Here is a 259,132-nt window from a genome sequence, read left to right as displayed (position 1 = left end):
CAAAAAAATGATTGCAAAATGCACATTAAAAGAATTGTACATAGTAAGCTGTGGCAAAATATCCCCTCGAATGAGTGTAAATGACTAGCGGAGTTTGTAAGTTTTTTTTTTTTTGTTAATCCGTGCCATCCCATTTTTACCCACACGCCAGATAATCGTAAATCAACATTTTATATGTGACGTGTTAACAATTTTAAATGAAGTTCACAAATTATACACAACATAGATATTCCCATTCTTTTTTATTTCCATTTGGCTGCTGCTCGTTGGTGGGAGAGCCGTCTCTCTGTACGCTCGCAGTTTCCAAAACAGTGAATTACACTTCTGTTCATTTTCTAGAACTTGTTAACATGCATTTTGATTAACGAGTTCCGCTTATCTAATCATTCAGACAGGAAGTGATGTACGTGACTTTTAAGCTTTTTAACAAGAAATGCGTTCTTTAATGACCTCATCGACTCAATTTCAAAGCATTAATGGATTGATTTTATTAACAAATGTCGTTTGAAAATCACTTGCTACTAAAGCTGTCGTTACTTTATCGCAAGTTCGATACAATAACACTGGTTTTTGTGTTTAAGTATCTTGTAACTGTAATGGATTACTTTTTAAAAAGAACTTTCCCAACACAGTAGGTAGATGTCCTCTAAAAGCTAACAGGACTTTAGAATTTTGAAACTCGTTTTAAAGATGAATTCCACGTAGCTTTAGTGATCCAGTCCAAAATATAATAAAAAGCTAATTTAAATGACACCAACACCCTTGAGACTTAGACACGAAACAGATTAAACAGTTAGAAAACCTTGCGATTCCTTTGACTATTGAACAGTTTCCAAGCCACATTCCACCAATATCCTGTTTCATGAGTAAATTAATGACCCAAGACAAGCACATCAAATATTGAAATAAACATTTTTAGAAAGCTTAAAAACAAACAGGAGACTCTTCTTTTTAATGTTAATTTTATTATTTCAAACCAATGTGCTTTGGCAATAACAGCCTTTGTCGGAGTAATAACCTAAATAAATAACTATGTTGAACTTAAGGGTCCTAAAGTTGTTTATTTCTAGTTTAATAACATTAACAGGTGTTTATTTACTTTGAGTGAAAGGGTCCAAGTTTGGGTTCCAGACGCGTTCTCTCTTTCCATCTGTAAAGACACTGAACTGTCTATATTTGTTTATTTCATATTATGGAATCCAGGATGTTACTCACTGTGTGACTTGATACGATACAGTTTTATAGGTTTCTCCAACAAGGAAAATGAATAAGAGGCCTTTGTGTATTCAAAGTCTCACCTTTGAAGGTTGCTTAATTTTTTTAATGTAATTTTACATATGAATGCATCAAAATTAGTAGCACAATTATGTGGATTTATTTATATTGGAAAATATGAAATGCAATAGTTTTAATTTAGTGCTACTTTCGATTACATTTTGTGTGACATTCAGATGGCCCAACGTACGGGCAGACACGTCCAAGTCTCGCCAGAAAATAATAACTTATACTTAATAATGCTAATACCAGATTTCATCCCTATTTGATGTGTTTTACAGATATACTGATAAATCTAAAGTGTGCCATGTGTTACATCCACAGAGATGCAGCTACACACACCTCCACTGTATCCCTGGATTTCATCCCCTGCAGGGGATACATATATCCTGAGCACACCATGACTAACAAGTTAACAGGGCAGCTGTAAATGCACATGTTCTGCTTTATACTGTATATTATACTTGAGTTCAGGTATACATTCCATTCAAAACAGGGTGACTAATATAGTACTTCTAGACATACTGAGAAAATGTCATCAAATCCTTAAAATAAATACGTGATGTACGTACTGCTATAAGCTCTTTGCTAACACTCAGATAACTTTTTGAGGTGCTGCACAAAGCTTAATCCTTTCCCTAATGACTTCTTATTTTCTTATAGCTGAAAAGTGGCCAGAGGTATTTTACCAATACAAGTATCACATTGGTAGTCACCATGACAGAAACCCATTGTTTCAGATACCCTCTAGTCAGAGTAGCCCAGGGCTCTGTCACCTCTTTTGTGTGGGTGCACCAAGAAAGTCTCAGAGTGAGTGTTTATATTTTAGCACTTTTTGCACACTTTTATTATTTACAATGAAACAAAAACAACAAACAAAATCCTAGCTCGCATGGAGCACCTCCTAACACAGTTAGAGACACTACCCCTTTTCCTGGCAGTGTCTACTCCCTTACACACCCTCACCAAACAAACATTTCTTCTGCCTTTTATACCATGTGGTAGCAGCTTAACCAAGATGACTTACAGAGCCGGAGGGTTGCAGGGAATGGATCTGACTGGTTGACCTGGGTGGTAGGTGGGACCCCAACCGAGGCAATATAGGAGGGGCAAGCCCCTGCAGAGCAGACCGTGCACAGACTGGAACTTGAAGGGATTCTGAGAGACTGTGAGGGACAGAGTGACAGGCTGAAACAAAGGGGCCTGTACTGTGAAGTGGTTGGGAGGATCCTGAGGCAAGTCTGGAGAGTGGTAACAAGAGCACGAGAGTTGGGTGATAGAGTTAGGGAAGGGTTTTGAGAGAGTGAGAGAGCTACTTTGATCTTTTATTTTGGCGTGAACCAAACAAATAAACCGGTATTATTTGTAATCCCACCTTCTCCTGAGTCCTGCTTCACTCGAACCTGACGATCACTACAATATATATATATATATATATATATATATATATATATATATATATATATATATATATAATAATGCTGCATTTCCCCACAATCATTTTCTCTTTTCACTAAAATAGTTTGAACCCAACTTGCCACTGTCGGCCAAATACTGTCCGTATGATCATGCTATTACTGTCATAAATGATTTGTGGAGCATTGCCCTCAAAATACACAGATAAACAAGGGTACACTCATGTAAAAATATTGCTGAAACTATATGAGGCACCTTTACCCCTTTCCTGAGGCAGATTAAGACTTCTTGGGGCCCTGGGGCACAAAGAACATTGGGACCCCCCCAAATTAAAACAGCAGTAAATGCATGAATAGGCCCGTAGAACGTTTACCGGCTGCATTAATATAAAGCAAATCATATCACAATATACTACGCTTAAATGAAACTGCTTGATTTTGTTACATACAAAAAACTAAATAAAATACCTATATCTGCATTCGGAAAAACACGAACGATTACAAACCCACATTCGTTAGCCCACTGCCCTATACGAAAAACACTCTACACTGACCAAAACTCCTGTCCAAAACTCAAATAACAATCAGTGCACTTACCTCCAAACAACATATATCGTTATTAAAGGAGGCAACCTGAGCAACCTATTTAACCAGAAGACACTCGACCCACTGCAGAATAAAATTGTTCAAAAGGGGGAAAAAAGTGATAAAATAAGATACATGTATATAACACAATATAATACATGACCTGTGAAATGATTAAAAAAATTAAACGAAATGTGTAGTTAATTGAAAAATGAACTATAGTTACCTACATTTCAAGTTTTACATTAGGGTGTGTTTCGTGTGTAAACTAGTGAATAATACAATGTTCTTTAAATACTGGGATAGCAGCGCTACTGCTTCAGATATTTATTAAATCCCCAAAGTTTATATTCACACTAAATAGTTACATCCATGACTCCATGCACTCAAGGCAAATATCTTTTCAAAAGTAAAGAAACTTAGCAAGTAACTGTATTGTTTAGCGAGTTCACACAGGTAGCCATTTACAACAACACCAAGCCCACTCCTAGCATCTGACCAATCACACATCACTTATTTGCAAGAGGCCTGAGGTGTGTTTGCGTGTGTGTGGAGTTTGAGGAAAACAGACGTAGTACTGTATTTGATTTGATAGCGGAGAGACCTTTCAACGACAACATTCTGATATACATACAAACACCTGGATATTATATTCATCCATTATTATATTATATTAAAGAATATTTATTTATTGATACATTTTTACTTATATTTATTTACTGCTATATTTTGATCCATCGATTACAGTGAGTTTTACTGGGGGCCCCCTAAGTGGCTGGGGCCCCTGGGCACGGGCCCTGCGGGCTTGTGCTTCAATCTGCCCCTGTCCCTTTCAGTCCCGAATTATTTTGTCAAGATGAAGAAGGAGCGCCTTTATTGAGTATATATGAGAACAGGACAAAAACATATATTTTTTACATATATTTATACACCACTTCAGACTGGAACCTAGGAGTCCCGTGAGGTTCCGATGGCATGTGTTAACATACACGCTAAGATAAGGTGGGAGCTGTCTCAGAAATATCAGACACACAGTATCCACATCCAGGGAGACTGGCAGGGTGACTCTGGCTTTCTGTACCCACAGCAGGCCTTGTGATCCAGCCCTGCATCTTTGAGAGCACCTAAACCACAAGAGGGAGGGTGTCCAGGAAATAGTTGACTAGACAGTTTCAGCTCAAATAAAAAAGACCCCGTTTTTAAAGCACACTCACTGCCCCATATGGACTCATGCTTTATGCATAAGGACAGATATAAAAAACAGGAAGAGGCTGAAAAATTCAAAAAGAGTTCCATTTTGTGGCTGTAAATCTACAGATCACAAACACATCTGCTAATGGGCTCTGAGTGTGTTTCACTCTTTACTACAGAGGCAGGGGTTATGTAAGGGTGACTGCCCTGTAACAGAGAAACACTTTCTCTCGCAGTGCTGTGGTGCAGGGGAATTGGGAGGCAGCCCAGCGCAACAAAATCTACTAGTTTTATTCTCTAAAGGGAAAACAGCTTCAAAGGCCAATGCCTTACCTTTTATCATATTAGAACTGTTGTCCCATTGTTCCAATATTGGTACTTCTTTCTCTTCCTTACTTGGTGCTGAGATAATGCTTACTTCCTGACTTCAGAAAACTCATTTGACACTATGACCTTTTAATTGGGCACTGTGTGCTATACTACTGCCTTTTATCTGATTTACTGCAGGAAGAATTTGCTGCATTCTTTACTATACTAGTACATCCTAAGAGGTCAGTGTTCTCAGAATAGATTTGATGTCCACAGGTATTTCAAAATATTACTACATTCTTACAGCAGAGTTTGCAGGGAGACACTTTGGCAACTAGAACTGAAGAGAAGCTTCAGAATTCATAGTTGAAGCACCTTAACATAGATTTCTCAAAAACGAAAGCACATCATTTAAGTAACTTAAATAAGAACCACTCAAAATGATTACAAACATAATGAAAAGGTAATGGGACAGTGTGACAGAAATACAACGAGTTGTGGTTGTAAATCTCCCTCCTGACCTGTGAGGGCGTTAAGCAGTGAGAACAGAGTTCTTTGGACGGGCTGGTCTGACAGTTCTTTCCCCGGTTCGAGAAGTCGGCCAGTCGAGACTCCGTTGCAAGAACGCATTGACCCGGAAAGGAAACGACGTGGCAGCCTCATTGCAGAGGCGGTTGCACTCGTTTACCAAGGGGTCATGTGTGACAGCATAAAAGGGGGCGGAGAATCGCAATCTGTTCCTTCGCTTGGTTTGTGTTTTTTAAACCTAGAAGGACGGTGAAAGATCCCAAAGGCTGTAAACAGTATTGTAAGTGTTTTTTGTTTGTTTGTTCTGTCTGTTAGCTGTCTGGTGATTCACAAACAAGACAATTACTAACTGACAGAACAAGGAGATAAGTGGGTCAGTGAAGGTGACTGCCGAGCCTGAATAACAGCTAACACGATTCCGGAGCTGTCGCCTTGGGCCAGCACAAAGCCGGAACAGCACTTCATCACTGTCACAAAATAAACTGCATCACCCACCACGAGCACTACAGCACGCACCCAGGACTGGTGACCGTGGTTGTATATTGTGGGACAGATATTTGTGTTTATTATTTGGGACTGCAACCCTGTTGTTATATACTTTGTGCACTACACATTGCTGTGTATTGCCGGGGATTATTATTTGGTCACCAGACCTGATTATAAATCTCGGTGTGTTTCATTACTGCACTGCATCACCCCTGCACATGCACTTACCACTTACCACTTTGCCAGACGTGATGTCAGACACGGGACATGGATCGCAATGCACTGGCGGAGCTGCTGGAGGCGCTGGACAGCAGACGGGATGCAGAGGAGAGAAAGAGAGAGGAGCTCTACACTGCGCTCATTGAAAAAGTAGGGCTGGCACATTTCATGACACCAGCCCCTACAGGAACACCAGCAATGTCGGCACCGAAGGCTCGGACAATGAAGATGATGGCAGAGGATGACTGCAGAGGATGACCCAGAGGCGTACCTGGTTGCATTTGAGAGGATGGCTACCACGGCGTCATGGCCGCGGGAGATCTGGGCAAGCCAACTGGGACCCTGCCTGATCAGGGAGGCTCAGGCAGCCTACCAGGCTATGAGCGACCTCAACGCCGCCAGTTACGACCTGGTCAAGCTGGCCATTTTCCGCCGCCTCAACATTACGGCAGAGACCTACCGGGTACGGTTCAGGGAGTACCGAAGATCCCCGGAGACACGCCCCAGGGTGGTTGCGGAGGGGTTGTGTGACCACATGGTACACTGGCTGACCCCCGAGAAGAAAACCAACCTGCAAATGGGGGAAGCAGTGGTTGTGGAGCAGTTCTGCCATGTAGTCGGCGCCAATACCCAGGCCTGGATACGGTGCCACAACCCAACACCCTGGAAGCCGCTGTGAAACTGGCCGAGGATTTCGAGGACTCCCTAGTCTCCGCCCGGACCGGGATACTGTCGGTTCCCGACCTTCGGAACAGCCGACCCTTATCTTTCTCGCCTCCTCCATCACCACCACCATCAGTCCCGGGACCCAGACCTCCGAGACCGCCGAACCCAATGGCCCCCTTGCCTCCTCTTCATGGAGACCAAGGTTGGCCTCCAGCTGGGGTAGAGATGCTGCCCCTGCCCCGTTGCCATACCAGCATCGGGACAGATATTTAACCACTGCTCCCTCTGTCCCCCCAACTTGTTTTAGGTGCAACCAACAGGGACATCTGGCCAGGTCATGCCCCGCTGCCATGGAGTGTGACGTAGCCGCGTGTAATTGGGCACCTGAGATAGGTAAGCGCGTGGAAAATGGTCGGGAGGGGCCTTGTATGATTAATGTGGTTTTAGGCAATGTGAAAACCCACACATTAGTGGACACAGGATGTGAGCAAACCTTAATTAGAACAGCTCTCTTGGGCGGTGTGTCATGGCAGCCACGAGGTCAGGTGGCCATCTCCTGTATCCATGGAGACATGGCGGCTTTCCCCACGCTAAAAGTATACTTATCGGTAAGACCGATAAAACGTCACCTGGTAGTAGGGGTGACAGAAAGGTTGCAACGTCCAGTTATTCTGTGCTGAGACTGGCCAAAATTCAAATAATTAATGCAAATAATGGCAGTCTCAGCCGAACACGTAAACGTGGCAGAAAAAAAGAAAAAGGAACGAATTGGTGATGTGTTTCCTTTTCAAGCTGAAATGCTTTCTCCTATTTTCCATCCTAGAAAAACAAATAAAGAGATGATGATGAATATGCAGCCTGAACAAGGAGATAAGTTGGTCAGTGAAGGTGACTGCTGAGCCTGAATAACAGCTAACACGATTCCGGAGCTGTCGCCTTGGGCCAGCACAAAGCCGGAACAGCACTTCACCACTGTCACGAAATAAACTGTATCACCCACCACGAGCACTACTGCACGCACCCAGGACTGGTGACCGTGTTAGTATATTGGGGGAGGATATTTGTGTTTATTATTTGGGACTGCAACCCTGTTGTTATTTACTCCGTGCTCTACACATTGTTGTGTATTGCCGGGGATTATTATTTGGTCACCAGACCTGGATAAAAATAAAACCTGTTCCAAACCGCATTATAAATCTCTGTGTGTTTCATTATTGCACTGCATCACCCCTGCACATGCACGTACCACTTACCACTTTCCCACAGACAGTAACAACACTATTCTTTACAATGCGTTACCATGCTTTATTACACTTAGCTATGCTTTTAGTATGGGAAACTTTTATAAGGGTTAAGGAGTGTAACCCCTGTAGTAATAGAGGTATGTATCATTTGAATTGTGGTACAAGACCAGTAGCACAGCATAGTGTTTATCATGACATTGGCTTGGGGAGCCCAGCCTCTGCAACTTACTTTCCTTTCTCAAATTTCAGAACTGAACGCCAGCAGACCGAACAGCGTGGGAGATCACATCTTCACTTCTGTCGCTATAGTTTCCAAGTCAGCCTCAGAGGAACTGGTGCCGGATTCTGAAAATCTGATCCGGAACAGTCTGCTGGGGGGTGCGGTCGGCTCAGAGGAGCTGGTGGTGAACATGACGACAAACCGGCTGTTTGCTAAGGGGGAGCCGCTCTACTCCACTGAGGTGGGCCGTCTGGACCCCGACTATGACAGCAGCGAGCACACTGCCCCCCTCAGCTTGAACGGGACAGTGCAGCTGGCTGTGACCCGGCGCATTAACGGCACAGGAGGCTTTTTGTTTTCAAACCGATCCGGAAACCCCATGAGCAATCGCACACACAAAGCCAGGTAGGAAAACCCTTCAAATGTATTCATCTACCCATGACAGTGTGGCTCACTGGTTTATATTTGTCAGTCTGGCACATATACAGCCAAATATTGTAAATGTGTTTTCGAACTATGGCGGCCACTCGCTATCTCACCATTCTATAATTTACTAATTTGATTATTTCAATGTTAGGCCATGTTGGATTTAAATTGTACAGTATTGCTTTTACCTGTATAACAGCCCTTCAGTAATTTACTTTTTTCAATACTTGAGTTTTTTTTATATGAAAGTGAAGATACCAAAATAAAGTGGGATCACTGCATAGGACCTATAAAAGAAGATGACTTTAGATACTGAATGCTGTCAATAGGATTGGGCATCATGGGCAGCAAATATCTTTTTTAATTGTTCTGGAAGGCTATTCCTGTTTTTTGGGGCAGACATCTGCAGTCAAATCTACTCTTCAGAATGCCCAATGGCAGGGGTTCAAGAACATTCAGATGTGGTTTCTGTCCAGGCAAGGATAGATGGAGATTATGTTTGTGCAGTTGAAATCTGTACACACTTCAGTTGAAATCTGCACACACTTCAGTTGCTGCTGTTAGTGCTCTGAGATCACAGTGTAAAGTCTATTACATCTGCTGTCTTACTCATAAAAACTGATTTGCAACAGGTAGATTTACATTTTCATGCCCTCCTCCTGTATTTGCATATCTCATATCTTTGTTTTGTGACCTGCATATCGCAATTTCCATTGTGACTTTAGTACATCATTACATCCCATGTATCAAAAACAGTTTTATTGTAACTACCACCACAATGATAAAATATCCACAAAACAAAGGATGGTAATGGTTTTATAATAAAAAAAATATTACTGTAAGTATTGTCTAACCAAGGACTTTTGGGTTCTGGCCCACACTGGCAGGTGTGATCCGATATGACAGACAAAATAAACTCCCTGACCCTTTGGGCTTTACCACAGATGTGATTAATGGGGTGCGTCAGGAGTAAATTGTCAGACACCCAGACACCCCAAAAAATGATAATGGGCAAGTCATTGAAATATTGTATTACTGTACACACTGAGAGGTAATGAAAAGCGGACAGAGTCCCCGGTGACATCTTGTTTCACTTTCCAGCGCAGTCTGTTTTATAATTCCTGGATAAGGTTTCTTGCCAAGTAGAATTACAGTACAGTAGGTACTGGGCTCACAGAGCAGAGCTATACATACTGGATATTGCCAAATCCAGCAAACGCTGTGGTAGAAAATGCAAACTGAACAATTAAAGAGTTTATGGATCCGTCAGTAGTACTCCTTGGATATGAGGCTGTTAAAGGGTCATATAGATCCTATTTATCTTACCTGGATTATGCTCCTTGGTAGGCCCTTTGTAAATGTTTGTACAGCCCCTAGTGATCATTATACAAGTTTATCATGGTAAATTTGCTCAGTAATTTTGCAGATTTCCCATGGTAATAGTATGCCTATGCCAGGTGCCCAAATACTGTAATAAATCACTTTTTATACTATTTCCATACAGGCTCTATAGACTTACCTTAATGTGTCTTCAAGTGGGACTGACTGCTGGACTAACTAACCCACCTCCTGGGGTTGTATTGAGTCTGCATTTATTACTGCCAGTCATTTAACCAGCATTAGCATGTGCAAACAAACTAAGACACATAAAAAAAATAGTGATTGATTGATTGCGTATGTGTCATGCATGTAAAGATGTGCTTTACACATGCACAGATCAAAGAACTGCACTGCAGAGTCAACTCCAACTTTAGTGTGTCTGAAGACAAACAAAACTGCATCAAACCTGGGATTTATTTCCAATGTGAACAGAACAGGGAGCAAAGCCGCATTAGCTACTCTTGGACCTGACTTGTGGATTCATTTTGGATTAAGTCTGTCATGAGGAATGTGTAAACATTTTTAAATGTTGCTATACCCTTTTAACTTTCTCCTTCATCGTGTACCAGGCAGTGTTGTGTGACACACTACCATTACAGATTCTCACCTTTGTCATGAGATGAGATGAAGTTAAAAACTCTATAATCACAAATGCAGACAAGCCTGTCTCTTTTGCATAGTGGTTAAGGTGCTCACTTGATATATGTGTTGTTGTCAGTTCATGTCCAGCCTCAGCCCTGTTACAGACTCACTAAAATGTAAAAATCGAATAAATAAATGAATGTTAACAACATATAAGAAGCCAGGCACAGCCATTATGGTGCAATTCCCTTGGCCCCCTCATAAGGAATAATGATTGTGCTGTACAGAGGTTTGTAGAGGGATGAAGAGGAGTCTTGTAGACAAGGATGCTCCCTGTCTTCCAGAGCCTTCCACTCATCCAAAAACAACACATAGCTGAAGAAGGAGCCTCACTGCTGCACAGCCTTTACTATCCTCTGTGGGGGAGGACTATCCTTGGAAACAGGGATAGGTAGAGCCACCTCACTTATAACTAAATACCCCTGTTTCTATAGACTACTTTATTATGTTTATATGAGACCTTTTATCAGAAAAATGGTCCTGAGCAAACATATGCTATTTGGACTGCCTACTGTAATATCCAGAATGCTGTACACAATGCCACATGGGGTACAAAGTGTTGGGGTGTTTATGATGCGATTCCCAGAGATTAGCCTATACTCAGTGAGATTTTTAAACAGTGACAATTACTGTAGGTAACCAGTAGACTTTCCATTGCTTGTTTGCATTTTTTTTGGCTTTCAATTTCAATTATTTCAGATAGCTGCCCTTGATTACATTTTATAGAAGTATCGGGAAACTCATTTAACAAAAAGCTCAACGTTCAATTTTTTTGTTGGGATTTTATTTACATCGTCTTTGTTCATGAATTGACACTTAAGAGGTTTGTTTGTGTCTCTCGTGCTCATTGATGAAACAGGGGCAGAATTTCTAATAATGTTTAAATGATTTTGTTCAGCAGGTCATTGATCTATCTCAGCTCAGCGACTGGAATTTGCTTGAGGTTCATGTTACGTTTTTTAAACATTACGAGACATTTGAAGATTGCTGAGAGTGGAAGCAGCCAAGCTGATGTTTAGTGGGTTTGCATTCCATTATGTTTATAATTCATGTTGGGATTCAGAGCAGTCATTTGGCTTGTCTTTATTGTTTTAAAACTGAGTTTCCTTCCCAGCACTGCCAGAACAAATAAAATAAACCTGGGATTTTAAGGAGGAAGGTGGAAGGAGTCCACGGCAGCTTTTGTGTTGGAGTTGTCTGGATGGAATAAACAGTTTGGTGGTCACTCTGACTTTCATTGGTCACAATTTAAAATAGGTGCCCGTTTATAATGAATATAAGAAAGTTTATACCTTATAAGGTAATAGTGTAAGAAATATTAATTTAATGAAGCATTAGTTTAATCTTTTGTCTACTTGACTGCAGTGTAAAAGAATGTATGAGTGTTTAACATTACCTTATAAGCTCATGTTGAAGATTTCAGCTCTATAGGTAAAATATTCAGACTGTTTCTGCTTTCTGAGCTTTAACAGATTTTGATAGCGTCATGGTGGAAAGCTGTAAGAAAACATATGTCTTTCTAGCTAAAACTACCTTTGTGGAATGTAAACATTGTCTGATTTCTGAAACACTAGAGGACATACAAGACTAAACTATGGGAAAATGTTGTATATAGACATCAAGGAACTATATCTTTGTGTAAAATTGATCAGGAGGTTAGTACAGTATTCATAAATATGGAATATGTCAAAAGGGGACTATTCCACAAACAAAATAAGATCTAGATGATTAAAAAGGAGTGCTTACCAAGGTTTTAAAATCCATCTGCCTCAATGGATTTTAAAACCTTGTTAAGCTTCAATTGTTCAAAGACAACAATGTAGAAGAAATATGTGCATCCTAGTTTCAAACTATTACCTGTCTTGTAGCTTGGTTTAACTCCAACGGTAAAGCTTTGAAAAGGAAAAATCTGCATATCCTGAAATAAAGTCTAAAAAAACTATAACAAAAGAAACAAAATATCTACAACAAAAATGGATAACAGTGAGAATTCTGCTAATGCACATAAAGACCCATTTTAGTGTTTGAAACTGTCTGTATAACGTTTTAAATCAATTGGATAGACCCCAAGAGATGCATGCATTCAAGTTGCTGTAAATGTGTAAACTCTATTGTATGAAATTACATTTGAAAAGGGGGTTCCAGCTTACTTGTTAAAAGCACAACCGCATAGTGTGCAGAGCGAGTCATACAGTCAGGGGAGTGCAGGTTCATACAGTCAGGGGAGTGCAGCTTCATACAGTCAGGGGAGTGCAGGTTCATACAGTCAGGGGAGTGCAGCTTCATACAGTCAGGGGAGTGCAGGTTCATACAGTCAGGGGAGTGCAGCTTCATACAGTCAGGGGAGTGCAGGTTCATACAGTCAGGGGAGTGCAGCTTCATACAGTCAGGGGAGTGCAGGTTCATACAGTCAGGGGAGTGCAGCTTCATACAGTCAGGGGAGTGCAGGTTCATACAGTCAGGGGAGTGCAGGTTCATACAGTCAGGGGAGTGCAGGTTCATACAGTCAGGGGAGTGCAGCTTCATACAGTCAGGGGAGTGCAGGTTCATACAGTCAGGGGAGTGCAGCTTCATACAGTCAGGGGAGTGCAGCTTCATACAGTCAGGGGAGTGCAGGTTCATACAGTCAGGGGAGTGCAGCTTCATACAGTCAGGGGAGTGCAGCTTCATACAGTCAGGGGAGTGCAGCTTCATACAGTCAGGGGAGTGCAGCTTCATACAGTCAGGGGAGTACAGGTTCATACAGTCAGGGGAGTGCAGGTTCATACAGTCAGGGGAGTGCAGGTTCATACAGTCAGGGGAGTGCAGGTTCATACAGTCAGGGGAGTGCAGCTTCATACAGTCAGGGGAGTGCAGCTTCATACAGTCAGGGGAGTGCAGCTTCATACAGTCAGGGGAGTGCAGCTTCATACAGTCAGGGGAGTGCAGCTTCATATAGTCAGGGGAGTGCAGGTTCATACAGTCAGGGGAGTGCAGCTTCATACAGTCAGGGGAGTGCAGGTTCATACAGTCAGGGGAGTGCAGGTTCATACAGTCAGGGGAGTGCAGCTTCATACAGTCAGGGGAGTGCAGCTTCATACAGTCAGGGGAGTGCAGCTTCATACAGTCAGGGGAGTGCAGCTTCATACAGTCAGGGGAGTGCAGCTTCATACAGTCAGGGGAGTGCAGCTTCATACAGTCAGGGGAGTGCAGCTTCATACAGTCAGGGGAGTGCAGCTTCATACAGTCAGGGGAGTGCAGGTTCATACAGTCAGGGGAGTGCAGCTTCATACAGTCAGGGGAGTGCAGCTTCATACAGTCAGGGGAGTGCAGCTTCATACAGTCAGGGGAGTGCAGCTTCATACAGTCAGGGGAGTGCAGCTTCATACAGTCAGGGGAGTGCAGGTTCATACAGTCAGGGGAGTGCAGATTCGAATCCTGGCTGTGCTAGTCTTGACAGTCTTCCCTGGGGATTCCAGAGGAAGCAGCGGATTGGCTCCATCGCCACAGTGGTTTAGGGTGTTAAAACCAGCAGGGACTTTTTCTCCTCATTGTGAAACAGTGGAATCTACTGGCCAGGTGCATAGTGAGCTCAAGCTGACACCTGCATGACTGGCCTTTGTCCTCCAGAGGGCAGTAGCTTGCTGACATCTGCTTTCAAGTTCCTGGGTGTAAAAAAGCAGTTGGCTTGGTTGTGGGATGGGAGGAACGCCCACTGACATTCTCCTGAGATGTAATGAGGAATGGCAGGGTAAATCACAAATCTGCTCATTAATAGCGTATTCCTACATGTGTTACTGTATATAGAGCATTCACTAAACTGATACATGCATATTGTATGTAAAACACATATAAATCCATGTGGACAAATAGGGTTCTATCACACATCATCTAATATTCATTGTTTTAAAATAAGTAGCGGAATTTATTGAAAAAAGTAACATTTTCAAAAACGTTGATAAGCCGCTACAAAATGTTACGTTCAAACTTCCCTTTCCCATAATGAGCGGTTATATTGAGACTTGTTTGTGTCTATGATCACTAGAAAACATTTGCTAATTTAAATGAATTAGAGTTTATGAAAAAAAAAAACGCCTTAATACACCCCTGTGCCACACTACCACAAGGAGGACCGTGGTGGTGGCGCATTATAAAGCCTGATCTTTTCTTCTTGAGAACTGTAGGAGTGCTGGTGGTGGTGGTGGGGATGAAGGATTCAGTAGAATTAGGGCCTTAAATACTTGGCTGGCTGGTTGGTCTGTGCAAGAAGGGCTGGGATTTATAAACAACTGGGATTGCTTTTGGAAAATAAATAGATATTATTGGAAAGATGGACTGCACCTAAATAGGTCAGGGGCAAGCAGGCTAGCTGATAACATCAAACATCACCTTGCAGGGTATTTTAACTAGGAACTGGGGAGAGGAGGGAATCTAAAGAGGTGTGTAAAATTCAGGTTAAAGTATCCTGCCATTCCCGCTACATGTTGAGTAAACACAGAGGTGTACAGTAACCTTCGTCACATTCCTATTACCCCTGCTCAATCACATGCTCTTGATTAGACCAATTTATACCTAGGTTTATTTAATGTCATGTCTCTGTTTAATAAGGCTCCGTTAATTAATGATTTTATTCAGGATTACAACATTGATATTCTCTCTTTAACTGAAATTTGGCTTGGACCGAATAACCGAATATTTCCCTGATTGAGGCTTCTCCACCTAACTATTCGTTCTTCCAGAAGCTCGCTCTACTGTGCGGGGAGGTGGACTTGCTACTGTTTTCCGTAGTGAACTTAGAATCAAACAGGAAATTGTTGAAGGTTATTCATCTTTTGAAGTTTTATCCTTGACATTAAACAGTCCTTACCTGTTCATATTGTAATTATTTATCGATCGCCTCAGTCAAACCCGCTATTTCTGACTGAATTTGGGGATCTGCTATCTATATTGACAGTCAGATATGATAGGATTCTTTTATTGGGTGATTAACCTTCATGTTGACATTAATTCTGATTCTAACTCATTGGGATTTTTGAGGATACTGGAGTCCTTAGATTATATCCTGCATGTCAAAGGTCCTACGCATAATCGTGGCCATACTTTAGATATGGTAATTTCTCATGGTTTAGCTGTTAAGAATGTTATAACCCTAGATCTATTTCTGATCATCTTGCCATTCTTTTTGAGATTAATCTGCCAGTATCTACAAAGACTGTGGACCGTACATTTAAATCCCAGGTAATTAATTCTTCAACTGCTGTTAAGCTTTCTGATGTCTTGAGCTCATTACCACTCTCTGAGTCTTCATCAGTAGATGAGCTGGTTAATACCTACAACACCACCTTGACTGCTATCTTAGATACTGTAGCGCCAATCAAAACTTGGAGAGTGTCTTTAAAAAAAGCTCACTGTGGTTTAATGACACAACTCGTAAGATGAAATATGAGGGAGATGGCAGGAATCTAAACTGCATGTTCATTACATCGTATGGAAGGGCCACTTGGTTAAATATAGGAAGGCTCTGGTATTGGCTAGATCATCAGATTATTCTAATTTAATTGAAACAAATAACAATCCCTAGATTTCTTTTTGCTACCCTAGATTAATTAATCCTTCCCCTAATAGTCTTACCCTTGACATTGGCTCCTCTCACAGCAGCAATGACTTCTTACATTTCTTTAAAAATAAAATACTAGACATATACTGGAGCTTTTTCTTTGATTACCTTACAGGAAGAGACAGAGCTAGTTCGACATATGAGATTTACTACATGTTCTAGATCCTATTCCTACAAAACTATTAAAAGATCATCTTGGTTTTATTAATACCCATATTTTAAAAATTATAAATGGTTCACTTTCCTCTGTTATAGTTCCCTCAGTACTTAAGGTAGCTGTGGTAAAGCCTATGCTTAAGAAACTCAATTTGGACCCTAAAGTCCTCAATAACTATTGGCCAATCTCCAACCTACCATTCTTACATAAGCTTCTATAGAGAGTTGTTGTAATTCATTTACAAAAGTCTATTACAATTGCAATTCAATTACAAAACTCTTAATGGTATATTTGAGGAGTTTCAGTCTGGTTTTCGTGCTGCACATAGTATTGAGACGGCCCTTGTCAGAGTTGTGAATGATCTGCTGATAAGCTCTGACTCAGGCTTTCCATCAGTATTAATTCTTCTTGATCTAATAGCTGCCTTTGATACTGTAGACCATTCCATCCTACTGAATCGTCTTGAAAGCACAGTAGGACTCTCTGGCCTTGTCCTATCCTGGTTCAAATCTTATCTTTCTGATTTCGGTTTCAGTTCGTCTCTATTGGGGAGGTAAAATCGGCATTATTGGAAGTTGTCTGTGGTGTTCCACAGGGCTCCATTCTAGGTCCCTTGCTGTTTTCATTATATATGCTACCGTTAGGTGACATTATGCGCAGACACGGAGTGAACTTCCATTGCTATGCTGATGATACCCAGCTATATTTGTCCCTAAAGCCATGAATTTCTTTGCCTGGGTGTTATTAGCTACTTGCCTTACAGACATCAAGCATTGGATGTCACAGAATTTTCTAATGTTGAATTCAGATAAAACAGAGGTTATGCTAGTGGGATCACAGAACCAATAAAAGGAAATGTGGGATTACATGTGCTCGACCCTTGCAGTCTCTCATCAAAACTTAAACTAGAAATTAAGAGTTTGAGGGTCATCTTTGACTCATATTAGGGAAGTTACTAAAGTATCTTTTTACCATTTAAGAAATATAGCCAAACTTAGACCAATTATTTCCATATGTGATGCCGAAAGACTAATGCATGCCTTTGTTTCATCTAGAATTGATTATTGTTAAGTACTTCTCTCTGGTGTCCCAAAACGTGTGGTATCCAGCTTGCAGCTTGTTCAGAATTTTGACTAAAACCAGAAAAAGTGAACATATTACCCCTGTTTTGGCCTCTTTACATGGGCTCCCTGTGCAGTATAGAAGTGATTTTAAGATTCTGCTGTTAACTTACAAGGCGCTGAATGGATTAGCACCTAGTTATTTGCAGGCATTACTGACCGCATATCTTCCAAACTCTGAGATCACAGGATGCGGGGCTGCTGGTTATTCCTAGGTAAACAAAAGCAACACAGGAGGTAGGGCTGCAATGTAAGTACTTGCCCAAACTGTTATACTAGGTCTACTGGACATGTGCAGCAGCTTTACTGTAAGCATTACAATCTTAAAAGGAGTTGATAATACAGAGAGCGGTGAGGGTATGGAATGGATATACAGGGAGTGGATTACCACAAGGATGACTTATTAATCAATCCTAATAAATATTAATTTCCCATTGCTCAGTTTATTGCCTGTCACCTAATCATTTTGTGTCTGTATAATTGTGGTGAGAAGTGTGTGTTGCGTGTGAGTTTGTTAGTGCGAGGGTTGCGTGTCTGCCTGTACTGGGAAACATTTGGCTCTGTCCCCACTCCCCCACCCCCCACCCCTCCACTCCAAGATTTTTCTCATGATTTCTCATTAGTTTTCTGATTCAGTTTCAAAACATTTCTCTGACAGCAGACAGCGCCTTTACAATTTCCCTGCTTTGTTTCCTCTGATAAGCAGTAACTCTGTATGATCGAATTATCATCATTTCCTCTCTTTGGTTTGACAGAAACCGTCTTAAGTTGCCGCGGAAAGGCCAGGGAATGAGTGCGGCGGACATGTATAGATGGAAGCTGTCCTCACAGGAGCCCTGCAGCTCCACCTGTGCTATAGGTTTGTATCTTACACGGGTGGGTGTTCCAAAGAGGATTTATTTTTAATATTTCAATGGCCAGCGTATAGCAGTGATGTCACAATCGCAGTTTAACCCATAAAAGAATCAAAAAGGCTTAATTAAATCGGTCATAATGAGGGAATGGTTACTGTAGGCTTTAAAATGAGTAGGCACAGTTAACCCTCACCAATACTTTAAGTGCAGAGCTGAAAACAGGACCAGATGACACAGCTGGACATTAAATGGAGACAGATTTAGGACAGACGGTAGGAGACACTTCTTTACACAGATAGTGTGAGGGTGTGGAATGGGTATTTTAAGATCAATCAGTACTTGAGCTGAGCTGCCTCCTCTTGTTCGTAAATGTGCTTATGTTCTTATATACAGAAGAGCAGTTAGCTGTTAGTTAGTTGGTGATGAGAAGCAAAGTTTAAAAAAAAACAAAATAACATTAAAATATTCAAACATTACAATAGAAAACACTTATAATAGACTCGTGACAGGATTTCAGAACCAACAGCTTGTGGAGACAAACAACACAGTAAAACAGCTTGCAAATAACCTCAAGACATTTACCTAAAATAATCTAAAAAGATAAAAACTGTATAGGCAGTGTCTCAACAAGCATACAATTGTAAACGTTCTGGGAGAACCTCAGGTGCTAAAACTGAGCTACAGCCCTCCCATGCGGAGCTTGGCCCTGGATTCTTTGATTTAGGATGCACACAGGAGAAATTCACAAGACAAGGACCGCCAGTCAGTGACACACACGTAGACCATGGTGGTCTCTTTTAGGTAACGCTGCATATGACTTGAATGTCACATTTAGGCTTCCTTTGACTTGCTAGTCCATGGTATGTGAAACATGACTCCTTCGCTTTGCTGATAACAGGGGTGGCAGCTTCCTACGCCATGTGTGTGCGTTACGATGGGACCGAGGTAGACGAGACGTACTGTGATTCCCTGACCCGGCCAGAGCCTGTCCATGACTTCTGTATTGGGAGAGAATGCCAGCCCAGGTAAGGGGAGCTACACACCAGCGCAATCAGAACCTCTTTAACAGAACACAAGAAAGATGTACTGTCTTCATATACCATTTATATGTACTTATTCAGTATCAATGAATTTGTACAAACAAAAGTAGAATAAATATCTACTTCCTCTTCTATCTACTTCTTCTTTATGGCACAATCTATTTAGGGAAGAGCACAGGATTCAATACTAAAGGTCTTTAATTCACATGTTCTCTCTTCATAACATTTGCGTGTTTGCACCCTCTTTCTCTCTTACAACTCTCACAAATAAATGTCCACTATTTTGGTCTAAGATATGGGCACTTTATACCCCAGTGTATGGACTAATCATGTAATTGTCTCTAATGGACAAATGACCTGATGGACTGACGTGTCAGTGACATATACCTGAAAACACCCAACCAATATGCATCTAAGAAAAATATTAGATTGAGTGAAAGTATATTAACCAGCAGTGAAACAACAGCAAGTAATGTGACCCTGTAACTTATACACACCCACACTGGTTACCTGGAAGTCTGCCTCCTAAAGGAAACTGCAATCTCTGTGATATAAATGCGTTGGGCTATACTCTGTTTCTAACAAGCTCTAACAAAGTTTGCCACTGTTAATTTGCACAGTATTTTGCCAGTTTTCCAATGCTTTGCCCATGGTTATACTTTGCATTTTGCAGATTACCATGGCTTACCATGTTTTGTTTTATTGACTTGGCTTTAGCATACCTCTCTGTGCTTTACAATACTTACTAATGCTTGTCCACACTTTCACTATGCTTTATTACACTTTGATATGCTTTGACTATGGTAAACTTTTAGAAAGGTGTGATTTACCACTACATTTGATGTTTTTACCATGCCATACCATACCACAAGGATCACCGATTGTCATCTTACAGTATCGAGCAAAAAATATTTTCCTACCTTCAACATCATTTACTCCCAGACCTGCCTTTGCCCCTGTTCCAGATCCTCTTGAATAGGGTGTGATTGTAATGTTTGATTCACTGCCACAATGTGCCCTCTTGACTTGAAGGGCAACACATGACGTCTGACTGTCATGTGTTAACATTGTATTACATGACCTCTAGTGGTTAAATATTGCAAGAACATTTTTAAAGGTTGAATAAATAGTGTACAAATTAAATAACTCACTCACCTATGTATCATTCTTTTTTTTTGGTTTCATGGTTCATAGCTGTATTTTCTCTGTTAAAGACCTTTAAACCTTGCTTCTAGTTAGTTCCTCACAAGGGCTTTTTTCATCATCAATGTGAGGCTAAAGGTTAGAGAGAGACGATTTTATTATAAGTATCACCTTTTAATAATTGGTTATTGAAACCATGGCGATAAATACTTCTTAAAGTCAATTCTGAGTATGAGTATGAGTAATCTGCATTCTGTACACCTCAGTAGCCATTGTCTGGTGATCCAGGCCAGCAAGATCACCATTTTGTAAAAATATTATTTAGTAAATTTTCTCTGTTATAGCTTTTATTTAAACGGGGACCAAAAATTGAAATATTGTAACCATTGGAAACAAGTCAACCAACATCATCGAACACATTGGTTTAATTTCAGAAAGGCTGACTTTAGAGGAATAAGACAGAGCCTGCAGAACACAGACTGGGCTAAGATACTAAGGTGGCTGGACAAAGTTCAGGGATTTATTGGCTATCCTGGATCCATTTAATTTAATTAAGTACAGAGAAAATAAGAGGAACAGTTGCTGCAGTGGTTTAATATGTGCATCAAGTAAGCCATTGGAAAAAAAGTAGCTTTAACATCAATATAGGGAAAGATTAAAAAAAAAAAGATATTAGACATACAAACAGAACTATAGTATTGCAACAGACATCAAACTAAACGTTCTTCAATACCACAACAGTAAAATAACAGCAAAGGAAGAAGTGAAGAGACAGCAGGGGAACCATAGAAGAAGATAATAAGGTAATAACAGTAGTGAATTTTAGTGAGTACTTTATACAGGGTTTCTCCAGGGAAGACGCCCCCGGTTACAGACAGTCGGCATGTGCTCTGTGTCTTTGAAGAAGTTATGTGAGGAGAGATGCAAAAAGAGCTTATGAAATCATATATATGGACTTTCAAAAGACCTTCCACAAAGTGCCACATGAAAGACTAATCCTCAAGCTTGTATTGATTGGAATCCAATGTGGTACAAGTATGTGGATTTATAACTGGTTAGCAGAGAGTATGTGTAAGCGGAGTGACTTGTAGCTGGGGCCGTGTACTTACTTATCTATACAAAAGACCTAGACAAGGGGAAAACTAATAGCTTGATACATTTGCAGATGATTGAAACCGGGGGAGGGGGATGTAGGCCCCATTCAGAATTGTGCTCAGAAGGGTGAGATGAAATGTTTCGTTTTGGTTACATGCTAGCTTCAGTGTGTTGATGAAGGCCCCTGTGCTCCCTGGCTGTAGATGGGAGGCGAGCAGTTGGAGCGAGTGTTCACGGACCTGCGGAGAGGGCTTTCAGTTTCGGATGGTGCGCTGCTGGAAGATGCTGTCGCCCGGCCTGGACAGCTCGGTGTACAGTGAACTGTGTGAGCAGGCAGAGCTGGAGCGGCCCTCCGACCGACGCGCCTGCAAGAACCCAGCCTGCGGGCCACAGTGGGAGGTGGCAGAGTGGTCTGAGGTGAGACAGTAACACTCACCCAAGAAAATGCATTCATAAATATATATGTATATATATATAATAATTAACAGCCTGTTATAATGGGTGTGCTCCGTCTTAATGCTGTTCCCTGTGTTTAGTGCCCTGCGAAGTGTGGAGAGAGAGGCACTGTGACCCGGGAAGTCAGGTGCTCAGAGGATGAAGGGTCATGTGATGCGTCGAGCCGGCAGCCAGATGCCAAAAACTGCACGGGGCCCCCTTGTGACCGGCAGTGGACTGTCTCCGAGTGGGGGCCAGTGAGTAAAGCTGGAGTGCAGGGGATACCCCTGCAGCAGCACTGAGGGCTGAAGAATAGCAAAGCTGCGTTTGTTTTAACAGAAAACTGCTTCAGGGATATTATGGTGCTTATAGAAAACGCTAGGCAGAAAGTACACCTTGATATCCTGAGGCTTGTAGAGAAACACCTTTTCCACATCAACAGGCTATAGAAATGCTGTTAAGAGATAGGGCTCCAGGTTTGTCTCCCCAGCTGCTGTACAAAACTAAGCAATGAGTCAGAATTCCCATTCTAAACATGACATTTGAGATGTGAGTATGAGGTCAGACTTTCTCTGTTGTGTATTTCTGAGTTAAAATATTAAAATGTACAGGTACATGACTGATCTCTTCATCCAATAACATACACGTCTGGACAGAGACCAATCGAGTCTTTTGGCAAAGAGATTTCAGTTTTTAAAAATATAATCTGGGCATGTGCAGCTTGTTCAAATAAGCAGTTCACAATTAGGAACACTGTATGAAAACTAATTGCTAACAGTGACAATGTCATGACCAACATTATATATATATATATATATAATTAAAGTTGTATTAAAAATATATTTCTTTGAGAAATGAAGGCTCCCGTCCATCAAAAAGTGCTGTATTTACCTGTAAAAAAAGCAGAGTGAGCTTGCTGACTGGGCGAATAGCTGCTTCACCGCCCTCTGTTCTCTGTTATTTTAATATATAGTTAAATAAGAATAATTTAACAGTATATCTCATTTTAATGTGATGTCACTTCCATCTAATACAAACTGTCTGAAACAAGCCATATGATATATCTGCTGTCTGTATCGCATCAATCTTAGTGCCGACTACAGTCCGTGCTCTCACAGCTCTGTTTCCCTGTGTGTGTGTGTGTGTGTGTGTGTGTTTAGTGCTCAGGCTCCTGTGGCCAGGGGAAGATGATCCGTCATGTTTACTGTAAGACAGCAGATGGCAGGGTGGTGCCAGAGTCCCAGTGTAGTCTGGAGAACAAGCCTCTGGCCATCCATCCCTGTGGGGAGAAGGACTGCCCTGCAAACTGGCTGGCACAGGACTGGGAGAGGGTGAGTATTGAGAGCACTGAGAGCTGGAGACTACAAGGGACTTCCACTTTATTATAGGCCCCAGCTCCTTGAAATCCTATTTTGATTTATAAAAATCTATTTGAATGGATACATGAACTAAGGGGATGATGCGGGGTTGTACATAATGCTACATGTCAATCATCAACATTTAGAAGCAGTCACAGAATGCCAGGGTGGAAACGTGTATTCGTGTTTCCCTTAGTGCAACACCACCTGTGGGCGTGGAGTGAAGAGGCGTGTTGTTCTGTGCATGGGGATCGCGAAGGGCAAAACCAAGCACTACGGAGCAGAGGACTGCGATGTCACCAAAAAGCCTGCTGAGGAGAGCACCTGCTTCGAGAGACCCTGCTTCAAATGGTACACCACCCCCTGGTCTGAGGTGAGGAGACACGTGCACAACAGGGTCATTGATTCTCAAGTGGGGCAAATACAATACAATACACATGTACACAGTGCTCTCATGACAAGGGATCACAATTCAAATGAAAAGATCTGGTTGTAATCAGTTCCAACTATGATAAATCACACTCAAACAAATACATGTTTCATTCAATCTGAAAAGATTCAATTAAAGAGAAATGTTGGACATCTATTTGATTTAGAGAGTTTGGTATCATATGGATACTTGGATTTGTAGAACCTTGGTGTATTTCAGGGGGCTGGAGCTGGGGCTCCTCCCTTGTGTCACCCCACTAAAATACCTGTCAGTCACCCTATTTAAACTGTAGCCAGCTCCCTAATTCTTGTCTTGCTTCTCAGTTTCCTCCATCCTCCCTTCCTCCTCCACTTTGGTGCGTCACCTCTCAACGGTCCTCTCTGGGGGCAAGTGAAGGTCACTTCCCAACCTGAGAGGGAGACCTTGGTTTGTCCTCCTATCTTTCCTTAGTTTCCCCTTGGGGAAAGTCCTCGCTTCTCGGACTTGGAGGTCAATCGGTTCGGCCTCACCTCAGCGAGGGCGGTTATCCGAGTAGTCAAACCCCTATTCTGTTACTAAAGTCACACGCCCTTAATCTTTATTCTAGTAGCCCCTTTACGCAGGCATGGTTCCTGTCTTGTAAAAAATATATAACCTAATTTAATTCTAATCAATAACAAGACTTTTATTAAGTATAATCAGACAAGAGGCTGGTTTCCACACACATCTGAAAGAGGAATGACTTTCTTTCTCCGAGGCAGTAAGAGAAAACTAATTCTGTCCCTGTAGTTGTGACACAGGTGTTTTAGCTCAGCCCAGCATTTTAATTTCCTTTCATTAGCTCAGCCCCCAAGAATGGCATCAGGCCTTCAGCTCCATCTGCTGGGACCTAATGGAAGAGGATAATTCTCTTGTGCACAGGGGCATTTATGTTGTGAACCTCAGTAGTTCAGGATGACCTGAATTATAAATAATCAAATTCACATATATAACCACCAATGGTTAGTTATGGTTTCTCACTGTTCATTTCTGCTCTACCCACACAGAATTAGCATGTTTTTATTTACCTTACTCTGAAATCACTAACTTGTTCTGCTTGAGCTGTTTGGCTGAAGACTGATTCAATATTTTTTGGAGCAGCCATAATATTGAAGTGGTAATATTCAATTGTTCTGCAGTGGAAAGTGAACGTGTACACAGTTCATTGCAGAAATACAGCAGTTTGTTTTTGTGAGGCAGGCTTCACTAATCTTAAAACTGTGATGCCTAGAAAAGTGCATTGGGGTGCTAGTAGCTACACATGAAAGGGGTGGCTGTTGCCCGGTCAACAGTGGATAAATTAAATGGTGAAGGTGAAGGTTTGATATATAAAAACCCTACTGTGCTTTTCACAGCAAGGCTCAAGTCAAGACACCTGTACTGCACTATGAGCAGGCCTCAGAGCAGAGCTCCACACCAGAGTCTGTGTGCTGCCCCTGTTGATCCTCCTCACGGCTGCTAGATTCAGTTCTCTGGCCAATAGCTTTTGCGTCCTGACTTGAGAGTGACAAAACCAGCAAACAAAGCAAAACAGAGGATTAATTTACCTGCCACAAATATGCATGTCCAACAAACCCCTCCAGCTGGCCCAGGGATTACGCTGCAGGTCAGACCAGTTACACGGGTCACTCAGTTCTACAGGGGCCACTCCCCCAGGACTGCTACAGTACTTTAGAAATATAATATATTATAAGAGGGGCTGCCTATATTCCTAATGCTTTCCTGCAGTCTCAAGAATACTATGTACAGTAATGTGACTCTTTGACTGTATTCACTCTCTGTACAGTGCACGAAGACCTGTGGAGTGGGAGTGCGACTGAGGGATGTCAAGTGTTATCAGGGCAGGGAGATAGTCAGAGGGTGCGACCCGCTCACAAAGCCTGTCGCCAAGCAAGCCTGTGACCTCCAGCCCTGTCCCACCAAACCACCAGGTAGGGACCGGAATCTTCCTCAAATACATCAACACATTGTTCAAGGGATGCTTTAAAGGGAAATACATTTTCTGAATATTTCATTTCTTATTATTATATTTGATATAATTATAATTATATCATTATAATTATAATGATATAATTCTCTATTGCTATTTCTGCATTTTTTTAAACCAGGATTAATAACTAATGTCCTTGTTCAACCATGTGGGCTGCTCCTGAAAAAATTCCCAAAAGCTGCATTTATGACGATGTGTGTGTGTGTGTTTTCTGTTTTTAATAACCACAAGGGGTGTGCAGCTGCCATTTCAGCCCCCTCTGCTAGTAAATGGAAAATGTTAGTGGTCATTCTAAAACCACCTCACTTCAGAAATGCATCAGTCTTTTCAGAAAGAAGCAGAAATGACAACAGGATAATAAACTGGTAAAATGAGAACATGATATCCCTTTAACTGTGATATACGATAGTGCTCATGATTGGTAATGTAGGGAATACTCAACTTGTAGATACTGTATGATAGGTTAAAACAAAACTTTCAAAAGTGAGACTGGAACAGGAACATGGTTTCTTAATCAGGGAACCCATTCCATACCCTCGCCACTCTCTGTGTGAAGCGGGTAGGAGACACCTTCACACAGTGGTGAAGGTACGGAAGTGGTCATCTAGTCACGTTGATGCTGAATCACTTAAGATCCAAATTGACAAAGTTTTGAGGTCTGTCAGCTACTAGGAATCAGATGAACATTAATGGGACTCCTCTTGTTCGTACATTTTCTTATGTTCTTAAGATGTCTGCAAAAAAAGATAATGTTGTCATAACTGCAAACACAATCCAGGATGACCAACACAATAGTGATTAAAAAGAAACAATATTTGGACAAAATGCACAGCTCTGTTATAATATGTTTTTATGATCTTGAAATCCAGATATTAATCTGATTTCTATCCTGTTTCTCAGATGAGAACTGCCAGGACCAGCCCAGCACAAACTGCTCCTTGGCTCTGAAGGTGAATCTGTGTGGGCACTGGTACTACAGTAAGGCCTGTTGCCGGTCTTGTCGAGCTACGCTGTCTTAACGCAGCCTGGGGGTGGGGGTGGGGTTGAGGTGAAGGCAGGGATGAAGGAGCCTTCGTCTATCCACCTGAAATGGACCTCTCATTGGGTGTGTTCACAACGCTGCTGCACAGTACCGGTAAACAGTTTTAGCTCTTGACGTGTTCATCCAGCATCCCCTCCAAAGGGTGTCAACACTGAACGAGTCGTGAGGTCTGGAATGTGGAAATCACTTTACACACACCCTCACCAGCTGCAAGACCAGCCTGACCAGGTGCTCTTGTTCCTCCAGACTCCAGATCAGTGGTGAGGGACTATGGTGCTGACCTGGAGGGCTAGGGAACAGTGTGTTTATATGGGGTTGCCGTCTACACCGAACTCTGATCATGTTGTCCCTAACTAAAAGGTGCCACTCAGCACTAATACTAATGTAACTAAAGCCAGTAGTCACGATCAATAACTACTACATTTAATACTTATAAGTATTGAGTAGAAGTGGATAAATAGTACAGCACATTTACTAATATATAAGTAATTCAAGTAGTACTCGCATACAATATAGTCTGGTTAGTACTATGCATGGTTTATTAAGCATCCCTGTAAGGGGAGCTTATTTGTTTTTGTAAATCCACCATTTTTTTAAACAGGACATATCTCAGACTCCATTTGAGATACAGACGCATGTTTTCAGGGATACATAAAGACAGAATACTTGACAAAACCATTGCCATATTGAGTTCATGACTTGCAAGCATTTTTGCCAAAGAATTTAGGGGATATTTGACCAATCGCATACTGTACATTCAGTACTCAATATATACTATACATATTTTCTTAGGTACAATTAATTTAAGCAGTAGAAATGTACCAACTAATCAGAAAATAAATAGTACCCTTTGGTAAGAGATGAGTGGTTCTTTGTGCATTTTTTATTGCGACATGGCCAGCGAGCAAGCAAGCAAGCACATACAAACGTGTCATAACATTATCAGTCAGAAAAACGAGAAGACCACAAAGTATTTTAAAATTAAACAATGAGTTGCGAACAGATTATTTCAATTGTTAGCATGAAACTGGCCTTTTTCACAACACTTTAAGGAATGTTTAAGGGCAGTGTTTTGAAGTGCTTAAAAAAACAATAAAGTTAAAAACATTCCATAAGGTTGCTGTCAAATTTGAATAAACTAATAAACGCTCTCAAACAGTTGATTTAATTGATCAAAATGGGCTTTAAAAAAACAGTCCTCAAGAAAACATTCCTTAAAACAGTTTTATGAGTAATGCCTAAAATTAAGCTGGTGTAAATGAATATTGGTTCCACCAAATATTTGTTCCCCCAGGGAAACGAACATTTGTTCCCCCAGGGAAACGAACATTTGTTCCCCCAGGGAAATGAACATTTGTGCCCCCCCTATATGCATGTTTGTTACTTACCTTGTTTTTATGTAAATGATGCCTGTATAATTCTAGTAAATGGGAGCAATGTTTATGTATTATTGTAGGTGAGATGACCTGTCAGAGAGGACTGGATGGTACAAGTTTAGGGTTAGGGAAAGTGGTCTTAAAATGAAGGTTTTAGTTGAAAATGCATAGATATAGACTTGTATGCAAAGAAAGATTATTTTGTCACAAATATGAAGTGTTTCAAAGTTCCCCAGTTGCCATTCTGGGGTATTTTTTAAAGTTGTAAATGGCAGCTGGAAAAGGTCTTTTAATGGCCTTTAACTGGAAATGAGTTGGTGTATCCCCCCAGGTTAGAATTATTGCTCCGAAAATCCAATTATAGAAGAGCAGGGTTAGGAATATTTGGGAGGTGGAGGTTAGATTCTGGCCCAGTTTACATTTCATATTATTATATATATATATTTTTCTGATTCCATCCGCAGTGTACTGTCCAATCTGCAACGAGACACTGCCCAAGGGTAAAAATACGTGTCATGTATTTGTATAATTCCCATTTCTAAATCCTTTCCTCAACAGTCCTCCATTTTGCCTACCATTTTTTTTTCCAGTCCAAGGTTTAGCACATGCTTTTAGAGTCCATTAATTAGAGACGCTTATTAGCCTCTCACCAAGTATGTTAGTAGGACTGATTTTTGCCAGCTTGAAAAACCTTTTGAAGGAAACAAATGGGACCAGTTTAATTAGTGACTGTATGAGTTTCATAAAAAAGTAAATAACCACGCCCTACACCATATGCACAGTGTATGTACTGTACTGAAGTTTAACATATGGATAGAAGCTTTATATATGCCATGTTTTTGACATACATACTGACAGATTTACAGCTAGGCGAAACAACTCATTTAAAAACTTTAAAAGATGAATTATCTTCCTTTGCACACTGGTGTTTAAGACTATTGTTTTCATCACTGTTGTATTCCCTGTACACCTAAACCTATACAGTAGCTAGTCATACTGGTCAAGCACGTACACATTGGGGAGTGGTTTGTGAATTCAAGTCTACAGTCATACTGGTCACACATATTAGCATCCAGGCATCGTTTAGGAATTCAAGTCTCTCATCCCAAGGATATAGCTGATTAAATCAAATATTTATTAATAAACACACTCAAATAGTAAAAGGCTGTAACTGCACCATCCTGTGATCCACAGCAGGGATATTGTTCCGCACCCCTCTCTCCTTCCACTGGGGGTGACAGCGAGCCATATGTGGGAAACACCATCACTCATAAACAAAGTGGCTTTCGGTGACAACTGCTGATTGGCCCTCATTCAAAACGACAATGTGTTGCAGGCTGGGATAGGCACTCTACAAGACACACTCTTAGAGCACTGTCTCTTCCAATTAAAAACAGCCACCATCACAAAAGCACACTTTCCTTAACTGAATCCGAGTGAACACCAAGGGCATCTCTTCCCATTTAACCCAGACACAAATTTCATTAGATGTTTATAGACATTCCATGCAAAATAAATTATACATCTTTATGCTGTTCTAGACTTAAATTGTTGTGTATGTTATTAAATGTAGTTGCAATTTCAATGTTATCCTAACCTTCTGTGTTTATGTTTTATGTGTACATGAAAAGTATCGATATAATATATATATATATATATATATATATATTAAATTGTGATAAATACGTTTGTATTTTAATAAATGTATTTATGTGGATATGAATAATGTATATACTTTTTTGGAAAACCATCAAGACTATTTACTGTTAAGGTGTTAAGATGTTAAAAAGTTTATGCATCTATAAAAACCACATTATCCATAGACACCAACCCATCGACATTAGCATCTTTTTTCTCATACACCCAACAAAGTTACAAAACCAGAAATTGTTCTGTATTTTAGAATTTGAATTGCTGTTTTACCTTGTGACAACAATGATTTGGAGTAAAAAGCTTTGAGAATCTATAGAAATTATTAAGGGAAAAAATGTATTTACTGTCCAACATAACTTCCAATTGAGAATAGTCCTATCAAGACCAAGGATCTCTTGTTTCTGGTGTGCTTTAGAGCTCATCACTCCTCCAGGTTAGCTCAGGCAGGACAACAATAGAAACTCGAGTCCCAGGAAGACTTTGGGCTAGAGTCTCAAAACTATTAACTCCAAGTCGTCATTAACTCAATTTTAATAAAGTCAAAATGCACTCAATACCAAACCTGAAAAAAAAAACCCTCAGATATTTAAGGTATAGGCGTATAGTAGTCTCAAGTTGTGTCCTGTTCATTTTAGAACTGTACATGGTGTTTTTTCCTTTCAGACAAAAATTGCGTTAATGACGATATGTAGTAAATAGCTTTGATAATTTAGCCGTTTGTCCCCAAGCAGCATGTCGGCAGTAAGAGGCAGATTGCACCCATACAATGGTCTGCATGACACAAAACAGAAACAAATGCATTGAGTTGCAAGCCTATAACTTTACAGATATTTTGCTGGATCCCTGGGGCACCCTTATGCAAAATGGTGTCATTTTGTCATCTCGTTCTACAGAACGTCTACAGAACTTTTTTAAATGCCTTATCTACAGCAGTAAAATCATGAAACTGTGGACACTACATTATCATCAATATACTGGAAGTGCAAGAAAATCTTGTGTGCCGGACCTAGCTCCATCTGGGTATTTTGATGTCAGTGCCCTGCATATACTGAGTCCTTCTTTTGTGTTCTATATTTAAAAGTCGAGCTGTCACATAGTAGTAAGCACCTACATCATCTCTGATGGCGTTTACATGCACAATGTTGTTGCCGTACTTTTCAGGAAAAGCGTTGCTATGCTGTTCTGATTTATGAAAAAAAGTCATCCGTACCAATGCAGATTACTTAATTCATAGTAATGTAGGGGCGGGGATATGTAAATGTCCATGTCTGCCTAGTAATTAGAAAAAGAACAACTCTGAATATCGTGAGGAGAACTTCATGCATTGAAGAGAAAAGAACGAACTTGTTGTCGCGCACATTTCGAATTATCACGCATTACTTGTTTGTGTCTCGTTACCTTTCTAACACACGCACACAAAAGTATATAAAATAAAACTCTACTAAGTACAAGTTTTACGACTTAAAAAATTGATATGCGTAACATCTGGAAGTTTTATTTAATTAAAGGAGTCTATAAATGTATGTGGAAAATGGGAACACGGGGGGTTACACTGCGGTACAATAGAAAACAGTATGATCTTTAAGTCTTTATTTAACACGATACGGTACATTTATGTTGTTTGTTAACTATATCTATTACTTATTACACAACATGCCAATTGGTGCTAACAATTTATTCCAGTTCTGTGCGGTGGAAGATGACGTGGAGCTCTGTTGTTCCTGGGGCATCTTAAAAGAATTACAGTTTGAAAATACGACTACTACTACTACAATAATAATAATAATAATACTACTACTACTACTAATAATAATAATATGAGGCTAAAAGTTCAATTAGTTGTGCTTAACCACATGCATTTATACAAACATACAAGGCTATACGAGAGGTTTACATTTGCAGCGTATTTTGCGTTCTTTCTTGTCTGTGTGTGTGTGTGTTGGGGGGGGGGGGGGGGGGGGGGGGGGGGGGTTGGTACGGCGTGAGATTCGTCCAGTTAAACGGGATCTTGAATGCTGAAATCTGGTGAGACCCACACACGATTCCTTCTCCGGTTTACATGGGTTTTTAAAGCTATTTTTATCGTGAGAAAGCGATGGACCCTGCCATAGTGTCGTGCTGACCAAAGGACGTTCTTTTGCTGTTTCACGATGTATTCGCGTGACATCACACAGTCATGACTGTAGAGTCGATTTTCACATGCATGTAAACCCAGCCATTGTTTTATGTTGCTATTAAATAAAATGTTCTAGAAGTGCAGTACAGTGTATGGGATTATTTAAGCAACAATACATCAACTGTACAAACATAACATTCTCCGAGTGGATAAACACCACCACAAGGGATACTGTATGCATGGTATGCACCTTATTACTATAGCTATAATATGACAAGAGTTTTGGTATTCAGATTTTTGTTAAAAAGGTCACTTTTATGTTGCTTTCAATGCAAGTTTGAATTGTCGTCATCTGACTCTGTGGCAGACCGTTGTCACTATAGACCCTTATGATGTGTGGTTATCCAAACTGTATTATTGTAGGATCCCAATGTAAATGAATGGCAGAGAGATTACATGTGTCATATAATAAGTGTTCCGTGTTTTCGGTTTTTATATTTAAAAAAATTGTCCAGGAATTTTTCGGAGTTTATTTTATATTAAAAGGAGGATAAAATCAGTAAAAAATAGTTTTTAATTGAAACATCAGTAAAAATCGGGGGGAAAAATCTCAGTATCTACACTTTACATGTGGAATATGATGCGGAGCAGTTCTGGTTTCTGATTGGGTTTAATGTCCCTGGCATGTATGACGAAGCAGAATGCAAGTCGAAGCCACATTTTCCCAAGTTAGCTGGTACTTTGTGAACGTTTGGGCAAACGCTGTGCTGACAGAAATAGTATCTACAGAAGGTATGAACATGACATCAGCACGAAACAAGCTGGGTTTATTCACCTTGAAATCATAAAAAAAAAGAAAATTGACAGAACAGACGCGTCAAAAATCACCCTGGACATTTCCATCAATGCGTTCCATGTAAGTTTACCAACTAAAGCATCACCATTTTCTGTCAAATATTTATGATTAAGATAGAAAGACATACCGTTCCACTGCCATATTGAAGTTATGTCATTAACAGTTTAAATTCCAGTTTTCTTCAGCAACACAGTGTGACTATACACAGGGAATGTCCGAAATAATGCCAGACAATATTTCCAACATCATATTGTTCAAAAACTGATAGGGAGATGGAATTTGTGGGTGAATTTGACTTTCCCACTCAATGGTGTGTAGATGATTGTGCATGTGTTGTGTCAGGAAATGCAAATGAAAACCAAATACGAAGGATGAAAAAATGCAATATTTATCGGATCATCCTCAAAGATCTCATTCTGCAAGTAAATACATCATTTCCAAATCTCATTAGCTAGTTTATGTGATACGTATCCATTCTGCAAACACTCCGAATCAGCTGGAGCTATAGCTAAGGGCAGCTGTGTGGAGGAGTGGTTAGGGCTCTGGCCTCTGGACTCTTGACCGGAGGGTGGTGGGTTCAATCCTAGGTGGGGGACACTGCTGCTGTAGCCCTGAGCAAGGTGCTTTACCTAGATTGCTCCAGTAAAAACCCAACTGTATAAATGGGTAACTGTATATAAATATAATGTGTAAAACATAATGTGATATCTTGTAACAATTGTAAGTCGCCCTGGATAAGGGCATCTGCTAAGAAATAAATAATAATAATCTAAGACTTTGGGGACGTATATAGAAATAACACAGTGCTGCTATAATTGTGGGTAGGTCCGTTCATTAGTTGGAAAAGAGAACAACTGTCTTGGGTTTTCTTTTTCCCGCAACCACTTACACAGCACAGACTTTTTTTTTTTTTTTTTTAAATTGAATGCAACATTAATCATAATAATACATCAAAATACAACATGTGAAGGAAACATGTACAGTGTGAAAAACAAAAGCAGGTACAAGTTCCTTCCTTATGGAAAATTAGACAGACCATGTTTGTCACACAGACTAGTGTTTCCACACAGAGTTAATATAGCTTATACAACGCTTCATTGGGCACGCACCAGTACGTTTCAGAGCACATGTGAGGGTACATGTGGAAGTCATGTTTTTTGGCTCAGAAGAGATGCTCGAGAACAGTGATTCGACATAGCAGTGTGGCATTATGCAGATGTTTGGGCGCATACGGATTATTATACAATGACCAAATAAATTCGGAACAGCAAGGTGGGATAGTTTATGTTGTATATTTCATGTAGTGCTGATGTACCCTTTAAAGCAATTAGCTATCCAATGACCAAACACGAAGATAACAATGAAAAAAAATATTTTGGTGCTTTGCATAGGGCTTTGTTATTTATTTATTGCGAAGGGCTGCATTTCAGTATTTTTTTTATAACCTTGCTTATAAAACAACTAAACTATAAAGCACTATCATTTTCTGAGTCAAATGGCAATAAGCTATGATGATAATGTAGGGACCTCAATTCCATGATTTTACTGTGTAAATATAAACAGTGTCACATAAAAAAGAAATACGGAATGAAGAGGTCTCTAAACTCCTCGTACTGTATGCTTATTTTTTGACATTTGGTCAAATAGCTTGCCAGGGCTACTTTAGCTGAAAGTTGCTCAAGGTTATGTCACAAACGGGATCTTCACTGAAGTCTTGTTAGCATAAGGTATGGCTTTCGGAAAGGTTTCCATGCCAACAAAAAATAGCTTCAATTTGCACATCTTTTTAGCGCAAGAAAGTGTAGCATGGTTTGGCCGCACACTTCCTATAGCATGAGGAATGCACGTGGTATGTCTATGCTATGTCACATTCTCATTACAATGAGGAGAGAATTTGGAGTTTCTAAACTGCCTATGTCTCAATAGCCTAGGGAAATAATGCATGTGCTGTTTTTATATTGCATTTTCCCCCTGTGAGGGGAGAAACTTATCTTAGATAATTCAAATTACACCTATATAGGATTCGGCTATGGTTAGGGGCTATACATTTGTAACTGGTTAAGACCAACATTTATGAGACCCTGTGGGACCCTAGTCGACTGCTTGCAGATCAGGAGGACATAAGACCATCAGAAAATGTATTGACGCGTGGAGGCCATTTGGTCCATCAATGCTCGTCTGGCTCCTTGTAGTTGATTGATCTCCAACTTTTGTCAAGTCTTAGGATCTCAATGATTCAGCATCAACAACATGGTTATGTAACCTATTCCATAGCCTCCTACCCTCTGTCCATAGTCGGTCTCCATTTAATTTCCAACTGTGTCTTTTGGTCCTGGTTTCTGTGTTGTGATTAAAAGTATTGGTTAGGGTTACCTTTGTCAACTCCTTTCAATCATGTCCCCCCTTATTATTTTTTGTTCTAGGGTAAATAAATTCAGTTCCTTCAACTTCCTTTAAACCCTGGGATTATTCCTGGTCACTTACCACACTGTGGTAAACACTGTCACATTGTACGTAGCCCAGGAGCATTACAATCCACATTGCATCCCATCAAATTCCCATGTTTTTCAAAGCTGAGAACATCACTTACATTATGAAGACCAGCCAGCAGGGTTCTGGAAATGCACACAACATGCTGCTGGGATGAAACATTCTGTAAAAGAACATCTACCCTTTGATCCACATTTGATTTTCACTGCATTTTATTATCAACATTGTGTTCATTTACTCTTCTAAATTCCAACCTTTTCAGTAACATTTCTGCATTTACTGATAGCATGAAATGGCGAGATACATAAAAGAAAAGGCTTTGAACTGTCCAAGAACACGAACATCAATACAAAGAAACATCCAAGAAAACCGAAGAAATAAAAAGAAAGAAAAGACAAATGTATATACTTTCTCCCTATGATTTACTGACATTAAAAGGAACCTGCATTATAATATCACTGTGTGGTCTGCTAAAGCAAATGCAACAGTTGCATTTGAAAGAAAACAGAAAATAATGAATCAGCTCCAGTACCAGCCTCTTTGCTGTGTAATAGCAACTGCTATTCAAACACTAAGTAGAAAACAGTGGCTGTACACAATGACATCATCTCGTATGTTGATGACATTGCCTTCAAATCGGAACCACTCCAGTCCTTTTCACAGAGAAGCCAAAAATTGATATACAAGTTCACTAGTTCCATAATCCATATAAAACAATGCACAAGATTAAAATCTGCACTTTCGTTTTTTTCCTTATAAAAAGAAACAAAACATTAAATGCACTACCCCAAGTCTTAAAAAAACCCATACAATAGTAATGCCTGATGGAGTGTAGCACAGCCATCCCTTATAAGATTCTCTCAATAGTGATAACAGCAAATATATTCATTGGCTTCATTCACTGTTTAGTGCCCAGAGAAGAAGGCTCTTCGCTCCTATTTGATGCTGAGGAATATGCAAGGGAAAGAAAAGACATGCAGGAGTGACAAGGAAGATCAAGAATGTGCCGATAGAAGAAAGGGTGAGGACTTAGATGAGAATTTAACCCCTTAACCTCCAACCATGTTTGACACAATTATCGATCCACAAAAAAGCAAAATGGCATCAATATCCCATTTCCACTGAATGTTTTGTACAAATGAATAACTGCTTTCATTAGTGAACTATGTTCTATGAAATAAGACAGTTTTAGGTGGACATATTGAGGGGACTCCAGAGGTGAAGCTCACACTAGCTGAAACATTTCAATCTGAGAATCAGATTTCTATTAGCAAACCCTTGTTCTCCTTTTATCTCCTGAGACTATTTTAGCAGCAAAGGAAAAGACAAGAGGAGGCCAGAAAAGTGTTTAGGAGGTGAAAGATTCAAAATGGATGACTGGGGGAGCCCTGGAGGAATTTCTCTCTCTCTCGGAGACACAGAGAAAAATCCTTGTCCTGCAAGAACAAGAAGAAGCCAACTTTTCCTTGGACAGTTACAGGTTTCAATTGAACTCGTTGGAACTCTGGAAAATAGTCATACAAAATTCAAAAGCTGGTTAGTGTGTGCACATAGGTGTGTCTCTGTGTGTGTGTGAGTGTGGGTGTGTGTCTGTATGTGGAAATAGTCCCCTGTGCCAGAGTCCATGGTCTTCCCAGCTACACATCGGTGCTGATGCTCCTGCTGTGAGTGAAGACCTCCTTCATTGTGACAGAACGGGTCAGATTGAGCTTGCGGAAGCTGGCTAGGTCCATAGGCAAGTCCAGGTCCTCCTGTTGGACAGTCCTGTAGCTGACGCGGTCGCCGCCGTTGCGCAGTTCCTCAGGGTGCTGCAGGTAGAAGGGCAACTCGGAGTGCGTGCAGTTGGGGCAGTAAGTCTGGGAGCGGGTGAGTTTCCTGGCCAGGGGAGGGGTGAAGATAGCTGGCCCATTGGCGGCTGCCACTACATTATGGTTGCAGTGGACAGGCGGGAGATGGGAGTGCATGGCAAAGTCTGGCTCCTCCTCATCCTCCTCCGACTCCTCCTTCTTCTTACAGCAGTAATACTGAAATAGAGAGAGCAGGGGATACTGAGATACTGCTTCCTGACTTAACTTTGTTTGTTCCTCGGTCCATCGTTTTTGTTCTGTACCCACCATCTTTACTACAGCCAGGTAATTTATCAAAGCAATTCAATCATTAACACATTAGATGAACCAAACAAAACCATGAATTTGTTTGTCTCAACTGATGCTTTGAGGCCTAGCTGTGGGATGTAATCAATTCAGAAATACTCAGAATTTGGGGTAGCACCAAATACAGGGTTCCTACACATTTTTCATTGAAAAATTCCAGACTTTTCCAGACCTCAATTTCCAGACTGCTCAGCTGATTTTTTGGTTTGTGTTAGGCGGCTTGGGCTGTGTGTGATAGTCATTTCAAGGAAATGTTCCTCTTGCAAATACAGTAAGTCAATCTTTTTACAATAAGCACTTAATTTTATACTACAGCCAGTGAATTATGGTATGTTTTTGAACATTCAATCTATTCTTGCGTCTGCAGGTGCAGGGTACTATAGACCATTTCCTCATAGGAATTCCTCCTGCACACGTTACCTCTTCTATTAGACCACTACAGTTGCTCAGGACTGGGGAACTCTTTTTACTCACTCATGAAATCTCTCCATGAACTACACAGGACCCTTACCAAATTGAAAACATATTTATTAATTCATACAAAGCATAACATTTGTAAATTCACCCACCTCCCCAGAGAATATGCATTTGGATGACTTTATACCCTGCACATATCTTGAGACTAATTTGAAGGTTGACAATAAATAATAGACAAAAATAAGAAGGGTTTTAAAACTTTCTCACATTGTTTTAAAACTTGTCAGTTTTTCAAAGTCTTGAAAATAAATAACAGAAAAATACAACAGCAGGGAAAATTGTCTCTCAAACATTGCATTAACATGTTACATAACAGTAGGGTATTTTATTACTCGTGGTAAACTCAATTGTTCTAAATCAACCCATTTGATACTGTAACTTATTTGAGTGGGATCCCTGTTACCCCTCTCTCTGGGTCTCCAGTCTACATTCATCATTTTACATTACATTTATCTTCTGTTCAATTTTTTGGTCATATTTCTCCAGCTCATGTTCCTTCTCTTTTGCAGCTTTTCTGAGTGCATTTGATTGTGACAGGACAGACATCTTATCTGTAGCTTCAGCTTCCACTGCAAGACGCCTGGCCATGGGACAGCAGAAGTAGCTACTGTGTGACCTCCCACAGTTCCTGGTAGCGGTGGTCTTTTGAGAATTGCTCATAGAAGAAGCAGTCCAGCCTGGAGTCAGTTTCATTGAACTGGGAGAAATCATCACTAGTTCTGTAAAAAGCTGCAAAGTCTTTGAACTGAGTGATGATCCGGTCACATTTGCTCTCTCTCACATGTCCATTATTTGACGTGATTTGGAGGCAGGTCTTTAACTGCTTTTCACACTGCCCAGGATTCTCAGCGATTTGTTTTGGATCAAGCCAACCCAAATTCCTCAACAGGGTATATCTTAGAGAACATTTCTCCAGTAGCTTGGTCACAGTTGTGAGAAGAAACTTCTTAGCTTCAGTCTTGACAGTCAGAATATCTTTTTCTGAGACTTTTTTCTTCAACTTCAACTCCTTGAGAAGTTTGTCTGCAACAAATCCAGTGTTAACCATGGATGCATCTTTGTGGTTTTCATGCGCTGTAAGATCTTCTGTGAACAACTTTGCAGGGGTTTTGACTCTTTTCATCACATCATGAGTAATGAATCTCTGCATGAGATGTCTCACTATGTCGAATAGGTTGTTTGCTAGGAAAGGCAACATGGGTTTGTCAGTTTGATATTTAACTAGAAAAGGCTGGCACTCTTGGGCTATTGAGAGGAAGACATTAACCATAACAAGGAACAGTGGGTCAGCACAACTTTCCTCAACTAGCAAATGATTTGTTCTTTGGATGTGGGACTTTCCCTGCTTTGACACTGGAAACGTAGGTCTGGACCTGTGGCCAGATCTCGATTGCTCTCTCAAGGACCCTTACATTTTCCAACCATCTATGTTGACAGTACCTTAAGGGGAAGATGCTGGACCCTGTAACTCTCATAAAGTCCTCTCGTCTTGCTGGAGAATCTTTAAAGAGCCAGAAAAGACTGCTTAGTGTGTGTTCGATGTTCCATTTAGTATGATTGCTGCCAGTTGCAAAAGCACTGTGCATTATATGTAGTCCACAACTCCCTATATATTGAGTAGCTTGCTACCAGTCTCTTCCTCAATGTTTCTGGAAAGTATGTCATGCAATTTCCAGTTTACATCCATGGACAGTTGAATAATGCCATTAATTCCAACAAAGTCACAGCTGCTTCGTACTCTTGTGTACAAGTCATCAGCATATGCATGTCCAAGAAAATGTGAATTCAAGAACCTTTCCAGAAGCAAATGTGCCCATCCATCTGCTTTGATTGGAGGTGACTGTTCAAACTCTCAAATCAAAAATGAGAAGTGTGGTGCAATTCCGAATGTTGACAAGTAAGCTGCTTTATCATCCCCACAAGTAAATTTGGAGGCAATGTTACTGTCTGGAAACATCAGACGAAAGACTTCACCCTTCCCTTTGCAACTGTTGAATGAGTTGTGCTTTTCCATCACATCAAGTGCCCAGTAAATTTCAGCCGTAAGAACATCTGTCCCACTTACAAAGGTCCTCACTGATGAGTTGCTGGATGTAACTTCAGATGATGTGCTGAAATAGGAAAAATATGTCACAAGACAAAGTACACTGCATAGAAATATTTACTAGGAACACACATCTTGAATAGTTTCTTTTCTCCTTTAGTCATAGATCACTGCTATGCATTATTCAATTATTAATCTGTACTGGAATGAAAAGTGATGAAGAGAAATTAGATGACATGGTGGATAATATCAAAAACAAGCCATCTTCCTGAGATGATGTTATGAAATTAAGATGCTGGTATTAATAAAAGGTAAGGCCAACATTAAGCAATGGTCCACATTAGATGTGTTTATATTCAACTAATTTAGTTTCTATTGTGTAAATTAACACTGCTTCCCTTGCAGGCACTGACGTGTACTGTAGCTACAAAACTGACTTGCAGCGGCATAACTCACAGCCATACAGATGCTGTGTATGACTGACCGAACTCTAAACTCACCAGAAGATGGCGACAAGAGTTCTTACACACAGTTCTGATCAGCCATACAACTCAGCTAACGGTAGCTAGCGCTATACTTGGCTTGGCTAAGCCATCTTGTCAGTTAGCTGAAAGTGGCGCCACTACACTGGTCTCTCATTCCGTTAAAGTTATCTGCTATAGTTAGCTCAAGTTACTGTAACCTTAGCTGTGTTGCACAAAAAAAACCAAAAAAATACAAAAATCATGGTCATTTATCAAATTCATAATTCCAGTATACAGCCTAGATGGTAGAAATGTAATGTTAAATTTTACCTTGCATCATGCGTGTCTCTTGTTGCTGAAGAGGGTGTTGATGATGAGGAGGAGGCTGCCGACGAGGGTGTTGATGAAGCTGCATAGAACGACGTCACCGGCAGCATTGATGATACTCTCACGCTCTTGGTGTTTTTTCCCTTCACTATGACTGACTATCGCCGCTTCACCCATGTTTGATATGTCAAATGATCACACACACAACTTACACATGGCTCTCTTATCAGTTTTGAGGTCTGGAGCAAGCCAGTTTTTATATTTTGGGCTGGCAAGCCAGCTCTCAGCAAACTTGCAATGACCCATTTGGAGGTAAATGCCAGTCAATTTACAAGATTAAAACTAATTATCTAAATCTAAAATCTGTTGGTAGAAAAGTTAAGTTTGAAAAAATCCCCAAACAAGCTTTGAAGACTAATACAATAAGCCTTTAAAAGACACACGGCTGTCATATCCCAGATGTAAAGAGTTAAGAAACCAGCAATGGGAATATTGATGAGTCAGTGTGTTTCGGGCACGGTGTAAATGAGAAATGTTCACAGGTCTAATTATTTTTGGGTTGACCTGATCAAGATCGCACTGTTTCAAACTGAATCCTTGGCAGTAGCACAGAAACGACTTCATCATCCTTTTTATAGCACTATCCTTGAAGCAGCCAGGGGGGTAATAAAAGGACATTTAGTCATTTAGTTGGGAAGCAAATTACATTAAAGAAACAGAATGCCTTGGTATGTATTTGAGGATACGAGTGCCTGGTGACCTGCACAGCATACTGTATACCTAACTAAAGCATTAGCTGTGTTTCCACGTGGAAATGCAATATATGACAGACTGTCAATATGGAGCAGGACCACGATGGTCAGCCAGGATAACAGTAGATTATAAATAGGGATGTCACACATATACAAGTCACACATGCTCGTTCTTTATTGGATGTCCTGGTGACCAAATTGGCTTATTCAGCCTGAAAAGCACTTTGTCCTACTGGAAAGTAGACCTTCCTATATAATATAGCACATTAATTCTTCGTCGAATGAACCCCCAAATGAACACATCTCAAAACTCTTTGAATATCCTGGGCTAACCTTATGTGGGATTAAACGTTAATCGATTACCTTATTTTGATACCAAGCACGTCCTTATCCAACTAAGTTTGCAGCATGTATTTGATAACTGCATTCTTTACAGTATCCTGCTTATTGCCAGCTAAGGTACAGAATTAAAAATATATAATTTACAAATTTTTCCATCTTCAGGGGATTGCAAAAAACGTGTGTCGTTTATATGATATACACTGCCATGCACAGCTTCTGTTGTAGCACATTTTCAATCTTAGAATCGGCATCTATCTGTGTATAATATGATTTGACTGCAGACAGTGTTTTACAGTATCCTACTCCTACAGTACATAACTGAAAAAATATGATTTTATTCAGTGAGTTGCAAAAAGACATCTTTACTATAGGCTACTACTAGTGCACAGCCCGTTGACTGAGAGACGACAGGCAGTTCAGAGTAAATGTGCCCCATCGAGACATGGAGCCTAGCTTTCTTTTCTTATGGAAGTAAAAGCTGAAGCTGCTTTTTTATATGCAATGATGGGACTTTATACTGAAGCACAGGCAGGTGTTGATTTTGTACATGTTGAGTAAGACAACATAATATTCATTTTTTTAGTTTATATTTTTGTTTGTGGAATTTTAAAAAGGTATTTACTGTGGACAGCACGGTTTTGTTAAATACAAGTTAAATAAATGCTTAGCACTTCAAAACATGTATTCTGTGTGACTCAATTATTGCCTCTGTGGGGGAATTCAATCAAACTTTCTAGTGGCATGGTGTATTTGTGCTTTAAATTAAGAGCTTCTAGAGTTTCAACACAAGTGATTGACTCTTTTACTAATGGAGTGGTTTGTTTGGGCCCTGTCCTTTTCTGGCTGGAATTTGACTGATTAGCTCCATAATGCAGATCATAAAGTCATGCAACAGATTTATAGAGACCAATATTCCCACTGTATGGGAACAGGTCTTTGGGGTAATTCAATGGGCCACTGAGGTCAGTGTAACATCAGCTGTATAAAACATGTATATTTTGATAGGATTTTAGTTTATTAACCAATAATTGAGTGCGTTCTGTTGATGTCTTTATCGTCATGCTTCAATCACAGCTTTTCAATATGACTTAAGAGAAACTTGGTTTGGGTATGAAATATCAGAGTTATCTTAACTAATGTACGGGGTACGGGGTAAACTGAGGCTCAATGGCACTCAGCTTTTTATTAATTAAACAAAAAATAAACAAACAGTTTAAAAAAAACTCAATAATAAACATAAGGGCACATGGGCCAAAGTAATAAACACCCACTATAATTCCTTTTATAAAAACGAGTACCTTGTTCGCTGGCTGGTAGCATTCGCTCTCACTCTTACTCTCTTTAACTCTCCTCTTGCTCTGAGCCCAAAGTGGGTCTTTTATACTGTGGCTGGAGCCTTAATTACCTATTAAACCATTACCTTATTAAGACTCTACGAGACCAGCTTTTTCACCAGTCTCAAACAATAAATAACAATGACGGACAGCTTTCGTCTGTCCGCACACAAACACATGATTATTATCATAATAATCATAATAATCATACATACATACATACATACATACATATCCCCAAGGGGAGGGCACCCCATCACAGATATCCAGTATCTTGAGAACTACAATATGACCTAGAACACCTACAGTATAAAAGCACTAATTATACTTGCACTGTCTTACATTGTATTATGTTCTGTATTTGCATGTTTGCATCCAAGGGGATGGGTGGATGGGTGAGTTAGTCCGAACTAATGTATTCTTGTTTAGATTTGGATGTGATCAGCAGGGTGTGAGGACTGAAACAGAAAATTAATCTAAATGACAAGAATACATTAGTTTAGATAATACCAAGTTGCCTTTAACATAGTTCTTCAATTGAAAAATGACATACCATTAATCTAAGACTGAAACATGATCCCAATGTGATATTCTGGTTGGCATGCAGAAAACACAATCGTCTTAACATTCGAGAATCTTAAAATGATGCGTGTAAAATTGCCTTCTGAATCTAATTTTGAATTTGGTATTTTGCTTCTATGGGTGTCAATGTGCTTACCTGTAGCCTACAGTAACACAGCACTGCTATGATACACAGTAGGATGACTGTTGCTAAAATTCCGCCTGTGATAACCACCGTCCCGGCTGTCATTCGACCTCTTCTCCATTAACAGCCTGGGGACAAGAACAACAGAAAAGAGCAGGCCATCAGAGAGGCTCTCCAACTGCCTGAGCCGTGTGTATTTATTACACTGTGTGTACCGTGGAAGCTTGCAATAAACGCATTGGATATCTTAATATTGCACTTTAACCAGATTGTTGGTGTCATAGGGGCACAGTTGTTAAGTTGGCAAGGATAAGAACTGTCTCAAATTGTAGTTTCTTTCATTTATAGCTGATTTTGATAACACTATGTTAATACAAGTGGCTACACAAAAAGGTGCCTCATTTTCATAACATTTTACTTTCCTGAGAGTTTTCTGTAATCGTTCCTAGGAAGGCTGGTTTCACAGACACTGGCCTGCACACATTTAGGACTACTGTACTCAATGTTAGAACATAAGAAGTTTGTGTAAAAATGTTACCTAAGGTAGTTCAAGATTCAGGGTCAGTGAAACTAGCCATACATAGATTAAACATTTAAAATTATTCTTTCCTGTTGAGACTTTTACAGTCACAGGGCCTGATCCATAAGACTTTAAGTTATTTTTGTACATGCCATTTTTGACAGGATTCATAAAATATTTAGCAAACTGTACATGATAACATTTAGACTAGTTCAGCATATTTTTAGCAACTTTTTCTCAGTCAATAGAAGATCTATACAGTTTTATTCTGGCACGTAAACCTGATATAATTGGCCATTCACAGTGGATTTAGCAAACTTTTTCTTAATACAGTTTTGCTAAATTGAGCTGCTGCTGTAAACGCAACACAGAAACCAGGACCAGAAACTAGAAATTAAGTGGACACAGACTTGGGACAGAGGGTAGGAGACACTTATTCACACAGAGAGTGGTGAGGGTGTGGAATGGGTTACCTAGTCATGTTGTTGATGCAGAGTCACTGGAATGCTTGACAAAGTTTTGAAATCAATCTATGTGAAACCGGACAAGTGCTGATGGGCCGAATGGCCTCCTCTGTTCATTAGTGTTCCCAATGTTCATATGATGCAGAACCCCCGCACAGTTCAATGTATTAAGAGAGGAAATGATAGGCATTCCTGTCTACTCTTTGTCAAATTAAAACTCAGAAGAAACATACACTAAAGAAGGTATTGCTTAGCACACTGCTGAAACAATTGGTCATGATGTCCAGCCAGCACACTGGACAGAAGGCTTCGCATAAATTAGGTGAATAAACCAATTCTGCATTTTACAAACACCAAATAAGAAGCACAGTAAATAATGTATTAAATGTATGCAATCATCTGCACTAAGTTCATTTGTTTAATTAAACATTCAGTTACATTTGCTGCAAATCCTATCATCTGATTTGTCATCAATCAATCACACCAATGGAGCATTATTATTATTATTATTTAATACCTTGTGCATGGAACGGAACGTAGCAGCCCCATAGAGTGTGATACATAACAACAATGAAATGCAAATATGAAAAGACATTGATTCAAAAAAATAATTGAAATGTAAACAGCAGCAAGAAACTCTGCAGCTGTAATTATACAAACTAGAGGGATTCAGTGAACTGGAGGTTTCTTTGCTCTGTCAAACCATTATCAGTCGTGTTTTTTGTTTCAATCAAGCCCTTACAATTAAAACATGACATCGCTCACGGGAGTCAGCAGTGGTTTGCTATGAGAATGTCAAAACATCCAGTTCTGTTGATTGGCCCTTGAGGAATGAAACTAAATGTCCCTGTTGGAAGAAAGAAGCAGGATCATGTTGAATACATGTCCTGAATACAAAACAACCACTACAGCTGCTGTTGTACATAACTGGCAAACTAATGATGGCATGGCAAACAAGATCCACATCCCAGTGGATGGTAAAGTACGTCTCCACTAGTAGAGGATAGCAGCCTTTCAAGGTGAGCCCCGCCTTGGTGTTCAGGATTTTCATACTGGCTGCCACCAGCAGGGACCAAAACCTCAAGTACATATACTAGTAACTATACAAGTACAGTTGTTATGCTTGTAATTCCAGTTAAAAAAAAAACTACTTACAAAAATGTATTGCTTTGGTAACTTTTTTGGGTGCATGTTTGCTTTGTGAAAACTCCTGTATAGTTTAGAGTAGACAGCTTTGAGAATCTAGCCTGTTCAGTGTGATTCGATGAGAATTACTTGTTAGTTAAATCTACTAAAGCAAAAAAGCAAAAAAAAGATGCGTTTGTGAAAAGGAATTTACCATGTTATTCCTGGACCTATCAGGTTATATATAACATATGAGATGCATTACACCTTTCTGTTCTCCTTTCCTTCCGTTTCACTTGAAATACCTTTTTCGTAATGTTTCAGAATAATGTGATCATTGTGGGTAACTCTGATCTCCACCATTCCAGATGGCATTGTTTCTCTTTTCCGGTCAGGTATAGTTAGAGACAGTGTACCTATAATCTATATTCTTACTGAAGTCATACAGCCATGTTAACCACAGTGACTTCCTCTGCAAGAAGAGCCCTTGCTCCAGTGTGCACTAACAGAAGCAAACAAATAAAGGTGTTCTTGCGTTTGTACTCGAATGAAAACATCACTGCATTTAACGCCCCTTTAGCTAGGTTTAGTAGGTTTTAGACATGTTTGAATTTGTTTGAGTTCCAGTTTGAAATGCAAAACAATGTCTGGAATAATAGCTCTGATTGCCCTCCAGGATGTGGGTCTCTCTTATAAGTTAGGTTTGTACCCAGTGAAATGTCTCTGCTATGCCACAGAGGTTAAATGATGAGATAAGCACTTTTCACAAGCCCTTTTGAAGATGTGTTTCAAGTAAATGTTATCAGCAGGATTGGGTCAGGACCCAAAGATTTTCTTCTAGCAATAATTTTTTGGGAGTCGACAGGAACATTCTTATGCCAGCATCAGCTGCTGCCGGAAACCTCCTTAGCTATTTTTTGCACAGCTAATCGAATCTGAAGCCCAGCCTACTGTATATTTTTTTTTTGTCTTTTGTTAATTATAAGTGTACTAGTTGAAGTACCTGGAGTTGCCTGGGGAAATTCAATATTTCAGTATTTCACGCATGACAAATTGGGACACACAAGCTTTCTTCTTTATATATTAAGATAATTATTTGGTTCCAGAAGATTTTGGACATTCTGTACCCTGGTCATCAGAACTATGCCAAAAATGTACTGTAACTGAAAAAAGGAAGTTCCCTTTTTATGCCTTTCTTTAGATTTTTGTTTTGCCTCTGAGCTAAAGCAGAGCTTACATAAAATATTCTATTCATACACTCTGCTGTTGCAGGTAGTAGCAGGAGGGTGGTTTTAGTTCACATAGTTTCAAGGATGGAGAAAGGCTACGTACCAGCAGCTAAAATGACTTTAGGTAACAAACTGGACTTTATGTTAACAAACTGGTCAGTCAACAATGTCCGCGCAGTATCCAAGAATGTAGTAAACATTCACAGAGGAATCATATTGTAGTTTAAATTGAACATGACTGAGTCACAGCAGCTTTAAGTCTTGCATTACTAAATTGGAAGTGTGCTGATTGGAATGAGTTCCTCATCCAAGCAGCTCAAGAGCATCTCCCCAGCCACTGCAGCAGAAATAAAAGAAATAATGTTGGTCACGAAACTGTATTTTATATTTTTTTAATCCACCTCTAGGTGCCACTGTTAAACTATACTGAGCGCAGAATAAGAGCTAGCTATTCATGGCTTTTAGCTAAGTGAGGGATGCACAGGGGCTGCATTAACTGGAGCAAGTGATGATAGCTGAGGTCTGTCTTGACCTTTGGACCAAGGCAGCTAAATAAAAAGAAATCTGGCAGATTTGTTAGAGGGAAACAGACAAGAACATAACTGTGAACGCATGGCAGCACATTCTCTCAGGGTGGGTAAAAGAAGAAGAAAAAGGCTCTGGCTTTGTTAAGTAGAATGGTAGAAAAAACGCTATTTAAAAGAAACCAGCAATGCACCCCGATCTGATTTTACAAGATCTGTGAGTACCGATTTGTGTCGTCAATAACATAGTAATTGTCAATTACAGTCATCAACGACACGTCCGATTTTACCAATACCAATCTTTTGTGTGGCTTTCAAAAACAGGTTTTTGTTCAGATGTAAGTAAATTATAAGCAGTCATATCTGTAATCTTTTTAAGCAATACATATATTTTTCATGCAATTGAAATGCTCAATTTAAACAGAGCAGACAAAGTGCTTACCCCATGCATTACCAAGACTCCATGTCTCTTGAAAATGCACACGTGTCATTTGAAGGCCCGCTGACACATGTTTGAGTCTTGGTGCACATCGTTGTGTGAAGCGCTTCTATAAGTGAATACATCGTGTGTACGGTGCCTCATTGATCCAAGAGATGCCGTACACATGAAGCAAAGCTGAGCTCAAACTGTGCAAAATTATTTCTGTAACAGGTCCAGTATTTCAACAGCAAAGAAAAACAATGATATGACACGATATTTTACTGAGCGTTTAACCGAAAATGTCCAGTTTTATGAGGATCTTCCATTTATTCAAATGTTCGGTAGTAGCAGCAACTTTATGCATTTCAACCACCTGAACACTGAACATGAACATAACAAATATTGTGCACAAGAACACTATTATACATAAAGTGATTCCTCATACTTTATTTATAATGTTACATCTAATGTTATTTATATCCAATGCTATATCAACGTGGTGGAAAACTACTTATTCAAAACAATATGTTCTCCAAAAATAAATAATAGAATACTGCTTGCTCGCTCTCTCTCTCTCTCTCTCTCTCTCTCTCTCTCTCTCTCTCTCGTATGCGTACCCACAGCACTGGAAATCCCTCCAGTGTTTTTCAAATCCAAATCCATGCCAAATAGAGCTAGAATCAACATGCTAGAAGCAGTAGCAGATGTCTATAAGCTGACACCTAGATCAGGGGTGTCAAACTCGTTTCGTTTGGCGGGCCTCATCCAATATCCTGACGCTTGGCGTGGGCCGAGTTACAGTTAAAAAAATACAAAGACGAACCCAAAACTTCAAGTTATTGTATTTAACAAAAATGATCATACATAGCATATTTACATTCCCCTAAATATTGATTATTTCACTCACCATCACCTCTCAGAACACGTGTGCAAACATTCCTCCAGCGAATCCTTCACATGAGCAACACACATTGTCATGTTGCTGTGATTGCTGTCAATCACCAACCACGTGGGTGGCATGGCAGTGCATCAGCTGATTCGAGTTACGACACCAGTGATACCAGAAAAAAGGTTTCAGTTCTGATTTGTAAGTTTTGTAGTGACAAGTGTCATCATGTCTTTATCCGTGAAGAGAAAGGTGGAACAAGAGTGCCGTGTGTTTCAAGAGAAATAGGGAATTTCGTATTTCTTTGCGGGCATGAATGGAAAGCAACATGTGTCTGTTGTGAAATAATACAACATTAAAAGACACTATGAAGCAAACCAATGCAAGAAATCTGATAAATATACAGGAAGATAAATACTCTGAATTAGCAGTCATTGAAAAAACAGCAATTGGGGTTTACTAATGCTTGTAGCAGAAGTGATGCTGCTGTTAAGGCAAGCCATGTGATTGCTCACAAAATAGCTGTTTCTTCAAAACCATTTTCTGATGGAGAGTTTTTGAAGAAATGCTGCTAAAAGCTGCTGAAATAGTGTGTCCTGAGAAGCAGCAAGCTTTCTCAGTCGTGAATATCAACAAATCAAAATGTTCTCAACCAACTGACACACAGCTTAACCAGCTACTCAAGATATCCTCAGCCCAGTCATTTGCTCCAGATGTTGATGCGCTGGTTCAAACAAAGGTTCCATGTATCAGGAAGCAGCAGCAGCAGTCACTAATGTTCTTTGTCTTTATCTTTTGGTGAGTGTGAAATAATAAAAAAAAGATCAGTATCCATTTACATTTTGCAATTTTATTTAGTGCTGGGACGAACATGTAATTTTCATGTTCGGATATTTATTCAAGATTTAGATATTCGTTTAGATATCCGTTTTCAAAATGTTATCAAAAGCCATTATATGTAACACTTTATTAAAGTTGAAAAATATCCCAGAAGAATGAAAGGTCTTACTTTACCCTCATGAATTAACTACAAAACAAAGAAAACAATAAAGTAGTTAAATCTTGTGTGTATTTCAATTGAAACACATTTTTGTTGTGTCTTTGCAATAAACAAAGTGGCCATAGACACGTTTTCATAACGTAATAACATTCGTTTTTAAGAACATAAGAAAGTTTACAAACGAGAGGAGGCCATTTGGCCCATCTTGCTCATTTGGTTGTTAGTAGCGTATTGATCCTAGAATCTCATCAAGCTGCTTCTTGAAGGATCCCAGGGTGTCAGCTTCAACAACATTACTGGGGAGTTGGTTCCAGACCCTCACAATTCTCTGTGTAAAAAAGTGCCTTCTATTTTCTGTTTTGAATGCCCCTTTATCTAATCTCCATTTGTGACCCCTGGTCCTTGTTTCTTTTTTCAGGTCAAAAAAGTCCCCTGGGTTGACATTGTCAATACCTTTTAGAATTTTGAATGTTTGAATCAGATCACCGCATAGTCTTTTTTTCAAGACTGAATAGATTAAAGTCTTTTAGCCTGTCTGCATACGACATGCCTTTTAAACCCGGGATAATTCTGATCGCTCTTCTTTGCACTCTTTCTAGAGCACCAATATCCTTTTTGTAGCGATGTGACGAGAACTGAAAACAATATTCTAGTTGAGGTCTTACTAATGCACTGTAAAGTTTTAACATTACTTCCCTTGATTTAAATTCAACACTTTTCACAGTATATCCGAGCATCTTGTTGGCCTTTTTTATAGCTTCCCCACATTGTCTACATGAAGACATTTCTGAGTCAACATAAACGCCTAGGTCTTTTTCATAGATTCCTTCTTTAATTTCAGTATCTCCCATATGATATTTATAATGCACATTTGTATTGCCTGCGTGCAGTACCTTACACTTCTCTATTAAATGTAATTTGCCATGTGTCTTGAATAAACACTTCAAATAAAATAAAACGTGAAAAAGAGGACGTTGTACAGTGAAAAAAAAAACAATATTTACTCACTGTTTTATTTCTTTTTTTGCATTCCACTTAACAAAAAATAGGATTGGATCATGAAAGAAAATTAAAATGTTGATTACTATACTGTAATCAACTATTACTATATTGTATCATACTATTGCAGACAGAAACAGACCCCGATTGTAGCTGCGGTAAGAATCCACGTGTACAATTTTTATCTTCCAAAATAGATAGCTATTTTATTTAGCGAACAGCAACACTCGCCAGCGCGTTGGGCTGATCTTATCCTATTGAATTAAAAATTAATATTCCGCGGGCCGTATGTTTGACACCCCTGACCTAGATCAATGTTTTGTCATCTGAGTAAATGTGTGCATGACTGCAGTTTAATTTTGTATTTTTGGCATGATTTTGCCTTCTTAAAAACAGAACTGTGCAAATGTTACCATGACTGCCCACACATTAACATCTAGCAGGACTCCCTAACCATTTACAACAAACAGAAAGTATTACAATTACAAATGTGGAAAGAATTATGGAGCCTATAGTTTCTTCCAGCAAATACATTAGGTCTCATTGGACAAATCATTTGTGCTAAAGAATGTCCAAATACTGTATGTGTTTACTTTTAGACAGCCTCTGTATACTCACAAATTATAACTAGTAAGTTTCAGCACAATTTGATAAAAGGGTTCTCTAGATAAATTAAAAACATGAAGTGAGACATACAGACAGGAAGCCAGGCAGACTGTCAGACACCTCCATATGCCCCCATGACAAACTCAATAACTTGAGCTAAAGAAGGTTCTTAGGCTGTTTCATCACAATTGGACTCACATATGCCTGTTCATATCTCACACTTAATGCATAGACGTATCATATATGTGCTTAATATTCCCCAACACTGTCATTAAGACAAATATCTGGGTTCTACAATACCTATCATGTTCCACTAATAACAAGTTAATTTAAATACGAATGATAATCTCTCGAGGATATAAACATGTTTGAAAACAGCTTGATTAAATTAGCAAAAAGGAGACACAGTTTGCCAGACCTTTAAACTCAATTACATGTAATGATCCATCTTTGGTTTGCTTTTGTGATTTTTGGCTTTGCTTGTTGAAACAAATGAGCTCTGCAATTATGAATGTAAGGAGATATCTGCAATACAAAATGATTTATAGAATAAATCGCCACTGGCTGCTGACAAGCTGAAAGGCTGTTAACAGAGGCACGGCAATGCAAGAGTAAGGACAAAGAAGACAGGATGGGGGGCCAGAAGTTGTTCACACATTTGACTGTACAATGAAGTTTTAAAAGGAGGGAGGAGACAGCGCCTAACACACACTCCCAATTAACCAATAACGTATTAATATAACCCATTTTCCTAGCGTTCCCTAGGTTCATACTCTTGCACCAATTGTATATAACATTACTGAGTAATTTGATTACCATCCCTGGAGTCACCTAGCACTGTGTGGAGTCTAGCCATGTCCTGTCAAGGCTGTGACCAGGGTAAGCGGTGGCCAATTAGACTCATTAAACATTAACTTCCACTGCAATACTTTTTCTTTCTTGCTTATTCTTCAGTTTTATTTGGGGGTCCATCACCCCAAAAAGTTAGAAAACCGCTGGTCTGAAATTCTGCCTCAGAAATCTTTGCTAAAATTCTCAGGCTATGGAAATTCTAGTAAACAGACACCAAGTAAATGTTATTTTAGTGAACAAACCTCAATTTGCTATAATAACTCTAAAATGATGCAGTTTCTCAGAAGGCACAGTTCAGTGAATCAGAGCATCAGAGCAGTGAGAAATCTTGGTACTAATGGGCCAAGTGGAAATGACTCGGAGACAAACACTGGCTGTTTACAAACCTACTCACTGTGACTGAATACAAACAGCGTTAGATAAATGAGCTCGGCCACTCATTCTAAACACAAAAAGGTTCCTGATACAGAATAAACAGATGCACTGGTAGTTCAATGGTTTATTATCATTATTTTATCATCAGTGATGCATAAATAAATATGTTATGAAAGATATGAAGTTTAACAAGTTTCATCACATGTGCATAAGTGGTTCTTCACATATACAGTATATATATAAAAACAGTGATGTATTGAAGGATTGGCAAACCTGAACAGTCCCATATTCTCATACTCTCAAATATAAGAATTAACATAGCACGTTTCATCTCAATCGGATTGTCTATATATATATAGACCCTATATTCAAAGCTTTAGTCTACATGTCTTACTATACTAGAATGTTGTGACTATAAAGTGAAATCTTCCTGTACCACAAACCTACCACCAGTTATCAGAACCAAACCAGCTTCGACCGGAGACTGTAAGACAGTACAACCACACAAATGTTAAAAATAACCATCTCGGCAACCTTAAAGAAACACTCAGCGATCGAGGAGACACACACAAGCAGGAGAACAAATAGAACACGCCAGGATAATACAGACAGAAAATCAGTTACAATGTAAAATAAAAAAACAAAAATGAATCGGACACACTTAGATACAACCCAGCGCTTCAAAATAATCGCAGATCTACTGCAATAAACTCAAGCAAATGTTCCCAGAACCCCTCTTTACAGCTTATCGACAACCCCTCAATGTAAAACCAATATTAGGACTGACAATCAAGGAACTACAACTTACAACAAACCAAGATGCCAAACGTGTATCAGTATACTTCAAGAAACCATCCATAACTTCAAAACCCTCAATCACAATTCTAAGATAACAAGGTCAAGGTACAGGAAGTCTACTTTACACTTCCTCAAATATCTTTATTTTTTCTCAAAAGGCACACTCATTTAGTATCACTTTACTTCAAGGGACCTGAAAAACACTCACCAAAGAATAAGCTGGAAATGAAACCTATGGAACTATTTTATACTGTTACTAAATATTGTTTTCTAACACATTACCCTGGAGTCACTAACTTCCCTTAATTTTTAGATTACCTTTTTTTTTTATTATGTAAAACCTTAGCTTTCTAGATCAACCCATTTTTAATATGTATTTACAACATTTCTGTCTTGCAATTGGCTTGGAATTGTACGCAGACGCATTATTGATTGCTTACAAAGTCAAACATGTATGGCTGATTTCACAGACCTATATTAGCACTCATCTTGGATTACCTAATGTTATTTTAGGCAGGGCAGACCAAGAATAGTAGTAATCAGGGTCTGTGAAACCAGCCGTTACTGGATTTTTGAATACTGTTTTTGTAAATGTATTTCAAATGCTTGTTTAATGGCAGTTATGCAGTGCCACCTGGAAACAAAGGGTAACCATTTTATCAATGTGGCCGACGTTGTAGCTAAAAGGGCTACTTACAACTCTTACATTGACCACTTTTCTGAGAAATATAGGATTTCTTAAATATTCAGAGTACACAACTTTGTATGGGATTAATAGAAACATTCTGCCATTTTAGAGTAAATTACATAATGTTACCACATCAGTCCTTTAACGACAAGTAAAAGGTATAACATCATTATTACTATAAATTGATATAGTTTAATATGCAAATAAAGTGTGACCTCCTAGATTTTCTTCATACTTGTTGAACATACAGCGATAGCCTACAATGTACTCATTTTAGAGAATTACCCAAATGAAGTTAAAGTTAATGACTAATTCAATTCCCGATTGTGAATGATGTCTCGATACTGGAAGGTATTGTGCTTGAATCTGTAATCTGAAGTATTGTAAAACAGCAAATAAGTATATGGAGTACAATATTATTTACTTTATCAGACAGTAGAGCATTAACCTTGTATATATCATTTTACATGAGAATATATTAAATAAGCATTCTGTTATCACTTACAAATAAAAAATAAGTCATTTTAAATGTTACTTTTGTCATGAAAAAAACCTTACATATATAATCATTCCCACTGGATCAATCCTTCAGTCAACAAACTCCCATCTCCAACCCCGTTGTACACAGTGGAATCCCACAGTTTATCCCTCTGGGCTATTTTTGCAGCAATATCGAAACAGCAACCTAAAGCATAGGTATGAGTATGACCCTTCATAGCTGTTTACCTGGTTTAGAGCGATAGACTAAGCAAATCCAGCCACAGGAAAGATTTAATAATAATAATGTGTTGATGCTACACAATGGTGAAACAGCAAATATTTAGTATTAGATGAACAACATGAACAATGACATATTGAATTTCCCCAATGGTGTGTTTGTTCAGTAACTTCTTGGAATCAATGTGCGTACCACATGTGACCAAGCTGCACATCACCTGTAGATCACAAGCTAGATTCTGAGAACCTTGGATTTGTGATAAATGATTGCGTAACCATCAGTGGTTCTGAAGGCCACAAAAAGATACAGCTACAGATGTACATCTACTACAGGCTAAACTAAGGGCCACATCATGATTTGTGCCAAAATGCTATTTGCACCATTTTCAGACAGAGTAAAATAAGTTACAGACCAACAGGACTAAGAAGCTAAACCAGTTTACAAAGTAGCATTTTAGTGTAAGAACCTTGGGACAATTAAACTATGTTCAGAGACTATACAGCTCTATCCATGGCTCACATATCCACTGCTTGTGCTGTTCTGTGGCTACATCAAGAGGGCTTCTTCCAATAGCCACAGAACCACAGCGTGAATCCTCAATGTGAGGTATAGAGGAATGATTACCCCATACACTGTGATTGAACTCAAAGGGCCTCATTTACAAAAGGGCAATAAACATTATGGTGCACCAGAATTGCAATTAGTGTGCACGTTCATGATTTCCGTATTTACTACTGCAACTGTATTCATTATCGTGAGAAATAGTGGGCACATTATGGTGCACACTGATTTTACTGTGCGATACTATGGTAATCAGAATGAATATGTGATGTGCATGGTAATGCATGATAATGTATTTAAATGAGGCACCCTGCTCTGAATAAATGAGATAATCATAGTGTGCACCTTAAAGTGAGAGATAATTAGTTATTTGGAAACCAGGCTTTAACCACTGATAGGCAAACTATTGAAATCTATCTCTGAATCATGGAGGCATTACTTGCACACAGACACTGTATGGGTAGGATCCGAAGAGCTACAGAAAATTAATTATTATGAATTTGAAATGGAAGATTTCATCTCTACAACTTGAAACACAATTTAGCAAAATGGCTAAAACCTGTTCCTGCTCCACATCGAACACACACAACTCAGCATTTACTTGCATTAAGGTTTTCATATAGAGCAGTGAAAATGACCTGTAAATAACAGGTTATATTAAACATGAATGTTATAATTTATTTTATTATATTTTTCATTACATTGGCACAAATAATAGAGTGGGTAAATAAAACACTTTTAATTCTTAAATCCGATTACAGTTTTACCTTATCTTCTGATCTTCAACCCTTTGCGGTCCTATGTCGGACCTGGTCCGACACTGCAATTTTCCCTTTCTGGTCCAATGTCGGACCCTGTCCAACATCATCAAAAAGACGTAAAAAACAGGTCTCTAGTCGTTTTTTCTCCAGAAACAGCTGAGAAAAGCATTCAATGGCCGAGTGAGACCGATAGGAGCCGAGAGAAGCCGTAAAAAAAGGGGCGTATCTAATGAATACAGATAGCCCCGGCACCAGATAGATAACACAGACATAAACAAACAAGACAGCTGCTTCTGCATCCAGCGATCAAAGAATATCACAGACATTTGCTTGTTTTAGATGTTATAGTAATAAAATAATTACTTGGATCGCATTATTGAGGAGTTTGGTGATAAAACAAGTGATCAGGAGATGATTTATCGTTATGCACTACTATGAAGAAGGGGTGGGGCGGGGCTGGAGATGCAGTACTGAGTGTCCTGTTGATATGCAGTGCCTTTTAAACCTGTTTTACTGTAAAAAAAATACTTTTAAAACAGCACGTCTAAAATAAACTGCCCGTGTGAAAATAAATTGGACCTGAAGCGCAGAGACGCGCTGAATAAATGGACCGGTAAGGGTTAAAAGTAGGTGTGACGTGTACCCCGCCCCTGTGCGTCCATGTGTCACGGATAGCTTGTGGTGATGTCAGACCAGTAAGGAGACGCACACAGTACTGCGAGGTATGAAGCGCTGATGTGCGTGTTTCTTATTAAATAAAAAGGTTGAACACAAAACAAAACATGTTTCAAAAGTAAACAGCACAGTGGCCAAAACCAACAGACAAGAAACAAAACATACACTGAACAAACAAGTATCGTGCTGGTCTAAATCCAGCACGAGTAGCAATTGTCTCTCTTACATACTTCCTCTCTGTACACCCAACAACCCAGAGGGACTTCTACCTCTATTATTGTGCCTGTGTATTATTATTATTATTATTATTATTATTATTATTAATAATTGGTATTTATTTTAATGTTTTATGTAAGCCAGAAAATGGATGGAGACAATCAGTTCCAGCATCAGGTTCAGTCCCTGAAGAGGAGGAGGGCCCTGACTGAGGAGGAGATCGAGGGCATGGATGCCATGGAGGAGGACCTCCTTGATAAACAGCTGCTGCAGGAGGATGAAGAGGAGGAGAGTGATCTGGAGGAACCCCAGCTCAACACTTCAACTGCAGGGTAGTTTTGAAAATAAATAAATACAGCACAATACAGAAGTTTTTTTTTTATCCCTCCCTCCCAAATAAAATTCTTAATAATCAAAGTTTTATTTGTAATATGCTTTTTTTTTATATAAAATAATTACTTGCTAACTTGTGTGTTGTTTCTTTATTTTTATACTGAAATATCATTGTATCTCAAACAGGGCAATAATGTTTCCAATCTCACTTTTTGGCAAGTCTTAGCCCTGGTCTGCCTTTGCCATTTCAGAGGTTGATTTTTTGTAAAATACTATGTATTTTAAAACCTTATCTCTCTCTACAACTGTACAGATATTTCAATTCTGATTTCAGATTTGAAATCCTTGGAAAATTGTGCAGCTACAATATGCTCTAAGTTTTTTTATATAACACATGGGAAGAGGTTGAAATTGCCAATTTTTTAAATATTATTTATTATTTTTCATATTTCAATAATTTTTTGGGAGGTGTAGCTCATATGGAAAAAAAATAAAAATTCACCCCACAACAAAATAAATGACATCACTGGAGAGATCTACTTGATGCCTTTCTGTAGGTGTATTGGGGTTTAATTTCTGTTTTGAGGTTCCTACAAGCACTTAAACACAAAGTTATCATATGGATGACCAAATATGGCCATCCTCCGTAGGCAGCATAGGGTTAACAAAGTCACACCTGATTGCTCTTCACAGCAGGAATCTTTTGTAAGACAGTTCTCCCAATTTATAATCCGTTTAAGTCTGGCTGACCAACACAGCAGGGGTTTAGCTTACAAATGTCATTCCTGTCTCAGATGAGATTGTCAAAATCTCTTTTAGAAATACATAGATATTATCATAAGCAAATACAAATTGTACTTTTTATATCACAACTTTACAGCTACATGTAATGCCCTTTCGTAAATGAGGCCCAAAGTGCCATAACTTGTAGCTGATTCTATTTATAGTAACGTGTGTGACTGCTGTTACAAGTACTAGACTTCTATTTAATAGAGAGAAATACAAACTCAATGCTACATTCCCACTGGGAGCAGTCAAGGCTCAGACACCCACCTCTCCCAGAGGTGCAGTGTTTCAATATCCTTCATTCACACTGCCGCTGACCTCCCCCTGGCTCACAGCTCTCCAAGGAGGGATGGAACAGAATTGAACTCAGCATTTATACAACACCTCTCATGCCAACAGGGTCTCAGTGTGCTTAACTAACACTGTACCTCTGACCACCGAGCATCCGCTGAAGTGAACACAGTGGGCTTCTGATGCCAGAGCTGTTAACAGTTAGTGAGAGACTGTGAATCTGCAAGAGGCTGTATGTAATGTGCAACAAGTTTGAATGCAGTTCCAAACCAAACCCAGGACTGCATGAGTTTCAAGCCCTGTAAACCTTTTCTTATTGAAAAGTTGGTTTCCCACATTCTTGATTTTCCATAACTAAGTGTTCATTTTAATGACATGATGGGGTAGATTTTCAAAGGTGACGAAATTTGAGTCACACGTCCAAAGTTACCCATCTCTTTAGACGACTACATTTTCGTTGAGATTTTCAAAAATGACTTGGATGAATGACGTTCGTCGACGTCTAAGTTTACTATTCGTGTCATCCACGCCCAGCCTCTCTCACAGGTTAGCATCGGAGTTAGACGTCAGGAAGTGATTTTCAAATATTTAGACATTAGTCAGCTAGCCGTCTATGTAAATTACAATGTATGCAGATCAATGCGTTTCGTTTAGGTTTTAGACATTGCAACTCAAAGTGCAGTGTCTGCCTCTCCCGCTGCAGACGGAAAAGGAGCTGACAAACCCACTACAGTCCAAATAAAAGTGTCAGATGAGAAAGGCGAACGCTCTGCTCAAAAGGTAGCCAGATGCAGCCTCAGAAAAACAAAATGAATATGGAATTTGTTTTTCATTTAGTAATGACTCTCTTAATTGAGACGACTTTGTTTTGTTATTAGATAAATATCTCACCTTTTCATTTATGATAGTCTCCATGTATTTAAAAAAATCAACAGACCTTGCATTGGAACACTATTGAATTTTTAAAGTACAGTATTTTTTTCCCCGTGCAAAAGGGTCAGAGAAAATAAATTTGTGTTGTAGTGCAACTTAATTTGAATGAAAACTTTTTCGTATGCTGTACCCCGTAGCAATACATAAATACTGCTTGATAATTTACTTAACCTCTTGAATGTCTGTTATTGCTCAGACTTTACTTGAGGGCTTCTTCGTGCTTATTGCTCGCATTATCAACATGGTACTGTTCTGATTCTTGTCACGTTTATTTCCTGTAATAAAAACATGAATGTAATTTTGGGGAACATACATTAACGTATAATCCCTTATGACAAGAATTCTATAGTTTTACTATAGGAATCTTATATTCAATTTAGTTAATTGGGACTTGCTATAGAGAAATACTATAGCATTCTATAGTAAATATTATACAACACTACAAATACCATAGGATATTATAGGAATACTATAGGGCACTATAGAAATTATTATTATTATTATTATTTATTTCTTAGCAGACGCCCTTATCCATGGCGACTTACAATTGCTACAAGATATCACATTATACATTATTTCACATTATACAGATATCACATTATTTTACATACAATTACCCATTTATACAGTTGGGTTTTTACTGGAGCAATCTAGGTAAAGTACCTTGCTCAAGCGTACAACAGCAGTGTCCCCCACTGGGGATTGAACCCACAACCCTCCGGTCAAGAGTCCAGAGCCCTAACCACTACTCCACACTGCTGCCCAGAAATCCTATAGGATCTTATAGTAATACTATAGATTTTTTTCGTAAGGGACGAATTATATACACACAAATCTAGTTCTTTTTCAGCAATCAATACATGATTCTGACTCAGTATTTGTTTAAGATAAATGTAAATAATGTTCACAACCATTACAACACACCTGTCTCCCTCTCGTCAACTCTCATCTCTTTCCACTCTCCTCTCTCCACTGTGTTCTTGCACATGACAGCAGCAGGCACCTTTTTGTAGATGTGCTCTACATGCCACTGGAGCAGGTCTAACTTTAGACGCCTAAATGACTGTTTAGACAGAGTCTACATGTTTGAAAATCACATGTAAATATTGTAATGAACTCAAACCCGACTAGACGCTGATAGACGGGGCAGGGCGTCTAAGGACATGAACGTGGGAATTTAGACGCTTTAGAAAATCGCTCCTACACTAGACCCCCGTCCAAACATCTAAAAAGTTGAGTTACACCTGTCTAAAGTCCTTAGTCGCCTTTGAAAATCTACCCCCTGTCTATCTCTGACAGCTGGTCAGAGATTGGTTGACAATGTGGTACTTAGGATGATGTAACCGTACTTAGGAAAAGGGATGAATGTTTCCAATGACAATCTTTTGATTTCACTGTAATTAGCAAAACAGTAGGAACCTGGTTGGAACAGTGAACAAAGCGAGAAGAGAGTTTCCACCATCTGCGCAAAACTTAGTACTCAGTGAAAGCAATCAGTGGTGTCCAGTTACTATATTTTACAATGTACTGGACATGGCAGCCATCAATTCCTTTGTTTTGTACAAGGAATGCACCAGGGAAAATATCAGCAGGGGAGATTTCATCTTGATGCTAGCCACGGAGCTTTAGCAGAAACATTTCGATCAGAAAACTACAAAGTGGCAGGGAAACGCAGCTCAACCTGGATACAGTGCACAGCCATCAAGTGACACACGCAACAGAAAACAATGCCAGGTAACTGTGGCAAAGTGCCCCGCCCCTGTGTGCATTTGTGTGTTCTGTGTATGTATGTATGCGTGCGTGTGTTAATGTTGGTGTATAGATTGGTACACGGGATATAAACGGGTCTGTGTTTCACGTGTGTTTAAATTGTATATTTGTATTTAGGCACGGGATTGCACATCACGCACGTGCATTTAAAATATAATATGTGAACACGGGGTTTCACGTAATGAATTCACGTGCTGGGATTCAAGTGAGTAATTAATTAGTAATTGAATCCCAGCACAATAGTATATATAGACGCACATTTCTTGCACTCAGGGTTGGGTGTTCGGTGAGTGGAGAACGGGAGAGAGGAGGAAAAATAAAGTAAAAGAACGTAACGTAAAAATAGTGTTTTCACTCACCGTGTTTGTTTGTTTGTCTGTGCATCCACCGTTTGTGTGTTAGTACGTTTTGTTTGTCCTTTTATTTTGGCGTGTAGTGCCGTGTCCTGTGTTTTGTATTCCGTTGTTTTCAAACCTTTTATTTGTTAATAAACGCTGAGTGCAGCCATTGCACTCAGCTCATCACAACCACTGTCTGTGTGTTTGAATTCCTGTCTGGTCTGACGCAACCCACTCTGGCCGTCTTTGTGACAGTAACTAAATGCAATAAAAATACAACTTCTGATATCTGTGCCCAGTGTGAGAGCAAATCAAGTACAATGCACTCTGTTTATAAGAATCACTGATATAAGAATCAACCACATATAGTGATCAAAACCACTGGGACAATCCTATACTAACCAATGTAAAATAATCTGCTTGTAAGAATCTAGCAATCTGCTTATAACAATCATTTTAGGGCAAACTGACTACATGTAATACGGTACTGTATCAAGTGCAATGACGTGTACAGCCAATAAAGTTGTTTTTGAATTTGATCACATCTCGCGTGATTAGGCACATACGCAGCAATGAGGCAGCAAACAATGGACAAGTTTGTAATCAAACGGTGACTGTGTCACTGCATTGTGCAGGTATGTTTTTTGTGTTCTGAAAATGTGTTTTAATAAAGTGAACACACATTCATTGAATAAATACCGAGTGCAGCAGTGTTATTGTGTGGTGGTGTGGCGCGATGAGGAGGAGGAGGAGGAGGAAGAGGGGAGATTGCAGAGCTTTGCGTCTCCGCTTAGTGAAAAACTGTGAGATCTGCATCGTAACTGAAAATAAGTAAACCACAGATGCTTAAAGGCAGTGGTAGTCCTGACAGTAAAAATACCATTACATGTAACACCACACGGCATTTAAACTAGGCACCCTCACGAGATGATCGCTTCTCAAGTATACTGTAGTAAAATAGGATTCTGCAGCCTTAAGGATTATTATCCTTAATTTGTTAAGGAAAAGCAACTCTGGATTTTTCGTGGGTGTGCATACATGCAGGAACGGGTGACATCTAGTGATCAACCCTTTACACTGCAGCCAGGGAACACGCTCTTATCATTCTCATGCTAAATTTGATTCTGCACCACAGTAATCATATCGGTCTGCTTTTAAGAATCATCTGCTTATAAGAATCAAAACACCCGGGATGGATGTGATTCTTATAAATGGACTGCACTTTACTTAATATTCGCACATTTGATAAATGTGAAAATATTAAGTACTCAAGTTTCTAAATGTTAGAAACGCCGAAATAACTTTCAAGAAGCAAAATATAAAACACATTTAAAAAATATCCTCATACACATCATGTGTAAAAATATCCTCATACACATGATGTTTGTTCGGTTTATAAAAGGATTAATATCCTCTGCCCTTGTCTTTCATTAACTGTCACCTGGTTAGTTAATGATCTAGCTGGAAATGACCACTGCAACGGACAGCAACGCTTAAATATGTGCAGCTTGGCATCCGACTTACTCCAGCACCTCTTCTGTAGCTGCAAGACAAGGGGGAAGGAATCTCAATGGGGTAAACTGGGCTAACAATGTCCCCAGTTCTGCCATTATTCATCTATCCCAGAACTTGGAGGATATTGTGTTGGTACTATAAATGAAGTTTATAAACTGAAGTTCAGGAGGAGGGACAGTGCCTACACACTTCGCCATCTCATTGTAACCTACCAAAAACACAGATACCCACGTAAGTCACCCCTCCCTTGCGTTGCATTAGAGGCAAGACTTACTGGCCTATTTCATTAGCTTTATGGCCTTTGAGCCTTGGGCTGTCTGCACCAGCTAGGTAAGAAAATAATATTTATACTATAGCTGCGTTTCCAGGGCGATTATCACCACATGTATTTAATGGTAAAGTAAAGCCAGGTAGTGGATCACACATGAACACAAACATTACTTGGTTCAGATTGTCCATACTGTTTACCTGTGTGAAAGGTGTTGTGTAAAATACTTCCATATTGTTGTTGCCTTGTAAACCTGTATAAATAGCAGCTCCACAGGTATAATGTATTGGTAAGGGAGCGTGACTGAGAGAATCGTGTGCTATTTTCATAGCCATGTATGAAGCAAGAGTAACATATCTCAGAGTGTGCTGCCAGAAACCTTGAAACATGACATCGGGCAAGAGGTCAGTGTCACAGACGCATTTCCTGTTTATGTAACGCTGCAAATATGAAAGGACTACCTCAGATTGTCTCTCAGAAGAGGTTCTGATAAAAACCTCTAAAGGGTCGTCTTTTATTGGATAACACCTACAGTACATTTAAGTGTCTAAAAGCGTTTCTGTTTTATAATCTCGAAAAACAAATTCACAAGATCACAATATGGCCCCCATATTATGTCACGGGTCAAATTGAATTCTATAAAACTGAAAATATCAATTCGAAATAACAAGTTCTGACTTTTAAAAGTGTTGAGACACCTCAAAGCGTTGTGCATAAATACACACAAACTACTGGTATAATAACACTGGCCCAAGCAGTTACAAAGGCCAAGTAAAAACAGACCTGCACTATAACATGGATATACACAGGCCTAAACTGTTGACAGGCCAATCTATAAAATAAGTCTTCAATTCAATTTTGAATGATTTAACATCATTTGAGTCCTTACCTCTAACAATTTACAAGATAAGGACGTTAAAGTAATTCGTTTTTAAATTAGTAATTAGTAGTTAAAGAGGATTTAAGAACATTTAAACAATAAATCCTTCAGGTATGCTTAAATATCACAGGAGGAAAGGTGCATTACTGAATTCTATGCAAATGATAAATCTGTCTGATGACTCTCATGTTTCTTACACTTCAGAATAACAGGCTGGCCTCCACTGAAGAAGGAGCTGTTTTTAATTTCAAGAAACTGACATAGCACAGTATCCGTAGGATGTAGTCAATTTGCATGTAAATACCCCCCCTGTGCTGTACTTGCAATGACAGATGGTGCTATAATCCAAATAAAACGTGACACATTGGAAAATGGAAATAAAGCGTTAGGCCTGGCACAGATTTTAAACCAGTTGTTTTTGGCATAAATATTTTGTTATACACAGTTGTTTCTCTTATTCAAATTCAATTATTTATTTGTCTGATGAGTCACTTCTGAATTTGAGAAAGCTCAAAGCTGTGTTTACAAAACAAAACAAAACAAAACTGTCTCCACTGCACAGCATCACATTGTCAAATACTGACATCAAATATTCTTTTGTGCTTTAGATTTTACAAAACTACTTCTTGATTCTACTGCATTCTGGCAACTGTGAGTAAGTGACCAGAACACCTCTAACAAATTACAGTTGCACAGGGGGTTGAAATAGCAATTCAAGTTTGCAATAACAACACAACTATTTAAGTGAACAGCCCATTAGCAAGTATAGACAGAGTTGCTACTACTGTTTGAAGTTTGCTTGGCTGAGGGGGATGAGAAGGTAGATCTGGGAGAGCACAGCAACAATAACTGCGTAGTGGAAGAGGAGGTCTTACTACATCTGCTTCTTTGTATTGCTGTAATTTTTAAGAATTGTATTACACTACAAAGAGTTAGATAGTGGACACCTTGTATAATAATGTTAAGGTTAATGGTAATGATGTAAAGGATGATGACGGGTCACCTAATGTATTGTGAGAATAAAAACATACTTTACTTTTGTTTAAGTGCAATGCACACAGGACAGTGAAGGAATAAAGAAGCAGCTTGTCTACAGAATGAAGATACATAGTTTGCGTTGCTTGCGGTGTGCACTAAAGAGGTGAATTTTGGGGTTACCCCTCAATTTCCCCGATTTCCGCGAAATCGTGAATTAGGTAGCTCCCTACCTATACATAATATAATAACATAATGTGGCACAGTCTTCATTGTTTGTTGTTATTATGTATGTATGTATGTATGTATGTATGTATGTATGTATGTATGTATGTATGTGGTGTAAGGGCAGCTCTGAATAGTTGACTAATCGAATCGAATAGTGACTGTCGACCTCAGAAACTAGTCGTTGACTAATCAATCACCCATCACATGCTTGTGAAAAAACTGTGTGCACGGGTTCATATGGACTGAACCCATTATCATATAACTTATAAAAAAGCTGTTTTAAAATACAGTATACAAACAGCACAGTCATTTTATAAATAAACCACCAGACATGATCAAATACAGGATTTAGTAATATTTTTTTAAGTAGCGATTACTTTTACCTTGACTGTCAAATGAGTGGTCGTTCTACCCCGAATGCAGAGTGCTTCTGAGATGACCTTGCCATGAAAGGCGCTCTGTGGAGATTGTTCGTTGTTATGCTGCTCCACTGATAGAGCTGTGGAGTGGAAACCAACTGCAAATCCTTGAGGGGTTCATTGAGACGCTCCAGTACCATCTGCCTACTTCCCTGAAAACTATACTGAGGCAAACATGCTAATAACATTCTGCTGCGGGCACATGTCTCTACAGGACTATTTCTGCATTTCCTAATGGGAATGGGAAGAATATAGCAAAGTACACAATGTAAGACAATGCTATGATAAGGTGCTGAACCATGTCGCATGACTTTGCAGCACAGATACATTTGAATTACAATGCACTCTAGGCTTGTCTGGCATGCATTTCACATTTAAGTTTTAATTCCTGCATTCATCCAAGTCCAAGACATAGGCTTCCTTTCTATTACTGTATGAGAATCTAACAAAGCAGTCTTTGGTGTTATCGATACAAAGTAACACGCAATGCTTTTGTAATGCCTAATAGCAGTTTCTTCCAGTATATCTAGGTACGGTAAATGCAAAATAAATTGTAGTAAAGAATTTCAAATTTCTAGGCACTTTTATCCGTTTAGCCCTACTTACGTCACTCCAGTACTGTATCTTTAGAGATACAAGAAACCTGTTGCTGTGTCTCTCTGATTTCTGCTGTGAAGATGACATGAAACGGGCATCGACTCAGTCATCAGCTATCACTCTTTCAGCTGCTGTGACTAACTTCAAAGAAATTACTGACACAGCTATTTCGAAACTGACATTTTGCAGACAAATTCTTACAAATCAACCGAAATATTACTCGATTACTGCAGTTTCTGGCAGGTAGAAGGCACGAATTTAGCAGTGAACCTAGTTTACGTTACATGCTCCCTTTGGTCACGCTACAGACAGAAATCCCTTGTAGAATTGCATACAAAAGGGATATAACAACGCAGGGAACTAGGGGGTGCAGAGGGGGTTTCACACTTGATTTTCATGCTCATCACCAGTTTGTGGGGGGGATTTTAAAAAGGCAAACAACAAACAACAAAGAAAAGCTGTACAGCACTGAAAGTAGATGTTTAATGTATATTGTCTGCAAAACTCTCGCACCACAACAGTGTACATTAAATATATGTTTTACAAAACAGAAGGTTCCAGATTTTCTTGGGAACCTTTGCGGACCCCCAGGGATCCCTGAACCTCACTTTGAGAACTACTGGTCTACCTCACACCACTACCAGATATACGAGCTGTCACAACTTGAGACCAGGCCAGGACTAAATACACACCGACCTGCATTTCTAAATGTGGATGTGGGTGGTGGGTATTTTTGTGAGTATCTTGAATTACAATTTGGAAATTTCAGCGAGAAGGTTAAAAGCTCTGGAAAAGGGCTGGCCAATCACAGTCCTGGAGGGCAATTCTACTTCAGGTTTCACAGGTAAAGTGAGGTGATTAACCAGAGTCTGGATGGAGGTTTAATTGGTTCACTTAAACATTTTAGAACATGGTTGGAACAAAGTAACAGACAAACTAACATTAATAAACTAACAAAACTAAATTAACACAGCGCCCCCACACACTTTAAAAAATACAGCAGCAGCTCTAGATTAATTCTGAATACTTGTACAGGGGCAATATTCAAGACATGCATAAAATTATTTAACAGAATGGTGAAGCAACTCACCAGAAAGGAAAACACCAAATTGCTTGGTGACTTGTGTCTGATTTAGGTTTTTTCAGGAACTCGAACAATTTCCGACTTTTTGTAAGAGAAACAGCAGCGCATTTTGCTGTTTGTTTACATGCCATTTTGCAGCGATGAGGTGCACTCGTGGAAATCAGCATAAAAAACGAGGCAATGATATGCTACCCAGCTCCTGGTCCAGGCCATGGTACTCTCCCGCCTAGACTACTGCAACTCCCTCCTGGCTGGCCTCCCTGCGTCCGCCACCCGTCCGCTCCAGCTCATCCAGAACTCTGCTGCCCGCCTGGTGTTCTCTCTGCCTCGCTTCGCCCACGCTACTCCACTACTCCGCTCGCTCCACTGGCTCCCGATCACTGCTCGCATCCAGTTCAAGACTCTTGTACTAGCCTACAGATGCCTTGACCAGACTGCACCAAGCTACCTCCAGACCCTCATCTCTCCCTACACCCCCACTCGACCTCTCCGCTCCGCCTGCACTAGAAAACTAGCTCTACCTCCACTACGCTCCCCTGCCTCCAGAGCCCGCTCCTTCTCCACCCTTGCTCCTCAGTGGTGGAATGACCTTCCTACAGATGTCAGGACTGCCCAGTCCCTGACCACATTCCGGCGCCTCCTTAAGACTCACCTCTTCAAACAGCACCTGTAGAACTCCTCTGTTTGTATCCTGGGACACTATCACCCTTCATGTAAATGTGCTTTATTTTGCTCTTATCTGCCCCCTGTTTTACTGCATTTAATCCTGTACTTCAGAATACTGTAATCTGCCAAGTGTTTAACCTGTGGTACTTTGTATTTAATCATATCCTGATGTAACTATCACTATTTAATCATATCCTGATGTAACTATCACTATTATCTGCTGTATTATTGAATTGTGGTTTGTCCCACTTGTACTTTGCTTGAACAAAAGTTATTGTATTTCTTGCTCTTATTGTATTACTTGTATTGTAACACTTGAAATGTATTTGCTTACGATTGTAAGTCGCCCTGGATAAGGGCGTCTGCTAAGAAATAAATAATAATAATAATAATAATAATAATAATAATAATAATAATAATATGACAGAGATTGTGGAAAGATTTTAATAAACCAATCAGTGTACCTCAAGAAACTCGCGATGACAAGTCACATTTGAAAAGACTGAATAAACCACTTCAATTTAAGTTTGATGATGATGAGTTATCAGGTTAAAAAACAGTTCTGTATCAGTTGTGAACGAATCGCTAGCGGTGCCAAAAAGGTGTTCTTTTAAGCGAAGTTCCTGTTCCTTTAGGTGGAGCATTTACAATGGGAAAAATACCTTTCACCACAAGGGTGTTCTCTTAGGCAAAGTGTTCTCTTAAGAGGTGTTCCTATACGCGGACACTACTGTATTTTACAATGTCAACATTTTGTACATAGATTGTTTTAAATGATATACAGTATGCTTAGCAATTATGTTAAATCGTGTCACAATGAAAAAATGATCCGGTCACTTTTATTATGACATAACATAAATAAATCATGGAAATTCAACCACATGACTGGATAATACTCACGCAACCTACTGCATAGTATTCCAGGGAAATTAATGGATTCCTGTCACTTCCAAATAAATGGCAAATAGTAGGTGGATTATTATTTTTTTTATTATCTGTGGGTAGTTCATTTAGGCATGCCTTTCTCTACTATACAATTCTCTTAATCTGTCAAGGAAACAGGAGGTATCCAAATTTAGCAGTCTGACTGCCCACTACAGTTCCCATGACAACCACAAAATGTAAGTTTGCTTTCGCCTTACTGCATTTAATTTATTTTTAATTGGCTAAAAGACTAAAGAGAATTATCAGTGCTGTAAACGGTCTTCAAATTATTATATACATGGTACAGTATTTCTTTTTATTTATTACGAAAACTCAAGACTGAAGTGGGTTTTCTGTTAAGTGATAAGTACATAGACCCTATGCAGCTTGCCTCATACTGGAGAAGGGAGCCTCTGGCAGCTTATCAAGCCTGCTGGCATTCATTATTTCATTTCCTCAAATTTACTTCATATCATGTGGCTAGCAAGCTGCCTGTTGCCATTCATTTCATATATAATTTCAAATTTTCCTCACTGATTCGCCCAGTGTCAAAGAGAAGGCATAATGTGCTCTGTTGAATGAGGCTCTGGGCCAAATACAAACCATAAATCTTTTCATTATTAAGAAACAGAAGTCGTTTCCTTTCTGAATTGAAAGGACAAAAAGCTAATAAAATTAATTTACTATCCTGTCTTACATTCCTAGCTTTTAAATAACCACTACTTTCCAAGCAGCTTTTGGAACTCTTCTCCAATCATTTTGTCTCCTATGGGTCATGTGATATGGATATAACTGAATTTGCAGTTTAGTTATGTCCTTTAAATTGGACTGTTGATTAGTGTTGCCAACGTCCCTGTGATCTTTCATATGAGGAATCAGGACTCATGAGTGCACATCCCCGCACTCAGTGCAATACAGGACTCAGGACTCATAAGCTGCACATCCCTGCACTCATTTTCAAAAGTGCTGCAGTGCTTCATCTGAAATACAGGATTTCTGACCCCTACATATATATTACCTGCCTTTCAGAACCGAGACATGCAAACTGTACCTGATACTTAACCAAGCTAATCAGCTGACAGAAAAAAACTAAAAAAAGCTACAAAGCTACAAACATAGCAGAAAGGCCAGGCTAAAAGAATATCAGTTTACAGCTCGCAGCATTCTCCTGTGGAAGATTCTGTACACAGCTATAGCAGAATCAATTGTCAACAATCAGAGCAAACACTTGCTTAGCTGAACTCTGTAGGCTTAGATTATTTCAACCCTATAAAGCCTCGGCAGGTCTATAACATCCACAATGAAAAGCACACAGAGCTAACAAAATCATTCCAGTAAATCTTATCTAATATGTATTACCGTCACTTAGTAGCTCTCCAATTTCCCTATATGAAAGATGGACATTATGTTAAACACATATTTGATTTTTACTGGTGTTTTATATACAGTGTTGTAGACAATAAAACGATGTTCATTATTTTACATGCTGCACGTCCCGTTGAAGGAACGTAGCTCACACACCAGTTGCTTCTTTTAGGAAAAACAATTCAGAACTTCCTGATCTTTTTAAAATACATATTTAAAAAAAAAAAATAGGATAATCAACTATGTCAAAACCAACACTGTAGAAACTTTTCAGCAATGTCTTAATTCTGATAAGGAAATTGATTTTAATACATCGGTTTGCCCTCCTTTAAAAAGGCTGAAATTCCAACCAATGAATATGAAAAATGCATTTGTAATCTACAGTATTTTGCCACTCACACTGAGAAAGCAAACCAAATACTTGTACAAATAAATCACCACAAGACAGACGCCATCTGTCACTGCCTATTATACTTCCATTTACAACTTTTATAGTACGAAACAATTAATAATTTCTGTTTAATTTAGAACAGCAGCTGGAGAGGTCCCGGCTCCCTGTCAGGATGCTATGATTGATGGTTTGCCATTAGTCTGCTGTTAGACATTGTTTTTTTGTTCTATGGCCGTGTGAACGTGATGACATTTTAGTTGTGTAAAAGGTTGCATCTTGGCCAAATCCCCATTGGAAAAGAGTTTGCCACATGTGGCAAAGTGGTAACTACGTGCAGGTGAGTGCAGTGCAGAGTGGAATAATCACACAGAAACGTATGGTACAGGTGCATGGGTGTTTATTAATGTTTATAATGTCCAGAGCCTTATGGCAACAACCTGTAAATAATAATACTGTTGGAAGTGGTACAGCGGCGTGTATCACTCCGTTTATATGAATCCCACGGGTTTGACCCGCAACCAAAACGTCCCGTTTTTCCTCACCCACACAAAACACAAACACAGACACAGTTTCTACAGTGCGTGATTTAGGTGCTCGTGGTGAAAAGAAGTGCGTGCTGACGTCCGGGTTACTGCTGGCCGACGGCTACAGCTCCGGATTGTGCTAGTAATCTTTAACGACACAAAAGACACACAGTTTACAAGACCAAACTAACAAACAACACTCACAGTTCACGTTCACGGTTTCCTTCTGGTTCTCTCTAACCATTCACAAAGGAACAGATCACTCAAGCCATGCCCCCTATTTATACCCTCGCTCATGACCCCGAGGTTAACGAGCGCATCCGCTCCTCCAATCCTCAGATGCCACGCCGCTTACCGTCCGGGTCACTGAGCTTGGGTGCCGTAGCTCCGCCCCTTTCCTAAATGACCGACTTCCACCTACCCTACGGAATAAATTGTCGTGACATTTAATTAAGGGTACTCTGTTCCTCTCGCACCGTGCCCTCACAAATCGAGAGGGAGATCTATCACCAAGAATCATTCGATCTCTGTCACACCATATCAAGGAGTTATTGTCAAATTTTGCAAATTCTGTGTCAATGTACCAACTTGGATGAACCTGTGCTTTTTCATTTTAAATTTAAGGAAACTACTGAATCCCCTTTGTTATGCAGTAAATATTATAGATAAAAACGTATCATTCTGGGATTTTTAGGGTCTTCGTTAAAAAAAACAGAGCTCATAATGCTCCGATTGTGTCAGTCTGTCCATCCATCACACTCCACAGGTATCATTCCGTCCGTCCCTCCGTCACGCTCCACAGGCGTCGGCCCGTCCGTCACGCCTGGCTCCACAGGCGTCGGCCCGTCCGTCACGCTCCACAGGCGTCGGCCCGTCCGTCACGCTCCACAGGCGTCGGCCCGTCCGTCACGCTCCACAGGCGTCGGCCCGTCCGTCACGCTCCACAGGCGTCGGCCCGTCCGTCACGCTCCACAGGCGTCGGCCCGTCCGTCACGCTCCACAGGCGTCGGCCCGTCCGTCACGCTCCACAGGCGTCGGCCCGTCCGTCACGCTCCACAGGTACTGTGCACCAATCTTCACCAAACTTATCAATCAGTCCAAGCCTCCTATAGAAGTTTCAGATTTGATTTGGCTTTTCTTCAGAGAAACACTGGATTTTATACAAATACATTTAACCTTTTTGGTACTGTGAGATAATTACGCAGTTAGAGGACTGGCTGTGCGTTGGTTCTGCTAGATCACTGGAGTGCTTTGAACTACGACACATACCATGAAGCAGCAGCAACCTTCCATCTATAGCACTGTCTGAAATATCAGCATGTTCCAGATTGAAGAATAAAATACAAGCAAACAACCAGAAGATACTTAATTAGAAAAGTATCAGTAAGAAAATGCATTTTAAAACCTTTGTTAGTCACTACCTATCCTATTTGAACCTTTTCTTTCCTATTTGAAGCGTTTTCTTTCAAACACCCATTTCCTGGTACTAAAAAAAAGATTACTTCACAGTGTCCAATGATTACTAAAGAGACTTAAATGACTGTTTTTTTCCCAGCATATAACAGATTTGCATGCATTGAGGCTCCATTCTATTGGCTACAGAAGAATTCTTTAATACTCCCATGTGAGTACTACATATTGCTTTATTAACATCTTTGTTTGACTATTTTACAACCAAATAACACTGACATATTGATATGTTTTTTGGTACAGTGAAAAAATAAAGATTTCTTACTGCTGTGTGCTGTGTGTGTGGTAGCAGGATTTTCAAAAGGTTGTATACGATAGCTCCATTGTTTCTCAACAAATCGGTATGTAGCACAGATTTTGGCATTTTTCAAGCAGTCGTTATGCCTATTTTGTTACTTAATATTCGTCCTAATGTTATTTCCAAAATGATGTGACTTGTGACTATTTCCTTTGTTTGTGGGAATTTAAAAGCAAGCCCATGTTAATTGTCATAATTTATCAGGAGTTAATTTGCACTTGGAAAAGGAGGGTTTTAATTAACGAAAGAGTATATAACTCACTTTGAAACAGAAATGTAACCGCGGCTGTGATTGTTTTTTGTGTACTGCATATACAGTAGTAAAAGCATATTTAACATATATGAATATATTGTACACCACTGCATTTTAACAGTATTTTTAAATTAACATCAAATTTAAATAACAAAAGTAAAATGAAAAATACACAGCAACTGCACTTAAACACATTTTACCATTATTTTCTTGTTCCATAAAGCTGCTAATCACCGATATTGTCTTATTGTGTTTAGTGTACATTTAAAATCCCTTGCCCACACTGAAGCAGATATATGAAGAGACAGAGCTGAATCTTGTGCATGCTTAACACACACCACAGAACAATTCAATCAACTTTGTGGCAAAACTCAATGCTGTTTGGTCAAGACCCGACCATGACCCCATCTTTCCCCACACATAGAACACCATCTTCCAAACGTTGCGAGGTCCGGGCAGAAACATACATTTAAACTTCAATATCTCCTATAACGAAAGTGTTAACAATAATATTGAAAAGACATGCCATTACAAAATCAAAAAAACGATACTCCTGTAAGAGAGGAATACAATTGCACAAGGTTGCGGTCAGATAAGTTTAATATCATTTTTTTTTTTTTTAAATAATAATCTTATCATTCCAATAATAAATTGGGGCTGCCATCGGTTCCACCCGCAGGCCACAATCTAAGATAAAACGTATAAAGCCACCAATTGAAGTAGATAGACATTTCGGCTAGTGCCTACATAAGTTTACAGTGAATATCAACATGGTTCTGAGTTGCTTGCTTGCTTTATTAATTTATTTTTTTCATAAGACCGCAATACTAACTGCATGGACAGAGTCCCATTTTCAAATCGATTTCATTTTGGAATCAAACGGACCGGCACACCGTTTTCAAATAATTCCAGATGGTAGATTTTTTTAGGAAGTATCCCTTCATGACAACCTGCCTCATTCCCAGATGTGACCTAAAGCACAGGCTGGGGAGGCTGACAGTATTTTACAGGCTTCTCCACAGATGTGATTAATGTGATGGGTGGTCAAGTGTAAAGAAAGCACTTGTCAGCTTGACCAAGAGAATTCCTTCAAGAGAGTTCCTGTCTGGTGAGCAGGTCATCGTGACTCTGGGGTATGCACAAGCCTGGACATTGTAGATTGAATTGAACCTCTTTAAGATTGATATTAGGGGTGCTAGATTCTGTTTAATTTAATTAACGTTTAAAATTAAAAAAAATATATAGTTTAAACATTAAAATAAAAACATTTTGAAAAGACGCTGTGCAAGGGGGTTAGTATGCGTCCCCCTCGATGTGCGGTCTCGACAGCAGGAGAAAACCGGAAGTCAGCCATCTTGGGGAAGCGTGTTACCTGCAAGGGCTGTGGGCATTTAAAAATACATAACTTTGTATAAATTACCGCATATATGTCTATAATAGGTATTTTACATTGGCTTTTCTAATCTCCTTAAATGCAATTGATACCTGTTAATCCATTCGTGTATCTCAATCACAACTGAGAAACGCATAAATAGTAAAATTGGTTTAATTTACTTTTTTTTTCTGTGAACTAAATGGGCTTTTAAATCGCAAGTCTTACTTTTTCATTTAAATGCCGAAGCTACTCATCTTTATTATGTAATAATGTGTCCAGTAAAACGCTTTATTTTTCATTATAGCTTTAATAAAGATTAGTCGCTTATTAACATGTGGCGATCTCGTTTGTATGTTCTGCTTGGAATGAAAAATGAAGGTTGGCCTACTTAAAAGCCCAGTTGTTTGGCAAAAAAAAATAACTAAATTAAATCAAATAAATTACTAAATTAAGCCTTGTATATAAATAAATGTTTAAAAACAGTTTAGCAATATGAAATAATAATAGCATCGGCGGTACGATAATGGTCTGTTTTGATTAGAGGACGAGCATTAATTGCATTATTACAGAAATGTTATGCAGTCTAATTATTCAAACAGTACTAAAATCCAAATCACTAATTTTTCCTACTTACTGTATATAAGAGACAAGAACTAGTAATGTTCACACCAAACTGACTTTATTTGATATCTACCATTGATTCTAATGAGATTTGTTTTACATTGCTGGGCATGTGTGATTTGTGTGCAGAAGCTGGGAGTAAACTTCATCTATTCATTTACACCCACCCACTTAGGGATTCCACGTTTACAAAATGAAATGTTCAGTTTACACTTAAAAAAAACTTTGATTCACAAAGAAAAAGTAGAATTAACATTGCTAAAACAGTTGTACCAATCTAATAAGTTGCACACTGTGGAGTGCACTAAAATAAACCATTCAAGAAATAAGAAAACAAATGAATAACTTACTGAATGATATTAGATTCTAGTATTTAGTAAACAAAACCTAAATATACATTTACATTAATCTGCTACTGCTATGATTATCTAGAGCACAAGTGCTTGTAGTCTGTAGATAAATACAGCACTCCCTGTTTATTTTCCTATCAGACTTTAAACATGAAATACTAAAAACAGTGAATTAACCAATAAAGAAAATGATTGAACAGTAAAATATCAATATGTTTTTTGTCCCAAGCCAGTGGAAGGTGGTGGAGGCTGTGCACAAACCAGCAGCCGTGCACACAGCAAGCAAACGTCTACACCACTGTCATCTGCATTCGTGGCTATAGAGCTCTTAATCTTATCACACCGACTGGGGACAGAATCCGGAATGACACTGCACCAATCAGCTTTGACCAGTACAAATCCCTAAATGCCAAGATATGGTCCCCATCCTGGAAACTGGAAAGGGTGGGATCCACTGCCATTTATAAGACCTAATCAGTAGAAGTCAAACCTGAATCGTTGCCACATCCTCTGCCATTCTCCATCGGTTCCTGTTGTTTATTTAATGCCAAAACAGTAGGTTGAGAGTAGACAGGCTTGGTGAGTTTTCATATGTAATTCTAATCAACAAATCCTCTGTCACTAACCTATATGCTCTCTGTGTCTGAAGAAGATGCATACCAAAGTGTCAACGAGCGGGTGGCTGTTTTTTATGTTTTATTTATAAAATGATTTGTTTATGTAAAGATAAGAGTGCAGTTTTTATCTTTAAAGTTTGTACTGACTTGCTGCAACACCTTACAGCACACATTGTGTTTTCATTATACTGTACATATATGTTAAATGTTCAGCTAAATGATGACAGCTCTTGCTGTTACTGCCCCCTCTGAAATAGAAAGATCCCCAGAAATGAGAGGTTAGTCTGTTAATCCAAAACATTTACCTATTTCTCTTCATGTGCTTTACCTTAATAATGAGCACTGTCACCCTACCCCCTAATAATCATCTCTAAAGCACAGCATTCTCAGCTCTCCAGCACTGTCACCCGTCACCTTGAATATAAAAACACTCCATTCTCAGCTCTCCAGCCAGCACACCCTGCCCTTAATAATGAGCAATAAAACACCCATTCTAACCTTACCAGACCATCCCAAACGCTGTGAAGAGCACACCATGTAAAAGGGTGGCACACACGCAGTGGTTGCAGCACAAACCCAGTGTGAGTTTTGTTGTGCAAGATGTCTGTATCAGTTGTTCACCAGGACTCTTTTGCAGTAAACAGATACAACCACATTGATTAGGTTTACACTTTAAATTATACACCGTTAATACAGCCATTAAGTTACTGTTAATAGGATTTCTTTCTGTAAGATGCAGACTGGAACAGGGTGTCCATTATACCTACTCCAGAGACAGGATTCATTTAATTGTACTGAGTCCCTGCTGTGCAGTAAACTCTCCCAGCTGGTAAATACAGATCACTGCCTGAATAATCTGAACACCCATGTTGTGTACACAAGCAGATTAACAAAAGGACAATATAAATGTAACTTTCTTAATAATAGTGAACATATTGTTGTTTAAGCGTGTATTTTCAAAGCAGCAAGTGTAAAACAGAAGACCAAATCATTTCCTTTGAAAACACCAAAGCTATTCTTTAATAACCTAATGTCCAAATATCCCTTCTTTGCGGCTGCATAGCCAAACCTATACTAGATTTCCATCATAGGGCTCAGGAATAGTAAATGTGACAGCATGTCAACTTGGATGAAAGTAATTCAGCACTGGGGAGATTTATTCATGATGTCAAAATGATGTAAGGTCTTGAGCAGTTCCTCAAGTGGCTCAACACGCCCCAGTCTCCTAACTCAAACATCCCCAAGGCAGACTTTCTGTTCAAAATACTTCCTACTTTTCATGACAGGGATGTGTGTCCACTCAATTATAATTATATACGCATGCATTTAGCTCCACCTTCACCCTTTTCTTGAAAAATGAAAAAAGAATCAATGTACCCTTCTTGCTTTCAGCTACAGGACAAGCTGTTTTTAAAATATATATATATATTTTACTGTGTGTACTTTTGTTAAATATAGACGATTAACAACACGTGTAATTGATTAATACTAAATGATGTATTGATATTGTTTTTTTTGTTTAATATCTGAAGACAATCAGGCAGGGAATCAGGGAAGGTTTCTTCTTGGCACAAGTTTTGACAGATATCCAAAATAACATCTTTCAGTTCTTCTACATTGCTAGGGTGTGGTTTCCTGAGCAAAAGTTGCCTGCCAAGATGATGCAATAGGTCTTCTACAGGGTTCCTGTCTGATCTGAGGAGGTCTGGATAGTGGACTCCATCCTGTGCCTTCAATGTATTGAGTACTAAGGTAGCAGAACCAATCTTGGGTTGACACTACGGTTAACTGGAGCTGGATACACAACGCTGAAAAGCAACCAGAGTGTCGCTTCAACACTCTATCCAGATCAACTACCTTGATTCAGAGACTAGAACTTGGGCACCAGTGTTGTTCAAAACTAAGGCAGGACAAATCAGGTCCATCAAAAACTTATCAAAGGGTGGGTTACATACTGGGGCTCAATGGCAGATCTTATAACTTAATGATGTTTATACATAATTTGTATCTGGATTGTATAGGCATCTATACACACTACAGCATCAATTATAATAAAAGAAACAGGTAAATATATACGATGGACAGATAGATAGATAGCTGGATAGATTCAGACAATACATAGATTTGAAAGACATAGACCGGCAGACAAATAGATATAGACAGTCAAGTAGTTTGACAGTAAAAGTTTAGATAGAAGATAAAACATTCAAGCAGACAAGTATACATATACAATTCGATTCAGATAGAGAAACAACAACCACTTCAGCAGCACACAGGTGGTACCATGGCATATGCAACTAAACAGATTAAAATAACAATTTTTGCACGCCTGTGACTTTAAGAGCAAGCCCTTCTCTCGATTACATTGACTCCAAATAATCAGGTTAACACAGTGTTGTTCAACACAAAGTAAAGAGCCACTGGGGGCTGGGAAGGGAATGCATGTCGGGTGTAAAATATATTTCTGTAATAGTGGCGGACAGTGATGAGACCCAGACATTATAATTATTTTCGCGGCAGCTAGTAGGCTACTACACCAAATTATAAACGGAAGTCACACAAACAAAACAGAAGCCCAGTTGCAGGGAATCTTACCTTCATAAACATTAGAATTGTCTCTGATCTCATCCGCGGTGGTCCTCTCTCTCGAGCACCCAGCACTGAGCATCAATGAACCCGACACGTGATCCCCAAATGGCAGCAGCACCTAGCGTTGATTTATTACATTTCTGTGGGGGAAAAATAGCTCAGGTCCAGAGCAAATAGAAACAGCAGTAGAGATGCTTTCCTGTGTACTGTGAGACGTCTCTTTTACAAAAGTCGCACTGAATCAAAACGGCATAACTGGAAGTGTTCCCTTTATAATGTAAACTCATTCATACAAGTGGTAGAAAAACATATATATCATTTCTTTTTTGTCGACTTTTATATCCTCACACGTCTTCAACCCCCCCAGCTGATGTAGGAAAGGGTCACTGAAGATTTCCGTTTTTCTTCTGATTAATGTTTATATTTGTGGGGTTTGCTTAGTTCAAACTCAGTTTGAAAAAAAAAAGTCCAGCGAACTGATGTATTTAAAATAATATCATCTTAATTAGCCTCCTGCCGTTTATTTATATTTTAAATTTCGAGTTTCAACTTTGAATTATATCAAATGTACCTTTCTGGACTTAAATATATAATCTTCTTTGCATACAATTCCAAATAAATAAATCATACAAATAAATCACTAGTGCTTAACCATATCAGTTCAGTTCAAGTAAAAAGTTAGAATGAAGTTACTGTTTGCAGTTGTATTCTTGTAATTAACACAGAATATGGCGTTGCGACTCAAGATAAATGGCATCCGAGTGTTGGTGATGAGGTCCAAAATCTCGTGTTGTCCTTTTTTTTCTTAATTTAATTAAGGCTGCGACTGCTTGTTTTGCTTTGCATTTTTTTCTTGATTTGAGCTCTTTCCTAATCCGCTGTTAATAATTATGTGTAGATTATAATTAAACCACCCAGGCGCTGCTTTTTATTAGAACAGCCCCTGCGTTAATAACACGGCGAAATGAAATGCGCTTCTCCTTGCAGCTTTTTCCCCACCACGAAAAAAAGGTGAATCACATTCCGAACAATAAACCATTTTTAAACTCGAATTGTCATTCCATTTTTTTTTTGTAAAAAAAAAAAACACACCAAAAAAAATCAAGTGGGCATCCCCACCTCGGAGCTAGCAGTCGTACCGAGCCGAAGGAGATGCATGCAGGCTGCTGTCCATTTGGGCTCCCGAAGCAGAGGAGAATACACAGACCCTGGCCTGATTGTTACTTGCTGATAACTGAGAGCATCCTCGCTGCAAACCCTTGACGCGACTGCTGCTGATGTTGCTGCTGCTACTGCTTGCCATTTGTTTTCTCCTAAAGCATGTAGAGTGTTGTGTTAGAAATGTCAAAAATAACGATGACTGCCACAACCAACCTAAAAATCAAATCATAGTCTTGAGTTAAATTCGTAGTATTTTTTTTATTTTAAATAAAGTAGTAATAAAACATTAATTTGATTTATCCAAGTAACATACAACAAGCATACATCTACAGGGGTTAATAGATTTGATCAAGTTTATTATTTCAAAACCCAATAGAAAGCCATTAAAAAGAACATTATTTCTGCAGCTTAGATACATCGTCATTTATCAGAATGTGGTACGTGTACCAAAACTTGACCTGTGTAACGCCAGAAAATGGTACGCTGTCAATGCTGTGACTGACTACTGCACAAATCACTACGAACAAGACAACTGTAGTTCACCCACAAAATCGTACATGTTTACAATTTTAGATAGCCCAATTGGTTGCTCATGAGTTAAAATCACATACATTTTCAGAATTGTGAAAACAATTTTATTAAAAATAACTTTAAGGGCTAAACTCAGTACACCGTATTCTTTTCAGATGGGTAAGCACACTACATGTTGTACCACATTTTAACATGTACCATAAAATAATACTACACCAGTATATAGGTTTTTTTCATTGCACTGATAATGTACTCCTTTATTCATGTCCCTGTCATTTGAATGGAATTGTTAAAATGTTGGGGTTTCAATAATAAATATATAAAACAAAAATCAAGAGAAAGTATGCAGCGTTTAACTTTCCTCACTCTGACCCTTTCTATTTGAGCTGTGGCATTCAGAAAGGCTGCTGTTCTGTGAGAAGAGGAGTCCCGGATTCTGAGCCAGGCATCAGTTATAATAGGAGGAGTGGAGCTGCTGTATATCAATCAACGTGCTGCAAATAGAGTAAGGGTTGTTGACTGGATTAATCAATGCAGGCATTTTTTTATAGCAACCGTTGTTCCCCAAGAATAGACATCTATTTGGAAACCAGATATATTTAACATATAGTTTTTACTTAGTTTAAACTATGTAAATATATATAGTCGGGCCATTTAAAGAGACTACATTTCCTTAACGATATAATTCATTTTTTAACATGACACTGTTGAAATTGAAGATGCTTTATTGGTTTCACAATAACAGCATAGTATTTGTTATACATTATAATAACCTTTAGCAGTGTCTGCTACAGAAGTTTTCTCTTTTTATCAATAGCTAACTGCTCAGATGTGTTTAAAATAACAGGATATGCTTTATGATTTCAATACAAATGCATATTAGATGGGATTGATTTGTATAATTTGACAATGAACAGAATTATGCTTAATTTACTATGTGTATGCAAACACTGCTATCCGATTCAGAAGGCTTACAATAGCAGATTACAATACTGACACCCATCTCAGATCCCATGGCATTCTTTTGAAGCACAGCTAAATCCCCAAATTTGCAAACAGAACTCTCTATGCATTTATTACCATTGATTAACTGTCTCTTACCAGTTTATCCCATCAGCTGTTCTCCCCAAAGCACCCAGCTCAGCAGGGGTTGAATTAATTGCTAAATATATTTAACCAGATGACTGATTTAAATGATCTCGTTTTTAGTTGCCATTTATCAATTGCAATCATAGGAATACATCATGTGACAAATCACTACATAAAACATACAGCACGTTCGTAAATATCAAAACCATGATCTTTTTAGTTGAAGTTTTGCATTATAAATCCAGTACAGACTGAATTAACTGGTCACCAAATGGACTGCTTGCTGACTGAATAAGAACAGTTGTTGCTTATATTGAAAATACAATTGCGATTGTTATTACAGGTGTTACCGAGAGAGAGAGGAGAGAGAGAGAGAGAGAGAGAGAGAGAGAGAGAGGATACTGAATGATCGATCGTTCGTTGTATGATAATATACAGTTTTTATTTGCCGCAGGAGGATGTCCTTGCATAAAAAAACGTATACCACGAACAGTCATTCAATATTCGGTTTAAACCACAAGTGTATTTATAAAATAAATAGCAGTGACATGCGTAATTCATATTAAATCAGTTAATTCAGGTGATTATTTTACCTGGTGGATCTTTACTTTCATTTTCAGCAATCTATACTTAGGCGCAGATTCGTTTTGACTTGCCTCTTAATAACCGTCTTTTTAGAGAGAACCTTGAGAGCTCAGTCTGTCAATTTCAGCAGTACAGTACACCTCTGGACTGGAATGTAAGCAAAGACAGATAGGTGCAAGGGAGTAGTGATAGGAGGTATCCATGTGGCATAAAAAGGGCACCCGATGCCCTTCTGTGTTTTTTTTTCCTTTTTTTTCTAACAGTATTACTTTTTTTCACCACTTGAATAAGTGTTCCTGTCTGATTCAAACTTATCCAAAATCTCATTTAGAGTTTGGTTTCCCGAAAGATCAAAAATGATATACTTCATCAGTCATCTTTATTGCGAATTTAAATATGGCTACCGTTTTTTTTTTTTCTACAGAATTATATATTAAATGTGGTTAGTCATGTTTATTAATATAAATTTAAATATGGCTACCGTTTTTTTTTTTTTCAAAATTGTAGTGGCGTATGGATATCTAAGTGATTCGGCCCCTTTTTGAAAAAAAAATTAAACCTGGGAATATGCCTTAATAGTCACAGCCCCATGTGACCTGTTTTGACCAATCAGGATAGAGTATTTAAAAGACCCATTTTTATAAATATATAAAAAACAGTTTAATTCAATCCTCATCAACCTTATTATCAAAATCCATTATCCCTTAATCGAGCTGTTAATAAAAGTTATTTTGCTTTTATAATATTAGAAGAACCGTTTGATTCATTCCTGGTCAAATCTTTCTTAATTTTCTTTTACCGTTCCCAACCTTAATCATTTTAAGCATACAGTATTTCCATATTCTATCAGTTTTTTGCACAGTTTTTTGCACTGCCGTCTTTCCTGTAAGCCATATGTAGTCCCTTGTAAATCTTCTGAAGTTGTTTTCTGTTTTTGTTAAAGACCCAACTTGAGCACAATCAGCTGGTAGGACCCGGACGAGCTTCAATGGGCTGAAGGGCCTCCTCTCGTTCGTTATTGTTCTTATGTACTTGTTCATACCTGGTCTTTTTCATTTTAAACACCAGCATTTACTTATCCTATCTTGCATTATAAAACTTTAAATCTGTTCCATTTACTTTAACTGATTTTATTGTCAAACTTTACATTTCAGTTTATTTTGTGTCTGTACTCCCAGTTAATTACAAATTTGACAAGCATGTCAGTGATATATAAAATACAAAATGTGAGAAATCAGTAGAGCACAATGACCTGCATCCACTATATGCACTTTGAAATGACACTTTAGACAGATACCCGTATAGTACCCCAGATCCGGACATGTCCAAACCAGGGTTCATTACAGTTCAAGAAGAGTTTCTCTAGATATATGTACAATAAAAGTGTGAGGGACGGACAGTCAGCCTCCAAGTACTGCCTGATTATGATCCCCAGTTTATAATTCCCAGTTTGGGATAATAAAATAACTATACCCCGTTTAGAAAAACAGTCCCTGGCGGCTTTGCCTCCCTAACCCACCAGAGCGTCGGAGTCAATGCAAAGGTCCCTCTGAAATCCCCAGCAAAGACAACCAGATCCCTCCCTTCACTCCCTTACCTGTATGACTTACCCTGCATACCACATGGCCTTGCTTTTAATAGGTGAGCTATTCAGGAACCAGGACTATGCCTTTAACAGACACTCTGACCCCGGTCCTGACAATAAACAAACCAAAAACACATAGCACACAAACAAACACACGGCTCAGAAACCCAGGTTCAGTGTTACCTCAAAGGCCCCGCACTTACAAAATGACAGCCCTTATATAGCAGGAGACTTCACCCCATGATCAGTGCAACTCGCAACACCTTCCAGGTGTCTAATGCAGCACAGCTGATCACAGTAATCTTGTCCCCTAATATGGTCATTCCGCCCTGCACTAAAATGGCCGACTTCCTTTTCCGCCCCTCTCTCCAAGCCGGCCTGTCTCGGTACAGGCGTGCGAGTACCTCTGCTTAGTGCCCTCTTGGGTCGGGAGGGAGATTTGCAGCTCAGATCCCCTCTCGCTCTCTGTCACAACCACTTATATACAGTATAGATAGATACAGATATACAGAGTGCACATATGTTCCGACACCATTATTCCTGGAGTGTCATGTAATAAATGTTAATCAAATGTTTTAATACTGGGGATTTAAATTTTTAGTCTATAGCCTAATCTATCTCCAGTTTTAAATCTAATCGGAAGGTGGTGAAAAGAAGTCTCAAGTGTGGCAAAAGATGAGTGAAAAACACTTACACGTGCTATGACAAGTCCTCTAGAAGCCAGGATTTATCTGAGAGCTCTATTGTTTACACTATAGATACACCTATAGATACATGCTCTTTTCGTTTTCATTTGTATTGCAGTCTGGCCATGAACATAATGAACAATAACTACATTCTGTCTCGGATTCCACCTGCCAGTGCTGTCTTATGTGCACTGGAAAACAATGCACAGTTAAAACAAACATATTATTTCCTGTTTGAAACAAAAACCTGGGTACTTCTGTGAACAAAATCAAAGAAGAAGCATAAAAAGACACGCAAACTTAATCAGGCAGCCATATTAGATCAGGGATCCATACCATGACCATCACCACATTTAACATTCAGGGTTTAATAAAGACCTTCCCCTAGGATTTGTGTCTTGGGCTTACCTTAAATAAAAATGTCCTTGAGTTGTGACCTCTGGCTGTGCTATTCTTATTCTCAGCAATCTGACAAATGTCATCAACTGATGCCTCCCACACAGGTGGGCATGAGCAGAATGTCTTTCAGCAATTATACTGTTGAGAGATTGAAGACAGGAACAGTCGGGTAGGTTGGAAAACTAAAATGTAGCAACAAACTCAGAACATTAACTTGACGCCTCCTCAGTTGTTTCTTGGCAGATTTATGCAACATTCATATATTTCCTACCAGTAAACACATTTGCCTGTGTACAGTCAAATTCTTTGCTGGTGTCAGAATATATCAAACACTTTTGAAGATTGAGAGAGATGAACAGTAAAGGCATCTTACATACTCTGCAGTCTTTGTACAGAACAGCATTATTGCATTAGTGGAATACAGCAATTGAAAAACACCTGTCCACTGCAGCATCAATACAATGATATGGTGTGAAGCTAAGTAGCCATCCAGCAGTGCTAAAGTAAATAAGTGACAATAACAGGTGTGATTAAAACAGAAAGCCATGGAGCATGTAAAGCTTTCTGAGCTTGCAGCACATGCATGAGTGAGTATACCTCTTAGGAGGCTTGATAATCTCAGAGTTTGTGACTGTGCTGTTTCCCATCTGGATAAAGACACAGGGCTGGCTACTCTATACTAAAGGCACAGGGCTGGCTACTCTATAATAAAGCAGTCTGTTAAAAGGGTATGAATCTTTGAGTGAAGCTCACTGGTAAGTTCTACCAGTAAAGCTCAGTTTCAGTTCGATTTTTTGGGCACTATATATTACAAACTTACTTTAATGCATGGTTTTAGTGTTTATTAAGTAACTACCTAGGCCCATATTTGCAAAGAGTTTACTTCAGTCATAATTCATTAATTTAATTAACTCCTGTTTTTTTAAAGGGGTAAAATTAATTTTAATTTTACAAAACTAGGATCAAACAACTAAGTTATATGATCTGAGTTCTCTTGAGCATTCAGAAGGTGTTTGTTTTGCATTTTTCAACATTTACATTATTTTTTCTCCTTTCAAAAAACGGGAGTTAAGGTTTCCACACACCAGATGCGATGTGATTTGTCCCGCGATAAAATGGTACTTTGGCTGCAACACTACCTTTTACACCAGTGGCGACAGGTGCGCGCGATGTGAGAGGCGACTCTCCTTTGATTGTATTATCAGCTGGGAAAAATCACACTTATGATAGTCCTGTTATACAGCTAATAAAAATATAACACACATAATAGCTTTTCAGAATACTTATTTCATTAAAGGGAAACAAATCATGCACACCAGCTGTATCCAGTTCCCTGGAAATGGACTGCCAGATGTTCTCCCTCATTACTGTGTCTGTAATTTTTGTGTCCTTTATTGTACAGCTCTGGATATTTTGATACTGCAAGAATGATCTTTTCTTCCGCCATTGTTTACTGAAGGCACACAAGGGAAGCTGTTCCTGAACTGGTCCCTAGCTGCCACTCGTCAAAATCGCAAAAATAGACACACCAATTCTATGTTGTTTGCATCGCTTCAGTGTCACTTCAGTGTCGCCCATTGCATCGAAGGCAGTGTGATCGGCTCGTATCAAAAATACACGTTATTACATATTATTTTTTTTTCCATGGTGCAGTGTGTCGTACAACACATTCGATTGTCGCATCGCGTCCGGTGTGTAGAGGCCTTTAATTAAAGACTGGACTATATAGGCTGAACTAAGACTCTACGAAAATTGTTTCTAGTCAATCAGATCACTCCATTGCAGTAGCTCGTGTCACCATATTCCACAGGTTTTTTTGTACAGTAGATTGTGATGGTGTAATTAAAAGGAACTCTGGAGACTGCGACGCCCAAAATCAAGGTACAATGAAGCATGCATAGTTTATAAATATGTATAGTAATGGTTTTAACTTGGTTTAGGTTAATGTGTAACAATGGAGGAGGAGGGGAGTAGTAATTAAGATATAAGTTGCTGATTGATCATAGAACTAAGTCTAGTCGGCTCTTAAAGGATCCCGATGAACAGAGGACAGATATTTTGTTATTAATTATATTTGAATGGTTCTTTTTCTATCAAAAATTGACCTTTTTAATGTGCTCCTAAAGCAAACATCCCAGAATAAGCTGAAACACAAGTACACATTCCATTCCATGATCGCATAACAACCCCAGCTCAGCGAATGGCTATCATACTTGCACAAGGCAGATGGAGTTTAGAGATGTGCAAGTGCAGAGTTTGAAACTTTAAATAAATCACCATCAGGAAAAAGGTAACTTTGTAAATTGTCATTTTCAATCATATGCTCACTCTTATACCCCTTGCCTCTGTTCAACTAATATTTTTCCAGTGAAAATGTCCATGTGAAAAACGTCGCCTTGGATAAAGGCGTCTGCTAAATAAACAAAATAATAATAATAAAACATAAGTCTCATATGTACAGTTGATAGAAATATGTTATAGCAACCATGTACTTTCATTTTAAAACATGATATCTGGTATTACACTGAAACTATATTAGACAGTCTTGCACTTCCTGTATTATTTCACCTGTCAATAACCAATCAGCTGCTTCCCCTATTGACTGACATGCTATCAGCCAGTAACATGCTTTTACCAAGACGACACTGCTGGGGTGAAATGAGTAGCTGACTTCCTGGAAGGCAAGGTAAGCAAACTGAGCACTTAATTTAACCTACTGTACTCTAGTACCTGATGATGTCTGCTTTAAAATGGAAGTACATGTTTTAAACATTTTTTTGTTAAAAACTGAACATTTGAGACTTATGTAGATAATGGAAGTGTGTAATGGGGAAGATTTTTGGAATTATTTTGTTTGTTACATTTACTTTAACCCATTATGTTACAGTTTCAGTCTCGTTATGTCATTATAGCACAGGTGACAGTCGATTTTTAGGATTTCCTGTGCATGTCCACTGCCTAAAATCCTTTAATCGAAAGTAACAGAAAATACACAGCTCAGACTGCCACACAGTGAAACTGATTAGGCAGAGATACATCTAATTTACTAATTTTCCAGCCAGTCAGCCAGTAAAAATGTTCCCATTATTTATGGAAGCAGTGATTGACAGCCGTTTGTGGTCAATAATTACTAATTTTCTGAAACAGTAAAAGCTGTCTTATTCAGCAAATAGGCACTCAGAGCCAAGAATCTCCAGTTAAATCTGCACTAAAATCTCAATTTAATGATGTGTATCAGGTGGGGTGCCGTCTAAAACTTTTTGGAGCTATGATTAATGCCACGGTTATGGTTTGCCCAGCACTACTATATTCCCACGAATTTGTCATTAGTATTTAGTGTAAATGAAAAAACATCCACACACCTCTTCAAGCAAAGATTTTACATTAAAATATGTTCTATTCCCAGCACCGTAACCATGTAATATTTCACATTGTAGGTTCTTTATTTTTTATTGAAATCAGATATAAGAACACACATGGATGCATACACGCACACACACTACTTTCCCTATTCTGCGGAGAGCTCAAGCCTAGCCCAGGGGAGCACAGGCCTCTATTATTATGGTGATGCATTTTATTACAGGGCGATGTGGCTGTGTCAGAAGTAGGTTGATTTGCAGTGGGCCACAGACAACAGCAGTGAGCCACATGATTTGCATTGGCCTTAACCAGGAATAACCAGGCCTGCAGCTGACTGGATCATCGCTGTTACAATGGCCTGGAAAACAGACCAGGCATCTATATTGATACTATAGTTTCAATTCCGACACACAGGGTTTGAGTTACATGGGTTTTTAAAACCGATGATGGACTGCATATACAAGAGGTACACCTTATACAAGGGGTGCGCGTTATATAAGGGGTGCGTGTTATACAAGGGGTGCACGTTATACAAGAGGTACACCTTATACAAGGGGTGCACGTTATATAAACCCTCAAGTGTTTGTCCTTTACCTACTGCCTGCATTGACTGACTCTCGCACGCTCATTATACAAGGGCTGTGCATTATACAAGTGGTGTGCATTATACAAGGGGTGTTAAATGAGACTGCTCAGTCATGTGCACAATGCACGAGGTCCGTGCAATACAGTGTGTATATTCTAGTCCTTTTACACAGCATCTACAATGTAATTACAGAATAGCAATCATAAGTTACAATGTAATTATTCACCATTTATTTTGTATTTACGCAGCAAAGTCTTCAAGAGATGCTGCATCATTTTACAGGGAACAGCCTAACAAACTATACTCTGTAGTTATTTGTGCTAATTTAATGTACTTTTGCTCTCATTGTTTTTCATAAGAGAAAGGTTGCATCTTGACAGCTGACTAAAGCAGATACACTCAATATTGTTTATTTAATTATACATGCCCTGCAGCCTGCAGCCAGACTGGTGAAAACAGAATTTGTTATTTTACTTATATCATTAACCGTATCTGTGCTACTGTAATGTGAGAGTCCTTCTTGCTTTCCAGGTCCCAATGCAATGGTGGTGGTTTTAACTTATCCCCTAGTGGACATCAGTACGCATGACAAAACCACCACACAATTTGGAACAATTCAACATAATTTGCTCGGGAGGCCCAAGACAAGGGTTTTGGTCTGCTTGCAGAGCTGTGAAGAAGCCTGACTCTAGTCAGTTCATTGCAGAGCTATGAAGCCTGACTCTAGCCAGTTCATTGCAGAGCTGTGAAGCCTGACTCTAGCCAGTTCATTGCAGAGCTGTGAAGCCTGACTCTAGCCAGTTCATTGCAAAGCTGTGAGGGAAGCCTGACTCTAGTCAGTTCATTGCAGAGCTGTGAAGAAGCCTGACTCTAGCCAGTTCATTGCAGAGCTGTGAAGCCTGACTCTAGCCAGTTCATTGCAGAGCTGTGAAGCCTGACTCTAGCCAGTTCATTGCAGAGCTGTGAGGGAAGCCTGACTCTAGCCAGTTCATTGCAGAGCTATGAAGCCTGACTCTAGCCAGTTCATTGCAGAGCTGTGAGGGAAGCCTGACTCTAACCAGTTCATTGCAGAGCTGTGAAGCCTGACTCTAGCCAGTTCATTGCAGAGCTGTGAAGCCTGACTCTAGCCAGTTCATTGCAGAGCTGTGAAGCCTGACTCTAGCCAGTTCATTGCAGAGCTGTGAAGCCTGACTAGCCAGTTCACTGCAGAGCTGTGAAGCCTGACTCTAGCCAGTTCATTGCAGAGCTGTGAAGCCTGACTCTAGCCAGTTCATTGCAGAGCTGTGAAGCCTGACTTTAGCCAGTTCATTGCAGAGCTATGAAGCCTGACTCTAGCCAGTTCATTGCAGAGCTATGAAGCCTGACTCTAGCCAGTTCATTGCAGAGCTGTGAAGCCTGACTCTAGCCAGTTCATTGCAGAGCTGTGAAGCCTGACTCTAGCCAGTTCATTGCAGAGCTGTGAGGGAAGCCTGACTCTAGCCAGTTCATTGCAGAGCTGTGAAGCCTGACTCTAGCTAGTTCATTGCAGAGCTGTGAGGGAAGCCTGACTCTAGCCAGTTCATTGCAGAGCTATGAAGCCTGACTCTAGCCAGTTCACTGCAGAGCTGTGAAGCCTGACTCTAGCCAGTTCATTGCAGAGCTGTGAAGCCTGACTCTAGCCAGTTCATTGCAGAGCTATGAAGCCTGACTCTAACCAGTTCATTGCAGAGCTGTGAGGGAAGCCTGACTCTAGCCAGTTCATTGCAGAGCTGTGAAGAAGCCTGACTCTAGCCAGTTCATTGCAGAGCTGTGAAGCCTGACTCTAGTCAGTTCATTGCAGAGCTGTGAAGCCTGACTCTAGCCAGTTCATTGCAGAGCTGTGAGGGAAGCCTGACTCTAGCCAGTTCATTGCAGAGCTGTGAAGCCTGACTCTAGCCAGTTCATTGCAGAGCTGTGAAGCCTGACTCTAGTCAGTTCATTGCAGAGCTGTGAAGCCTGACTCTAGCCAGTTCATTGCAGAGCTGTGAAGCCTGACTCTAGTCAGTTCATTGCAGAGCTATGAAGCCTGACTCTAGCCAGTTCATTGCAGAGCTATGACGCCTGACTCTAGCCAGTTCATTGCAGAGCTGTGAAGCCTGACTCTAGCCAGTTCATTGCAGAGCTGTGAAGCCTGACTCTAGTCAGTTCATTGCAGAGCTATGAAGCCTGACTCTAGCCAGTTCATTGCAGAGCTGTGAAGCCTGACTCTAGCCAGTTCATTGCAGAGCTGTGAAGCCTGACTCTAGCCAGTTCATTGCAGAGCTGTGAAGCCTGACTCTAGCCAGTTCATTGCAGAGCTGTGAAGCCTGACTCTAGCCAGTTCATTGCAGAGCTGTGAAGCCTGACTCTAGTCAGTTCATTGCAGAGCTGTGAAGCCTGACTCTAGCCAGTTCATTGCAGAGCTGTGAAGCCTGACTCTAGTCAGTTCATTGCAGAGCTATGAAGCCTGACTCTAGCCAGTTCATTGCAGAGCTATGAAGCCTGACTCTAGCCAGTTCATTGCAGAGCTGTGAAGCCTGACTCTAGCCAGTTCATTGCAGAGCTGTGAGGGAAGCCTGACTCTAACCAGTTCATTGCAGAGCTGTGAAGCCTGACTCTAGCCAGTTCATTGCAGAGCTGTGAAGCCTGACTCTAGCCAGTTCATTGCAGAGCTGTGAAGCCTGACTCTAGCCAGTTCATTGCAGAGCTGTGAAGCCTGACTCTAGCCAGTTCATTGCAGAGCTGTGAGGGAAGCCTGACTCTAACCAGTTCATTGCAGAGCTATGAAGCCTGACTCTAGCCAGTTCATTGCAGAGCTGTGAAGCCTGACTCTAGTCAGTTCATTGCAGAGCTATGAAGCCTGACTCTAGCCAGTTCATTGCAGAGCTGTGAAGCCTGACTCTAGCCAGTTCATTGCAGAGCTGTGAAGCCTGACTCTAGCCAGTTCATTGCAGAGCTGTGAAGCCTGACTCTAGCCAGTTCATTGCAGAGCTGTGAAGCCTGACTCTAGCCAGTTCATTGCAGAGCTGTGAGGGAAGCCTGACTCTAGCCAGTTCATTGCAGAGCTATGAAGCCTGACTCTAGCCAGTTCACTGCAGAGCTGTGAAGCCTGACTCTAGCCAGTTCATTGCAGAGCTGTGAAGCCTGACTCTAGCCAGTTCATTGCAGAGCTATGAAGCCTGACTCTAACCAGTTCATTGCAGAGCTGTGAGGGAAGCCTGACTCTAGCCAGTTCATTGCAGAGCTGTGAAGAAGCCTGACTCTAGCCAGTTCATTGCAGAGCTGTGAAGCCTGACTCTAGTCAGTTCATTGCAGAGCTGTGAAGCCTGACTCTAGCCAGTTCATTGCAGAGCTATGAAGCCTGACTCTAGCCAGTTCATTGCAGAGCTGTGAAGCCTGACTCTAGCCAGTTCATTGCAGAGCTGTGAAGCCTGACTCTAGCCAGTTCATTGCAGAGCTATGAAGCCTGACTCTAGCCAGTTCATTGCAGAGCTGTGAAGCCTGACTCTAGCCAGTTCATTGCAGAGCTGTGAGGGAAGCCTGACTCTAGCCAGTTCATTGCAGAGCTATGAAGCCTGACTCTAACCAGTTCATTGCAGAGCTGTGAAGCCTGACTCTAGTCAGTTCATTGCAGAGCTATGAAGCCTGACTCTAGCCAGTTCATTGCAGAGCTATGAAGCCTGACTCTAGCCAGTTCATTGCAGAGCTGTGAGGGAAGCCTGACTCTAACCAGTTCATTGCAGAGCTGTGAGGGAAGCCTGACTCTAGCCAGTTCATTGCAGAGCTGTGAGGGAAGCCTGACTCTAGCCAGTTCCATTGTCCATTAGCTTTCATGGGCAAGACATTTACAAGCTCCAAATGTAATAAATAAATACATGCATTTATATAATGATGCCACTGTGCTGACACGCCTATACTCATTTTTTTTCTTTTTTTCTTTTTTTCTTTTTGCTTAATTTGGTCACCATTTACTGTAAATAGTGCTGGTACTGAAATGGTTTATGTTGTTATTTGGTTGTATCAGTTGAAATGTACATATTTTCCTGTCTGATATAAAGTCTCCTACAGTACAGCACACTACATAATAAAGCTAAAAACACTTTACAGTTAAATTGGGTGATTTCTAAGATTACTTTAAATAGTTTCTACAGTGTGTATGTAAATGTATTTACACATACATACTGTACACATTTTTATATCCATAGTTTCAATTAGTATATCAATTCTCATGCCTTCTTGTTGCACTATGCTATATGTTATTGTTCAGTACTAATATTCTTATAAATAGTTTAAAGATTATTAACTTAACACTAATGCATTTATATAGTCGTTGGATTTGAATGACTACTAAATGAGATCTGTTAAGAAATATATTCACTCAGGATCACTGAATATGAAAAAGATTTTGGATGCTAGAAATCTCAGCACTTTTTGTATAATGTGATATATACATTAAAATGAGACTGTGAAATAGTCAGTGTACGGGAGCTATGCATTACATGGAACGCATTCCTGTAATCTGATTATATTTTTCAGTAACTTGAAACTGTAATCGCTCCTTTTACATACAGGTAACACAATGCAGTAATGGACTACATTTTATGCAAAAAATAAAAAAATAACATAGTTACTGTCAGTTCCATTAAAAAGGACTTAGAAATGCATAACATGGAAATCAGTAACCTTAAATGTCCCATGAACACACTTTTCATATCCTCATGCTAGATGATGGTGTCAGAGGAGGGGACGAGTGAGTTTGATAGCTGGATCTTCAAATAATATTCTGAGATGCAGACCCCCAAAAATATCTCTGTAAAATGTGCCTGAGAAGTAACTTGTAACTGTAACATTACTTTTTAAAAGTAACTTCCCCAACACTGAGAATGGCATTCTGCTTTGTTTAAAAGCTGACAGAAAAGTTTTAAGATCCCATTACTGGGAGTGAATGATAATGAGACCTTCTGATGTTGCAAGTGAGGGAGAGAGCAGCATTACAAGGGTCTTCTTGAATAGTAAACACAACACGCAGGGGATGTACACAAATAGGCCTGATGTGTGTCACTGTATCATGGCATATTTGACCTAAGGCAGAATAAAGGATCGAGCGGTGCTTTTGTCTTTCCTAAGGTCTCAAAGCACCTTATTTAAATTGTATAGATTTATAAAGACTCAGACAGCTGTTAGCAATATAAGGACCTACAAACATTTAAAAGCGATTTTCAGGCTTTGTACTGGAGCAGTGTGGATGTTGCTGTATAGCTGAGGTATATAATAAAGGGATATCTGTAGTCTGGTAACATTACACATATTGCATTTGAAGACGACTGTATAAATTCGGAACACTAATTAATAAATTAGTAAATAAATTATTTTAGGGAAATTAGTATATATTATATATAGGATATAGAAAGATTGAAGTATATTATAAGCAAATAATAAATAAGTAAATCGTGATTTCTTGTTGTCTGAAACCCCAAGCTGTTTTTAATTAGACTGCCTTGTTCAATAGCTGACAGAAAACATGTACACCACTGAATTCAAATGACAGCTGGTAATAAGAACATCTGATATGGCAGGAGAAAGACGGCAGCGTACCAAACAGATTACCGAAGAGTTAATATTTTACAGGTAAGATGTGCCTGTATTCTAGAAAAGTAATATCAATTTTGAGTTGTAAATGTACCTATGTGGAACACTGACGTTACAAGGAAATCATATGAGTCAGTTAACATAAGAAATCATGCAATAAATTATAAATTGAGCTTTCAGTCTCAGTCCATTCCCTTCCACTCTTTTTATTTAAAGTGTGACGTTATATCGATACAGTTCAAGTGGGTACAAAGTAAATATGCAATGACTTCCAGTATGATTGGTCTTCTCCTTTTGAGATACTGGCAATGGATCACTTTGTCATCACCTGTCCATACTGCTTTACTTTTCCAACCAGCTCTAACACAGTAACTATGTCTCAGTGTTTGCACTGCATATGCTTCCTTTATTCTAGTTGTTTCTGTGTTATTGTGCTCACTCTATATTTCTCAGACTGTCAGCTGCTCCTTCCCTGTGGTCTCTAAAGTGAGGTGTGCTGTGACTGACGGCAGGGCACAGAGGGAGGCAGCAACTGACAGCCTGACAGGAAATATAGACCTGGCACTGAGACCGAGAAGAGGATTAAAGGCAGCTCAGTCAGTTAACCAATCAATTTCCAAGCATTTCTGAGTACAATCATACTGTAGCAAAATCAATGGGGGTGCACTGATAGCCATTTCCAGGGTACACTCCTTTTTAATTCTGAAATATAAATCATTGTTTTCTCTTGACAACATTAATTCATAGTTTAATCTGATGTATCAGCAAGGTCTACTGGTGTACATTCCCCCGTGGTAGTTTTAGTCATAGGGGCACACACTTATCCCTTGAAAACTGCTTGACACTACATCATTCTTTATAGATAGGCTAATGTTGCCTAGGATGGGTGTAATGGGGTGATGGTCCGAGCCTACCCTCACCCACAATCACATTATTCTCTCATGAACACTGAGGTTTTTAGAATGCAGGAAAACACAACCATATGGTAGTGTTCACAGGCATAATGGTTTATTTTCGTACTGGATACTTCACACTAAGTACAAATGACTCACAGGTGGTACAAAGACTGACATTTTCAAGACAAGACGATTCAACCCCTCATACCCTCCTAATGAAGACAGTTCATGCAATAAGTCCCAGCCCCGCCTACTCCTAACAGGATTCATTATTCAATAAACAGTTACACCTGGAATGATTTTATACACATATACACTTTTATTTAACATTCATACTTTTACAATAAATATTTGTAGATTCTACTTTAAACATGTTTCTTCTCCTTTATATGTATTTGTTTAACCTGTATGAATACTGTCTTTGTTCCATTGTTTACTTGTTATTATTATTGTTATTATTCTCTAGTCCCTAACTATTACTGGTAAAAACTGAATACCCCTTCTCTTGGATGATTACCGAACATATGGCTATAACAAAACACTAATCTAAATACAGCAATACACTGTCATATATCAAATTCACTTGTTCAACAACAGCAGTTCAAATATCCCCCCAAAGCAGGTTACTTGGCTCAGAGTGCTAATTAATCAGCCTTTCTCCTTTTAAGGGGATAGATGAAGATCCAAGTAATTTGATTTAATTATTATTATTATTATTATTATTATTATTATTATTATTATTATTAGTAGTAGTAGTAGTAGTAGTAGTAGTAGTAGTAGTATTACATTTTAAGATGTAAACAGTGATACATTGTTTTGTAAAGTGTCCTCTGAACATAAATTAATCTTCTTAATCTGGTTCCCATAGCAGCAAGGGGAATACATTGAGGGAATACAGTTTAATACATTGAGGGAATTTGTTCCGTTAGTGTTTTACTATGTATGTTTGTTTGTTTTTTTTGGCCAAGGTAAACAGATTTTCTTTTGTAATAAACAGGTTCCCATTTGATTTGTCGAAATGTACAGAACTAAATGAAGGGCTGTCAGGACTGCTTTATACCTGTAGAGGAATCCATTTGAGATTTACTGTTGCCTGTATTAGTTGGTGTCAAAGCATGGTTTGGGAGAATTTGCTGCTTGCAATTTGGATGTGACTTATCTTATGATTCCTCTATCCCAGCAATGGTGTCTTCCCTTTCGGGGCCGGTGACTCTCTCCAGCCTACCTTGCAGTCTCTGTGATTTCCCACTGAAGGTGGCTCCTCATTGGGGCTAAACTCAAATCTAACAAAGACATTAATCCAGCCTCCAAAATCCATGACTTTACTTTTGTACAGTATATTAAGCATATGCAGTAAAGCATGGTAAAGTGTAGAGAAGTATCGTTATAGAATTGTGCAGCATTCCAATTCTAACCTTAACTTCAGCATAAAGAGTCTCAGATATAACAAAAGGAAATATTTTGACTGACATTTCAGGTAATGCCTTTATTCTGTTGAGTGTAATTTCTTAATGTTTTCATTCAGTAATGTTTGCCATTGTGTGGTACAGCAATAGCTGAGGATTTTATGCATATTCATTCTAAAAGGTTTCAGTTGAGAAGGAAGGTGCCTGTTTGAGGTTTACTGTTGTCTGTATTAGCTGATGTCTCAGCATGGTTTGGAAGAATTCGCTTCTTGTGACTTGGATGTGACTTACATTATGATAAGTCTCCTCTTGCATAGCATAAGGTTATTTATGCCTCACCGGGCAATAGTTAGAGCGCTTATATGTTCATGGAACTGACCTCTGTAAAGTGTTATTTATAACCTTGGCAGAGGGGAATGTGTGATGTAAACATTCCTAGCTTATTCATTCAAAATGACCTTTGCATCAGCTTGGCTAAAGGAAGAAGTCTTGGACTAGATGTATATTGATGGTTTGTATGCACCGTTTCACCGACAAGTTAATACTGTTCCCCAGATTGAATACGTTTTAATGGAAACATTTTCACATTTGGTTTACATGAAACAGCATTCAGAATGTGTGGAATTCTGTGAAGACTGTAACCATACACATTGTGTAAGTGTTTCACTGTAGCTAAATAAGTCGTTCAGGACATTCTGGATTATGAAGGCATCAATGTTATATTTAACATGTGTATAAAAAGTTGTCAGAATGAATCACTTTCAAACTTTTCCTGAGCAACGCTCTAGTCTGGCATAGCTAGCTACTGCCAAAACGTAACCTCATTTCTGTGTTTACAGGCCAACACAGAATGTATACTAGTCAACACTGTTTGTTACCTTCTAAAACCCAAAATACACAGTAAAATGTGAAATCTACAAGAACCTGTAAGAAAATCAGTGTTCCACTTCAATTAATGAGACGAAGGCAACTACAGCAAGTGCACTGTTCTTTACAACAGTCAGAGTTAACAGTCCACAGCAGATTCATGGATTCACAGAACCAGGGGCAAGATTATGGTTGGCCGATCACTTAGGTTCTGGTTTGGGTTATCCCTATGGAACTTTAGTCTCCATGGCTGTCTGTTTCTTCTCTTTTGTTTACGAGCACTATGAGCAGACAAATAAAAACAGACCAACAAACACTCACTACATTTAAAAATACTAAAAGAAATGGAATACATTAAATGAAAAACCTTTAGTTTGTTTTAAAAATAAAATGTATTAAAATTGTATAAAAACAAAGTGTGTGTTAGATATGTCAGGGCTGGAAGGTTAGACTTCCCATCCTGCCTAACTGAAATGTAATGTGCAGCAGGTGGACAGGTGTCAATTGAATAATTGATTATCAATTAACCCTGGTCACCTGCCTTTAAAAAGAGGTCAAATGCACAACAAGAACCTCGTGTGTTAATGGGATCCTGGTGTATGGTAGGGATTCATTCAGGGGAATTTGAATCCCACCAAAGTTTAGTTTAGTTTACTTTTAGTCCGAGTAGCACATGGTCTGAGCTTGGCTATCTTTTGTTTTATAGCTGTTTTTTCTCACTGTTTTGTTTTGCATTTTTGTATTGTCATGTACACAGTGTTTGTGTATATCCTTCTGCACTAGGCCTGCCATTGCTGGTACCCCAGTGGCAGCCACCAACCACTGCAGCTGCCTGTGCTATAATAAAACCTGGATGCCTGAGTGGTGTTTCAATCACAAACCCTCTGTGTCTCTCATTTCTCAATGGATACCCACACAGTAACAGAACACACATGTTACAGCTAGTCAAAATCATTCAGGTTCGACTAAAGCTCAATTAAGACTATTTTCATCATTAAACAGCAGACAACAAAGGGTTGCCCATCCGCTGTACTTGCATTTTGGTTAGCCAGAGAGTTTTACAACCAACAGCTCCATATCCACTAAAACAGTTCAATGAGCTAAACACTCCAAGAGCGCATTGTGTCTTTAAATATTGACAAACGGTGAAGGAGAGGAGGGTTAACGATGTTTTTGAGTGAAATGGAATTTTAATGGACAGTGCAGGCCCAGGCTCACACAGTACATACTGTAGCACTTTAAAATGAGGAGAGAGGCCCATGGTTGTATACAATATAAATAATGAAGAAGACCAGCTTAATAGACTAACAGACTGAATTCTCTTACTGTGTGTTATAGATACAAAATCAGTGTTGTGTTAGCTTGATGTATAATTATTGTATTGATTTTATTAAAGATCTGTTTGATAAAATTCCAGAGAATTCCCACCAGTCTTGAAGATTAAATACGGAATGAAACAGTAGCATCTGAGCGAGCCCTAGATGTAAGCCGTACAGAGCAGTAGTGTTTAGGCATATTGCGTTTACCGGAATATCCCATGTTGGTTCAGTGGTAGAATTCTCGCCTGCCATGTTCTTAGAAGAGGAAAGTCTGTATAAATATATACAATACTCAGGGCCAGTTTAACACATAGGCAAAACAGACAAATGCCTGGGGCACGACTCGTGTGGGGACCTGAAATGGAAGCCACTGCTTCTCTCTCTCTCTGATGTATGCTCCTTTGAATAAGAAACTCAGAGGTTCTTAAACTTGTTAAAAACTACTTTGAATAGGGACCTCCAATTGAAAACTGAAGAAAAGACAAACCACAGTCAAGAAAAATAAACTGTAATGCAGTGAATATAAATGATTAACTAGAATATTGCCTGTAAGTATCATAAGGCCTGTCTTTCACTACAACAGCCAAAGCCCACTTTTTGTTCAATAAAGACAAAGAAAAAAACTGAACTCAAAGTTTTAATTATAGTGTATTGCAAAACCCCTTCCACTCATGCCTCCACCACCCCAGCCACCCTGGATCTTCCACTCATGTCTCCACCACCCCAGCCACCCTGGATCTTCCGCTCATGCCAAACCACCCCAGCCACCCTGGATCTTCCACTCATGTCTCCGCCACCCCAGCCACCCTGGATCTTCCACTCATGCCAACACCACCCCAGCCACCCTGGATCTTCCGCTCATGCCAAACCACCCCAGCCACCCTGGATCTTCCACTCATGCCTCCACCACCCCAGCCACCCTGGATCTTCCACTCATGCCTCCACCACCCAGAGGGACTTTGAGGGGTGGCGGGGCAATTAGGCTGGCGTTAACATGCACTTTTGTATTGCTGAACAGAAAACGGTGCGTGTTCCTAATCTTTCTGCTTCATACTTTATTTTGAATTCAGGTGAAAAACAAAAAAAAAGAGTAGAATACACAAGCCCCCTGTTCCTTGTTAATAAGGATTGACACCCAAAGTGCTGAATCTGTAATATAATCAAGGTAATTGAGAATGATGAGATGTACTGTTTAATATATCAGTCTTAGTAATTGATTTAACTGAAGCTTATTGATCCAATTATGAGTGTTAGTGGGGAAAAAACCCCACTAACAGAAATCACAGTAGCAAAGCAGCTTTTTCATAGCACCCAATGTTAGAAGAAGTGTTAATTCTAAATGTTTGTCTTTTAGCAGCAATACATAGTCTTGAGCCATAGTTAAAGGCTGCCTGTGACAGGACTGCGTCACTGGCAATGTTGTTTTCACTGCAGCTCTTGCAGTGAGCGCTTGTAGTTTCAAGCGCTCATGCACACGTTTAATAATAAATAAACAAAACACTAAACAGCACAAAACACATTAACGAAATAAAACGGCATAGTGTCCAAAATAAACAGGGTTACAAAAGCTCACAATAATACAAGACAAATGGCACAGCACGTAACACAGAACACAAACCTTCACCAATATTAACATTCTGGGCTCTATGTACTAATATTACTTACGTGTTCGTAAATACTGCAAAATAGTAGCCTCTGTCCTTCGTAGAATTTTTGCAAGCGATATACTAAGCAGCTCTTTTTTACGAACCCCAAGTTTACGAACAGCATAAATTTCTGCTCATTAATGGTGCGCACGGTGCTCAGTGCATATCGCCTCGGTGCACGTGGTGCACACGGTGCTCGGTGCGCACAGTGCTTAGTGCACTCGGTGTGCTCGGTGCTCGGGGCCCTCGGTGTGCATAGCACCCCAGTGAGTATAGTACCCGTTGCTAGGTGCACGCGGTGCTAGGTCCACTCGGTGCTCACAGAGCTCGGTGCACTCGGTGCGCATAGCTCTTCGGTGCTTGGTGCGCTTGGACCAATTAGAGTGCATATTGCTTGGTGCACTCGGTAGTGGCAGCCATGATGAGCATCCCGTGGTTCAACGCCTGCACGTCTTGTAAGGTGAATATGCCACTCAGTGACAAGCACCCGCTCTGCATGTGGTGCCTAGGGGTCCAACATGCCACTGACGCCTTGGGCAGAGGGGACTTCTGCAACTTATGCGCGGCTTTTCAGCCCAGGGTACGTCACAATAGGCTCAGAAGGGCCATAGGGATAGACATTCAGTCTCCCACGGCAGAGCAGCAGCCCTCGGGGCCCCATCCTCGCTCCTCCAGCTCTCACAGAGCCCCTCGCAGGAGATCCCCTGTGCTCAGGCTCCTATGCCAAAACCTCGCAGTCGCTCCCCCTCCCCCTTCCCCCAGACAAGAAGAGTGAAGCGCTCAAGGCAGGCGAGAGATATTATTTATCTCAAGGAGCAGATGGCCCAGGACCTTGAGCTACCATCGAGGCAGCAAGCTCCTGTGGCACTGGTAGAGGTCCCGGCCCCGTTACCACCCGCACCAGCTTCGGCCCCTGGGTCTCCTATGGGAGCCCAGGCCGAGCCAGAGCTGCAGCCTTTGATGGCAGAGGAGGACACACTATCTCTGAGATTGCCTCGGAGACTAGTTTGCCACCATTGACCAGCTCCATGCTACCATTGATGGGGCGCGCTGCAACTTTTTGCAGATCCCCTGGGCGACACTGACAAAGCCCTGCCGGCTCGTGTTTTGGATGCCGGCAGTGGCTCCCACAGCACAGCCCTTCCCACCGTTCCCTGATTTTATGGAGGAGGTATGCTCCTCTTGGGATCGACCGGCGTCAGCGCTGAGTGTGTTGAAGGCACAGAGAAACTGGGCCTGACAGGATTCCCCCCCGGTTGACTCCACCATCGCGGCCTTGTTAAGGCCCCACCGGTGGGTGGATTGTCTAGGGACCATATGTGCCCGAACCCACAGTGTAGGGTTACGGAGACACACCTAAAGAGGGCATATGCAGCGGAGGCTGCGCCGATATCCCCGGGACATACCTTTGAGCCAGCTGTGGAGGAGATTTTACAGCGCTCTCTTTGGCAGTGCAAAGTATCTCGGCAGGTGGTCATGCTGCTCCCTCGCCGTGCTCCGGCGCAGGGTAGGTCGAGCCATTGGCAGGTGCCCCTGGTGCACAAGGACGGTCTCAGACCTGAGGCACAGAGCACAAGGAACGCAGGACGTGGTGCGTTCGTGCAACAGTTTTCCAGGAGGTAATTCCAGGACGGTCGCCCTAGGCAGCCGCCTCGGAGTGCTCCGCCCCAACCTCAGCAGCCCCAGCAGGGGCCCTGAAGGCTTGCGGCCTCAGATCCATCCTTTCACTGCACAACAGCTGCAATACTGGCGCGCTTGCACCTTGGACACCTGGGTGCTCGCTAATGTGCACAACGGTTACCCGCTGCAGTTCTGTTTGGGACCTCCCTCCTTCCGAGGAGTCACACACACATCTGTGTCGGACCCTCTCCAGGCCTCGGTACTCAAGAAGGAAGTGGCCGCCTTGCTGTGCAAGTGAGCCATTCGTCTCGTAGACCCCTCATCCCGCAGGGAGGGGTTCTACTCTAGATATTTTCTAGTACCCAAGAAGGACGGCGGCTTTCGCCCCGTCTTAGACCTAAGATTCCTCAACAAGTTCTTGAAGGAAAGGAGGTTCCAAATGCTGACACTGTCACTGGTCCAGTCAGGAGGGCCGTTCTCCCCAAATGGAGCCTTGATGTTGTACTAGAGGCTCTCACGAAGGCCCCGTTTGAGCCTATACACTCCATAGAGTTGAAGCATCTGTCTATGAAGACAGTCTTCCTCTTAACTATCACCTCTGCTAAGCGGGTCAGTGAGCCGCAGGCGCTGTCGCTGCTCAGCTCCTGTATGTGTATTTGGGACGATGGCAGCAGGGTGTCACTGCGTACAAACCCTGCTTTCCTCCCCAAGGTGATTACAGCCTTCCACATGAATCAGTCTGTGGAATTGGAGTCTTTCCATCCACCTCCGTTTGCTTCGGAGGAGGATAGGAGAATTTCCTCTGCCCGGTGCAGGCATTGACGTGTTACGTGGAAAGGATAGTGTGGCTGGGGGTCCCCTCTGACTCACTTGGTGAGAACCTCCCTTTAATATGGTTGAGGAAGCACAGCTTGACCTAAGATCAGGGAAGTGAGGCTCACTTACCCTCCAAAGAATGGACCCCGGCTCCCTGCAAAACCTCACAGTGAGACAGACAACAGAGCAAGTGCCAATGCATAACACATACAAGGATGAAATGACATATGAGACAAACAGAGAGTGGTTAGAAAGGTTAGTGTGTAATGGTTTATGTGTTTACCTGCCGCTCACTGCAGAGGAAAACAACCCCTTTTAAATAGGGTAAAACCTCTGGTAGCCCCGGCGGTCAGGTAGCCCCTACTCCACGCAATTCTAACTATTATCTGATGGGCTGTGGCAATGTCAGTGGGAGATGGGCGAATGCATGTATCACTGCTGATGAAGTCCAGATTGTATGTATCACTGCTGATGAAGTCCAGATTGTATGTATCACTGCTGATGAAGTCCAGATTGTATGTATCACTGCTGATGAAGTCCAGCACCCCATGCTCTTGATTAGGTGGAGACTGATGTTAGCGTCGCCTGCTGAGGTCGCTGCTCCTATCCTAAACGAATGAGGGGTATAGAATTGAGCTAAAAGACCTGCTCTGGAAACGAGAGTGAATAAATGTGATGAAAACCAGTGACAACAGGAGGAGGAGGGGAGGAGGAGGGAAACGAGAAAACACTAGACAGGGACGGTGTGTGTGATTAGGGTTTAAATAGGAGATTGGTAAATGATAGGCAGCAATTAAGGGGCCCGGCACCCCCCCAACCCCCCCCGCCCGAATTCCGCCGAAAGGCTGACATATAAAATATTAATAAATAATAATACGACTCTTTCTATTTCTATTATTTCTATTATTTCTAATAATAATAAATAATAATATGACACTTTCTACTTTCTATTTTTTTTACAATTCTTGAGAATGAGTTTATATTGGTAAAACATGTCACTTTGATATATAGGACTTCTAGAGTTTCTGCTATTTTAGAAACCTATAGTTGATGAACAAGTTTGTTAGCAACATACTTTATTTTATATATTTTTGGTAAATAATTTGCCTTTATTCCATTCCACTAGCTAAAACAACTTCATATTGTTACACAGAACATTAGAGGCTGCTGTATCAAGCTATATTATTTTTTCTTCTTTCTTTCTTCTTGTAATTCAGTTTTGTACAATATTTTGTGTGCTGCAAGCAATGCACATGTGCTGTAGACAATAGGGCAAACAAGAGCTTTTTTAGGAGACTTCTCACTCGGGTCTCGGGCCCAGTGTGGAAGAAGCATGTGTGTAAGTGTTCCTTGGAGCCTGAAGTCCCTACTTAACCTGATCAGGACTGAGGTAAATTGGATAGGAAGGCATTAGGCAGAGGCACACAATAACTGAATGTTCTGGGACGGAGAATGTCAGAGGGTGCCTGGAGGCACACAGGCCTGCCTGCTATCTGCACAAAGTGAATCTGTGTGTGTGTGTGTGTGTGTGTGTGTGTGTGTGTGTGTGTGTGTGCTCCTGTCTCTCTCTCCCCCTTCCTCCTCCCTTTGTTATTCTCTTTCCTTTGTGTTGCTGACGCATTTGCTTTGCAGCCTCCAGGGCTGTGCTTGACTCAGCTCCCGAGGCTCTGCAATAAAATGCAAGCATATTGTCACGTTAAGAGAGGTATAAATCCTAGCAAGCTGCCGCCAGCTGCAGGGATAATTTCATTAGGTTTGATGCCTTGCTTTAAGAATCAAGTGTGTGTGTGTTTTCTGACATTGCAGTTCAGGGGTTGCGTTGCCTTTTCAGACAGTTGAAGGTGCCAGGGCAGAGATTGTAACCCTTAGCATTTAAGCTTCAAACACCACACAAAACTAGCAGGATGTTTGAACGTCATACTGTATCCTAGATTTCAGATTGCACTGCACACATTTACACTATTCTTTGCTCACCTACATTGTCGACTGATCAGACATATTCCACTGCCAGCGACAACCTTTGGGCTATTTGACTTGTTTTCTTGTAGTCCACCTCAGATGCCTTTAACAGTGCACACCAATACAGCCACGGGGAAGTTATTCCACTCAAGAGAACTGCATTGCATGTTAGAAAATATCAGAAGCCATCAACGCAACCTTCAAATGCACAGAAACTGTCTGAGATACAGACTGAATCTGCAGGGATGTTTTACGAATGACATTGACCTCTAACCTATTATGGCTACCAAATTGTTTCTGGATGAAGGGACCAAATGCTTTGACATATTAGCTTCAAACTTGGTACATGACTGGATTCTATGTGATTCTCTTCATCAAGTTTGATTATGTATTGCGCAATATAAGTAAGTGTTTAGCAGTCTCTCAACAAAACTGTTGTTGGCACACGAAAATAGTAATATGTAGTATATATATATTAAAAAAAAATGTCCCTGCTGGATAATAAAAGCACCTGGTGTCTGCTCTCCATGGTGTGGGTGTGGGTGGGGGGTTTGTACAGCCTTGTCCTCTGCATTACTTTGCTTTCTTTTTGTTTGTTTTGGTTTCCTGCACTGTCTGCCCCTGTCATGTGACCCTGGTGCCTGTGTCAAGTTTGTCCTGGGTGGCTCCTTCTTGTTGTAAGCAGCCTACAGTACTGTAGGTGCCTCAAACAAGACTAAAGGCTGCTACCCACCAGACACGATGCGACCAGCGAAATTGTGCAGCGATGCGACAAAATGAATAGAACCTATACTTTTGATAAGTATCTTTCACACGACAGGCGACGCGATTTGTTGCGTGACAACTAGGGAATTGACCAATCAGAGAACAGTTTTATCGCACGTGGTCCAGCAGGGTTAAGCAGTATGCAAAATGGTGGAGGAAACAATAATACTTGCCGTGGAAAAATACCCAGAGCTTTATCACAAAGGTCATCGCAAATATAAAAATATAAAGATACAGGTTTGAAAGACAATATATGAGAGTCCATTTCGAAGGAACTGGATAAGCCTGGTGTGTATGATTTATTGCCATATATGTTGAAATACCGTCTGAGAAGACACTCTTAATTTTCACATCATGTTGTTGAATATGTATTAGTCTTGATCATATTTTTGTCAATAGCAGTTCTGAATAGTTGCATAGATCTGGCAGTTTTCAAACCTGTCGAAGCGCCTCTGTGTTGCTTCTGGTGTGTATGGTCATGTTGCTGCGATCGTGTCATCCAATGAAAAATCCCATCGCATCTGATGTGTGGCAGCCGTAACGCCTCCGAGTTTGTTCTTTCACAAGTAACAGGCTACAGTATCATTGTTTGGTACATTATATGGTAACTGCAAATGCTTTATGGTATTCTATGCAGAGTTGCCCTGTTGTTTGTATACATTTTCTTTTTTAATAAAAACATCTGTTATGCAAAGAACAACACTAAAAAAGAGAGCGCGATCCAAAGGATATTTTCAAAACTCAAGACTTACTGGCTTGTACAGTAACAAAAATCATATGCAAGACAAACCAAATGACCTGCAGCAGTGTTCATATCAAAACGCAGTCCCAAGAAGCACAAAAAGATGAAGCTCATCCGTATGAATGACTTTGACTAGACCCCAATCACTACTGGAGCAGAACAACATGCAAATGAAAGGAGGAATCTGCCTTCTTCAAAGAATAAGCACAAAATAAAATAAAAGCAGAGCCAACTGAATATAATCTGAATATAATCTGTTTTATTTATTTATTTATTTATGTAGTATTTATTTATTTTCTGTCTGCTGTAGAATGTTAACAGCCGCCTTTCCTAAATGCACAGAATTCTCACATGCAAAGAGATTTTATTTTGTCGTGCTAGTCCACTCATGGGAGAGGGTAGTGGTACAGAGAGTGCAAAATGTTTTTAGAGGAAGTGCTGTATTAACTAGATAGAAAGTTGCAATTACTGTAATCTGATTTCATTTTTCAGTAACTTGTAACTGTAATGGTTCCTTTTTCAGACAGGTAATAAAATGTGGTACGGATTACATTTTATTTGCAAAAAAGGTCTACGGCTGATGCATAACATGGAAATCTGAAAGTGCTTCAACAGCGCAAGTCAAACCTCACATGTCACTTCAGCATGCTTCAAATATCTTGCTGGAATATGGTGTCAGAGGAGGGAATGAGTGGGTTAGATAGCTGGATCGTCAAAGAATATTTCGAGCTGCGCCTGAGCAAACTGAAAACATATCTCTGTAAAATGTATAATGCGCCTGAGAAGAAACTAGTTGTAACGAACTAGTTTTTCAAAGTAATAAGTTACTGTAACTACCATAGTTACAACTTGTAACTGTAATGGATTTACTGTATATATGTGAGGGGTGACGGCTCGTCTTTTTTATAATGTGGTTCCACTCGTCCTCTTTCTTTAATCACGCTGTCTTATTCTTTATTCCATTGTTGTTAATATTGTAGCATTGCATGGAAATGAAGGAGGATCACTCAGGATTTGCAGGTTCTCGAATTCACGGTTTATTAAGCTGGGACTCTACACTGGGCAGGTAAAAGAGTGCAATGTAGTGCTACTCAGACTGTGACAAATAATAAAAGAAAAGAAAGTCCAAAAACACACTGTTTCGGTCGTGTGGTCGTGAGACACTAAGTGCAGTCACTGGTTCCTTGTTCCTGTAGTCCCGCTTCTCTTCTGCACTCTTTCTCTCACTACAGCTTTTCTCTCCGTCTCAGCAGCAGCTCAGCAGCCCGCTTCGTATCCACCAATCCCAAGCAGACACGGCTTCCTGCTTTCGATCCCCTGATGGTTGCAACATCTTGTCCCTTGGTTTGTGCCAGCAATGTTGCAACTGGGTATCACTCGCGGGCAAGCTGAGCCCGATTAGTTGTGATTCTTCCATCAGTGATGTCCCTGAACACCTGCTGCAATTGCACTTTTGTCCCTGGGTTACAGAACCTTCCTGAACACGGTTACAGCAGACCCAGGGTCGTTACAATATCATGCTTCTATGTCTTTCATATTGTTTATAATAAGCATGTATACTTTTGATACTATCTTGTTGTTTTATTAGGTTTCCTATTCCTATCAAGAAATATTTCAAAATCTGTATTTTGGTGTTACAGAAAAGTGTTTAAAAGAAAGACATTACTTTACCTTTTCTGTATTCTTTTTGTTGATTAGTTTTTTCAACATATTCCCGATTGTTTTGATATTTTGATCACACATCAAAGGGAAAATAAACAAAATCAACTTTTATTCTCAGTGTATGCAGTTGTTGGAGATAACGTGATCACACACTGCAATCCTTAGGCTGGAGATACACAATAACATTTTTAAGCATTTTCTTCTTGCCAACTCAAATTGACAAATTTTCGATTGGCAATCAAGTTGCTAGAATTGATACTGCTCTATTTTTAGCAATTCAGTTGTCAATTTTGTGTTGCTTGTGTATCTCAGAATCTCTCAGAAGAAAAAGCTCCTGAGTAAATGTTTAGCAATGTATTGCCCAGTTGAGGTATTACACATGATGTGTGATTAAAACTTTCAAAAGAGTCTGGGGAGAACGTTTTGAATACCCTCCTCTCTACTATGAGAATGTTGCCAGGGCAGCCTAATTGCTGTATAATTGTTCAACAAATCCAGAAGAGCTGAAGGAAAATGTCTGAATGTTTTTTTTTTTTTCGTACCACTGTATAAGTGCTTAGAGTAAAGCTAATTCATTGTATATATTATTTTTTTTGGATCAGAAACTCAATATTAACAACTGTAATAATAATGAATAAACCAGTCAACATGTCACTACATTTGCATGCTAATAAAACCTCAGTCAAGCATATTTTCAGAAGAGGCTGAGGTTTGTTCGGCCTTGTTTTTCATACCTCCTTATGTCCCCATTTGTATTTTACAGTTCATGCGATTTCCAGATAGAACCCAGAAAGTGACACCACTCACCTCTGAAACATTTGTATTCCTAGAACAAAATTACTAAATAAATAAATGTGGACAAAGACAAGATATATGAGAGTGTAGAAACCCCACGGCCACTACAAGACCAGGACCAAACAAAAATCTAGCACTGGGATGAGCAACCTGAGCTAATTTGTGGGCCACATTATATCAAAGCCAAAATACAGTATGATAACCCTCTTATCTGATTTGCCCATATTTTCAAAAACAGAAATGAATAATACGTAAATGACATAGCCCTAGTCAAGGCATCCTTTTGCAGATGTAAACAGCCCTTTCTTCCTTGCATTACATAATTTAGCAACCCTGTATGGTTGGCCTTTATGTACTGAGGGGCTGCATACGTTGCTGTTGCTGGGTCTAATTTAGCTAAAACAAAGAAACTAATACTATTAATCTATGAGAATATTTCTACCAAAACCCTCCACAAATTGTGTGTTTCAATAATTTTATTTTTTTTTAAATATAGGGATTTTCACACAAGCCTCGCATATAGACCATTTTTTGAAAGGATTAAAAAAAGATAAATTCAGGGTCACTTAAAATGGTTGCAGCAACCAAAATAAATCTAATGTTAGCTGTTGTGCACATCCAGTCCCTGTGTAGGTCATACAGTGTGCACAGAAAAATTTGTTTATTTTAATGTACATGGTAGTGTCCTAGTTTAAAGAAATCTCTGTTGCAGGTGGTTGTGCATTTCCTTTGTCATTTAACCTGTGTCATTTGATCTGTAGTGTCATTTTAACCTGTAGCGTGATCACACCTTTTCTGTGCTTTATTTCCGGTCTAACCAGCCATTTACGCTATTGACTACCATGCTTTGAAAGTTGCTTCAAATGTAATTTAAATAGTTTTTTGTTATATTTCCTTGACTTGTTTTCCAGTGTTAGCAATCATCCAGTAGCTCAGAGTTCTGTATTGAATTGAATTAAGTCACCTCTGAATACAAGTCAGTCTTAACAAAGTCATGATTGAAACTCAAATGTGAGCTAATATGTCTAGCTTCTGGAAGTTATTTAAAAGAAAATACATTTTATATATATCTTTTAAAAAGCAAGAGTCATTGCCTAAAAAAGTTAGTAAGCTTTTACCAAAACAAAGTTTCTGCTGCTATTTGTTTGCAAGCGCTTGGTGCCCCAAAAAGATTAAAGAGGCCATAAAACTCAGTTAGTCGAATCCAATTCGTATTGATAATGTCCATGATCAATTAGAGTCCAATTAAAAGAGAGGCTGACGTTAGAAACGATTGACCAGAGGGCTAAACAAACAATTGAATTCACCCAACAAACCAAATCTAATTAGCCGAAATCTGGGAGTCAGCTGCATTAGGGAGCACATAAATGGCAAAGAGTGGACGAGAGAAAGTGCAAGTGACAAAGAAAACTCACTTTCTGAGAATGCAGACTGGAGGAGAAAGGTCCTGCCTCCAGAATTACAGACTGAGAGAGCTGCTGTCTATTTACTTCACCATGATGGCTGTGGTGGTCGTGATGCTGCTGGCTTCATTCCAGGGAGCCAGCCCTCGTGGAGATCCCTTCCCTTTCCGAGTGCCGCTGGACCCACTCGGGACCTTGGAGCTCTCCTGGAACGTCAGTTACCCCCAGCAGGAGGTCTGCTTCCAGCTCCTAGTGAAGGAACTCCACTTCGGAATTGTATTCGGTATGTCGGATCGAGGGGAGCTGGAAAATGCTGACCTAGCAATCCTGTGGAGCGATGGGCACAAATCCTACTTTGGGGTAAGGTCAAAAGGTCAGGTTTACCACATGTAACTATAGTAAAACATCACATTTTGGCTCTTTTAAAAGTTGCCCCGCGTCGGTAGATGCCTGTTTTTTTAATTGCAACAGATCAGTACATCACTGAAAGATGTGCACTAAACAATCTGAATATTGGACCATTATTGTTGTGAAAAACTGTTACTACTGTGAATTTTACCAGTAGCATCTGGTTTGTCTTCCTGAACCTTCCATTAGCATGCAAATAGGAAAACAAGGAGGTGACGACCACATGACACTGAAACAGGCATATTAACTAGTTGTAAGAGTGTCCATTGTAAGGCAAAGCAACGCCCTTGTGAATCACCACATCTGCTACCATGAAAAATAATTCAGTTCCTGGAGAGTATTTGGCAATGGCATTTGTACCATTAAACACCCTCCAAAGAGTTTTTTTAAATGTGCTTAGAAATACTAAAAAAAGCAATAGATTCAATAATAAACATTTCATCACTAAGTCTTTCTCAATGTCTTCAATATGAGTTTCAACTAGAAGTCGTTCTCAAATTCTTCAGTGAAGACATTAAGAAAGACCTCTAGTTGAAACGTTTGTCAGTGATTGTAATATGTTTCTTTAATAATTTCTAAATGTAGTACTGCACTAGTGAGTGGCTTAGTTCTAGACATTTAGTTTACTAATTTACTGAAAGCAGCTTGCTCTACATCAGCAGTGGATTGAAAAAGGCTGAAGATGATGATGATGCTTGTCTTCTTTCTATTCCTCAAGGATATTATCTTCAAGTATTGCTCATCCTTCTTAGACAGCTTTTTGGGTCTTCCAGTCCTGGGTTTGTTAATTACAGATGATGTTTCTCTGTACTTGTTGATTATGCTTCAGATACCACACCTTGAAAATTGAGTGATGCGAACTATTTCACTCAATGTTTTTCCTTCTTCATGCAAGTCAAGGTTGTTATAATAGTAGAAAACACTAGTGGAGGCTTTGAGTAAATTGTTGATGCGTATAATGCATTAGAGTAGAAAAATGCAACATGTCTAAGACTTTTGCACAGCAGTGTATATATATTTAAAAATAAAAAAAACTGTACCGATGCTGCACTAATGCAAATAAAGACATTAAAATATTATATTCCTTATTGAGTGCCTTGCTATAGCAATATAAAGCATCCCAACTCTCTCCAAACATATAATATTGTATATTATATAGATTTACCATCCAAACATTTGATTGACAGATAGGTAAATAAGTTGAGGGGGACTAAGACAGTGTCGAGGAATACTGAAGATCAAGAATCCAGCTGCTTATTCACCAGCCACAAACATGCACTGCAAGTGAATGTATTCAACATGCCTTTTTCTTTAAACCCAGATTATTGGTCACATGTTTTTGGGAATGCCTAGGCAAGCTGCAATTGAATGAGCCGTCCCGGTATTTGTACGACCCATTCTCTAGCTACCACTTGTAGTATATTAACAATTGACCATTGAGACACCAAGAACCAACACAGTAGAGAAGCTTGAAAACATGCAAACTCAAGCTGTGCAGTGAAACTGCTATGTGTATTCTTTACACATTACATTTAAATATAAAGCGTAATTCATATTTTTTCAATGCGTAAAACACACATCTTATCTGGAGCTGTACTGGTATGCAAAATGAACAGCCTTATAAGGAAGGGTAATGCTTCACATCACTGTTTAAACACATTTTTGTCAAGAAAATAAATCTCAATGCAGTAAATCATTAGTATTTCTTACATAAGAAATGTATTTTAAGAGCTTATGTGGAAGCCAATTCTTTCTAAACTGGAAACGTTTGTATTGTTGAAATAAGTATCTGATTTGTTTTCATCTCGTTTTGGCAATGCTCGGTTTCTATATCAAGCCTCAAGCAATTCTACAGACAACCATTGAAGCAACTTAAAGGTGACATTTCCATTGAGTTACTCATATGAAGAATATAGATATTTGCTTCAAAAGCTGCCAGGAATAAAACCGTATCTGGTATTTTGATGACATAACGTACACAGAAAACAATTGCTTATGACCTTAACCTCTAGCTGTATTCGATCAATCTGAAATGCCTCCCACGTCTAACTCAACGGGTTGTGTATTAATAACAATATAGATTGTCTACAATTCCTGATGCAGAGGGACATGCTGGTTCAGGGCATCAGAAATAGACAATGCCAGGAGTATTGTAAAAGGTTAATGCATGTGTGTCTCCTCAGGACGCCTGGAGCGATGCTCAGGGACACATCCGATTGGACAGTAAGCAGGATTACCAGCTGCTAGAGGCCCACAGGGCTCCAGAGGGATTCTACCTTACCTTCAAGAGGCCTTTCAGCACCTGTGACCCTAACGACTATCTCATCGAGGTACTGACAGGCAGTCCATCTCTATCATGTACCCTAAATGCACTGTACACCTGAAATTAATTGAAGTGTAGCTTAAAGTAATTGTAGCTAACAAGATCATTTCATATCCCATTTCTGTCCCATGCTATTAATTTATTTGTTGAAACAGGTAAAAGTATAAATATAACACTTGAGCAAATACTTTTGTGAGCAACTGTACACGTACCTTACAGAATGTTTCTTGAAATCATGCCTAAAAGGAAATTGCTTTTGTTTTCTATCGCTATCTAATTCTGTTTGTGATTACTCATTGCTATCTGGCTGACCGTTGCCTCCTGATTCTCTCTGCTGCAGGATGGGACTGTTCATCTCATCTATGGTGTCCTGGACAAGCCAGTGACCTCCCTCCTGGCTTTAAACCTGTCTCTGGTCAACAGGGGTCTCCAGAGGGTGCAGCTCCTCAAGCCTAATATCTCCAATCCTGAACTGCCCCCAGATGTCCAGACCTTGGAAGTGCTTGCTCCCAACGTGTCTGTCCCTGGCCAGGAGACCACCTACTGGTGCTACATCACAGAGCTACCAGAAAACATGCCCAAGAATCACATCGTCATGGTAATCTTGTGCTTCACCCCACAACAGCCCATGCTAGTCGTTTTAATTAAATTGTATTAATAAATTAATTGGCTTGTGTGAATAGCCTTTGAATGGGAAATAATGAGCCCTCCCAACACTAAAACAGGAGCACTATACAGTTGGAATGGTATAAACTCACTCATGTCTTCCCCCCTCAGTATGAGTCGGTGATCACGCCTGGCAATGAGGCCCTGGTTCACCACATGGAAGTGTTCCAGTGCGCCCCGCAGTTCGACTCCATCCCCCACTACAGTGGGCCCTGTGACTCCAAGATGAAACCCCAGCGCCTCAACTACTGTCGACATGTGCTGGCAGCCTGGGCCTTGGGGGCCAAGGTAGGAGGTTCTGATTCCTACTGACTTTCCACACTTAGATCACACACAAAAGATACCTGCTTGCTCACACACTTGGGCAGACAACAAACTTAAAGTAAAGCGCATTTAAGGAAGGGTGATAAATGTCCCAGGGGAAAAACAGAGTTCTACAGGTGCTGTCTGAAGAGGTGAGTCTTAAGGAGGCGCCGGAATGTGGTCAGGGACTGGGCAGTCCTGACATCTGTGGGAAGGTCATTCCACCAATGCGGAGCGAGGGTGGAGAAGGAGCAGGCTCTGGAGGCAGGGGAGTGTGGAGGAGATAGAGCCAGTCTTCTAGTGTAAGCAGAGCGGAGAGGTCGAGTGGGGGTGTAGGGAGAGATGAGGGTCTGGAGGTAGCTGGGTGCAGTCTGGTCAAGGCATCTGTAGGCTAGTACAAGAGTCTTGAACTGGATGCGAGCGGTGATCGAGAGCCAGTGGAGTGAGCGGAGTAGTGGAGTTGCATGGGAGAAGTGAGGCAGAGAGAACACCAGGCGGGCAGCGGAGTTCTAAAGTTCTGTTCAGCCCTCTGGTTGGGTGTCACACACAATCCCAATTCAAGGAGTTTCCAGCCAGGGACATATGATACACAGCATCTGCCACTTGCGCCCACCTAAATATTAAGGCTCATGTCACTGTCACATCGCAAGCAGGAAGGATACACAGATGGCAGTGATGAAAAGGGTTGCTGTGTGAAGAGACATAATTTACAGGTTTGTGTCCTTGTTTGATAGAAGCAGTGAGATCCATAATTCCTAATGACACAGGCGGTACCATGATGCTTTCTCTAACCTTCTGGACTGGATAAGATAAAACACCCATTTTACTCTCTGTAGACTCTTCAAGTAGGCTAGTTTTGCCAAAGATATCTAGTATGACTGCTGACACTGCAAAAGTCCATCACAATAAAATAAAAAAAGAATGCACAGATGAGATCGCACTCTGAGTACTGTGTACAGTTCTGGAGATTGTGGCCCAGGAGAGTCCAACAAAGAGCAACCAGACTAATCCCAGGGCCAAAGGAATGAGCTATGAAGATAAGCTGAACAAATCTGTTTAGCCTACAAAAGAGAATAAGAGGGGGCTGTAGAAGTTTTTAAAATCTTAAAAGAAATTGACAAAGTTAATCCTAACCAGAGGTGCAGCACAGACGGTAGGCACTTCTTCATACACAAAGTGGTGAGGGTATAGGATGGGTTAACTAGACATGTTGTTGATGCTGAATCACTGGGACCCCAACTTGACAAACTAGATCAATCAGCTACTTGGAACTGGACAAGCATAAATGGTCCAAATGCCTTCCTCTCCTTAGTTCTTAAGTAAGTAAATAAATAAATAAATACATAAATGAATAAATAAATAAATAAATACAATCTTTATATGTATATAGTATGGGGAAGATTGATTTGATTTGAACATTTACATAAAATTGAAAGTGAATTTGACATGGGAATTGCCTGTAATATTTCCAGGGTTGAAGCTGAAATCGAAATAAGATTACTGTTTATCTTCTGACTATAAAATCCATGAAGTAAACTGTTGTGATGGATAAGGGCGATGCCAACAAGCCTCAAGTAGGCAGCATTTAGTGTGGAGGCAGAACATTGCATGGATTATTTATAAAGGGTGAAATAAATGCAAATCATGTTTGTTACAAATTGTACAGCCAAAGCTGAAATGATGAGATTAAGATTGCAATATTTGTAAATGTGTGTGTGGTTTAAAACAAAAAATATTTAAATAGTGTTTACAAAGTATCTGCATTTACAGGACAAAAATATGGTTCTATAAATAATGAATACATGATAATGGAAATGTTTTGTAAATCCAAAGATATGTGTCTGATCAGATAAGGATCAAGACTTCTCCATTGTTTATCACAATAATGTACACTGAATTAAAACAAAACAAAAACATTGGAATAAAAGTCTGAGGATTAGACAATATTTAATTTCATGTCTGTTGCAAGTTGCTAGATGTTTGAATGGTTGCCCCCTCTGCCTGTTGGGTTGTTAGTAGTTTAAGTATTGGGGTCTTGTTCCTTGGGTTGGCTGGAGTAGCATACCAACACATATTTGGGTGTGTTCCCTTGCCATTTTTCAAACCACATTCAGAAATTCAGCTTTTAGAAGGCTGAAAAGGCATTTTTTAATGGAAATGTTAGTAAGCAATGTACTAACTGATTAAGGTAGAAAAAACAATGGAGATAAAGGGCAGGATTTTGAAAAAACATTGTTATTGTGTCAAACTTGTGGTATAGTAACGAGAGCTTTAGTAGCAAGTGATTTTCAAAAGAAATGTGTTAATTAAATCAATCCATTAATGCTTTGAAATTGAGTCGATGAGGTTGTTAATAAACGTGTTTCTCGTTAAAAAGCTTAATTGTCACAGGTTGAAGTGTCATTTGTGTTTTTAGTTGATAGTTATTATACATGTATACCATGTATGTAACACTTCATTATACATTTATTATGTTTTTAAAATTACGATAAAACTCCCAACTCAATACACAATTTTTCCGGTGAATTCCTCTAATTATGCATTTTCTCTGGTACTGTTTGCTCGCCTCCGTGATAAAGAAACTCAACATGAATAGAAGTAGCCATCGAACACTTACAGTATTATAAGAAGATGTTATAATATGTGCATACAGACGTGTGAAGGTGAGAGTGTACACTGTACATACAGTGTGGGGGGAGTCTAATAACATTACAGAGACATTAGGCAAAATCCATATTGCCCCATATTGCACTTTTTAACTATTAGACAAAATGTTTACAGAATACTTAACAACTGCTATTAGGACCATGCTGCATGATTTGTTTATTAATAGCGTTATAATTAAACTATACCAAATCACATTTTTTTTTACAATGAAGGCTGACTTTATAAGCATTTGGACGACACAGTATAGGTTACCTTCATTGTAAATAAAAAACGTGATTTGGTATAATTTAATGATAACGCTATTAATAATACAGTGTTATTCTGTAAATATTCTGTTACAGTATTCTGTTACAGTATTCTGTAAATATTTCGTCTAAAAAATACAGTGTGGGGCTGTCAGGTCTTGTTTTCAAAAAATATCGTCACGGACATTATATACAAACCAATGGTATATCGTGTGTATATGTATGTAGGTATGTATGTATGTATGTATGTGTGTGTGTTTAATATGTGGGTTTCACGATCACATCGCATAAAGTTCTAGTCAAAATTGTAGATATTTATTACTGCCATAGCCTTATCTTTCCACCTATTGATTCACCCCATTGCCACTGTACATTATGCATCCATGCATCCCTGGTCCAGTGGTTAAAGAAAAGGGCTTGTAAGCAGGAGGTCCCCAGTTCAAATCCCACCTCAGCCACTGACTCATTGTGTGACCCTGAGCAAGTCACTTGACCTCCTTGTGCTCCGTCTTTCAGGCGAGATGTAATTGTAAATGACTCTGCAGCTGATGCATAGTTCACACACCCTAGTCTCTGCAAGTCGCCTTGGATAAAGGCGTCTGCTAAATAAACAAATAATAATAATAATAATCCCTTCTTGCGATGTCATCGGGCAGTGTGTTCCAGGCCTAAGGTTACAAATTGTAAAACAAGCGAACAAATCTCATACATAACCACAAGTATATAAAAGTCTAATTAAATATTAAAGTCTGTTAAATTTCTGTTTCGAGGTGAGTTATAGTCTTTTGTTAATTAAAACTAATTAACTCCTGATAAATTGTGACAATTAACACAGATTTGCTTTTAAATTCCCACGCAAACAAAAGAAATAGTCGCAAGAAGCCCTGCTCATTAAGATATTAACAGTATTTCATAAATCAACATAATTTTGGAAATCACATTAGCATGATTATTTAATAACGAGATAGGCATAACAATCTCTTGAAAAGGCCAAAATCAATGCTACATACCGATTTGTTGATTAACACTGGAGTTATCATTTGTACATTTTTGAAAATCCTGCCTAAAGGGTTTTCAAACACTTACAAACAATGTAAATGTTGAAAATGTTGATGTTATAGCATATCCTTAAGCCCCTGCATTTGTATTAGTAAACTGGGTTATTTTGCTGTGCACGTGGGTTGTATTATTATTATTATTTGTTTATTTAGCAGACGCCTTTATCCAAGACGACTTACAGAGGGTTGTAGAGTGCAGTGGCGTATGGGAGGGGTACCTGTTGGCAAAAGACAGGCAGGGAATGATAAATAGTATCAGCACTGAACTTCTGAACTTTGGCACTTTGGTTAAGCACAGAATGAAGATCATGATAGAATCAATCAAGCAAACATAAATGTCAAAGCAAATGCTAAGGAGCCGTAAACAGAAAATGTTTATCTCACACTCTAAGAACCATTTTTAAGTGAATGTTTAGAGATAGAGAATGTTTTGATTGTTCAGAAGAACCTCCTAAACCTCTTTTTAACAGATGAGAAAGATTTCCTGAATATCAAACTTTAATACCAAAATAATGAATACATTAAAAACAGGCTTTAACTATTTCAACACTGCAGACCTGTGCTCTCGACACTGTAGACCAGTAAATGACCTCTATAAGTATACCCACACTCCACACAATTTGTACTACCTTTTCAAAATCCAGTAGGACACTGACACTTAATTAGTTGTTATTATTAGTGGTATCGTTCTGTATAATTACCAAAGGATTCAATAGGTTTGCATCCTGACTGTGCCACGTTGCTTTGTCCTGGGCTGGTAGCTTGCTGAAAGCTGCAGTCAAGCTTTTGGGTGTTCGTGGCATGGTGGTGGGATAGGATGATACCCACTGACCTTTCATTGTTTGATGGAACGGAATTTGACATTCTAAATTGGGCACAAGAACGGGTAAAAAAATATATATCCATAAGGATTTATATCTCAGACAAAATCCTTTCTTAAATTTTCTTCCAAGTTCAGTTCATGAATTCTAAGATTAAACTTAAAAGAAAGTGATTCAGGTAGACATACGTTTCAGCCAGTGAAGTAATAATGTAAGCATACCTATTTTGAAAAGAAAGGGGAGGACAATAGAAATGGAAGCTTTGTAAGACCTGCCTGTTCTCTGCCGTTTCAGGCCTTCTACTACCCTGAGGAAGCAGGGCTAGCTATTGGGGGGCCTGATTCCTCCAAGTATCTCCGTTTGGAAGTCCACTACCACAATCCACTACAACTAAAAGGTAGTCTTTCTGTTGCTGTCTGCCACTAAAACAAGCAATCAGGTTAATGAGACTTTGAGCAGTCAATCTACAGGTTACTATTACTGTACCTGTAAACAAATGAGGGCTGCATAAGTCAAAAAGCGGATACCAAAAATTAAAAGCAAAAAGCAGGATGTCAGTTAAAAAAAACATCTGAAAGTAAGATGTATCGCTCATTTTACTATTTCAATGCAGTGCTTATGTTTTGATAGAACTTCAATAGTCTAGGATTGGCTTCTATTATGTAAGAGGTTAAATGCATTTGCTTTTTAAACAGAGATGGTGGGATAATCGTTATTTTGTTCAAGGATTCTCAACCTATTTATAAGTTACGTTCTTAACTGAAATATGCAACCGAATATGTGAACGTAGTTTATTATAAATGTTCTTTCAGGGAACAGCTGTCTAAAAATAGTCTTGTAATAATCCTTATTATCACCCCCAGAATGTGTTATTAACACCTAGAATGTTCATTAGCAGGTTGGTTAGCAGTGCAATGTGTTTGACGTTGATGTTCATCTTCCTCTGTAGGCCGCTTTGACTCGTCAGGAATCCGCCTGTTTTACACCCCCACCCTTCGCAAGTACGATGGTGGGATAATGGAGCTGGGGCTGGTGTACACACCAGTAATGGCTATCCCACCTCACGAGGACCACTTCGAACTGACAGGATACTGCATTGAGAAATGCACAGCTACAGTAAGTGCAGCTTTCAAACAGTTTTGTTGCAGGCAATGGATTGCAGGTTTGACCTTTATTAGTATTGCAAAGTTTTATTCCTCACTCTCTTCAGGACAGCAGGTTGGGTTTTGGACATTTTAAAAACACCTGTTTTTAACCCTTTTAAATAAATAAAATAACAGTGTGTTTCATCTCCCGGAGTGGAGAGACAAATAGAAAAGGATCTCTCAGTGTAGTACCTATTCGCTGGTAAAAGCCTCAGTACCACACTGGGCTGTTCTCACACTCTCCCCTCCTCTCACTGTAGGCCCTGCCCCCAGGGGGGATCCACATCTTCGCCTCCCAGCTGCACACTCACCTGACAGGCACTGCGGTGAGGACCATGCTGCTGCGAGACGGTCGCGAGGTGGAAACCGTTAACGTGGACAATCACTTCAGCACTCACTTCCAGGTAGGCTGCCAACTGGGCCTTTCTTTTCATGAACTCTTGCATTGCTTTTTCACTAGTCACAGAAATTGTATACAGAAGCCAATATTAGATATAGATGTTGATGCTACATCCAAAGTAAACCCTCAAGGAAAACAGAATATTGACTTATTTTACTATTCGAGAAAACACCAACACAGATTCAGACTAACTCACTTCATCTAACTCACCCCAGGGAAGTACTCTTTTTGCTAGAAAACAAACACTATATTAACATGCTATTTCCAGCTATCAGAGAAACATTAAATTTGAAGTAGATGTGTTTTGCTCCAGAGGCTTTCATTTCCATGATCTGTATATGAAGTGTGCTCTATCAGCAATAGACAGGAGATGGAAAAAAAGCACCGGTATACCAAATGCTGCACAGTAATTAGCATAGTTCTCATAGCACATAACTAAGCTTGCTCAGGGGCAAAATATCATAATAAACCTTTCAGAGTATGTATTTCACTAGGGTTCTCAATTGGAACACCATGAAACATGTTTTGCCACTTTCAGTTTAGGAGTCGGTTGTAACTAGCTGAGCTGAGAACACACCGTGATTGAGTAGGGCCTCATTGAGACAATAGGAAATGGCCGCATTTGGCCAGCTGCTGGTCAGAAGCAGAGAATAAATGGAGAATTATTGCATTAGGTTCCCCCTGCAACCCATTACAAATTATATCTTTATTGAAATATCAGTTTTCATGATATTTAAATAAAGAACCTGAAAATAAGTCAGAAAAATAAACACCGAAAAGGTGCAAGCCTAAACATAACTTTCCCACAAGGCCCTTTTTATTGCCATGTTCTTTTTGTTCTCCAGACTTCATCATCATTACCATCTACTGGTTGGATAATGATGGTCTGACAAATAATTATCAAAGAATCTTATACTTATCGTACTTCTGTTCTTTCTACAGGAGATCCGCATGTTGAAGAAGATGGTCACAGTGCTACCTGTAAGTGCATTTATAACGTACTTCATTTGACTGCTAAGTTTCTCAAATCCATTTCTTACCTCATATTAGCTCTAGCAAAAAGAACACTCATTCCTCATTTGATTGTTTGTTAAACTTCAATTAGGAATATGAACATTCTTCAAAGACAATACCATAGTTGAAAAGTTGTTGCTGATTATTCACTTTTTCTGTTACAGTTCAAAGTTACTCCAACAGTTTTCTTGCAATCAAATTCTGTGCCCTACAGCAAAGGTAGCAGGATGCAGCTGTTTATGTATAGTGTTGTATCTGAAACATACGCCTATCTTAAATAACCATAAAAACAATTTTAACACTCTGCACATGGTTTCTGCTAAATGCAGTGAGCGTTTCATATCAATGCTGTGCATAAGCAGTGATGGGCAGTATTGAAAATACATGTCATTGAAATAAGTATTTTCATTACATTTGTATTTTTGTAATTTGTAATGCAAATGCTAATGTATAAGTATTTTGTATTTTTCTAAATACTCAAAAATACATTGTTTTACATTGCTGCTATGCCACCCAGAGATAAGTTAATTGCAGGATTTCAAATGCAAACGACCTATTTGCTGTGAGAGTGCAACAACAGTTCATTTTTTTAAAACAACTGTTTGTATAAAAATATAAGTACTTTTTTGTTCCCGTATGGTTTGTATCTGAAAACAGTAGACTATTATCAGATTAAAAGCTACATTTTCCCCTAAATTCTTTATTGTCTAAGTATAACCTGTCCAGTCAAGAATTCTCACCAGCAGCCCAAAGTAAACTGTTAACTTGTCAGTAAATCAGGTATGAAAAATGTATGTTATATACAGTAGTTCATCGCTATTATTATTATTATTATTATTATTATTATTATTATTATTATTATTATTATTTACTTTTCATTTCATTCTAAAGCCTTCTACACACCGGACGTGATGCAACAAGCGAATGTGTCGTAGGTATTTTCGATACGAATGTCGTTCACATCGACTGCGAAGCGACGCGGAGAAAATAGGGCGATTGGTGATAGGGAACTGACCAAAGAGAAATAGCTTCCCCTACGTGCCTTCACTAAACAATAGCAAAAGAAAAGATAATTCTTAAAGTATCAAAATACCCAGAGCTGTACAATAAGGACACAAAAATTATAAACACACGGCAAAGAGGGAGAACATCTGGCAGTCCATTTTCAAGGAACTGGATATAGCTGGTGTGTATAGTGGTGCAATCGGTAACCTAATTTCTTATACGATTATCCAATGATAATCGATGCATTGATGTTTTATTTTTCAAAATAAAGAACAGACATTATTTTTTTAAACAGATGACTAAAAACACTGTTGTGCATAATAGTTAAGCAAAAAGGCACAACGACAGTCAAATTAGAGCACTGATTATAAAAAAAGAAATACAAAGGACTTGAGTTTAACAACTGAAAAGAATATGCGTGCGTCCACATCAGAGGTCCCTTTAACATTGTAATAATAATAACAAATACTACATTTTAACGGAAGTCATTTCTATTTGAACTGTGGTTATTCATTACTGTTAACATTTTATGCCCAAAGCAAAGCAAAACTTTTTAACTAATCTCACAAATCCTGACTAAATTTAACTATCGTACTAAATTCAGCTTCTTTTTATATAATATTGCCCTCGCGCTAACCCACCAAAATTACCAATCTTTGTCAGTTTCTTCCATTTGAAAAACAAAAAAATAACAAAAAAAACGTATTGTCTTAATTTTTCAATCAAGAAAACGTGAATACAATAGGCCTACTTCTGAATTGGCTTGTCCAACGCGAATGTAGAGGCCTAAAGCATGTATCCTAGCAACGTGTTGACGTTGTTTATCTACCGTACTAGCACTAAAAGAAGTGCATTCTCACACACTCCAGGTTTTATTGCAAACCAGCAACAGGAGACTTCAAACTGGGTTCTAATTTGATGCATCTATTCACCCAAATGTAATCAAAGCTCGGGAAATTTAAGGACAGATGATCAATAAGCGATGCATCGGTTAAATGTTGCACAACTAATGATTAGTTTACCTTCACTGAAATAAGTATTCTGAAAAGCTATTATGTGTGCTACATTTTTATTAGCTGTATCATACGTGTGATTTTTTGCAGCTGATGATACAATCAGAGGAGAGTCGGCTATCATATCGCACGCCTGTCACCACTAGTGTGAAAGGTAGTGTCGCAGCGAATGTACCATTTTATCGCAGGACACATTGCATCATGTCCAGTGTGTGGAGACCTTAATAATAACAAAGGCCAATGTGAGTTCATATTACTCCTGTTCTTTATTAAATGCCCCAGCAGTAACCTCTTAACCAGCTTTTCAATAGCATTGCTATATAAAAGCAGGCACATTTGAAGCTGAGAAATGGGAGAAACACTATCAAATACCACTATGGCCATGGCAAAAGATACTACGAAAACTCTTACAATTGTACTTTATATTCTCGTGCCTCTTGAAGATACTTCGATTTCTCAGAATATCAGTTTGGCTGGCTGCCATGGGCACCCACTCATTTAAAAAAGCTGTGGCTTTGCCCTGGGAAGACAGGAGGCTGCAGCAGCAGAAGGCTGTGACCTCAGGAAAAGAAGCAGAGCAGAGCAGACCAGGGCACAATGACTAGGAGAAGTCTGTCTGAGACTGATATTTAACAACTTAATTTGTTCATTTCTTTTTTTATATTATTCAGGGAGATGTCCTTTTAACATCCTGCACTTACAACACACAGGACAGAGAGAAGGCTACAGTGGTAAGTATAAAATACATTTAGATCTGAATTCGTTGCAATATTACATTGCAATATTACATAGGGCAGCAGTGTGGAGTAGGGAGTAGTGATTAGGGCTCTGGACTCTTGACCCTTGACCCCCTACTTTACCTAGATTGCTCCAGTAAAAACCCAACTGTATAAATGGGTAATTGTATGTAAAAATAATGTGATATCTGTATAATGTGAAATAATGTATAATGTAATATCTTGTAACAATTGTAAGTCTCCCTGGATAAGGGCGTCTGCTAAGAAATAAATAACATCATCTGCAAAATGTATTCCTATTACCATATTCCTGTTAATGTATTCCTTCTAAACATCCTTTCTCTACTCAATGAGACGACACTTCTAGTTGATAAGCGTTCTCTTTAACACGTTGCACTTGCAAGACTATGAAATGGATCCCTTTCTGTGGAACTGTGTCCAGCTCTGGCACGTGCACCCCACCTATTTTGTGATTTTCTGTGGGAAACCAGTATTTCTCTATCTTCCTCATGTCAACTGTCACTGTCAATAGCAATTCTTGTCCATTTTATAAAATATCAATCTAATGTCTTTATACATTTAGCCAGTTTATATTTATACAATAGCATTTGACTTGCATTTAGATTAACATCACATGAAAACTCAGATTAAAATATAATAACCGTACAGGAATAACTAGTTATATTGGTACCGCAGCTTTGCCCCTTGAACACATTTATTGTCTTCTAAGGATCTTAAAGGGTCTGAACACACTTCCTGTGTGAGACATCAGCTGGTTTTTAAACTGTTAAAATGTAACATCATCAAATTCAGTAATATAACAAGGGCTTTAAACACATTTATCTTTATGAAAAATAAAACAACATTTAAAAAAATAAAACACTCTGTAAATCCAAATACAGTTTATTTCTGTTTTAAAACATAAAGCAAAACCAACATATGATTTTTACACTTTTTGCAAAAATGTACTGTGGACATAATTTGTTAAAAGACAAAAATGTCAAAAGGAGAGTATGAATTTATGACATAGCCCAGTTTACCAGGATCTTCATGTCTGGCACAGTTAATGGGAAGGATATGCCACCAAACATACAAATTACAATTCCAGAATAAACGCACTTATGCAAACACGTGGCTCAGAACAATGAATATCAGTCTGCCGAGAGGGCGTAAGTAACTGTGAAATGTATTTTTTTGTATATATTTTCAAGGTCATATTCAGAAATGAATATGAAGATATTATAAACAATGTGTCTAGAAGTCTACAGTTCTCTGTCCTCAGTGGCTCAAATCCATTTCCGGTGTTTAATGCATTTCTTACAATTCTGTGATTATGCAGGGTGGCTTTGGAATCCTAGAGGAGATGTGTGTTAACTACATTCATTACTATCCACGTACAGAGCTGGAGCTCTGCAAGAGTGCTGTGGATTACGGATACCTGCAGAAGTATTTTGCCTTCATGAACAGGTGTGTAAAACCAGGCAGAGTTCTCATTTGTGGTCAGTGGGGTGGGTGGAAGTAAAGTTTTTTTTGACTGGTTGAAGAAAGAATCCTAGCCACACCATGCATTACACCGAATAATCGTGTTCACAACTTAGACAAGACTCAGTAACAAGGAAACAGAACATGGAGGGAAACATGTCACAGATTAGGTTCTTTAAAAGCCAGTAACCAGGGTGTTTGCATCACAGAACATGGAAGCAAACATGTCACAGATTAGGCTCTTTAAAAGCCAGTAACCAGGGCCCATGCAGCAGTGTGGAGTAGTGGTTAGGGCTCTGGACTCTTGACCGGAGGGTTGTGGGTTCAATCCCTAGTGGGGGACACTGCTGCTGTACCCTTGAGCAAGGTACTTTACCTAGATTGCTCCAGTAAAAACCCAACTGTATAAATGGGTAATTGTATGTAAAAAATAATGTGATATCTTGTAAGTCGCCCTGGATAAGGGCGTCTGCTAAGAAATAAATAATAATAATAATGCAGTCTTCCAAGAGTGCTGCACAGCTAGGGACTTGTCTGATCAGGACCCATCGTTCACTTCTTCTTTAACCTCAAGTGCTCAAGTGCCAATTCTGCCTGTTTTTAGCATCTGTCTTCCTCCTTCTCATCTCATCCCAACCACAATTCTTCCTCTCTAGTCCTCTCAAGGGGGTCTTACACATTTGTGACAATATCTATTCGCTTACTGTAGAGTAAGTCATCAGCCACAGTTTGATTGTTTTTTAGTTTTTCCCCTGGTTTGGATAAATTCTGGTGTTCCTGATTTTACTAATCCTTTAATATCAAATGGTTGTTATGACTATATAAGAGCCAAATCAGTCTGTGTAACTCTTTCAGCACTAAATAACTCTTTATAGAAACACTACTCTAGGAACCAGTTGAATAGTATCCGTGTGGTATGGTCTGCAGTTCTAGAACCATTCAGCCCATCTAAGCTCTTCTGGTTCCAAGTAGCTGATTAATCCCAAGACTTTGTCACGTCGGGTCTTAAAGGATCCCAATGATTCAGCATCAAGAATATGATCATGTAACCAATCCATACCCTCACCTCAGTGTAAGGAATTACAGATGAACCCGCTTTATATCATGACTGCCATGCAGGCATCATTTGTGATATAAAGCGGGTCATGATATAAACCAAGTTTCATGTTTGCCGATGACAGCACATTACGAGTGCGAGAAAAAAATAATTAAAACTAACAGTGAATTAAAGAGCAGTGTTTTAATACTGTGCGTTTAGTAGTTCTGTACATTTAAACAGATGCAGGACAGGACAAATATGTTTTGTATCATTACCTGGAACTAAACAGTCTGTCATTATCTAAAAAAGGCATGTCTTGTCGGCTGATGAGAGCTATCAATTAGGCATTGCACTTGGTGTTTTTTTTTTGTGTGCATTTGTATGACTGACTGTGTTAAAATCTGGTGACATTGGAGTTTTCTAACTGAACTCTATCCTGTTAATACCGCCCATGCAGCATTTGACAGGCTGCACAAAATGTCAGTTTATCAGCTGAGATGATTATTGGTTGTTAGTTGCGTTGGAAATGAATTGTATCCTGTGGTTACTTAGTAAAGTCTGGCCACGCAGCATTTGACAGGCTGCATAAAACATGACAGTTAGCGGTTTGTGAGATGATATTAAGAGAGGTAATTTGTCAAAGAGCCTATGGTGCATGGCAAGTGGTTTTTCAAAAATTGTGATAATAAATGGTGTATGATAGTAAGCGAGGTGATATAAAAAGAGTTCACCTGTATCTCTTTCCTCTCTCCTAAGTCTGTCTCCACTTAATTTCCAACTGTGTCTTCCACTCCTCTTATCTGTGCTGTGCTTAAAGCAGTAGGTAGGGTCAACTTTGTCAGCTCCTTTTACGATTTTATAGACTTTAATCAAGTCCCCAATATTCTTCTTTGTTTAAGGCTAAATAAATTCAATTCAGTTCCATCCAGGGCTTAAAGAGCTACAAAGATAGCATTGTGCAGTTTTGAGTGTTCTGCAGTGATAACAGGAAGCTCGTCTCTCTTTGTTCTGGTAGGTTCCATGATGATGAGATATGCAGCTGTCCTCAGGCTGCGGTTCCTGAGCAGTTTGCTGCAGTTTCCTGGGACCCCTTCAGCAAAGACGTACTGCGGGCACTCTACAGCACTTCTCCCATCTCCATGCACTGCAACCAATCCTCTGCCACACGCTTCCCAGTGAGTGCACGAGCTGAACTGGGGGGTTTGATCATCTCAAGTAAAGCATGTGCAATTAGGCATCGCTAAAACAGAAAGCTGTATTTCAGGCTTAGCTGGTACTGCAAACCATAGGATGACAGGTGTATCTTTAAGAATGTCATATTTTAGGATGGGTTTCCAAAGCAGCTACTTTCCTCCTGTGGCTGGTTTTCTTGAGTGATTATTTGGCTGTAAATTTGAAATTTAGAAACTTGTGAGTCAACTGTTGTTCAATAAGGCTTTGGACTTTGGTTCTCACTTTCTATGAAGTTTCAGGTTTGTTGGTAAAATGTTTTCAAATTATTGAGGTAACATACTATGGGCAGATGACACAGTGATCACTGGTACGAGTTGCCATAAAAAATGTTTTTCAATCTTTATTTTTTTTTTAATGTTTTTTGGCTTTTGTCAGAACTAAGACAATGTCAGAAAGTCTGAGTTTTGAGATTCTGTAAACTTTATAAATCAATCAATTTAGTTAGTCAATAGCCCTCTTTTAACCAGTAAAACCCATTGAAGACAGGTTCTAAGCTGGTTCTTTTTAAACTGGTATTCTACCCAAAAAGGCTCACAAAACTGCAGCAATCCACAAAACAAAGTAGAAAAACAATGATTTACCTCAAATCTACAAGCCTTCAATATTAAACTATTAACATCAGCTGTGCTTTGTGTACAGTATACAATGTCGGAAGGACAGCATCCTATCAGTTACAGCCAGCCAGTTCATAAAGGTAGAAAACAATTGTTATTACATTTGAGAAGGTGGAGAGAAAGGCAACTACAACAAATAGTATAAGCTACGAGGAAAGGATAAAATCATTTATAAAATGGATAAATTAAACGCTGTGATTGGCTGAACAAGTTCACATGACCGTTCAGCAAGAGACATCCTATGCACGGCTAGTGGCGAATCACTTCGGGCCAAATAGATATTCAATGTTCGTTGATTTTTTTTTATAGTCAAACACTAAGAGCAAATGTAATAGAATTATAAACATTTTTTATGATAATCAATTGTCGTGAGATTGAAATTTAAGGTCTCTATGAACTGCAGCAGGATGCCTCGATAGGTAGCTAGAAGGAGCAGATAAGGCAATTAATACAAGTAATATGTTATTTTACATGCTTTAAATGTATGAAATACATGACCCTGAGATTGAGAGGGAACTGCATATTACACAGTAAACGTGATAACTGTGAAAAAATGACAGCTGCTTGTATCTTAAGAAAGAACATAAGAACATAAGAAAGTTTACAAACGAGAGGAGGCCATTCAGCCCATCTTGCTCGTTTGGTTGTTAGTAGCTTATTGATCCCAGAATCTCATCAAGCAGCTTCTTGAAGGATCCCAGGGTGTCAGCTTCAACAACATTACTGGGGAGTTGGTTCCAGACCCTCAGGGTGTCAGCTTCAACAACATTACTGGGGAGTTGGTTCCAGACCCTCACAATTCTCTGTGTAAAAAGTGCCTCCTATTTTCTGTTCTGAATGCCCCTTTATCTAATCTCCATTTGTGACCCCTGGTCCTTGTTTCTTTTTTTCAGGGTGACTGGGAGAGACAGTCTTTACCACAGGTCACCACCAGCCTCCCCAAACCCAAGTACAAGTGCGAGACAACCAGGGAGCCTCAACCACAGCATCAGCCTCCTGCAGTCATTGAGGTTCGGACCCGCGGCAGACTCTAACACCCAGAGTGCAATGGACAGATAGGCCCTCTTCCCACAGAGGATCACTGGGAAACCCCACAAGCATTATACTGTACAATCATGCCTATATCATGTCTGCTCCCGCCCCAGTCTCTTCAATAGGACTAGCTGGGAGAGGCTTCTAAGGGAGGATATTCAGTCCTGACACTCTGATAAGGGGCACTGTCTGGAAAATAAACTTCTCCAAGACAACAGACTAAAAACAATGCCAACCCTGTTCAGATAGTCAGTGATGGGAACACAGGGGTGAAGGGCAGTGAACACAAAAAAAAAGAAAACCTGAACTCATTTTATGAGACATTTGCATAATAAAACAGAATATGAAGCCAAAACTTAGACATGGTGTTTATTTGTCACACAATTCATAACAGAATCGGAACATGATCAGCTCTATCGCAGCAGTCTTTCGTATCAGGCCTGATGCTTATAGTGGAGTCTAGGGGGAATAGGGATGAAGCACTAAGAGAAGCAATAGATTGAAGAAAAGGTTTACTTATAGATAATGTGAGAAACTGAAATACACAGGTTATACAACCCTGACCAAGGCTAATCTCCAAACTACACATCCTGGTACATTATTATTATTATTATTATTATTATTATTATTATTATCCTCTGTGCTCCGAAGACCCAGCTTCATATAGGTATAGATTTATATATATGTTTCTCATGGGATTCACAAGTTCCCCATGGTACCAGCACTATTTTTGCTGGTTTGTATATAAATTTATAGCTATGAGCTGATTATATTTTATTCTAAAGTACATGATGGATTTTTTAAACTAAATCAATTGTAAAGTTACTACATGATTGCTGGGTGACATCTCACTAAAACAATTAACACTTGGACCGCACTACCTCTGTAAATAATATTTGATTCTTCAGTTATTCAGATTATAAATACACTTTCATTTCAACAGGTTGATAAATATAAACTGCAGTAAAGTTAACAATGGTTTTTGAGAGAGAAACAGATGTTCATAGAAACATTATTTAAGAGGCAATTAAGTGCTAACACATTGTTAAGTGGCATTACTCGCACTGTAATCATATATGCAGTTGTGCAGTTTAGCATAGTCAAGTGTTATTCCAGTTTATAAAATAGCCTGGATAAAGCTGTCACTTTGATTTGCCGGAAAGGATTCCAAACCATGCAAATGTTTCAGTACAATTCACACAGGTCTGCATCTTAAATGCTTCATCACACTAACATTCTTTTAAATAGTTCATTTTATAAGCAGAATAACAAACTTCAAGGTGTGTGTATTTGTACTGAGACAACCTCATGCTGTCTCGCTTCAACACCAAGGACACTTGAAATAAAGTGGTATCCACTGAACAACTGGGAGGAACCCTTGGAGAGACTGGGGATTGGGAAAGATACTTCTTCCTGGTTCAGGAGCAGCAAGGGTCCTCAGTGGCCATAGCCCAGTCCGCTGTAGGAGAGGGGGCATCGAGGCATTCACAGCTGCACATCTTTCCAGGGCAGGTCACTGGAGAGTTCAGTAGATCCCCTTCACCCTCTTGTTGTCAGGATCGAAGGGGGACTTCAGGTGGGCTTTGGCAGCATAAACTATTCCCATCCTCTCCAGTGTAAACTCCCCACTTCTCACAAAATCAGGACTGACCTACAACACAGAAATGAAACCCTGATCAGATAACTAGGGGAAGTGCATTTGACTACATCAGTTTCTATTCATCTGCATGCTAAGCATCATTGCAGATGTAGCTAATTCAGTCTTGATTGGTTGAATGGCCTCTAAAGTTCCTTGGTGTGATTCATAGTTTTGTACATACGCAGAAGATTATACAGGTAATGTCATTCACTGCAAACATGGCTTCTCTTCTTAATTACTTCAAATCAGTGTCATCTCATCAAGAATCTCTCTATATGGAATCAAGAAAAACTGCTACCAGCTGCATACCCAGTGTATTTTATTCCTATATTTTTGGAACGTAGATCCAACTGCCCCATAGAATTTGTGTGCATGTGTGTTTTTTTTTGTAAATAATCATTTTCCAATGCATTGGATATAAAAGGATAGATTCTTACAGAGCTTTGCTGACTGAACCTAAGCTATACAACATGTTTAAATCAAATGTTTTAGCATGCATAGGGGTTCCATTATAGCCAATATGTTTATTAAGTTCAAACAGTAACCACCAACTACACATCAACAGTCTCAAATCCTGAATCTAGTCTTCTCTGGTGTTTATCATACAAAGAGCTATACATCAGTAGTTCAACATAATATTCTAAGTGGTTGGGGACTGGTTATCATTATTATTATTATTATTTATTTATTAGCAGACGCCCTTATCCAGGGTGACTTACAATTGTTACAAGATATCACATTATTTTTACATACAATTACATTATTTTTACATACAATTACCCATTTATACAGTTGGGTTTTTACTGGAGCAATCTAGGTAAAGTAGCTTGCTCAAGGGTACAGCAGCAGTGTCCCCCAACTGGGATTGAACCCATGACCGGTCAAGAGTCCAGAGCCCCAACCACTACTCCACACTGCTGCCCTGCAATATTGTATAGTTAGCTGCCAACTGAAGTTGCCTGGCAGATGAATCTTTGCTCGGAGGTCCAGTTGACACATTCAAGGCCACCCATGTCTACATTATAAAGATCATCTCTAAACACTTTAAAAACACGTCCTTCAGTGTGTGTGTAGCCATGAGCCATGCTGTAAATCCTGGCAGCTGTGCAGATGCACTGTCCATACAGAGATGCTGTGAGTCCCCAAAAGACAGCAGACACCATCACAATGACGCAAATTAATTGAACAGCTGACCTCCTTCATTCAGCAGTACATACAGCAGCCAGGTACAAAGCGCACACAGCAGTAACTCAGAGCTTTTCTCTTGACTGCGAGTCACTGCAGAGACGATCCTAAACAATATGGTTTGTGCTGCACTCAGAAGGGTTGTATCATAATGTCATGTCACAATCACAAGTGTCTGATGAGAAGTGACATGTTTGGATCCCTCTCCCTGTCTCATATGAACGCTATCGTCTGTTAAACATTTAACTGCACAATCTGTTAAACATTTAACTGCACAGCAGAAACTATTTCGCAAAAGCATTATTGTTGCAGACGTCTGATTTACTGCATCAGCCAACAATTATTTATCCCAGATGTGAAAACTCGTCCTAAAAAATGGGGGCATTAATTTCTTTTTTGAAATATGAATTCCCAGATTTCTGTTCTGTGCCTATTTATGTATGTCCTTGAACCTTGCTGTCAATAATACACAAAGGGCCCAATTCTAAACACCTAGCTGTGAAAAACTGAAGGTAAAACTGTGAGTAAGAAGCAATACATATACTTTTTTTTCTCTCTACCAAATTCCCAGGCAAAATCTGAATAAGCAAATCACTATACAATATTCACAGTTTGTTTCATGGATTTTTTTTGAAAGCCCATTTTTTTCAGCTATTAAAATGTTAATGGAATTGGCCCAATTGACATACATTATTTTGGCTTCTGACTTCTAACCTTTTCCTTAGCTGAGCCTTCAGTGCACCCTCCGGGATCAAAGGCATTGCTGTTTTCGCTTTAGTTACTGTGAAACTCTATAATTTCTGCTCAAGTACTTGATATTCATAATATTTACACCTGTGTATAATTGTTCCAATTGTGGTTCATTTGTTGTTGATATAGAATGTGATTTAAAGTCCCAGGTATCATTGTATCGCTTGCCATATTAAACAGAGAGTACTTACTACTGTAGATAGCTTGGAGTGTATTACAACACTGTATATTGGAATAATTATTTATGGCACCACATATTCACTTCTCAGCACAGCCGCATTCTCACAAATCATTCAATTAACATTTTTCCAGTTTCAACCCATTACCCAGCCAACAGAGAAGTCAAACAATGATTTAGTTTAACTTCCTGTTTTTTGAACAGTAAATGGCATTTAAGTTCACTTCTGCCATCGCTATCGTCACTTGTCTGGAGCATTGCAGCATGTAATCCATCACGGTTGTGCTTTGTAAATCCATAGGCCAATGTCTATCAGGTTCAATCATAACAATACCAATTATTATAGCATTGGAACAGGAATATTGGACATTCCATGAGAAAATAAATACTTTACCCTCCTTCATAACTGCATATTAAATCTAAAACATGAACATGGCTATTATTTCTATTGGATATAATTTTTGGGGTAGTGTAAAAATACATAAAAACCAGTAACTGCCTCTAGTGCCTGCATGCTCCAGAAATTCTAAATATTTGCAATTTATTTTCTTTAAAAGAACTGAAACTTTCAGAAGTTTGACACATTGGGCCTGACTTTAGAAAGGGGTTTCATTTTCGATGGAAACGGCAAAATCTGAAGATTTTTTTCACCTGTTAATCTGTTAAAAAAGATCCTCCTATTTTCTAAAGTGAGCCTCCATTTCACCTGCCGGTGGATCGCATTTCATGCACCATTTTCATTTTTGAAAAATTAATGAGCTGCGTAATCTGCCAAAACATTTTTCTTGTTTAAATGTGTTAGCAATGCTATAGAAGCACAATAAAAACCTGTTCCAAAACAACGGAAAAAAAAACCCAAGTCAAAACGCAAATGCAAACATATTGAAGCGATCTGCATTCCTGCCACCGCTGTGTTTACCTCTGTATGTGCAATTCTAGCCCTGCTTGTTCTGTGTCACCATTTTGAATGGTCCTGTCTGTGTGTGTTCCCATTGGTCTGAAGTGCGCGGCCGAGGCCCAATGGGATGTGTTTAAGCCCAGTATTCTGTGTCACTGTTTGAATCCGGTGTTGCTGACAGAGCTGTGTACTCTGGTGTGTTGAGAGAGCGTCTAAATAAAGAGTTTGAAAAGAACCAAACGTCTCTCCTGTTTTTCTTATTATTTTTGTATGTACACTGTTAAAAAAACCTGTACAATTCCAGGACAATGCAACAGTGTACAGTAATCTTAACAAATTGTTTGTAGTAAATGTAAATGGTCACATATATAATATACTGGCACATAGACTGACATTTACCAATACAAATGTGTGTGTGCATATACAAATGATTATCATCGTTCATTACTCTGGCAGCCAGAAGCAATATCGCTATCCACATTCACAATTACAATACAATTATAGTATGCTGATCAAATTAAAGGGTATAAATACATCAGGATGCAATATTTGTCAAGTATAACAGATTCAGGTTGTTAATTGTGCAACATTAAAAATTAAAAGTGTGATCGTAAAGCAGCTGCTTTCACTCATTCCTATCAAAATTACATCTTGTTCAAGTAATGGTTATTTTATTTAGACACAGATTCTTAGATCATTATATTATTGAGAAAGAAAAAGGGGATCACATTTCCAAAAAAACTAACCGAAACGGAAGAAGCAATTGATTAAAACACTTTTTGGGAACTATTAACAAATATGGACAGTCCAAAAAAAAACAAAACAAGAACTGCCGATCCAAAACAGCAGTATCTGGAAAAATTATTTTGACAAACTTTATAAAAAAAATGAAGAAAATTTTTTAATTCAGAACAAACTACAATACTAAAAAAACTAAACAAACTTGAAACTACCATAACAAATAATCAGAACCTAATAGATACTCCAATCACAATACTGGAGCTAAGAGACTTCAGGCTCTCAAGTCAAGGAAAGCCTGCGGGTCCGACAGCGGCCTCAGACTTCAGGAGGCTCTGCTCACACTGTTTAACTTGACACTGAACACTGGGTGTTTCCCTGACATTTGGAACGAAGGGCTCATAACACCTATTTACAAAAGCCGAGACAAATTAGACCCAAATAATTACAGAGGCATCTCTGTGTAAGCAGTAATCTGGGGAAGGTATTCTGCAGTATCATTAATACCCGAATACTGGCCTTCCTTACCAACCACAGTGTCCTGAGTAAGAGTCAGATTGGCTTTCTACCAAACCACTGCACTTCATATTTACACCCTACACACCCTAATCAATAAACACGTCCACCAAACTAATAAAGGTAAAAAATAATCGCCTGCTTTATAGACTTCAAAAAGGCTTTTGACACAACCTGGCACAAAGGACTATTTTATAAACTTCTTCAAAGTGGTGTAGGGGGTAAAGTCTATGACATAAAATCCATGTACTCAGATGATAAATGCGGTGTGAAACTTGGTAACAAAAGAATAGAATTCTTCACACAGGGCCATGGAGTGAGACAGGGCTGCAGTCTGAGCTCAACACTGTTCAACATCTACATCAACGAGCTGGCTACAGTGTTGGAGCAGACTGCAGAACACTTGGTCAAGGCAAAAGACTTGAAACAAAAACAAACGCTAACCAAATACAGACTCAGTGACCACAGCCTGGCCATAGAAACTGAACGGCACAAAAAATCGTGGACTGCCAGAGTAAACAGGCTGTGCCATCACTGTGACCTGGGAGAGGTCGAGACAGGAATGCACTTCCTGTTACACAGACCCAAATACTCAAAAATAAAGGAATCATATTTTCCAAAATGTATAAATCAGGTAAAAGAGTTTCCACACCTTCCTGACTCAAATAAACTGCCAACCCTGCTAGGAGAAGGAGAGTGGACAGCAGAGCTAGCTGCTCAATACGAGTCTGCCTGCCACAGCCTGAGGAACAGTATGTAGACACTCTGCACTGGGGGGGGTATATTATTTTACGGAAGGGGGGGGGGGTTCTGTTTATTATTCTGGTTTATTTATTGATAGATTTTATTTTATTTGCCTTGGGTATCTGTATGTATGTTGTCTTTGTTGATGTTCGTTTTGTAAGTGCTTTGGCAAAACTTAATTTTGTCATTCCAATAAAGCCTTTTTTAATTTTAATTTTAATTTGAATATATCTTCTGACAAAAAAAAAGCGTCGGAATAACGAATGAACCAAACTCGTGGATAGATTCCTGTCGTGTTTTCTGCAGCTTTTGAAAATACTGAAAATCGGTGGGAAAAACAGAGGTGCAGAAAAAAAACGGTCGAAATAATGGCGTATAACACTATGCTCCAGCGAATCTCTTTAGAAAACAACCCCTACTGTCTCGCCTTTGAGTACCAATCATTACTGATGTGTTTTCAAAGGTGACTTTATGCAACCTTACGAAGCTGACAGGAAGAGTAGCATTGAAATATCTGCAAGTACTCTTTAAATAAATGACCATAAAATTAAAAATTCACCTTTTACATAATATGTACCTTTTTATATAGGTAAATCTGTGAAATGATAGCAGTGCATATTAGGAAATAATTTGTTAGCACCATGCACTTTAATATAAAAACTAATATAACTATTCTCAAATATAATAAAAAATAAGTACACTTACTTTTCTTTTCATTATTAGTTATCATAAAATGTTCACTATATTTCAGAATTGCAATTCCCATCCAACAGGATTGTTAGAATTTATGAGCATAATATCAACACCAAATACAGAAGTCAATTCTTCCTCCCGAGTCCTGCCATTCTGGATCAATAAACAAATACATATTTTTAAGCCCTGGAGGGTAGCAGCCCTTGCTGGGGTTCAGGGGGTATGTATGTTATCTTGTTCAGCCCTGGAGGGTAGCAGCCCCTTGCTGGGGTTCAGGGGGTATGTATGTTATCTTGTTCAGCCCTGGAGGGTAGCAGCCCCTTGCTGGGGTTCAGGGGGTATGTATGTTATCTTGTTCAGCCCTGGAGGGTAGCAGCCCTTGCTGGGGTTCAGGGGGTATGTATGTTATCTTGTTCAGCCCTGGAGGGTAGCAGTCCCTTGCTGGGGTTCAGGGTGTATGTATGTTATCTTGTTCAGCCCTGGAGGGTAGCAGTCCCTTGCTGGGGTTCAGGGGGTATGTATGCTATCTTGTTCAGCCCTGGAGGGTAGCAGCCCCTTGCTGGGGTTCAGGGGGTATGTATGTTATCTTGTTCAGCCCTGGAGGGTAGCAGCCCCTTGCTGGGGTTCAGGGGGTATGTATGCTATCTTGTTCAGCCCTGGAGGGTAGCAGCCCTTGTTGGGGTTCAGGGGGTATGTACTGTATGTTACCTGTGCGTTTCTAAAAGCACTTCCACTTGAACTAAGCCTAGCTTGCTGATGAGACCCTGCACAGAGTGGCAGTGATAAAAATAAATAAATAAATTAATTAAAAAAAAAACGTTGCAGTACTGGAAATTCCAGGGATTCACTGTGCTGTGGAATAAATGAGTTCTGCTGTACGTTATGTTAAAAAGAGCTAATGGAAACTGATTCAACAGGAGCCATTCAAAGCTGTGTGTCCGACTGGTCCCCGATCTCCATCTCTCTAGGCCTACATTACAATGACATTTTTATTACAGCACATCTGAATCGAAAGAGTGTCTCAAGGTACCATCCTGATCAATTCTTATGCAAATGCTGTATTCAGCCTGTCAAATGACCCGTATATGTAGATCATCAATCTCTAAAGACCCCGTTTTATAATGGTATACAGCAGTTAAGGCTGTTTACTGTAAATGTGTAAGCTGAATGTCAATGTTTAAAACGATGAGCAGAAAGCAAACAAAAAAAAATATATATATATATATACACAGTATATAACACCAGCAACAGAGTGCGACCCCAGAGGTGAGTTTGGTGATCAAATTGAGCTTTGCTGTTTTCTGTTTTGCAGTATTCGAGTCCAGTAGCTTAGCAAACTGCTTTCAGATCGACGTCCAGTTACAGACGTTATTTCCCTTGACGCCAGACCGGCTTCTGAAAGTAGATGCACGGCACACCGCTGTACTTCTCAAGCAGTGGTTTGCATAGCGTTGCGAGAGACTGGTTTTGTTGCTTAGTTTAGGCATCTTTTTTTTTCTTTAAGCCAGTCTTTAAATACATTAACAACCCATGTTGTTGTCTTTTTAGTATTTTTTCATTTTTGTTTTCTTCTGTTTCATTTAGTTGTGCCTACTGTTGACAGTTTCTGAAGCACTTACTTTTTTTAGGTGGATTACTGTCTTCACTAGGAAAACTGGTCCTGTACAAGTTCTCTGGAGTTTCATATATTAAAAGAAAATGGGTGGAATATCACATTTTGTGGCAGTGGTTTTATAGCTAATAAATAAAATGGCAGTTTGTCATGGAATTTTTATAAAGTTGTGCGTATTGACTTATACAGTGTGAAGTGGCTCATTAGTATGCAAGCCGTGTGTATACGCTATATATATACACGGTCATGTGATGCTGTTTAACCAATCAGAGGTTGTTATTTTTTCAAGCCGTTTTTATTACCCAACAGTACACATTAAGTAGTAATCCGTACATCATAAACATGGCAAATTAAGGAAAAGCTATTTGCATATGTGCTAGGGATGATGAAATAAATAAATAAATATGGGTCAGAGTGTTGCACAGACACAAGTCAATGGGCATCCTCTGGCAGGGCTCGGAATTAACGGTGGCCATGCTGCAGTTGCCGTGGGTGCCCTTCTCAATTGCCGCAATGCCCATCAAAGTGTATGTCTATTCACGGCAATTATGGCTGCAGTGACCTTTCCACTACAGCAACTAGAGACGCCATTACACGCCAAATTAGGAAGTGTTGGGATACTAACAATATCATGACTGCATGATTTGCGAGTTAAGCTGCATCAGCGGATAAAACACAAACAAAGAACTATTCTGAAGCATGTAACAATGCCATCTCAGAAAAGAGTTCTGAAAAAAAAGTAGAAGGCCTTGCACAATCTGCAAAAAAATAAAAATAAATAACATTACAAAACCTTTACAGGTCTGTAGTTTAGAACAGGTCTTGAAAGTTTCTTTCAGGTTTAAAAAAAATACTTACTGAAACTCACTTGAATATGGTTCAATTGCTGTTATCCCCTTATTTTAATTTCCTTTTTTTATCACAGTGAAGCCAAGGTGGTAGGAAATACTTTTTCTACATTGTATTACAGTGTTTATTATCATTATTTGTCCATCTTATGATAAGTTTATGTTTTTTAAGTTCACCCATAAATGCAACACAGCACCTCAGAAACGATATTTCAGAGTTTAGCGCATTTTAAACTGTGTGCTATTAAAATTGAACACAATGGTCCCATGGCGTAGTGATAAAAGCCAATGCCTTCAGGCCGGATTGCAATATTCCAAGGTATTGGCACTTCAAATGGGGATTTGGTATTGACATGACCAATGGCTTTAAAGAATAAGCTGGAATCATCTTAATGTAGAATGCAGTAATCAAATTCTAATTCAATGAAGGTTCCCCCCAAAAATGTGTAGGAACTTGTGACAGAAATAGAGTGATTCTTGGTGGTAAATCTCCCTCCCGACCTATGAGGGCGCTAAGTAGCAAGAACTGAGTACTTTGGATGGGTTGGCAAGACAGTTCTTTCCCAGGGTTCAAGGGAAGTCAGCCAGCTAGAAAGGGTGCGGAACTCCGGTGCATTAACTCATCGACCCGGAAGGGAAACGATGTGGCAGTCGCGGACTGGAGGTGCGGCTGCACTCATTTACCAAGGGGTCATGTGTGACGGCATAAAAGGGGGACGGAGAGATGCAATCTGTTCCTTCGCTTTGGTTAAAGAAAGAACCCAGAAGGACCTGTGAATTGTGAAATCGTATTGTGAGCGTTTGTTTGTTTTGTCTCTAATGGTTTATTATTATTATTAGTAGACGGCTAACACATCCGGAGCTGTCTCCAGAGGCCAGCACAAACCCTGACAACACTCCACCTGTGTCACAATAAATAACTGTAATAGCACAATGAGCACTACAGCACGCACCCAAGACTGGTGACTATGCTAGTGTGTTGTGTTTGTAACGGGACTGTGTTTATTATTTGGGACTGCAAACCTTTTGTTTTGAATAGTGCAATACACACTGCTGTGTATTGCCTGCAATTATTGTTTTGGTCACCAGACCTGGGTTACAAATTAAATCTATTTTCTGATTGGATTATCACTGTCTGTCTCTTCCTTGCGCACCGCATCACTAACCACATTGCCACAGATCTGTGAAAGAGTCATTAGTGGCCATACTTCCAATCTGACGTGCTATACAGACTGCAGTATTACAGCAATTATTTTACAGTGTTTTCTTAATAGTACTGGTGCTAGTGTAGTTAGCAAATGGGCTTGCAACAATCAGGCTCACCATGGTACAAAAGGGCTGTGTGTACGTGCATGCACCTTCAACAATAAAAGCACGCATTTAATAGCACAGTAACATGTAAACAGGGAGCTTTCTACTTGTAGAAACAATTCAAGTATTTAAACCAGGGCTTCTTGGGCCTCCTGCTCTCATTCTCTGATATACTCACTGTCCCGCCTTCGGGGTCCCTAATGTAGCCGTAGCCGATGGTCTTGTCAATGGCAAATCCAAAGTCTGCTCTACGCAGGTGACCGACTGGCTTTCCATTCCTGAAGATGGCCTCTAGTCCAAACATAGGCACTTTCCTGGAAAGCAAAACAAAGAAACTACTTATATTTTATAGACATGACATTTACAGTACAGGTCTATTGTGAGCATCTTACTGTAAATACAGTAATTCAACCACAGAAAGGTGATGATTGAGTGGTGGGGCAAGTTACAGCACCCTGACAGACATTTTCTTTAACATGTAAGCTGGCTGACAGCTGTAACAATAACCTTTAGTAAATGGCATGGTCAACTGTCAACTTACTGCTCCTTGAATATATCAGTGTTAATGGTGAACAATTTAATTTGAACAAGGACTCTCTCTCAGTCTATCCTCAACACTGATGGACAGTTTTATCATACAACACTCTTTAACCCTCTTACTTTTGGAATTGTCTGCTGTTGATATCTACAGTGTGTCCCTGTGGTTTTCGTTCTACTTTCAATAAGGAAGAAAGTGAGGAATACAGTTCTCAATACAATACAGTTCTCAATATTTATCTAACATACCACACAATAGCTTCCCAATCCCAATCATTATTGTAGAAGTTTCTGAATAGAGTAAAACACACATGAATATTCTATTTTGTTAAAGTGGTTGTAGCTAACAAAATCATTTAATAAATGTTACCTGTGATGCACTTTTATTTACTATACAGTTTTCAAATGTGCAGTTTAGAAAGTTAGTTCTCAGTTTCCATGTGTTATTCTCAGGATGTCTATTACACCTGGGTCATTTCACCTCAGCAGTGGCTTCTGGTTCAAAGCATGTTACTGGCAAGTCAGTCAATAAGAGAAGCAGCTGGTTGGTTAACGGACAGGAAAGTAAGCCCTGAATGGGATGGGGACAATTTCAACCTGCAGGTGAAATGGCTCAGAAAGTGCAAGACAATCTGAAAACATGTCTTGTCAAAAGAGACTTCTTTATCCTTGGGTAGTACCAGATTTCATGTTTTAAAATGTAAATACAAGTTTGCTAAAACATGTGTTTCTATCAAAACTGCATATCACTATACAGTGAAATGACATGCATGGTGGGAAGAGTCATGGAATTATACTGTGAGCTACCATTACTTTAAGGGAATGTACTTTGAATCCTGCAGACGATGCCCAATGTCTGCTATGCCTGGCCCTTGACGGTGCCCGGATGTGTTCCATTACCACACTCAACTCATCAATGGTGAAGCAGACAAGGCGGCGTCGCAGTCCTTGAGCCTTCTGTGCCTCCAGAGCCTCTCGCCCCAGGAAGGGAGTGTTCCCTTTCAGCTTGCAGGTGAAGGCAAGGCCGGCCTGCAGCGGGGAATCGTCAGGGCGTAGGTCAGCGTGCCAGTGCCGGTACCCTGGCAGTGGAGAAGGAGAGTGCTCAACACAGCTACAGCGCAGAAACTTCTGGTGAGTTCAATCACACTCTTTCTATTTCCTTAACAAGAGATGTATTTATTTTAATGTATTGCCTAAAAACAGTTCCATTAAATATAACTTAAATTCAATTGTAGGAAATGCAACTAGTAATAATAATCTTGACACACATCCTGTAGTAAATGCAAATATTATTAAATAAATGTATTATTCTGTAGCTGTTCCTCACAAGATGTGCTCACTCACTATTATTCTGAATGTATCCATGAAGCTCAGGTCATACACTGATGAATACATAGTAGTATACAATACACATACTGGCTCAACACATAAGAACATAAGAAAGTTTACAAACGAGAGGAGGCCATTCGGCCCATCTTGCTCGTTTGGTTGTTAGTAGCTTATTGATCCCAGAATATCATCAAGTAGCTTCTTGAAGGATCCCAGGGTGTCAGCTTCAACAACATTACTGGGGAGTTGGTTCCAGACCCTCACAATTATCTGTGTAAAAAAGTGACTCCTACTTTCTGTTCTGAATGCCCCTTTATCTAATCTCCATTTGTGACCCCTGGTCCTTGTTTCTTTTTTCAGGTCGAAAAAGTCCCCTAGGTCGACATTGTCAATACCTTTTAGAATTTTGAATGCTTGAATCAGATCACCGCGTAGTCTTCTTTGTTCAAGACTGAATAGATTCAATTATTTTAGCATACAACATGCCTTTTAAACCTGGAATAATTCTGGTTACTCTTCTTTGCACTCTTTCTAGAGCGGCAAAATCCTTTTTGTAACAAGGTGATCAGGACTGAACATAATATTCTAGATGAGGTCTTACTAATGCATTGTAAAGTTTTAACATTACTTCCCTTGATTTAAATTCAACACTTTTCACAGTATATCCGAGCACCTTGTTGGCCTTTTTTTATAGCTTCCCCACATTGTCTAGATGAAGACATTTCTGAGTCAACATAAACTCTTAGGTCTTTTTCATAGATTCTGTCTTCAATTTCAGTATCTCCCATATGATGTTTATAATGCACATTTTTATTGCCTGCATGCAGTACCTTACACTTTTCTCTATTAAATGTCATTTGCCATGTGTCTGCCCAGTTCTGAATGCTGTCTAGATCATTTTGAATGACCTTTGCTTCTGCAACAGTGTATGCCACTCCTCCAGCCAAAAGACTGTACAGCAGGAATCCAGGGTTCAGGCAGTAAATATTTCATGCATGTTTTTTTTTTTTTCCAGCAAGGTAGACAAGACATTAAATGGAACAGAAGCGAGTTGGGCTATAAATAGGTTCATTGAGAGTAGCCTGACTAATCAAACCTAGATGAGTGGATCTATACTTCAGTGGTTCACAGTTTTTTTTTTTAACTAATAGGTATTTAACTTCTTGATGTCACGGTGTTGCTGTTTTGTGCTTGCTGCGATGCTTTTAATTTTCTGATGTGCTGACGCTGCTCTGATCTTTGCTGAGTTGAGACTGTGTTTCCGGGTTGACCCAGTAGTGTTCACACTGGTGTTTGTGCAATGTCCAGCATTTATCCAGCTCCCGCATTGACTCAGAAATGCTTCTGCAATGTCAAGCCTTTACTCTAGCATTGACTCAGAAATGCTTCTGCAATGTCAAGCCTTTACTCTAGCATTGACTCAGAAATGCTTCTGCAATGTCAAGCCTTTACTCTAGCATTGACTCAGAAATGCTTCTGCAATGTCAAGCCTTTACTCTAGCATTGACTCTGAGATGCTTCTGCAATGTCAAGCCTTTACTCTAGCATTGACTCTGAGATGCTTCTGCAATGTCAAGCCTTTACTCTAGCATTGACTCAGAGATGCTTCTGCAATGTCAAGCCTTTACTCCAGCATTGACTCAGAGATGCTTGAAAGTAGAGTGCTGGGAAAGTAAGCTTTTTGCTGGTTGTGCATAATAACAGTTAATGAGGGGAGCAAAATTAAAAGTCAGGTCACAGCACTGGATATATACTATAAAATATAGAGAGAACTGAAAATATATCAATGAGTAAAGATAGGTCTGGGCTGTAAAGCAGATAATTCATTTCTGTTGTTTTCATTATACATTTTCTAGTAATTTCCTTCAGATTACATTACAAATATTATCGGTCCGGAAACATTTCACATGTACAGAAACTACCGTGACCAAGTACAACACAAATTGACATAAGGAATTGCAAGCACTTCACAGCGAGTAACCGTGAGACCATGATAAATGATCAGCAGGCTCTGTTGTTGGCTGATGGACTCCTTCTGTAAACCACACTATCCCTCTTCCCCACTGTCTACAGTTACTGCCAAGTTTCACTGTTTTTACTGTAGAAAGGAGCTCTATTATGGGTACCACAGATGACAAATATTCATGTTTTAGTCTCCTCTAAAATAGACTGTAATTCTCCAGATCTACTGAAGTATACTCAGAATGTTGCAGCTAGGATGGTGACAGAACAAAGCTCCGTCTTCCCATCCCAACACTGGTTATCAGTCAAATGTCTGCTTGATTTCAAGATCTACCACCAGTCCCTCTGATCCTCTTACAGGGGCCTTAAAAGAGTAAATAGCGGGGTTCCCAAAAATTATACATCCCCACGTGTTGCTACAACTGTTTAAATAATGTACCTGTAATTGTTAACATCCTGACAACTTTTTACATTTATAACTTTCAAGTCTGTTTCAAAGCTCTTTTGAAAATGTCCGCTGTAGTCTGTTGATTTTTGCTATGTTAAATTAAATGCATCAAACTCCTCCTGGGCCTCAGCATCCCACTCACTCCCTCTCTCTGCCTAACTGGAGACCTTTCAGTCCTAGACACTCTGTCGAATATATCAAACTTATACTTCTTTCACTAGTTACTGTGAAAAAGATAATACTATTAAACTGGAAAGACTGGAATAAATGATCATTGACTCAGTGGCTTAATGCCATGACAGATCATGCTACATTAGAAAGACTTACCGCTTCACTTCAAAATCATGCTGAAATTTTTTATGAAATATGGAACCCCTTTCTTAGTGCTCTTGACGGATAGGTGAGCGAATGCCATTTCAATTCATTTGATCACTCTGAATTGAATATCAATATCTCTCTAATTAAGCATATTTCTTAGTTATTATAGTCAAGCTTATATGACCTCATTATCAAACTCTAATATGATATCTCTGCAATGTTGAATATTTGGACAATACATTTTATACTTATTCGGATTCGTCTTGTTTGTTAGTGTTTTTTTTTTTTGTTACCTTTCCTTCCCTCTTCTTGTAACAATGTACAGTAGTGATTCTTGTTTAATTGTAAGTCTGTAAAATGGTATATACACTATGCTCAGCAAGGCAGCCCTTTTCTGCAGTCACAAGGCCTGATGCACACCCAAACCAACTCTACAATATGCTTCAGTTTCGTGGCAACTTTAAAATGGACCTGGGAGCTTGGAAGGGTTTGACAAGACTGATTTGGTCAAACTGGTATCTTCTTAAACCAGCTCAAGGAAAAAAATACATTTTTGGCAACTAAAGGACAATACTGTATATACAGCGGTCTGACTGCAGCCATGTTGCAGATGTGGACAGTAACTTTAAAACAAATGTCTGTATGCTGCTATGATTGTTAAGAAAAGAAAGATTTGCATTTCAAACTTTTATGAAAATACCTGAGAAACTGCATTAAATTGACTGCTGTGTAAAATGTAGAGGGAATACAGGAGCCAGTGGTCTATTTGACACGGGATGCCTTTAGTATATCTTGGTTATAAAACATTATCAACTACCGGCCAGACCTTGTAATAGTTTGAGAAAGTGTTTCCAGCATGCCTGTGGCTGTTTACGTGGGTTCAGCAAGAGGGAGCAAGGTCTACAGAGAAATGAACGAGATGTGCTGCTAACTCAGACTCACTGCTGTGATACTTTCAGGTCATGTTTATTTTTTTAACTCAATTTTTCATGATGATTTAAAAAAAATAAATAAATAAATAAATAAAGCAGTTTGGAGCATATGGTATGTCTTATCCCAGATTATATATATATATATATATATATATATATATATATATATATATATATATATATATATATATATAATTTATTTCTTAGCAGACGCCCTTATCCAGGGCGACTTACAAACGTAAGCAAATACATTTCAAGTCTCACAGTAGAAGTAAGAGCAAGTACATATATATATTGTGAAAGATGCCCTCCCGTGGGCGTAGTTTTTCTGACGGACTCGTAGATTTACACTGGTGAGTATCTTTATTTTATATACAACACAAACTTTATTTCCCACCACCAAAAGAACATGCCCTGTACGGGCCACTAACTGTCTCACTTTTATTCCCTGTCTAAGCCTACCCCAGGAAGTCACTTCGTCGTGCTGGTACAGTCTTAGTATGGTCTCTTGACTGCAGACCCTCAGCGAAGCGTTGCTCCTCCTAATGGAGTACCTTGTACAGGAAAGTGAGTTCGCGGGCAATGTCTCCCTCTGCTGGAGCACGGTGAGCACACAGGTAAGTACGATAGCTCCTGCTATCTGGGTACAACAGTAACACAGGGTAGTTCACTGGAGAGTGTTGAAACAATACGATAGCTCCTGCTATCGTGGAACAGTCAGTAACAAGGGCAAGTATACTGGGGAGCGATGAAACAATACGATAGCTCCTGCTATCGTGGTACAGTGGTAACAACGGTATAAAAACTGGAGTGCGTTGAACAATAAACAAAGATCCATAAACTTTGTCCCGTTGTCTGTGTATTTTGTTTGCAGAGTTCCACACAGCACATGATACAAAATAAACGTTTATAAATTCTGTCCCGTTGTCTGTGTATATTGTTTGCAGAGTTACACACAGTACACAATAACAAAACAAACGTTTCCCGTCTCTAAACTTTATCACAAGCGGTGGCCACGCCAGAACAATTATGTTGTGCACAGTAAACAGCAAATAAATTAGACTTGGTCTTAACACAAGAAACTTACTTTATAGGAAGAGTGAAATAGCTAGTAGTCTTTCAACAAAACCGAAACTTCTCACGCTGAGATTCCAGAAGATTGTAGATCTCTCTGGTGGTGTATTCCCCACTGCCACACACCACGAGTGATCTGCTGACTTCCTTACATGTCAGTAAACCCCGCCCTCTTTGATTCATTAACCTGGGGCTTCTGGGGAACATAGTCTTTGTGGCCAGTCGGCCATTTCTTAAAGGGCCTACACCCTTTATTATCACTATATATATATATATATATATAGTGATATATATAAGTAAAAATCTGATTGAACAGCTAGAAAGGATTATGCTTATGCTGGGATTTTTGTATTGTTTTTCAACATGGTAGTGAAAGCTAATGTCCAGCCTACACATGGTTTTTCTTTTTTTTTTACCTATTTTTATTTTGTTCCTGTTTTTGTGTTTGTTTTTGTTAAACTGCAGCTTTCTGTCCCCGGGTCACGTTCCTGCCGGTAACAGCCTGGGCCGTGATGCTACCCTGCCACACACACTGTTGAAACTTTAACAGTATAATTTAACAGTATAATTACCACATTAGGAGAGACAGAAAGATGAAGAGACCTCGCGTCATAGGCAGTGAAAAATGTTATTTCTTCAAACACAGCACGCACTTTGGATCAGCTTAATCAATCACCTATAATTCAGCCTAATCAACTTCTACTGATCTGTGTCCTTTTATTTTGTTTTACTGGACAACCCCAGTAACGTCACAGGACCACAGTACAGAAGAACCCTCATATCCGATCCTGTAAGACACGATACCCTTAATTAACTGATGAGCCTCTGGCATGTGCCATTTACACATGCTGCCAACTGAACGGTACTAATGGAAACTGATCAATACATTTTATTATGGGTCTAAAACAGTAAATTCAGCTCTTAGCAGGACAGAATGGATTCAGTTGCAGATTAAAGAAAAAAAATGCTGCGCATTTTGGAATTCAGCTTCAATTTATACATGCTTTCACATCACATAACTGCCACCCAGTTTAACCATGTTAAAGAAAAGACAACAAGAAAGTATTAATATAATTACTGTACTGTTAAAAAGAAACCCGATTCGTTTGTCGAACTCCAAAGCCAGTTTGTGTTTGTGTGCACGCTTTCTTGCTGTTTTGTCTCAGGTTAACACACACGGTGCAAAAAAACCTGTTGAACTACTTTGGCATAGACCAAGAACACACTGTAAGAACTGTTGCTATGCTATTTTGTAAATTGACAAATACTGTATTACAGTGCTTTGTTTTGCAATAATTTTCTTTGTACAGTATACATGCAGTACCGTACTTTGGTGTTTTAGACACTGATGTTAACCTGGCACCCACCTTTCTCAATGCTGAGGGAGTCAATAGCTCTGTAGCCGGCATTGCATATCCCATGCTTGGCCCCAGCCTCCATCACTGCTTGATACACAGGAACACAGGCCTCTCTAGGTGTGTGCAGCTCCCAGCCCATCTCACCCACGAAGGACAGACGCATGGCACGCACCTGCAAACAAACAGGCACTTACAGCAGAGATACAGTGCTTATCCACTGTCTGGTGTTACTAAGTGCAGTGCAGGTTCACAAATATATTATGTCATGACTACCATATTGATTAACGCTGTGATTTGATCCATTTCTACTGATTGTTGCCATACGGCTATACCCTGTGGTGCCCACAATAATTCATTTTACATTGAACTGGTGTTGCTGAGTTTTGAATGCAATCAACAATCAATTTGTATTTTGTGTACTGACAAGCAGTAAGCAGTTTGAAGAACTTGCTGGGGCATGTACTCAGTGGAGCCAGAGGGATCAGTGATAGACCCCTGATCTTTTAACTAAATAAATTAACAACAGGGGGTTAACTGGCAAGCTTGTAAAATTACAGCTCATTGATGCAGAATTAAATATCAAATTTCATTAATCACATCAACCATGCTTTGCGTTTTATGGTGGAAGATAAAAAATATTTCCACTGGCAGCGGTAAATCCATCACTAAATCACATTCATAATGGTCAATCTTTAACTAAAAAAAAAAAAAAAACCTTGGCCAGATGTAACTTGTAATATTCTGCAAGCCAAAGGCAGCCAACAAGACAAAGGGCTTGGCTGCTGGCAACATGTCTTATTAAAGCACTGTGACAGAGAGTGAATGAATCCAAGTCAACAATCTCCCTCCTGACCTGTGAGGGCGCTGTGTAACAGGAACAGAGTGCATGGTTTGGCAGTTCCTTCCAGGGTCAGTCGGAAGCCGGCCATCCAAGAAGGGGGCGAAGCCACTATACCAGAAGTCTGAACTGTGTTTGGACACCCACATTAGCTCTGTTATAAAGGCAGTTCATTGCCAAATAATCTGATAAAGATGCTGAGATGTGGGCGCTTTTCTTATTTCTTGGCTAGATTATTGTAATGATTTGTTGGCTCCAACTGTTGCAGCTAGAGAGCTGAATCGCACTTGCGGTTCACAACACATTACTCCTGTTCTAAAATCCCTACATCGACTCCCTGTTAGATTCAGGATTGATTTTTCTCCTTACTACTTATAAGGACCTTCATGGTCTAGGGCCTTCATATTTGCAGGAACTGTTGGTACCTTATGCCCCTAGTACTACCCTGAGATCAGCAAATGGTGGACTTCTGGTTGCTCCTAGAAGTCGCCTGAAATCAGGAGGGGCAAGGGGGCCTTTAGTAATTACACTATTCCAAATGATATCAGGAATGCTTTTAAATCAAATTTAAAAACTTATCACATTTACAATAAATTACATTTAACAGGAGTAATAGAATAAATAAGAGTTAATGCATTCATAGGCTATGAATTAAACAGACGATCCAAATAATTGGTGGAAATATTCCACAATAAAAAAATAAAAAAAAGTTTTATTTTGTGATAGGAATGACTTTAAAACACAGTTGCAAATGTTTTGATTTTTATAACAAATGTCATGGCCTTTAAATCTGCTTGGAAATGCTGCTGAAGTAATTTCACAACCCACAACCTATATGTCTGCTGAGAAAACTTATCTTGGCTACATCTTATTACAGAAGCATCCAGAGTAATTTAATAATAATTCACTGGGCGGGAGCCAGGACTGCGAGAGGAAGGGAGTGTTCTGGCAACTTAGGCTTGGAGGCTCGGGCCTCTAGAACAGGGGAGAAAGAAATGGACGGGCCCGGACTCCAACCGTGAGAGCCTTACCTATGGAATCGAGGCTGGCCCTATCGGCCTCCGGGCCCCTGAAAACAGAGTCCTCTGACTTCTCGGAGAGTCGTTATAGGCGTTGCCTAGCGACTGGGTCCCAGTTACCGACTGGAATCGACCCTTAGAGGCCGGACCGGCTCATACGAGGCCTTGACGTAAGGAAGAAAAGAGAATCTGAAACATAAATAATTGTTGGTTATGGGTCTCGAGCACTAAGAGTATGAGAGCCACGTCCCGGGAGGATAAAGGAGGAAGTAAGACAGAGCCTTTTTCTTGAGGCAAGATATAGCGCATGAGCTGCAAAAGAATAGTGTGGCTGGTGGTCCCCTCTGACCACACAAAGAACCTGTGGAGTTACTGGAACTCCAGGTCAGGGAAGTGAGACTCACTACCCCCCCAAAGGATGGACCACCGGCTCCCCACTGAACCTGCACCTGTGAAGACAAACAAAGACTGCGTGCCATTGCAAGAAGAGACAAACAATGACAAACAAAAAATAAGTAAACAATTAAATGGTTAGGGGAACCAGCTATGTGTCGGACATCTTTTTGGCGTAAAGGAAAAACCCCCTCTATTAGGAGGAAACCTCTGGTAGAGAGGGCACCCCCACTCCGGGCATGCTAGCTGGAGACTGGTGTGCTGCAGTGATATTGGATGGCAGCGATCGGATGTAGGAATTGACTGCTGAAAAGGACCAGCACCCCATGGTCTTGATCAGGTGATGGCTGATGCGGGCTCTGGCTGCTGAAGAGGCTGCTCCAATCCTGAATCAGTGTGTGGTGTAGAATTGGGGAGAAAGACCTGCTCTGGTGACAAGAGCAGAGAGGTGGGGAGAGAACCAGTGCCTGGTAATGGTGTTTTTGGAGCAGTCAATGAAGAGGGGGTCTAGGGAACTGAAAGGTCTTTTTAGTAGATAGGAACTTAGTCAGAGTGGAGAAGGGGCAGAGAGGAGAATCTACTTTTGGTAAATGAAGTGGCCGAGGAGAGATATCAGGTTGCTTTTAGAGATTAATTTTGATACTTGAAAATTGTTTATGAGTTGACGAATGCGCTCCAGTTTGTCAGAGGGAGGCTGGCTTCGAATCTGACGGTGTCCAGGGTGATTCCGAGGAATTCTAGCTGGGTTGCTGGGCCGATGGTTTTATCTTCAGAGAGTGGAACACCTACTGAAGAAAATAGGGATCGCAGATTGGAGATTGCTTGAGCGGGGGTGGGGGGTCCGAAGGGGGATATGAGGAGAAAGTCGTCTAGGAGATGGAGAAGGAAAGGCACTCGGTATGTGTTGAGAAGGATCCAGCAGAGGGCTCCGGACAGAGTGTTGAATATTTTGGGGCTGCTGCGGCAGCTGAAGGTAAGTTGGGTGGCGAAATAGTACTTACCTTCCCAGCAGATCCTGAACAAGTGGTGGAGGGAGGAGTGAATGGGCATGACTTTAAAAGCGTCTAAAATATCCGCTTTTACGAGCCAGGTGCCATGGCCTGCTGCTTTAATGGATTTAATAGCATTGGAAACCGTAATGTAATGAAAGAAAAATTGATCGTGGGGAATTAGGGCGTTGAGACTGGAAGTGGAACTGCCTCTCGGGGGGGAAAGATTGATAATTAGGCGCTTTTTTCCTGATATTTTGCAGGTTGCTATTCTGATGAGGCTAATCCTGAAGACTGGGAACGGTGGAGCTGGGAAGAGGCCGGCCACCAACATTCATTTCCCCATGTGTAAGGCAATCGCCCTGCTACATACCTCCCTCCTACCTCCGACATCCTTGAGTTCAGAAGCGAATGCTTTACTGGACTCCCAAATACACATTCAAACATTAATACATAGAACAATCATCTGACCCTTTTTGCCATATATCCAACACCTTAATCCCAACAATATCTCCCTAATACAGTGGGAGAGCATTACCATGATAGTATACACCCTTATTATTTAATATAATTATTATTATTACTATCATTAATCATCACCATCATCATCTACGATGGCAACAGACGTCTTATAAAGCACACACAAAAAACCCAGTCTAAACATGATTCCTAATAACACAGGAGCAAGAAGCAAATGCTTGACTAAACCCCCAAATTAAAAAAAAAAAATTAAAAAAAAACCTCTTATTGTATATCTACTCCTCCCACCATTTTTTTATACATACAATTCTAACACACATATGGGTGGGTGGGAGGGAACACTGGAGCCCAGCCAGCCTCAACCAAGCACCAGATGGCCAACTGGCTCCAACGTTATCACCATATTATTATTAATTTAAATACCTTCCTAATTATTATCACCATTATTATCACTATGTCTTCCTAATTATTATCACCATTATTATCACTATAATTTACTATTAAACTCAAATGTATGGACATAATTATATTTCTTGCAGTGGGTGGTACTCATCCAGCACAGTAAATGTCATGAGTAAATCAAAACACCCAGGATATTGGAAAACTGCTGATATTTTAGTATTGAAGTCGGCAATTGTAATTTAACCTACCGTACAAACAAAAAAAAAGCTGTTAACGAAATAGCATTTATTAGAATAAAGTATTCTGATATCTGAAGCCATTACTTTCCACAGATGGCAGGCTGGTAATTTCTACTACTTTGATAAAGGTGAAGACAAAGCATGGGCCTATTATGGTTGTGATGACCTACTTCCTTGTCAGCGATTGTAGCTAACACAATAAATGCATACATCTTACCTGTTCTGCACTTCTATTTCTGAAATAGGTCTCAATTGTCCAATTTTGAAAATATATCACTTTTTAACTATTAGATTAAGTGTTACAGAATACGTAACACAACTGCTATTAGGACCATGCTGCAGGATTTATTAATAGCGTTATAATTAAACTATACCAAATCATGTTTTTATTTACAACAAAGGGAAAGCATGATTTTGCTGACTTTATAAGCATTTGGGCAACACAGTATAGGTTATCTTCATTGTAAATAAAAAACGTGATTTGGTATAATTTAATTATAATGCTATTATTAATAAATGAATCATGATTACAGCAGCAGTTTTTAAGTATTCTGTAAATATTTTGTCTAATAGTTAAAAAGTACAATGTGGGGCTGTCAGGTCTTGTTTTCAAAAAATATATCGGCATGGACATTATATACAAACCAAATGAATATCGTGTGTGTGCGTGTGTGTGTGCGTGTGTGTGTGCGTGCATGTATGTATCTATGTTTAACAGAGAGAGAATACATGCATTCTCCAGGCCGTCTCCAGTCATATGTGGTTTTCACGATGACGTCGCTTTAAGTTTGAGCAAAAATTGTGGCCATTTATTATTGCCATAGCTTTATATTTTCACCCCATTGCCACTGTACATTATGCATCCATGCATCCCTTCTTGCCATGTCATCGGACAGTGTGTTCCGGGCTTAAAGTTACAAATCGTTAGAACAAGTGAACAAATCTCAATCATAACCACAAGTATACAAAAGTCTAAAATATGTTCATTACTACAAATACTGAATTATCTAGTTAGTCTCTGCATCGTCTGCGTCACAGCCGCGGTCTGTTAAATTTCTGTTTCAAACCCCCCCCTTTTTCCAAGTGTAAATTAACTCCTGATAAATTATGACAATTAACACGGATTTGCTTTTAAATTCCCACGCAAACAAAAGAAAGTCGCAAGAAGCCCTGCAAGTTAAGATATTAACATTATTTCGTAAATAAACATAATTTCGAAAATCACGTTAGCATGATTATTTAATAGCGAGATAGGCATAATGACCTCTTGAAAAGGCCAAAATCAATGCTACATACCGATTTGTTGATTAACACTGGCTGGCCTCCCTGTGTCCGCCACCCGTCCGCTCCAGCTCATCCAGAACTCTGCTGCCCGCCTGGTGTTCTCTCTGCCTCGCTTCGCCCACGCTACTCCACTACTCCGCTCGCTCCACTGGCTCCCGATCACCGCTCGCATCCAGTTCAAGACTCTTGTACTAGCCTACAGATGCCTTGACCAGACTGCACCCAGCTACCTCCAGACCCTCATCTCTACACCCTACACCCCCACTCGACCTCTCCGCTCCGCCTGCACTAGAAGACTAGCTCTACCTCCGCTACGCTCCCCTGCCTCCAGAGCCCGCTCCTTCTCCACCCTTGCTCCGCAGTGGTGGAATGACCTTCCTACAGATGTCAGGACTGCCCAGTCCCTGACCACATTCCGGCGCCTCCTCAAGACTCACCTCTTCAAAGAGCACCTGTAGAACTCCTCTGTTTGTATCCTGGGACACTATCACCCTTCATGTAAATGTGCTTTATTTTGCTCTTATCTGCCCCCTATTTTACTGCATTTAATCCTGTACTTCAGAATACTGTAATCTGCCAAGTGTTTAACCTGTAGTACTTTGTATTTAATCACATCCTGATGTAACTATCACTATTTAATCATATCCTGATGTAACTATCACTATTATCTGCTGTATTATTGAATTGTGGTTTGTCACACTTGTACTTTGCTTGAACAAAAGTTATTGTATTTCTTGCTCTTATTGTATTACTTGTATTGTAACACTTGAAATGTATTTGCTTACGATTGTAAGTCGCCCTGGATAAGGGCATCTGCTAAGAAATAAATAATAATAATAATAATAATAGTAATAATAATAATAATAATAATAATAATAATAATAATAGTTATCATTTACAAACTTGAAAATCCTGCCCTTACAGAAGTACCAGATGTTTAAATGATGTTTAAAAAATACATGTACTTTTGGATGATTTGAGACCTCTCTAATTGAAATGCAAAACAGGTAAGATTTACAGAATTATTTTGTTAGTTTGTTACCTGTGCTTTAAATAAAAATACTTTATAATTAAAATGTGGATGAAAATGAAACGTTGTCATTATAAAGTCTTTTCAAGAATTACACTGTGAGGAACAGAGCCATCTCTTCCAGAAGTCGCATTGCTTTTTCATGGCTAGCATAACTTTAGCAGTGTTCATGCAATCCGGGAGGTTAAACTCGGTCAAAACAGGTATTATTTTTAGCAAATTTGAAACTTTATTGCAGAATATTATCAATGTTTCTGTATATTTTCAATGTTCTGTTGTTAGTTTATTGTATAATTACTGTATGGTACATTATTATTAGTAATACATCAGGTAAACCCTGACTGTTCAGACGTTGAGAAGCTGTCACTTATTCAGCATCTTCACGCCCTGGTTCATGCAGACTGTATCGATGGCATGAACTTCATGTTTCTCATGTGATACTGTCAAAAACATTTCACACAACAAGCACATTTCAGATAAAACAAGGATGTCAGTAACATACACTGATGGTCACAATTATCGGGACACCTGTACATCTTACTGAAATACAACTAAGAACGAACGAATCAGCATAAACTATTGATTTATATGAAACTGTATTAACTTTCTCAAAAGAAAATGCAACAGAGGATATGTTTTGCTGGCACTTTACAGCAAACTTTTCTCATCAAAATATCCCCCTAGCAATCACAGCTGCACATACTCTTGGCATTCTGTCACACAACTACAGCAGTGTATGGTCGTCTATTTTTGTCCATTCAATCCTAATTATCTCCCAGAGCATATGTATGCTGGCTGCACTCTTCTTTTTCACTCTCCTGTCAAGCTCATCCCATAACATTTCAATGGGGTTAATTAAGGTCAGGTGACTGAGGAGGCCAGCGCATCAATTTTAAAACCTGTTCTTTCTGATTTAAGTAATTTAGGTTTAGTCTGGCTGTGTGTTTAAGGTCATTACCATGTTGAAAAACAAACCCTTCACCCACAAGTCGCCTTCCTGAGGGTATTGCATGACATTGAATGGAAGGATATTGTTCCTTTACAAATGTATCTTCTATTTTTACTATATCTCTGGTTTGTGTACCTGCAAAACAACCCCAAACTGTCACGTTACCACCTCCATGTTTTACAGTAGGCACTACACGACATTGACAATCTCTCGCCTGGTTTTCTTCTCACATACTGTTTCCTCTTGACCTCATAACTCTCTTCTCCATTGCTTTTTGACCAGTATTTATGGTTCAGTGTCCATTCTAAGCGTTTTCATCTCAACAAAGGTACTCCCCATGATACCAGCTTCTCAAAGACGTCTCTTTACTGTTTCATTTGATAAGGTGACTTTTGACGTAAAATTGAAATCAGCAGCAGGTTGAGTGCTGGTTAGGAAACGATTAGCCTTGGACTTTCAAACAATCAGTCTGTCTTCTCTTCTAGTTGCCTTCCTCTTTAGCCTTGGACTTTCAAACAATCAGTCTGTCTTCTCTTCTAGTTGTCTTCCTCTTTATCCTTGGACTTTCAAACAATCAGTCTGTCTTCTCTTCTAGTTGCCTTCCTCTTTAGCCTTGGACTTTCAAACAATCAGTCTGTCTTCTCTTCTAGTTGCCTTCCTCTTTAGCCTTGGACTTTCAAACAATCAGTCTGTCTTCTCTTCTAGTTGCCTTCCTCTTTAGCCTTGGACTTTCAAACAATCAGTCTGTCTTCTCTTGTAGTTGTTTTCCTCTTTCTGTCTCGGACAGTTTTGTTTGCATAGCTACCGTTTCTTATGTATCTGTCGATTGTGGTCTGCACACCATTATGCAAAACATTGACTTTTCTTGCAATTTCCCTCACAGAATACCCTTCCTTGTGCAAGGGACAATAGTTTCAGGAGAGTAATTGAGGTAAAACAGCAGTAAAAAGTATTCAGTTATATTTTCTTTTGAAATGGATAATAAATGTTTGCATAAGGCAATGGTTTATGTATAGTTTTCCTTTCTTAGCAGGATTTTAGTACGATTTACAGGTGTCCCCATAATTTTGACCACCATTGTACATCCCCCGCCACGATTGTAAATTAAAATTAGTATGATTTTAGTTGATAAGTTGATGACCATGACATTCATTGACATCACTGTGTGTACTGAACAGTATTGAATAAGAATTAGCAAGTTCCATGACAATCTGATAAGTGCTTATCTAGAGAGTGCAAATGCAAGTGTGACATACAGACAGATGGATGAACGGACAGAGATGCCCATATATCCCCAGAATCTGATATTCTCAAGATTTCCATTACGAGAGTAGATGTTAAAACTTCATGCTGATTTGACCTCAGCTCTCGCCAAGATAAGCACCAACTAAGACATAGCTTTACAGTAAACTAATGTGATCCATCTGTGTCTCCATCCATTTGCATTTCCTTCCATATGATGATGTAGATATCCTTCTGCCTGGTGTTGATGGCTGAAGTGTAATGCTGGCTCCAGGGATCAGCTTATTTTGCCTCCCCAGCGCATCAGCACACACAACGGCTGCGATGCTGGCTCCGGGGATCAACCACAGTGCGGTCTCCCCAGCGCATCAGCATGACAATATGATAAATAATGTTTTTACCAAGTTTCATGACAATTGGATAAGTGTTTCTCCAAATATATGAATAAATGTAAGTATGACATATAGTGTATGTATGTACGTACATCTGACCGCCTCCACTATATCCCTTTCACAGGGGATTGAATCCCCAGCGGAGGATAAGACTATACAAAATATCATACTTCCATCTTTAGCCATGCAGATAATATTAAATAAGCACTTTTATTATTATTATTATTATTATTATTATTATTATTATTATTATTATTATTTTACTTTAGTTCATTAGTTTGATGTGGTCTTGTAAATAAGGCTCATTAATGATTATCATTTGCGGTATAAGAAATGGTCTCAAATATTGCATGTATTGATTTCTGTATTATCTGTAGTATGGTTCATAATAAAAATAGGATATAAAAGTACAAATCATATCATCACGTCACTGAAGCTGAACAGTTGGTTATCTGGCTGTGAAACGACTGCTCTGCTCCACGCATAACATCGTAATGTAATTTGAATGTGAATTCTAAGCCATTTTCCTTAGCACAATGTTGGAACGTTTTATTTCTTGTGGCACAGCCTGCACTAACATTAATGTGATGGTAACACCCAAATCTCTTTAATAGTCTGTTTTTTCAATATAAAATTTAAACTGATAAAATACTACAGCTCTGTGTGTGTGTTAAAAGCAAACTGAAATATTTGAATCCTTGTTTGAGATTTTGCAACAGACAATATTACTGTGAGCTCTGTTCCTGCCCTGGGACAGCCTTGAAACAAAGTACATTCACTTCCTGCACTCGACGGGCCTAAAACCCTCCTGTAACCTTATTAAATCAAATTATATTAAGATAATTATCTTGTCCTAATTTCTTAATTTATACTTAAAAAAAAAAAATAAAGAAACAAGAAGATATAAATGAACCCTACAGCATTTTGTTCCCTATCCAGATAATATTCTTTGCAGTGTGCAGTCAGCCCGGACCCCTACCCAGTGAGTTACAGCCACCCACAGACACCCGAGTGCACAGAAACTGACGATCGAGCTGATCTCTCACTCCCTGACAAACAGGAGCCTGTGTTTTACAGCCCAGCGTGGGAGTCAGCACAGTGTAAATCTACCTGCTATCGATTTCACATCCTGCATTTGCGTATCTCTGCCTGGCAACAGATGGGACTGCTCCTAATTTATGTTGTTTTGTCTTTTCCTGTAATTCTCCTTAACTTAAATGTGCTGCTCCCACTCACCCAAGACTGCATCCTTGCTGGGAGCTTGTGGAACTGCAAATGCTGCTAGTTCCTCAAAAACCAGTGACTTCTGCTGGAAAAAATATTATTTTTTATAAATTACTTGTTTTAAATCAAACAAATTGCAAAGGTAATTGTTTGGTCCCAGTGGAAGACATTTCTTAATTTCCTTTAATTCTTTCTTCTTCTTCAAGAAATATAAAAATGTTAACTACCATTGGGGCAAGACAAAATATTACAAATATATCTTGATAATTTTTTTTTTAATTGCATGTTTAAAAAGAGACTGTAGAAAAGCATGTATTTGAGCTCCTTCGTATTACGATATGCTTGTCTTTTTAATTGCCTGCCCTTCATTGACCGATGACATGGACACTGGTGTTGTCATCACTGATCTGGCCCCTCTGGTCCCGATGCACTCGACCTGCTTGAACTGCACTTTTCAAATCTGCGGTCTGTCACTTTACTAACCCCGAGGCAGCAGCTTTCCACAATAACCCTCAGCTATAATTCAGAATAGATTTTTTTTTCATACACCCCCCTCCCCTTCCCATCTGACACAAAAGTGCAGCCAACATGCATATTTGTCTCTTCCATAGACAGGCTAAGAATGGGTTATGGCCTCAGTTTAAACTGGATGTTGCCTTATATTAATAGATATAAAATAATAATAATAATATATATATATATATATATATATATATATATATATATATATATATATATATATATATATATATATATATATATATATATATATATATAAATCTATATCATCATCTTCAGCCTTTTTCAATCCACTGCTGAAGAATGCAAGCTGCTTTCAGTAAATTAAATGCCCATAATCCTTAATTATGTCCATAATCCATAATTAAGTCACTCACTAGTACTACATTTAGAAATTCTTAAAGAATTCAGTGCCTGTCAGGCACATCTGGTCCAATTTATTTTCACAGAAGCGGTTTATTTTCACGTGTGGTTTAAAAGTAATTTTATTCACAGTAAAACAGGTTTAAAAGCGACTGCATATCAACAGGACACTCAGTACTGCATCTCCAGCCCCGCCCCACCCCTTGTTCGCTGTATGTATCACGTATCTCTTCTTAGTCTGATCACTTGTTTTATCACCAAACTCCTCAATAATGCTATCCAAGTCATCATTTTGTTACTATAACATCTCAAAAAGCTCTGCAAATGTCTGTGACATTCTTTGAGCGCTGGATGCAGAAGCAGCTATCTTGTTTGTTTATGTCTGTGTTATGTCTGTGATGAAGGGACTATGTGTATTGCTCAGATCCGCCTCCATTTTTTTTCCGGCTTCTCTCGGCTTCTATTGGCCTAACTCGGCCATTGAAAGCTTTTCTCGGCTTTTTACAACAAGGGACCTGTGCTTGACGTCTTTTTGATGATGTCGGACAGGGTGTGACATGGGACCGGAAAGGAAAAATTGTAATGTCGGCTCTGGTCCGACATAGGACCGCAAAGGGTTAAAAGGTCTTTCTCTAAATGATTTGCATCCCTGTAGTCAGCACTGAGAAATGTCTCTCCAGGAACGCATTAAATAATGAAAAGTGTATCTTCTGCCAAAATGGCCCTAAAAGATATACTAAAAGAAAGTGTTTAATAGAAATGGGGCCAGCACTGTAAAATATCTGATATTCACAAACTGGTCAAAGATATATACAATGACTGTCATGCTTCCTATAAATGGGGCAGTTTACAAGCAAAAACTGAAAAGCGTGACAACAGATCTCTCGTGCTTTTTTGGTCATGACAGTTCTGCTTCCACGTTTACATGAGAGTTTATTTTAGAGAGAGAATTTAGTCGTCTAAATGCAAACGACTTCATTAATAATAAAATAATGGGAGGGTTTATTTAAATATCACCAAATGCGCTGAAAATAGATGCTGCGCGATAAAGGATATCGTTCAAATAATGCACAGGGGTTTACATGAGGCTTTACGCGCTAGGCAGAGATGAAGAGAAGGTTACCCCCCATCTGTCTAGAATGCAAAGGGCTTGCAGTTAAAACGGTTCATGCTGCCAAGAAGAAGAAAATAATAATAGTTATTACTATTATTGTTGAGAATTAGTTGTTCTAGAAATGATAGACGTAGCATGTCTACAAAAACCGACAGCACTCACCAATTCACATTACTCCTTTTCTTATGCTTCTTAGGCTACTGTCCTTTCACACACCCATATATATTAGTCTTAGCCAACTGCGTAACTGTTAATGTGCTAAACAAAAGGATTATGTGTTCAATAATCACAAATATGCGTTAATGTGGAACAAATATATTAAAAACAACTCATGATGTGTTGATTTCAAACACAGGTACTTTGTTGAAATATTAAAATTAATTATGCAGAAAATGTGGAAACTTACACAAACGCTGTTAATATAATAAATACATAATGTGTGTGTGTATTTGCTAATTAGTTATAAGGGTATATAAAATCATAGGCCTACTTACAACGTAGTTGCGACAAAAATTGATGGATGGAGAAGACGCAGACAAACACTGGCTAGATTAAGTCTTGCATGGGAAGAACTCCTTCAGTCCCATGCAATGTGTTTGCAGGAAAGGAATCGTATTGTGCGCAGAAATTCAGCGTGCAACGCAACCACCTCTTGGTGCTGTTGATCAGCGTGGTCCAGCCTTTCCAAAAGGTGGCTGTACTGCCGATCCTGCCTGGCAGCGGTGCGTGCAATTAGACGGTACATCCTTCTGTACTCCCAGGCGCATCAGACGATGCTCCTGGATCAGCAGCTACAGCATTCAAACCAACTTTAATTTAAAGAAGAACAGTTGTGAATTGCTTCACAGCTTTTGTTTTACATGTGAATCCTAAGAATAATATGTGAAAAACAAAACATATCGCATATGCGCACACACTTAGCCCGACATGCGTAAAATGGCTTGATATCCCCAACCATTTGTTTTTTTCACAAATTATTATTAAGAAACAATTCACAACTGGTCTTCTTTAAATTAAAGTTGTTTTGAAAATGCTAGCTGCTGTGGTTGGGCATATCAAGCACTTTTAATTGACGCTGGGACAGTGGTGTGTATATGGGATATTTTATTGTATTCACAAATTACACTATGTAACACAATTTTTGTTCCTGGGTAGTAAGTGTTATTTCCTAATTGCTTATGCCTCAAAAGTATAGAAAATGGCTATTATTCCCCACAAACTTTGCTTTTGTGACCAGGACAGTGATATTTTGAAATTGACCTATTTCCAATGAGAAAACAGGCGAATTTGTGTCTTTTCGTTCACATAAAGTCAGAAAAAAACAACATATGAATCCAAATTAACATGCATTTATATTAAAGTAATACAAAAATGACTACAAAAGATTTAGAAGTGAGAAGTTTTTCGAGATTTACGATTATACTGTAAATCACTTTCACGAATCAGCCCCCAAATGTAGTCTCCCATCATGTTCTTGTTATACTGTCCTTGGTAGCGGCATTCAAAGTTCAGTATATCCTGGTGGAAGCGCTCGCCTTGCTCCTCCGAGTACGCTCCCATGTTCTCCTTGAATTTATCAAGATGAGCATCAAGGATATGGACTTTGAGGGACATCCTACAGCCCATTGTGCCGTAGTTCTTCACCAGAGTCTCAACCAGCTCCACATAGTTTTCGGCCTTGTGATTGCCCAGGAAGCCCCGAACCACTGCGACAAAGCTGTTCCAAGCCACTTTCTCCTTACTAGTGAGCTTCTTGGGGAATTCATTGCACTCCAGGATCTTCTTTATCTGTGGTCCGACGAAGACACCGGCTTTGACCTTTGCCTCAGACAGCTTAGGGAAGAAGTCTTGAAGATACTTGAAGGCTGCCGACTCCTTATCTAGAGCTCTGACAAATTGTTTCATAAGGCCCAATTTGATGTGCAGTGGTGGCATCAGCACCTTCCGGGGGTCCACCAGTGGCTCCCACTTGACGTTGTTCCTCCCCACAGAGAACTCAGTCCGCTGTGGCCAGTCCCGCCTGTGGTAGAGCGCCTTGGTGTCCCTGCTGTCCCAAAGGCAAAGATAGCAGGGAAACTTGGTAAAACCGCCTTGGAGACCCATCAGGAATGCCACCATTTTGAAGTCTCCTATGACCTTGATGCCATCTCAGAAAAATGGCCCCTGTATTTATACTACTATTTATCTTACTGGAAAGTTCTAGAAGTTACTCCAAGTTTACTCAGCACTGAATCTATCTGGAATGTTCTGGAAAATAGGTAAATTTCAAAATATCACTGTCCTGGTCACAAAAGCAAAGTTTGTGGGGAATAATAGCCATTTTCTATACTTTTGAGGCATAAGCAATTAGGAAATAACACTTACTACCCAGGAACCAAAAAAAATAAAAAATTTGTTACACTGTGTTATTCTTAGGCTTCACAGGTAAAACACAGACTGTGAAACAATTCACATTTGGCATCATTTAAATTAAAGCAGGTTTGGACGCTCTAGCTACTGTGGTTGAGGAGATAAAGCCCTTTTACGCGTGGCTGAGGCTAAGTGTGCGTATGTGCGGTATGTTATTATTTTCCAGAAATTATTTTTAGGATTCACATGTAAAACAGAGGCTGTGAAACAATTCACAATTGGTCTCCTTTAAATTAAAGTTGGTTTGAGCACTAGCTTCTGTGGTTGGCGAGATACAGTTATTTTCATTAATGTCAGTCGAATATCAAACGAATATCAAACATCAAGCTAACTTTACCGCGGTAGCATATTTTAGTTTAGAAAATTAAATGATGGCTGGCGCAGTTACCATATTGTATTAATGGGGCTGGTATTTCACAGGACGTCTGGAAGGATGAGGATTCCAGCAAATGGTCCGATGCCACTTCCACTGGCCGGTCACCCATTAACCTGGGCATTTCCTCCCAGAACCGAAATTGGGACCTCGAGCTTTGACCGCAGGACTGCAGGCGTTTTCTCTCCTGCAGGTACAGATATTTCAGTTTCTTGAATTTATCTTGTACCTGCAGGAGCGTTCTATTTATACCAAGTTCAACCAGAGCACCGGTAATACTGGTGAAAATGGTGGCATTTATTTGGCGAGGTTGATCCAGTTCATCCATAACCCCCAGGTCCGCAATAATTTGGAGGAGGAACGAGTTTCCTCATCCGTCCAGCGGACCTGGTGTTGCTGCTGTCAGAAGGGGTGGAAGCTTGAAACATCCTGCGGGAAAAAAGCTACATTATTCGTATTATTATTATTATTATTATTATGATAATAATGCTGGTCATAACAATCTAGTAGTTCTCATGCATTGTTCATAATACACCGAAATTAATAAATAATGGTATACATCAACATCTCTATATGCAATTTATATATAATTTAGCCGCGACCCTCATCAGGAGAAGCGGATTGATAATGATGGATGGATGGATATTTAACTGATTTGTATTAGTAAGACTGGGATAAGGAAAATCTTACTTACGCTACAGAGGACAGAAAGACCGTATCCCAGAGAAGAGCGTTCTTTTGCATAGGGGAAGTGGAGGAACTATCGTGTTATTTCATGAAAGTCTATCGTTAAGTATTTTGCACGACTGTGGAGTTTGTTGCTATGGGACTAATGAGGCCAATTAGCGCGCACTTTACCGTGCTTTACCAAAGTGTAATGACACTTGAGTCACACACTTTTTTTGCCGTGCACTTATGGAACGAGCACAATCATGCATCATTTGCGCGTGACACGTCATGAATGCACTATAGTAGCGCGATTAAAACTTGCATGTAAACACCGCCAATGTTTAACCAAATTCATCCATTAGATTAGTTTCCTTTACTGTGCAGCCTTAAACAGTTACTAAGAACCACATCTACAGTATATTTCATATTTTTCTACATACAGTAGACATCCTTTTTACATAATTGTACGGATTGGAATTTGAATCTTTTATGGAACTTTAGACATCCTTAAAAAGACATAAAACATTAGGCTCTTATCATAACCAAGGATCAAGCAGCTTCTTGAAGGATCCCAGGGTGTCAGCTTCAACAACATTACTGGGGAGTTGGTCCCAGACTCCCACAATTCCCTATGTTGTAAGGGCCGACTGATAAGCCGTCCTTAATACTGTAGTTCCAAAACCAGGGTTTTGAGGATCCACGACATTAAGTCTGTAGAACCTAGTAAAGGCATGGGGAGTAGCCCACACTGCTGCATTGTAAATGTCCTTGACAGATGCACTCTGGAATAAAGCCCATGAAGTTGCCATGCCCCTGGTGGAATTGGCAGTGAGATGTTCTGGAGGGGGCAAGTTGGCTCGCTCATAAGCAGTCCTGACCGTGTCTGCTATCCATTTGGAAAGCCTCTGTTTAGACAGGGCTTGACCATGGGACTTCACCCCAAAGCAGACAATAAATTTTTTCGGACTGCCTCCAACTTTTCATCCTGTAAACGTTGCATGCCAGGGCCTGAACTGGGCAGAGCGTATGGAGCTGTCGCTCTCTGTCAGATTGGAAAGGAGCTGGATGGAAAGCCTCCAATTTCACAGATTGGTTGACATGGAATTCCGAGATTGTGTTCGGCAAAAAGGCAGGACTGGTACGGAGCGTAACCTTTGTCCTGGCCTCTGTAAAAATGAAGCATGCTTTTGCAATGGAGAATGCCTGCATCTCACTCACCCACTTTGTGGAATTGATAGCAAGCAAAAAAGCCGCTTGGAGCGATAAATATTTCAGCTCAGCTGAATACATGGGTTTAAAATGGAGGCTTTATGAGTGTATTAAGCACCACATTTAACATCCAGCGAGCAATGTCCTTCATAAGCAGGAAGCCGACACGCCCCTTTCAAAAATTGCCATGCCAGGAAGTGAGCTCCTGGGGAGATTGAGTCAATTTTGACATGGGAAGCTGAAATAGCTGCCAGACAGACCTTTAACATGGAGGGGGATTTCCCCTCGTCAAAAAGGTCCTGCAGAAATTGCAGTATAACTGCCATGGGACAAGTCGTGGGGTCAAACCCATGAGGCAGACACCACTTCTGAAAAACACCCCACTTGTACCCGTACTGTGAACATGTGGACGGTGCTCTGGTATTCTGCAGGGTGTCAATGACCCTATTAGAAAGCCCCCAGATGGCTCAAATGCAGCCATTCAAGGGCCAGACACAGAGCCCCCCCTGTGACTAACTGGTCGTAGCACTTGGGCAGTCTCCACGGCTGGCTGCTCAGGAGCTGCATTAGGGCTGAAAACCTGGGCCAATAAGGGGCTACCAGGAGCACCTTGGCCTGGTCCTGCTTGAATTTTTCCAGACCCTGCAGGAGCAGGGCGAGCGGTGGGAATGCATATAACAGTCGGCCACTGGTGTTCTAAGGCATGTATTGCCAACAGGTCCCCATCTCCTGTTATGGAGAACCAGAGGGGACAGTGGGTTGATTCCTTGGAGCCAAAGAGATCTATCTCTGCTCTCCCGAATCTCTCCCAAATGAGGCTCACCACCTCGGGGTGAAGCCTCCACTCTGAGGCGCTGGGGACTCTCCTCGAGAGGCTCTCATGTGCCCAGAGCAAAAGCTTGCGGGAACACACGATGGAGATTGGGCGACTTGAGGCCGCCCTGGTGGTTGATGCAAGCGATCACTGTTGTGTTCTGTATGGGCAAGCACATGTCTCCCTCAAACTTCCTGCAAAAAATTCTGCAAGGCCAGGTAAACTGCCTGCAGCTCCAAAACACTGATGTTGAGACCCTGCGAAGGGTCTGTCTGGGAAGGTGTCAGGCAGCTTTTGAGGCGATTCACTGAAAGGCCCAGTCATTGCAGGTGACCAGTGACCAGCTTTGTGTGTAATGCTGCCTGCGTGGATGACTCAGCACATATTAGCCAGTCGTCCAGATAATTGATAACCTTTGGTCTCGGAGGGGCCAGTATAGCGTCCATGCACTTGAAAAATGTGCTAGGCGCCAGGAAGAGACCAAATGGCAGGACAGGGAAGAAAAGGTTCTGGAGGAGCACAACAGCAAGGAGCAAAGAGCGCGAAGCTAGCCCAGAGGGGGGAACTGAATCCTGGGGAAGGTGTGGGGAAACCTGCCAGCTAGCAGTGCACAAGGGCGCGGTGGGAAGTAACCAGGACCGAGGGATAAAGGTGCAGAAAGCATTCGAAAGTATGTTATGTACTAGAAGCATGAATATTTTTTCCTAAAGGAAGAGGGAGAGAAGTAGAAAAATTCAACTCATCTCACAAAGCAACATTGACAGTCAGACGCAGTGCTCCTTCTCAGGTAATGCTGAAGAGAAAATGCCGCTGATCCCTCCTGCTTGCGGCACTTAATCCCCTCGGAGACAGGGTCTCAGTGACTGACACAGAGGGGGCTCTTATGAGCATCTTTGACATATGACTCAGGTAATTTGGGCAACATAGAGGTATATCCCAATCGGTGATGGATAACATTTCATTCTTGAAAGGGAACAGCCAGTAACATCTAAACTGTTGATTTGTGGAACTTGAAGTGAAATTGGAAATGTCACCAACAATTAGTTGGCTCAACAGTTGTCTTTGTGTTTTATGGTCTATTAAACTTGAAGCAACTTTGTTAATCAACCATTTGTTTTGCTAAATTGCTCAAATCAAAAGCTAGTGTTTTGATATTGCTACTTAAACAATAAATACATAGTGTGAAAGAATGGTACCTCTCACGTTTGTTGCCCCTTTAAAAACACTGACCCAACACACAGAAATTGATTTTTTTAAGCGCGGTTGCGCAATTTTTAATAAACACAAAAACAAAAATAAACACCTAGCTCTTCTTTGAGCAATAACTAAAACAAAACAGGAACCTAAACTAAAAGACAGGACAGCTAAGCTGTTTACCTGTAACAAAACAAACAGAACAGCACACACACAACAAAAAGGCTTCACTCTACCTTTTTCATTTTTTTTTAAATTACAGCTGTACCCACACACCAGCACAGTTGGGCTTCTACCCTCTTCAGCAGCCGCCCAGAGCAGACTGACTGCTCTCCTTTTAAACCCTGCACCTGGCTCCAATTTTCAATAGTAGCCAGGTGCAGGTAATGATTAATAATAAAACAATTAACAAAAGACAATTAAACAATTAACAAACCAAAAATGTGCCTTCCGCACATGTTTTCCTCCAGGGAGGTTTTAACCCCCTCCCTGCTGTCTCACAGTAGGAATAGATTCTTGAAAATGGAAATTCACATACAGTACTGTGCAAAAGTTTTAGGCAGGTGTGAAAAAATGCTGTAAAGTAAGAATGCTTTCAAAAATAGACATGTTAATAGTTTATATTTATCAATTAACAAAATGCAAAGTGAGTGAACAGAAGAAAAATCCTCATCAAATCAATATTTGGTGTGACCACCCTTTGCCTTCAAAACAGCATCAATTCTTCTAGGTACACTTGCACACAGTTTTTGAAGGAACTCGGCAGGTAGGTTGGCCCAAACATCTTGGAGAACTAACCACAGTTCTTCTGTGGATTTAGGCAGCCTCAGTTGCTTCTCTCTCTTCATGTAATCCCAGACAGACTCGATGATGTTGAGATCAGGACTCTGTGGGGGCCATACCATCACTTCCAGGACTCCTTGTTCTTCTTTACGCTGAAGATAGTTCTTAATGACTTTCGCTGTATGTTTGGGGTCGTTGTCATGCTGCAGAATAAATTTAGGGCCAATCAGATGCCTCCCTGATGGTATTGCATGATGGATAAGTATCTGCCTGTAATTCTCAGCATTGAGGAGACCATTAATTCTGACCAAATCCTCAACTCCATTTGCAGAAATGCAGCCCCAAACCTGCAAGGAACCTCCACCATGCTTCACTGTTGCCTGCAGACACTCATTCGTGTACCGCTCTCCAGCCCTTCGGCGAACAAACTGCCTTCTGCTACAGCCAAATATTTCAAATTTTGACTCATCAGTCCAGAGCACCTGCTGCCATTTTTCTGCACCCCAGTTCCTGTGTTTTCGTGCACAGTTGAGTCGCCTGGCCTTGTTTCCACGTCGGAGGTATGGCTTTTTGGCCGCAAGTCTTCCATGAAGGCCACTTCTGACCAGACTTCTCCAGACAGTAGATGGGTGTACCAGGGTCCCACTGTTTTCTGCCAATTCTGAGCTGATGGCACTGCTGGACATCTTCCGATTGCGAAGGGAAGTAAGCATGATGTGTCTTTCATCTGCTGCAGTAAGTTTCCTTGGCCGACCACTGCGTCTACGGTCCTCAACGTTGCCCGTTTCTTTGTGCTTCTTCAAAAGAGCTTGGACAGCACATCTGGAAACCCCTGTCTGCCTTGAAATTTCTGCCTGGGAGAGACCTTGCTGATGCAGTATAACTACCTTGTGTCTTGTTGCTGTGCTCAGTCTTGCCATGGTGTATGACTTTTGACAGTAAACTGTCTTCAGCAACCTCACCTTGTTAGCTGAGTTTGGCTGTTCCTCACCCAGTTTTATTCCTCCTACACAGCTGTTTCTGTTTGAGTTAATGATTGTGTTTCAACCTACATATTGAATTGATGATCATTAGCACCTGTTTGGTATAATTGTTTAATCATACACCTGACTATATGCCTACAAAATCCCTGACTTTGTGCAAGTGTACCTAGAAGAATTGATGCTGTTTTGAAGGCAAAGGGTGGTCACACCAAATATGGATTTGATTTAGATTTTTCATCTGTTCACTCACTTTGCATTTAGTTAATTGATAAATATAATCTATTAACATGTCTATTTTTGAAAGCATTCTTACTTTACAGCATTTTTTCACACCTGCCTAAAACTTTTGCACAGTACTGTAAATCACATGAAGAAACAAACTGAAGCTACTTCACTGAAGACTGTTCATATTCATTACAATATATGTCTCAGGTAAGAAAAGAAAACACACTAAAACCAGGTCATTGAACATATAAACACAAAGCCAATGCTATAAAGCTAGTAAGAAATGATATACCATAATTCATTTCTTGAATTGCTTCTCGCTAATTTGAAGATTGGACTCGTCAGCTTCTTAATGTTCCTTTACAGCGGAAGAATTTTCTAAATGATTATTGGTAATTGTGGAAGGGTAATTATGAAAGGGTAAGTGATGTAACAGGGGGAGATGACACACCGCACAAGCACACAGATTTATATTCATTGTAAAAAGCTTGTATGACACAATTGTGCCCTTGGCTCCTGCGTGGCCTCCAGTACCGCCCAGACAGTTTTGGTAACACTTTAGGTGTCCGTTATAAGTTATTACAAACAATTGCAAAAAAAAAAAACAATGGCAAAATTGTATAATAACTGTATTGTAAAAGCAAAGCAGCTTCCCACAATTGGTGAGACAGACATATAAAGACAGACAGGCAGATAGACTGGCATAGAAAGACAAACAGACCTGAAGAGACATGGGCCCTATTTATCAACATTCGCAAGGTAATCGCAAAACACTTTTGCTGACAGTTAGCGCACCAAAATGAGGCGCTCGTGTGGGCAGAGAGACTTTGCCCACCTGTGTGATTTAGCAACCGTGTTTAGTGCCCACCTGGCAAGCCAGTGTTAGCACTGGACATGGGCTGAACTTTAGGGGCGTGTCCTCATTTACATACAAATGTAGCGATTTAGCAAACCATCAACAATGTTAGCGCTTGCATTTCAAATGACATGTGAAAACCAGGTCTAAACTGTGTGCAAATTACATGGTCGACTATAAATACTGCTGAAACTACCAGGGAAGCAGGTAAAGAAAACAGATAGAAAAAAAGGAAATATGGAGTGCGCACTGGATTTCTACAAGGCCATACAAAGAGAGAGGAGGAGACGTCCCCAAATATTTAGTCATCTGTCTTTTCTGAGTCTGTCTGACACACAATGTATGCAGAAATTTTGCCTCAACAGAACAACAAATAACTGCTTCAGGCTGGCCTGGAAGGAGACATTTGGAGAGCACACTGTTTGCCTGCAGCACTAAGGGTACCTGCTGCACTAACATTTTATGCCACTGTCTCCTTTCTTCTGTTTTTTATGTTTCAAAATGCCCTCCGTTCGTTCGCTATCGCAGATGCACAGATGCTCTTAAAGGGAAAGTTGTCATTTTTGCCCGAGCGGAGGTGGCTGTGCGCATATTTGCTAAATATGGCACCATATCTGTTATAACTGTTTATAAACAACAGCAAAAAAAAAAAAATGCCAAAAGTATTTAATAATTCATATTACTTCTAATCATATTCTATAATTGTTAAGAGCATAATTAATAAGGTGTTTATAATTAAGGCTTCTGTTTTTCAGGTTTTATTAATTGTATTTTTCAGTGCTTATTTCTAGCTATTTTCGAGTTTTATGTAAATCGTTTTTTTCAGGGCTTTCTTTTTTTGATCTACTGTATGAAATTAGTGTTTTCGGTTACTTTCCAAAACGCGTGAGCATTTTTTTTCTGTCAAAATATGTATAGTAGTAACTCAACAGTACTTGCACACTTAAGTTGTACCTTCTACCACAACGAAATCCCTATGGTCACGGGCACGTTCTTCTGGGGTTTTTGTGTGTAGGCATTTTTGTACATTTCGCCACAATTCTGTTTTAAATTCTCTGTATCTTAACTGTAATACAGCTTGAAATCCTGCTAACAAGCCTCCATCCTGATTGTAATCTCGTTTTAAATCTCACAATCGGAGTCTCCAATAGAAATGTAGGAATGTGCTGTCATTCAGTAGTTGGGGCGGGTTTAAAGTATTCAGAATTAATCAATGATAGAAGGCGGGACAGCAGCACTGGGAAATGTATTTATCATTATTTTTGTAGTAGGTTTTATTTTTTAATGGGAAAAGGGTAAAATCAACGTGAATTGATTAACCATTTCCACAGTTTTTCCGGTGTTTTCCAGTGTTTATTGGCTATCCACCAATTTCATTTTTTTTGTATCGAGGTGTTTTATCTGGTTTTATGGGTTAAAACTGAAAATCAGAAGCCCTATTTATAATCACTTGTAATGGATACCTAAACTAAAGTGTTAGCACAGTTTTTAACCCTTAAGGTACAAGAGACATACATGACAAATATATATGATCATAACTTTCAAATTCTTGCAATGAGTTGCACGCAACAGGGTTTAAAATGTACTGGCAGGTTGGATCATCCAAATTGTCACTTTCCTTGTGATACTTGAGTCACTCTCAAATGCATTGAACAAGCGCTGAATTCCTTGTGTACCTTAAGGGGTTAATGTCAGGTATTGCCCAGTTGGGTCTGGTTTCCGAACCAAGGCTGGGATTACATTTTAAATGACAGCAGTCAAGCAATATTAGCAACCTGCTCTCACCAGATTCTGAAAATCTACAATTCTAAGCCTGTTCTTGGAAGCTCCTACTTTCTGCTTACTAACCAACCAACTACATCCCATAATGACTGACATTCTAAAAAAACAGTTACTCAGGAGCTATCCTAGCAATCTTGTTTGAACCTGGAACCCACTGGTGATGTATCACAAGCAGGGAAAAGTTCAAAAATGAAATATCATCTACTTATGTTACTACCAAGAATCACGTTTAAATGACAGTAATACATGAATTGCTTTCAAAACATGCTGATGGCGAACGCCAATATACTAAAGGTATGAGTATGGGCTTTAGGTTTCTTGGAGCTTTATGGTTCCTTGATGGTTTCAATAGGACCCTGCTGGTATGAGGTGCCTCCACAGGGTGCTCTGTCACTATGGCAATTCTCATCAAGAGAAATGGAAGCCTGATCATAGATCTTTGGAAAATGAGGTGTTTGTAAGACATCATTAAAATAAATGTGTACAACAGCAGGAAGCACTAGCAATAAGCACACCGGGCTCATTTTAACTCATTTTCAATTATGTCAGCAATGATTAAAATGTGTCGGCAGCACAAGCACTTTCGGACATGCAAGGAATTGGAAATCAAATACAGCAGCTTCTCAATAATTCATGAAAACGACACCACTGTTCTACTGAAAGGTTTTAATGTTCAGTTTGTATTTGGAGGGAAGAGGAGTCCCCTGAGGCAGTCTGCTGTCCATAAACAGGAGCTGAACAAATAGGCTGAGCTGCCAAAAAAAAGGGTGGTCTCCTTTCAGAAGTTCTGTTGATTAGCTGAAGGACACTATCGCTGGCACTGTAACTTTTCAACTCTAAAGACACAATTTAACCTCATGCTTCAAACATACACACTAGCATACTGAAATAAATAAGGGTTTACTTGCTCATAGTAAAAATCAAGCTGGACGAAACAATTGAAATACGGTATATGAGCGTATGTACAGCATTGTAGCAGACAGCATATAATCTCAACTCACAACGCTTTTCATGAGTTATTTAAAGTGTGTTTTAAATGATTAAATAAAGTGTGGCAATGAATGGGACTTCAGAATACTGTGTAAATAAACACAAGCTTTGATTCAGGTGCGGGATTATGGGTTGGCAGAAAACATTCTGTCACTTCAAGCACTACTTTGGTTCTTGATCAGAGAACCCAGGGGAGGCTAACAGGGAGATATATTATTATTATTATTATTATTATTATTATTATTATTATTATTTAATTATTAGCAGACACCCTTATCCAGGGCGACTTACAATTGTTACAAGATATCACATTATTTTTACATACAATTACCCATTTATACAGTTGGGTTTTTACTGGAGCAATCTAGGTAAAGTACCTTGCTCAATGGTACAGCAGCAGTGTCCTCCACCTGGGATTGAACCCACAACCCTCCGGTCAAGAGTCCAGAGCCCTAACCACTACTCCACACTGCTGCCCTGTTATTAAGATACACTTGTATATATAGAGACAGATGTTTTTAATATACAACACCAGCTCTGTTTAATTATTTGAGCCTTGGTCTAAAATATTTCCTTCTCAACAGTAAAATCATACTTTTTAGTGTGTTTTAATAAACTTGTCTCTTTTCATTTGTAATTGTTTGGTCAACAGATTTGGCTTCTCTCTCTAACTAAAATTTTCCCTCGCTTCAGTAGTCCTTGACAATAGATAAGAACTCAAAAGGCCCTGCCATCCAGCCAGAGTTTTGTTTTTTTAATTAAGAGAAAACTCAACAGTAAGCACTTTCCCAAATTCATTGCATGAAATCATACCTTGGCCGGACTTTAAGAAACTACTCACACCAGTATCTCTACAGATAAGACAAGCTTGCATCCTAATTTCAAGCAACTAAGCTCTCATTAACTTTATAGCTAGGTAATGAGAGTAAAGCCCTAAAATTCCTGTCTGAAACTTACATTACCTCAAAGTCAGTGGTGGTCTTCCAACCCCATGGAAAATCCAATTGCTTCTTTTCACAAGAGCAGCCTCTGGAGGTCAAAGATAGGCCCTGCAGGTCTCCTTGAGCTCAACAAATATTTAACCTCAACAAGGTAACCAGTCCCTGCCCTCTGTATCTTCATCAGATATTGGAAAGTGTGCCACTTACTTCGTGGCCGGCTGCCTTCACTATCTTGTGGGTAGAGAAAGGGAACGCCTCGTTACTCAGGTCAGTGTCCAGGACCTCCTGTAGCACAGAGCGGCTGGGGATAAAAACAGTGTTTTTAACTACAGAAAACCAGGAAAGCTGAATTGATTTCCCTTTTTATGGAAGCTTTTGTTCTTAAGTGTTGCGACAGTAAAACAAAAACAAAAAAACTGTACCCCGGTACTGTGCTTTACTGTACCCCAAATCCCATACGTACTTTGTTTGTTATCAGTAAAAAGGCAGAGAATACATTATGTAGAATTAACACAACATTGACAGGAACAATCACAGCTAGAAAGATCATAGGGAGCATTTGTTAACATGAAAAACACATTTTCAAAACAGCTAAGTCTTGGAAAAGCTAAGTCTTGGAAATATTATAATGAGATGTACTAAAGCTGCCGGTAATTGCGATAATAAATTAAATACATTAAAATACAGGAATAGTATTCACAGAGACTAAAAGCTTGCTTCTTGACTCTATTGGCCATATATAATGCACACATGTTAGAGCATCTAATCAACACATGGAAACTTATACATGACACATGTTGGGAGTCCCATGCTAGCACATCATTTGCCTCAGGTCAGAGTCTAATGCAATCTAATGCCCAGGGCATAATAGATATTGTTTTTAATATTCCAACCCTTCCATGCCTTCTGTCCTGTCTAACCATGTGCTTTACTTAATAACTGACGTGCAGCTGGTAACATGCTTTTACCTCAGAAGATACTACTGAGGTGAAATGACCGAGGAAGTGAAACTATATACTTAGAGCTTTTTTAGCCTAATATGCTACCAGAGATGTACTGTATATTTTTGTAATAAAAACACATGTTTGCTATAACATCTGCTACTTGCAAAACTGCACATGTGACTACCAAGTTCATGACAGTTAGGATTTACAAGCTATAACCCTTCAAGGAACACAGGTTTAGTTACAGTTAAAGGAAACTAACACAACTAAACATGATAGTGGGACACCTTGAACCACACACATGGCTAAAAACTCCATAACACTGTCTCTATCCCAGGCAGGAGGAGGATTCCTATTCTTTCACCTCGACTGTGTGAAGTCATTCTGACTCATGATCACAGATTGTGCAGTATTATAAACACCTGATGGCATGCAGATTTCTATAAGTAGAACTGTACTCATGAAACATTTATCCCTACAATATCCAAGGTGCTGCTTTTTCATGCGTATGATATGTTTAGCATTTCATTCCATCCTTACTGTCTGCTGTGGCTTACAAAGCATGGTCGCGATTGCTTTCCAATTGGCTTCATTTACGTAGGTGTGAATGCAAAGTGAATGCACATTAATGGTTGTTCAAGGTTGAATGCTATTTAAATTCATCACGCAGCACACATTTTAAAGGAAGAACAATGTCAGAAGAGGCAGCACAAGGTCTATTGAGAAGGACGTGGACAGCTTGAAATATGCAATATTGAGTAACTCAGGAGGGCAGGGTGCTGTCATGATACATCATTTAAAAAAAAAAAAAGAAAGTTAACCACCGATAGCGACAACATAATACATGCATTACATAAAGCATTTGGAAAGATCCATCATCCCTGGTAATAATAGAGTTTCATGACTTGCCTTGCTAATGTCCTCCCATTAATCGCTAAATGAAATCAGTAGCATCTTGTATATATTTTCAGTCTGATTTTAATTTTGCTGGTATCTGTATATCCTCCATGTTTCTCTTCCACCTCGTCACTAAGTGCAAGACAGCATCGTAGAGATGCAAACCCAATGCATTCCCTGTGTAATGATTACAACAGCCTTTCTAGCCACTATAATATTTATTACATTAATTTCTTCCATCTCCCGATATCCCGGTTTACCCGTATATGGGTAACTGATTCCATTACCTTAACCAACTTCACTAGAATGAGCCTTAGGAAGGTCCTGAATAGAGACATATCAGTACCTCATATTCCTCAAAGTATTGCAGTAACAGTTTATAACATTGTTTGTTTGGTTGTAATTCTAAAATAACTCAATTGAATGAACAAAACATTCTCAATGGCGTCTTCTGTACTAGCAAGAAAGGAAAGGCAACTCATGAAGCTCTGAATACACTGGACATTAAGAAAGACTGTTGGTGAAAACATTTGTCCTTTCATTTTATAAATTGCTTTTAGTATTACTCCATGTACTGTGTTCTGCTTTTGTGGAGGACATACTTACAACATTGCTTGTACTGTTTCAGTGCCTAGCATACAAAAACAGCATCAAAAACTCATGCATTGTTGTTTATCTTTGGAATTTTGGAAAAGGCATTTATTATTTCATTTCAAATGAATAATCTAGCCAAATACAGAGTGGGATGATCTGCCAAGCAACGGCTGTCTCTCCTAATTTCTCTCTGCTGTATCTGTGATAAATGCAAGGACAGATCTTTTTATTACTCATTCTTCACCCTTACATAACTTAATCAAAAGCACCTCAGTAAACTGAAGAAATTGTGTTGTCTTTATAGGCATTACCCATTCAGATCAGACTTCAGGAACTGACCATTGAAATATGGCAGAAAATAAGCCACTTGGGAACACCGACACATATACAGTAGCATGAAGTGAAATAGAGTTTAAGTAGTAAATGTGAAGTACTGTATAACACAAAATAGCTTTTCCTTTTCTTTTCTTGTAAAGAGCCCAGCACCCAGGTAGTTTGCACTTGTATTTAAAAAGTGGCCAGCTCAAACACATGAAATATTAAAAAAATATCTATTCTGCTGTGACAGGGTACACCCTGCCCCTGTGTGTATGTATTGTGAGACAGCAGGGAGGGGGTTAAAACCTCTCTGCAGTAAAAACATGTGCGGAATGTTTTCTGTTAATTGTTTTATTGTTAATTATCACCTACACCTGGCTATGATTGTAAATTAGAGCCAGGTGCAGGGTTTATAAGGAGAGCAGTCAGTCTGCTCTAGGCTGCTGAGTAGAAGGAGGCAGGAGAGGTGCTCTGTCTCCGAGTAGCCAGAGAAGAAGTAAGTGCGGTGTGACACCAGTGTGTTTTGTAAGGACGGGAAAACAGCTTAGCTGTCCCGTGTTAGGAAGGGTGTTCCTGGAAGTTGAGTTAGTGCTCCAAGAGGAGCTAGGTGTTTATTTTGCTTTTGTATTTAGTGTGTTTTGTTTACTTTTGTGTTTATTAAAAATAGCGCACCAGCGCTTAAAAATCCATTTCATTGTTCTGGGTCGTATTTTTAAAGGGGCAACGAACCCGAGTGAGTTGTGCTTTGTCACATATGGTGGAGAATGCGGGCAGAGTGTGTGGGCACCCCTACGACCCAGAAAATGGATTTTAAAGAATTGATCGCAATGATCAATCGTAATACCGCTGCTCAGAAAGAGCAGACAAAGAAGTGGAGACAGGAGTGGGGGCTACCGGATCCTGAGCCGACAGAGCTAGACCTGCTACTCCAAAAGTGGGAGCAAGTAAGAGGTACCCCGCTGACTCCAGCTCCAGAGCCCAGAGGGGAGGAGCCGCCGCTTCCGGAGCCCAGAGGGGAGGAGCCGCCGCTTCCGGAGCCCAGAGGGGAGGAGCCGCCGCTTCCGGAGCCCAGAGGGGAGGAGCCGCCGCTTCCGGAGCCCAGAGGGGAGGAGCCGCCGCTTCCGGAGCCCAGAGGGGAGGAGCCGCCGCTTCCGGAGCCCAGAGGGGAGGAGCCGCCGCTTCCGGAGCCCAGAGGGGAGGAGCCGCCGCTTCCGGAGCCCAGAGGGGAGGAGCCCAGAGGGGAGGAGGTGAAAAGCATACCTCCACCACAGCCCCGACCACCACCCCTACAGTCCAGTTCGGCGCCGCTGCGTCCAGTCCCTCACCCCTTGCTCCTGGACACCCTGCCGGTCTTCCTGGACCTCCCTGTGCTGGACCTGGAGCCCAGGAGTCTGCAGCACTGGCCACAGCTCTGCCCCTGGTTACCTGCTCCGCTCTCCCCGAGCACCCAGACGTTGCTGGGCTGCTGCCAGACGTCGCTGTTGCTCCCCCTGTTAGCTGCTTCGCTCCCCCTGGGTGATCGGACATCACTGCGCCAGTTCCCAGGGGAAGACCTGTGTCCACTGCGGCATCCTCCAGTGCCCCGGCCTACGCTTCGGTCGGCCCTATTAGCCCGGTGGGGTCCCGTGTCGCCGGTTTGCGGTCCCTTCCTGGCAGCGCCGGAAGGACCGACCCATCCTCAAGCCCGCCCGTGGAAGAGGGCGGCAATGGACATTGCTGGATTTGAGGCTGGGTGGTCTTTTAAGGGTGGAGGGAGGTGGCCGTGGTATGGCCGGTGTCTTGAAAAGACATGGGGGGGGATGTGTGAGACAGCAGGGAGGGGGTTAAAACCTCTCTGCAGTAAAAACATGTGCGGAATGTTTTCTGTTAATTGTTTTATTGTTAATTATCACCTACACCTGGCTATGATTGTAAATTAGAGCCAGGTGCAGGGTTTATAAGGAGAGCAGTCAGTCTGCTCTAGGCTGCTGAGTAGAAGGAGGCAGGAGAGGTGCTCTGTCTCCGAGTAGCCAGAGAAGAAGTAAGTGCGGTGTGACACCAGTGTGTTTTGTAAGGACGGGAAAACAGCTTAGCTGTCCCGTGTTAGGAAGGGTGTTCCTGGAAGTTGAGTTAGTGCTCCAAGAGGAGCTAGGTGTTTATTTTGCTTTTGTATTTAGTGTGTTTTGTTTACTTTTGTGTTTATTAAAAATAGCGCACCAGCGCTTAAAAATCCATTTCATTGTTCTGGGTCGTATTTTTAAAGGGGCAACGAACCCGAGTGAGTTGTGCTTTGTCACAGTATATTATTAGGCTTCCAAGCCTATTGCTGGGAAGCCTATTGTTTTTTTAGGATTTTTTTTTTTCCTTCCGCTGAGAAAACCTTAAAAGTTGCATAACATGAAAACCGTTGCACAGAACTAAACTTCGTAGGGTGGTAGAGGCCTTTGTGAAGTTGTCATAGGTCATAGGTCACATGGTTTGGCAACCATATTGGATTTTTTCAAGAACTTTGGACAATTTAAAAAAATCTTCTTCTCCAAAACCGCTTATGGTAGAGATGTGAAACTTGGGGCACAGACAACCCTCATGGCCTAGATTTACGGTTGTTCAAGAGAAGTCGATTGGTCACATGGTTTGGTGGCCATATTGGATTTGTCAAAATTATTCTAATGACTTCTCTGAAACCAGTATGCCGACTGAAGCGCAACTTTGCATACATACCCTTGGCAAGGTTGTCTATTGAGTTTGTTCAAAATAAGTCGCTACATAAAAAACATGGCCGCCACGAGCCAATCAAATTTCAGCTATGGTCAATTTGCACATATTTTCATATATTGCAGTATTTATCTAAGTTACAATTTTGTAGATACATGAATCTTCACACAGTAGTGGAAGCCTATGAGAATTCATGTAAGCTCTATTAAAAAATTACCTTGATCTTGACTTTTGAGCTCTCATTAAGGTCAAATGTAGAACTAGCTATACTCCTTTCAGAGTGTAGACAGGGTCATGGTTACTATGGAACAATGATAGGAACCCATATATGCTTAACTCAAAAGTGACCTCGGAAACATGCTCCTGCCAATCCGTCATTTTTCGCACTGCGGATCCACAGCGAGGCCACCAGACCTATAGTGCAAGAGGACAACACAGATCCGGCAGCTCCACTGCAGAACCGCAGGCGCCCTAATCGGACACAGGGGTCACTGGTGCGCGATGAACCGTGGATTCCCCTGCTGACCTAAGCCCTCCCTACCCGAGCGGTGCTCGGCCAATTGTGTGCCGCCCTTAGGAACCCCCGGTCACAGTCAGCTGTGACATAGCCTAGATTCGAACCTGCGATCTCCAGGCTATAGGGCACATCATGCACTCCATGTGGAGCGCTTTTACTGGATGCGCCACTCGGGAGCCCCTTCAAAAGTGACCTTGATTGTGACGTTTGACCTCTGCTTAAGGTCAAATGCAAAACTTGCTTATAACTCCTTAGAAAGTGCACCCCGGGCGGTGACAGCGTGGCATCCCTGGGAGGTGTCGAACAGGCATCCCCGGACGGTGAGGAATGAGCATCTCCGGGCGGTGGGGAATGGGCAACCCCAGGCAGTGACGAACGGGCAACCCCGGGCGGTGCGGGGCAGGTGATGACGTGGCATCCCTGGGAGGTGCCAAATGGGCATCCCCGGGCAGTGAGGAACGGGCATCCCCGGGTAGTGACGAACAGGCAACCAAGGGCTGTGTGGGAAACAGCAATGCTGACAGCAGCATGGGGCATTCCGGCAGTGGCAACGCTAGCCTGCACATCTCCCCCATCCTCTCCTCGAGGATGGTGTACTGCTGCCTCCTCTCCTCCTGCCGCTGTGCGTCACTGGCATCTTGCCTCTCTTTCTCTGCCCTCCTCCTCTGCTGGTCCCAGGTATCCACCATGACAACCAGCATACTCGCATCCATTTTATTTCTTTCAAACTTAAAAAATAAAAAAAATAAAAATTCTCAAAAATTCACCCGCAGTACCTCTCCTGGCCTGGGTACGTGGAGGTGCTGTTATCCCACACACAACACCATATGTGAACAGGATGGCTGGGTGGGAGACTTCACCAGACCAGGATGGGTGACGTCTCAGTACTGCAGGGTGAGATGCAAATCCGTTCATTCTTTAATTATAAATAATAAGAATAATAACAAAATAAACATAGGGGCTGGCGTACCCCATCACAGTCCCCTTAACCACGGCCACAAATCCTGATACCTCGGAGTCACCCTCAAATCGGACTCTCAGCTATCGCCATCACCTTGAAGCCAATAGCAAGAAGATGATATCCTTATGTTCTTTATTTCAAAGGCTTCCCTAAATTTAATATGACACAAACACCTGTTCATTTTACAAAACCTGTACCAAAGAACAAGCAATATAATTGAATGTTTTTTTGTGCACTCAAGTTTTTTTTTTTCATTATTATATTTTTTTGGTTGCATAACAATCTTCTGCAAAACACAGAGGCAATTAAAGACAGAGACCATTGGGATGCCTGAAAACAACATCAATGGAAGCTGTGCCCCTACCTCTGTGGTCCCTGAATGCTGATCATGCCCATATCCTCAGAGCAGTCCACGAGCTCGCACTTGAACTTCTTATCCTGCAGTACAGTGGTTATGTGTGACCAGTTGTGCTGCGCCACAGCGCCCCCTATTGCCAGGTAGTAGCCATCGCCTGTAAGCGAAGGGACAGAGCAAAGCACAGCATTAGTAAAGCCATTAAAGCAGCATGTCTGTTTGAGACCGTTCCAGAAACAAATTGCATCTCATTTACAAAAAAAATAAAAATGCAAATAACTCCCAGAAAGACACTCATTAACCCTCATAAGGACATGTCAGAAAACTGACTTTCCTGGTAACCGGGGGTCCAACTGAACCCCAGCAACAAAACAACATGTAACTAACAACTGGACTAAATGAATGAATGAGAATGTGTATATGAACACTTTATTGTGCTTTTCCTTTACTTCTAGCCATCGTTTGGTATAATGTGTTGTTCATGCTATACAAAGTGGATAAGACGCCCAATGCGCACAGCTGTCTCCTAGCAAGTGAAGGCACCACTGTATCGTGGACACTGTAGTTTATTCTAGGAACATGTCATCTTGGCATGAGATGTCATTGTAAAGCCCCAGTGCCTCCCCAAAAAATCTGAAATTAAAATTCAGTTTTATATAAATGATATATCATTATTATTAGAATTGTGTTCTGTTTATATATAATATATAACTAAACCACACAATCAAGAGTATTTGTTTTATATATCTTACATTTTATAGCTGTTTATAATATACAGAGAGAGACACACACACAAAACCTCCATTGGTTTTCCCTATCTGCAATAGACTTCAATACAAACTGCAAAAACTCACATGTGCTAGAAACGATTTTTCATTGGATAAAAAAAAAAAAATTTAATCAAGGGAGGCAAGTCTCCAGACATGCTTCCAGCCTTGCTCATTTTAATATAATTATTACCTTACCCAATGTTCTATTACGCATGTGCTGTTGGAGTTAGTGGACAGAGTGTATTCATTGTTGACAGTAGACATCTTTGCCCGTATTAAAGTGGTTTAATTTAATACAATTCTGCATGTGAGGTGAATATTATTCAATTTAATTTTGGACGAAGGTAGGAAACTCAGTAGATACTGAAGCTGATAGGACAAATTTGCATTGAGCATGTTATAGATGAAGGTGCATGGATTCAAGTAGCATAACACAACAAAACCGTGAGAAGGAACAGGGCTGTTTTAAAACATCTAATAGATGCAACAACTTTCCTGGGATGCCAGGAATTATCGTTCAGAGGGCACGACGAGATGGCGGATTCTTTAAACAAGGGGAACTGCAGGGAGCTCACAGAGGTAATAGCTCACTATGATGAATTGCTTGCCACTCATATTGAACAGTCTAGTGTATTTACAGGAATGTGAAAAACAATTCAGAATGATTTGATTTCTTCTATCTCATTATCTGTGCTTGAGGAGATAAAAAAAGGAAGTGAATACTGCCCCTTTTTTGCATGGCAGATAGATGAATCAACTGACATTGCCTATCGTTCTCAACTTTCTGTAATTGTGCGATATGTGGAAGAATTGGGAAATGTACAGGAGCGTTTCCTGGGTTTTGTTGATGTAACCAGTGGGCAAGATGCGCAGTCAGTTTTCAACCTCGTTAGCACAATGGCAGAGTAAGATTTTGAAGAGAAACTGGTTGCACAAATGTATGACGGAGCTGCACTGATGGCTTCTGAATTAAACGAGCTACAAGCCAAAGTACGAGAAGTGGCTCCAAGTGCTGTCTTTATACACTTCTACGCACATCATCTAAACCTCGTGTTAAGCCAAGGAGCAAAATGCATTACACAGGCCAGGGTATTCTTTGCAACACTAGAGGGGTTCATGTTGTTCTTTTCCAATCCACCAAACGGGTAGCTTTGTTGGAAGAAACTGGTTGCCCTTGACTGCCAAAAAATGCTCCAACTCGCTGGAACTTCAGTTCAAGGATCGTCAACATGATCGCCAATAACCGTGTCAAACTGGTTGAGACTTTCTCACGTATTGTCAACTCGGACAGCGTGGATGATGATGCCATCATAGGTGCAAGTGGGCTCAGTCAATCTCTCGAAGATTTTGAATTCACATTCCTGCTTTTCACGTTCAACCAGGTTTTTTTTCCGATACAGATTCATCATCGATATGCAAGCCTGGATAAGCTGCAATTCCTTGAGCTGTTTTCATAAGGACATTTAACTAAAAATACACTTGTAAATACTGTAAACGTGTGAGTTCTGTTATGTGCATGTTAATGTCATGGCTCACGTACACCCATGGTTAAGTCGACACCGTGGACAAGTCAATACTAAATGGCATCCCCGTGGGATGTCGAGTTAACTGAGATTGTATGTATGTATGTATGTATGTATGTATGTATGTATGTATGTATGTATGTCTATCAAATATATATACACAGTTGTAGTCAAAAGTTTATATACCCCAATGGAAATGAATAATTTCTAGAAATTTCTCAAACAAAGAATTTTAGGATCTTGTGTAGCAAAAGTTTTGCTTTTGTGGATGAGGAAAAAAAGTTACAAGAAATAGATTTCTACAATTATTTATTTCTGATTTTTTTTTTTAGCAAAACTCCAAAAATGCTAATTCAAATGTATTCATACCCTTTGATGCTATGATAGTATTGTCTACAAGGTGCTAGAAATTTAAATATGATAATGCAGAACCTAATTCTAGAAAAGTCTAGAAAATGCTGGATTGTAGGTGAGCATTCTTAGAGAGTATAAAAGGGTTAGGCATAGGATGATTGCTGTCATTACCAATAAGTCAATATGGGAAAAAATAAAGATCTATCTGAAGACCTTAGGGAGAAAATTATTTTTTGTCATAAAGCTAGAGAAGGATACAAGAAGATTTCCAAGCTTTTCAGTATCCCAATTTCAACTATTGTTTCTATTATCAAGAAGTACAAGACTCATGGTACTGTCTGTCACAGTGCTCCCTCGGTCTGGAAGAAAGAAGGTTCTTTCACCAAGAACAAGTAGAAGAATTGTGAGGAAAGTTAATAACAATCCGAGATTGACTGCCAAAGATATTCAAAGTGAATTGGCTGCAAGTGGGACTGGGGTTTCCATTTCAACCATAGGTCAAGTGTTGCATGGTGAAGGTCTCAATGGTCGCAGGCCAAGGAAAAAAACACTCTTAGGAAAACGCCACAAGGACAATAGTTTGCAAAACGGTATTTGAATGATGGATATGAGTTCTGGTCAAAAGTTTTGTGGAGTGATGAAACAAAAATCGAGCTATTTGGTCACGCTGATAGTCTATGTTTGGAGAAAGTCTGGTGAGGCATACAAAGAAAAGCACACCACACCTACAAGTATGGAGGTGGTAATATCCTTCTATGGGGCTGTTTTTCCTCTACTGGCACAGGCAATGGTAAAATGGATTCCATAGCATACCAAAAGATATTGACCAATTATATGAAACCCTCTGGTACAAAACTTGATTTAAAGCGCAACTGGACGTTCCAACACAACAACGATCCAAAGCACACATCAAAATCTACTTCAGAATGGTTAAAGAAGAATAAAATCAAGGTTCTGGAATGGTCTAGTCAAAGACCTGATCTAAATTCGATTGAGAATCTTTGGTATGAGTTGAAGGCTGTGCACAAGAGAAGTCCTCGGAATTTAAATGAACTGAACAACTTTGTGTTGAAGAATAGTCAAAAATCACTGAAGAATCATGCCAAAAACTCATTGACAAAAATCCTAATCATTTAAAAGAAGTTATTGCAGCTAAAGGTGCCTCAACTACCTATTCATTTAATTTTCCTTGTCAGGGAATGAATACTTTTGAATTACCATTTATGGACTTTTTCTGTTAGGGTTGGGACGATAACAAAAATTTTGTATCACGATTATTGTCTGATTATTGACTGCTATTTATTTTTGGAATTTTTATCTTAAAAAAAATAAAATAAAATAAAATAAAATTTTGAAACTTTACAATTCAAACAGCAATGCTTTATTTTGAACAAAACATTTTTAAAACATGTTTTAAGATGTTAATATTTGACAACACAAAACTATTTCCACGTGATATATATATATATATATATATATATATATATATATATATAGATATACAGTACTGTGCAAAAGTTTTAGGCAGGTGTGAAAAAATGCTGTAAAGTAAGAATGCTTTCAAAAATAGACATGTTCATAGTTTATATTTATCAATTAACAAAATGCAAAGTGAGTGAACATATTGGTGTGACCACCCTTCAAAACAGCATCAATTCTTCTAGGTATACTTGCACACAGTTTTTGAAGGAACTCGGCAGGTAGGTTGGCCCAAACATCTTGGAGAACTAACCACAGTTCTTCTGTGGATTTAGGCAGCCTCAGTTGCTTCTCTCTCTTCATGTAATCCCAGACAGACTCGATGATGTTGAGATCAGGACTCTGTGGGGGCCATACCATCACTTCCAGGACTCCTTGTTCTTCTTTACGCTGAAGATAGTTCTTAATGACTTTCGCTGTATGTTTGGGGTCGTTGTCATGCTGCAGAATAAATTTGGGGCCAATCAGATGCCTCCCTGATGGTATTGCATGATGGATAAGTATCTGCCTGTACTTCTCAGCATTGAGGAGACCATTAATTCTGACCAAATCCTCAACTCCATTTGCAGAAATGCAGCCCCAAACTTGCAAGGAACCTCCACCATGCTTCACTGTTGCCTGCAGACACTCATTCGTGTACCACTCTCCAGCCCTTCGGCGAACAAACTGCCTTCTGCTACAGCCAAATATTTCAAATTTTGACTCATCAGTCCAGAGCACCTGCTGCCATTTTTCTGCACCCCAGTTCCTGTGTTTTCGTGCACAGTTGAGTCGCTTGGCCTTGTTTCCACGTCGGAGGTATGGCTTTTTGGCCGCAAGTCTTCCATGAAGGCCACTTCTGACCAGACTTCTCCGGACAGTAGATGGGTGTACCAGGGTCCCACTGTTTTCTGCCAATTCTGAGCTGATGGCACTGCTGGACATCTTCCGATTGTGAAGGGAAGTAAGCATGATGTGTCTTTCATCTGCTGCAGTAAGTTTCCTTGGCCGACCACTGCGTCTACGGTCCTCAACGTTGCCCGTTTCTTTCTGCTTCTTCAAAAGAGCTTGGACAACACATCTGGAAACCCCTGTCTGCCTTGAAATTTCTGCCTGGGAGAGACCTTGCTGATGCAGTATAAATACCTTGTGTCTTGTTGCTGTGCTCAGTCTTGCCATGGTGTATGACTTTTGACAGTAAACTGTCTTCAGCAACCTCACCTTGTTAGCTGAGTTTGGCTGTTCCTCACCCAGTTTTATTCCTCCTACACAGCTGTTTCTGTTTCAGTTAATGATTGTGTTTCAACCTACATATTGAATTGATGATCATTAGCACCTGTTTGGTATAATTGTTTAATCATACACCTGACTATATGCCTACAAAATACCTGACTTTGTGCAAGTGTACAAATATGGATTTGATTTAGATTTTTCTTCTGTTCACTCACTTTGCATTTAGTTAATTGATAAATATAATCTATTAACATGTCTATTTTTGAAAGCATTCTTACTTTACAGCATTTTTTCACACCTGCCTAAAACTTTTGCACAGTTTGTATATATATGGACTGGGGTATAGGCAAATATATGAAAAAGTCAGATTTGCGAACATCTATAGAAAATGACATTTACACATGCATAAATAGGTTAGTGAACAAAAACAACACGCAAACTGCTTTAAACACAAGGAAATTATTTGCTTTAAAAGGAAGCAAATGTAAACAAGCTTAGATTGCATAAAGTCACATGACAATCACTGCACAGCACTGTGTGCATGGCAGATATTAAACGCAGGCACATATCAGAGCTGTACAGTTTCGTTAATGTGATTTTTTTTGTATGAAATACAAATAATTATGAAATTATCGTAAAAATCGCGTTATTAGGCTAATTTCACAATTTCCGTGCAGACCATGAAATCGCGATTTTCACAGGGTCCTAACTATAAGCCATCTCCACACAAAGCTTTAAAAAAAAAAAAAATACAAAACTGTAAATGTACAGTAACCTGCAACTGATGGCTTCTTTCTTAACTCTAGAAGTTCCTGCCTCCCTGGTTCTGCTTTCTTAACATCTCTGTCACAGTACTTTGCACTTTCTTGATATTGCCAACAGCAGATAAGCAGCTCGGTTTGAATATTGCTTTGGCTATTTTAAACAAACGGCCGGTAAGCATTGCGTTTATTTAGCTTGCTTTGTTTAATTCAAATGCATTTAAAAGCTACAACAACACGCTGCCAATATCTGCAACCGTGCGCTCCATCATATAAACACATTGCACAAAAAAAAGAGTAAAACACAAAGCTTTCTCAACTGGTGTATTGAAACGTCACTGCTACACACAGACTGACATACGCACACAGCCTGTCTCTCTTAAAGGGGAACGCACCAAAAGGCTGATTGCTATAACGCTTTCTTTCTGTTTACATCTCGGACGCTGCACTTGCTGCCAATCGCGTAGCCTAATTTTTATTTATTTATTTATTTAGCGAGGTGGTTAATTGATCAGGGCGGTTATGTGACGGTAGGATATGCAACGTTCCACTGTATGTTATTGTGGCAGGGCGTAAGCCCTGCACGTGTAAATAGTGTTGTGTGAAAGTAAGTTTGGCAGGGATGGGGTTAAATCTATCTCTGCCAACAATCACAGGTGGAATGTAGCCATTCCCCAATTGGGTAACTGAGTGCTAACTGGGGAATGGCCACATGTACATAAAGGAAGAGCACATTCTTTGTTGGGGTGGTGTTTTGGAGGAGAGAAGTGAAGGTGAATTCCCAGCCTGACCTCTGGAAGTGTTGCACAGCAAAAAGACAAAGCAAAACAAACATTCTTGAATTCTAAATTGTATAATAAAAAAAAAAACAAAGCAAAATAAAATCCCACTGGGAACACAAGCCTGCCTCTCTGAGAAACCTGCACTGAAATGAAACAGAGCTCAAGTATCTGGTTCTGCTTGATGTATTTATGTGTGGACTGCTGCCTTTGACAAATGGACTTTTAAATCCCAGCTGGCTGTTTCCCAGAGGAGAAAACTAAATATGATGTTGCAGAAAGTGTGGTCATCTTGGAAGTCTGATGTTTCCCACATCTCTGATCTGACTGGTGAATAGTTAAAAATCATACACAAATCCCTCTGTATTATGAAAAGCAAATTCTCTAACCAGTGCCGATTCTCTAGATCTGACAGTATTTTTTATTTTTTTTACATTCCACATCAAGGAAACACTCAGGAAGTAGTAATATAAAAGCATGCATCACATTCTAAAATCAGGTAGACAGAGACCAGCCAGATGGACACAATGCGGTCCCGGATCAGAAAGACCTCGAATGTGTTTACAGATACATTCTCTCCTAGCATGCATGGGGACTGAGCTAATCACACCTACAACTGCTTTACTGGTTAAACCTGGCCCACCGCACGCGTTCATCACGCCAATCTGACCTGGACCAGCCTGCACTTTAACTGAAATGAAACGACGCGGAACAATCTTTCATTAAACCACTGACATGGAACGCACTGTCGGACGCGCCTCAAGGCACATTTCAGAGGGAACATCATTTGTTTATTATTACTTTATCTTTTGCATGTAGGTAAAGAAAACCAATATTTCTGTAATCTTGTGGAAACAATGTATAGAAATGAAACATCAATCATTAAACATGTTACCTCAGAAATATTTACTATACCTCCAGTCTGTCGCTCTGTATTATAAAACCCAGGATAGCGTCATTAATCTGGATGAAGGGATATGAGTTATGTGGGGCTAATTACGTTAGCTTGTTTAAGAATTAATTAAAACAATTAATTAATTTGAATAATGACAATAGTTCAAATGAATGTGCGTTAATCAACTTGAATGAATACTATATGACCATTACCATATTAGATCATCGACTAAACACAATCTATTAGTTATCTGTTAAATAATCTGAATATTCATTCACGTTAATTAAGACCTCATCATAATCATTTTATTTAATGATGTGTATAAGATCGAAGAATTACAATGAACACGCACAACACCCTCAACCACAACAAGGTAGTTTAAAATATCATAGCAGTTTATTAGCTAAAAATAATAATGGTACAGAAAGGAAAAACTTAGAAAATCATCATGAGGTAACAATTCAGATACATATCAATTCAGCACCAGTAAACACTTATTCCTTGAATGTATATGCTTCTATATATGTCGTTTCTCAATAATGCATTTAGCTACAGTACAAGTGGAATCATATTGCTTTCCTAACATCCAGTATAGGTTCAACATCTCATTCTAACACAGTACGTTAACTCCTCTGTCTCAATCTCAGCACAGGCTGCGCGGCTCTGCCAGCAGGTGATGACGTCACTCTGCAGACAGTTCCCTCAGCTCAACTACACAGACAACGGCCCTGAGTCTACCGCTCACAGGCAAAATACCTCTAGTTAAACACCAACATTTATTATTAAAATGCAAAGCAAAACTTCTTCAATTACAATTCTTCTAATAACATATCACCGCTAACACAGAAAAAAAAACAATATGCCACGTCTGTCAAGACAGCAGCACCTTCGTGCAATTGGCATGTTGGAGGCTGGACTAGGGCAGCGTACTGTGGCTCGTCGTCTTGAGTGCTCACAACCAGCAATTTCAAACCTGGCGAGACTGTATAACCAAACACACTCTGTAAATGACAGGCCACGAACTGGGAGACCAAGAGTCACAACACCTGCCCAAGATAGACAGATCATTTTGCAGCATCTTCGTGATGTCAATTGTTAAATCAGCACCATAAAAAGTCACTGTACCTGCTCTGAAACAGAGTTTGTCATTTTTCGATCACATCTAGTGAATTTTATCCAAATATAATAATAAGTTTCTTCTGATGCTCAAATATAAGTGATAAGTTTCTTTTCTCTTAGCTGCAGACTACTGTATTACTGTTTTCGAGAACATAATCCAGACTTCCTGTGTGTCAAGGTCATCGGCACAGGTAACTTGCAGAGTTTAGAAGATCCTTATCTTAACTGGAGCGCTCACCAGGGCTGCCTTTATTGGCTTGTGGACTGTGGGCTTTAGAAGGGCCTTGCTGAGGAGCAAGCAGGTGACAGACAAGTTCCTGGAGTCAGCAAGCAGCTTGCCAATTAAATAACCCTGCAAATATGAAGCCTGCACAGAATCTAACATGATCTGTGACTTACGAGGAGTTGTCAGTGCAACAGCAGTAGCTTTTTAAATGACTGCAACAAAACGGTTCATAATATAACTTTACAGATATCACTATAGTACCAGACATGTTTTAAATGAAAAATACATGTCTACTATAACAGGAGTTTCTTTCAAAACTGGACATTTGATACCAGTATAGCGAGCGGAAGTACGTGCACAACAGGAAAGATTTAGGGAATTGTTTTGTTAACTAAAATCACTTTAATTTAATAAAGGTTCATTTAAAAAATATATTTATTGCAAAAAACATGTACATTCTCACCAACAGTACCCAGTAGAAACCATAGTTTATGCATCACTGCAAAATATGTTATTTAATAACTAAATCTAACTGTAAAAGCAGACAATAATAAGAATGACAGAATAATTCAAGCAATAAGTGGTTTATCTTGGTTGTACTTTAATGTAATCCCTTCCCGCCAGGTGTTCATGGTTTTCTATACTACTGAAGCTCTACAGAGCGAATGTTCACACATGCTTACGCAGATAAACCCACGCAAAGCTGTCTACACTTACCCTTATCCCCTCTCACTCACAGCACTGCAGCTCTTTATATTTGCATCTACTGGGCTGTGAATAAGCACACTAAATGAGAAACTACCTCTAACAGATGGAGCCTGGCAATCCACAGCTAATTCACCTCCTGCAATAAAACCTCTTCAAGCTGAACATCAGCACCTATTAGCCCCCTTGCCCCATATTAGAATGCCTGACTGGCCAGCTATAATTTTAATGACTCTATATCATTTGTTAAGGTTATTCGAAACTAGACTTCTACTTACAAAATAATAGGTCATTGTGACTTACAGTCACAGTATATGACAGTGCAGGAGGGCCGAGTTTGAAGGCACCTTAGCTTTTTTTAAAACCGTAATTCATCTCTCTATATGTACATGTATGCTACTGATGTGCGAAGTGACTTATTATACACACACAGTATAGTAAATGTACACACATGTTCCACACAGTGCATTGAACGCGTCCAGTATTTACTGCACTCAAGTTTGGACGATGTGGAGTTCACTGCATGTGTATAAACAAGTAATTGTGTGTTCACTGTGCTTACAAACAATGCTGTTGTCTGTGTGCTGGAGGAAGATTGACCGGGAGAGTTTGAAGCCCTTGCTTACACCCTGAACAGCAGGTACAATAATCCCATTGCTTTCTTTTCAAGTTATCCTTTTGCCTTATCAGCACTCAACCTGTTAAATATTTCAAGGCTCTCTGTGGAGCGGGCTTTCCACTTCACCGGCTTGATGTGCCCGTTTTAAGAAGCTGCTCTCCCTCCACCTGTATGGGCCAGGCGCTTTGCACTGCTGCACTGGAAAGAGCTATCGCACTCAGCACCCCGTGTTCACAAGGCTCCAGTTTATTTAACCACACAGAACCCACCGAGTCTAACACTGCTTTAACACTCTTCTAAGCACTCGCAAACTGCATTAGTTGCATTTCAAATTAGCCAAGAGCATAGACCTTTGATAGAACCATTGGCATATTCACTTTATTACAAACTATTAGGCAATATTGCCTCCTAATGTGCTTTGTTATGCAAAGGATTTTATTATAGATGATGTTAAGCAATAGTGGCCAATAGGAGAGTCTGCAACTACAACTGGGAATGAAGTACCACAGTCTCAAGTGTCCCAGAAGACAAACAGGTGGTTCTGCAGTATGTGATGCTGGAAGAGACTGGTGACTGACATCCCATTTGTGAAAGGCATCAATCAGTTTACATAACTCATAAATCACCTTTTTATTATCGGCAAAACACTCAAGTCACTTGCAAAGACTCAAAACCAGCAGATTTTAAAGAGCTGTAAATGTTGATCGGTATCAACGTTTTTCTTGCATTTGTTTTGTGCACGTTTAAACTGTTCTCTGATATATTGTTTAGTCTTTTTTTAACATTAAAATAATTGAACTAATTCAATTACAACATTCAAATAATACATGCAGTGTAATGAAAAATTTTGCAATACCATGTTGTGTATTTTGGCTTTTTTAAATGTATTTTTTTATGACTTATTTTTTCTTTATGACTCCCAGACTCTCCTCGGTGTGGGGTGCTGACCTGCACTAACCCAGCCTCTCCTTGGTGTGGGGTGCTGACCTGCCCTAACTCCCAGACTCTGGGGGTGCTGACCTGCACTAACTCCCAGCCTCTCCTCGGTGTGGGGTAATGACCTGCACTAACTCCCAGCCTCTCCTCGATGTGGGGTGCTGACCTGCACTAACTCCCAGCCTCTCCTCGGTGTGGGGTGCTGACCTGCCCTAACTCCCAGCCACTCCTCGTGTGGGGTAATGACCTGCCCCAACTCCCAGCCGCTCCTCATTGTGGGGTGCTGATCTCCCCTAACCCAGCCTCTCCTCGGTGTGGAGTGCTGACCTGCCCTAACTCCCAGCCACTCCTCGTGTGGGGTAATGACCTGCCCTAACTCCCAGCCGCTCCTCATTGTGGGGTGCTGATCTCCCCTAACCCAGCCTCTCCTCGGTGTGGAGTGCTGACTTGCCCTAACTCCCAGTCTCTCCTCGTGTGGGGCGCTGACCTGCCCTAACCCCCAGCCTTTCCTCAGTGTGGGGTGCTGACCTGCACTAACCCCCAGCCTCTCCTCGGAGTGGGGTGCTGACCTGCCATAACTCCCAGCCTCTCTTCGGTGTGGGGTGCTGACCTGCACTAACCCAGCCTCTCCTCGATGTGGGGTACTGACCTGCACTAACCCAGCCTCTCCTCGATGTGGGGTACTGACCTGCACTAACCCCCAGCCTCTCCTCGATGTGGGGTGCTGACCTCCCCTAACCCAGCCTCTCATCGGTGTGGGGTGCTGACCTGCCCTAACCCAGCCTCTCCTCGTGTGGGGTGCTGACCTCCCCTAACCCAGCCTCTCCTCGGTGTGGGGTACTGACCTGCACTAACTCCCAGCCTCTCCTCGATGTGGGGTGCTGACCTGCACTAACCCAGCCTCTCCTTGTGGGAGGTGCTGACCTGCCCTAACTCCCAGACTCTGGGGGTGCTGACCTGCACTAACTCCCAGCCTCTCCTCGGTGTGGGGTAATGACCTGCACTAACTCCCAGCCTCTCCTCGGTGTGGGGTAATGACCTGCACTAACTCCCAGCCTCTCCTCGGTGTGGGGTGCTGACCTGCACTAACTCCCAGCCTCTCCTCGATGTGGAGTGCTGACCTCCCCTAACCCAGCCTCTCTTCGGTGTGGGGTGCTGACCTGCCCTAACTCCCAGCCTCTCCTCGATGTGGGGTGCTGACCTCCCCTAACCCAGCCTCTCCTCGGTGTGGGGTAATGACCTGCACTAACTCCCAGCCTCTCCTCGATGTGGAGTGCTGACCTCCCCTAACCCAGCCTCTCCTCGGTGTGGGGTGCTGACCTGCCCTAACTCCCAGCCTCTCCTCGATGTGGGGTGCTGACCTGCACTAACTCCCAGCCTCTCCTCGATGTGGGGTGCTGACCTCCCCTAACCCAGCCTCTCTTCGGTTTGGGGTGCTGACCTGCACTAACTCCCAGCCTCTCCTCGTGTGGTGTGCTGACCTGCACTAACTCCCAGCCTCTCCTCGATGTGGGGTGCTGACCTCCCCTAACCTAGCCTCTCCTCGGTGTGGGGTAATGACCTGCACTAACTCCCAGCCTCTCCTCGATGTGGAGTGCTGACCTCCCCTAACCCAGCCTCTCCTCGGTGTGGGGTGCTGACCTGCACTAACTCCCAGCCTCTCCTCGATGTGGGGTGCTGACCTCCCCTAACCCAGCCTCTCCTCGGTGTGGGGTGCTGACCTGCACTAACTCCCAGCCTCTCCTCGATGTGGAGTGCTGACCTCCCCTAACCCAGCCTCTCTTCGGTGTGGGGTGCTGACCTGCACTAACTCCCAGCCTCTCCTCAGTGTGGTGTACTGACCTGCCCTAAGTCCCAGCCTCTCCTCGATGTAGGGTACTGACCTGCCCTAACCCAGCCTCTCCTCGGTGTGGGGTGCTGAACTGCCCTAACTCCCAGCCTCTCCTCGGTGTGGGGTACATACCTGCCCTAACTCCCAGCATTTCCTCTGTGTGGGGTGCTGACCTGCTCTAACACCCAGCCTTTCCTCTGTGTGGGGTGCTGACCTGACCTAACTCCCAGCCACTCCTCGTGTGGGGTAATGACCTGCCCTAATTCCCAGCCTCTCCTCGGTGTGGGGTGCTGACCTGCCATAACCCAGCCGCTCCTCTTTGTGGGGTGCTGATCTTCCCTAACCTAGCCTCTCCTCGGTGTTGGGTGCTGACTTGCCCTAACTCCCAGCCTCTCCTCGTGTGGGGCACTGACCTGCACTAACCCCCAGCCTCTCCTCGATGTGGGGTACTGACCTCCCCTAACCCAGCCTCTCCTCGGTGTGGGGTACTGACCTGCACTAACTCCCAGCCTCTCCTCGGTGTGGGGTGCTGACCTGCACTAACCCAGCCTCTCCTTGTGGGAGGTGCTGACCTTCCCTAACCCAGCCTCTCCTCGGTGTGGGGTACTGACCTGCACTAACTCCCAGACTCTCCTCGTGTGGGGTGCTGACCTGCACTATCTCCCAGCCTCTCCTCGGTGTGGGGTAATGACCTGCACTAACTCCCAGACTCTCCTCGATGTGGAGTGCTGACCTCCCCTAACCCAGCCTCTCATCGGTGTGGGGTGCTGACCTGCCCTAACTCCCAGCCTCTCCTCGGTGTGGGGTGCTGACCTCCCCTAACCCAGCCTCTCCTCGGTGTGGGGTGCTGACCTGCCCTAACTCCCAGACTCTCCTCGATGTGGAGTGCTGACCTCCCCTAACCCAGCCTCTCCTCGGTGTGGGGTGCTGACCTGCCCTAACTCCCAGCCTCTCCTCGGTGTGGGGTCCTGACCTCCCCTAACCCAGCCTCTCCTCGGTGTGGGGTGCTGACCTGCCCTAACTCCCAGACTCTCCTCGATGTGGAGTGCTGACCTCCCCTAACCCAGCCTCTCCTCGGTGTGGGGTGCTGACCTGCACAAACTCCCAGCCTCTCCTCGGTGTGGGGTGCTGACCTGCACTAACTCCCAGCCTCTCCTCGGTGTGGGGTGGTGACCTGCCCTAACCCAGCCTCTCCTCGGTGTGGGGTGCTGAACTGCCCTAACTCCCAGCCTCTTCTCTGTGTGGGGTACATACCTGCCCTAACTCCCAGCATTTTCTCTGTGTGGGGTGCTGACCTGCCCTAACACCCAGCCTTTCCTCTGTGTGGGGTGCTGACCTGCCCTATCTCCCAGCCTCTCCTCGGTGTGGGGTGCTGACTTGCCCTAACTCCCAGCCTCTCCTCGTGTGGGGTACTGACCTGCCCTAACTCCCAGCCTCTCCTCGTGTGGGGTAATGACCTGCCCTAACTCCCAGCCTCTCCTCGGTGTGTGGTAATGACCTGCCCTAACTCCCAGCCTCTCCTCGGTGTGTGGTAATGACCTGCCCTATCTCCCAGCCTCTCCTCGTGTGGGATAATGACCTGCCCTAACTCCCAGCCTCTCCTCTGTGTGGGGTGCTGACCTGCCATAACCCAGCCGCTCCTCGTTGTGGGGTGCTGATCTCCCCTAACCCAGCCTCTCCTCGGTGTGGGGTGCTGACTTGCCCTAACTCCCAGCCTCTCCTCGATGTGGGGTGCTGACCTCCCCTAACCCAGCCTCTCCTCGGTGTGGGGTGCTGACCTGCACTAACTCCCAGCCTCTCCTCGATGTGGAGTGCTGACCTCCCCTAACCCAGCCTCTCTTCGGTGTGGGGTGCTGACCTGCACTAACTCCCAGCCTCTCCTCGTGTGGGGCACTGACCTGCACTAACCCCCAGCCTCTCCTCGATGTGGGGTACTGACCTCCCCTAACCCAGCCTCTCCTCGGTGTGGGGTACTGACCTGCACTAACTCCCAGCCTCTCCTCGGTGTGGGGTGCTGACCTGCACTAACCCAGCCTCTCCTTGTGGGAGGTGCTGACCTTCCCTAACCCAGCCTCTCCTCGGTGTGGGGTACTGACCTGCACTAACTCCCAGCCTCTCCTCGTGTGGGGTGCTGACCTGCACTAACTCCCAGCCTCTCCTCGGTGTGGGGTAATGACCTGCACTAACTCCCAGACTCTCCTCGATGTGGAGTGCTGACCTCCCCTAACCCAGCCTCTCCTCGGTGTGGGGTGCTGACCTGCCCTAACTCCCAGCCTCTCCTCGGTGTGGGGTGCTGACCTCCCCTAACCCAGCCTCTCCTCGGTGTGGGGTGCTGACCTGCCCTAACTCCCAGACTCTCCTCGATGTGGAGTGCTGACCTCCCCTAACCCAGCCTCTCCTCGGTGTGGGGTGCTGACCTGCACAAACTCCCAGCCTTTCCTCGGTGTGGGGTGCTGACCTGCACAAACTCCCAGCCTCTCCTCGGTGTGGGGTGCTGACCTCCCCTAACCCAGCCTCTCCTCGGTGTGGGGTGCTGACCTGCCCTAACTCCCAGACTCTCCTCGATGTGGAGTGCTGACCTCCCCTAACCCAGCCTCTCCTCGGTGTGGGGTGCTGACCTGCACAAACTCCCAGCCTTTCCTCGGTGTGGGGTGCTGACCTGCACAAACTCCCAGCCTCTCCTCGGTGTGGGGTGCTGACCTGCCCTAACTCCCAGACTCTCCTCGATGTGGAGTGCTGACCTCCCCTAACCCAGCCTCTCCTCGGTGTGGGGTGCTGACCTGCACTAACTCCCAGCCTCTCCTCGGTGTGGGGTGCTGACCTGCCCTATCTCCCAGCCTCTCCTCGGTGTGGGGTGCTGACTTGCCCTAACTCCCAGCCTCTCCTCGTGTGGGGTACTGACCTGCCCTAACTCCCAGCCTCTCCTCGTGTGGGGTAATGACCTGCCCTAACTCCCAGCCTCTCCTCGGTGTGTGGTAATGACCTGCCCTATCTCCCAGCCTCTCCTCGTGTGGGATAATGACCTGCCCTAACTCCCAGCCTCTCCTCTGTGTGGGGTGCTGACCTGCCATAACCCAGCCGCTCCTCGTTGTGAGGTGCTGATCTCCCCTAACCCAGCCTCTCCTCGGTGTGGGGTGCTGACTTGCCCTAACTCCCAGCCTCTCCTCGTGTGGGGTACTGACCTGCCCTAACTCCCAGCCTCTCCTCGTGTGGGGTACTGACCTTCGAAAGCAGGTGCCAGCACAGAGCTTTTTGGTCCAGGTTCGATGCGGCTCACTGTAAGGTCACTCTCAGTCCCACCCTTCTTATTCAACATGCAGGTGTAGACAGTTGTACCTAGGAAAAAGAAACCCCTTTCCTGTCTTAAAACATTCTCCATGCCACACACTCACCACTCTGTGAATAAATGTTTTCCTACCCTCTGTCCTGTGTTTGTCTCCGCTTGTGTCCTGGACCAGAAGACACATTTGAATATTACATGGAGACAGACATACGACAGAGGCTAGGAGACACTTTTTACCATTTTGTCAATACCAAACCATTGAGATCTTTTAAGATTTGACTTGACAAAGTTTTGGGATCAATGAGTTTCTAGGAACCGGAAAAGTAATGTTCATTTATTGTCTTATGTTCTTATGTATTCTCTTTTCTTCTTCTTCCTCTTCTCCTCCTCCGTTATGTTGCATAGTCAAGTCTTTCAATGATACTCATCTGCAGTGGTGGGAAGGTTCACTCCCCTGTCAAGGAAAGACATCTCTTGCCAGGGGTGAAGCTTCCTAGAACCTTCAACTAACAACAGCTATGGGCACTTATATAAGGTATGTTAGTAACTTACAATGCACTTTGACCCCTGATTACAGCTCACAGTTAATTTTACAGATGACTGCTTACCAAGTGGCTTATTCAGATCTGCTGTGAACAGCCAGTCCGCTGCCTTTTTAGCATCAGTTCCCACCAGGTAGAACTTGCCGAAATAAGACATGTTAAACACTGCCACAGCATGCCTGCATGTCAAGCAGTCGCTCTTTATCTGGAAGAAAAGGAAGAAACCAAAGACGTTATATACCGGAGTACATAAATGGAGGCTCCAGGTCTGTCCATCTGTGCCTTCAACATGCAACCCCTAACTCTGTATCTAAGTGGCAGATCTCCAGATCTCCTTCATTCTGAAAGCCTCAGTACATACTGATCTCCAAGACACTGTTCTACACAGATATCTCCTTCATTCTGAAAGCCTGAGTACCTACAGGTCTCCAAGACACTGTTCTACACAGATATCTCCTTCATTCTGAAAGCCTGAGTACCTACAGGTCTCCAAGACACTGTTCTACACAGATATCTCCTTTGTTCTGAAAGCCTGAGTACCTACAGGTCTCCAAGACACTGTTCTACACATTTGTTGTTTATATTTATTTTAAAAAAAAATCTGTGGACGTCCATCTTTGATCTACATTTCTTGGAAAGCAAAAAAAGAGATGCTGGTAAATCGAATTGAACTCAGTGGGCTCTGTTTGTCAAAATAAGCCCAAGGCCAAATCTCTAATGGCTTGAAGTGTAATGTGTGTACTTCACAAATACACACAGAAAAAGGGAGCTTCTAAACAAAGAAACATCACCTTTAAAAAACAAAGTCAAATAGTGGGGACAGAGAGCTTTTCTTTCTGTCACAGATTCTTCGTACTCACAATGTCATGATGTGGTGGGAAGTCGAAGGTGTACTCTCTCCCAAGCAGCTTGTTGTACCTGTAATCAGTGTGTCGGGAGGAATCATAGGCCCCATAGTAATCATAGTCCAAGACCTGTCCACGTGGAAGCAGAAAGAATTGCATCGAATGAGCTATACTGACATAAGAACACTAACATGCCCAGATGGGGTATTGTTTGTTTTAATGGGGATTCACTTCATGTGCTGTAGCTGACTGCAGTAACTACAACATAGGTTATTAGATAACAGAAAGACCGTCCTCACCCCATCCCCAAATCCACAGTGTTGTACTTACAAAATCTGCAAATGAACTGTGTTGTGCAATATGCTACATATGTTTTACATCAAGCAAGATCATGGTGAATATGATTTGAATAGGATTTTATTCTTAAAGTTTGAATAAAACCGTTTTAAATCCAGTACTGGTCACAGAGATAGTGAGAGTGCATGCCTACCGGTGCAGGGCCTTCCTGACTGAACCACCCTGGACGCTCCCAGCCGTGCCTCTCCTGAAACACACAGCCCTGCTTCTCCAGCTCCTGCAACAACACCAACATTGATTCTATGTAAGATTCACACACTGAACTGCCCTGAACCAGTGTGGACCCTGATGAATAATAATGTGTAACATTATATTTTAGTCTTTTTCTTTTTTTTTAATTTAGTCGTTGCCAATTATTTTTTATTATTTTCTCCCCAATTTGGAATGGCCAATTATTTTTTAGGCTCAGCTCACCACTACCACCCCCGCGCTGACTCGGGAGGGCGAAGACGAACACACGCTGTCCTCCGAAGCGTGTGCCGTCAGCTGACCGCTTTTTTTCACACTGCGGACTCACCATGCAGCCACCCAAGAGCTACAGTGTCGGAGGACAACGCAGCTCTCGGGCAACTTACAGGAAAGCCCACAGGCGCCCGGCCAGATTACAGGGGTCGCTGGTGCACGGTGAGCCGAGGACACCCTGGCGGACCTAACCCTCCCTCCTCCCGGGCAGCGCTCAGCCAATTGAAGCTCCCGTCCTCGGTCGGCAAAGGAATAGCCTGGACTCGAACTCGCGACATCCAGACTATAGGGCACATCCTGCACTCCACGTGGAGCACCTTTACTGGATGAGCCACTCGGGAGCCCTTAAAGAGTACATAGTGGGGTTCCGAAAAATATAGCGTTATACAGTCCCACATGCTGCTACAACTGTTTAAATAACACACCTGTCATTGTTCTTTTCACTGGTAACATCCCGACAATGTTTTACACTCTTAGTCTGTTTCAAAGCTATTTTTGAAATGGTCGCTCTAGTGCACTGGGATTTGAGATCTGTCCTCTAAATCATTGCAGGAAAAAAACCCTAAAAAACATAACTAGTGCTCTGGCTATTCTTTTCCGTACTACATCATGGATAAAACCTGACTTGTGTTTTGGCAAGGTGCAACATTAATAGTAACTGTATTTATTTATTTTTACTGTAGAGGATCCTCTTTTTAAAAAAAACAAACAAAAAAACAACATTTAGCAGCCCATCTGCCTGTGTATCCCTGCCGACATCCGGTGACATCACCAGGTGGGGTGCCATCTTTATGCTCCAGTGATGTCTGGGTGCAGAGATGTAATAATTCAGTGCGGCATAAGTATGAAGTCTTTTAAAAGCTGTCCGTTATGTGAACTGGAGAAATCATTAATAAATAATATCCTGTCGCGGAATGCAGCACTGTTGGTTAGGAAGCATGAATGTGCAGGAATTCTAAAACATAAAATATGTCATCTGAGAAGTGGTTTAAGAGTCTCTAGATCTGACCTACAGACAGATGCACTCCAGTCACAGCACTTTGCATGCACTACTCGGGTATATTTATTCACTGTTCACTCAAGAAGTGTATAGCGATCAGATGAAAGATCTGATAAGGGATAGTTTATGAATACCCTTGCAAACCTGTCATTTAAACCTGAACATTAACATTTTGATCCTGGGAATAGTCCATGTGATTGGGATGGAACTAACATGCCCAGTTTATTCTCCTGTTACAAACTGGTTGCAACAGCATCATTTATTAAATGTATTTATTGTAACTTAATGACACTGAATGTTTTTCCTCCAAATAGGATTCCTGTTGCTGCATTCATAAAGCATTCTAGTTCACTTTTAGAATTATTTTAGAATGAATTCCTTTGTATTGTATACACCATTAATTTAAACATGTTATTTGAATCCTTTTGTCACCCATTTCAAATCCAGTTTAGATACCAAATAAATGCAAGATGGAAAGAATGAATGCTTTTGAATCTAAAGAATGGTTAAAATAACCCCGTTCCTTTAGGACTGGAGGCATGGTGTTCCAATGACAGCAGCCCTCCCTCCATCCGCCACTCCTGAAGAGATTTATGAGCCATGTCATAAACAATGCAGCATTACTCCTCTTCACACTTTCCATCCCTGCACTTAAACATCATAAGCCCTTCATCATTCTTTATGACTCAGGATGGCGTTGGTGTGATTTTGTGTTTTAAATCTGGCCCAGTTCTGTCGCAAGAAATTTAGTAGGACACTTTTTTTTTTGCAGTGGGAAGCAGAACTTCAAATCTGCAGTTCCCCATACTAATGCTTGGTTAAACAGCCATTACAACCTTTTAGACAACTTTAATAGTTTAGCATTCATATTAATACAGTGTGTGCTGAAATGAGAACTAATACCCAGCTGACAAACAGCATACTGTGCTGTGCAGACCTGCCTGCTTCATTTTAAACACACAGAGCTTTCTGCACTACATTAACTGTGTTTATTTATTCATGTGTTTTCTACAGAGTGGCACTTACACTTTGCATCCTTTATATCTTTACAGTATTGAAGAATAGTAAATAGATACTTTGCTGCTTCGCAGGTCATACCACAGGCATTTTATGTAAATTAATTTAAATTGGTTCATTATGTAGAAAGCCGTTATGATTAACTGTACCCTACTTGGGGTTCTCATTGATGGGCGGTAACTAGGGAAGAAAGTTCCATGAAAGGAGTCTCAAAACAAGGGGCAAGTGCTAAGGCATCCCAGTCATACAAACCAAAGCTTACATTCTTTGGTATTTTTCTTTTTAGTGTAACCAGAAAATAAATAACATTTAAATAATTCTCCTGGTGAGCTAGCATTCATGACTACAATTTTGATGTGTTTTTTGTTCTCTTTTATTAGATATGAGTTTTAGCTAATACGTTATCTATACTCTACAATCTAAAGCACTTATCCTGTCAATCGTACTTGGTATATGATTAAGGTGACCAGATTTTTAAGTCCTTAAACTGGGAAAGTATGGAAATATTGTGAATAACTTCCAACTTCCAAGCTACCAGGAAGCTCTAGGGTTTTTATTTTCACTTTGGCCATGTTTGATATTCAGAGTGAAATCTTTTACTTTCAAAACCTTTTTTTGTGAATTAATGATCTTTTTGTCTTTGAAATTTTATTTCTACACAACAAGTATAGTTATTACATTACACAGTAGCTATTCAATAATATCAAATTCCGAGATTCTATTTTATTGCTGATTACTGCTGCAAATCGAGTCCCTTTTCTGCCTAAGAAACTGCATCTTCTCTCTGATTTCTACTTTCCATCTCTTTCTGTGCTATCCTCCAGTGTCCAATCTGCAAAGCCAGCCCCTCCTGTATGAAAACATTACATATCTCAATATTTATATTTATTAAATGGTTACTTCATATAATCGTTACTTTAAAAATATTTAATTAATTTCTTACCATTTAATGGGACACAGTATTTGTTCTGTATATTTTTTACCTATATATATATATATATATATATATATATATATATATATATATATATATATATATATATGACTCTGTGGAGAACAGCAATCCACACAAATCCAAGCAGCTGTTTATTCATTTGTTTAATCAAATGAATAACCTGATCAACACCAATGGGGTTATGGATCATGTCTTAAAAGGGCAGACTGTTATCGTAGCTGTGATCCAGCAGTGTTTTTGTCACCAACCACAACTGGCGTTTCATTGGTACTGGTTTTAATTAATTTGAAAGTGGGAAATAAAGCTGCTGACATTGTGACTGTGTACTGTAACATTTATTTATTGAAATATTTCAGACAATGACAGATTTTTACTGATAAGCCCCTGGACCCACGCAAAAAAGAAGGTTTTTATAGTGTTAAAAAGAACAGGGATACAGTATATTGTGTTGGGGACAAAAATATTCTTTCAATTCATGTCACTCCAAAGCAACATGAATTTGACACCAACTGTGTGGGTGGTGGATATCCAATCCCTGCTCTTTCCAAATCATCCCACACACGATTGAAACGATTAAGATCTACGTACTGGGAAGCACATTCGGATAGACATCAATTTTAAACAGTTAAAAAAAAGGGAATATAGTTTCAAAAGACAACTAGAATGAGACTCAAATGGCTCTTCTGCCACAAGGGACTGAAGTCTGGTATTGCAAAAGTACACCTGCCCAGACAGTATAAAGAGCTGGACAAATTACAGGTCATGCAGTGTGGCCCCGGCGGGCTGAGTGGACAATCCTGCCCCTGGGAGCGTGAATGCAAGGATTTACCAAAGCCTGCTAAAAATAAATACACGCTGACCACTAAACAGAGAAACAGCTGAAAGAAACACTTTCAAATATAGCACAGAGTCTACAACAGTCAAGGCTTCCGAATGTAAATATAGTACACAACTGATTTGTTACCTGTACTCAACAAATGTTTCGCAACTCTGGGAGGTGGGACAGCCCCAAAACACGTTGCCTAACTTTCCTTATATTCATATTCACTCACATCCTAAATCTCTTCTCCCATTCACATCTAACTAAACCATTCCCCATGCCTCTTTATTCAGTGATCAGGCATTTATCGTTCCTCAGCTAAGGTTTGTGGTCAAGTTTAGCTGTCACATGTACAATCCAGTCATACATTCATTGCTCATTTTATTTACTCAAGCGGGGATTGTCCTGAACTTCTGAACTTACATAAATCTTTTAGCACTCTATGATAACTGGCACACTCAAGACAAGTTTACCCACAGTCTGTTCAAAGCCAAAAGAAATACAAAAAGGAAAAAAATAAACCGAAGCATTTCACTAGATTAGTCTCCACATCAATAGACACTGTACTCCGTTCTAAACTTTTAAAAACATGAAGTTAAAGGTGAATCATGCAGCACGTTGACATCCTCTGGGGCCGAGTTATGCAACTGTGCCTCTCTGACTAATCAAGATCTCCTTGCAGTGGTGCGCATCTGACAAACATACTGTACTTACATTAAACAAGGATTGATTAAATCATGTCTGTGATTAAGGAAACACCTTTGTGTGTTTTGACACGAGGTGGCATTGACTCCACAGAGTGTTTTCAAGGTGTCTCAAGGGATGTTAAGGAGGCTGTGTGGTCCAGTGGTTAAAGAAAAGAGCTTATAACCAGGAAGTCCCCGGTTCAAATCCCACCTCAGCCACTGACTCACTGTGTGACCCTTAGCAAGTCACTTAACTTCCTTGTGCTCTGTCTTTCGGGTGAGGCGTAATTGTAAGTGACTCTGCAGCTGATGCATAGTTCACACACCCTAGTCTCTGTAAGTCGCCTTGGGTAAAGGCGTCTGCTAAATAAAACACATAATAATAATAATAATAATAATAATAATAATAATAATAATCACCCATTCCGTCTTTAATACTGTATTTCACACAGTAGTCCACAGACTAGAATTAGCTGTCATGCTCAATTCTGACATGGCAGATTGTACTCTTCTTAAGAGTAGCCATTGCCATCAGGGTACAAGTGCAGCATTGTTGGGAAAATGTGATCTGCAACAATGCTTAAGTAAAACTACAGTGTTTTAAAAAGTGAGAGCAAGTCTAAAAGCAAGGTTTCACATGTCAATTTTTACTGCAAAGCAAGTGTGAGGCTCAGTTTTGTTTTGTTTTCCGAGGATGTTCAGTTATTTCTGTACATTTCATTTTCTTGAGTGTCTGAAACACAATGTGTTTCGTTAAGCAACTTAAAAACCACCCACAGCAATTTAAGATTTATGTAAAACCTCTTAAACCCAAAGCATATGTCCTCTAGGTATGCCAAATCACACCTGGGCATGCCTTTGCCTCATTGTTAGTGCTGGGCTATGGTAGTATTGCAAATACAAGACATGCCTGCTTCTTAGCATGGAGCTCTGACAGATCAAACTCACACAGAGCAATGCCCACAACGATAACTGAAAGGAAAGTCTTATCTGAAAGGGAACTGTCTTTATGAGTTTGTCAATAGGTCTACGTGTGTTGTAAATCTCCTAAACAAGCACCACATGGAATATCTTTGGAAAGCCATTATGACAACTAAAATCACCACTTGGTTAATCAATGCAAATAAACCCAATCAAAACAGACTCAACCACACATACCAGCAGGACATCGGGGAAACAAACCAAGTGACCTTCAACAGGCTAGGCCCGAGTAAATCCAGAACAGTATAAAACTAGAAACGGGAGTTTTTCTGAACAGATAAACATTAAAGAGCAGTATACGTCAGTTAAGAGCACTGTTACAAACCAATATCAAGCTTCTCTTGAACTGAGAAATCATAGAATACAGCTGTGCACCCAATATTAGGAAACCATAGCAACCATATCAGGTCTCCAAAACATCTTCTATGTTACCTATGTTCAAACTTCCTATCGGCTCCCAAAAACTTAACACTTTTAACTGTGATATAAGGAGTACATTTGATAGTCTCTCTTTTAAGTGTTTTAAAAATGATCTCTGTAAATTGTTTAGGGGATTATGTAAATGTTTTGATGCTGATTAAGGATCCGCACATGTGCAGGTGAATGTCCTTTGCTTAGGACTCCTACAATGATAAAGTCAGTACCACACATGATATTGTCAGGGGTGCAGTCATAAATCCAAAAGTACCGGGACGCCAACAAAACATACATTTCTTAAACAAAAATGATACAGATTCCTGTTATACTTGTCCATTGAGGTAACATTTAACAGGTTAATGCATGTGACTTTTATAGGCTACTCCCCCAGTCAGTGGTGCCAGATTGGCGGTTTTCCAGCCAAATTTGTCTTGTCTTGAAAGCATCTTGCAGGTAAATACTGTCTTTGGTGGTTTAGTTATTTTTATCGTGCAGTTATTTTAGTTATTTTTATCACTGGATGTGACTGAAAAATGACAAACTGTTTTAGAGCAGGTGCAGTGACTTTTTATTGCGCAGATTAACAACTGACATCATGAAGATGCTGCAAAATGATCTGTCGATCTTGGTCAGGTGTTGTGACTCTTGGTCTCCCAGTTTGTGGCCTGTCATTGACAGTGTCACTGGTTATACAGTCTTGCCAGGTTTGAAATTGCTGGCTGTGAGCAGCTAAGACGGCGAGCCACAGTACGCTGCCCTAGATCCATCATGCCAATTGCACGAAGGCGCTGCTCTCTTGACAGACGTGGCATATTGTTTTTTTTCTGTGTTTTTCTTTATTGCTTTTATTCAAGCTTGCAATTCAACAGCTGAAATCACTCCATATCCAGTGTCCAATGAACTCTCTCACTAATTAGGTGATTAAGTGCATATGCTTCAGTCATAGTCACTCAAGTGTGTCATGGTCAAGGATAAATGATTGAATGACTAAAAAGAAACCAAAAACATTTAGTCAATGTCCATCATTTATATACCTCGAAAATAAATGTGTTATAATAGTGATACGTTTCTTTTGATGCTCAGTATATATTAAACCTTAAATGTAAGTGTGGTTTTTGGCTGCTTTAAAAAAACAATTTGGATACTACTTCTTCATCAGCATTTTTACTAAAAACATTGTTAGCCCTATTAAACTTTAGTACTGTAGTTTGTAATAGAAGTTCCTAATGTTATTGCATCACAAGGATGACTGACTGAATCGTACAATTGTGCAGGAATCAGGAGATGTGGGTGACTCTGATTAGTGTACCATCAGCAGTGGCATGTAGGGAATCTGTTTCCTAATGCCTACTCAATGGCATGGTACAGAAAGACTATTTTAATTTCCACACGAAAAAGAGATTGCTTCATTGAAATTATTCTTAAATTGATTCTTAAGTTAACTCTCAAGTCAAGGTTCTGCCTATTGAAAAAAGTTCCATCGCGTTCCGGCTTGACTACACCACTGGATATTGTGTTGTTTTATTGTATATGTTTGTTGACAGGACCCCCTTGTTAATGAGATCTAGGTCTCAATGGGTTAAATTCCTGTATAAATAAATAAATACATTAAAAAAAAAAACTTGACCTAGAGAATTGTTCTAGAACTACCAAAAATAAGTTAAAACCAAAGTAAATGGGCAATTTTCATTTGGAAATTAAATAAAAAACAACAATATGTAAAATTGTAAATAATAATAATAATAATTATAATAATAATAATAATAATATAAAATGTACAGTGTGACAGACTCTATCCATAAGAGTCCACATTTTCAATGAGGATCCAAAATGACTGCTTTAATAAAATCTGCCCTGGCCACCGATACAGAACTGTCACATATAGACATAATTTAAAATGAAATTACAGCAATAAAAACAGACTGCACAAAAATTAATAATAAGTGATGAGTTCATTATAAAAATACAATCTTCTGTAGCCATTGCATTGTGGAATGACTGAACATTTTGAAAGGTATCTTTAATTTTTAACCAAGGTGATTACACAGTCACTGAGCAAATCCAGTCAGGTTGAGAATCATAAATTAAATCAATCCCAAAATAATTTACAGATGATATATCTATATCCTGTTTGATTCAGCAATGCAGATCCAGGCTAATTAAACTGTATAAATGAAAATATCTGATTTTCAGACAGATATAAAATAATGATTAAAAATATATTTTTAAATGTATGAGGTATATAAATATAAGGGCACTCCTAAATTCAGAATAAAACATTAATTTACTGTAAACTGTGGGGCTGAAAGTTTTAAAGACTACTAGATTTTGGGCAATATCTAGAAAAGGGTGCATTTGTGAACAGAAACAAAGCATCCCCTGAGACTTACTGCAAAGAAACGCCATCTCTGGTAGAATGACTTGTAAACGTGTTGTAAAATTGATATGTGAAAAAAATCAGATGTGGTTGTAAAATGAAAGAAATGTGGTGGAAGGTTAAAACAAACGTGACCACAAAACAGTGATGGAGCTGTTAGATTTGAGGAATTTCCATAGTACTGCAGCTGCAAGCAGAACATTTTTGAGATTTTAGCAGTTGTAGAAGAGTGGTGACGGATTTGAAAGTCATACAAGCCCGCCTAACAGACATGTTTAAGTACGAAATGAATAGGACTATAAAGTGCTTGGATAGTTTGGGCTTCAGAGCACAGAATACAGGTGTCTACCGAGTATGACACCAGTATCTCCAATCGTTGGGTCTTTATCATCTGGAAAAGGCACATGACCACAATATAAGCGGCCATAAGACACTGGTCAAAATTAAGAATGCCTTTGGATTTTTTCCCTAAGAGTTCCAGAACATTGAAAATATGAATGAATATGAAACTCATGCAAGCTCACAGGGTGTATAATAAAGGTGTCTCTAAAAATGGGGTACCTAGAGATGAAAAGGAATTACCTGTGTGTCTTATTTGTTTCTTACCATTTTTTTTTTGTTTTGTTTTATAAAACTTTGAAGTGGAGCAGATGTAAGGCAACATGTGATGTTATTTCTGGAGCACTATTTTAGGAGTATCCACGTCACACAGTAGCCTAGCAACACGTTTCCCAGATACACACTCTAACATTCACACATCCACCCTCATACCACAAAATCACAACTAAACATTATTTAGTGTGACAGTGGCATTTGTTAAAGAATTATGATGATTATTTTTGGAGGAAAAATCTAGTAGAAAGTGGTATAAATTAAAATGTTAATAGGGGCGGCGAAGGGATGTGAAGTCTAATTGTTGGCTTCTTTGTGCCACTAATGGAAGATTTATACAAGTTCCATAATCTATTTCTGTCATTAGTATTAATTCTCCAACTAAGTAAGACATACAGCCTCCCTGGCCAGGAAGAGAAAGGATGGGCTTTATATATATATATCATATTTTATCATGTATGACTTATGTAGAAATTCCACAGCACTAAATGTATCTCTTGCAATAGGAAGGGTAAAAAGAACAAAAAAAAATCAATCAATTTTAGAACTTCAGTGATGTGGCAAAGGTGACGGTTGTGTGCTGATACAATACCTCGTGCAGGGGGTCCCTCCTCATATTCCTACTGGCCAGGGGCTCATCAAATGGAAACACCACAGAGTAGTTTTTGGCATAGGATTCATGGCTCCGCTCCCGAATCCAGTGGTTATTATCAGTCAGAGAGTGATGGAATCTCCTGCAATTAAAAAAAACAAAGAAACAGCTCAAACAGATCCAGAGGGGTGACGACACTAACTTTAAACCACATCAAGGTGACGGGGGGTCAAATCTGGTCTTTTTAAATTCATTTGGATATCTCACCAACTGAAGTGTTGTCGTTGATGTCATAAGAATTTCAATGAAATGCCATGAATAAATCTTACTCTCAAAATGGAGGAGCTAGGTCCATGATGTAGACAGTTACATTACATTACATTCATGAACCAGGCTAACAAGTTGTAGCTAATACTGTGGAGTTTATTGAATTGGTCTAAGCAGCCATTCTAAATACCATGTTCCTATGTTTAAAATAGGGCCCTTTGTGTTCCAAGACTATCAAACATCTGTAGGTGTCATTCAGGTATGTGCTTGGTGAACTTTTTCATGATAAAGTACTGTGGCAGGATGAGGCCCTGCCTATTAGTTTTAGTTTAGATCGGCAGGGACAGGGTTAATCCCCTGCCCTACCTACAAATTGTTTCACGTGGTTGGGATTGAGTTAATTGCTGCAATCAGCCCCAGCCACCTGGTATATAAGGAGGCCTCAGCCTCACAGTCGGGGCAGAGGGAGAGTTCCAGAACCAGGAGAGGGCTGCTTTTGTTTGAAGAGCCAGGAAGGGTTGAAGCCTAATTTGTGAGTTTTGTTTTATTTATGTTTGAAACCTTTTGTTTGGCCCTTGTGCCAGTTTACTTTGTTGAATAAAAGCTTTATTTTTGAACTTTTAAAACTGTCTCTGAGCCTCACCCTCTGTCATCCCGCCACAAGTACCTTCAGCTTTTATTATTATTCACAACAATCCATAAAACAGGCTTGTGTGGTCCCCATCATAAATCCACTAAACAACTGGAATTATAAAACCGCTTGGATACAAGAAATGCTGTGATAGGCTGAACAAGATCATATGAATGGTCTCTGAAGTGAGTCAACAGCTTAAAACAACTTCTTACCACCATACTGGCAGTTAAGTACTTGAGGCCATTTAGATATTCAGCAGTTGTATATGTGTTTTATTGTCAAACACTAACAGACATTAAATAGAATCATACAACATTAAAAAGCTAATTACATTCCATGTATTTGTTTTCATTTAAATCTCAATCTATTTGGCCACAGAAATAGTGCTGTAAAGCCCCAGGCTAAAGTACAAAAATCAGCTGAACTGCAGGGTCTGAAATCGCTGTAGCGAGAGGTTGTGTTGGAGTTTAAAAACAAAGGGACTGTGTATGGGGGGAAAAAAAAAAACTAGGTTCATTTTCAAGAATGTGGTATAAAAGTTCAACACTTGACAATAATTGCAGACGGCAGTGCGTATCATTATACAGTGAGCAGTTTTGTTCAGCTTGGCTGTCCGAGAGACATTCTGCATGACTGCATCCGCGACCGCCTGGGGAAGTTAAACTAGTGTTGAGAAGAGACGCAGGCAGCGCGTTTGGAGAAATAAAAAACAAAGGTGCAGCGTGCGATTATTGTACGAGGGAAACGGTCATTTCAGATGTCAACTTTAAATCACCAAAATGTATAAAAAATGTACAGTAAGTAGTATATTTTTTGTTCTTCCTCTACAGGAAAATATATTCAAACTGCAGTATAAAACACAACCTTGAATATCTAAATAAAAAATGGTAGTAAGTGCTAGGCGTGCCGGTTTGAGTGTGTCAAGAACTGCAATGCTGCTGGGTTTTTCACGCCAAACAGTTTCCTGTTTGTATCAAGGATGGTCCACCACCCAAAGGACATCCAGCCAACGGCAGGCCAGTGGTCGAAAATGGCTCATTGATGAAAGAGGCCAAAGGAGGCTGACACGAATTGTGCAGTGCAACAGACGGGCTACAGTTAGTCAACTGACAGTCCAGTACAACATTGGTGCAGAAAGACCCATAAAAGAATGCACAACTCGTCGTACCTTGACACAAATGGGGTATGGCAGCTGACAACCTAACAGAGTTCCACTTTAGTCAGCAAAACACAAGAAACTGCGGTTGCAGTGGGCTAAGAAACGAAAACACTGGACACTGGAGGATTGGAAAAACACTGGCTGGTCTGATGAATCCCGGTTCCTGCTGTTTCACGCTGATGGAAGGACTAGGGTATGGAGAAAACCACGAGTACATGCATCCATCATGCCGTGTGTCAACATTGCAGGCTGGTGGTGGTGGTGTGATGGTGTGGGGTGTGTTTTCATGGTACACATTGGGCCCCTTGATAAAAGTGGAGCAACGTTTGAATGCCACAGGATATCTGAACATCATTGCCAGTCAGGTGCATCCCTTCATGGCAGCAGTGTATCCATCTGCTAATGGATTTTTTTCAGCAGGAAAATGCCCCATGCCACAAGGCTAGGATTGTCCAGGAATGGTTCCACGAACATGACAGTGAATTCAGCTTACTGCAGTGGCCTGCCCAGTCACCAGATCTCAATCCAATTGAGCATCTGTGGGATAAGATGGAATGAGCTATTCAGAGTAGAGATCCACTACCAGCCAACTTGACACAACTGTGGGAAGCATTGGAGTCAACATGGGCCAGCATCCCTGTGGAACGCTTTTGACACCTTGTAGATTCCATATTTATTTCAGCAGTAACACGTTTTTCCAGCAAATCCATAGCTTCAAAAGGATACATTCAATACAACTTAAACTTTAAAATCTTACTGTAGCTTTGTTTTATTTTTATAAAAATAGAGACATTATATGAGCGCAATAACCCACTCCAGAGTGTGTGGTAAGACATATCTTAACACACTTCTATGTGGTTATGAAAGGGTAGTGTTGTGACAAGGCTGGTTATCGGCAGGAAGTAGCCCCAGAGATGGAAAGCTGCAGTTTAAATGCGAATGCACACTTTTATTCACAAAACAAACGAAAGGATTTAAACAAACACAAATCAAAAACCAAATCCAACTTTCTCCCACTTTTTGGGCAGGGCATTCACCTTCACTGAACCCTCCTTTCAAACAAAGGATCTGGCTTCCTTTATATACCAAGTGGCTGGGGCTTGACTGATCATGAATTACTCACAAGGCCCCAGCCACATTCCACACATGGATTCTGGCAGGGATGGAATTAACCCCATCCCTGCCAAACAACAATGCAAAAATAGGAATCTTTATTTAAACAAACCACTCACAACACACCTAGGCTTGCGTAAGATTGGTCTTGCTGCACACCCTGGAGTGAGCTGTTGCTTACTTATATAGGGGTATACCCAACTGGTGTGCTGTGCTGAGTACAATCATTTGTCCTACACCAGCGGTTCTCAATCCTGGTCCTGGGGGACCACTGCCCTGCTGGTTTTTGTTCCAACAAAGCGCTCAATTACATAACTGAACCCTTAATTGAACTAATAATTAGCTTAATTTGACTTTTTTAAATAGTGTAGCTTATAAAAAGTTCGAGAATTCAAGTTCCTTATACAATTTAATACCTAAATTGAAATCTCCATCTGTTTAAAATAATTAAAAAGCTCAGATTAGGCAAATTATTAGTTCAATTAAGGGTTCGATTATGTAACAAAAGCCAGCAGTGCAGTGGTCCCCCAGGACCAGGATTGAGAACCACTAACAGCCATTTGCATCATTTGTGTTTTTCCTACTGTATTCCTACACAAAAACCCAGAAGACAGACGGTCCATTGTTGGCAACACTCCCGATACCTCTCTTCCAACACATACCATACACCACCAACTGGTATTTTGAGATCATTTTCTGAACTGGAGTTTGCTAAACAGTTGGTGTGTTTAAATACAATTCAGTAGTATTAGGTAAAACTTTCTGAAAAATGTATTCTGATTTAACAACACATGTAAACACAGCTGTGATATTTTGGAATATTGATATTGGACTATTTATCTGATGAACTGCAACCATGGCGGGGAATACGGTTCACCTTAAGAACAAATTTAGTATGAGCCTAATTGTTGGAACATGATTTAAAAAAAAAAACTAAAGAAAAAATAAAGACACATACAATAAAATCAGTTTTTTCTGTTTGTTTCTCTAGTTCAGAAGTCCCTAAACTGGGGGCCACATACTGGTTTCAGAGGTGTCCCTGCTAAACCACCCTTATTGACATGAACGCTGCTTTTAGGTTTTTGGGGTTATTTAGAATGTAACACTTACTACCTTGACATTAGTTATCACACATTTAAAATCTTCATTCCCAATGTTAACAGTATGCACCATTATACAGCAAAATGGGGTGTTAGCAGAACAGATTATACATTTCTGTGTATTCATTGGGGGGGGGGGGGGCTCCTATATGTACTATATGTATAAATGTATGTATTTTCCACAGTAGTTCTAAAAACTAGAAATTTGGGACTTATAAAATTGCACATATTTTTTTCTGTGAAGTAGGGAGATGGTCAAAGTTTTGTCTTTTCTAGAAGGAGCTAAGTATTACTTCTCTATTTTGAAACTGGCAACTAGTAGCAGTAAGCTGATCCAATGAACCTCTCCCAGCCTCTCTCAAGGCTTCAAAGGAATGTTTTGCTGTTAATCTGGCTGTGACTCATGAGCTAATACGGCTTCACATCTACAGCTCCCTGGAACACACTCCCCCACACTACAAGAATTATACAGCGTAACACCTCTTAAGAATTTCTTCATTACTGAGCAGGCGAAGAACCCAGCACACACTGATAAGCTTTGGTTTCAAATGATTAAATTAACCCTAAATGACAAACATGTATACAATATACAGGTACAGTACTCTCTGGCTAAGAGAACACCCCTCGGGAAGCAAGCAAAGTGTTCTTATAGCAGAAGTGTTCTCTAAGACTGGATTAGCCACCAGACACAGTATGAAAAAATAAATACATCTGTATTACTTGTCATGACGCACGTGCATCAGCATATGAAATTAACTGAATAAGTAAAAACAATAGGCAAGTATATGTTAACTATAATAATAAAGTAACAGAGAAACTAATGTTAATAAAGCAAAACAACACGGTCACAAAGCTATAATCGCGATGTACTCTGAAATTAGCTGGCGGGTGTGTCACATTGGCTGAGGCAAAAATAATGGCTGTTACTGAGTGTAACTTAACGGTAATAAACTAACTGTCAAACTAAATTAACACAGCACCCCTGCACACATTACAAAATGCAGCAGCAATATACAAGAAATGCACATTATTTAACAGAATGGTGAAGCAACTCACCACAACAGGAAACACCGAATTGTTCGGCGACTTGTGCCTGTTTCAGGTTTTTTTTCAAGAGCTCGAAGAATTTTCAACTTTGTGTAGCAAGAGAAACAGCGGTGCATTTTGCTGTTTGTTTACATGTTCATTTTGTAGTGATGAGGTGCATTCGTGGAAATCAGAACACAAAACAATTCAATGATATGACGGCGGTTCTGGAAAGATTTAATAAACCAATCCGTGGCCTCAAGGCACTCTCGTGATGACAGTGTTGTACAAAACAGTCTGTATCCATTGTGAACGAATCGCTATCGGTGCCAAGAAGGTGTTGTTTTAAGAGAAGTTCCTGTTCCTTTAGCCGGAGCATTTACAATGGGAAAAATCTGCAGCACTGTATTATAATGGAATGTGATACCAATAGTTTATTCTAAGAGTTGTAAAAAAATAAGTAGGTAAATCACAGTAAAGTATTATGATTGGACACCTTCCGGTATCTTTTCAGTGGGCATCACAGATGTTGTTATTAACAATAGCATAGGTTGTAATCAAGTTCCCAAAAGAAGCAACAAGAAGGTAATAACAATGACATAAAGGATCGACAAACAAATCACTACAAAATTGAACTAACATAAAATATTCAACAAAAGTAACTATTTCACATATGAGTGTGCATGGAGATACTTGCTTCAAATATTTGGAAGTTAAAATATTCATGTGTAGGTGTCTATGAATACATAATCTTGACGCGTCTCACATGTAAATCTGCACACAGACACACACACACAAGAATAGAATAAGAACACTGGTTGAAACGAGGAATCTGTTTTAATATTCAGGGAAAGTTAAGGCTCAGTGCATAAGCCACATATTCTCCCATGTCAAAGACAAGACTTTGCTGAAAGTAAAGCGACACAGCACATCTCTGTTCATTGAAGTGAGGAATGATGCAGTGCCTGGGAAGAAATGACCTGAAAGAAGCTTTTTTTGACAACTTCATTACAGGAAATATGAATTTCCGTGGGTTTAAATTAATGGGCTTGTCAGTTCCAATTGTGTTAATTATCTAGCGCCTGTCAGGGGGTATTTTTTTTTACATAAGAAAGGATTGAGAGAGAGAGAGTGGAACTAGGTAGCTCATACTGGCAGTACATTTATGTAAGAACTACATCTTCCTGAAATATAAAAGTATTAAAATATAAAAAATGCTTTAATAAGTACATGACAAATGGTACTAAAGCTTCAGAATTCTATGAAGAATTCTGGTTTGACACCACAAAACACACACACACACACACACACACACACACACTCACTCACAGTAGCAGGTGCTTGCTTCCGAGAATAAACCATGGAATCCAAATTACTCTTTTTGAAAGGTTTTAACAGTTATACAACCTGGTTATGATAAAGACACCTGGTTATGATAATTAGGAGCACTATATATTGGTTTTCAGTTGGTACATTAAATCATTTATCTGCACATTTCTCATGAAGACACAAGGAGATACCCACACACCTTGGGTACATTGTATGGCACAAGGCCAAATACAATTCATGTACAGTAGCTTTCACAGTGGCAAACGTAAGGCACATCTTTCAACAGTGAAATGTTACATATAGAAATAGCATGAAGGTATGCAAAGCAAACCATATTCATTGAACACAGCACTGCTTTATCATGTTTACACTGTTTTTTCAGAGATTTCAATAATCACTCCCTGATGACCACGCATTCTCAAGATTTTATCTGGATGGGACATTTTAACCCCATCCAGGCTGTCAAACAATAATAACAATATAACAGTGTGTTTTTAAATAAACACAACACGGTACGTTTAATTAATAATACAACAAATACAAAATAACACAAAACATGAAACATGCACATGCCCACTGAGTTCAGAAATGCTAACCAATTTGTTTTATTTTTTTTTTTTATTTCCCCTTCAAGCTGTGACCTGGCAAAGGTCAACCTAAAGTGAAAAAGTGACCCTGGCCAGAAAAATCACCCTGGGATTAACTTAAACACTACCATCATGTGTAGCACATCATTCGACTTGAAATTAATAGAGCTTTCAAGAAAAAAAAAGTTGACAGACGAGGGAACGAGGGACGAGGGAAAAGTTGCCAGACGAGGGAACATTAGGGACCACTCTTCCAAATGTTGTGAAACACTTTTGGTTTCAAGTCCCCCCACTGATCATTAACCCCCTGTGAAATTTAAATTTTTGGTATTTCTACCAAGTTTAGGCAGAAATAAGTCAAGTGAATGGGGGGGGGGGGGGGGTCCAAAAAATCACCCAAAGATATTTTGGGATGAGATCTACAAGAATCATGCAAAACATTTTGGTATCTGTGGATTTTTGACGTTGCATTCGACCACTGCTTATGGCCACTTTGGTGAGGCTAAAGTACCACATAGTCCTAACCGAACTGGCGTTATTCTTCAATATTGGATTGTCTGGGGTTGGATCTAAAGTAAAAAGTGACAGGGTGTGCTTCCAGTGGCACTAGCTTGGAGCTGAGGGGTTAAGAACTTGCGTGTGTGTAATATATATATATATATATTCCCCATTCAACTTAGTGGTACATTAAATCATTTACATTTTCCTAACATTTAATTTGTTGCCTGTTAAAAATCCAGCTATGTGTGTTATATATGATTATGTAATGTCATTTCTACTGAGATGATTATTTGCCATGCTAATACTACACGGAGGCCACTGAAGCTTGTGCCTACAATGAGACGTGGCCACTCCTCACTCCCTCACAATCAGCCTGGAGGATTCTTGAATACTGTAGTTAGTCAGCACATCAAATAATGATTGTAACAGAAAGAACTGAGAATCATGCACAACACACATAACAGAATATTAAAACACGTAAGAATACTAGGCAAACGTAGTGTCCTTTTATATGGAACAATCCCAGCCTGTTTACATGGGCGATTGTTAGCTCTTGTACTGCTCTTTCAAGCGGACAGAAATTGTTTGCTTACTTGAAAGATAACATTCAACATCCTCTGTTAGTCATTAGGGACCTACAGCTGATCAGTCAGCTTAAAAGAAAGATGTTTCACATTTAATGGAACTACCAAAGTGTGTATTATCATAAATCAATTGCATCTATTGTCACATCCTTATAAGAGCACCCTCTTTAAACAATATCATCTTTTAATGTCTATCACCTCCCATAATGCACCTCTGATTTTAAATCCTTAACAAGACAGCTGAAAAAGTTAGAATACAGGTTCTAGAGAGAGTTGTTGCAATTCAATTATAAAAATTTCTAACTCTTAATGGTATATTCGAGAAGTTTCAGTCTGGTTTTCGTGCTGCACATAGCATTGAGACGGCCCTTGTCAGAGTTCTGAATGATGTGCTGATAAGCTCTGACTCAGGCTTTCCATCAGTATTAATTCTTCTTGATCTAATAGCTGCCTTTGATACTGTAGACCTTTCCATCCTACTGAATTGTCTTGAAAGCACAGTAGGACTCTCTGGCCTTGTCCTATCCTGGTTCAAATCTTATCTTTGATAGCTTTCAGTTTGTTGGGGAGGTAAAATCGGCATTATTGGAAGTTGTCTGTGGTGTTCCACAGGGCTCCATTCTAGATCCCTTGCTGTTTTCATTATATATGCTACCGTTAGGTGACATTATGCGCAGACACGGAGTGAACTTCCATTGCTATGCTGATGATACCCAGCTACATTTGTCCCTAAGGCCATGAATTTCTTTGCCTGGGTGTTATTAGCTACTTGCCTTACAGACATCAAGCATTGGATGTCACAGAATTGTCTAATATTGAATTCAGATAAAATAGAGGTTTATGCTAGTGGGATCACAGAACCAACTATTAGAGTCTGGGATTAGAGTCTGACCCGTCTCTCATCAAAACTTAAACTGGAAATTAAGAGTCTGATCCTGATCTATCATTTGAGACTCATATTAGGGAAATAGTCAAACTTAGACTAATTATTTCCGTATCTGATGCTGAGAGACTAATGCAGGGATTTGTTTCATCTAGAAGTGATTATTGTAATGCACTTTTTTCTGGTGTCCCAAAACGTGTGCTTGTTCAGAATACCGGCACTAGATTTCTGACTAAAACCAGGAAAAGTGAACATATTACCCCTCTTTACATTGGCTACCTGTGCAGTATAGAATTGACTAAGATTTTGCTGTTAACCACTTCAACTCCAGAATGAAACCAATAAAAATTAAACCCCTTCCCAGGTACCAGATTTTGAAAATAATAATACTGGTTAACCCTTTATGCTGCTGAGTACTACATACCCATATTCAATACAGAGATAAAAATCTTTTTTTCTTTTTTTAAAACAAAAAAAAACAAAAACACTGCTAATAACAATAATATATCGGTAAACAGTAATTATCAAATAAAGATCACACATAAAAATGTGTGCCATTTCGTCACAGCACTGCCATTTCAAACCAAAATGTCTCCTATGTCTGGTTTGATTGACTAGCACCAGGAAAAACACAGGTCATAAAACTGCACTACTTTTTGACTGTATCAAACCCCTAGACAACTGCAATTAGATGGAGTTTGATAGTGTGGTTTGCTACTGACAGATCTACGGTTTCTAGTTGATTTGTAAAATGAATTGACTAGAAGAGAAAAGCATGACATCATAAAAAGGTTTTAAGCAGCATGACTGGATGGTGCAGCAGGGCTGAGATAATAAAGGCTGGTGCTCAAGCCCGGAACTGCGATGGCATGTAGAGATTGCATTCTCAGCAGCTGCTTGTGGATCATGTTGATATTGATTAACATGACAACTTGCCACAGAGCATACAGGCGCCTACGAGACCAGAGTGAGCTAATGCCATCTGGGGACATGCAATGTCACAACAGAATGCACATGTTAATATTTAACATGCTGCTTTAAAAATAGTTTTCAGAAATGTAGTAAATTATGAGCCTGCTTATTAAGGTTTCTGCATTCTTTTGTGCTCGCTTACAATTTATCAACAGCCTTTTCATTTTGTTGCAGCTGCAATTAGCCTGCAGTAGCAAGTTAACATCTATAAAAGTATTTGAATGTACAGTATAATAGCATGCAAGACAGTAGTTATGTTACCAGCAAATCCACTCTGACTTGGTTTAATTAACAGCTTGAAGGTGTCTAAATTGTTTACTTTTATTAAATGAAGGAAATTACCAACAAAGTACATTTAGTGCCAGTGTAGTTACAGACCCAGTCAGGAATTAGCACAGTGGCATCACCTACCCATGTCATCTCTGCTGCTGGGCACTCTGTCTATCAGATTGTGACAGGATTGGCAGAGGTTGAGACTCAGAGACTGCTACAGTACATTCTGTTTGAAGTTCAAAATAAAGCTTTTAAATAAACAAAAATAATCAAATAAATAGGCACAAGGGCCAAACAAAAAGGTTTCCAAATCACCAAAAAAAACACACAAAACAAAACTTACAAAAATATGACTTCCAGGCTGGGCCTTGCCTTCACTGGTTTGCCACATGAACAAAAACAGCACACACAGAAAAACACTTGCTTCTTCTCCTTCCAGAACTCTCTTCCTAGCCAGGGCCTCTCCCCTGGCTTTTATCCCCTGTGGCTGGAGCCCAATTAATCAATAATTGCTGATTATTCAATTAGGGCTCCAGCCACATTCTCACATGTTTTCCTGGCAGGGAGGAATTTTAACCCCCTCCCTGCCAGTCCCAACCACGTTCATAAAGACGGGGCAGTCCCCCGTCACATGTCCCCCTCCTTGTGCCAAGCACAACATGGCCTAAATGGCCACCTCCCCCCTCAGTCTCAGTCCCGGAAGAGGGGGAAGCACAGTGTCCATGGGGGTGGCCATGGTGGGACGTCCGGCACCACCCAATTCTTCGTGGCCGGCAGCTCCCTCTTCCTGGGCTCCGGCCACACACTATCCTGCCGCGAAAGTGCCGCTGGGGGAGCTGGTCTCCTGACCTCCCTCCCCCTCTTCATGGCCGGCAACTCCCCTCCGTGGGGCTCCAGCCATAGTGTAGCGACCTCAGGCGAAACAGGATCCCTAGCAACCCCAGGCGAAGCAGGATCCCCGAAGACCCCAGGCGACAGCAGCAGCAGCGGACCCTCGGGAGGCGACGGCAGCAGCAGCGGACCCTCGGGAGGCGACGGCAGCAGCAGCGGACCCTCGGGAGGCGACGGCAGCAGCAGCGGACCCTCGGGAGGCGACGGCCGCAGCAGCGGACCCTCGGGAGGCGGGAACGGCGGCCCGGCTCCCTCTGGAGGCGGGAACGGCGGCCCGGCTCCCTCTGGAGGCGGAGGCGGGAACAACGGCTCGTCTCCCTCTGCTGGCGGAGGCGGGAACGGCGGCTCGTCTCCCTCTGCTGGCGGAGGCGGGAACGGCGGCTCGTCTCCCTCTGCTGGCGGAGGCGGGAACAGCAACTCTTGTTCTTTCCGGTGGCGCTGTACCCTCTGGACCCCCTGGCCCCTCTGGCGACGCTGGACAGGCAGGCAACCCCAGGCGATGCGGACAGGCAGGCAACCCCAGGCGATGCGGACAGGCAGGCAACCCCAGGCGATGGAGGGAGAGACAGCTCCGGCTGTTCCCCCTCTGCTGGCGGTGGAGGAAAAGACAGCTCCGACTGTTCCCCCTCTGCTGGTGGTGGAGGTGGGAACAGCCTGTATTCTTCCCCTGCGGGTCCCTTCAGCCCTGGGCCTGTGGGCTTCCCCTTCTCGGGCCATGGACGCACCGACTCCTTCCGCTCGGGCCGTGGACGCACCGACTCCTTCCGCTCGGGCCGTGGAAGCACCGACTCCTCCCGCTCGGGCTCCTCCCTCTCGGGCTGTGGATGTTCAGGCTCCCCCTCTCTGGGCGATGGCAGCGGCTCCCCCTCTCTGGGCGACGGCAGTGGCCCCCATTCTGGCTCTCGGGACGGCGGCTCCTCCCCTTCTGGCTCTCGGGACAGCGGCTCCTCCCCTTCTGGCTCTTCCCCATTTTTTTTTTCAAAAAAAAAAACCTCACAAAATTAAAAAAAAAAAAAAAAAAAAAAAGCGCTATCCCGTTTCTGACACCAAATGTGACAGGACTGGCAGAGGTTGAGACTCAGAGACAGTTTGAAGTTCAAAATAAAGCTTTTTAATAAACAAAAATAATCAAATAAATAGGCACAAGGGCCAAACAAAAAAGGTTTCCAATCACCAAAAAAAACACACAAAACAAAACTTACAAAAATATGACTTCCAGACTGGGCCTTGCCTTCACTGGTTTGCCACATGAACAAAAAACAGCACACACAGAAAAACACTTGCTTCTTCTCCTTCCAGAACTCTCTTCCTAGCCAGGGCCTCTCCCCAGGCTTTTATCCCCTGTGGCTGGAGCCCAATTAATCAATAATTGCTGATTATTCAATTAGGGCTCCAGCCACATTCTCACATGTTTTCCTGGCAGGGAGGAATTTTAACCCCCTCCCTGCCAGTCCCAACCACGTTCAAAAAGACGGGGCAGTCCCCCGTCACACAGACCCTAGCTGTTTCCAGTAAAACAATACTTATTAGATATCTGGTTTCCAGTACAGCCAAAGCTAATGAAAGACCAAGTGCATTTTGCTCGATATAAACACAGCAGTTCTCAACACCTGACAAATCTATACCAGTAACGGGGTGTCATCCTGGGGATAACTCATCGCAGACACCTAACTCTGCAGTTGTCACCTGAAACTTCATACTCAGCCTCATCTAAACACCATCCTTCTCTTCACACCATTGATCTAAAATAAATACTCGATCTGAAGACGCATATTAAGAAACAACAACATAACTCTTGACCTTCAACCACTCCTTGACACAGTTGGCATCTATAACCAAACTTCAATTGCACATTCTTTGCTTTAAATTATACTTGAAAAGGTGGTCTATATGTTATTTTTTGGGGTAAAACAAGTTTTTTAAATATGGTAATACGATAATAATAAGATAAGATATTTTTATAGGAACACTGAATGCTTCAGCTGGGTTTTGAAAACTGATTTCTGCTGTTTTGGTTTCACAGCATACACCAAAGGTACTTCAGTATTAAAATAGGATTCCTGACGCACACGGATGTGAAATAGACAGTTCTACAGGGTAAAAAGAAACGTTGCTGTTCAGCGTTTCATTTGTATGGTTTCATTCCATTCTTGTTTTAGCTTTGTCTTTGTGCTTCCAGTTACTGGCAGAGTAGGCATTACCTAACAGGAGTATTTTTGCCATTTATTATTAAACAATTCCACTGAGGTCCTGTGTTGAAGTCTAACCATATTACTAATGACACTCCTCATTCTCTGCTGGAGGGTATAAAAAGAAAAACAGCATCAACACAAATCGCTCACCGCAATACTTATATACAACAGAAACTAACCTGGTTGCAACACCCCCCTAGTCCCAAATGATGGGCTGGTGCCATGCCAGCTGAGAGTCCCAAAGCGGGCTGGCACAATGTTAACTGGGGTAAAGGTCGCAGAGATCCCCCAGCGCTGCCTGGACCGCTACAGTACATTCTGAATTTACATATAAAAGTGATATTATGGGGGCTCCAGAGTGGCGCATCCAGACGGGAGCTTCCAGGGGGCGGCGCTCAATTGGCCGAGCGTCGCCCGGGGGGAGGGAGGGTTAGGTTGGCCAGGGTGTCCTCGGCTCACCGCGCACCAGCGACCCCTGTAGTCTGGCCGGGCGCCTGCGGGCTTGCCTGTAAGCTGCCCAGAGCTGCGTTGTCCTCCGACGCTGTAGCTCTGAGGCGGCTGCACGGTGAGTTCGCAGTGTGTAAAGAAGCGGGCGGCTGACGGCACACACGTCGGAGGACAGCATGTGTTCATCTTCGCCCCTCCTGAGTCAGCGCAGGGGTGGTAGCGGTGAGCTGAGCCTAAAAAAATAATTGGGCATTTCAAATTGGGGAGAAAATAATAAAAAAAACTAATTGGCAACTAATTTTTATAAAAAAAAAAAAAAAGTGATATTATAGGCTGCATATTTACAAAAACATAATTGATGTTTGTAAAGCACTATGAAAACACTAAATATAAATGTAAAGATAGTGTTGTGTAACTCATTTCTGCCCTGCAATATATCCATGTTCACTTACAGACAAAACCTCTCCGGGGGAAAAAAACTGTTGCTTAGCAACCTAAAACCAGGGCTTTCAATTTAAACAGCATCATTTCTCTGATAATGCTGTTAAGTTTCAGCAATCTGGTTTCAAAAGGATTTTTGAAAAACAAAACAGAACAGGCATCTACTTTAGGGATCTCCTTGGCTAACAGAAGTAGATATTTACAAGGAGGATGTAGAAGGACCACAGAATTGTGGGGTAGATGTAAGTATAGGCACAGTGCAAATAATTGCGAATGCAAAATTCAAATTGCATTGCGCCAAGGCAATTATTTTGCACTGCGCCATATGTAAGCTTAAGAGCAACGAAAATGACTCCACACGCACAAATAATGAGCCTCAATGATAATAATGAGGGTCTCAATGAGCGCATCGGTCTATTTAGCGGCCGCACTTGCAGCCCAGAGGTGATGGAGTTAGACAGCAGTAGGCGCTGTATGACATTTGTAGAGCCCAAAAATACAAACCAAAAAAAAAAAAGTCAGACAAAGGGCAGCAAAGTCCTCTTGGTGCACGGAAAACAAAAGTAAAGTTTTCTAAGAAGGAGCCGAGAGTCCTTACAGCTGAGGTCACTAAGTTGTTTGGAAAAGCCTCAGCCAACATCAGTTATGCTAGTATCCTTAGGACATGATATGTATTGGCCTACCCTTTTCAGCATGAAATCCAGAAATTTGCCTAGCACGTTGGAAAAGGTGAATTGGGCTAATTCAGCTACTAGGTCTAGGATGGCCTGCGGAGTGAGACAATAACGCTTTTGCACCGCATCCTCCGGCATCCCAAACAAAGGGTCTTCATCGTCTTGCATTTCTCCTCAACAAGATCCAAGTGTCGCCGCATCAGGAAGTGTACCACAGCAGCCGTCCTGAAGCCAATGCCGGGTCCCTGCAGGTGTGTGCTTTTACACAGCTCTTAGTTACTCACTTCTACAATGGTTTGCACCTTGTATAAGATTGAATGATTCTTGGTGTTAGATCTCCGTCTCGACCAGTGAGGGCACGGTGTAAGAGGAACAGAGTACCCTTAATTAAATGGCACGACAATTTATTCCATAGGGTAGATGGAAGTCGGTCATTTAGGAAAGGGACAGAACTACAGTATCCAAACTCAATGACCCAGACGGTAAATGGCGTGGCATCCGAGGATTGGAGGAGCGGATGCGCTCGTTAACTTAGGGGTCATAAGCGTGGATATAAATAGGGGACATCAGCGTACGTTATCTGTTCCTTGGTAAATGGTTAGAGGCAACCTACAAGGAACCTGTGTTACCGTACTGTAAACCGTGAGTTTGTTTTGTCTGTTAGTGTTTGTTATAACTGTCTGTTTGTTTTAAACTAGACTTCCTATAACACGACCTGGAGCTGTAGCAGAAGCCAGCATAAACCTGGACATCACTTTCACCCCTGCATTTCACGGAGAACTGTATTACACCACTTGCACTTATTTCACCATCACTAAGAACTGCGTTTGTGTTTTGTGTTTAGTGTTGGAGTGTGAAACTGGACTTTTGGTTGCGGGTCAAACCCATGGATTTACAAATACTGAGCGATACACGCCTCTGTATCAGTTCATCATTATTATTTACAGGTGTTCGCCATAAGGCTCTGGACATTGTTAATTAAATCAATAAACACCCTTGCACCTGGAAATCTGTCTGTTTTGTATCCACTTTGCACTGCAAGCACCATTATTCACTCACCACTTTGCCACAGAGGTGTACAGTTTTTAAAAGGTCAGCATCTGCTTGAGTGCAAGGCAAAATCCTTACATCACATTATAATATTTGTGGCTGCTTAGTATTCAGATCCCGTCCAATTCCATGCTCTTCATTTGAATGCATTTTAATATAATTTTAATGGATTAACGATGGCAAAGTGAAAATGTGATCGTACTTATCTCAAAACTTAGGTTGGATCTTAAAGGATCCCAGTGATTTAGCATCAACAACATGACTAGTTAACTGTGACAGAGAGCGAATGAATCCTAGCCAACAATCTCCCTTCCGGATTTGTGAGGGCGCTGTTTAACAGGAAGAGAGTGCACCGTAATGGATGGTTTGGTAATTCATTCCAGGGTCAGTCGGAAGCCGACCATCCAGGAAGGGGGCGGGGCCATGATACCAGAAGTCATAGCCTTAATGCAGTAGGCGATGTGTCAGTCATGGACTGGAGGATACGTGATTGGCTGTGCCACCGAAAGAGGGCATGACTGCTGGTATTTAGGGGAAATGGCCCACGATCTGTTCCTTTGGTTGGTTACTGAAAGGACCCGTGGGAAAATGGAGGTAATTAATAATCATGAGTGTTATCTTGTTTTGTTTGTTTGTCAGTCTGACTGTTTCTGTTTGTTCTTGACAGATGGCTAACACAATCCGGGAGCTGTTGCTTAAGGCCAGCACCCAACCCTGACTTCACTGCACTCTTGTTCACTAATAAATTGTATTACACCACTTGCACTTCAGCACTCACTTTGGACTTGTGATCGTGTTTGTGTTCTGTGTGTGTTTATACTGTGTTTATTATTTCGGGACTGAACCCTGTGGTTATTTCACTGAGCAATACACATTGTTGTGTATTGCCAGTCCTCCTTTATTATTACTGTTGTCAAGTGACATTTGGATTATAAATAAACATCATTATTTCACCAGTACTTTGTTGGATTGAGCACTGCATCACCCTTACCACTTTGCCACAGTAACCCATTCCATACCCGTACCACTCTGTGTAAAGAAGTGTCCCCTACCCTCTGTCTATCTCCACGTAATTTCAAACGGTGTCCTCTGGTCCTGGTTTCTGTGCTGTGCTGGGTTAACTCTGTCAGCTCCTTTTAAGAGTCTGGCTATTTTAATAATGCAATACTGAAACAGTAACACTATTAAGGGGAACAGTGAAGAGGCCAACATTTACTGAACTGAATCGAAAGAGGTGTTTTCTAAACATGACATCTTATCAAACATGAGATCTCTACTGGTATTTAATGGTATTTTCATGATGCATTGTACAGGCACTGCAGTATGGGTGTCTCTTCCACACAGAAATCCCCAAGTGTTTGAAACAGAACACAATCAGAATGATGCAATACTTTAAAACGGTAACAATACTTAATTGGAATAAATCCCTGTGTGAAAAGCTGATTCATGACATAAATTAACAGACAGCGTGAAGTACCTTCATTATGCTGCCTTCGTTCATTTACAGCGATACATAGTCCAGCATTAGCCTTCATTCCTGCATGCATATTAAACAGAGAACATAGCTTTCTAGTAGCCCAGAAGTGGAAGGCAAGGGAGAATACCTGATGTCGTAGCCATACATATCCTTCTCTGGACGGCCATGGATTATCCAGTGTGCAAGCTCCTTTCCACAGCCTCCTCCAAGCATCATCCCTAAAGAGAGACAGCACTCATTATACACAAACTCTCCTCCATAACCATCCAAGTGAGAGGTGACTATATACATATTATTTTGACACTAAAAACCTCTCACGCAGTTAAATACCAATTATTGGTTTGGTGTATTTAATTTAACCCTCATATCAATCTTGTACTCTTTGTATAGCACAGATCCATGTTGTCAAGTATGCAGAGGGTGGTGAGGGATTTTAACCATAATTGTCTAAAGAATTTACACCAGTCTTCACTCCTATGTTGTTTAAAGGAAAACAAAATCTCAATAATCTTCAATTTTCCATTGTTGTGCCAGTACCTTTTACATTTCTGGTACTACTCAAATTGTCAAGTGTCAGTGGCATCCATCCGCCACGGCTGCAAATACAAAAGCCATCAGTAATGTGAAAAAGTAAAATGATCATGACCTATAATCAACTGTATATAAAAAGTGTGACAAAGGGTATTCATAAGAAATTCAAGCACAAGAAAAGGCCATTCGGCCCACCTATTCTTGCTCGCTATGGTGCCAGTGTGGTCCGTTACCCCAAAACTCTGGTGCCAGAACTCAATGACTTCTCCTAAAGAAACATGCTGAAAACTGCTAGGTCAATTGTAAATGGGTCGTCTCGCTAGATATTAGGAATGTAACAATACACCTGTATCACAATATGACATGCATCACGCTATGCAGACCGCGATATGATAGGTATCCTGATGGGCTACTTGTATGATACTGTGGCGTAACATCCCGGGCAAGGCTGGACAGTAGGACCCAGACACAGAAACTGCAGTTTAGCACTCACACACTTTTATTTAACAAATCAAAACAGACAAACAAAACAAATGAACAAAAAAAACAAAACTCTTAAAATTAAACACAATACAACACCCAAGTATTGGCTATCCAGTACACAAACAGAGAGCTCAACCTGCTGCTCTCTGTCTTTTTCTCTGCTCTCCACTCCACTCCACACTCTCATAAACACACATTTATTTTGTCTTTTTATATCATGTGGCCAGGGGTGACTGAAAATTAATAATCCAATCACCACCTGGCCACATTCCACACTTTTCCAATGACACAATTAAACAATGAAATAATCAAACAAACAGTGGCTGTGCAAACGGTAGCCATCTTGACTCCAGGCTGTTCCTTCACTCCTGAGCCAAGATGGCCACCAGCCACCGCCACACACCCATGTGCAGAGCCTCTGCTCTGCCACACATCCTCCCCCTGACCGTATGACCACATGACCATAACCGCCCCCCCCACCCACATACTTTTTAAACCCCCCCCCCCCTTTAATGCCACTAGCACCACCACCCCACTCCCTCCTTTAAAAGTCCCACATTATCCATCTTCTCCATCTCTTCTTCGGGGTGGGTTGGAGGGTGGGTTGCCCTCCATGCCGGCTCCTCCAGCAAGAGACCCGAGAACCAGTGACAGGGGACCTGGGCAAACGACTGTGCCTGGTGGTGCAGCGACCTGAGAACAAGGCCCAGACACACAGGGGTTGCACAGGGGAGGTGGTCGGGGCTGAGGTGGCGGTGGTCTCGACTCCTCCTCCTCTGATTCTGGAACTGGAGACGGCATCAGCTCCTACCGTTCTGATTCTGGAGACGGCAGCAGTTCCTCTCCCTCAGTCACTGGAGACGGCAGCAGATCATCTCCCTCTGGCACTGGAGACACCATTAGCTCCTCGCCTATGGCTCTGGAGATAGCAGTGGCTCCTCCCCTTTGGCTTTGGAGATGGCAGCAGCTCCTCCCCCTTTGGCTCAAGACAGAGACAGCTCCTCCCCCTTTGGCTTTGGAGATGGCAGCAGCCCCTCCCCCTTTGGAGACGGCAGCAGCTCCTCCCCCTTTGGCTCGAGGCAGAGACGGCTCCTCCCCCTTTAGTTTTGGAGATTGCAGTGGCTATGTTTGATTCCACGCTATGCCTCCCTTCTCAGCTGGGTAACCGATCGTTAAACTGCACTAAACTTCATATAGAGACAGTCACACCCTTTGCAAACGTGACAAACTTGTCTCTGTTTACTTACATAACTTGATTGACAGGCTGTTCGCCTTCAAGATGGTGGCTTTGATCAGTATTGCATTACATGTATTGGTGCAGGTTAACTATGTCAACTAGTTTTAAGATTTTAAACACTTCAAATCAAATCCCCACAATGTCATGAACAATAGGTATTACCAGACTCTACATTAATGTGATTGTTAACAAGTCAAAGTAAAACTAAATTAAGAAGTAATTTTTAATTAGGCGATTACAAAGTATGCCACAGTGCTACACAACTGAAACTGAAACGTAATGATGTATCATTAAGCATTAATATACTGTTTAAACTAAACATTAACAGAACAAGAAGATTATATCTGGTAGACTTGGTGGTCCAGTGGTTAAAGAAAAGGGCTTGATCCCCAGTTCAAATCCTGGCTCAGCAACAGACACTGAACAAGTCACAACCTCCTCATGCTCCGTCCTTAGGTTCTTTTGTAAGTGACTCTGCAGCAGCAATTGTTGATGCATAGTTCACCCACTAACTCTAAGTTTCTTTGGATAAAAGCATCTCCTAAATGACTATGACTACTACTAATCTGCTTTTATAAATAATTGTAAGCAAAATAATGAAGTTTTTTAGTAAATCTGCACCATTTGTATTTGTTTTATTCGTGGTCTTATCAAACATGTAGGAAAGGTGTAACTATTTACATTTTCAGGGGTACAATTCCTGCAGGTGTCTCAGCAGTGTGAAATATCAGCACGGCCTTTTGGGCAGATTTGATACAAGCACACACACACACACAGATTAATGACATCACACAGGGGTCATCTTCCTCCAAGACAGACCTGCTGTCCTTGAATCTATTGCTTTTATAATAGGTAGGATTGTGTGCACTATGACAAGACAGCGACCTTGGCACAAGGCTAATAGATTTCGAAGACATCCTCACCCGGGAGCGGGAGATCTACCTTGGGGGAAGATGGCCCCTGTTGGATGTAATTTATTTGTGTGCTCTTTGATCAAATGGACCCCAAAGGCAAAAAAATCTTCTGTAAAAATTGTAAGTAAACTGTGGATAAGATGGACTGTAATAACCCTACAGCAGCCCTTTCTAGAGAAGCTCATCCAGTACCCCTTGTAATTGATGTTGGTTTATCTCTCCAGCCCTGCTGTACATGTATGACAATGACAGTGTGCATTACCCCCATACAGTCATTCTGTCTCAGTGACTCTCTCCCACGCAAGTCCTGATCCATCTCCATGATCCCATGGGCACTGACCTGTACTTGCATTGCTTAATCAATCATTACAGGAACTAAAACCCTTACTTAGGCTAAACAAACACACAAACAAACAAACACACACACACACGTTATAGTGCCTGAAGTAGTGCGGTTTACACAGTTTGTAATCTGTACCTACAAATCTAAATTAAGCAGCAGCATCAGGATAGCAATGTGGAAGATCAAACCCACGTGTGACCCCATCCCTCCCACTGTACCTGCACTGTTGAATCCACACCCCAAGAAGAACCCTCGCACCTCCGGGGCCTCTCCCATGAGGGGCTTGTGGTCAGCCGTGAAAGATTCTGGGGGAAAAATTAGACTGTTACCAAAAGCTGAATTTAGAGCAACTACTGTAACTCGCCCTCCCTCTCAGCAGAATTTTTTTTTTCCCAGACAGATTAAACAATTGCATACACACATGGCGTGATGGGCATTAATGACCAGACAAGTAACCCCTCCAGTAACCTTCAGTGTTCTTCAGATATTGTGCTTGTGTGAAGCGATTTGCCAAGCTGCCTAAATCTTATTCAGGTAAAGAGCACTTTATCCATTGATTCACCAATCATTCAGAAAATTTGCAGGACGCACTAATCCCGTCTAAGATTCTCCTCTTAGTCAAAATACAACTAGATACTACATGATTTCTACCAATAGCATTACCAGTTAAACTCCAAGATTGTCGACAACATATACAGTATACACAGAGGAAACTCCAGGAAGGCTCATGGAGCACTGTTATTCTATGAGTGAGGATGGCTGAATAACTAATGAGCCCCCTAATCTGATTATATAACAAGTACAATGTATGGAAAAGTTAAAAACTTAATTAAACAACTGAAAATTGTGAGTTTATTTCCTTATATCAAGCTTTGTATCTACTTATCAACACAATATAATTTGGAACAGAGTGATTCACTCTGCCATTGGATTCGAATGAATGCAAAGTATTGTAGATTTAAAAAGATATTATACTGAAGCCTTTATAACAATGAGAGTTAGAACATGGATAAGCAGCAGTGGCACATGAAGATCCAGAGCAGGAAATTAAAGGAAGAGCAGAGAAAGGAAGGACATATAATTTATTCGTATTCCTTTAAGTGCACATTAGAGTGAGGTGTATGTAAGTCTAACCTGGATGATGAGTGGAAGTATTTATTTTGCATTTCATTTTTTGCAGTGCATAAAAAATAAATAAATAAATAAATATATATTTCTTGACTTCAGTTAAATTTATCTTCCACTGGGACACGATGTCAGATCATGTAGTTTGTATTGTAGAGACATGCAGCTATTCTGTGCAGATCCACAGAGTACAACCGGTGTACTGTTTTATCAAGATCTGGTTAAATCAAAAAACATGGACTGTTGGAGGTCCCTGAGGACTAGCAATAGGAGCCATGGCTAAAAGATGCAGGATACACTAACTCCTCAGCTAGGGTTTGAGACTCATGGCTCCCAGCTGCCACGTCAGTCAGCGAGCAGCTTCAGAGCGAGCAAGCTCTGGCTCTGGTGAAAGTGCCGCTGTGTACCTGTCATGTTTCATTAGCCTGGGATGAACGTGCAGGCCAGCTTCCCAGGCAGTGCTGATCTAGATCAGGCCCAGGGGACAGGCAGCAGCTTTCTCTACTTAAAGCTCCTCATTCATTTTTAATCTACATTCTGCCTCCAACTTGGGCTCTTATCACTTACCGGCTCACCACTGTGGAGATACATGCAACTTGTATACTGAAGGAGACAGATTTACAGTGTGGTCCACACATGGTGTGTAATAGTGAATTGATGTACTACTGTAACACACAGAAGTCTTAAGTCCAGTAGCAAAACATAACAAGCATGATCAAAATACCTTCGGGCCAGTATTACACTGTCATATGTATTTCCATGGATTGACGCATTTATGTATTATTATTATTAGGTATGCAGGAGCCCTTATTGACTTGCATTGTTATTGTGATTTGCTACAGCCTTCTTCTCCAGGTCATCAATGCAAACGGGATCATGTTCTCAGTGGTTTTACCTGACTAAACAAAAGGAATATAACTGACTTCAGCATCATAAAAGAAACTCCTTTTGCTGTTAAACTGCCTGTGTATTGAAATACTACTTTAGGGTGGTCTGAGACGTATCCAGGTACAGCGTCTAACTTGCTCTAATTAGTGCAGTCTTGATTTAGTGTTGACGGTCTAGAAGGCAAAGTTGCAGTCAGCCATTAGAATCCAACCAATACAAGCAAATGTGGTTGCAGTTTGACAAAGACTGGAACATCACTGCTGCCTGTCCCTTGTTAATGTTATACAAAAGTGCCATGGGAGGCAGGCAGACAGACAAGCAAAAGGTGGAGAGCCAAGCAGGGCAGTTCTGTCATTTCAGGCTGTGGCTTCCCAAGAAGATAGGCCAGAGGTGTCCAATCACGGCCCTGGAGGGCCATGCCACTCCAGGTTTATCAGGTAAAATGATATAATTAACTACTTCAGGGAATGGATGGAGGTTTACTTGGTTCAATTAAACAATTGAGCACATGGTTGGAACAAAGACCAGGAGTGGAAGGGCCAACTTTGGCCACCCCTGAGAAAGGCAGTATGTCAGCATCTGATCACTTTTCACAGCTCCAGATTAAACAGAAAAGAATGAATATCCAAAGAAGTGTTGCAAATCAACACATATTCTAGGGTGTGTTCACATCTCGATGGACAAACGCAGGTTGTGAAAACAACCTAGAAAAAGGTGAAGTTATATTAGAGAACAGCACAAATGGAAATTCTCACCAAATCAGGGTTTTATTAAATCATTCAGGGTGGTTTCTTTGAGGCCAATCATCTTTTGAATTGGGTCAGCCAAATTTGTGAAAAATTGATTATCCAAAAACTGAACATTGCAGGTTAAATCCAGCTTTAGACGTTGTGGGAAAGTCTGGGGTAGGGTAACCGAGGGGAGGTACATTGGTCGTACCACCAGAATTCTGTATCCTATTTAACTCTGCATGGTAGATGAGATTAAGAGATGTAGTTCTGCTGTCAGATCTAAGGAACAGAAAACTACATCTCCCAGAATGCAACAAGGTAAAAGACTGATGGTGTAAGACAATCAACTAATTGTCTACAGCTGAGGGTCATTAATTAGGAAAACCTGTATATAAGGCCAGGCAAAACAGCCCTTGTTGGGTTTGTTGCTAGACAAAGCAAATACTGTTTGTTTAAAACAAAAGTGAATAATAATGTGTTGTGTAACAGAGAGGAGAAGGAATCAGCCTTCCCCTCTACAGCTGTAGTATGTGAACATGACCCCAAGTTTAGTTAGTGCTCAGAGAGAGCTGGGTTTTGTTTGTTTGTTTTGGAAAGGTCTTTGTTTTGCGTTTAAAAGGATCAGACGCCCTATTTGACTGTCTTCAATAAAACAGCATTATAGAGTGCTATACAACATCTCCGGTGTCTGTCTGCTTTCCTGGGTTCCCCCAAAAGAGGTGATATTGTGGTTTAAGTACCCCAGCCACACTACCTACATTTTTAGGCAGCACAAACAATTCTAACAGCAGATTAAGCAGTGAAATATTTATCTGATTCTCCCTTTTTGTTGTGTATCCTTTACTTATACATATGTTTGTTTACCGTCTTTATGAGGACTCTGCATCAACTCCAATATATAGTGTATTGTAGATTTACAGTACACTCCCACCCCCACCCCCAACACACACAGGACACACAGATATTACTGTCCTGCTGTACAGAGGTTGGAGATGTCCATTACCTGGCCCGCAGACGGTAGATTTAATACCGGTTCTCTCCAGTGCAGGAACACGGTTGATGGCTCCCTCTATGTGCTGAGTGAAGACATCCCAGTTCAGATCAAACAGACTGAATGCAAAGCGGTCGGAAACCTTCAACAGAAACACTTTGATTAGCTTTAGCACAGCTTTCTCCTCATCGTTGAGGAGCTTCATATTTGAGGTGAAACTAGTGGGTGGTGGCCAGCTACATACAGATACAGTGTGTTTAGATCATGATTGGGCAAAAAAATAAAAGTACTATTTTGTATCTATTAACTGAAAAAAAAAAAACGTCACTTTGGAGTAAAGACCTTGGCACATGTTCTGAATTGCTTAAACTGTGGGTTACAATGACGTGAATTTACATTGCAAGCAAGATTTTTCCAGTTTAGTCAAGTTCATGCAGACAATGAACCATTTTTTACATAATGTAAAAGCATGCCAAGAGACCCTTAGAATCTCATTCTTCATAAAGACAGCACTTTTCTAAGCTTTCTGAGCTTTCCTAAAGGTTCCTATTCAATAAAACCAATTTGTCTGCCAAATATTTTGAAATCCTGACAGTTATGCCAGTAAATGCTGAATATAGAAAGGTTATTTAAAAAATAGCCTGCATACATTTAGTAGGAAAGTTTTAATAAAACACTTTATGGATTTTGTGTGACTTGATCTTCTAAATGTAATTCCAAAATAATCATGAAAACAAAAACTAGCTGACATCATACAGTATATTATCAAAGAAGATTTTTTCTGCAGTTCCTGTAATTAGGGATTTAGTGCTCCAAAACACTATAATAATTGATACTTTCACTTTTTTATTCTGGCTGTACATTTCTACATGAAATGACATATTGTATACTTTATATTTTTCAGTTTAATATATTGCAGGCAGAACAATGTAGTTATTTTATTTGTTTCTTTTTTTAACCACCATCTTTATATTCATAGAGAATATCAGCTGGCAATGGCCTGGATGCCAACTGGCAACTTCACAACTCACAGGCAAGCACACCAGCACTGCTCGTAGTGGTGCTTTCTGCAGTGACAAAGTGCACAGTAACACTTTAAAACAATGGCTGCAAATTCACATGAATTTCAATAGTGCTTCATAGGATTGCATAGGAGTAACATCTGAATACAAATGTTTCGTAATGTAATGATTTTTGTAGTCCTGAAGGCCACCACAGGAATAGCAGTAACACACTGGATCATAGGAGTCTGCGGCCATTCTTTAAAGTGTAACCAAGTTTACATGGGCTGGGGAATATCATGAATATGAGCAATTATTTATTTATTGTAGGGCTGTGCTCAATGAGGTTCCTTTACAAGCCATGCCTGCTTCACAGTTACTGCAGTGCTTGACTTTCATAAGTTAGTGTTTTTGTAAATGATTTTGGTTCTATTGAACATTTCTCAGTGGGACAGCATTGGAGACTGAAGTCCTATGCATTGTTCACAGAAGTAATGTGAGCTAACCTTCAGGCTCCCGTCAGTACAAAACCTGCCCTGGAGGGACTCGGCCCCTATGCCCAGCCAATTACTGGCTTGTCTTTTTAAGACCTACTGTAATACTCTACTGTTGGTGTGTTAAAGCCAGTACAAACCATTTGTTTTGCAGTATGTCCAGGATTATACAACAACCAGACACTATTCTCACATTGTTTTATGGAGGTCAGCCATTCTGTTATAACTCAATAACAGAAAAGATTAAACAAATTAACAACAACTGTTCCAAAACCAGTTCTTACTGATAAATGCACCACAGGGACGATTACACCCTACTCTCAAAAAGTTAACCCTTTCAGTGGACTTCAAGGATTATTTCAGACAAACAGGTAAATAAATAAATAACTATAAAGCGCTCTAATATCGGGTGGTCATAAAGTCCATTGGCCACTTTGCAGTGTCATAGCTGGGACATGGTCTAACCTATTATCGAGGAGGTTGAAAACAGCCAATCCCAATGCAAGCGTCTTCACGTCAAATTGAATCCATCAGTATGGATTGTGATTGAATAGCACACCGATAAACATGAGCCTTGAGGTGACCCCATAATCAGTAATCTGCCAGGAAGAGATCGGGGATTAAGGTGGCCGCTCACTGTAAAATCTGCTAATGACTTGATAATCACCAAGCGGGTGCATGCAAGCGTGATGTCTCAGTTTCAGCAAGTGTTTCCACAGGGGTTGCTGACCGTCCACGCCATGACTGGTCACAAACGCTTCTTCAATTTCACAGCCAGATTTAGTGCGGTTTGTGCACTACAGGGACCTGGACAAAGACCTTTTTGTGTGTGTTGGCAGTGCAAGGCTTTTTCTGCAATGTTCCCATTTTCATCTGAAGCCAGCATCCTGCTGCAGCATTTCCTTTTATTTGATGAATTATGCAAATTAGGGCTACTTCTTACTTGTTTAACATTGTTAAAAATGTGGGGTTTTTTTTGGTTTTTTTTAGAAAACTCACTTCAAAGTTAGCTTCATCTACTGTTATAGACAGGAATATATTCGGTACTGTTGACTACAGCGGATATATGAGACAGAACTTTGAAAACACATGCAAGTGCACGCTCTGCTTTCCTCAATGCAACTAGACAGGTGCAAGTACCTAAAATACCAAAAACATGAAGACATGTCTGTCCTGTCATAACTAATCCGGAGCTGCTGTTGAGCGTTATGCTAGCACAAGAATACAGGCACTTAAAGAGTATACAATACTGCCTTTGCAGCAGAACTTTATAAAACTAGAGGAACACGCTTTCACATTTATTTATTCATTTGTTTTTGTTTTTAAAAAGATACAGAGACTGAAATTACTTTTCATCAACATCCAGACTGATGCACCACCTTACCTGAGAGGAAAGAAAATGGAATACCTAACCTTCTAATATTGCAACTCCATAGAAAGTGGAGCTTATTTTACCAGGTTGTTGGTAGGCTTTTTTTGTACTGTCCTTTTAGCATTGTTATGATGTTTACAATCATTCAAGTAGTTATTACTGCAAATACTCAAATTATGTGTTCATACCTGTCAACTCTTACGGGTTTCCTGGATTTCTTACGTTTTTTTTTTTTTTTTAAGTTTTTAAGATGAAAATCTGTCAAGGAAAAACACGCAGGGCATGCGCACAATCTGACGCAGGGCACACATGTCATGGATTGCTTCCTTCAAAAAAAGGCTGAAATTCGCAAAAATGCCACCGCCCTAAAAAAATACACAAAACTGGAAAGTTGTACAGTGGATGGTAACTTAAAGAATGGGAGGACAAACCTGAATTTCATGAAATGCAAAATCAATTGTGATGATACTTGCTTCAAGTTAAAAGTAACCCCAGCAATTCTTGAAACAGCCAAAAAAGCTACAAGTGACTACAACAAAGCTCATATTTAACTCCTGCACCACGATACACTGGACTTCATCTTGACTCCAGTTCATTATGGATCATGGTTATTGTAATGTTAAAGATGTTAAACGATGAAAAAGCTTTTTTCTGCAGATTTCAATTAATAAACTGGGAGAAATTCTGTATTTTTTCTTTCATATTTTTGATACTATGATTTTTCAAGTCAGAGATATGAATTTCTTAAGGTTTGGAAGCATTCCTTAAGGGTTTGAAAGCTCTGGTATACAAGCTGGGTTGACAGGTATGTGTGTTCATGTCCTTTGAGTCAAGTTCAGGAGCTGTTCCACTCTTAGTTGTTTGCCAAATATGTAACCTGGGCTAGCGCCATCTAGTGAACATATACAAAGGATCTTTTTGTATTGTTGGCCATAACACAGCTGTGCATTCAATGGTGCCGACTCTTACTTGTTGAAAAACATTTTGGCTGATCTATCTTGGACTTAAAATGTCTGTCAAGCAACTCGAACAGAAGAGCAGTTCCTGAACTTGGCTCAACGCGCCTTAACACTGGAAATATCAAAATGAAGAAAATAAAAAACAATTCAGGATTACATTATAAAAAGGCAAAGGGACAAGTAATTGACCGACTTTCTGATACTGTGAGGCTTATTAGAAAGTTTATGAATGAGATGAGGCAATTCAGCCAATCAATGGTCGTCCGGTTCCTGCTGCATAGCAGATTGATCCCAAAAATTTGTCAAGTTGGGTCTTAAGTCATTTTTGCAGCCCCACAGAAACCAAGACATGCAGCATGTCCAATCATCAGCACCAAGTGGAACACCAACAGCTAGTTTCACAGGGCTACATAAGGTCTGAGAAAACAGCTGTAGGATTTCTACTGAACACCTTAAGTAGCAACAGATGTACATACCTGCTGAAATGGTTATTGAAATATGCATTTTTCATGTAAAAATACAATCCTTATAAATGACCAGTATGACATGCAGTATAAACATATGGAGCACAATGTACACAGACTGAAATGCGGATTAATAATACTCCAGATGTTCTGTTTTCCTCTTGTATTTTTCATCAGAAAGTTGACTTAGGGTCCCAGCCCAGTCTTACCTCATCCCAGAAGATCGGGTTAGACTCATAGCCTCCCACAGAGAGAGCATCGCCTTGGAGACGCAGGTACACAGAGGCATCATGGTCCCGTACATTAGGCATGTTCTACAAAAGAAAGAAGACAAACGCATTGTACATGTACAATTTCTGGAGCTCTATTCATAATGTAGTTTTACACCTCTGGTAAGTTACTGTATAGCCTAGCAAACTGTCCTGAGTTTTAGGATAGTCCTGAAAATCTGAAACAGCCAAGCAGAATCAAAGCCCTCATATCACCACTCAGCTTTCAAGTATATAGTTTTACCTCAATATACACCTTTTGGTCCCCTTCTGACTTCTGATTTCAATCAAACTCCTTTCAGTAACAGATGCATGGATATCAGGCACACTGTCAACATTTTAGCTTCATATCATTATATTTTTATGGCCACATAAAAATCGTACCCAAAGAACACAGAACACACAATTCGAGCCTTGTTCTTAGAAATGTACTTAAAAATGTACTTAAACTTTATGATTGATTTATACAAAATAGTTAGCATTTTCACCCTGTTTTTGCATTTCAAGAAGTAGTTGGTCGAACTTCCAACACCTCAAATTGTAGCCAAATACTTACATTTCTGTACTTCTAACACATGTTAATGTAACATTTCAGATATTTTTTGTATTGTTTTGGTAATGTTTTTTTTGTTTGTTTGTTATTGTGAATGATAATTAGCATGGAGTTCAAAGTGTGCAGCAAACCAAATTATCAAAATGATACCAAAGTGATGTGAAATGTTGTTCTAACACATATCAAAATAAAGAATGTGTTGTTGTCACAGTAGGGCAAGTTCTGAGGCATTCTAAGTTTGACAAGCTTGAAATCGATCATGTCTGCGACCCTGCCAATGCAGCTGTTAGTGCTATAGATAAAGTCAACCCAGGTCACTACTTCAAACTTCAGTACTAAAGGACGAGAGGGCACTAATGGAAGCTGAGTAAGTTCAGAACAAAAGCTAGGAATCAGTAATAAATGCACTGCACTGCTTATCAGATGAACCAGTAACATCTAAAACATCAGGATCATTAAAAGGATGCGCTTCAACTGCCCACTTTTCATTCTGAGCATCTCATGTTCTTGGTTGCTAAGAGCTAAGATATGAAGCTGCAGTATAATGTGAGCAATGGTGTCTAATATACATGTCTAAAATGAGTTCCATTGAAATGATAGGATGTCAGGGGGGGGGTTCAAAATGCCAACAGACTTTAGAAACTTCTCCTGGTGAATTGCTTTTTCACCCAATGCAGCTTTAGGGTGGAGAATACCCTTCAAGTGTGCAAAAATGTATAGGTAGATTGAGAACAGACACAGGTGACTGAACAGGGTGATACTAAACTGATCATGACAGAAACCAATTAAAACTATGAACAGAAAACTAGAACTCAAGGGAAGATACTTTCTCACTACTTTTGTTATTTAACAGTAGTGTACATTATGTATATAGCAGTAATACATGGATTTGAATAACTGTTCTGCTGTGCATCAAAATCAACCTTGTAGCAGACTGCCCTCTGCTGGCACCTGAAACGATCTTCACTTTACCTTAACAGCATTGACTCATAAGTCATAAGAATATTGAAGATTGCTCTCTTCACAGATGCTGAACTAAGCCTGGCACCAACAGATGTGGGTCACTAAATACTTAATTTCAAGCGAAAGTTGCACAGTTGCCACAGTAGCAGAGGCAGAGATTACAGCTGTACCCTTCAGTGGCCTGTTCTTAAAACATCACTCGTCACAAATTTTCTAAAAAGATAAGTGACGTAGAAGTATGTAAATCAACAGACATAGGTCGAGGGAACCAGAAAAACAAAAATGCATTTTTCAGATCAGCTGGGATCCTGTTTGGGTAACTGGACATAATCTTGTAAGTAGTTGCAAGTAATTCAATTCAATTGCAGTCATTGGCTGTGTACAAAGCAATGATAAAAGTCTGATTATGGTACTGCAGCATTGCTGTGATTTCAATTTGAGGTGCTGGCCCCAGTTGAATAGCTGCAGTCTTTCCAAAGCTAGCTAATTTGAATGGGTTCTATCTTTCGAATGCAAGCTCATCTAAATGTGAAAACAATGCACAGAGATCAATGGCCAATTTGTATTTTAAACAGACTCTGGGAAAAGATCATTTCACCATTTTTGTTAATTACCAGCATATCTTTATACATTTAAATAGTTTCACAATCATGCAAATACTTTAATTATCAAACCTGTATGCTATTTCTGGACAATAGAAGGTTATACATTTTTTGTATTTTACAAGTATTCCAGTGCTATCTCCGGCTCACTTTGCTTGTGGGGCAGACACAAAGAGTGTGGGAGAAGCCACCCTCAGCATGCTTTCAGACATCCATATTTAAGAAAGCACCCCCCATTGTTCTGTCTGCAGTGTGTTACCTGGATCCCCTCTATCCTCTCCGTCACCACGTAGGCGTGGTGCATGGCGATGAGCGGCACCTTCACTCCAGCCATCCTGCCCAGCCTCTGCGCCCACACGCCTGCGGAGCACAATCACAAACGCACTCACACCAGGGCTGGGGTCCGTTCCATTCGCAATTCCCATTCCCTTTTAATCAATTCCAATTCCAACTCCAATTCCTTTTAGGACACAGGCTTTATTGAGCAAACATATATACAACTTGTCAAACACATGGGAATGGGAATTGATTTTAAAAAGGAATTGGAATTGAAGAAAATGAATTGACCCCACCCTAGTTCACACACCACATTTCTTAATGTCTCTCCAGAAACATTATGAAATAACAAGACCGTGTTTGTAGGCATACTGTTGCAATGAATTATAATTATGAATGTGGTTTATATAGAAGATAAGCAGGTAACCTTTTATTTTTGTAAAATCTAGGAGGACCAGGCAATACTAAAATCATTCTTGTTATTTTTAATACAATAATCTCATTTTAATAATAATACAATGGTCCTTGTAATGTGTATACCAGATGTAACATTTCTGATGTCTAATTTCCTTGTAAACTAGTATGACAATTATTTAAAATGTGTGATTAGTGCATGACACAAATGTTTAATCTCAGTAGGGATGTACTGGTCTAAATAATGGGTTTTAGAAAAAAAATGAAGACAAACACAGGAAGAACATTTAAAAATGGATTCTGACAAAGAAAAACAGAGCCTATAAAAAGGCTGTATGTATGGCTTGCCTAATTAAAATCAAGCAACAATGTATCACTGTCTTTCATTGACACTAAAGGCCTGTTGCATGTTTTTACAGGAAATTTCTGGCAATGTAGTAATTAAAAAAAAAACAAAAAAAACCCAGATGATTAATTTGATGTCCACTGAAGTGATTTATACATAGTTTATAACAATACTAGTGTAATTTTCCTTTCACAAAGGAAGTACTGGAAAATCTCTGAAATAGTGTTTCTATTGGTAGCTCCAAGTCCAAAATAATACAGGAAAAAAAAGGTTTAAGAAAGGATAATTGGTTAGATAAGAACAGAAAAGCTGACCCAGTCTGCCGCCTTGTGGCAAAGAAACATGACATCTGAATAAACATCTATATGACAGCCAGCCAACAAACCATAAAGGAAGGCTTCACTGGCTGGGGAGTAGGGTGGACAGGAGACCCATCCCTTTTGTGTGGGTCCAGAACACTGGAAAACGACACACAGATACGAAGCACTCTATGTGAATGTGTACTGATAAACACCACGGATTAATCTGATGGATATGGGATGATCTGTAAAGCTGCAGTGTGCCACAACAATGTGCAATTTTGTAAATATCAATGTTTGGGGTTTATTTAAAACATATTCCACAGGTTAGCTGTTTGTTTATCTTACCTAAAGGGGTTATGGCTAATTCAATGATACTATATATCTTACCTGAGGCGCAATTCCTTTAGCTAGGACAATGTGGTATGTGCTCTTTATGAAGTTCATGTCTTACTTTATGGTAGTCTGTTACATGTACTCTTCCTGGGTCACTTTGTCTCAGCAGTGACTGTCATGTCATTGTCTAATGTCAAGCATTACAGGGGACATTAAGGAAAGCCACTAGTTGGTTAATGACAGAAGACATTGACAGGACGGTGAGAAGCCCATTCTCCAGGTGAAATGACCCAGGAAGTACAAGGCTATCTGAAAAAACAGGCCTGAAAAGAGAGCTTTCTTTAACCTAGTATACTTCATGTTTAGATATGTTTTAATGGCAATACAGCTTTGCTTGAGATTTAAGACCTAAATACTAAATGCAAGTGTATGACAATAGATTTATGTAAGTATATCATGCAAAATAATAAAAGAAATGTAATACATTAAAATGACAAATGTTTTGTCTGAAGTCTTTTACAATGTCTTTTATCGTTTTGAAGACACTGAAAAATACTTTTTTTTCAAACTACACTGGTCACTATAGCATTAACACACCGACCAGCTCCGATTACCAATATTCCACTGCCTGTAAAGGAAACCGTGACGTGTGTTACCTCCACAGTTTACCACACAGGGTGTGTGGATAGTGCCGTACTCAGTCTCAACTGCCTTCACTCTTTTCACCCCAAAATCATCTGTCTGGACCTGGACTCCCGTTACAGGACAGTTCTCAATTACCTGGAACAAAAAAAGAAAAGAACACACCTTGCATTAGGTTGTTTCTATTGTAACAAAAAGATGTGCCAACGGTCAATGTCTCTGCTGTTCTAACTGTATGACCAGTCTATTCACACATACAAAAAGTACTGGCTTTCTGTTAACTGTAATACTTTGTGAATATACTGTAGGCCAGAAAATTAGCACTTTCAGTATCTAGAATGTACTGCGTTGTACTAACAGCTAACTGGGGTTACACTATTTTCTCTCTCTCCAAAGCTGTAATGTCCTCCTTGAAGTGTGGGGGCAAGACCTGAACACAATATTCAGTGTGACTGACCAGAGCCCCTCCGGATTTTAGATGACTTCTAGGAACTACCTAAAGTTCAGCATTCACGGATCTCGAGGTGTGATGAGGAGCATGAGGAACCAACAGTTACTCTAAATATAAAGACCCAAAACCCAGAAGAGCCTTAAGCACAATTTTTAAATCAATCCTGAATTTAACAGGAAGCCAGTGCAGTGGTTTGAACCAGAGTAATATATTATGAACAAAGTGTGCGAGTAAGCAGTCTGGCTGCATCATTTTGAACTAGTTGGAGCCGACGCAGTTTAGAATCGGAAAGGCCAGCAAACAAAGCATTACAATAATCTAGCCAACAAACAACAAAAGCATGAACCCACATCTCAGCATCTACTAATCTACACATTACATAGACGTGCAGGGGAGATAGGGAATTGTTTCAGTAACTGCATTCTCTTGAAAGTGGCACAGTTTTATCTCAGAATTCAGTATCCTCTAGGAAAGTGGCACAGCTTTATCTCAGAATTCAGTATCCTCTAGGAAAGTGGCACAGCTTTATCTCTGGGGGACTATTCCGAAACAACATTTGTTTAGAAAATAAATCAAGCTGAAAGCTTACGGTAGCCCCCCTTGCAGTGGCAGCCCTGGCCAGGGTGGTGCAGGTTCCAGCTGGGTCCATGGTGCCATCCTTGGGAACATACAGAGTCCCGTACAGGTCTTCCACATTCATCAGTGGGTACAAATCCTTCGTCTCAGCGGGAGACAGCACATAGGATTCAATCCCATACACCTTCCCTAGCTGAAATAATGACCAGAAAGCCAGTTCATAAGGGAGCATTAACATCATGGTGCAATTTAAACTGGTTTTAAACTTCATTATAAGTCGCGTCCCAGTTGTAATCTATAAGCAAACAACTACACTTATCATTTTTCTGAGAGTGCACTCAGAATGTAATGATGTTCAAATCCCAACAGGTTCGATATAAAATCGATAAAATATATTAATATCAGTTTTGTCCGTTTTTTATTTATATTTAATGACTTTTAAGTGTTCAGTGGCTACCTCTAACAGTGTATTTTCTCTTGCAATCTTTATACTACAAGCAAAGAATACACAACAAATACACTCTCAACTTGATTAGAGGAAGCCAACAAACACTTAGAAACATACATTTATGTGATGAAAAGGCAACTTACTAATTTTGTAACATTTGTTTTTTAACCATTCTACTCTTTTGCCCTTAAAATCTCTGTTACTCTATGCAAAGCCATCTAATTTCACATGCTTGTTCTATGATTGATCAGCTGTAAAGTCTCCTCAATCATTTTTAAAAAGGGCTGCCTATGTTGTAGCGGACATACCGTCATGAGGCGCTTGTACTCATCCAGTCTCTGCTTGTTGGAGGCGATGAAGAGCCCCCCGTTCTGGATCCAGCCTGTGTGGAGGCCCGTTTCCTGCTCTAGGTCACTGCTCACTACCTGCCGAGTGTGGGCCAGCAGCTCCACCTCTACATCGCTAGGCCGCAGCTGCCATAACAGACCTGCAGAAAAGAACGCAAACAAAAAAAAATGATTTCAAGGGATATTTTATGTCTACATTTTCAATGTCAACATTTTCAATTTCAATGTTATTGAAATTACCTACCTATTATGTGTGCTCTCTGTTGTTGCTTCATATTTACCATGCTATGCTTACTAACTATTCCAACAAAAAATTCATTTTTACAGGCATAATTTCAACCACAATTTCTGAAGTAAGGCGTTTTGAAAATGACCCCTAAAGGTGTGCAGCTGTCATTTCTGTCTCCCAGAAACTGTATTTTTATACAGAGGTTTTTCAACTCAAAATTGTAGAGAGACATTAAACAACTAAGAAAGTCAGCAGTCGGAGTTGGTTAAAATGGGCAACGAATGCACCACCCTCAACCACCACAAACTAGCAGGTGTGGTCCACCACTTTTCCAGGATGCTGTACTTTCTAAATATCTTGTCACATTGCCTCCACTTACAATTCAACATAGGGCTTAACTTCTACCTTCTTACAATGAACAACCAACACATTGTCATTCCCTACCCGCTGTGTGCCAGGTGGTCCCAGCAGTCAGGCGGTCCCTCTCTAGGAGTACCACGTTAGTCATGCCCATTTTAGCCAGGTGATACACTGTCTGGCAGCCTAGGCTACCTCCTCCAATCACAACTGCATCTGCTGATTTGGGAAGAGGCTTGGTAGGGCCGCTGGTTTTGCCGGTTTCCTCTTTCAAGGTCTTGGCGTACGGGACGCTCTTCTCTGTGGTCTGTCCCGCTGCACTGCAGTACCAGCGGGAGGTGGTGGAGCGGGCAGCGCTCTGGACCGGCCAAAAGCAGACAGCACTGCGGACAGCAGTGCTTAGAAAGGCCATGGTCCACTCTTACCTACAACACATAGACAAGAGCAAAGGAGCACAGTGAATATGAATTGCACACACATGACTGAATATAGAGGTCATCTGGAGGTCTTCATTTATTTGTCATTACAGAACAAAAATGAATTTGGTTAGAACACTTTCCCTTGGGAAGTTTGGACATGCATTCTCCACAGGTAATGGTCTGCACCTGAGGTGGAAAGGGTTTTCAGTCCAGGTGGAATACTGTATATTTCTGTTCCCAACAAGGCTGTAAATATGTCCATAACATAGATCCCCTGCCACAGCTGTAAATTAAAAACTAGAGCTCTTCGTATGATTAAACAGATGAGGACCATGACACGGATCAGCAGCGTACAGAATAGTATACTGTGGGGTAACAATTAGCAATGTTTAATCAAACATTTTTAACCTTAAGTTAAACAAGGAATTGAGCGGTTTCTTCTTAAAATACATCACGAGGAAACTGACAATTTGGATGACCACATCCAACTGTCAGTAAATTTTAAACCCTATTTCGTGCATCTCCTTGCAAAAATAAGAAAGTAAGCATCATTTTTATTTGTGGAACACATATGTCCCTTGTACCTTAAAGGGTTAAGTGACTCCCCAGATACTGTATGTGCAAAAATTGAAGTTTCACTAATGATGTGCATTTCAGGAGAATTTTGGAATCGAGTCCGAACTGGGTATCTGGTTCCCAAATTATTTAGAAAAACATGTCTGCATGTCAATGTGTGAACTCATCACAGCCGCGATCAGTCAGTAGTCCAAAACAAGGACAACAAAACACAAATATATAGTCTAGTGGAGTGCATGTTTTGTTTTGTTTTTTCACAGGGGACTTAATTCCCAACGTAGATAACACTTGTTATATTTTGAGAGTATGCCACACATATAGACTCGGGGGTCTTTGGACACCGACTGCTACTGTGGGTCCTACTTTCATGACCTATAGGCAGCAATAGAATGTGTCCTCCATTTGGAAAATTAATATCAGTGATATCAAGGACTGTTGAACCTTTGTTTCTGTGCAGTGCTAGCGTAGTATTTCAGTAGTGCTTTTTAAACTGGACGACAACGTACTTTAGTGCTGTATCTGCAGTACATTGAACTCTGTCAGTGTGTGAAAGCAAGCTGAACAACATGCAGGAGGGAGTTTGAGTAGGAGATACTTTCTATTTGGTGTAATTTTCCACTCAGTTCTGGTACAGAGAAATTAAAGTTTAACTAACTAAATACAACAGCAGTAGCTTACTCAACTGATGCAGCAAATGTGAAACATTTGAAAATTTAAATTACCCCAAAGACCCACAGAAGTGTTTTGTGTTGGGAATTAATTCTCAACTTGTCAACAATCATGTGGATGCAACACAAAAATAAGATGACATTCTTGAAAATGATAAAACTATGTTGTAAACTAAAAATGTTTGTAAAATTGAGAATGTGTTCTGAATAAAAGTGGTGTATATTCTTTATAAATATAGTTTCTCCGAAGGACGCTGTTACCTTATTATAAGTGTCGTGCCTGTTTTTTGTTCCTCTCAAAAGGTTTATTGGTTTGCTTAAATTCATTTCACTCTGGCTTAGAGCACACATATATAATTCACCTAACCCACCAGGATACATGTCAATCCTGTGTGTACCCTTATGAGGCATGAATGTGACAACACCCATTTAAAAAATGCTGTTATAATATCTCATACATGCTGCTTTTTCTGTATCATAATCTGTGGTGGGGCAAATCCAGAAAATGTATATTTATCTTTAAAAAAAACCTCAATTTACAGACTAGCTCCTACAGCTTGATATTAACTGGCAGCACACCATACACAGTACATGCTTCTACATCATACTGAGCAATGATGTATGTTTCTTAATACCTGGAAAAAATGGCAAAAAGTCACTATCAATTCCTTTTTACAGCCACAACAAAACAATTACTTTAAGCAAAAAACAGTAACTGTGTCCAAATACATTTTAATATTAGGCAGATGCTTAATGAATTGGTTGGTTGTCAAAATAGAGGATCTTCTCACCAGTAAACAAATTTTCATTTCTATATATGTCTGTATGTATATGCTGTAAAAAGCCATGCTATGTATATATTTAATGAAAAGTTATTAACCAAAGACATTTGAACAAACCTGATTTTTATAAAATACAACCAATTTCATCAGAAATGATTTTGTAAAAAAAATATATAATTAAAAAAATAATTGTATTTAAGGCCTTATAGCCATCCTCTTTACAGTACCTTCACATTATACATTTGTGTATTCTTCACAATAAAGATCTGCATAAGCCAAAAATGAATCAACAAAGAGTAAAAGAACACTGGAAATGTTTCTGGGCACTTTGTATCACTCGCTTGATCCACAGCATCTACTGAAGGTTACAGAGTAACAGGTTGTGAAACTTGTTTTCTGGTTGCAGCTGTGCACACTGAAACTGAGAGGGAGTCGAAGCAGCTATTCTTCCAAGACTAAATGACACGTGGACAAAGCCCAGAAACCTTCCTTGTAACAGTTTAACAGATATTGACTGCAGTGAAAACAATAAAATGTAGCATCCAAAAACATCTAAACATGCAACAGATTTCCAAAATTCACTATGTCACAAACTATTTATTTCTGAATTGAAATAATACCAATTGCAATTCTAAAACTACAAACGGTATTTTAAATGACTGTTGTATGTTTAAATTGACATCATATTAAGCAGTTGGTACCCAACTTTTTTATTATTATTATTTGGAATTGCCAATTATTTCTTAGTTTCTCCCCAATTTGGTAAGTCCAATTATTGTTCATTTCAACCTGGCTTACTGCTGCCACTCCCGCGCTGACTCGGGAGGGAGGAAGACGGACGCACGCGTCCTCTGAAACGTGTGCTGTCAGCCGTTCTGCTTTTTTTTTGGGGGGGGGGGCAACTTACAGGCAGGCCCGCAGGCGCCCGGCCAGTCTACAGGGGTCGCTGGTGCGCGGTGAGTCGAGGACACCCTGCTGAGCACTGTCTCGCTGGTTCTCAGCGTCTCTGCTTTTTAGCTACTGCATGTGATCTAAGCACTTTCGACCATGGAGACACCAGTAACCAGCGCATACACTGACAACACTTTAAGGGGAGTCAGACAGTAAGACATAACAGAACACTTTTTAAAAATATCAATACGTTTACATCTTTGTTGTTAATATACTCAAACTGTGCTTAGATAAGCGTTGCATCTGTAAAAACAATTCACTGTTTCGAGTGCCATAAAGAATGTGAAAGATAAAAATTAGAAGGCTGGATGTTTCTGTGGAAGTGAATTTGTAATTATGAAAACTTTTCTTACATTATGCTAATGTATAATTGTATTACTTTTCTTTAACAACATATGCTAAACTGAAATCACAAGCCCTTTTCTAAGTGTTATGGTTGAAATACTATAATTTACTAATTGTTTAAATGATTGATGTGAAATCAACCGTTTTCTGTGGATTCATAGCATAAACTGTGAATTCATAATTAATAATTTATCTGCCCTACACTCCCCTTCTCTTCAAAGCCACACAGCCACTTCTATTTAGAACACGGTTTTAGTTAGAAGATATATATATATAATTAAGCAATCAAAAGATGAAAGGGTGACATCACAGAAATACCAGCACTGAATCTTTTAAAAATAGTAAAACCTTACAAAAATGAAAAGCAGTAACCAGAAATTGATAGTAGAGGTTTTTTTTTAATCAATTGTAGGTCAGTAAATAAGTAATTTGTATTGGTCATACTATATTTGAAATGTGTGTCTACACCTACAAATGACAGGTTTTAATGAATGCACAGTTGCATTTGGACTGTTAGGGTTCCCCTAATTTTGATTGGGGTTGACCTTTAGGCCCTAGATAAAAGGTAAACAATGCCACTCTCCTTTTTGCTCTGTACACATCCTCATACCGTTTACACTCCCAATATACACAAGCCTTACACAAGTTTCTCAAAGCCAAACGAATGAGTTACCAGAAGCCATATGGAAATCTGGGGCATTTGTGGTCTCATTGGTGATGGGGGTGACCCTTAAAGTTAATGGCAAGTTCGGTACTGTTCCCTTATCTGCAACTGGATACCGTTTTAATGATGCATCCAACATGTTGTAAAACCCTTGGCAAAATGCTCTACCAAACAACACAGCTGACCCTTTCTGACAAGGTTCAACGTTATCTGTGTCAAGTGAGCAGGGCATTTCTGAACAGTACATGCAGGTAAACACGGTACTATTTACTTTCAACTGTGGTTGTACTTCATTTACTCTTCTGATGCGCTGTACATTCACAACCCCCCCCCCCCCCCCCCCCATTCTGAAGTAGCACTGTACTGAAGTAGCAAATACGTATCATTGTAATTACTGTATCACAAATATTATAAAAACCACCACCACATGGTTCATTACACAAGCGCATGCCGTGTACGTTGTTGCAGCCACACATGTACGACCATAAATGGCTACTATAAGCTACCGTTTGTATGAGCAGTTAATTGCACCAATGTGCATTGAAAGAAACAATATAAATGCATTTTTAAAGAAATGCATACGTGTCATTAAACACAGGCTAGCCTTTGTATAAACACTGCATTACTTCTTTTCTAAACATTTTTTTTTGTTCGCAAACGCCAGATTCATTCTGGCAAATGTACTTACCATGCGTTCACAAAACGAGCTGTTAGAATCCAGGGAAAAGCAATAATATGGCAAATGTGAACACTGAACCAGTTCCGAGTTTCTACAAAACAAACACTCCAAAGCATTAGGGGTGTGTTTAACTGTACAGACGAGCAAGCACATTCTGAATTAAAAGTAAACACAGCTCTTCCTGCGTACACTGGAAACGTAATTCCTATTCGTTTTCAGAATTTCAGACCTTACCTTTTTATTTTATGTTTATATTATTTTTTCGCGTCCAAAGTATTTCACTTTTAAAAACTCAAGACAACACACAGCACACCGCGCAAGTATGTATGCAGCCCCAGAGTCGAGCTGAGCGGCTGCAGCGTTAGAAAGTACTAATGAGGTATGCACCGACAAGACCGCTGCTTATGACACACCGCTGCAAACCTCGGTAGTTTTCTACATGCTTATAGAAAGCATAAACAAACTGATTATGTTACAGGATTGGGTATGTGTATGATTGTGTGTGTGCGTCTTGAACCCTAGAAAATGGATGTGGCCTGATGATACTGTGACCTTTCAAATATGTTGGCCCCCATCTTCTCTGTAGTTTAAGAAGAGCCTAAAACTACAGTAAAAATTACTGGGTAATGTGAAACTGCATAAAAGACCTACACAGCAACTATGGAAATTGACTCGTATAGCTTTGTGTAGAAATAACACTAACACCATAAAGACTTTTCCTTGAAACAGTTGGAAAGAAAAAAAAAGTTTATATTTCTACATAGCTTACAACTGAGTGTTTTTCTGAAAAACAAAAATAAACACTACATTGAAAGTGTTTGTTAGGCAATACGTGTTTATACAGCACGTGTTTCTTTCAAAACTGCACATTTGAGGCCTGTATTGTGAATGGAAGTGTATGACAGGTAAGATTCATGAAAGCATTGTATTAGCTGTAACCCCTTTAATCAAATTAACAGGGAAATATTGGTTGCAGTTTATAAATTCACAATACACATTTGTTGTTAATGGATTACTAATCTATAAAATGTAAAACTAAGCAGCAGTAGTTGAGAGTAGTTTAGCCAAGAATAAATAAGATGCATGAAAAAGTAAAGCATAATATATTCATACATGACCTTTTAACGACCCCTTCTGCAGTTGTGTAGAGGGGGCCAAATAGAGTTTACAGCATTACATGACCTTTTGGACTGAAGCAATGGAAGACAGGTTAGTCAAATAGCAGTTAACAAACAGTGACTTTAGCTACATATACTGTAGGTAAAGACAAATATATGAGAAGCATAGGGATTTGAAAAATTATATATTGGAGGAACGACTATGAGAATGTAATGAAAGGTGGAAGCTGTTCACAGTTTAAACAAGTGAAATTAAGGTTACATGAACATGTTGCATTGCCACACATCCCTGCAGGGCATGAGCTGCATCTGTATTTGTGTTTGGTCTATTTAATTTTACAATCATACAGTATGTTGACATGAGAATATACAGAAACAGGCACAGAGAGAGAGAGAGAGAGAGAGAATTCATAATTTTCACATTGTTATTTTGCTATTTAGCCAGTGTGTCAGAATGTCTGTCATAGGATATTTTTCCTTTTTTATATCATCCTCCACATACCCTTTGCGATGCTCTGACAATATTGTGTTAATTATGAATCACCATATATATCAACAAGAGACAGGTGCCACGAATCAACGCACCTGTATATAATACGCTCTGACCGGCAAACTGTGTTTGTGTGTAGTGGAGGAGAAAAGGACTTGGAGGACGGCAGGCGTACAGTGAGTGAGTGAGTGAGTGAGTGAGTGAGTGAGTGAGAAAAAAGGACAATCAAACAAACAAGAAAGGATTTACTTGGCAACAACTTTGGAACGGAATTGGACCTCGAGTAGTGGATTGGACTACTGGACTGAATGAGTACCCGAACCTGGTAAAACAACCCTTTTTCTGAACCTGAACCACGAGACTGCCAATGATTGTTTGTTTTGGTTAATTATATGAGTTAGATTATTTTCGTTTTGTTTTATTTTCTTTTCATTTAAAAAGAAGTATAATCTGCTGCCTTATTGGAGCAGTGTGGAGTAGTGGTTAGGGCTCTGGACTCTGGACCGGAGGGTTGTGGGTTCAATCCCTGGTGGGGAACAATGCTGCTGTACCCTTGAGCAAGGTACTTTATCTAAATTGCTTCAGTAAAAACCCAACTGTATAAATGAGTAATTGTATGTAAAAATAATGTGATATCTTGTAACAATTGTAAGTAGCCCTGGATAAGAGCGTCTGCTAAGAAATAAATAATATAAAACTGGAAATAATTAAATATACAGACATCGTGCTGTTTGAAATCATATTACAATCTCTCCGTGTCTGGTGTTTTGCATCTTACCACCTGTCTATCACAACCAATAATTATCCCAACCCTGCACCGTATATATATAACACACACTCTGTTCAGATTTCTCTTCCAAACAAGTCTTAATTCCTATTCTAAATCCACATTGCACACTGCAGGGCACACTCCAGAATGGAAAAGGATCTTCCATCTATATACATCTACATAAAGCATGTTTTATTATGATAGTAGAGTTCTACCTGCCAGGGGCTTTTTAAAAAACATAGATGCTGCCTGTCTCCCTGTCTGTCAGGATAGATACCAGGAAGTAACATATTCTACATAAAAACAAATAAGCAAAAGACCTTCCTCAAACTAGAAAGTTGCCATTAAGGAAGGAAGAACATGCATTTCAAAACCTTGGTTCTTACTCCTTTAGCAGGAGAATTCAGTGTACCAGCCACAGTCCTAATGCATACTGTATTTAGATTAAGACTGACCCCTTAACCCCCATGTGAAAGTTGAGCTGCTTTTTATAATAGATGGGTATATTGCTCTCTGTGCTCAGCTGTTTCTCCCTCCGGATCTCATTCACTTTCCCTTCTCACAATCTTCTCATCTTAGATGCACCCTGCCTCCTCCTCTCATCCAATCAGAAGCTCAATCCCCACCTCCTCCCCCAGAACAGCAGCATTCAGGAGGGCAGGACGGGACTCTGAACCACATTCACCAGGATATCCACAGAGTTTCCAATACCAATGGCTGAATGTTTCTATAAGGCTAATCCAAAATCTTTTACTCATGAGTTATTTAAATAAACTTTATTTTGAAGAGCTAAATACTGTTTGGCATTGATAAAACTGTAATAAACTGTTAAAAAGTTACATGAATAGCAAATATTATTTAGTTTATCAAAATTCTTTAAATTATGAAATGTATTGATTTATTTAAATAACTCAGTTATTTATATAAGGCATTAACAATGATAAACTATGCATTATTTAATCTATAAATAAAGAAGTACATACAGTACATACTTTCCTAAATACACAAAGAAATAAATAAAAATAATATAATAATAACAAGGGTTTGGAAAAATATATAATGCATATAGCAGTTTGTATGGTAAAATATTACCAAGTTTTAGACTGCCATTTCATTTTCCTCTATATTGTCTAAGCTAGCTGCAGTGCGTCCGGTAAAGGGCAATGCATGGTAATTAAAATACTTTTGCTTGGTACCTAGTGGCAGCTTTGAGCTTTGTGTTTTTCAGTTAATGCTGTGTAAGTTTGTTGTTGCAGCTGCACAGGGCTGTGGTCTAAATCTGTAAACGCATTTACTCTCAATAATTCAGCCTGAAACAGCACCCACAGCCTTCACATACAGACGTGCTCAAATTTGTTGGTACCCCTCCACAAAAAACGAAAAATGCACAATTTTCTCTGAAATAAGTAATTGGCATCCACCATTGTTTATTCCATATTTAATAGAAATCAGACTTTGCTTTTGATTTTTTATTCAACATAATATTGTAAATAATAAAACAAATGAAAATGGCATGGACAAAAATGATGGGACTGCTAACCTAATATTTTGTTGCACAACCTTTAGAGGCAATCACGCAATCAAACGTTTTCTGTAGCTCTCAATGAGACTTCTGCACCTGTTAACAGGTAGTTTGGCCCACTCTTCCTGAGCAAACTGCTCCAGCTGTCTCAGGTTTGATGGGTGCCTTCTCCAGACTGCAAGTTTCAGCTCTTTCCATAGATGTTCGATAGGATTCAGATCAGGACTCATAGAAGGCCACTTCAGAATAGTCCAATGTTTTGTTCTTATCCATTCTTGGGTGCTTTTAGCTGTGTGTTTTGGGTCATTATCTTGTTGGAGGACCCATGACCTGCGACTGAGACAGAGCTTTCTGACACTGGGCAGTACGTTTCGCTCCAGAATGCCTTGATAGTCTTGAGATTTCATTGTGCCCTGCACAGATTCAAGGCACCCTGTGCCAGGCGCAGCAAAGCAGCCCCAAAACATAACCGAGCCTCCTCCATGTTTCACTGTAGGTATGGTGTTCTTTTCTTTGAAAGCTTCATTTTTTCGTCTGTGAACATAGAGCTGATGTGACTTGCCAAAAAGCTCCAGTTTTGACTCATCTGTCCAAAGGACATTCTCCCAGAAGGATTGTGGCTTGTCAATATGCATTTTAGCAAATTCCAGTCTGGCTTTTTTATGTTTTTCTTTCAAAAGTGGAGTCCTCCTGGGTCTTCTTCCATGGAGCCCTTTCGCTCAGAAAGCGACGGATGGTGCGATCAGAAACTGACGTACCTTCACCTTGGAGTTCAGCTTGTATCTCTTTGGCAGTTATCCTTGGTTCTTTTTCTACCATTCACACTATCCTTCTGTTCAATCTATTGTCAATTCTCCTCTTGCGGCCACGCCCAGGGAGGCTGGCTACAGTTCCATGGACCTTAAACTTCTTAATAATATTTGCAACTGTTGTCACAGGAACATCAAGCTGCTTGGAGATGGTCTTGTAGCCTTTACCTTTACCATGTTTGTCTATTATTTTCTTTCTGATCTCCTCAGACAGCTCTCTCCTTTGCTTTCTCTGGTCCATGTTCAGTGTGGTGCACACAATGGTACCAAACAGCACAGTGACTACTTTTCTCCATTTAAATAAGCTGAATGACTGATTACAATATTGGAGACATGTGTGATACTAATTAAAGAAACTGATTAGTTTGAAATATCACTATAATCCAATTATTTATTATCTTTTCTAAGGGGTACCAACAAATGTGTCCAGGCCATTTTAGAATATCTTTGTAGAATAAGCAATAATTCCTCTCTTTTCACAGCTGCTTTGCTTTATTCTATGACATACCAAAGGCATGCAAGTATACATGATAAAATAGCTTTTAATTTCATCACTTTTCAGGAGGAATGAAGCATTATTTCAATGAGCTGTAAGGGTACCAACAAATTTGAGCACGTCTGTGAAACAAACCTTTTCGGTTATGAAAGTTTTCAAAGTGGTTGACTATCAGAGAGTCCACAGTAATCCCCAGTTTTCTGGCGAATCCACTGTTTTATATTTGCAGTTAAATTGAAAATTAATCAATTCAAATATCAAAGAGTGACGTCATAGACATGTTAGTAAAATGTTAAATGTTAATTAAAAAATGTTAATGTTTTTGTAAATGTTTGTGAACAGACCTCTACACTTCCTTAAAACAAGTATTGGTACAGATACATAATTAATAATGAATGCAGAGCAATTGGGATGGGACATTCCTTGAAAGTTTTATCCCACTTGGACCCCTTTTTACGAAGTACTTTGGTTTTCCTTAATAGATAAATATATGATCAATCCATCCACAGTGGCTGAGACTACAGAATATTACAGAATACCTGCCAGGGATTTACTTAACAAATAAATCTGTCATGTGAGGGACAGCCCATGTTTAGTGTTTCCTTTCAGTGCTAGACTTTATAATACATAAATGTTTTGTTCAAAGTATTGGCAGGACAACTTCTGTACCCAATAGAGTTCACACAAACAGTTTTAAAAATGTATAAAACATTGTGACCAATATGACATGATAATGCATATGATATCAGACTGAAGGGACACCCTGTATTTTAAACATGATGTAGTATAATAAGTGTAAATAATTACAATATAATTATTTATTAACTAGCACATTTTTCATATTTAATTATTTCATTATTATTATTTGTTTATTTAGCAGACGCCTTTACCCAAGGCGACTTACAGAGACTAGGGTGTGTGAACTATGCATCAGCTGCAGAGTCACTTACAATTACATCTCACCCGAAAGACAGAGCACAAGGAAGTTAAGTGACTTGCTCAGGGTCACACAGTGAGTCAGTGGCTGAGGTGGGATTTGAACTGGGGATTTCTTGATTACAAGCCCTTTTCTTTAACCACTGGACCACACAGCCTCCTATGACATGTGACTTACATGGATAATGGGAACATGTGGTTTCCAGGAGTGTCCAGTAGGTGGGACCAGCCATGTTGTTACTAGAGTGATAAATGCATTTACCATGGATTGTCATGTTTTTTTTAATGCTTTACCATAACCCTACACTATGGGGCTGTTGTAAGTATAGGCACAGTGCAGATAATTGCTGATGTAAAATTCATATTGCATTGCCCCCAGGCAATTATTTGCACTTCGCCCTATGTAAGCTTAAGAGCAATGCAAATTACTCAACACGCACAAATAATGAGCCACAATTATAATAATGAGGGTCTCAATGAGCGCATCGGAGAGTTGCAGAGTTAGGAGTACAGAGAGCAGTAGTCGCTGTATGACATTTGAGGAGCACGAAAATACAAACCAAAAACAATTTCAAATGAAGGGCAGCAAAATCCACTTGGTGCACCAAAAAGAAAAGAAAAGTTTTCCTTACTGTGCCCTCTGCCAGTTCTGTTGTCAATTCAATGCGTGTCTTCTTTCTATTCCTTAAGGATATTATCTTCAAGTATTGCTCATCCTTGTTAGACAGCTTTTTGGATGTTCCAGTCCTGGGTTTGTCAATTACAGATGATGTTTCTCTGTACTTGTTGATTATGCTTCAGAGACCACACCTTGAAAATCAAGTGATGCAAGCTATTTCACTCAATGTTTTTCCTTCTTTATGCAAGTCAAGGTTATATAATAGTAGAAAACACAAGTGGAGGCTGAGTAAATTGTTGATGCTCATAATGCATCTGAGTAGAAAAATGCATGTCTAAGATTATTGCACAGCAGTGTATATAATAGGTTTATAATAAATATATAAGCAGTCAAAAATGTTTAGCAAATAATACAAGGATAGTACACAGTGCTTTCTTATGGAATATTGTTTTGTTAATTCTTATTTGTGTAATGCTATGTCTGTTTCTTGGGGGGGAGTTTCCCCTGCCTTTTATATTACATTTTGTTGGTGGCCAAATGAGGCGGGCTGCACTTTCAGTGTTTTAACACAACCTAAAAACTTTGTGGAAACCCAGCTTAAGTACAATGTCAGTAGTCACACAAGGCCAAATTGTAACTCGGACACAAACATTTAAATATACAATCCAGTATTTTTAAATTATTTAGGTTATTTGGATTTAACACACACAACGCAAAAGTACTGCCAAAATAGAGTGAGAAAAAGGTGAGACTTATTTTTCTTTTTCTTTGGAAATCACAAACAAACAAATAAACACTGGAACAGAACAAACGCCTAACTCCAAGTTGGAGCACTAACTAAACTTTTCAAAAGTCCTAAACTATAAAACCAGACAGCTATGCCATTTACCCGTGACCAAAAACCTCTTGTTCAAAAACAAGTTACCCACAATACCT

General features: G+C 40.2%; 4 protein-coding genes across 8 annotated transcripts in view; 2 read left to right on the top strand and 2 right to left on the bottom strand.

Moving 5' to 3' along the window:
* The window catches only part of LOC131702898 (ADAMTS-like protein 2), a 76,310-nt gene extending 48,551 nt beyond the window's left edge, over nt 1–27,759 (top strand). Inside the window, exons 11-19 of the mRNA XM_059005353.1 lie at nt 8,168–8,543; nt 18,216–18,319; nt 19,213–19,339; nt 21,796–22,009; nt 22,129–22,284; nt 23,188–23,358; nt 23,582–23,758; nt 25,620–25,764; nt 26,724–27,759. Of these exons, the coding sequence (XP_058861336.1) occupies nt 8,168–8,543; nt 18,216–18,319; nt 19,213–19,339; nt 21,796–22,009; nt 22,129–22,284; nt 23,188–23,358; nt 23,582–23,758; nt 25,620–25,764; nt 26,724–26,842 (1,589 nt within the window). The 3' untranslated portion in view covers nt 26,843–27,759. The remainder of the gene's footprint in view (nt 1–8,167; nt 8,544–18,215; nt 18,320–19,212; nt 19,340–21,795; nt 22,010–22,128; nt 22,285–23,187; nt 23,359–23,581; nt 23,759–25,619; nt 25,765–26,723) is intronic.
* A 4,565-nt stretch (nt 27,760–32,324) lies between these two features.
* Nucleotides 32,325–84,383, bottom strand: LOC131696529 (protein FAM163B-like). 4 transcript variants are annotated; one of them, XM_059005352.1, is made up of 4 exons: nt 84,197–84,383; nt 79,240–79,373; nt 43,968–44,083; nt 32,325–37,380 (listed from the first exon to the last, which is right to left on the bottom strand). In XM_059005352.1, exons 3-4 carry the CDS (start codon nt 44,058–44,060, stop codon nt 36,994–36,996), a joined length of 480 nt encoding a protein of 159 aa, XP_058861335.1. In that variant the 5' UTR covers nt 44,061–44,083; nt 79,240–79,373; nt 84,197–84,383; the 3' UTR covers nt 32,325–36,993. The 4 variants fall into 4 exon arrangements, with proteins under 4 accessions (XP_058861335.1, XP_058861333.1, XP_058861334.1 ...); XM_059005350.1 differs by having other exon boundaries at nt 84,210–84,383; XM_059005351.1 differs by lacking the exon at nt 84,197–84,383 and adding an exon at nt 80,373–80,626.
* A 26,200-nt stretch (nt 84,384–110,583) lies between these two features.
* LOC131702893 (dopamine beta-hydroxylase-like) lies at nt 110,584–130,244 on the top strand. The gene is made up of 12 exons (XM_059005308.1): nt 110,584–111,057; nt 113,289–113,435; nt 113,769–114,026; nt 114,206–114,382; nt 119,483–119,585; nt 120,138–120,304; nt 120,594–120,737; nt 121,676–121,714; nt 124,437–124,496; nt 125,842–125,969; nt 128,039–128,198; nt 129,764–130,244. The coding sequence occupies exons 1-12, from the start codon at nt 110,662–110,664 to the stop codon at nt 129,902–129,904; spliced, it is 1,920 nt and encodes a 639-aa protein (XP_058861291.1). The 5' UTR covers nt 110,584–110,661; the 3' UTR covers nt 129,905–130,244.
* A 13-nt stretch (nt 130,245–130,257) lies between these two features.
* On the bottom strand, nt 130,258–251,924 carry LOC117396956 (sarcosine dehydrogenase, mitochondrial-like). 2 transcript variants are annotated; one of them, XM_059005306.1, is made up of 22 exons: nt 251,672–251,924; nt 251,447–251,528; nt 246,441–246,778; nt 245,729–245,907; nt 244,986–245,165; nt 243,960–244,083; nt 241,892–241,992; nt 239,455–239,559; nt 234,968–235,097; nt 231,439–231,525; nt 227,840–227,930; nt 210,113–210,254; nt 200,327–200,410; nt 199,852–199,965; nt 199,058–199,196; nt 198,389–198,502; nt 181,967–182,114; nt 174,885–174,978; nt 148,982–149,144; nt 142,462–142,630; nt 141,193–141,328; nt 130,258–131,553 (listed from the first exon to the last, which is right to left on the bottom strand). In XM_059005306.1, the coding sequence occupies exons 3-22, from the start codon at nt 246,763–246,765 to the stop codon at nt 131,428–131,430; spliced, it is 2,751 nt and encodes a 916-aa protein (XP_058861289.1). In that variant the 5' UTR covers nt 246,766–246,778; nt 251,447–251,528; nt 251,672–251,924; the 3' UTR covers nt 130,258–131,427. The 2 variants fall into 2 exon arrangements, with proteins under 2 accessions (XP_058861289.1, XP_058861290.1); XM_059005307.1 differs by lacking the exon at nt 251,447–251,528.
* Between the last annotated feature and the right edge of the window lie 7,208 nt (nt 251,925–259,132).

Source organism: Acipenser ruthenus, chromosome 31 (assembly GCF_902713425.1).
Source record: "Acipenser ruthenus chromosome 31, fAciRut3.2 maternal haplotype, whole genome shotgun sequence".
NCBI classification, from domain to species: Eukaryota; Metazoa; Chordata; class Actinopteri; order Acipenseriformes; family Acipenseridae; genus Acipenser; species Acipenser ruthenus.
This window is presented reverse-complemented; position numbering and strand designations above follow the sequence as displayed.

Bases quoted from the DNA above. Each gene is read 5' to 3' on its own strand.
- LOC131696529 (XM_059005352.1), bottom strand. From the start codon at position 44,060: ATGACAGCCGGGACGGTGGTTATCACAGGCGGAATTTTAGCAACAGTC. The intron at 37,381-43,967 runs GTAAGCACATTG...TCTCTATTTCAG, and splicing joins TGTGTTACTGTAGGCTACAG to TATTACTGCTGTAAGAAGAA.
- LOC131702893 (XM_059005308.1), top strand. From the start codon at position 110,662: ATGGCAAAGAGTGGACGAGAGAAAGTGCAAGTGACAAAGAAAACTCAC. The intron at 114,027-114,205 runs GTAATCTTGTGC...TTCCCCCCTCAG, and splicing joins CCAAGAATCACATCGTCATG to TATGAGTCGGTGATCACGCC. The intron at 125,970-128,038 runs GTGTGTAAAACC...TTGTTCTGGTAG, and splicing joins TATTTTGCCTTCATGAACAG to GTTCCATGATGATGAGATAT.
- LOC117396956 (XM_059005306.1), bottom strand. From the start codon at position 246,765: ATGGCCTTTCTAAGCACTGCTGTCCGCAGTGCTGTCTGCTTTTGGCCG. The intron at 241,993-243,959 runs GTAACACACGTC...TGTGCTCCGCAG, and splicing joins CTGTGTGGTAAACTGTGGAG to GCGTGTGGGCGCAGAGGCTG. The intron at 239,560-241,891 runs GTAACACACTGC...TTTCTTTTGTAG, and splicing joins AGAGGATAGAGGGGATCCAG to AACATGCCTAATGTACGGGA.